We start from the raw sequence: 288,358 nt of genomic DNA, 5'->3' as shown, positions 1-288,358 counted from the left end.
CCAAATCTCCCCAGCATCAGTCCTTTAGCTTATCTCTTAAAATCATTTTTGTTAGTTCATTGCAAAAAATTTAGAATATTTTTTCCCCTCCCATTTTTTGTTACAATTTTTTTTTTTCCTTTAAATTAAAAATTTTGTTTGTCTCGTGTAAATTGTGCAAATATAGCAGTTAACACTAGTGGCAGAAGGCCAGAGAGAGAGAGAGAGAGAGAGAGAAGGGGGGAGAGAGAGAAAAAGAGAGAGGAGGAGAGGAGGTGGACAGCTGGGGGGAAGGAAGGGAGAGCAAGTCAAGTACAGTAAAAATAGGAGCCCACCCACCCTCCCTTCACCAAAGTAACAACAACATCCAAACGCCTTCCTAGAAAGCCCCGCGGTCCCGACCCTCCTTCCCTGTGGGCTCAGGGGCTCTGCCCAGGCAAGGGGTGCCCAGCAGCTCCACGGGGCAGGCGACCCCCTTCTCCTCCTCCCGGCATCGCCTCTCTGCAAGGTCCCCGCTGCATCCCGGCTGGTCTGGGGGGTTTGTCTGTGGGTCAGGGAGTTCTATCGACGCTGCTGCTGCCGTCGGGGTTTGTGGTTTTTTCCGCTAAAGCGCGAGGTTTCCGTGTTTGTCCGTGGGAAGCGTGCGGAGGCGCGGCGGCTCCCGCGGGCCCGGCCGCTGCCAGCCCCAAAGTCTTGTGCCCGTGGCTGCTGCTGGCCGGTCCTTCCTCCCTCCCTCCCTCCGTCCTGCCGCCCCCGCTGCCGGACGCTGCCGCCGCCGCCGCCTTCTCAGCTGCTTAAGGCCATTGTGTCGATCGCCTGCTCCAGCTTACTCCGCAGCCGCTGCCTCCGGGCCTGCTCGTCCTTCTCCAACGCAGCTAAAATCTGGGGAGAGACGCGAGGAGAGAGGGTGAGGAGGTGTCTTCCTACCTAAAGCGGCTCCCTGTGGCCCGCTGGCTCTTTGACAGCATCGGGAGATGGGGATGTGGCCCTATGGGAAGTATTCTTGTTCCCCAATGGGGCCAAAGGAAGTGCAAGGTGGAAGACACCACTCTGAGTGGTGCCCTCCACAAACCGAGCCCACTGGGAACCCCAAAGGGTCTGCAGTAACACCAGGGACCTGCCTGACACTAACGAGAAGCCAACTTGCACATGGGGAAGTGAAGGAAACACAGTCAAACAGAGAGTGAACCTCAAATCCATGCCAACAACACCTTCCCGCCACATCTGTGACTCCAACAATCCTGTTACGCCTTAGGGAAGCAGGGGTTGTGTTTCAGAGACCACAATCAAACCATGAACTGGTTCCACAAGCACAAAAACACCAAATCCACAAGGCTTCAGCTGCCACCAGAGTTAAAACCTGTCACATTTCTCCCCACAGTGGACAATGAGGACAGTGGGGTGCTGGAAGGGGACATCAGATAGATGCGCCAGCAAAGCCTGGGAGCCCCCAGTCCTGTTAAAGGGGTGCACCCACAGACCCCTGAGAATGACTTTCCTCCTTTAAAATCCTTTCCCTGAACAAGCTGCTGATCAGGATGACAGATTGCAGCCTGGAGGGTCAGACCCCTGCCCTGGGCTGGATGTGACCACGCCCCCAGGGCTGGGGGAAGGACTGGCAGCAGCAGGAAGGCAGAAGACCAGGCTCAGAGTGGGAAAAAGGGAGTAACAAAGTGTAAAACAAAGGGGCAGTTGCCCTCCCAGCAGCCAGGAGTCTCGTCTCACTAACATCATGCCAGCAGAGCAGAAAAGCCGATTTAAAAAAACAAACCTGACAGAAATCTCATCTCCTCGGGTGAGCTAGTTGAGAGAGCAAATTTTTTGTAATTATATATCAAGGCATCCATCAAAGGGGACTTGATTAACCATTTCATTGGCTGCATAATTGGAAACAAACTGTTGTATAATTAATAGACTTACTAGGAGGCAGGCAAAGTCCATCAGGAGCCCTACAGGTAACTTCTTAATGGGGAATCAGCTCCCTTTGATTAAGAGCTGCTGCAGCACTGGCGAGTTGTGGAGAGGCAGGCAGGGTGTGCTGAGGAGCATCCACCACCCTGCCACAACCAGCCTCTGGCCACCAACACATTGGGTCTCCTTCAGGCTGTTTTGGGGCAGGACCAGCCTGGCCCCTGTCTCCTGGGGCAGTAAGAGATGCCTGATGGGAAGTCTCTTCCCAAAAGAAAAGGGAAAGCTGCATCTGGGCACTGGTGCCAGCTCCTGAGGAGGGGAAAAATCACCAGCAAGAGCTGGACACATCTGATTTACCTCTCCTGGCAGCAACAACTCAGGGCAGCAGCTGGACTGACAAGAACTCATGGATTCTGCCACAAACCTGCTACTGGGGACACTCCCCCCCCATCCATCTCCACAGATGCTCTCAGCCCTCATGCTATACACAGAGTAAAACACCTATAGTGATACTAACACAGAAATCAAAACCCCACATGCCTGAAAGGTGCCTGAGCTGGAACCAAACAAGATTGGTCAGAGAAGTGAAGGAGAAGCCTTTTCCACCCACCTGCCTCCTCTGCCCCTCCCAATCAGACAGCTGTATATCCTGGGATGCTGAGGTGTCAAAAGATTCCCAAATTGCCCATGCATTTATTTACCCCTCTCTTATCTCAGCCTTATGGAAACAATGCAGTCAAAGGAAACCTGTGCTGAGCATAGAGAGACCCAGGTTTGTCACCTGCTGTAAGGAGCCAGGACCACTGATTACCAGGATGCAAGTACCCAAATGAAAATTAATTATGATTTTCATTCACAGCCAATGACAGCATATTATTGCACTGAACAACAGGAAAAATTATTCTCTCCCATTTTGCATCAAAGAGGGTGCAATCGGGCTGCATATAATTGTGCTTAATGAATGAAAACAAACAAAGGGAACAGCTGCGATTTATTAATCCCATTACAAATAATAAAAGAAGTTCCTGAGAGCTGTGAACACACTTGTGATGCTCAGAGAGCAGGCAACAGCAAGACACTCAACAGATGTCAGGCTGCTCTTGGGAAAGAAGAGGACCTGTGCTCCTAAAGAGCAACTCATTAATGCCACGGGTTCATCTCACATGGTCCCCTCCACGCTCTCACCCAGGGCTTGGAGGATTTATTTAAGGCTTGTAGGACTTTTAGCCTGGAGGAAGCAAGCATTGGATGGTGGCTGAGGGATGATAGCTGGACCACAGCAAATCTAGATCTTCCAGATTGCTCCACTTGCACTCTCATGGTAGCCACAAAACTGTGTATGAAGTGTAAAACCCCAGAACCCCTTCATGGCCAACCCATTACCCAGAGCAACAGGGGCCTCTGGGATGTGCCATCCAAAGTCATCTAAGGAGTGGCACAGAGGTCCCACCAGCATCTTCCCAAGAACCAGGGAAGTCAGGACCTCCTCCTCCCTCCTGTAAAGCACCGAGTTCCATAGGATATTGGCCACCATGATCCCAGTGCTGACCTTAAACCCAGGGGCCAGGTCTGCTACAAACTGCTCATGGACCCCTTAAATTCACACCTCAAAGAGGCACTGGGAGAAGCCTCTCGGGATTGTTGCATGGTATAACAGGCACCCCATTTCCTCTCCTGGCTCTGAGTGAGAAGATGTTCTGGCACTCTGTCACCTAAATGAGCCACCGTTCAAATACAGTCATCAAACCCCTTTATTGGGACAATAAAACCTGTACTATCATGCTTTGTGTATAGACCCATATTTTACAGTAGTTACATATTTTATTGCTTTAATAAGATGTAGGCTGCGGATTTGAGCAGAGCTTTGAGAAATTAATTTGTATAAATTACAACAGAGGAGTTCTTAACCATCCTTACTGACATTCACAAAACAAGCACTGGAGAGGCCACCACATCCTCTAACATCTCTGAGGAGTGGAGCCACACACCACCTGTACAGATCCACAGCATTGGTACCACCATGGTGCAGGATTGGTGGCAGTGGATAGGGGAGGCACGCTGAGATAATGCCAGGAACTCTGCAGCCTCATGGAGCTCATGTGCCAAATGTGTAGAAAAATAGGTGTTTCCCACATTACTCCCTGCAGAAAATATGAGGAATGAGCACTGCCTACTCCAGCTCCTGGCTTCATGCCTCCCAAACCTTTCCTTCTCCACCAGGTCCAAGCACGGACATGGAATATGTTACTATTCCGCATTTCATGGTGTGTTTTTATAGGAAAAAGCAGGGGACTGCAGAAACAAGGACAAAAGGAACCAAGTGGCAGCTCAGGCCTGACTCTGCCTCACCACGTCTTACCTCATCCTTGTACTTGGTGATGTAGGAGTAGATCTCGTGCAGGGCGCTCATGCTGTTGAACTGGCTGAGGTGTAACCGCGACTGCTCTGCCAGGTACGCGCTCATGTCCTGGTCACTGATCGCTGGCATTTTAGCTATATCTGCATAATATCTGCCAGGGAGGAACAGAAGAGTGGGTCAGAAGCAGGGACAGGCAGGAGGGGATGGGTCCCTGCCACGATGTTCACAGAGAACAGCCACTGGAAAGGCACGTGAAGAGCATCTTACCTCCAAGCAGTGACATGTGATCACCCATTATAACACTGCCCATTAAGAGGTCTCTGAGCACTCCACAGAGCAGTCAGCACCGTTAGGAACATGGTCCTGATGGAACAGCACCCAGCAATTCTGCTCACCATGCTGGGAAGCCAAGAGATGCTGCTCTGAGGGATTTTCCACCCTCTCCTAAACGACACATTTTTTATCTTTCCCATCCCATTGGCATGTGTTGCCACCAAACCACATGCACCAGGACCCTCCACACCTGCAGCAACACACAAGGTTTTGCTACTGCTCTCCTAAGGTCACCATGTCCCTAAAGCCAACAATGCCCCTTTGCATGCAATTAAATACTTGGGGTGTGAACAGGAGACCAGGTGACATCCTGCCCCTGCAGCAAGACACGTGCTGTGGTAGTGGAAAAACAGAATATCCAACAGGATGTTCATCAAAACCCTGAGAGGACAAAGCTGCAGCATCCCATTACAGCAGGAGAGTTACACCAAGCAGATGCACCAGTGGGCTGGCTGCTGAGGACTTTTTGGAAACCAGGGTTGTGTCCTTTCTTTAAAAAGAAACCCTGCCCACAGCAAATGGGCTCTGGCTGCTCCCAGGGACCAGTATTACCAGCATTACCACCTGGAAATACAGAGTGCCAGCCTCTCCCAGGTTTTCTCTGCTCCTCATGACTCCTCACTCAGTGAAGTTTCTGGTACAGTGATTAGCATCATTAGTGTCATCAGCTGAACGCTGAGATGGAACACTGCTGAAGCACTTGGATAGGAGCAGATGGCAGCAAGACCACTTGAGGAGATGAATATGAGGATCCACTCCATCCCACAGCACTGAACTCAGCTAGTGATAAACTACTTGGGCAGTTTTTACAAAGAGGCTCATTCACACCCAGAAAATGATGCCAGAGAATTCCTGGATGCTGCTGGGAGAGCAGTGGTCTGGGGTGAGGACCTCTGACTAAACCAGGCATCTCCTACACCCCTAGAAAGATCACCTCAGAGTGACGTGTCCTAAAGCAGCAGTTTCACATTCCAGGTGTTATCATGACACATAGGATGGGAAGAAACCATCGTTTTCAATACAAGGTGTGCCTGGCTCATGTGGACCAAGATTCCAGTCACACCGACCATTTCCAGAGGACATATAACATGTGACCCCAGCAGCAGTCCCCTTGGGTTTCCCCAGGTTCCCCACTTCCTAAGCCCTTCCCTGTGCTATTCCTGCCTCAGATTGGCAGGATGCCCTTTTTTCAGCTGGTGCCTGAGCCACAGCAGCAGACAGACCTGCTGTTAGGACTGGCAGTCCCACTCAGCCACCCCCACACCACTCCCATGCCTCCTCTGCAAAGCTTTGTGACTGTTACTGTGCCAAAAGCCAGAAATGCTGATTATGCCATAAATCCCTGCAGTAGAAGAACAGTGGTAGACATAGTCACCCCCTGCACAGGACATCTCTGCTCCCTGCTCATCTGCCTCTGGGACCATTCTGGAGGTAAGCGATGGCAGGAACATCTGTAACCACTGAGATCTCCCACCTCCTCCCCAGGGACGCAGAATGTCTAGACCAATGTTTAACTCTGAAATGGTTTTATACCTTTTTTCTTCCAGGCACATACACATATGCTGAATATTTTTGTCATAGAGATGGCAAGGTCAAAGAAATTCACCTTATGAAGCTTGTGATGTTCCTATGGGACCCCCCTCCAAAGCCCCATCCAGCCCCACGCAAAGAACTTCCTCCTATTACAATGCAGCTCATCTCTCATCTCAGGCATCATATTTCAGGGGCATTTTTCCTTCTGATCCAAGCCCTACCTTCCTCAAGGGAAGAAGCTTGTCTTTGTACTTGCCTGCAAAACACCAGGCATGCCAATGGTGCAACAAAAATATCTGTGCACAAGCGAGTACCCAAGGTGATTTAGGCTACAAAGTTCCACCCTTACAAACTAGAGAATATTACATTTACTGTTGTCTGGGCATCCTTCATTTAGTTCATTCTGTATTTGCTCAAGATGCTGAAAAAGGGCCCTCAGTTAAGACCAAGCATCATCTTTAACCCAGCACATCACCAAAAAGGAAAAGTTGCATCAGCAACCTGAAATCTGCCATTTTTTAAGTTTTATGAAATTCCACTTCACAGGACGGTAACATTTTAACAGTAGCTCTATTTGGAGGGCTTTGGAGGACATCTCCTAGGTTTCTCTCCCAAAAGGATAAAGCTAAACACAGTATTATGCCTGAGTGCATCAAAATCAGTCTCATTCAAACCCTGAACCTTTAACACTACATTAATTCAGCGGGACAGAGGGACATCTCTCATCAGCTAACAGGGAAGGTGGATGGTGTTGGAAGGTGTCAGGGGACCTGCTCCTCTCCCTGCTCCTCAGCACAGAGACAGCAGCCTGAGCACTGCCTCAGAGCATGTACCCTCACAAGGATTCCAGGCGACATGTACTGAAGGATGAGAGATGGGAAATTATAATTTTCAAGCATTTCAGCAAAACCTGGGTGAATTGCTGTGGTACAAAAGAGGCACTTCTCTAGTCCAAGGCTGTGTTCTCACTGCTCTTCAAAAGCAATCAAGGGAGGTGTTAGTAATTCCCTAGTACAGACCAAGTTTTTACAACAGAAAACATCAGACAACCTAATAGTGGATGTTGCTTTTAGCACCCCTTAAGCAAGTCATAAACAGCTCTTCAGAACAGTCATTGCGAACTCATTCCAGGAGACAATAATGAGAAAGCATCATCCCCCAAACAAGAGGATCACCTTCAGCCAGCATTAGTACAGTCCTGCTTCAGTCAGCTGCCAAGAGGAGCCCTCCCAACAACCCAAGTCCCCACATCCATGAGCATCCACTGCAAGTCCCCCAGGTGAAGCAAGGAGCTATGGCCAAGTCTACTCACCTTTCTACCCAGCTCTTGTAGTTGGGGATGTCCTTGGCATACAGTAGTTTGTTGGAGGGAGAGTCCTTTCCTAGCTTGTGCTCAGAAGTTGAGCAGGAGTCCATGAATGTCTGAGCCACCACAGATAGGCAGGCATCAGTAATACTGTTCTTGTGAATGTCGAACACAAACTGGGGGTTCTTAATCACATTCACCCAAAAACGTAGAGGTAGACTGAGGGATGAAGGAAAATAGGAGTCAGCACCTGAACCACACCCTGCAAGGCAGCTGGCACATACATGCACCTCTAGTTGTGGAGGAGCTCCCCATGACGCAGAATTGGGTAGGTTGCTTTCCCCAGCATTCCAGGGATGCAAACATCCTGGGTAAATGTCCATTCCCCCCTGCCCACCCCCGCAAAGACACAGTTCTCTGTGAAGAAATTCCTCAGCACTGCCAACATCTCCAAAGGCAAACCAGGGCGGTGCAGATCTGTGGTTTCTCCAAGGATCCACTCACACTGAAGAGACCTTGCTGAGCCCATGGGTCAAACCAGGCACGGTCCCTTTCTCTCACATCAGTAATCCCTTCGAAGGCGCTGTGTGGCATTTCACACATCTCCCATGCCAGAGGAGGGAGTTAACTGGACTCCTCAAGGGACTCATTAGCGCATTTAACACCAGAGGAAAATTTAGGCGGCCTCAGGTGCTGGAAATAAAGCTCTCAGCTGTAGAGACAGCAGGTCTCCTGGCAAGCCATCGACTGGTTGTTTGCTGCATACTGACACACATGCCACCCTCCATGGCTCCACTTCCCAATCCTGCTGCCCCCCTCCTCTCCCAGGAGTGCCTCAGAGCCTCCTCCATCAGAAATCCTCCCTGCTCTGTCATCCCCCAGCACCTACATTCAGTGAATGTTTTTATCTTAAACAAAACACACTTCATTCCCCAGGACTTTCCTAATGAGGGTACTGGGTGCGTGTACATATTTCATTTGTGAAGGGAATGGCCTGGAGAAATTAGCTCCACACGTCGAATTAGCACCCAGAGATAAGCACAGGCATTAGTATGCAAGAGCCTGCGTGCCCAGCCCCTGAAGAGTGGGGCTTTTTTCCTCCCTTGCCTTTCACTCCTTCTTTTAATATAGGAAGCTGAGTTATAAATCAGTTCCAAGCACTTCCGCGCTCTCACATCTCCATTTAAAAATGTTTCTTTTCCTGCCCTGCTAATTGCAAACAGTTACTGAACTACACAAAAGCAATTTGGCTGCCATTTAACAAATGCCAGACACGGGGAACGTACATACCCGTCTCCAGTCACGGCAAGATCAGAGAGGTGGAACCAGTGAGGCAGCAGAAACGAGAAATGCCAAAGGGGGCTAAGGAGCCAACACCTGCTGGAGCCCCGGCCCCAGCACAGCACCCAGGAGGCCTCATGAGCTGCCCACCCCAGCGTTCAGCCAGAGATTAGCAGAGTAGGGGCTGGCTCTGCGGGCAAGGGCAGCGAGGGTGTGCACACAGATCTGTGCTGGCTTTGGCAGGGCACGGCTGAGTGACAGCAAGGAGCGTGGAAACACCTTCAGGACAGCAGAGATGAGAATTGGGGCTGGCATCCCTGGAGGAGCCCAGAGGATGGAGAGGCCAAGGTGAGATGGGAACAGAGCTGCTGTGGCCCTCAGCGACTGCAGCCATCAGGGGGAGCGTGCTGCTTGGGATCTGGGGAAGGGCTGAGGGAGCATTGCATTCCTGGGATTTTTTTCTTCGAAGGAAGGCATGCAAGGGATTTACCCACACCCCAAATACAGAGATATGGGCCTCTCTTGTCCTGGATCATTTCCAGGTACATATTTCTGCTCCCTGTGGGAGGGCTTGGAAGCTGTGATATTGTTAGCCCACCCCCCTTGCCCACTGTCCTTCTCCATTACCAGTTACTCTTCCAGGTGTGCCTGACATCATAATCATTGATCTGATGCTTATCAGCTTGTTCATCCAGGAAATCAAACATGTACTTGATGGCAAGGGGCAGTGCACTCCCACGGTGAGCTGTGCTAAAGATGGTCTCAAACAGGTCATCCACAAATTTCTGCAGGGTACCCTGAGGAGGAGAAAGAGAAAAGGGCTGCTCAGCAACACCCTGTGCCAGCAGACAGGTGAGTCTTTAACTAATGGTCAGCCTCTAAATCAATTTCACTTCTATTCCTACACCTGGAAGAGCAGCACAGTACAGTCTGTGTAACCCTACTGGTTCTCAGTGGTTTATACTGGGAAACAGACACTGCAGTGATGAGGTGTCTCCTTCACTGTATGATCTGGCATGCTGAAAGTATACAAAGGAAAGCACCATACAAAACAAAAATTGTTGTATGTGCTGAGGGAAGTGGAACATGCTGCAATGCCAAATGCCAGGGGTAATCACCCTTCCCACATCACCAGTTCTGCAGCTTTATCCCAAACACCAAAGAGGCACCTATCCCAGGATATCTCTCCTTTGCAGACCAGCAGCTGCTCAAGGATACAGGCAACAGTAAAAACACCAAAAGGCGCATAAAGCAAATAGGAAAATCCACTCAGGGGATGTTCACTGAGGGTTTCAACACACAAACCCTTCACCTCCAGCTCAGAAAAGAGATCAAATGAGGACCTCTTCCTGTGCTAGAGCAGGAGGCTAACAAAAAAGCAGTGCTTACCACTTTTGGACAACCCAAATCACAACCCTTCCCCACTCAGATTTCAAAAGCCAGGCATCAGCTTTGGGTCTCTGGGCCATACCTTGGTGGCCAACAGACGGGTCAGGTAGATTTCGGAGACCATCTTGCTGCCCCGGTCGCCCTCCCTCTGGTCCATGTGGTCGTGGTTTTTCACCAGGTGCCAGAGCTTGGTGCCGCTCTCCAGGTCAGGGGTGATCATGGGGGTCCGTGAGCGCAGGCTGTCGGGGCTGCTGGCTGTCCTCAGCATGCTCTCTGCAAGCACAGGGGGATGCTCCTACCCTGACACCTCTGCCTCACCACCAGCCCCATCACTGCCCTCCCCTCCAGAGGAGCTTTGGGATTCAGCCCCTGCAGCCAACACGGATTGGGAGCTCTGCTCATACCCCGCTGAGCCAAATGCAAGCCTGGCTGATGTACAGGGGCCAGGACCACCATGGATAGAATTCTGCAGAGCCTGTCCTGCTCCCAGCACACAAGTGACAGGATCACAGATGCTTCCTGTGCATCAGTCTGAGCTGATCACACTATTCCCTCCCAAACCAAGGCTGAAGTATACATGCCAGTACATTCGTGGGAGTCTTCAACTCTGCTCTTTTAAGTGCTAAGTGCCTCTGTGCTTCTTTTAATTAGATTTCAGGGGAATAAAAGGGAAAAGATCCCTTAACAGCAGCCATCTAACATTTGCCTTTTTCCCCTGAGTCCAACACACTGCAAAGAAAGACGGCTCTGAGGGCACCTGTTCCCTCCCCAACACCAGAACAGATTGCATCGTGCAGGAGAGCTGGGAGTTTGGAGGACTTTGTTCACATGAGCTACAGTTATAGTCACTTGCCCTGTGCCTTGGTCCACATACCCAGCCCAGTGTCACCTCCCCTGCCAGCCCAGAGGAGGATGCCCCAGTGCACTCACCGTATCTGCTGAGGGACTTGGTGAAGGTGGAGGAGTTGGAGATGTTGTATGCTGAGTTCTGCTTGGGCACCAGGGCGACTGAGGAGCCATCCGTCACCTGTGGGCAGAGATGGACTGAGAGGCTGCCACACCAGAGAGGCACAGGGGGAACAGCCATGGCAGAAACCAGCCCCAGAGGGATGCAGCTACACTGCCACCACCCCAGGGACATCATCTCCAGCGAAGGAGCCTGACATAGCTCTGTGACAGATGGGGGAAGGGCCAGAACAGGAACACACCAGAAAGCTCAGCATGAAAATGGCAGAGTAAGGTCAGAGTGCAGAACAGCCTCCATGAACTCTGGAAATGTCCCATTTAAAAGGACCATAAACATGAGGTGCAGGAAGGAAAGTGACTGCAGACCTCCTGGCCATGGCCCTGGAGAGCTGAGCCCAGGCCCTGACCAAGCTGAGGAGGGAGAGAAGATGCTCAAGCTCAAAGCAGCTGGTGACTGCTCAGTGTTCTCCATCATGGAGAGCCTTACCTGGTAGTGGGCCAGGGTGTTCAGCCTCTTCCAGTCATTGTCAATCTTTGTGGTGACATCTTCATCCTGCAGTATGATCCGGGCCATCCTGCCCTGCCGCCACTCTGTCCCCGTGAGGGAGAAGGGCTCATGGTTAGCGGATAATAGGAGCACAAAGCTAAGGCAAGGGCAGGAGCATGGTACCCAGGCATCAACTAAAGAGCCCTCCTACCCCTCTCTGAGCCCCAAGGCTGATGACTATCAGTGTGTTGGGCAAATCCAAGTACTCAAGGAAAGCCAGCATCAGTTTGACCCCGGTGATTGTTACCTTTGCTCCTCTCCATTCCCCTGTCCCCCCTTTAAGAACAGACTATTAACACTGCTCTCATCCTGGCCTCCTTGCATCTCAAGACACCTCAAGCCTGCAATTCAGACCCCAGTCAGAGCCAAAGGGGCTCTTCTCCCCATTGTCTCAACTGGCAGGATCCCCATTCTCATGCCAGGGCTCCCCACACACAGTCAGTGCCAGTCAGCATAGCAAAAGTGGACTGAACAAACACAAATGTGCTCCTGTAGGATATGTTGATTTTCCTGCCCTGCCCAGATTTATTGGCACTTCTGCTCTTAGTCACATCCCTGTTCCCCACAGGGAAGTGCTTGGCCTCTCTCTTACCCAGGTCCATGTCTCCAGCTTTGGGTCGCTGGGAATAGGGCACACCCTTGTAGACAGCATCCAGCAGCTTCTCCTTCACCTGCGTGATGGTGTCGCAGTTCAGCACCTTGACAGGAATCTCTGGGGCATTCTCATTCTCAGGGTTCACGCAGTTCAGGGTCTGCACAGGGTCAGAAAGGCTCGAGTGAGAGGCTGTGACACACTGGCTGCAAAGGCAGGTCCAAGGACACAAGGCTACAGCTGTCTACAGGCGGTGTCTTCCCACCTGCTGGGCTGCTGTAGAGTTGTAGCCACATGGCACATTCCTGCTCCCCTTTCCCCTTTCACCACCTCTCCCTGCCACGCTCAAATCTCCAATTCCCAGAAAAGGAGCACAGTGTCAGTGAAGGAATCCTGGGCCAGCAAACCATGCCCAATGCACCAAAGCCTGTTGAGAACAAGCAATGCCCAGGCACACTCCACTCCTCTCCCAACCATCCCAGTGGAGACTGAGCTTCAGGTGAAGAACCAGCTGCAGGCTCAGCCAGGGGAAGAGTCTGGCTTATCATTTAGCTGGACAGAGGAGAGGGCTCAGAAGGAAGAAGAGAAGTATCTCTCCATCTCCTGCAGTAACCCCAAAGCTCTAACTTCGATCCACACCCAACATGAGCTATGGGCTGCTCCATGTAGCACAAGCTCAACAGCATCTCTCACTCAAACCTGCCACTGCCAGGGGGTTTGCTTGGAGAGATATGGAGAAGGATTCCGTTCATGTTTGGCTTCCTTGGGCCCATGGCAAGAGCAAACCTTGCCAAGGAAAGGCCCTGTTTCTGACCCTGTCTGAGATGGGCCCCACTCAGACAGGCCAAGAGGCACCCAGGAATGCTGGAGAGAACAACGGACAAAACTCTCTCTAAAAGTACTTTGTGTGCCTCCAAGATCTTGTTAAAGAGCTGGACCTGGCAATCCTGGCAAGCACCAGCACCACTGAGCCTTCTGCTTGCACTAACCAGCATTTTGTAGTCAATCTGCTGCCGGATGAGCTTGTCCTCACTGAGGGAGTAGCGAGCCTCTCCTGTGATGGCATCAATGGGTCCCTTCTCCATCTGCTGCTTGATGGCACAGTAGAGCATGAAGAGTGGTTCCCCGGCACATTCCTGTGGAACAGGGGGATGGAGGAGAGGAGAGAGAAGAGTTAGAAGGTGCCAGGCACCAGCTTTGCCTTTCAAGAACCACCATTGTGTCAGAAGTCTCCTGTGGCCCTGCAGCATCAATCCCCACACACGGCATTATAAAGAGTCTCCATCCCTTGCTCAAGACTGCAAGGAAGGGGTTCATGGTAAAATTCATCCTGTGAAGGAACTTATTCTCTCCTTCCAAGCCCATTGGAAGTTGATTGTCTATCAACCTGTTGGCTCAGATTCTCAGAGCTTCCAGATACTTCTGGGCGAATTCTGCTCATTCTGCAAGCCAAAGATGAGCTAAAAAGGGTAAATTCAAGTCTACTGAATAGCAGATTGAGTCTGGGGACCTTGAGTATGGGATACAGCCTGTCTTTTGAGCTGCTCCAGACAAGAGAAGCACCTGAGGACTAGAAAGGGCATGCTGCAGTAGGACAGCCTGGGGGTTCTTGCCCAGGTAGCACGTTGCAGTTCTGACGTCTTCCATGAGCCCAGTCTCACATGAGAGAAGGTCAAAGGAGGTTTCTCCAAATGACAGCTGGGCACAGCCAGACAGATCCATTGGGAAGGAAAAGCAAGGGAGCAACCCACAGACAACCCTGCCCTGAGTCTCTAAGTGATGGAGGGGACCAGGCAATGAGGTTTCCTGCAGCTAAATCATTTGCCACCTACGCATCTCCACTGCCAAAGCCTGGTAGTCAGAGCCAACTTTAGCCACCAGACAGAGCCACATCAGCATCTATCTCATACATGTGAGGAAGGGAAAGGGAAACTGGACCAGACACTTCTCCCTAAAATATGCTGGATGCTGGATTCGGGAACAGTAAAGGACCTGCCAAGGTTGGAAGCACCAGCCAGCCTGGAGCCAGGATTTGGCATAGCGGGGCTCAGAGTGGACACCCGTTCATCACCCAGGGCCCAAACATCTCCCCTGAACTGCATCCAAATGAGCCCTTCCAGATACAGCCATTAGCCCTAAGGGAGAAAAAGGAGTACAACGGGAACAGAGAGGATGGGAAGAAGTCCCAGCAGATTTTACCCCACTGGCCCTCATCCCTCCCTCCCGGCCGCCTCACAAATAAATTGTACTTTGGTGCAAAGTGCGGCTGCTCTCCCTGTCACCATATGCTGTTAGCATCTCGTTAGCATCTGCGGTAATTAAAGAGACAGCTGCTAACGAGCAGGAACAGGCATACATCATCCCCAGACCTTCCGACAACACGCCTGTCTTTGAAATTATGTATCATTTGCAAACTTGGCTTCATTAAGTCAGCTTGGAAAAGCGAGAGACCCAAGTGGGTGCTAGGCTGCACATCACCGGCTGCCCAGCAAGGCGAGGCTGGCTGCAGAGTGGTGACAGCCCAGGGGTCCCAGGGCACCCCAAGCCTACCTCTCTGGTTCTGGTGGAAGGATTCGAGTTGCCTTTTTTGGTTGCTTGCAAAAACTCCTTGTGAAACTTCCAAGTCTGTGGAAGTGGTATGGATGAAGGATAGCTTGGAGTGGGACTCTTGCTTCCATCTGCCATGGTTGCTGCAGTCTCAGCCCACAGCTTTCACCTCTCCAGTAAGGCATGGCTGCTGCCCCGTATCTGCAGCTCTGCACCACCTCTGGGAATCCACACCAAGAGAGGTGGGCTCAGTCTTTCCCACACTGGCTTCTCCATCTGTTCCTAATGTGGATCCTACCCTTAAAATGCAACACCTCACTCCCAGCCTCACTGTCCCACCGGCTCTTGAAGACCAGGGCCAAGATGCGGCTGTGGGTCACAGCTCACTGAGAGACTGCAGATGAGGATGATTTAGGGATCATCTTTGACAGAGACCAACAAAATGAACAGGGACCAAAGAAACCAGTGCTGGGCAGTTGACCTGGGAGGAGCTCTATCAGGTGATATACAGGAAGAGACCACTGAGATGTGGCCAGATGGTCCCTCAGGTTGATGAAGGGCAGCCTGCCCCCCAAATGTGACTGTGCCCATGCTGCCAGCCCTTATGCAGTTTGCTCTCTGCTGGGAACTTGGCTGAGGGGAGCTTTGGGAGCTCTCCATGGCAGCCGAGCTGGAGGAGGGCAGCTGCAGACACCCTGTGCATGCCTGTGTTGATATGTTGGGAGCAGGCTGAGACAAGCCAGGTAATTCCCAAACTGTCTTACTGACTAGATCTAGCTCATCAGGAACCTAATATTGTGCATTTTTCAGCACTTGTCTCAATTTATCCATCTCCCTTTCCCTGAGGTATCTCATTAAGAGTCTGATAAATGCTACTACAGGGCCCTCCTGAAAGCGCCAGCCCTCGCTGGCTCCCCAAGCTGCTGGCCCTGGGCATGAGGGGCTGTCCTGTCCCTGTGCCCATCCCTCACCCCAGTGTATCTTGCCCTGCTCGGGGCAGGTTTGCTGAGAGCCGATCTGGCAGCTGGGCACGTGGCTGTCTGCCTCATTTACATGCACAATTACCGCACTTTGGGGCACTTTCCCTGTTGGCAAACTGTCTGCTGTGATACTCTCCATCTACTCCATGGCCTTCTCCTGCTTTTGCTGCCACCTGTGATCCTCACTGCCCACAGACAGGTGAGAACAGCCTCGTGGGTCTCCTCTGGTGGGATTAACCCAGAAGAGGGCATGAGCACATCCTCAAGTCTCTTCCAGTTTAACTCAAGTGACTCAAGCAGTGGAGTTTCAACCACTTCCCAAGGAGATGAATCCCAGCGTAACAAATTTCACAGCCAGCAAGTTCATCCAGGCCCTCTGTGTATATTTCTCTTGTAATGGTGCACCTAGATCAGACCTTTCTCCTGCTGCTACCACCCAGAGACTGGAGGTGTTTTCCCATGCCTAAGTCATGGTGTAGCCAAGGACTTTTTTATAAAGAGGCATTGCCCTGGTCCCACCATCCCCACATCTCTCACTTGCTACTCCTTACCCTCAGACCTGCCCCACACCTGGTCATGTGCCCAGAAGGCTGTCTGAAGGGTGACAAGGACAGATGCAGGACAATGGTGATGCATGAGCTGATTCAAAGTAGCTTCTGAACATGGCCCAGTCCAGCCAGGGACAGATAAAGGATGTCAGGTCACACACATAAATGCAATGTCCCCAAACACTGCTGCAGGTGTTCGTAGGCAGTGCACTGCAGTTTGCTCGGCCAAAGCATAACCCTGTTCACTTCAGGGAGCCTTGAGGGGAGCTACTCCTGCCTGTGCCACCAAGTTCACAGAGCCCAAAGAGCCTTCTGCCAGTGTTCTACCCAATCCCACCGGGCGGTGCTGATGCAAGGGCCCTGCTGGGCAAAGCCCTGGCACAAAGGGGTGGTGGGAGGTTTGACATCTCCTCATGACCAGCAGAGCTCTTCTCCTCTCCCACCCCTGGCAAGCTAGATAGATTTTTATAGATACAGGGTATTCCTCGACAGAGGCAAAAAGCCAAGTGCATGTAAGTGTTATTATAAATCACCTCTCGTTGACGATCACTTGAGTTCTGCTCAGACTCCTGCTCGCTCACATCTCCTGGCTGGAAATGGTTCAAATCCTCTTTATCTTAATGAGGGATGAAATCCCACAAAAAACGGCTGTGTGCCACCCAGTCTCACTGCACCGACACCAGGCAGGATCCCAAGAAACAGCCCTGCTGCCTGACAAACCAGCGGCAGGATCGCGGGTGCCGTTCATCCGTCAGAGTCATGCCAAAGTTGCAGCAGGACTGAGCCAGGGGTCCGTGCACTGGAGCTGCTGCTGTGTAATCTGCATGGAAACTGGTGCAGCTCTAGCAGATGGAAGCACTGGTGCTGATGGCATAAATGTTCTCCATATGGGTAGATGCACCAGTGGTAAAAACAGAGCTTACACTGGGGCATCCTCTTCTGTTACCCCGATGAAATTGGGAAACAGGTGAATTCAAGCTAACAGGCTCTGCAGCCTCATGCAGGTGCAGTGGAGAGCTCTGTCCCTGGCTGTCAACAAGTCCCTCAAGGCATCCATCCCCACCAGGGCACCTTTGGCACGGGAAGCAGCAGCAGAAGTGGAGATGCCTGCAGGAAACCATTCCCCTGCCACAGAACCTCAATGCTGGAGTGATGAAGGAAAAGCAGCAGCGTTACATGAAGAGTGCAACTCATTAAACTACAACTCAAAGAGGCAGAAACAGCCTCCCATCACAGCCATGCCTATAGAAGGGTCAGCTCTAAGGACTTTTTCCTCCTGAGTTACACAAGCAAAGGCGAGAAGAGAGGAATGGGGACCACTCCAAGAGTCAGATGAGTTGCTTCAGATTTATCTTTCCTCAGGGCACCATTGTTAAAATCTCAAACCCGCTATGCATTAAGCAATCCTGATCTGGATTTCATTTCCCAATCTCAGCTATTTCCCAAAAAGGAGACCAGAATCGCATCTCAGAAAACCAGGATGGGAAAGGAGGTCTGGGAAGCAATCTCTGCTCTGGGAGGGAGCAGCAATGCTCAGGAGCATGTCAGCCTGGGCTTTGGGTAGCTGGCTGGCCCAGCAAGGCAGGAACCACCTCCCTGTCCACACGGGGTTGCTATCCCTTCCCCAACTCACCTTCAGAAACTTGTACAGCAGAAACGTGAACCAATTTGTCAGCATCTTCTCTGCCACTGACTCCGTTCTGTAGGGAAGGTAGAGAGCAAAGCCATCAGCACAATATATTAAGGGTCTCTAATCTCACCTGTTGCCACCCCACCCTTAGACTGCAGCTAAATTATTTTTGGCTTTAAAAGGCTCATCTGGAAAGGCAGGAGGCTCAAAGCCAGGGGCACAAGTGGACAGCACAAGCTCTAGTGGAAAGCCTGCCCATCAGCAGCTCCCCAGGAGAGAAAAGCAAATTGGTCTCCAGTGTATTTGGAGAACTGCAACAAGTCAAGCTCAACCTTGTCCCACCAGGAGTCTCACCCAAGGGATGAGCAGCTTTCTGCTTCTCCCTGGTACCTCCTACTTCAATGAACTTTGTTTCTTCTATGATGTCCCACTGGAACCAGGCAGGCCCCTCCACAGGAGGATTGTATGAGGCACCTAAGCCAGGTACACCGTCCCCAAACCTACCTCAAGCTCTGCAGTTAAAGCATAACCTGAAGGAAGAGCTGAGGTTCCAAGGCAAAGACAGATCTAGCTGGAAGCCCCTTTCCCCACCTGGGAGCTTCTGGTCCTGCAGAGCACTCAGTACTGCCATTGCCCTGATGCAGGCCACCACTACTGGTGACATGGGACTTCCCTGCAACCCCTGAAGCAGCCCTTGATCTCTAAAGCCTCAATGCCCAGGGCCCATAGTAGAGCAAGAGGACATTGACCACCACCAGTCCACTGGTACATGGCCTTGGTTAAAGCCACGACCAGATTTAGGTCCGGAAACTTTGACCCAAATATGTTTTTGATCAAACTTATCCCCATTACTAATTCATCTGAAAAGAATTAAAGAAGGAGGGAGTAAGAGCAGTGTTTGGAAGCTTAACCTGTTTTCCACATACTTTTGGAACACAGACACTGTGCCAGGCTTGGAATTTAACCCTTCCATGCCTGAATGGTGGAAGTTTAGGGTTTCTGTGTGTCTCCTCAGAGTGGGGTGGTGATGTACGAGTTTGCAAATGTACAGTGGTGCACTCACTTGCACCAAAAGGAATTTAAAAATGGAGCTGTGCCTCTCAGCTTTTGGATATGCAGTTGAAGGAAGCAGCCAAAGCTGCATTGAGAAAACCTATACATTGCCCCTAGTTTCCTAAAGCACAGTTCCAGCCCAGATGCCATTGTGCAAATCAGCATAGCAAGGAAGGTCCAGGGGAGCTGCCTGTGTCTGCTGGGGACCATGCACAAGAGGGAGAGCAGGATCCCTCAGGATGGGTATGAAACATGGTGAGTCTGAATAGTGAGGGAACCTCAGGGTGCTGGCACTGCAGCCAGGATGTGCCACACCAGCAGAGAGAGGGACATGGAGGCGTGGAGGGAGCTGAGGGTGCCATCAGACCCTGGTGAACTGAGCAGCCCTACAAGGGCAGCTTAACATGCCTGTCTCTGCACTACACCTTACCTCTCCGCCCTAAGATTAAAACTCCTCTTAATATATCTATTATTTTTAACATGGCCTTCACTCCTTCTAAAGTAAAAATGCCAGCCAGTCCCTCGACCCTCTCCAGTTAGGCTTCTTCAGCTTATCCACCCATTAATTATCAGATCAGCCACTTGCAAATGCAGACGGTCCTGAAAGCACATGCAATACTAATAACCTCAGGGACGTGGCTGCATTCCTCTTGCATCAGGGAAACAAATACAAATGGCTCACTCAAGAAACAAAATCCGGAAGGAACCAAAATGTTAGAGCCATCAGGAGGAGTCCCACTGCCCAATTCCATGCACTGCCCAATGGCAATGCCATGCCCTGCAGATGGGCCAGGAGCAGTTTCCAAAGAACAGATGGTTGGGGCAGGAAATCTACTTTCCCAGACTTTATTCAAGATGACTCAGTGTCATATGGCCCCTTCCAAGGTTTTCTCTTGTGCTAATGGGGCTTAGCCCTTTTTGCCCTCCCTGGAATAGCACAGCCCTCCTTAAAGCATTTGAGGACAGCATTACCTGAGCCTTCAGGGAAGGGAAGGCTTCATGCCCCCACCAGGAAAGAAAAATCCACCATGGGGAACAAAAAAGGGAGAAGGAAAGGGATGTGGAGAGAAAGCCAAGGGAGGAGTGGACTGCAGCTATTCAGGAGACATCCTCCCTGGCCCTAGAAAGGACCTGACAAGCCCGTAACTCTTATCTGAAGTGCCACCACTCAGGCTCTGGTGGATGTTTGTCTTTATCCATAGAGGATAGAGCCAGATGCCACAGCAATGGGGGGATTATCCAACAACCAAATAAATAAATAACAGCTCTCCCCAGTTAGATCAATGCTAATCCAGTTGCCCTGGGCAGTAAGCACACTCTCACACCCAACAGCAGGGCTAATCAAACAGATAGAGAAGCACAGCCCTCTTTACCACTCGTGGCTTCAAGAACAGTTTCTCTTTGTTAAATATCACTCAGGGAGGCACAAGCAAGGTGCTGGCCAGGGGGCCTTATGCCTGTCCTAACTGCAATGGCTCTCAAGCACTGTGGCTGGGGACTGACAGTCTTTGGACAGGCTGGGCTCTGCCCCTGTGCCGCTGCCATGGCTCAGCCACTGCTGCTGCCGGCCTCCTCATGATGCCTTTTATTTATATTTTATTGATTTACTTCAGGAGCTGGAAATGCATTCTAAATATTTCAGTGAAACCTGGTGTTATGGAGGGACGATCGGGAGGGAAGAGCCTAAGAATGCAGTCAGGGGAGAGGGATGGGGAACAGCAGTTGGCACCTCCAAGATCCATCCCACTCCCGGACAGCCACAGGTCTGCACGACACATCCCCTCTGACACACTGCTAATGAGATGCTTCGAGACATTAAGGGCACCCTTGTAATGTGATAAATGAAGCAGAGAGAGTAAGAAAGCAATGTGCCTAACGAGATGGGCAACACAGACGTAACTGGGACCAGCTCACATCTGAGTCTTCTCCAGGTGTTTCCCCAAGGCCACCCACACAAAATCTGGCAGGCGTTGTCCAGTCTGGCCATGCCATGAACATCAGTTGATGTTTGAAAGATGCTCTGGGTTTCTTGAGCCTTTCTGTTGACATGCCAGCCCTGTGCCTCTCAGCCATCCCTGCATCTCTGCCAAAGGCTGGTGGCACCAGGCTGCTGGAGGTGGAGATGGGGAGGCACCGCATGGTGTGCGAAGGGAGAAGATGGCACGGACGGCCTCGAGCTGAACCAGTGGAGCTTATTAATAGTTTTTGTTCAGGACTTGGTGTATCTTTCAATATTCATCAACCCGTGATGAAGGAGAGCTCAGAGCTATCGTTAAATATTGATGGGGCAGGCAGACTCACGGCAGGGCTTGGCAGGCTGCCTCCTGCTTGCACTTCCCCCAGCCCCGGCGAGACTCCCGGCTTGCAGAGATCTGAGTGACTTTCCCAGGAAAACCCTCATGTGCCCGGCAAGGCAGGTAAGCCCCAAGGAGGGAGTGGGGAAAGGAGGACTCCTGTCTGCTGCCAGCCCACAGAGGCACCCACGCAGTCACCAGGCAAGGCAAGCGCTGCCCCATATGCCAAGAGATGGGGGGGACCACCTGGTCACCTTCCCTTCTCCAGGTGACCTACAGCAACATGCCAGAGTGCCTGACACCAGCATGTACCCTCCCTGCACCAGCCTGCACAGCTGGCGAGCACCTTGTTCTCTCCTTCCCAGGCAACATGAGCCCACACAGGCCAAACTGGAGTGAAAACATCCCACAGGTGCCTCCTGAGCTGGCTGGGGCCAGGTGGTCCTACATCCCTCTCATGCTTGCACACAGACAAGCTTGACCAAAGACAGTTCTCTCACTGCCACAGCCAACACCAAAGCCATCTCTGACGGCATCCCCAAAGGACACCAGCTCATGTCACTGCACTCAGAAGTGCCTGGGCACTGTCCCCCAGCTCCAGCCCCTCAGGGGAGCACTCACCTCCGCAAGAGCAGCTTGGGGTGGTTCTTGCTCTCCAAGTTCTTCTCAATCAGGTCGGAGAGGAGCTGTTTCAGCACCCCTGTGGCATACTCCATCTCGCCCTGCAGCGCTGTCATGATGAGTGAGGCCACGTTGCCACGGTCCCGCATGGAGAAGCTCCGCTGGGCCTCCAGAGTGCGGATGAAGGTCAGCAAGAAGTGCTTCTTGTTCAGGAGCTGACCAAAGAGGGTCAAGGACTTCTCCACATTGGCCTGGACCTGCAAGGATAGAGCAAAGCTGAGAGACAGGCATGATGGGGAGGCTGACGAGAAGGTGGCTGGACTGAACCATCCTGAATTCACCCTCAATCCCACAAGAAGAAATGATGAAAAAGGGTCAAGAAGCAGCTGGACTTGGTCTCTCCCTACTACCAAGCTTCCCCTTTGGTAATCAGTCTCAGTTCCCCCAGAAGTGTTACCTAGTTTGTAAAATCCCAGCATCAGGTTAACACACTCTCAGGGCATCAATGTATATATATGTCTATATAGACACACCCTTCCATACAAAGACTCTCTCCCACTTGTGTGGAGACACATAAACACATTTCCCTCCCATAAACAAACACTCCTTCTCTCCCAAGCACACACACAAATTACAGTTTTCAATTTCAGCTAACAAGCAGCTCAATTCCCGCCCAAGTCACTGCAACATGTGCTTTGGGTATTACACAGAAAGCAAATAAAGCCACAACCCTGAGCTCCCCCCAGCAGCAAACCCACCTGGTTTGGGGGGATGGATTTCAGATAGGGAAATAATAGCAGAAATCTGGCTCTGTCCCACTGCAGACACACCCTGAAACAGTTCCTTTACTCATGAGACATTTGAAGGTGTATTTCTGGCCATACTTGGCCACGTAGGACCCAGCAGGGATTGGGCTGGGATACTTTCACACCTGCACTGCCATCAGCAGCCCAGCTCTGGCCAGCCCTGACCACATTCGTTACCAGAAATGAATATTTTTACAATACTCCGTTTTCCCATTAGACAAGATAGTTTCCTTTGAATAAAAGCCTTCCTGTGGTAAAATATCCATTTTTCTTTAATTCCGCCCCTTGTCTTCCTGACTGGGGGAATGAGCATAAAATTTTGCTTCATGTCGGTATTTGGAGATAAAACAACACTTTTCATTTCAAAACACCAACTCAAAATGAAGAACAGAGTTTTGACACATCAAATCATTTCACTTCAATCAAAACTTTGGATTGGTGCTCTTCAGTTCAGTGAAATTCCTCCCAGTTGTAACTTCCCTCTCTAAAACACTTTTTCCTGCTGGACAAAAACCCTGTTTCCCACCAAGTCCTTGTCAATTCTAAGCCCCCATGTTCAACTTGCTGATCATTAGCAGAAATAAATAAATGAACAATACTGAATTAAATATTTAATCAGGCTTAAATTCTCACAAAGCAACCAGCCTGCCCCTAAACCCTGCGGAGGAAGGGAGCTGGTACCGGTGCTCACTGTGGATTAGCGTGTGCGTGAGCAAGCACCGCTTCCTTCCGTCACTTGCAACAGCTAATGTTACACTCTGAGTAAAGAGACAAATAAAAGCAAACCTGATTAAATTAGATGAAGCTTACACAACTGTAGCTGCTTTATTTAATCTCTTTTGGGGATTTTTTTTTCCCCCTTCGCAAATTTAACCCCTTGCTTCCCAGGCCAGGCAGAGCTGGTGTGCTCTCAAGCAGGATGTTTTGAGTTAGGAGCTGGAAGTGGACAAAGTCCACCCAGCCTGACACAGCAAATGCAAAATTCCTCCTCTGATACCCTTTTTGATACCCTTTTCACTTTCCCTCTTTAGGGAAAATCTTTAAGAACAAGAGCAGAGGTGAGAGGAGAGCCAGGCATCTGCACAGACAGGAAGGACTGTGCCCCAGGGAGATCTACACGCCTGCTTTGGTTCTGAGCATCCGGAAACCTGAGCTGCAAGGGGAAATCCATGGAAACAGGGTCCCCACCACCCTCCAGAGCTGGGATTAGGGACTGGGGAAACAGAGCAGGCCGAAGGCCAGGGCCCATGCCGTAGCCATGCTGGTATACAACACCAGCACGTGCACTTGCAGTTGGTAAGAGCTTGTTGTGTTGTAATTAGTGACCGTGCATCTTGCACCAGGGCCAATTACTTCTCCTAAATACATTGTGAAGCCCACGTCGACATTAATTACTGTGCTGGGTCAGCAGTGAGGGGAAGCGAAGGTCTCCCCCCTCCTTCCTCTAACCAAGAGTGGCCTCAGCAGCCCAGCACATGAGAAGCAATTGCTGTGCAATTGCATGCACTAAATTATACAGAGGTGCGGAGGCCAGGAGAGGAGAAGGAGCTGGTTTGGGGAGCAGAGGAAGGATGCCAAGAATGGGTTCTGCACGAGGAAATGGAGCCAAGCAAGCAGGCGATGTCAGACAACCCTGCTAAAAACGAGCGACCGGTCAGGCATCAAACAAACCCAATTGAATAAAGCAAGTGCTGTAGAAAATGACAGCAGCAATGATATTAATATAAATATTGATATTAATGTCAGAGAGCGCAGTAACCATTTGGCAGCCGGTCCACATCCGTGCCGGCTGCCACGCGGAAAGATGCACCGCACCGGGCCAGCATCCAACCAAAGCATCTCTCCAGCCCTGGGGCACAGGGACTCGTGCAGGGGACTGTGCAGAGGCACATCCCCAATGTGAAACACTACGGAGACAGACAGACAGACCCACACCTCCATCTCCTTCAGCACGGGGTGGTCTTCTATCCCCGGGAAGAGAACTCGCATGGCGTAGGTGCGGTAATCCAGAAAGGGGATGCCAGCCCCATCCAGGTCGTTGGTCAGCTCATTGATGTCTGTCTGCAGCTCAGCAAAGGCTGGGGTGAGAAAAGCAGAATTAAACAACACATCCTGGAGTCTCAGCACGCAGCATTGGCACTCAGCCCCTCACCACACCCCCAGCACCCCACGGGTGGACCCCCCCAACGTGTGAATATTCTCAGCATTCCTCTTCCTGGCAGGCTGTGATTGCTGTCCCCATCTCACAGATGGAGAAATTGAGCTGCAGAGTGTGGGGATGACATTCCCAGAATAAATCAAGTCGCAGATTTGGGAACAGAACTGCCAGGTCCCAGGGGGCTCAAATCCCCCCCTGCCCAGCACTTGCAGACTCCCAGGGATGGTGGGGGAAGGGGGGAACAGCAAGGCTTGAACAAAAACAGAGCTTCTTGGGGAAAACATTAGCCTAAATCACAAGATTGTCCTCATTTCTTTTTGACCTAAATACTACTTCAGAGAAGAGCTTGAACACACCCACCCCGGAACCTCCCGATTCCAGCAGAGGCAGCTGTGACTCCAGGGGGAACGTGATCCAGGGGGGTCCTGAACCTTTAATTGCACCTACAGGGAAAAGCTGATGGGAGAAGAGTCCTGGAGATGCACCAGGGAAGAGGGTTGGGGTGGGGGTAGAAAACCCTCAGAAAAATCAAATTAACAGTACTTTAAAGGGAGCTGAAAGCCAGGCAGAGGACTGCAGGCTCGTCAGCCTGATGAGAAAAAACAAACCGTCAGCTTGAAAGGCGTGCTATCTTATCTGTAACTAGCGGGACTAGAAAAGAGAAAAGGCAGGGAAGAGATTGTGCCTTTTAATTAAAAGCAGATCCTTTTATCTGCCAGCTGTGGAAGACAAGACACCATCCCCTCCACCAGCTCCCTCCCCTCTCCCTGTCACCAGTGCCATCCGCAGGCATGTGAAGGGATGGAGACTTGGGGGAGCAAAGGGTTTGTCTTTCTTTCCCCTTTTTATTATCTTGTTTTCGGTGCCTGCTTCATTCGGAGCATCCAGGCTGGTTGTGGCTGTGGCTGGCAGGGTCGGGGCCTCTGGAGCCAGCTCAGGGGGATAATGGGCAATTAGGTTTTATCAGTAGTATCATACACGGAATTCTGTCCAATTTCACAGCATCTGTCTGTCACATAATGAGAGATCCACTGCCCACTCACAGGAAGCCTTTGCTACCCTCCTTGCTCTGTTTTCTCCCACTTGGAGAAATGGAAAAGAACTTCTTAACTGGAAAAATCCTCAAATCCCCCCTAAAATGAGTTCACTTCCACTAACAAAGCAGCTTTTCTCATTTCCATTCCCTCTCTGAAAGGCAGCAGGGAAAGGGTAGGAGCACACTAAGCCTTGGAGCAGTAAGAAAGCCCCCAAGACCCCCATAGTGATGGCACAGGAATCTCTCACCCTCTTTGCACTCCAGGGCCACCCGGGACTCCAGGTTGTCCATCTGCAGCTGGAGGCGTTTCAGGGTCCGGTCAGCATCGCGGGACTTGCGCTTGTAGGCGATGAGAACGATGATGATGATGAGGAGGAGCAGGCCACCACCACCACCGATGCCAATGATGGCGGGCAGGGTGAGCAGGCTGTCTGAGTAGATCTGCAGCGTCCCCGGGGAGAACTCGAACCCTCCAGCCTTGATCTGCACCACAGTGGGGGAAAAAATGGACCTGCTGTCAGGGAATATGTGCCACAGGTATCCCTCCCTGCTGTGCCCACCATGCTGGAAACTGGGGCGTGACTCCCAGCCCATGGCACAAAGGAGGTGGAAAAATGCAGGCATGGCAGGGGCAGGGCCGGAGCAGCTCGAGGCGCTTTAAAGGCATGCAGCACACATGCTGGCAGTGCACGTGGAGCAGGCAGAGAGTTTGATGTCTCATTCAGACAACATTACAGTAACAGATGGGATGTAAAGCGAGTTCCCCCACAGATGGGGAGCCTGGGGAGGACTGTGCTGGGTCCCTTTTAACACGGCAGAGTCCTGGAGTGTGAGCACTGCTGCACTACAACCCCACAAACAAAGGAGCCTGCCTTACAGAGTGTGCCAGCACTGCAGGGGAGAGGTGGGAATCCCCCCTGCCTTGCACCCAGAGACAGCCAGGGCACAGGAACACCAAGCTGAGTGTGCAGGGGGGGTGACAATGTATTTGGTCCTACCAAACATGTAATTAGGAAGAGGGATGCCTAGGGAGGAGGAAGATGACTCCTGAGGATGCTCCTGCACATACACCTACTATCTGGTCCTTATTCAAGGATGAGCACACAGCAGGGTAAAAGATGCTGGGATAAAGACTGAAATTCTGAGACACAGGAGACACGAGGAGCCGAGGCACCAGTGTCAGCACTTACTGTGACTTTGTGTTGGCCAGTGAGGTTGGGGGACTCGCAGAGGAGCTGTGTCTCGGAGACCGTGAGGGTGCAGGGAGTGTCTCCGATCAGCACCGTGTAGTTGAGGCGGGAGTTACCAGCAGCCGGTGGGAGCAGGTTCCTGCCCTTTGAGGGAACAAGGAATGAGACTGTCAGTTCTCCTGCAATGGTGAATGTTTAAAAAAACCCAACACACGGCAAAATCTTTGCTCCAGGAGAGAAAAAAGGCCACCTCCACAGAGGGACATGTCCCTACTTCTGCTCCTAGGTGCAGACTCTTTACCTTGAGGATGAGGGGAGAGCTGGGCTTCAGCTCCAGCATCCCTGTGGGGCTGAGTGGCTCAAAGACAGGGTCTGGGTAGTAGACGAAATTGGTGGTGTTGATGATCAGCAGGGCCTGGACATTATCCATGACAAAGCCAATCTCATCCGGGCGGTCGCCGAGCTCCGGAGGGCTCCGCACGGGGTTGTCAATGGAGGGAGCGTAGCACACCATGGTGGTGTCATTGTAGACGGTGCAGTTCTGCAGGAGGCATGGAACGAGGTCAGACCCACTCCCAAAGAGGTGGTCAGGGTCAGACCCCATAAGAATCCCTTGCAAGCAGCATCTCTGGACACAGGGTTTAGAGTTGGAATCTCCTGTTCTGTTCTATCAACAGGCATCACATCCCACCCCAGGGCAGAGACAGACTCTTGTCTGAAATGGATGTGCAAGGGGTGGCAGGCGAGATGTCACTGATGATGGCCTCTTTCTGTCAATATCATATAGATGTCCCATGAACCTCCTACCAGTTTTGAACAATGAGATCTCAGCTCTCTCCTGACAGCACCTGGCTGGAGGGTCTGCAGAGAGATCGGTGCCTCTCTTTGGGGCAGCAGCCCCCGGACTTCAGCCTCTCCACACCATCACACCTTAAGGGCAAAGGATGCACCTTCTGCCCTGCATTGCACACAGCATCCCTCCTTCTTGTGCTCTGCCCCCAGCCCCAGCCAGCACCACTTACATTCTCCCTTTCAGAGCTGCAGTACTTGGCCCGGATCCTGGGCTCTTTGATGGTGGCCAGGTTGGTGCCAGTCACAGTCAGCAATGTCCCACCACTAGAGACATGGAGACAATGGGTTAGGAAAGGAAGCTTGGCACTGGATCCCCAGTGCCAGGAAGGAAGCAGCCATCATCTCCACCCAGATGCCCATCTGCCCCAGCCTGGGTGAGCCACCATGCCCCAAGGATGTCTTATCCCACCCATTTGTTGCATGGCTGGCAGGACCTGGCATGCACCAATGTCAAATCATTTCAGCTGACCCAAGGGCCAACTAGAGATACAAAACCTGGTAATAAACACTGACATCCCACCCTGTGTGCAGGTTTAGGGTCTGAAGATGGCTCCCAAGCTAAAGACTTGAATGAACGAAGCATTCACAACAGGAAAGCATCTCAAAAAGTACAAGCTCCTCTCTGCCACCCTTTCTCCACCACAGAGGCAGCGGGTGACAGGACAGGCTGAACTCTGCCGGGTTTTCTCCATGGCTTGGTGTTGAAAGCCCTGTGGTCCTGGAGACCTCAGCCATGCCTCTGGGGAGCTCGCTCCTCATCAACAGCCTGGGGAAGGTTTCCCTTGGCATTTGCTCTTAATGGATTCCTTCGCCTCCTCTCCAGCCAATTCAAACCTTTTAGAAAAATATGTAAACATTTCAAAAAATCCCCCGATGGGAAATATTTTAATTTTATTTGCCGCCGCCAAATGTCAAGCTGAAATTAAGCAGATCCAAAGCACTCTCTGCTCTTGCCCCCTGCCAGGCTGAGCACTGTAGGCCAGGAGTTAGCAGGGCCCTGGTGCCAAGCCATTGCTCACACTCCTCTTGCCACATCTCTGGAGTGCAGCCTGGCAGCTATCACAGCACTGAGATGTGCCCATCAGGAGCAGGAAATCCATGTGGGAAACAGTCCCCTATGCATCCCACGAGCTGCTTGCGATTCACCTGTTGATGCTCCATTCAGGATCAATCTTCTGGATGGTGGGGTCCTCTGTGTAGTTGTACTTCACCTCTGGGTTGCTCAGCTCTGCCCGGTTGATGTTGATGAGGATGGGGGAGCCGCCAGGGGTGTGCCCTGGGGGAGTCCTGCACCGGATCTCGCGGGCGCTTCTCCTGGGGCAGAAATGCACAACCTGTCAGTGTCTGGGCAGGAGGGAGCCCAGGGCAGCCAGGGGCCCCCTGCCCCAGCCCCTCTCCCCTTCTGAAACAGCTTGGGGGGGGGGGGGGGGAGGTGAACAGAGAAAGGAGGAAAAAAAAAGAAAAAACAAAAATCCAAGAAATGAAACAAAAGGCAGCCGGGAAAGACTGAGCAGCTCCTGAGCGTTCCCATCGTGCGGCGGCTGCAAACAGCAGCGATTAGGGCTGATAACCAGTAATTACCGCAGGAAAATATTTAAAGAGCCGCTCCATTATCATCCCTAATCTAAAAATTATCCACTTCATGCCTCAGGGCTTTGTGCTTTTAGAGAAAAATCTCTGTTCTTAGGGCTCTTCCTGCAGCCTCTGACACACAGAGGTTTCAAGAGGAGACACCTTTGGCTACCCTGGGGGTATGGCTCCCGTGGTCCCTCCTGGCTTCCTTCCTTCTGGCTGCTGCTCTGTCTGGGGGTCCCAGTGCCTTTGAAGGTGCCTGTTGCCCATCCTCCACCACCCTCTGTGCCCCTCACCATGAAAAAGCACAGGGCCGTCCCCCGATGGTCACGGAGACGTTGCTGCCGGCATTGAGGTGGGTGCCTTCGATGGCAATCCAGGTGCCACCAGAGAGAGGACCCCGGGCTGGGACAACACGGGAGAAAGTGGGTGTCTGTCAAAGGAAAAGAGCATCCCTGGAGTCAGACAGGCTGGGAACTGAAACCCACATCCCCAGGCAGCTTCAACCGGGTGACCAGGCCACAGAGGAGAGGGACCTGTGGGACATCAGCCCAGCACAGTACTAAGGCCTGGCAGTGCCAGAAGGACAGTGGGGAGGCAGAGCAGAGGCAGCCTTGGAGAAATTCAATCATCATGACTCAATGACTGACCAGAGAACCCCTCCCTGCCCTGCATGAAAATGACAGCAAATTTTCCAACTCAGCCAGAAAACCATCCAAAACCACCCAGCATCACCTCCCTCTCAAGGTGACAGACTCTTCCCCAGCACAGGGCTTACCACAAAGGTGAAGGTCTTGGGGGATATGGCCCGGTAGCTGGGCGTGCAGTCACGGATGCACACTTCCACCCGTGCCTCATGAACCTTGCTCAGGCTGGCATCTCCGATTTCACACACAATCCTAAGAGATGAAGGTAAGAAACTCTCAGTGTCCTGGCACCAAGACACTCCCTGTGCCAAGCAAAGGTCTCAGGTGCCAGCAGCTCCATGAGAAACAAAGGTGGTGGCAGTTGACACTGCCAGCCCTCAGAGAAGCTTCCCCAAAGCCTTTGGGCTTCTCCCAGAGCAACCATAACCAGCAGATAATTCCCTCCCAGTTCAGCCCAGTCAGCTCTACATCTTTTGCAGCCATGGGCAGCATTTGAACATCATCACTGCTGTCCCCAACCTGCTGAGGTGACTTGGAGCACACCCACCCCTCGCCAGCACTTACTGCTCAGCGCTGATGTACTCGCTCTCAATGGGGATGCACACCACTTTGCCCACTCGGACACCCCAGCGAACATCTTCAAACTTCAGGCCCAAGTTCTCGCCAGTGATGGTCAGACGGGTCCCGCCTTGTCTAGGGCCGGTCTCAGGGAACAACTAGGAGAGAGCATGGCCTGTCACAAGGATGCAGAGCCACAGGGACACCTCACTCAGGCAGGCTGCAGCCCAGGCAGCTGCAGGGTGTGTGCTACAAGCAGCAAGGAGCAGACAGGTGATGAGAAATGCCAGCACATCTGTAAGTTGCACACAGAGAGGGAAAGACCTCCCCAGTGACAGCTGCATCCACAAAATCCCCCCAGGAACAAGCCAGGAGATATGAGAGGTGTCCAAGTAGAGGGCTGCGATGTGGACACCCTGCTGCAGACACAGCCATCTCCCAGGTGACAAGGACACGGAGTTGAAGGAGACAGGGCAGCATCAGCCATGGCTCCAGCTGAACCAGCAAGGAAGCACCTGGATGTGCCTGGCTTTTGGCCAGGTCCCAGATGCCCAGGGATGAGATTCCCATGTCCAAGATGTCCTCAAAGGAGAAAGCATCTCCACCAGGTCTCTGCAGAGGGGAAATGGCAGGCAGGGGGGAAATGCTTTTCTCTTCACTGGCAAACCCTGTGCCAAGGCTGGCTGAGAAGAGAGGGAACCTCACCACAGCACCACGCCTCATTTACCAGGATGATGCCCAGTAAAGCAGACAGGTGTGGCCTGACAGACAGTGGCGGGCTGAGGGATGAACAGAGGTGTGGGCTCTGTTCCAAGGTATGTGGGGACACTGCCTCCAACCAGGCAATTACAGGCAGTTTTACATCAGCGACTGTTAGCCCCGAGTGGGCCCAGGGACGCAGCTGGGTCCCCAGTGACACGAAGACACAGCAGGGGAAAAGGCAGCTGCAGGCAGCAGGAGAGGGAGAGAGGAATGCAGGCTGGGTCAGTCCAGGAAGATATCACACCCTGACCCAGGGGAAGGGATGGTTCTGTTGCAGGTGATGGCCTCCTCTGCTCTCCTGGCTGAGATCCCCTCTAGCACTGGCAGGCACCTCTGCCTACACTAAGTTCAGCTCCTGGACAGGCTCAAGCCTCGACCAAGCACGTGTAAGCTCTTTGCATTCTTGGCAAATCTGGGCAGCTGCAACCCTGGGGCCTGAGCCAGATGGATCCTCCTCCTCCTCCTCCTTGTGAAGGGCTCACTCCTGAACATCATCTCCACAGCAAGGAAAAGCGGACGAGCTGAGGGTGGGAAACATGCAGCAGCAGACACTGTCCACATCCCCAACCCTCATGGACTGCATGGAGCCAGGGGCTGTTTCTGCACAATCCCACTACAGCCATTACCACTGGGATTAACTTCTGTCCTCTGGATTCACACTGGGCTGGTCACCTTCAGCACACACAAACTCAGATGGGAGCACCCAGTCCCCTTGCATACCCGCATCCTGCAGGACATATCCCAGGCCAGCATCAGAGCTAGGACTGGTGCCTGAGCCCTGGTCACTGACCACGGCAGTCACAACTCACTATTTACACAGCAACAAAACCCTCTGGGGCTGTGGGGAACCACTGTTTGCCTAAACCTTGTTCAGCCCCTGCCCAAGTCTGGGATTGGAGCTCGTTCTAGCAGCTGCAGCCAGCACCAGGTTGGGTTTTCCCCTTAAATAAAGCTCAGGCGGGGCAGCTGGCAAGAAGCTGCTGTTTGTTTGGTGCTGCTAAATGAGTGTTAAAAGCTGCTCCGGGCATGTTCGATTCCTCCTCCGCAGCAGCAAAGCTGACAAGGGCCACGCGTTCGGGGAGGAAGGAGCCCGGGAATGAAATGACATCGTTGGCCGCCCAGCACAGGGAGGTCACAGCTAAACAAGGTGTGTGGGAGGGGGGAGCTGCCGAGGACAGCAGTAGCTGCTCAACCCTCCCCTTTCCCCCCTCCACCTCCACACCCCTGGCCCCAACAAACACTGCTGCTTTTCTCCTAATTGGTTTCATAGGGTCCTTTTACATCAACAAGAGAACGGCTCCAGCGGGTACAAGCAGTTGGCTTGCTCCCAGCTCCAGTGGCCAAAGCACGGCCAGAAGGTGCTGAGGCCAAGGGGTACCCCCTTCCCAAGGGAAAGGGTGTCACTCTGAGGGTCATAGCAAGCACTAGGTGAGACACCACAGAGGTTTGGAAAGGACTTGTCCCCACCACTGAACAATGGGTAAGTGATTCCTCACTCCAAGGGTGAAGAACTGTGGTCATCTCCCAGCCCAGCCCCACCACCCATGAAGACACCTGCACTCTAGTGGGCTGGGCAGGAAGCAGGCTCCAGCTCCCCATGAAACCACTGCAGGAGACCCTTCTCCCCCATCGGCCCATGCTGCCCTCTCTGCACTAGGCTTTTCCCTGGACCATTTGCAAGCATGCCCACAGCCCAAATGCGGGACTGGGGGAGTGGGAGGCAGCAGGCAACAGGCTACAGGAAGAGCATCACACCAACAGCTCCTGCACATCCACACCAAATGCCACCTCCCAGGGCACTAATGCAGAGCAGAGCCAAGGTCAAGCCCACCTGCTAACAGATCTGTTCCTGCTGCACCTGCAATTACTGTAAAATTTCATAATGATTCAGGGCAGGAGAGCTGTTACCATCAGCTCTGGACCAACTGCTGTTACCAACGCCGGGCACCATCAGCTGCAGTGTGTGTGTAGATGCCTGCAGCCCTGGTCACCTGAACACAAGAGGACAAGGGCACAGCCTACAGCAAGGCCACCCTGGCCATGACCTGCCTCTGCATTCTCCACTCCCATCATCCCTAGGGGTCCGGATTTGGGCAGTTCAGCCTGAGCACGGTGGGAAGCTGAGAGGGAGCCCAGCAGCTCTGCACACAACATCAGACCTCCATGCAGGGATGCAGGCTCTGAGGCTCGATCCCACTTCCCTGGGAATGAATCCCTTCCCTGTCAGCACTCCACCAGCCCCAGGCAACTCTGCAGGCAGTACTTCTTGCAGGCAGGGCTCTTTGAAGGCAGGGGCATGCCCAGCAGGGCTGTTCCCCCCTCTCCACATGGCTGCCACCCAGCACACTGCAGGGCCCATCCGTGTGAGAGGCAGGCAGCACGCACTGGGAAAAGCCAAGACTCTCATTTCGAGCCTCCATCAGATAAGGCACTGAAACCCAAACAGATCAGATCCTGTGCTAAGACTCCAGTAATTAACACCATCGAGGCCTGGCCAGGCGCGGGTAAGCAGAAGGTATCCAGCTGAAATACCCACCAGTCCTTCCTTGTGAACCTGGATCCCAGCCCAACAGGCATGTGAATATTAATATACACAACCTTATAAGCAAAGGTCATAAAAGCTGTCAGGGAAATGGGATGATGATGATGAACTACTGGCCCCAGTGCACATGACAATACATGGAGGAGCAACTTAGAGCTTTCCTGGATCCCTCAGTCATGTGCAGGAGGGGTTGGAATTTTGGAAATGAGCCAGAAAGCCCATTGCATGGGGGTGGTAGAGAGAGGATTTTAGCCTTGGAAATGAAAGTGGTGACAAAAAACACTCAAGTACTAAACACTGAGTAGATCTGGCTGCTGTGAGCTGCCACTGGAGAGCCCCATCCACATCCCCATCCCCCATCAGAGTCCCTCGGCACGGGGCATCACCACCCGCCCGTCCCCACATACCTTGGTGATCTTGGGGTCGGTGCAGCGGCTGTTGCCGCTGCTGGCGTGCATCCAGCTGCTCTCGTAGGCCAGGCAGTGCTGGCGCAGGGAGCAGCGCCGCTCCGACACGCACCAGCCACACTCGAAGCGCGGGTCGGCCTTGAGGCACAGCCCGCAGCTCTCCCGCAGCGCCGAGCACTTGTACAGGTGGGCTGCAATGGCAGGAGCAGGGCGGGGTTAGCATGGGCTCCCCAACCCATGGGCAAAAGGCACCTGCTCTTGCCCCCTCCCACCAACTCCCAGTGGGACAAACCCCCACAGGCAGGAGGCAGCAGCACCCTGGACTCAACACCAAAGGTGTCTACCAAAGCTTCTTGGAAAATGCCTCTTACTTAGAAACCCATCAAAGCACTCGTGCAAGCTATGGTCAGAGACAGGGTGGGCTGGAGGCTGAGGGGGCACTGAGCCAGGTCCTGTCCCATCCCTCACTCACCCTGGATGTTCTGGGGGTTGTCAATGACAAAGTTCCCATTCCAGACCACAGACAAGTTGACGGGCAGGTCACTGATGTCATTCCCTTCGTAGAAATACTGCAGGAGGAAACAGAAAGGAGGCAGAGCCAGTTAATTGTTGAAGCAAGATGTCCTGGTGAGGGGCATAGAAAGACATACAATCCTGTTACATGGATGTCTCCCATCAGCCCAGAGGAGAGGGATGGGGTCCTGGCTGGGACTTGCTGGCTAGGAACAAACAGGTCTGACAGCCACTCGTCAAAGTATTGGTCACAGCACATGAAACCAGTGGGCTGGACTGACAAAAAAAGATAAAGCAGCAAAACAGAGGGTTTCTAAATAGACCCAAAACCCATCAGCTCAAAGGTCTGAAGCTGCTGCTGCTGGAAGAGGAAGAAACAGATGGTGCCTCTGCAGCACAGATGTACTTCTCCCCACAAGGCTCCCAAGCCCGTCTCCACGCCCTCCCCACTCCAGGGGTGCTCCGTTGAATATTTGGGATTATGGTCATCACTGGTGAAGCTTGGGGAGGACAGGCTGGGTACATCACAGGAGTGGATTCAGTAGAGTCACCCTTGACAGCCAGTGGGGGGATGTCCCTCGCAGTCCCCTCCAGCCCCATCACCCATAACAAAATGACATAAAGCTGTGGCCACATGGCAGTGGGTGGAACAGAGCCAAGGACCACTCCAGTGCCACAGCAACCTTCAGATCTCAGGAGAGAGCACTCCTCCTCTCCAAACCACACCCCCAGTTGCCCCACTCCTGGCTCCACACCATGCTCAGACATTGGCTACACTCCATTTCAGGACTGGCACCACCACCCTGAGCTCCCATGTAGGGAGGTGACACCAGGGAATCCTACCCCCTCAGCTTTAGGGCACCCAAAACTCAGGTCCTAGGACCTGCTGCTGTCCAGACACATCCACCTCCATTTCTCCTTCCAGCCTGGCCAGCTTCTTCTCCCCACCCAGACCCCTCACCCCTGCCTCAACACCTGAGTCCCAGCCCCAGCAGCACCATCAATATTCCCTGCAAAGCCGCTGCATGCAGACAGAGAGGTTTAATCGATACGGAGGCAGGAAGGCAGTTGGAACCATCCCTGACAGCTAATGACCTCCTTCGGCAAGAGATTCCCCGCTCCTCGCCTGAGAAAATGACAGGCGTGTCAGGAGAGATTAAATGAATGATTCATGGGTTGCTGGAGTTTGTTAGAGAGCAGTGGACGCACCAGCAGCCATTCACCGGCAGTGGTCACAGCCAGTCCCAGCACCACCTTTCACAGCCCCAGGCTGTACCAGGAAGAGGTGGCCTCAGCACCTCCCCCAGCACTGCCCCAGCTGCTGCCCCACATAGGACCCTCTGCAGTGGGTCTGTTCTACTTGACCCCTGCACGGGGTACAGGGGTGTGGCCCATAAAGGAAGCCAGCCATGCCCAGGAGAACAACATTTGGGTCCTTCTCGCCTGACCATCAAAGCTGACCATCACACATCACACATCAAAGACTCTGCGCTGAGTCTCTCCCAGCCAGGCAGCACCACCAGTCCAGCATCAGATACGGCACCAAAATGGGGCACACGCCCAGTGTGAGACCTGGCTACAGCAGCACACCCCTCGCTCAGCCCCACAGGGTGCCAATGAGAGCCAAGCCTGGTCCTCCACTACAGCTTGTGGTTAGTGATCCTTTGTCCACCCAAACGCAGGGTGGAAGACCCCAAAATGCAGCCCTCCCCAGGGAGGAAGGCTGCTGCTGGTCAGCCGTACACAGCAGCTGTCAGGCATAACACATCCAGCTGCAAACCCAACAGCTTCAGCACCATCTCGTCTCTGCAGGCAGAGCCCCAGCACCCCCCAGCACAGCCCCCAGACATGGCACCTCTTGTCACGTTTGCTCAGATGACCTTCACCACATCTCCACCATGCACCATCTACCACCAGAGCCTCTCAGCAGCATTCCTGTCACCACGCTTGGGAAGATGAAGCCAGAACCTGGCTAGGAGTCCAGATCTGTTCACCTTGCCCTATCCTACTCCCACCCAAGCACATCCTCAACAGAACCACAATGAGGAGCTGGCCAGACCCTTAGCAGTGAGCAGAGACCATTCCCTGGCAGCAGGAGGGAGCACATGATGGGGAGGGTGGTGGCAGCGCCGGAGCAGAATTTAGCTGTGACGAGCCACGTGGCAGCGTAAGTGAAATTGGCATTTTCAATTTGTACTCTGACATGTCTCATTTGGGGCCCTGGCATCTCGGGAAGGCATCCAGCCTGCAGCTGTCCAAAACACTTATTTGCATCTCTCTGCCCCGGCTGCTTTTGGAAATTAGTTCTTCTGGGAGGTGGGTTGGAGGAAGAAGAATAGGGGAAGAAGGAGGGAGAATATTAACCCCTCATGCACCGGTTCCGAGACAGCAAGAGACAAATTGCACAAGAGACTGCCTCCCTCTGAGAAAGGACATGGTGCTGAGGATGCTGACTTTGCTGTGGCAGGGAGCTGGAGCAGACAGCAGGGAGCAGCGGGAGCACAGGACTGTGTGAAGGGAAGTGGCAGAGCAGGAGTCGTTGCCTCAGCTGGTGTTCAAAGTGTGGGATCACCAAGGGAACATGGATATCAATGAAAAATGTGTCCTTGGCATCTGCGTGTCTGTCAGCAGCCTCTCACCTGCCCTGCAGAGACAGCAGTGGGTCTGTGTCTTGGATGCTGTTCCTGGTCCCTGAAGGATGCTGGAGCTGGAGTCAGGACTTGGCTGTGCACGGGCAGGAGCTGCAGCTGCAGGGGCTCTGGGCTTGGCTTCCCTGGACTTGGAGATCCATCAGATCCCTCTCTAATTTCCAAAGCATCTTGTATTTTGAAAGGTGTTTCCAAAAGGCCTACTCACAGCTGCTCTTGCCATAGTGTAAGCACAAAAATGGCCTCTCCACCCACAGGCACAGCCACAGCCAGGGAGGCAGCAGCATCCAAGTAAAGCAGCAACCACCTTCCTGAAGGCCCCACAACTGGTGGGGATCAGGCAGGGGGTGCTTACCAATCTGTCCATCCTATGGGACCCAAAAAAGAGCTCACAGACAGGTCCCATCACATTGTCTCCTTCCTGCTCGGAGCTAACATGGTGTTAAAAATCCATTAAACACTTAACTGTTACTAACTTCCCAGTTAATCAATCTCTGTGGCTGGCAGCAGACTGGGATGAGCAGCAGGAGAGTAGGCCAGGATGGGTGTGAGTGGGGGGATGCACCTACCCAGGCAGTCCTGCTATCAGACCATCTTGCACTCTACAAAGGTGCCCAGGACCTCCAGCTGTGCCAAAGGATGATTTGGTTTGGCAGCTGCTATGAGCTGTGGGAAAGGGAAGTTTGCCCTGGGAGCAAAAAACGACAGGCACAGCCTGAGAGCGAACTAACGGCACCCAAAGTGATGTGTTCTAATGCAGCACAGCCCACAGAAGGGGATGGGAGAAAAGATGTCATCAAGTGAGTCAGCAACCGAGATGAGAACTGCCTGGCTCCTTAGCTAACCCAGCCAGCCTCCCTGTACCTCCATCAAGAGCTTACAACACGAATGTGGAGGACAGAGGATGTTTCATCCCCACCCACCTGGATACTGGTCTTCCCAGCAAGGTCTCCTTCTGCAGAGATGCAGCTCAGGCAAGAGAACTCCTCACTAAGCCTTTCTCAAGGCCCTTTACCCAAAACTTACCTCAGGCATCTTCCCAAGTAGCAACCACCAACCTCATGCTCTTCTCACATCTCCAGTTGTCACATCCACCCTGCCCCCCTGTGGGGAATGCCACCAGCCCTGCACACAACAAGGGCTGTAGCTGTCACCTGCCCTGAAAGTCCCACTTTTGATTCTAGGAAGCCCACTGCTCACCCACCCACCAGCTAGCAGCAACAGGCACTGAGAGCTACCCAGCTTCCCTCGGGATGAAAGATTCGGCACTCTGAGAAGGTGCCTGCAGGGAGCCACACGGGGGACACAGCTGCAGCTAGCAGGAAACACCCCAAATCTGTGGGCAGATTGCACTGAGATGCACTTTGGAATGCTCCTGCAAATGCCATGCCAACTAGACAAGGCCCTAGCCCTTCTCAGCCCAGAGGAGCAGGGCAGCCCCACAGCCATCAACATCCCTTACCACAGGGCATTCTTCCCACTCTAGCCACAACCTGCCCAGCCCATCCCTGGGGAAGGCAGCAGAGGGGCTGCTCCTCTGTAAGCAAACCCACACATCCAAATTTCCTGTGCAACCCCCCTCACTCCCACATGCACCATCCCCCTGGGCTGCATTTCTGGAGGAGCGCTTGGGCTGCAGCTGTGTCCTATTTTTCTGTAGTTGATGACCTCAACTCCTTCCCCGCGCTACAGGGACGGCAGTAATGTACATCGCGTCTCGCCAGGGCTCAACTGCAATTCATCATTATTTTATCTGCTGGAATTTAATTGGATCCTATCAAACTCTCCTGATACTCCCTTTTCACTTTAAACACTGCTGCAGGAAAGATAAATGTAGGCACCGCTAGGATGGAGAGCGCGGCTTTGTTGGCGGACGGAGCTGGGGCTGTGGGCTCCAATCCTGCTTCCCTCTCCATGGCTGGTTAATTAGAGATACATATACTGGAGGTGTGCAGTGCTCAGAACAGGGCATGTGTGTATGATTTATGTTGCTCTATAAATATACCCTGGGCCGAGTAAAATACCGCACAACAGCACAACTTGACGGTAACGCTCAGCCTCTCATTCTGGATCTCCTCCTTTTCTCCCCCATCACACACAAGCTTCTTCACCTGGATTCCTCTTGCCTCAAATCCAGCAGGGTGTGAGAACCTGATACCCTGGGAATATGTCAGAGCAACACCCAGGTTCTGCAGCAACAAAAAAATACCCAGAAAACTTAAATCTGACAGGTCTTACTTCACTCCCCAGCATCCACACTTGGGGCCCGGCTTCAGCATCCACACTGGGGTACCACACGTGCCCACCCTGCCAGCCCAGCTTGCTCTGCACCCACATCACTTTGTCCCAGCAATAATGCTCACCCCAGGGTGAACATCCCGAGTCTGGCCAGAGGGCAGGAGCCTCCACAGCCACAGCAGAAACAGTGGGCAAGGTGGGCTCTCCATGCCAGGGGTACTGGTGAGAAAGGAGCCAAAAGGGAGCCAGGGAGGTGACACAGCTGCTCCTCACCACGTAGGACTTTGGTTAAAAGGAAAGGGAAATAACTGAGGCATGAGGCTTAATTTAAAGTGCTGAGACAACAAGCTCATGAAAACAAGATATGGGGTTCTTCCTATTTATACATTTAAAGGGAAAGAGCAGCTCTGGGGCTATTTCAGCCTTAAGAGGAACATTTTACAGAGAAAAAGCCAAACCCTTGACAGCGAGAAACACCTGTAGTCATTTTGCAAAGGCCAGGACTAAATCAGATCAAGTCCAAGGTTACAAGCATTAGCGCAGATTCGGGACTGTGGCGCTTTTCAACAGCAAAACTGTTTCATTTTTGCAGAATCAGGAGGATGAGCCCTGTTGAGGGATGTCAGATGGGAAAGAACAGGCAAAGGCAAGGATATTTGGAAAATGAATCTCAGTGGCATCAACCTTATGCATTAAGACAGGTGACCATTTCTCCATCCTCTGCTGCAAAAAGCAAGCCTGGAAAAATCTGCCTCCAGAAGATTATAAACAATGAATTAGCAAAAAAAAAGTTTATTGGCAAAGATCTTCATTTTCTTAGTTAGGCTTGTCTTTCCTTTTTGCATCTTTACAATACATGTGGAAAACCATTAGGGTGGCTTTCTTTTTGAAGAGCAGAAGAGACCAAAGTGAGGAGGCAAAAAAGGTTCTTTTGGCTTTGTTTATGCCCTGGGATGCTGGGGAATACCAGAGCTGGTCTCCCTTGAGGTTGCCAAAGATCTATTGGGTGTTTCAAACGATGTTTATAGTCAACACTCAGACCTTAATGAATGGATTGCTGAATATTTAACCAAGATGTCCTTTCTCCAAAGTGCTAACAAGTCATTGGAGTTTGACAAGCACTAAAACAAAAGACAAAGAGTTTTAAGGGCCTTGACTTATTATCCCTTTCATTCACCAGTGATTTAGGAAAGCATCCCTAATTCCACAGAGTATTTAACTTCTTGTTCAGATCCCACTGAACTCCTGGAAACAATGTGTGCTTAAATGCCTTTTGGCATCCATCCTTCACTTGCTGGCTGGGAAGATGTCATCCTTTTCCTATATCTCTACTCGCCAGCGTTCACCACACCAAAATCCTAACTCAAAGGATGAAGTGCAATGGAAGAAGCCACTGGGCCATGGCTGGGAGAGCCTGAAGCACTATCAAGCAGCCAGATGGACTGCAAAAAGGCACGAAGGAGACAAACACCACACAAGTGTGAATCTGAATCCCCCACACCATAATGCAGCCTGGCTCAATGCCCTCAAATGTTAAAGCAGGCAAGTAGACCCTAAAAGCAAAGCGGCTTCTTTCAAGTCAAAACTCTCCTTTTCTCTTTGTGAAGCCACCCTGCACCCGAAAGCCGCATCTGCTGCTCCAGACTGCAGCCCCATGGAGCTGCTGCTACCTGCTCCCCATGCACCTCACAACACCTCATACATGCTCTTCTGACAATTTGTGCTGTTTTCACGGCATCCCTGACAATTTCCAGGGCAAACATCCACCACTGTCAGCCCAGGATAAAGCGCTCGTTCCAGCTCTCCTATCCCTTTGGAGAAGAGCTGCAGAGGCCATGCAGCTCATGACACCAATCCTGGCAGCCACAGCATCCCTTGGGAAACACAGAGAATTCATTCTGCTTTAAAATCTCCCTCCTTGACAAATTTAAACTCACTGAGGAGAAATAAGCCCACATCGATCAGAGCCTCTCTGCAAGCTCCATCTCTGTTATGTAAAGGCTCTCCTCTGATGCAGGCACCTCTCCTCGACACCCCACAGGAGCCATCAGGCTGCTGCTGTCAGCACTGTGCAGCCACAGCACTTCCCTACAGGGAGCATCCTGCAGCACACATATCCCAAACTGCTTTGGAATAACCTCAACCAAAACCCCACACTACAGAACTGGGCAGGAGGCAGCTGCCAGCTCCAGGCAGAGGAGACCTGGCAGGAGACTGGACTGGCTGCACGGCATCCCCCCAGGACTGCTGCCCAGGGCAGGAGGCAATGACTCAGGATGCTCCTTCTGTCCAAAGGCTCTGCAGCCCTGGGATCACTGGAGGAAGGAGGAAGCCAGTGCTCATCTTAAATGGCCTCTAAATGTCACTTCTGCCACCAAAGGGAGCAGGGATCGGCGCTGGTGTTAGGCTGCAAATGAGCTTTCACAGTATGAGAGATGAAAAACAAATTTTAAAAGGATTAAATGGGAGAGCAAAGGGAGGGGCTGGCTCCATTCAGATGAGGACAGGTCACTGCAGAGCACAGTGGGCAGCTGAGGAGCTGGGCAACAGCAGCTCCCGGTGGGGCCATCAGCACCCAGAGTGGCTTTTGTTCATGGGCTTGGTGCACAGCAAGGAGCACAGACACAACTCACCCAGGGCTGCAAAACCCTCTCCCACTTAGGAGATAAGGTGCCTGGAGAAGGCAGAGAAGGCAGAGATGCCTGCAGGAGAGAGCTGAAGTGACAGGGCTGCAGGGGGCAAGGACACAGAGGCAGGGAGAGATGCAGGGAGCAAGGGATGGAGGGCAGGCAGGCAGGGGAAGGAGGCAGCTGCTGGTCAGATCAGGGATGGAGTCAGGGACAGACAGAGGCTGCAGGGAAGGAGGGAAAGCGCTTGCAGGGCTGGCAAGCACAGCTGCATGTGGAGGACTCCATGTGTGCAATGGGACACAGAGGTGTTAGCTCCATCCTGCCTGTAAAGTGGGATAGATTTACGGGGGGGGTGGCTCCAGCACATCTGGGCCCAGCTGGCTCCAGTCCAGGCAACTTTCTTCAGCTTTGCAAACCCAATTTCCTTGGAAGTGCTCCTAAAGCCTGGTGACTTCAACATTGATCCTATCTGGAACAACCCCAAGCAGCCTCCCAATGCACCTGGGGGAAGTGGCGGGGAGCCCGCCTCACACCCCACAATGAACAGAAACCCCTATAACCTGCGGGCAAGAGAGCAAAGCTGCCCATGCAACGAGCCAGGATGGTCCCGGGGCAGGCAGGAAGGAGCAGTCCACAGCCAGGGCCCCTGCCGAGGACAGCTCCTGGCACACTCACCGAGGTGTTCTGGCACTGGATGCTGGTGCTGTTGAAGCGCAGGGCGGTGACGCGGGTGGTGCTGCCGGGGATGTGGAAGATGCACTCGTAGTTGCGCTGGCCTGACTGCGGCTGGGGCAGGTTCTTGGCTGTCAGGGTGATGGGTTTCACCACACCCACGGGGATGTAGATCTGGGTGGAAGGCAGGATCTGAGGGCAGTCCTGCAAGGGGAACAAGAGGCAGCCGATGAGATGGGAACATTGTGCAGCCTCCCCCAGCACCCCTGTGACCCTCTCCTGGCTGGCAGGCTTAGAAATGTGCTGCAAAAACACCACCCTGAGCTCATGCTTGAGAAAATCCTCATGTGCAGCAACCCCAAACCAGCTCTACCCAAAGCCCTGAAGACAGGAAAGAAGAGCACAAAGGAATCTGGTGGCAGGGCAGATGTAGAGTGTTTTCTACAGCTCAGGTTGATTTAGGTGGGAGGTGTGGAGAGGATGCATCTATGGAATCTGTAACTTGGCACCGCAACAGCAACATGTGTTTGGGCCAACTGGTAACAACATGGACTTCAATGCCATCATTGCAGCCAGTAGGTTTCAGAATTAATGCCCACTGGGCTGTGCATTGTCAAGCTATCTGCTCAGCCCTCCTGTTTCCCTTACAGCTTCCATCCCCCTTCCTTCTCAAGTGGACAGAAAAGCATTTTCCCTCTTTGATACAGCAATGTGCTCCTGCAGTGTGGCAGAGAACCTGCTCTGCAGCAAATTTTGCTGCGGCTTCTATCTGCACCAGCTTGGAGCAGTGTCACCCCACCCAGCCCGGCTGCAGGCTGCCCAGCAGGCAGTGCCTCCAGCCAGGGGATGCTGCTGAGCCCGAGGTGGAGAGGAAAACACCTCCCTGCCAGCCCCTGGGGAAGGAGACATTGGGAGGGCAAAACACTCCACTTTTAATAGCCGTGGGCTCCCAGCTGCTCCAGGGGAGCTGGTGACTCTTGTGTGCAAAGCACAGGGGAGCAGGAGGGAGCAAAAATAAATGAGCTCAGGCAGCAAAACAGCTCTGCAGCCCCGGTGGGTGACACTTCGGCAACAACAGCCTGATGCAATCCCACGCTGCCTTTGCTGAGTCGGGCAGAGGTCTCACACCTACGGCAGCTACTCCTGGGAGTGTTGGCTTGAAATAACATCAGGAGGGAATAACATGTGAGCTGCTTTAAAAACAGAAATGCCGTGGACACAGCCACTCCACTGCTCTCACAAAGCTTCTGGTGGCCACAGTGCAGCTGCAGGGGCAGCTCTGGCCCCAAGGCCACCAGCAGCCATGTGTGACCAAGGCTGCCCAGCTGTCTCCTGCCACCCCGCAGCAAGCCAGGCCGGACCTTGCAAAGTGCCAGGCTTTATCTCAGCCGCTATGATTAATTAACTTTCAAACAATGCAGAGAAAAGAAAAAGAAATTGTTTCATTTAGCAAATATTGACAGAAAAACCCAACTAGTTTTACTCTTTGGGTTTTCTGTTCTTAACAAGTCTGTATTCCCCAAAAGCACAGTTTTCAAGGGAAGAAACTATTTATCTCCAAAACATACTAAACAAAATAAAAGCAGAGAGAAACAATAGTGTTAGCCCCAACCTGGAGATGGCAACAGGGCTGGGGCAGTCTGGGGATCCTTGGCACTGCTCTGCCACCTCCCTGCTCCATATCACAGCTACCACTCTGCACAGGGGTCTTCAGTTCCCCCCCTTCCACAATCAGCCTGACTCACAGTGGGGAGACACCTCATGCCTGCTGCCATTTCCATGGAGTGTCTCCACGACTGCACAGTGGTTGTTCCCCACCATTTCCCAGCTTGGAAGTGCTGTCAGAGGAAGCAGCCCCCACCTGCTTGATCCCCTCCACATTGCAGGGAGACCCCAGGGGTGGCACAAGCCTTCCCCACGGGGCACATACACACTTGGCAAGTATTAACTCCTGGCTCACTCTCCAACACTTCCATCTCCTCTTTTTTTGGTAATTACTGCCACAGTGCAGCTGGGGTGGTGGGTTAGTCTATGCCCCCCCGGGCTGGGCTCACTATGGCTGCCTGCAGGCTGGTGCCCAGGGAGCACAGCAGGCACGTGTGTCCCTCTCCCCACACAGGCAGGAGGGCTCATTCTGCCGATTCGCGGTTTGAGCCGAATCCCCTCATGATGTCACACACTCCACATCTGCCAGCAGAAGTGTCTCATCCAGCAAAAATGTCAGCCTGTGCCCAAACAGGAAGCACCTGGTGCTGGTGGGCGCCCAGGGTGCCCGGAGGGGTGGGGGTACAAGGACGACTCATTTCCCCTCTGAGCAAGTCCAACTGCTGACACAACTGGCTCCGGCATTGCCCAGCTCTTCCATCCCTTGGGAACACTCTGCACAGCCCACAGAGCTCTGTGTCCTGCCAAAAATAGCCCCTCCCAGCAGAGTCCCAGGCCTCAGGAGGAGGCAGCTATGAAGGCATGGGATGAGCAGAAAAGCAAGACCCCAACTCACAAAAATTCCCAAATATCACACAAGTTGGATTTTCTCCATTAAAACCATTTTTCCAGCTGGATGAGAACATGACATGGGTGTCCGGGTTTGTCTGGAGAGGTAAGAGCTTTAGAATCACACTGCAAATGCTGCCATTGGAGTTTCTCTGGCAGCTCCCAGCTCCAGCTGCAAGGCTGTGCATCAGCAGAGATAGGATGAAGGCAGTCTGGGACGGGCCCGACCCCAGCTTTGATGTTCCTTCACAAAGTCCTCAGCCATTCCCACCGATGGGGAATGAAGAACAAAGACGAACCTGCTTAATCTAAACCAACACACTTCATCCCCCCAGTCCAGGAGCCTTTCACCCTCCACAGCAGCTCTGCATCAGCAGGGGCTGTCACAGAAGAGCAGCCTTCTGGGATGGGATGCTCCAATGTCCATCACTGACCACCCTCTGGTCACCACTGCACATCGTGAGTGGAAAAAATGAACAGCAGCCTGGGCTGCTTCATCACCTCTTCCCCAGCCCTGCACCCCCCAGCAAAGCCACAGAGGAGGCCAATCTCCAGAGCCTGGGCTTTAAAGCTTCCACAGCAGTGGACAGGGACATCCTTCCTGCTGTCACCATTTCCAGGCACATTTATGTGAGTAGTGGCTCCTACCCATGCCCCATTCCAGCCCTGCCACCCCCAGAAAACCAGACAAACATTCCTGGCATGCCCAGGACAGAGTGCCATGGGTCACTCTGTTTTCCTACAAAACAACCACTTTCCCACCCAGGAAATCGTGGCAAAACACCCGTGGGAAGGAGTAGAGACAGAGTTACCCTCTGTCCCTGCATTTCCTGACCAGTGCCCACGACACTCCAGCCAACACAGACAGACCAAATCCTGCTTAAAATAACCCTCCTGCAGAGAGGATGGGGCTGGATGTCTACCATTAACTTGCCCAGTGGTGCTATGGGATTGGCACCAAGCCCCCCCACCCACCACACCACCCTGCTGGGGACCAGGATGGCCAAGGATGGGGACAGGATGTCTCATCCCAGCCTGGTCACACAGCCCACAGCAGCAGCTGGTCTGAGGGTGCCTCACCATCCCTGCTGGGAACTGCTGAGGCCACACTAATGTGCAATCAGGCTGAGCCAGGGCATCCAAACCTCAAATAGGCGCTGGTCCATTTCCCAGTGTGGCCAAAAGGTCTGCTGGGGGACACCCTGTTCACACTGGGGAGTGACACAAGTTCCTGAGCAGTCAGTCCGTGGGAGAGCTGCACTAGGGCAACACCGCTGTGGGGTACAGCCAGATGCTTTGGGGTTGGCCTGGCAGGGAGGGGGGCAGATGCCATGGCCTTACTGAGGGGAATGGGCAGATGAGAGCTGCTGGGCTCCAGTGGTGTGGACACCACATGTTGCATTTGCAGCAGCAACGCCAGGGCTGGCTGGAAGCGTGATCTCAGGAGCAGGCTGCTGGGATGCCTGAGACAGGCAGATCACTCACTGGATTTCTTCACAAGCTAGAAGAAAACAGCTTTTTCCAACTTTCTTGGGTTAGCAAATTCCCCTGGAAGCAGCAGGACCCTTCCCTGGGCCCATATACAGGCAATGGGAAACCCAGATAAGTTCAACTGGAGCCTCCTTTTAGAACAGGGACAGAGGAGAAACTTTCCTTCCTGTAACTCTCCCTTCAGGATCCAAATCAGCATTTACTGTAGAGCCAGCAGTGGCTTGCCAGATCTCCAGACCCAACCCACGCAGCCAGCAATGCCACCACAGGCTGGGGACAGCAGGACATCCTGCAAACACCCTGCCAGTTTCAGGCAGGTTTCCCCAGTGGGTGGCACGGATGCTGCACAGGATGAGCCCCCACAAAAGAACATGTTCCTTAGTAAAGCAGTTGAGATGAAGAAGGCGTGAGGTGCAGCAAAACAGTTTGTATTACAGATTTCAACCTTCCCCTCTCTGAAAACAAGTTGTTCTGCAATGACAGTTCAAGCTTGCTCCCTTCACAAACATCAAAGGATAATGCTTTAGCGTCTCTGCCTTTGTTTTTCCTTTCATTCAGCCTTAAGTGCTCCGGGCTTCACCTGACTTCCCAAGCTGCCTCTCCGAAGCCACACAGCCTCTCTCCACCAGCACACGGTCCCGTCAGGACTTCCCTTTCCTCCCTCACTGCTTCTCAGGCAGTCCCAGCATCCCAGGAGAGGCAGTGAGAATGGTTTCTGAAGCAGTTTTCCTTCTTCTAAACCCTTCCCCAGAGGGCAGGGGGCCATGACAGGACCCAAACAGGTAAGGGGAGCAGTCGCACATTGTCTTACCTCAGAGAGCTTGACGCGTCCCTCCAGGAAAGAGCAATCGGCAGCGTTGTGGGTGCAGATGTGGCGGTACTTGCACCAGTGGCAGGGGAAGGAGCCGTTCACACAGGACAGGCAGCTGCAGAAGGAGAGAAGTGGGCAGCATCAGGGCAGCACCGAGGCAGAGCCCACAGGGACATTTCTTGGGATGCTTCAGCAGGACAGCATCTGTAGGTGATCCTGTACCTCGGGGTGGAAAGGATCCCTTAGCCATGAGGCACAGGCCATGCGCTGGGAGGGAGATGCCTGCACAACCCGAACCCCCAGGCTTTGCCCACAGCAGGGTGGGGGGATATGGCCTTTTAGGCACTGCAGGATTTGTGTCCCAGCCGAAAAGGCCACGCTCCCTCCTCCTCTTGGCAGACTGACCCTGCCTGCCCCACTCCAGCAGGGGCAGAGCTCCAGACTTCGGGAGCTTTATTTGGGTTCACTGAAAGGCAATTTTAGCAAGAGGCAGCACATCAAGGGCTCTGCACCGCAGGGGAACAGGGGAGAAAGGGCCAGATTAATGCATGCTCACTGAGAAGAAAATTATAACTGGCGAAAGGTTGGGTCAGATTAACATTTCGGGACTGTAGCGCCTTTCAGCCGCTCACAATAGGTTGTGTGTGACCCCCTCCCTCAGCCCCCTCAGCCCCAGCCCTCCACAGCCGCGCGTGCGTTGTGTCTGTGGCTTCCACCCCCCCCCCCCCCAGCCCCAGACGCTTCCATCTCCCTCCCCAGCCTCCTCTTGGAGCTCTTTGTGCACAGGGATCACTCCTGCTCCCCTCTCCCCATCTCTTCTGGGAGTATGCTGAGGACCCAGGGATGCCAGGAGCTCCCATGCTCTGCTTTCCATTCCTCTTACCAAAGAAACCAGCCCCAGGGACCTGATGACTCTCCCCAGAGCAGGAGGGGACACACAGAGTCCCACAGCCATTCACAGGAGTGGCACCTCGACAGCCTGTCCCCTTGCTAACCCCCTCGCAGGCATCCCTGTTTGCAGACACAGGGCATCCCACAGCTGGAGGGAGGCCTTTGGGGGTTTCACCCCTGTGAGGAGGGAAGGGGCTGAGCCCCCCTGCCACGCTGCCTGGGGGCAAAATAGCAGACAGGTCCTGCATTTAGTGCACGAGCCTTCACAGGGCGGGTCTGCACCAGGCGTGTCTGTGCAGCCCAAGCTGTTCTCCCAGGGAGGAGATGGGAGAGCTGCTGAGGCATAAGCTAAAAGGCAGTAAAAATAATCAGCCTGGCTTAAAAAGATAAAAAAAAAAAAAGAAAAAAGAAAAAAGAAGAAAAAAGAAAAAAGCAGCAACACTAGTTTTCTCCTAGAAGGCTCATACCTGCTCCTCACTGATCCGAGCATCAAAAGGATCAGGCCCAAAGCAATTATATTTAAACAAAGACAGGCTCTTTCCCTGAACACAGCCCTGATAGGAGGCAGGCAGCCCTGCCCAGCCCAATCCTGCTCCTAATCACAGCTACCTCTCTGCCTCTACCCCTGGGAAATGACAGGAAAACACAGCATGGCCCTGTGAGGCAGCAGAAAGACAATCTTCCTGGAGAAGAGATCCTTGGTGGCAGAGCCTGGCACGCTAAATTCCTCGCCCTCCAGAAGAATTATCACTTTGGAGGTGTGGGAGCCACAGGGTAAGGGCAGCCCAGGGTGCAAAGACACACCCAAGGCTTTGCAGGCCCAGGGCTCCTGGCCTGCCCGGGGGTTTCACACACCATTGCAGATACAGCAAGAGCTTCCCAAATCCATGCGCACACACTAAGGAAATATTTAATTAAGCTGCTTGCAAAGGGGGCTGGAAGTCATTTCCATGTTTCGCTCACATTTTCACTTCCAAATGAACAGCCCTTTTAGCTTTACCCACAAATATGCTAATTGAGATGCTCCTTATGCAAATATATGCAATTTTATTTCAGCTGCAGAGATTCAACTTAAAAGCAGAGCCACAGCCTCCTATCTCTGGTTGCTTTGATGGAGGGAGGTGCAGAGGGTAGGGGGACTAGAGAACACAAAGCCAAAGGACAGCTCCTGCCCTCCTGCTAAGGGTTCAAGCAGGACCAGTGGACAGATAAATCCACGATATGGAGGGGCAGGACAGGGAACATACAGATTAATCCTCATGGGAGTAGCGTAGCCCCAGAGAGGTCATTAAGAGAGAAGCACAAGCAGCCACAAGCCACATGCTGGGGCACAACCAGCAAGCTGGGGCACAAGCTCCCGTGAATTGCCCCCACCATCCTCCAGAGAAGAAATTTTCCAGTCACCAGGTCCTTCAGGGTCTGCAAAAAGACTCCCCAGTCCCCTTTCCACCACCTTTCCACCACCTCCCTTTTCCACCACCCCTCAAAGCAGCTGGGTGAAGCTCCCAATTCAGCCCTGCCCTGGGCACCCCAGCCCGACAACTGCAGTTCCACTTTGCAGTTCTTCAGGGTCAAAGCCAAATCTTGGCTATTTCTAGACCCTCCTCACCTGAGGGTCTCCTTTGCCATTTAATTACTGCAGGTCCCAGCTGGTCTCCTGGTCTCCACTTGTCAAAGGATCTCAGGTTATCCTCCATGTGCACCCTGACGTGGTTTCCCCTCCCTACTTTAGCTCTCCCAGTTGCTTCTAACTTAACTGAACCACTCCTAAAGCCCCATCCTCGGAGATGGTTTCCACCCTCTCCCTTCTGCCAAGGTTCTCCTTCTGCCATAAGGACATCAAATGCCCCTGTGAGAGTCACCACACACACCTTGCTCTGCAGCATCTCTGCTGTGTTTAGAGCCTGCCCGGGTCAAAGTGGTGAGTAAGTCAGCACTCGGATGCCAGTAACGTGGTGAAACCCTGCTCACAGCCTGCCTCAGTGCTGCTGGCCTCAGCATGGCTGTTTGACCACCACAGTGCCCTGCAAGGCTGCCCAAAGCCCAGGACAGGAGCTGAGGCAGGGATCCCCGGCTGCTGGTCAGGCTGGGCAGCGTGGCTGGGGCTGTGTCCCAGAGTGTCCGTATCCCGGTGGGTCCGTGTGCCACTGCTGTCTGTTCCTGGCACAGGAGCAGGCTGCTCGGCAGCATGATGCCATCTGTGCCGTCTCTCTCCTTCCCACGGTCAGGCACTCTTCCCTCATCACTTCTTGCCTAAGAGGCTTTCATCACTCCTGATAATTAGAGGGAGGCTCTCCTTCATGTGTTGAAGTGTTCCCCCTCCCCAAAGCGTGCCAGGAGAGCAAGAAGCCCAGTGAGGCAGAAAACCGATGGTGGGGGTGCAGCACTGATAGGGACCCACAGCTTGTTCCCCATCTGCCTCCTCCCCAGCCCTGCCAGGTGCTGGTGGAGATGAAGCCCAGGCGAGGCAGGGGAAGGGAGCCAGACCCACTGGCAGTGCTGTCCTTGTCTCCTGATGACCTCGTGAGAGAGGCATGGCACCAGCCTCAGAGCAGCATTTCAGGGTCACTCTGTGCCAAGCGCCCCATTCCAAAACAAGTCCAGGCTCACTGCTGGCCTGAAACCTCCCCCAGCCAGAGGAGGCATCCTTGCAGGCAACAAAGCAGCTCTGCCCAAGTTTGAGTGCTCCAGGGTCAAAGCCAGAGCCTCCCCACAGCCCCCACGCTTGCCCACACCTCACCCCACCAGCTGGGCCAAAAACTCCCAGCACTGCTCCCCTCCACTCCCATAAATGACCCCAGACTTGATAAGGCCATCCTAGAGAAACACCTGACAGGACTGTAGAGAAGCAGAGGCAGAGAGAGGGCAGAAGGACAGTAAAGACACCTCGCCAGGGTGGGTGCAGGGCCAAAAGCATCACTGCAGGATGAGCCCAGATCCAGGGGCAGCTTCAGGGACTGACTCCTCCCTGGGTGTGCAGGCACCTCCAGTGACCATGGAGAGGTCACAGCTGTCTCCACACATGACCCAAAGCAATGCTGTAGCTGATATAGCGTGGAGAGCCAGCAGTGCTGGATTCAGGCTCCTCACTCACTCTCCTTCCTGCACTCCCAGCCCTAGGCATGCCACGTGCCCAAAGGAGCACAAAGCTCTTCATCACACTGAACAGCGAGGGCAGAAAACAAAAACAGCATCCACAGGAGTGAGATAAGCCTGAGCAGCAAACGTGAGTGGGACAGGAGGTGCGAGCACGGCACACACACAACAGACACTGAGGCTATTTCTACAGCGCAGCACGTCCCTGGAGGAAGGAAGGACATAGAGTGAAGGGCAGGGAGGAGGGACAGGGGGAAGTTGAACGGCACCAAGAGCAGAGCAGGGGAGGTCCATTAAGAAGGGAAATTATAAACACAGTGTTGATGAAAACAGCATCTGTGCAGGCACAGCACAGCCGCCTGTGAGCCCCCCGACTGCTCCTCAGATCTCCTCTTGGCAGGAGGATGCATCCTTAGTGAATACTCAGCTCCAGCACAGCCTGCATCTGGAGCAGCAGCTGTCAGGGTTGAGGGGCTGAACTGCAGTGCTTTGGGCTTTATATCCATCTCTCTACCCTAGGGAGAAGGGAAGATCCTGAAGAGCAGTGGAACCAGACGGTCCGTGTCCCCCAGCCCCTACACGGACCTACAGGCAGCTTCCCCACTGGTGCCCAGGAAAGGTGTGGGGTGGGAGTCAGCTCCCACCTCCCTCCATCCCTGCCCATCTCAATCCATTTCTGCCCTTCCTTTTGCACCAACCCAATGCTTTTCCATCTCTGCTGGGTTTTGCCAAGGTCCTTACTCACAGGGTGGTCCAGAGCATCCACCATCATGCTGGAGGATGCAGAATCATGCCCTGGGTTTTAAAATAATTCTCTTGAAACACCCTCAGCTGCCTTCCCTTACTGAAATGTAAGACCAGGCTGTACCAGCCCTCCTCATTCACAACATACATGACATAAACCAGGTTATCCTGAGCTGTCTCTGGGGCCATCCTACAGGATTTTCCACCTGCCCCCGCCCAGGAACACACAGGGATCTGTTACCACCACACAGCTCGGCCATGCAAACTCAGATGCACTCACTCAACTGCTTGCAGCCATCTGTCCATGCCTTTGAAAAGAAAGCATCTGTAAGCATCTGGAAATGAGCAGCACTGGGCCAACAGAGAAGCAGCCATGCCATGTGCAGGCAGACAGAATGGCTGCAGAGAAGAGCCAAGGCACAAGGGCTGGCATTGTCCCACGGGTGCCAACGGGTGCCTCAGTCACCAGAACAGCCCAGCCCTGCCTTACCGGCACAACCCCACTGCTCCCAGCCCTTGGGACATGCATTAAAATCCCATTTACTTAATGGAGGCTTACAGGGAAAGCCTGACCTGTGGGATGGAGACACAGCAGAGTCACATCTCTCCAGCCTGGAGGAGTTAGAGCCATTTGGCATGTCTGCCCTTGCTCTAGCCTCAGAGAAATTCAGCACCCTGCAGCTGATAGGACATGGGTGTCACAACTGTCACTACAGTGAGGCACGACCACAAGGCTGGTGGCATCATGACCACCTCCCAGACTCGAGACAGGTTTCCAGGATGCTCAGATCCCCTCTTGGAATCAGACTTGCTGACATGATTTTCCCCCTTTCCCTGTGCCACCACCTGGATTTTTGCTTCCACACTGCAGTGGCAGGACATGCTGGTGATGCACTGGGCACGCTGGTGCTTGAAAAAACAGCAGCTCTGCAAAACCTGCCCACAGAATTGAAAGAAGCACCAAAAGCTCTCATCTTCTTCCCCATCCCACTCCACTTGCCAGCTCCCTTCCCACAGCCACACACTCCAAAATGCCAAGCCACAACATGATTTATGAAACAGAGTTTCCAGAGGAGAAATCCAGCGAGGAAACATGGAAAAAGCGGGAAGAAACGAATACATCTTAGTATTCCCTGGAATTGCTCACTAGCTTTCCATGAGGATTCCCTGCTCACCCACCTCGCCGGCAAGCTCTGCCAGAGGCAGGCAGGGAGCCTGGTATTACATCTTTATCTTAAAAGGGGACTCATTTCCCCACAAATGCTTTGAAGAAGGCGTTTAACTCTGACAAAGACGACCTCAACATCTGCCCGTGCACGCGCTGGACTCGGGCTGATTCATTACACAATCAAAGGTGCCGAGCAGCCTTTAAATGCCTGCACTTGATCGGCGTCCCATTGGAATCCCTCGAGGGAATCCACCCAGTCCCTGCCACGGGGTTTTCATCTCATCCTCCACTGCAGGAACCAGAGCCTGTCCCCAGGAGCTGCAGACAAGCCTGTGGGCAGCCCTGCTCCCCTGCTGTGGGCTGGCAGAGACCCTCTGCCACCCACATCCCTCTTCGCAAGGGCCTCATTTCCCCACATTGAACTCTTGGTTTCCACTCCCCTGTTCAGTGCATCTCCCACAGCTCAGCCAGAAGCATCCCCTGCCTCATGTGCAAGCCTTTACAAGCAGGATGCCCAAAAGATGCCACTGCCTGGAAACACTTGCCTGAGCCCCACAGGAGCCCTGAGTACACAAAGCTGGGACCTCCAGAAGCTGCCCAGGTGACTCCTGGAAAGGAATGAAGCCCCAGAGGGAACGAAAATTCCAAACCAGGGCTCTCAGGGACCCTGCACAAAGTACCCCAGGAGCCACTGACGCTGGTCTGTGATGGGGACAGTTCCATCACACAGGCATAAAGCCCTGCATTAACAGATGGGACAGCTTTGAAGCTCTACCTGGAAGACATCCCCTCAGCCCAGAACATCACAGCCAAACATACAGGCAGCAAAACCCCCTCTGTACCCTCCTCTCCCGTAGAAGTGATCAGAAGCATCTTCCCTTCTGCAAATCCCTCCCTTGACCAGGCACATGAAAATGCATGGGAAGACTTGTCAAGGTGGTGGGAAATAAGAGAGCCGGGATGCTCATGCAGCAGCAGGACCAGCCCCACAGCCCGCATTTTGCTGATGCCTTTCCAGATGTCTGCCGAAAACAAGAAATCAGATTCTCCCTGGTGCACACGGTGGAGCTGCGTTGGCTTCCCTTGGAGCTACCCCAGCTGACATCAGCAAAGAGCTGCCTCACAAGCCTCCCATCTCTCCACAACCATCTGAAAAATCTCACCCAAACACTTTGTCCTCAGCTGAGAAATGATTCGACACGCAGAACTCTGCCTTCCAACCTCAGCAAAGCCGCCCAAATATAAAAAGAAAACATAACGCACAGTGATCAGAGATCTCCACAGGAAAAACATTAGCCTCGTGGAAAAGCATATTGTTCCTAATACAGAATTTATCAGGCTGATGTATAGATTTTCCTCCACAAAATATGAAACCTGGATCTGAAAGGCTATTAACTCCAGAGAGATCCATTAAAGACGCCTGTCTGCAAATGGTATTTAAAAGTATTGCATCATCCCAGGAGGTATTGTCATGCTCTTTGGCTACGATTCAACTGCAGGTCACATAGTTAAAACTAACTCCAAACCCTAAAACTCTTAACGTAAAAAAAAAATAATAATGTTCACCAGCTTAGAACATGGACTTTTCTATCAGCTTCAACTGGAGTCCATAAATATTAATGCATCCATAATTAGCCTTTTTAAATAATGCATCCAAAATTAAACATCAACGCAGTAATAAATCAGTCAGGCTCTTTGTTGTAGGTTTGTTTCAGGGGGGTAGGGTGTTTTTTCCCCTCCTGTGTCAGGCACATAAAATAAAATGCCAATTCCCCCACCACCTCTTCCCACCAGACCGCTGATTGGACTAAATATGATGCCATTTGTACTTAAAAGTCATCTTTCTTTCATTTAGAAAAATAAAAGTCATATCTGCTTTTTGATTTGCAAAATAATGACATGCAGCCAGCCCGAGCCAAAGCTGAGCTAATGTTATTGAAACCACAGGACGTGAAGGGAGACAAAGCTCATCTCAGAGTCAAGGTGAGGGAGAAAGTCAAGTTTGCAAAGTCTCTCCTCCCTCACCAGCACAGCGCTTCCAGGAGGAGCCCTGCTCCCTGTGCAAAGAGCAGGAGGGAAGGAATCCCTGTGATGAAGGAGCTTTGCAGGGGCTCTCCTCTGACACATCCCTCCTGGAGCTCACTGTGGGTGGGTTCCCAGCCAGGGCACCTGCATCTCACCTGCTCTTCCCTGATCGAAGTGGAAACTCTTAACAGGCTTTGGAGGAGCAAACTCCAGCAGAGCCCTCAAGCCAGGCTCAAAACTTTGCAAAAAGACATTCAAAAGAGATCACTTGGCATTTGCTTATCTATAATTACTGATCAGCTGGAGCGCCACCATCCATGGGAGGTTTCTGGCAGAGTAATGAAATCTCTTGCATTCTTGAGCTCCAAATTCTTTGCCCAAACACACCCCAGCAGCATCAGCTCTGACGCTCCTACAGCACAGCCATCCCCCACTGCTCAAGAACACTGTCTGCAGCTCCTCATCAGGAGTTGTGGTTTGAGACTTTAGACACTTTGCTTAGACAGCACATCAATAATCCACACCTCCTCTATTTTATCAAACGCATATCTCAAGCTGTCTAAAAACGCTTGCAGGAGTAGATTTCACGGCAGCCTGACAAGAAAGCAAATTCACAATTACTTCCACTTAGGAAATTCTTGGGTAAATGCCCCAGGACATGTGGCATGTTCCATCCCATGTTGCTGTAACTTTCCAGCTCCCTCTCCAGCAAGCCTGGGAAGCAGGTACCGTGGCAGGAAAGTACAGGCTTCTCCTTTTGCATGGCCAAGTCACTCCTATTAACTGTTTCCAGGAATAACAAGACGCTTGGCATTTTCAGTCACACAGATTGATTTCTACAGTGTGCAGTGCAGTAAACTCTTTTTCTTCCAAAGTTTTGCCAAACCCAAAGCCCTGTTTTTACGTGAGGTTCTGTCCTGACGCTACATGTTCCCACACACCCAAACCAACTGTGGGTGCTCTGGTCACCATCCCAGTTTACACAGGCAAAAGGAGGAGGTTTCTCACTGTAAACACCCCTGTACTCAACTGCCCTTTCCTCTTGCAACATCAGCACCCACAAAGCTGAGAACTCCCTCTTCCACTCTCACACCATCCCACCAATCTGTTCCTGGAGCCCTCCCACAAAGTCCAGGCCACTTACGACTGATGGACGCTGCAGTTGTAGAAAACAAAATCCACGGAGGCAAATTTCTTCCCCGTCTCCTTGGATTTCAGGTAGAGCTTCACCACTCGTTTGTCCCCTGCAAGAGACCCAGGCAAAAAAAGACATCAGAAAGGACAAAGTGCATGGCCCAGCATTCAGCCCAAGGCTTGTGATGGGCTGGAGGGAGCTGGGCATCACCGCTCAGTCCAGTTAATTAACAAAATCCCCCGAGTGTGGCAATAAAAAGAGAGTGTTCACCCACCCCCATTCAGACACCAAAGAGGCCAGCAGAGTCCAAGTACAGCTCTGAGCCCCTACAGCTAAATACAACCTGCTGGCATGGAGACTGAGGCCTTGGGTTATACTGGGCATACTGAAGGAGGGTTTAATAGTTCTGGGGTCAGGAGAATGTCCTAGAGCCCATGGCTACATCTGCCCAGGAATGGTCTACAGACGAAAATAGGGCCAGGGTGCCCAGGAGTGGTCAGCAAGTAAAATCACAAAGTGGTTTGGGTTAGAAGGGACCTTAAGGATTATTCAGTTCACTGCCATAGGCTGTGCCCAAGCAGCTGTGTCCATGGCTTGGAGGAGACTAAAGGACCAACCTCCCATGAGCAGCAGTTCCTTCTCTTCCTATACCCCAAGAGCCCAGGTGGAGTCCAGATCCCGAGACTGGGATCACTGTCACGGGAGGACTGTCCTCCTCCACACCTGCCTGTGGGGTAACACATGGGACAACACCTGTCTCAGGCTTTTTTCCCACTCTGGGGCACAAGCTCACCGCGGCCCCTGGTGATGGGGATGACGTCCTTGGCAGAGGGAGAGCTGCAGTAGATCTTCCCATCCTCAATGCGACTCTCTGACTCGGTGAAGTCTTCAAAGGAGCAGTTAACTCCTGCTGAGAGGTCTGGGACATTCCAGGCCTGCAGGACCAGCTAGGAAGGAAAGGCAAGAGCATCAACACAGAAAACTAGGAAAATAGTGGCTGCTATGTGTAAATCTAGAAAAGACTAGGGGGTGCAATCCCTCCTCTGCCACCCACACATGGCGGGGAGACCTGCTCTGGGCTTTTGCAAGGGAGCCCCATCCATGTACCTCTCTGCTCAAGCAAGGAGCAAGGATTTAAATGGGTTAAGAACTGGAATGACTCACAGCCTCTGTCCTCTGCCCTGGGCACACCACAAGCCATTATGCCTCACCTCTCTACAGAGAACAAGAACAGCATCAGGGCTGAAGTGTGTTTCACAGAAAGGCAGAAAGGCACCCACTCCGGCAGAGATGAGGAGGGGAAGAATCCACCTCTTCCTTCACAAAGTCATCCCCAGGGTCAGCAGTTCTCACTTTACAAAACGCTTGCCTTATTTCTAATTTGAATTTTTCACAGCTTCCAGCCATTAGTTCTTGTTATGCTTTTCCTTGATAGATTAAAAAGCCCTTTAGTCCCTGATATTTGCTCCTTGTAAAGGCACTTATACTCTGTAATCAAGTCACCTCTTAATCTTCTTTTTGATAAGCTAAGCAGATTGAGCTCTGGAAGTCTCTCACTGCAAGGCATTTTCTCCAGCCTTCAACTCATTTACATGATGTTTATGGGAGTTTTTCAGTCCCTCCCTTTGACAGCTGCACTCCAACCCAAGCAGAGCATCCCCATGTCATCCATGGATGTGCAGCATCCTGCCACTGGTATGGAGATAATTACCCCAGGAGTGAAAGCACTGCCCAGCTCCTGGCTTCACCCCAGGAGCATCAAGAGCCTGCAGTGAGGGCTCAGCCCCAGCACCACTTTTCAGGACACCAGGTGAACCTTCATCCATGTTTAACTTAAGACTTGGCAATACCAAACCCCAGTTTCTCTGCTAAACAGCCCCACTCAAACCCAACCACTCCAAAGGAACTCTCACCCATACCAGTCTCCAGTCCCAGGATCCCAGCAGGTCCTGTCTGCAGCCATATCACATTTATCTCCACGTTACCAAAGAACATTTAGCCCTGCAGAAGTGCTTTCCACACTGTTTCCATCCAGTGACAATTCCTCTCTGATGAGAACTTTTTGAGATCTGTCACGGAGCCAGTTCTTAATCCACTTAACACGTGCTTTATCAATATTGTATAATGCTAATTTTTAATCCAAACGTTGTGTTGTACTAAGTCAAATGCCTTGTAGGAGCCTAAAGACATCACATCCCCGCAGTCCCTCTTCTAATTCAAGTCATAAATTCATCAAAGAGCAAAATGGGGTTTGTCAGACACAAACCCACGTTGACTGGCATATATTATATTCCCATCCTTAAATCATTATCAGGTGTATCCTGCACCTGTTCTTTTTCTTTTCTTCTTCTACTTCTGAAGTAAAACTAAGCACTCTCTGACTATTTGGTCCTTTTTGCAACTGAGAAAAAAAATTAGCACTTTTTCCGTTTCTGGGACTTTTCTCAACATTCAGTTGTTTATTACAAAGTCATATTATTACATATATCCCCAGGCCACAGAACTCCTTGGCCAACTTTTTTAGGATTCCTGACTGCTGGATATCCAGACCTGGCGGTTTATTGCTGGTATATGCTGTTTCTTATTCTCTTCATGGTGCTAATGGCCTGAAAAATACTTCAGGGAAGTCCATCATCCTTTCTGCCTGCACAGAGAGAGAGCAGCGAGTTGTGCATCAAAGTCTCATCCCAAAATATCTACTGCAGGCTGGAGTCAGAGACAAGCTATTGAACTAGAGCTAGATCGCTGGGCTATGAATGGCATTTCTGATGGTCGTGCTGTCATTATGGAGAAATATTTATTGCTCAGTTGTGTCTTTTCTGAATAATCATCAACTGGTTTATTATCTCCATCAATATGGAGCAAATGGCCTGCCCTCATCAATGCCCTGCACTTTGCTCTGTTTTGTCTCAGATCTCTCTTCCCCTTTCTCCCTATTCATCGTAAAGTCATCACTTATTTTTAATTGCCTTCTCCCCTCCAGAGGGTCAGGAGGTGGCTGGGGAGGAGTAGGAGGGAGCAGAGGTGTCTTACCGGGACCTCGGACATGGTGACCGAGATGTTCTTGGGCTGCACGGTGAGCTGGACGCACTGCTGCAGCTCGGAGGCGAAGCGCTGGGGCTCGTCCGCCCGCTCGCACCGGTCCTTGCGGGAGCAGCTGCAGGGGGATGGAAGCACCACGGTGAGGAGGAGAATCCCCTGGGGTCCTGCAGGGCTTTGGGCTGGCACCAGGGCAAACAGACCCTTTAGCATGGAGATGATGCCCAGGTAGGGACGTCGGGTGACCAAGGCCCATACCAGAGCTCTGCTCTCCCCTGAGACTTCAGGGGTATTTTGTGTTCAGTTTATCTTATTGGCACAAGAATGCTGAACCCAGGAGCCCATGGGCAAGATGAGCAGGCCCTGGCAGCAGCTTCACCATGCATGGATACTCCTAAGCACAGCCTGAGCACCACAGGAGGGGATGACTGACCCCTTGGACCATTCCATCCCTCGGCATTTTGGGGCCAAAGTCCAGGAGGGATGCCCTCAAGGAGACCAGCAGTGGGAACGGACACATTTTGTCAGCTGTAGGTCGCTGGCACAGCTCTAGGGACAATCCTGCTGTACTCACATGTTGTGCAGGACACACCAGCCACAGTGGGGGTCCCGGGAGCCCAGGCACAGCTCACAGCTCTCATACTGCTCACAGCTCTCCACTGGCACACGGGTCACCTGCGGGGAACAGGCACGGAGTGAAGGGAGCCAGGCTGCTGTGCCCACACCTTGGCATGGCAGAGACAGACCCAGCACAGACTCACCCTGGCCTGTTAGTGGGGAGGCAGGAGAGGGAGCCCCTCACCATCATCCACTCCTCTCCTAGGCCCAGGGAGCACGTCTGCAGGCAACACCTCCACCCCAGAGAGACTTTTACTCCAAACAAGCTCCTTTCATTGCACCTTTGCAGGATTTGGGAGTGGGCTGTGCCAGCTCAGCCCAACATCAGCTCCCAGTGCCAGCCAGGCACCCCATGGCTGCCGCAGCCCTGCTCCGAAAGGGTTACCAGTCCTTTATTAATTGCTCCTCCAGATTTGATTAAAATCCCCTCATTCTCTGAGCCCTTCGAGCTCTGTTACAACTGTTCATTTAATTACTTTCCACCAGCACTCTGATAACACTGAGCGTACTAGGGAAGAGAGTGGGCTTTATTAAGGAGAGGAGAAGAGGGGGGACAGGGAGGGGGTGCAGGGAGGGGGTTCCTGCTCACCTGCCACGAGGCATCGGCAGCACCGAGCAGCTGCCCATGCCTGCCGTGCTTGTGCCTCAGTTCCCCACTGCTCCCAAGGGGCAGCACTCACTCATTAATTAAAATTTGTAAACTTCTCTACTGAGGGCTAAACCTGGGGTGTTCTCTCTCCTTACAGCCCAGCAGAGCACAGGCTCAGCATGATGTCTACAGGGCTGGGATACTCTGGCCAACCAGCTCCCTCAGGGTGGTGAGGACAGCTGTAATGTTCCCATTTGTTTGTCCCTGACATTGCTTTAGGCAGGTGGTGGCAGAGGGTACCCCCCAGGCAGACCCTGCACAGCCAAGTCTCAGGTCCCAGCAAGTGTGGTGGTCCCTGGAGAAGATCCCCAGTCCAGGCCAATGCAACTGCCCCCCTGGCATCCACTTCTCCAACATCTCCCCTGTAGAGGAGAGGCTTAGCTGAGCAAGCTTTGGGACAGAAACAGAGCCAGGGCTGGAAACACAGCCCAGGAGAGCTGCATGGAGGAGCCCAAATGCAGTTTCTGCCCCACCTGGAACGCTGCATGTTTCCTGCAGCAGAGCAGAAACCAGAAACAGCCACTGGGAGGAGGGGGAGAAGAACTCTGCTGTCCCCACAGGGCTGTCTAGACAAACCCACGGCCCTGCTCCAGCATCCTTCCCCCTCCCAAGCCCTTGGGCTGGTGGCCAGGAGACTGTGAGGCTCCCAGCTCTGCTTGCAGTCCCGCTCACAAGCACACACCTCTGGCTGGGCAGAGGAGCAGAGGTGCTGCGAGACACAGGCACACCATGTCCCAGCATGGCCACCCTGGCATGGTGTACTGACACCAGATCCAGAAAGCGTCACCACTGTGACAGGAACCCGCTTCACTCCCTCCAATTCAGCCCATGGATGGATGAACTCACACCAGCAGCCCTCCCACAGGTCACAAATCAAGCAAATGCTCACTAAGACAACCAAAACCTCCTATCACGAGCCCAGACCACACTGCCAGGGTGACAGCACCGGATCCAGACTGGGTCTGTACCTCCTGTTAGCTCAGCACAAGCAGAGGCAGGGTTCAAGAGGTGCACACCAGGAGCCTGGGGTTGCATCAGCCGTATGTCCCCTCTGCCCTGTCATGCAAAAGCAACTGCTCCAGAGGACAAAAAGTTGTTCAGAGCAAGGAGCTCCTGCTGACCTGCAAAACCCTTGCTCGGGAGGGGACAGCCAAAACAGGGAGGAGGTTTATGGCCAGCCATTCACAGCAAGGCAGGGTCAGGAAGCCCTTGGTCCCCAGGGACCACGGGAATTTCAAGCAGCTGCTGCTAACAATTAAAGCCTCAGGACAGTGTTTCTGCAGGGAGGAGCAGGGAGGAGCTGCCCCAGGGTCCCTAGGCAGCTCCAGTCCCAGGAAGCAAAGGGCAGACCCCACTAGGGAGCAGCCCAAAAGGCTTCCCAGCACACGGGACTACAGCTGGGGCTGCAATGCAGACTGCCAAGTCAGGAGAGCAGAAGGCTGCTGAGCCCTCCCCCTTACCTGTTTCTCAGTCATGGCATAGATGTGCTGACGGTCGGGGCTCAGCACCAGGTCTCGCAGGATGGAGCTGCCTTCGTGGGCCACAACATTCTCGTACTGCAGAGCTTGGTGCCTCCTCTCGGCTGGCAAGTCCACCAGGATCTGTGGGGAGAGCAAGGGGGATGAGTATGATCCCTCACACACCTCAGCCCCCACCCAGGATGCGGGATACAGAATGTGCCCCATCAGGGACACCAGCCTCCATCGCACACCCATGTGGTGACTCCATAGCCCCTGCAGCACAGCAAAGCACCAGCTGCTCTGCAAGCATCCCGACCCTTTCCAGAAGATCAAACTGCAATGCCTCCTTCCCTTTACTACATTTGCCTGGTGCATTTGCACCACATTCATGCTGATGGCATTCGTCTCTCTCCAGGGAGGGAGGACACATCCCTGGTTCTCACACTGCACCCCACTATGTGCTGCTGCTCAGCCCCAAAGCCCCTCCAACTCATAGCATGGAGCAGATGAGCTCCCAGCTTGCAGTAAGGCATCAAACCCCATCTTGCCCCAGCGGTGCCGAGAGCAGCTCGCATATCGCCCTGCTCCAAGCCCTGCCAGGCAGGATGCTGCGGCGCACGCAGGCACGGCTCCCATCAGCCCATCCATCAGAGGAAACACTTGGACTCGTGACCGGGGAAGTCAAGAGGGTCTCAAGGAAGTTGGAGGTCAACAGAGGTTCAGAAAGCGCCTTTGTTCCCTGAGCAGGAACATGATGAAGACTTTAATCTCCTTATGGCTCACAATTACGTTAAAGCTCTTCCTAAGCACACTGGTTCCTGCCTGGCCCGGCCATCATCACATCAGGAGGCACCGTGGAGCTGGAGGCACACACCACACAGGGCTAAACTTGGCATAACCTGACTGGCACCTCCACGAGCCAGAGGTACTTCCTGCTCATGCCATCACTTGTGACACCCCCAGATTCAGGCGGACCCTGGGGGCTGACCTTGAGACAGCCTCAAGGGAGGCAGTGCCAGAGAAATCACTCAGGGAGTCTGGGCTGCTCCCGTGGGGTGGGGTGGGGTGGGGTGGGGTGGGGTGGGGTGGGGTGGGAGCCACACCAGCAGTACATTCTGCAAAAATCCCAGCAGTAGGCAGCGAAGCATCGTGCCCAGCAAGATGGAGCAAACTCTGCCTGGGATCATTTCCGCGCTGGTGCTGGCACACACAGGGACCTGGTCCAGCATCCCCATCTGCAGCACTCAGGATCCCCCCAACAGCAGAGGGGCAAACTGGCTGCTTAGAAGCACCCCCCAAATGCATCCCACAGCCCTGCCCTGAGCATCACTCCCACAGCCCAGCACAGCCACGACCACCCCTTGTGCCCCCACAGCAGCCCCAGCATCCCAGACACCTCACCCCCTCCTGCAGTAAATTGCCACCGGCGTTTGCACAGTTCCCAATCAGGAGGATACGGGCCGGGAAAGCAGGATCCCGGTGTGCAGCTGATTAGCATGGAAATGTATGCGGCTCACAAACAAACTGGGGCCCGTTTAATTAGAGCGGCGCCTTTGATTCACTGCCAGCCTCCTGCATGCACCAGCCCCGGATTATTTTTAGGCAGTTTTACAAAACAAATGTATTTAATTAAGAAAGAGACCCCTGAGCAACCAGAGAGAGATGAGTCCTGCATAGCAGTGAGCAAAGGGGCCACCCTCTCCCCAGGGATGTGACAACTGGGCTTGCAGAGCCAGGCTAACTCTTGCGAGCTCATGGGACAGCCAAACACCTCCTGTACCTCCTTCCACAGGACTGAAGAGCCTTCACCATAACCCAAAATGGTCCTGGTATTCACCCACCTTCTCAGCATCCTTTGCTAGACCCCTACACAGTCTCTGCTCCCCATCAGCCCACACTTGGTACCACTGCAGGCTGGGGAGCCCAGAAGTGCTAAAGCCTCTGCCCAGGGTATCTGCCAGGTCCAGGACCATGTTTGTTCCTACTCCAAACATCAGAGGAGGTCAAGCCCCAGACCCCTGTAGTACAGGGCCACATGGCACCCCTGCCCTGAAGTGTCCCTTGCACGTTGGTACCCAGCATCACCCCCAGAGCACAACCGTGCCTCCCCACATCTCCTCGCAAGTTGCTCCCTTTCCAGCTCTCAGTTTCTCCCCTAAAAAGTCCTGCCCAAGCCAGCTCTCTGGAGGAGGGTAGGGGAGCACCCCTTCCACTCCCCAGCAAGGCACCATCTCCCCACTTCACTATGGCAAAGTGACAAACGCACCTTTCCAATCCTTTTATGGGCCACAGTTGCGGCACAGAATAATCGATACAGTTTTACCCTGGTTCTAAAATAGATCTATGGCTGGATGTCGCACTGGCAGTAATTTTTAACTAGCGGGGTAATTTCCCCATTACATTATTGCACTGTGCAGTGCTGGGAAAGAGAAAGAGATATATTAAAAAAACAACAGACGTGAAGCACTTCCAGTTAATTTGAGGCTCCAGGAAGAACCTAAAAATACTCTCAGTAGTCAAACAGGGCTGGAACCCAGCCTGACACACGTCAGGATGTTCTGGTGGGGCCACGCATACACGGGAACTCTTCTCTCTAGCACCTCTCTCCCTGTTAAGGATAGTCTGTAGGTGTGTTTGGGATTCAGGAAAATGAAATTTGGAAGACTTGGTAATCAAGTTGTTTTCTGGCTGGCCAAAGAGGGAGATTTTGAGTTCGGTCATGGTAGGAAAATGTATCCTAACCCTCCTCTCCAGCATGAGGAGACCACAGAATCACAGGAAGGTTTGGGTGGAAGGAAGCTTATAGATCATCTACTTCTAACACTTCTGTTCCAACTCCCTGGTTCTATTATACCAGGTTGCTCAAAGCCCCATCCGACCTGGCTTGAACACTCCTGGGGACGGGGCATCCACAACTTCCATGAGCAACCTGTGTCAGCAGACAGACCCCAGACTGCCCCCACGCCAAGCAGGACCCAACTGCCCACAGCACCCACTGCTGTGCAGACAGAGGTGGGAACACAGCATCAGGGCCTTTCCAGCAGGATTAGCCCAATATGAACCTACCCATCCTGGCTAGAAGAATGAGGATGGGCTGTTTGGAATATAGTGCAGCAGCACAAGGAATGCACGAGGAACGCACAAGGAGCCTCCCATCTCTTACAGACACTGGAAGGGACCACTTTCCTCCTCCTCCCTGCACCCACAGGGTAGATGGGAGCAGGGAAAGGGGGAGATGATGCAGTTTAATCAGAGCAGACCCCCTCAGAAACACACTCCTTCCTGCCCACCCTGCCTGCCTTCCCGCCCAGGGGAAAAGACATTTACCATAAATAAATAAATAAATATATATATATTAACCTTTCTCCTCATCCTGATGCTGATATAATTACCCAATACTAATAATTACTCACACTAATTTCTTACTCAGGATTCCTGCCCTCACTCCTGCCTGCCTCAGGCTGGCTTCAGGCAGCAGCTCAGCAGTGCTGCCTCCTCCCAGGAGCTGCAGGAACCCCAAGGGGCAACCAGCTCCTGGGGCTGTACTGAGGCACAGGAGCAGGAGTGAGGGTCGGCTTGAAGGGCTGCTGCCTTGTTAAGCACATGGGGAAGACCAGAGGCATGAAATTATAAACTCCCTGCTTGGGTGAATGATCTCAAAGCAAGCCCAGGGGCTGCTCTGCCAGAAGCCCCTGTGCATACCCGCCCCAGTCAAACAAGGAGCACACCCCAGCTGGGTGGCCAGCACACAGCACCGCTTCACTCTGAAGAGGGAAGGGTTTAAGACCTGCACCCCCAGAAGCTGAGAACCCTGGCAAAGGAAGGATGAGGGAAAGGATGGGGTGCAATGCTCCAACCCCTGGGAACCCTGGTGTAATGAGTGACTGCACACCCCAGCTGGGCATATGCAAAGTCCTTTCCCAAGAGACCCAGAGACGGTTCCTGGGGATGGCTTTGTCTTGGCTGGAGAAAGGAGTTGCCATCCCAGATAAGGCTTTGGAGAAGGCGAGCACATCGCCTTGCTAATGAACAGCTCCTTCCACGGCAGCACGTTTCTCCCCTGGGCAAGGTGCCCTTCAGGCTTGTCCAGGTGAGGGGGCACCTCCCCACTGCCTTAACCACGGCTGATCAGCAAATCACCAGCAGGAAAATCTCCCAACATCCTTACGGCATCAGCAATGGGCACGAGGCAGAAAGGAGCATCTCCCCAGAGCCAGCTTCTGGAAAGACAGGCAATGAGAGGAATGCAGGGCAGCAGCCATGACCTGGCGCCCACCCAGTGCTGGCAGCAGGTCCAGAGGAGGACGGCACTGGAGGACAGGGCTTTACAGCTCAGCCTGGGCCAGGGACACCAGGTGGGGAGGGAGGAAGCACAGCCGGAGAGGGAAGGCAGCTGCAGACATGCCAAGGCTGCTTTTGGATTTAACACGTGCCAGCAGAGGTCTGTGCGGGGTCTGGGAGGTGTTTGAGTGGGCCACTGGCTCCTCTCAGGACCAAAACCACATCTTAGGGGGCTCACAGAGAAGGTCCCCAAGAGACCCAATCTCCCAGGGGACACCCCTAAGCCCACCACCAGGAAGAGGGGACTCTCCACTGCCTCACAGCCAATCCTCCCACAGGCCCTCCCACCCCAGCTTGGCCTCTCCTCACCTCCAGGCTCTCAAGCCTCCATCCTGGGTCCCAAGCGGTCCCCCGCAGACCCCTCCTCCGGGCAGGAGAAGTGCTCAGCCAGGCTTTGTACTCTTATCTGTGCAGGGCTGTGATTAATTCGCAGCGGCTGGCAGCAGCTACAAGAGGAGGGCGCTTTTGCCCGCCTGCCACACTTCAAAGGCAGGGACTTATCTGTCTGAAACACACTCTGCAGCCTTTTCACGGGGACCCTTTCCAGTTCCACAGGGCTCGCACGGTGCTGACGGGCAACGCGAAAGAAAGGCTTATTTATGGGAGTGCATTTCAAAGCCTCCCCTCTTCCCTCTCAACACACGCTGAGGGAAGCAGAGAGTTCCCCAGCCCCAAGGATCTCCACCGGGGACAGAGATTAAACAGGCGGGGAAAAGACGAGGCTGTGAGGAGAGGATGATGGAAAGAGGTCCCTGCCCTACCAGCGCCCATGTCCTGGCCCCCTTCTGCCCTATCATCTTACCGGTGAGCAGCTCTGTAGCACATCCCTGAGCTGGGAGGAGGAAGATGCTTTGTCATGGGTGGAGGGCAGAGTCCAGCCCCAGAAGTGAAACCTTCCCCTCCCCAGGCCATTGGTGCTCACAGCTCAGGCACCATGGAAGCCTCAGGCTCCTGCACCCAAATCAGCAGGCACACATGTCCTTTCCCAGAGAGCAGGGCCGTGCAAACACCCCCAGCATTCTGCTTTGATTTTGGCACCATCCACCCAAAAAGCATAGGACAGGCCAAACACAACCAGAAGAGGAGTGGGTCCTGGCAGAGCTGCCCCCCAGGCCATGGGGCCACCTCCCAGAGGCAACAGAGGGCCTGTGCAGCCTGGCCACGCCAGGGCAGAGGTGACAGCTGCTGCAGAGTATCACACAACACCACGCTGACAAGCCTACAAAAAGCTGGAAAAGGCACATCCCATGTCCATGCTCATGGGGAAAGAGATCACCTTGGGGGGTCAGCCTGCACAGCCCCTCCTGGCACATGGCCTGGGGTCACCCCAAGGCAATAAGACAATGTGGGGACAGGGACACCGGCTGCCCCTCCACATGCCTTTCCCCAGGACCAGCAGCTGCCATGCACACGCCCCTCTCCAGTTTCCAAAGGAAGGGAAAGGGTTTAAATTGAATTCCTGGATCAGCTGCTCCAAGGAGACACACACTCCTCTTCACCCAGAAAGGTGCAGTGAAACGCAGGGGCAGGAGCAGCTGCAGGGCCGTGGTATCATCTGTCCCATGGGCACAGCCCTGGGAGCTGGGTACTGCTGGAGAGGGGGGCACTGGCATGCTGGGGGTCAACAGCAGGGAGGAGAAGGCAGTGGCTCCTGCTCCCTCCCGCTGTATTGCAGGTTACCAAACTTTGGTGACCAGGGTGGTGAGGGTTAGCCTCTGGCTTTGCTCAGATAACCAGGAAATTGCCACCAGGAGTGCCTCAGCCACACTCCACCAGGCCTCACCCTACGGCTGCTCTGTGCCACGGGGCAGGAGCCGGGCACCCAGCGGACGGGTACGGACAGCCGGCAGCAGGGCTGCGGGCAAGGCCGTGGGCATGCATCTCGCAGGGGCTGGTGACAGGATGGGCCCCGCAGAAACATCCCAGCTATGCGGGGCAGGCTGGCAGCCGCTACCCCGGCTCCCACTGCTCCCCCAGCCACCCTCCCTGCCATGCCGCCAGCTGCCTGCACAGGAATGCACCAGGATCAGACACGCCTCCCGCCAGACAGGCAGGCTGCTGCAGGCTGCTCAAACCCGGCAGAGCTGGGTCCTGTCCTCACGGCCTCCTCTGCAGGAGAAGGTGTCACTGGGCACTCACACAGGGCTGGGATGCTCCTGCCTCATCACTAACCTGTCCAGCAGCAAGGTAAGCTGCTCGATTCCATTCAGTGCAACCCATTCACTTGATAAAGATGGGTACAAGCCAGGCTTTTATCCTGGGCCCAACGTCACCCTGAGTTGGAGAATATTGGAACTTTAATCATATTAGTACAATAAAGCAAAAAATGAGGAGCTATTTCATCTAAATCAATGTTCAAATGCTCAGCAACAGATCCAGCACCTCACCAACACTGGCAGATGTGGCACAGGTTCACCCAGCTGGTTTTGGAGCTCGTGTTACTGCCAGTGCGCCATCCCCAGGCAGGATCCTGAGCTCAGCCATGTGGGCTGAGCACAGACACACTCACTGCACCTCTCCAGGGAGGAGGGGTGGGAACTGGGTGAAGGCACTGTGGTTTGCCACAGGAAAGAGAAGAGAGAAAGACCCAGGGCAGCAACCCTGCCCAGCAAACCCCCCAAAACACAGCAACATCTTCCCCAAAACTTCTCAACCACCTTTTTCTTTCATTTAAACTCATTTCCATCTTTTCCTCTTGTTCAGCCACCCACACAAGTGGTGCTCCACTATGCTAAGTGGGCTCAGCTGAGCCAGTTACACCAGCACCACCCCACATGGTACAGCATAGGACTGGCCAGCTCTGTGCTCACCATCTGCAAACCTCCCCAAAATCCCTCCTGACCAGGACTGCCAGCATCGCTCCATCAGCAGGATGGGAAATACAGCCCAGCACACTGTTCCAGCAATTTTGACAGAATTAAGACACTGTCAGAAAAATCCTTTCCATCTTTCGGTACAAAAACTGAACTGCTGGAAAGAGGGAGCAAGTGCCAGGGTAATGCATAGGAGAAGCACCTTTGGCAGAGTCAAATCCAGGTGCAGGAGGGACTGATGGATACAATGAAGTGGTAGGAGGAATTACAGGCACTCCCCCTCACGGGGAACCACACACAGTGTGGGATGGGTTAAGGCAGTTGCCCCACTTCCATCCTGAATAAAGCCCCAGGTCCCATCCCTGTCCCTGCCAGCCCCCAGCCCCACAGCAGCTCCATCAGTCTTGAGCCATTGATTTCTCAGCTTTGCCCTTCAAAACCCTCTTGGCTCAGAGCCCAGTTCATATCGTCTAGTCACTCAGGAGCAAAATATCTCTATTATTATTGCAATTATTTCCCAATCAGCATTGCTCAGGGCTGAGGCCATCAGAGGGGGCCCCCAACAAGCAAATCAATGGGCAGGCGCTGCCCTGGGGCTGCCAGGGACCAGGCAGGAGGTGCTGGCAGCTGCTGAGTGGCACACGGGAAGGGGGATGGGGGACCCCAGGGACCCTCCATGTGATGCTATGACCTGGCAAGGTGGCAGTCCTTGGTCTTTGCTGACCCTCAGCCAAGCAACAGTGATGCAACTTAACCCCTGCACAGAGCGTGCGCGCAGCCACCAGCCCTGCACGATCTGGGTGCCACGCAGGGGCTCTGCCTCCAAAGCTAAACAGAACTGACAGGAATTCCAGGCTCTCCCTGGGGGCAGCACAGCAGCTGCCAGGGGATCAGTTCCCTGGGGAGGAAGTGACAGAGCATCTCAAAACTATGCCTCCAGCCACACAGTGCCTGTGCCCATTCCAGCATAAATATCCAGTGAAACCCCAGCACCATATCCCACCACAGAAATGTTCCTCTCAAGGGAGAGAAACACAGGCAGGCAAGACAATCCTGCTTTTTCTCAAGCCTTGGGAAGAAAGGAGGGAGCTGTGGAGGTAGGAAAGCCCAGTAACAGATGGAGAAGGAATTTTAGCCTTGCAAAATGGAAGGTAAGAGCACAAAGAAAAATGCGACAGGGGTCTCCTCTCTGCATCCCACTGCTCTTCTCCATGTAAAAATAAAGCCCTGGGTGACAGCAGTGAAGGGCAGAGCACATCACAGAAATACTGGATTATTTTTTCTCCTGTTCATTAATTACTGTAGGCATCCCAAGAGTCCCAGTAGGCCCCAGGCATGAAAGGCATGAATGAAGCCATGGCAATGTGTCACCCTCCCAGCTCCCACAGGACTCAGACTGCACGTGACCAGCCTGGGGCAAGTTAATACCTAAACCTTAAAGAGAGGCCCTGGAGAGAAAGCTCTCACCAGAAGGACTCAATACTGAGTTTTCAAGACAAAAGCCATCTCTTCCACTGCCAAGGCACTGGCTCCTCCAAAGAGATCACAGGGGGACCAGCCCAAACCCTTGGCTGCTGGTGCCCCCTGACACACAGCCCATCACAGCAAGCAGAGCAGACCCTGAGCCACCATCCCCAGCCTCTCCATAGCTTAGAAATTGCTATTTATTCTGCAAATCCAAAGCACCACTTATTTACCTCTTAATAATGCTGCTCAGCTCAATAGGGCAGCATAAACCTTCTTTCCTGAGCTTCCCTCAGCTTCTGCCCAGGTATGCAACCAGACCAAGATAACCCCAACATGAATGCCAAAGGCTTGTCCCACCACCCTCACCCTCCTGGCCACTTGGGACATTAAGCAATGATCAGGCAAAGTCTCTGCCTATGGCCAGGGGCTCAAAGCCTTGCTGCCTGAGAACATGAATAGGGACCGCCCCATTTCCAGGGAAAAAAGGCAGGGAGCGGGTAGCAGGCCTTCACCAGAGACATGTCAGGGAGGAAGTATGAGCTCCCAGGGCTGCAGCACAGCTGGAGATCAGCTGGATCCCTCCTCCCCTCTCGGCTCCAGGAAAATAGCTGTTTCCTTCCTGGTCCCTAAACAACACAGCAGCGAGAGAGAAGCTGCCTGAGGATTAGGCAGGGGCTGTTGGCCTTGCAGAGGAGCCATTGGCAGGAAAAGCCCACAGAGCAGAGGCTGTGGAGGGATATACCCCAAGGCAGGATCTGTTTCAGGGTACTCCCCCTGGTCAGGTCCCTTCCCACCCCAGTGCCCACCCCAGCAGCCCCACATACAGATTCAGCACCAGTCAAGCCCATTTCAGTGGGGCTGCCTGTGCAGGGCACAATGGCTCGTGTCTGGATTTACCCATCCATCAGACTCCAATGCCTTCTGCAGCCCCATCTCAGCCCCCTGCTCATTCAGCTCCAACCACATAAGTGCACCAGCCACTGTTTCCTTGAGAGCCAAAAGCCATTTCCAGCAGCAAGGTGGTTGTAACAGAACAAAATCCACTGCTCATTCACCTCCACAGGGAGAAGGACAACACTGATGGCATGGGGGGTTCAGCTTCGCCCATTTAACACCAGCTTTGATCCCTTCCCACCCATCAGTCCTCTTTTTACTGCAGCTCTGGGCTGTCCTGGTGTTTTATCTCCAGACAAATCACACCAGACTGCCCAGGAGAAGCTGATAAGCAATAAACAATCAGGGTCTAAATATCACAGGGCGCAGTAGCATTAAATATTAAGAGCCAGCACAGGCAGCAGGCCCGGGCATGCAGAATCTCTTACAGATTCAATGACAAAATCATGTATCACGTGATGGACTTCATGGGAATGCAACCCATGTCATCAGGAGAAGACAGAAAGTTACAGCCACACTTTTTTTTTTTTTAACTTTTTCTGATCAGCAGCTCCACTATCAACACGCCACAATCAAAACTCCAGGTCCTGCCTTTCCTCATAAAACAGTCCCTGCTCCAAACACAAACACCTTCAAGATTAGAGAAGAAATCCTCCAGCATTCCATGGCCAGTGATCCTGGTGATAACAGCCAGCTAAGCCTGAGCACTGAGCACACCAGAGTGCCTACAAATATTTTGCTTGCAATAGACTTAGACCTTCTCACTCACTCCAGCTGGAGCTCTTGATGCTAAATTCCCTGATCTTCCTTTCAGTTCACATTTTAAAATTTCATTCCCACACTCTAAACTTCTGGCCCTCCTACAGCATTTCCAACCTAGAGAGCCACAACCCTGGCTACACCACACCCTTCTATACATCTCCAAAAAGACAGGGGAGAGCTACGGGGGTGTGGCTCCCCACCATGCAGAACTCAGAGCAAATAAAACCACTTGTCTGCAGTGGGCTCCCTGCTCAAAACCAGAATGGAAATTAGGCCCTTCAGTCTGTGCATCGGAGCAATTTCGAAGGAGAGGTTGAGAAGATTTAAATAGAGAGATTGCTTTCCCCAAGGATGCTGCTGAAGATATTTAAGAGCTCAGGTTTTACACAGCATGGATTTCCTTTGGCACCGATGCAGAGCTCCCTGCCCTGCTTCTGCAGGCAGCAATCCCTTCTGCAGGCCCTCAGGGAGCACAGGGCCCTACTGGCCAACACAGAGCCCATCACTGACCACAGGGCTCACCCAGGGGGTAAAATGGGGCACAGCAGGGCTGGAGCCCACCCTGAGCTTTCCAGGTGTGATAGCATTCATCTACAAATCATTGTGACCTCAGCTCTTGCAGGTCCATGCAATGGGAAATGAAGAGCCTGGCTATCTCCTTAACAAATTCCTCCTGGGAATGCAGGGCTGCTCTCTGAAAGCCCGGCTCTTGCTAGGACCAGACCAGACCACATGCCACGTTCAAAACCAAGTTCTCAGGAGATCTTTAAGGAACACCTACCACCCTCCCCACCACTCCCAGTGCATCCAGGGGACCTCAAGTGGAGCTGCTACCCATCAGGACCTGCCAGCACCTTGGCCATGGAGCATTCCCACAAGGGAATGCAGTTGGCAGCCTGGAGAGAGCTGTGTCAGGGTCAGGAACAGGTGGACCTTACCAGCCTGGTGCTGGAGGGAACGGGGATGGGGACAGACAGACAGCCCCCGGATAAACAGCTTTATCCCAAGATGCAACCCTGGCAGACACCCATCACATGCCTGAATATCTGTAAAGGGAGGCCAAGGGGTGGGAAATGATGTTAATTAAAGTTTTAATTACTGTAACCAAACGAGTAGTATAATTACTTTATTCTCACAGAGACTTCAAACTGATTAAGGACCACGTGCACAATCTTCGGGTTGATGCGGTTTTTAATTAAACATGGCAACGAAGACGGTGAGGGGGTGGGCAGGACGATGGCTCAGCCCTTCCTGGACCTCCAAGGACCTTGTGTGAGGAGGGAGCCCAGGCTGGCAGAGACACATGGGTCAGCAGCAGCAGCCAGTGCCAAAGGCAGCTGCTCTGCGAGGACTGAACCTGCGGGGTGCACACTGGTGTCTTGAAGGAATAGCTCCTTTCCCATACATCAGCCCTCAGCTTCACATTCCCCCAAAACATCTACCTCTACAAACATTTCCAAACAGCCCCACATGGGCACTGAAAATATTAATAAACTGGTGCTGCCAACTGGAGGGAATGATTAAAAAACAATTTTGCAAAGGTATCCTTTTCAAATAATAATAATACTAAAAGACAAAGCAGTAGAAATTAAATTCCCAGTCCCCTACCTCAAATAAATAGTATCAGAATTTGAAATGAGACATAATTACCCCGGCAAGGTTAAAGCTGCTAATGCACATGGAATACAGAATCACCATCCATCATAATCATATCTCATATCGCAGCCATTATTTATAATTAGGAGGCACAGTTTAAAAAACACATAAAGACGCCCATGCAATGCAGTAATTCTTCTGTTATTGCTCCTGGTGGGCCAATCCTGCTCCGATTTGTGGAGTCCAGGATCAGGCAAAAGTAATTCCCTAACAGTCATTCCCAAAATTCTACTCTCTGGGAAGGGGAACCCACCTCTAGCCCACCTGCAAACCCTGCTGGCAGCAGTAGGGCACAGCCAGGCTGCACTGGGTTCCTCCCAGCCATTTCAAACCCAAGGGGCCTCACAAAGCATCCAGACATGAATTCACAATTTTTTTCCCCAAATGCCAGTGCAGGAAGAGTGGAGCTGAGCAGACAGTAGAGCCACAGCCTGGCTCAGCAAGGCACGGACATGCAGGCCCAGTGGGCTTTGCCTGGGCTTTCTCCTCTGCTGGGTGGTTCTTTTTTTGTTTTTTACCTATTTTCAAAACCACACAGAATGAGTTATACCAAGAGCTGGGAAAACCAAAAGCTAACCCCAGAGCTGCTGAAAGCTGCCCTCCTTTGAAGCGTGGGCTTTGCAGTCTGCCCCCGTGCCCCAGTGAAATATTAACAAGCTTCCACCGAAGCAGGAGGAAATTACGCTTAATATATTCTGGGGAAGTCCGCAGACAGCAGTGCCTAAGCAGTAGAGGCTGGCTCTAGAGGGACCTGCCTCCAAATCCCCTCTCCTGCAAGCAACAAGGAGCAGCCAGTCTGCAGCCCTGCAGGGACGTGCAGCAGCTCCATCACACACACAGGCGCTGAGCAAAGCCTTGCACAGGAAAGCACAAAGCCCTTGCTCAGAAAAGCACAAACCCCTGGATGTGGTGGGGTACACAGCTGGTTCTGAGCCCCAGAAGTTTGGCAGAAGTGGATTTACACCCTTTGACAAAATAGAAAAAAGTAGAAAAAGTAGAAAGCAACAGTGGTTGGAGAGGATGCCCTGGGGACATAGAGCCATGATGGCAGAGGTAACAGCAAAAGCCCAGGGATGAGACCACGGAAAGGAAAGATGCATGAATATATGTGTGTAAATTTAAGCTAGTGTTTTTGTGGATAGAAAGGCAAGCTGGGAGAAGGACAGGGAAGAGCTGAGGCCCAAGTCTCCTGCTCAAGCAGCCCCAAGAAGGAGCTCAACCCTCAGCAGCCCAAGGGGAACAGCCAAAGCCGGCTCACCCCACCAGTCTCATGACTCTTACTCACAGCAGAGCTGCACTTTCTCAGAAGTTTCATTAAGCTGTAAAACAAGAAAAAAATAACAAAGAAGGGGGGGAAAAAAAAGCCAGCTTGCAGATGCACATACAAACACACACTCCCCAGAACACAGGAAACACTTTTCAAACGAAAGTTGCTGTAACGAGAGTAAAACCTCAGCCAGATTTTCAGCCCAGGTCCCCTTACTGGGGGTGCTGTGATCCTGCAGCACAAGAGGATAACAGGCACGGGGAGTAGTTGGCAGGAGGGCACAGCCAGAAGGAAGGGCTCTGTGCAGAGCAGCACTGCCCCACTGTCACCATGAAATGAGAGGAATAAGCCTTTTTGGGGTTCAGACACTGCCCACCTGGCCATCAGCTCTCTGGGGCAGATTGTCTTCCTTCATGGTGAGTACCAACTTATGCACTTCATCGTGAGTGAGGACTGACCTCCACGGCTGCATGCAGGGGGTGTAGGGCATCTCTTGGGCCTGCCCTGAGCATCTTCCAGCTCCTCCTCTATTTCAGACAGCCAGTGCACTGCCCAGCATGCCAAGGATCTGCAGGCTTGTAAACTTGTAAGTTTGGAAAAGATGACTTTGTGCATGCCAGAGAAGGGATACTCCCCACAAGACTGTGGAAGAGGAATACTGCAAAGTCAAAGGGGAGTGGTCATCCCCCTGCAGCCAGTGCTTCCCCAAGCCCTGAAATGGTCACCAGCAGATCGCCAGGCCCTGTCTGACGTCCTTCAGCCATCTCAGCCCCGATAGCACACACCAGAAGGACTTCTAACATCAGTGGAGTCTGAGTTTACTGCAAGCAAAAGAAGCAGAAAGAGGAGGAGGTGCTTTGCAGGCTTGGGCAGAGGATCACTATTTGCCCTTCCAAGTGCTGAAAACTAATCCCCCCTTCCCCTTTTTTATCCCATTGAAAACTTGACAGAACCTCCTAGCGCTTTGCAGTTGAAATTGGCAGGTCTTAAATTAATTGACTGCAATTTTACACAACAACATGTTTAGCTGCGAGCTGGCCCGCGGCCCGCTTGGCTCGCCACCGCTCCCCAGACACTTTTCAAGCAACCTCCAAAACTTCGTAACACATCGAAGGCAAGGCGAGCAGGCTGCCAACGTGACCCTCTCGCTGCCAAAAGCCAGCCCTGCCTCCCCTCGCCCCCACCCCGACCCTGCTCCAGCTCCTCCGGTGTTTTCCCCCACTCTCATTAATGGCTCGTTAAATTATTCTTGTCATTTCCGAGGATTTTTGCTCCTCCAAACGCCGAGGAGCACGGGGCGGGCTGGGTTACAGGCCTGCTGCTTTACCATGGAAACAGCAGCCATGGGACCAATGCATGCAACAGGAGTGAGAGAAGTCAGGGTGGGTTTTTTTTATTTCAATCCACCCTGACGCATTCCTGTTCTCCTTCTGCTTAATACCCCGAAGGACAAAGCCCAAAGCAAAAGATGACAATGCAGTGGCAGGTTTGTAATGCCTCCATCCAGGACTGAGTACTCGAGGTAATGCAAAAATACACAACCCCTGCGTCCAGGAATGAGAAGATGCCTGCAAGCCACCTCCCACCCACCCAAAAAACAACCGTGCTCCTCTTAGGAGAGGGCTGGGGGGGCACCGCAGCTCATGTGGAGCCTGCCTGCAACCGAGCCCCCAGAATTCAGGGCTGGTCCCGGCTCCAGGTCTCCCAGCCTTTCTGCCAGCTCCCGCGAGATGCGGCCGCTGCCTCGGCCAAGCGCCCCAGCGATGAGTCAGCCCCAGCTCCCAACCCTAATGTAATCCCGTCCCCAGAGCCGGGCGGCTTTCCAGGGCATGTCCACAACATGAAAGGCGCGTTCTCGCCGCACTGCTGGGTCGAGAGCTGGAGGAGGAGAGAGGAGGATTGCTCCGGCTCTGCCGAGGACTTGGGTCAAGCAGCTGATGCTCTGCGAAAGCCAAACTGGGGGTGGGTTGTTTGTGTGATTTCATTGCTTGAACAAACAGAAACATCCTGTATGTGATTAAGAGCCTTTATGAAAAACACACCAGCGCGGAGCCCCACAGCTGGGGCCAAAGGTATGGCTGTGGCTGGAAGGCAGCGTGCAGCAGGGCTCGGCCGCTCCGGGGTGAGCAGAGCGCCCTGGCAGGTTCACACAGCCACAGCACCCCAGGGATGTTTCAGACCACGCACAGAAACAGACATCCCCACTAGGAAATCACCTCCCCCATAAAATGTCAGTTTTTCCATGCCAATCTCCCCAGGTTCTAGGGAGCAAGAGGCACAGCGGGGTTACCGACAGCCCACAAGCCGCAGGCAATGGCTGCTCCGGGAGAGGCAGCCAAGGCTCTAACATCACTCTGAAGCTTTAATTCTTTCCTTTATCACCTTCTGCCCCAGGATATCAAAGTACTCCACACGTCTCAGGATTGCTCCTCCTTTTGGCTGCAGGCGTCACCACCCACAACTGGCACAGAGGAGAGAACTGGGCAATGTAGGCAGGAGAAGGGAACTGACCACAATCCTCCATCACCTCCCTTCCCCCCTGCCCCGAGAAAGGGAGAACTCCAGCTCCTGCCAAAAACCAGGACTTGCCTGGACTTGTGCAGCCATCACCTCCGCAGCCCCTGCCCTCCACTCCAACAGAGCTGCCTCGAGGGAGCCACGCCAGGAAAACACATGCTTTTGTTTAAGCAGCACAGGCTGAGCAGGGAAAAAAGCACTTAAACGTTACACACTCACACACCAAAAAAAAAAAAAAAAAAAAAAAAAAAAGAAAAAGAAAAAAAAAAGAAAAAGAAAAAGAAAATTGAAGTTTTGTAGTTGTTTCTCTTTGGCAAGGTTCAAAATAGGGTAAGGCTTTTGTTTTTGCTGTGAGGCCTTAAAAATAAGTGTATTTTATCCAAACTATCCTTGAAACATTCTTGACATTTATTACCAGAATAATAACTTTTCCTCCAATTAATTGCTTCTATACAACTGTCGTTTTCCCAATGAAAAACAACACCAGAAACTCGCAAGCTATTTAAAAAACGTTTGCTCTCTCTCTGTTTCTCCCTGCTCTCGAGCATAAACAGAATTAGGGAGGTTAGAGGGGTCAAAAACAACAGTTTTGACTCAACGGCCTTGACCAGTGAGAGCTGCCACCTATGGCAGGGAAACTGAGGGCAAGACTTGGAGCTCAGTAGATGCTGCAAAAATACCTCAGGTCCTCAGGTATGAGGTATCACCTCTGGCTCCGACTCAGAAATGCACAGTGGGCCAGGTCTCAGCCAAAAAATCATGTACTTGGAGATTCGGGCTGGGTTTCTAGCCAAGGCTTTTACAGCACAGTGGTGAGGATGTTCACACAAGTGTGACAGCACGTGAAAGGGGAACCAAAGCTGAGCAGAGGTGAGTGGAGATGCTTCCATCCCAAGAGGGAGGCATCAACAGCCACCCGGGCAGATACGGTCTCGGGGAGTACCAGAGCTGTTGCATGCTCCTTATCACTTCCATTTCCAAAATAAAGCATAGTCTCATTTCAGTATCCCAGCTGAGCAGGCAGTGCGCAGAAGGACAACCTCAACTGCACACGGTCTGGAAGGATGAGGCTGTAGAGGGGAAGGCAAGTCGTGATGCTGGACTCCATGAAGGGTGGGACACAGATGTGCTCCATCTCTGGGATAAGTGGCTAAAGAGCAGGGGGACCTGCTCAAGGCACACCAAGCAGCACATCCAGCAGGGACCACAGGTGGTGGGTGCCAGCCAGAAATGCTGATGCTGCTATACAACTAAGTTAGCACAATTTAAGGAGCACACCTGCAGATGGGCAGCAGCACCACATCGTCACACGGTGTGCCCTTAGTCACCAAGGTGAACCACACTTCGAAGCTCGAGCAAGCACATTTACCCCTTCCCATTCCCTGCTCCTCCATCCCCATGCTGAAGGCAGCAATTTTTTGGCCTCTTTTAAAATCAGAAGCCACTGGAGGAAGAAGCCAAAGCTCACACATCCTGCATTGAAGCTGACTCATCCCCCTGGGAGAGCCCAGGAATCTCATTCCCAGGTTATGTGCTCCAGCCACAGGCTCACACTTTCCCACCGGCAGATTCAAGGAGGGAAGGAGAGGCAGGAAGGAAACCCCCAGCTGAGACAGGGAGTGTTTATCTCACCTACTAGAAACACATCTTTAATTTTAAACGTTGAGCATAAAAACAAGATCCCTTGAGGCTCATAAACATACCAGAAAGAGAGGGAGAGCAACACAGAGTAACCCTGGAGAAATAAAGGGAGAATTCAGTTTGGGAAGTTCCTATCCTTTGCACAGGGTGGGGATCAGCTGGCACGGGCTGTGCTTGCAAGGTGCAGTTTTCAGGGGTTTGGGTCTTTTTAAAGGACTTTGCTTAGTTCTCAAATAAACAATCACAAGCATCACCCTCCCCCAGGAAACCAAGTGTGGTGGCAGCAAGCCCAACCCAATCCAGTGTTCACACCCAGGGGGGCAGAGGCTGCTCCCCTCCCTCTGCCGAGAAAGCCGCCAGTACACGATGCCTCCGAGGTCCCCCACCCTGACATCCTCACCCGGGCTGCTGAGCATTTCTGTGTGGCTGTCACCAAGACACCCACTTTCCTTAGCTAGTTACAGAGGCAGTCACCCCAGCCAAGACATGGACCTATTTTTGGAAACTTTCAAAGAAAAATAAATACATATGTAGAAAGCGAGAGACACACATGCATGCACACATCAAACTGCATCATATTTTTCTCCATTAATTTTTTCAGTTGCATTCTGCTCAACAACTACCAATTAATTTTTGACCTCTGTCAACGGAAAGCAAAATTCAGGGGAACCAGAGAACAGCCAGGCACTGACCCAGCCTCCAAGACCAGCAGGACTGCAAACTGCTCTACAGACCTCCAGCTTGCCCACAAGCACCTCTGCTGAGCCTAAAATCCATCCTCAGAAGGATATGGCTGTCTTTCCATAAAAATTTAGTTTTAAGTCCTGGTTGAGAAAAGCATCAGCAGTGACATGAGTTTGGTAGAGCTGAGGTTTTGATAAGGGTTGCTGCTGGGAGGACGCAAAAGGGACAGAGAGGACTACAGGTGAGAAAAGCTGTGCTGGAGACATGGATACTGTGTCCTTCAAGGTGAGAAACATGACCAGGGGTCCTCCAAGGAAGGGACATCCATGAGTCTCCAGCTCCCTCCTCCCTGAGCTCCCCTGAAGAACAGCCACACCAAAATCATGTGTACATTTAACATCATCCCTTCACCACTACTCCAGCTACCTCTCACACAGCTCCAGAGGTCCATCATATCCAGCAAGGGCTATAAGTTGTCCCTAGAAAAGCAAGGAAACCCCTTACCTTGGGAACTGCCAGCCCATGGAGTAGCATTACCAGCATTAAGCCTCCAGCCACAGCAGCACCAGGTTTGCTCTGTGGATCCCAGCACATAATTAAGATCTACAGGGCTCTGTCAATCAAGGGGAGAAAGAAACGGCAGGGAACCCTCTCCTGGGACACAGCAGAAGGCCACGTATTGCTGGTGCCAGGATGCCCAAGGGATGCTGGTGGGATGGCACAAATCAAATCCACCCCTGGAGCAAGCAGCCAGAATCCCCACCCTCCAAACTGCCTCTCCTCACCTGCTTTATGAACTGTAAACCCCCCCAAAGCCAAGCCTGTGCTCTCCCAGGGCAGCATCATTGCTAACTCTTGCTCCAAAGGGAACAGCCTCTTAACAGCCCACGGGATATTGCAACCCAGGGTGGCCCTGGAGGGCAGAGACGGCACTGCATGCATGAGAGTTGGGGTGCTACAGGGTTTGAGGCTTCCATCTGGCCCACTAAGGAGGCTGGGGGGCAAAGAACCTTTCCAGGGCTTCAGGCAAAGGGAGGAAAAGTCCAAAGAAAGCAGAGGCTGCAGAGAACAAGTCCCCTCCTGCTCCGAAACATTCTCATCAACCCTCCCCTTCGGGCCAAACCACAGAGCTTGGACCCACCGGCTCTCAGCCCACACTGCAGCGGCATCAGAGAGCAGCATGGGAAAGCTGCACCACAAGAGCACGCACAGCCTGGAGGGGAGCAGGAGAACCCCCCTCTTTTACCCTGGAGCACCAACCATTCCCAGTCTGTTCCCAAAGAGGGACTGCCCAGCAGGGTGGAGTGGCATCCCCACTGCTCCAGAGCCACGCACGGCCACGCTAGCGCACAAATTGCTTCATTAAATGTCATCGCATTAAGCCAGTTTCATGAATTTAACATTGTCCCCGGACTATTGTTTGCCTGAAAATTAAATTATGGCAACATTTGTTGTTTCAACGAGTCTGTCTGTCAGGGACGGGGCTGGAGGAGGAGATGCAGGCACAGGCAGGGGATTCCACTTTGGCAGTGGGGCTCCTGTGGACATGTGGCTTCAGTGAAGATGGACAACACAGCCACAGCTTCCTTTCTGGAGGCAGGGGAAGGCAAGAATCAAGCCACACGTTGTTTTGACAATGCCAACCATGCCAGATGTGGAGACATAAGCCAAGCTGCCCGGAAAGGGAAACCATCTCTGTTTTGGAGCAAATAAAGGCTCTGATCAGCCCCAGCAGCCACTGGTCAGCATGGTAAAGCATCACCCCATATCCCTCAAGGCACCACGGACCCTGGCTGCCTCCACACAAGGAGCTCCAGTTGGCAGTCCAGGGCTTTTTGATCTTCCCAGATTACAAAGCTTTGCCGCATACAGGAACACTCTGAGAAATTTCTCATTTATTCTTCCTTTTCCCTAGAGCAGCTCCTCTCTGCAGTATCAGAAACAAAGGTGACAACCTTTCGCTTTGTAAAGAAAACCACCAAACGAAGCGGACTATAAATAGCACCCAAAACTGACCCGTATCCCCAGCCAAGGGGAATGAAATGAAGACAAGTGAACGAACAGCTTCAAGGTCAGAGAGACTTTTTTATTTCCCCTTTGTTCAAGGACTGGTAATTTTTATCCACGCAGGAGAGCAATCCAAAATACATCATTAGGGTTGTAGCTAATAAAAACCACGCTGGCTTTTTTCAGCCCGGCGTTGTTTCCTTTGCCCATACAGGGATTACGGTGGGAGGGAGATGCTTCCCCCAGCACCTGCTCCACCAACAGAAACCCTCCTTGCATCTCAGGGCTGAGCACCCTGGCCATGCCAGATCTGTCCTGGCACAAAGGTACCAACCAATGCTGCCCTCAAGAGCACAAAGAGTGGACAAATTAAAGCACTATCACATTATCCTGCCTCTCTCTGCCAGACTGTAGGGATGCTCCCCACTACTTCAGCCCATTCTCCGTCTGCAGAGAGCCGGCTTGTCACACAGCACTGGCTCTCTTCCTTCTCTCCAGCTGCTAAATGGCATTAAAAGAACTAAGCATCCATTAAATAAAACTTTCCCGCTTGCTTCCCATGTAGACAATTGCTCTCACTGCCACGGGGAGGTTTCGTGCTGGCAGCAGGTCCATGGGTACACAAAGAGCAGGGAGGTGCCAGGATCAGCTGTGGTAGCACAGGTCATCCCTGGAATGCACTAGAGAGAAACAGGGACATTGTCCCAGGGGTCTGCACTCTCACCACCACCCAGTACCCATCCCAGCTCTCTTCTATTCCTATTTCACCCCACAATGCCGACCCCACAGGACAGATTTCTGCTGCCTTCCCCATCAGTACCAGCCTGCCATTAGCATCCTTTCTCCTGCTCCACTTCAGAAAAACCCATAATTAACGAGGGCAAGAGGCCAAACAACAGCTCTTCCAAGCAGCCTGGGACTGACACCATCCCCGCCTGGACCTGGAGACAAATGACCCCCCCCATGTATCAAAGTCTCAGAGATGGATTACAGGATCCAGCAGCCACTAAGGGGCAGCTGGAGTCCACATCCTGCATCCCCAAGTGCCATACCACACCTCCACCTTGCTCTTGATGATGGATTTTCCTCCCAGCCTGGAAAGGAAAAGCAGGGAGGTCAGCCCATGGGGATGTCTGACCTTCCCCGCGGTCATGTGTCTACCTGAGGCAGGGCTAGAACATGCAGAGACCCAGACAACACTTGGAGCTGGCTGAGCTCCTGCTAAACACACATCCTCCCTCCTCCAGCAGGCCAGCGGCTGAGGGCAAATTCCTCAGGCACCATTAAATCTAGGTTAATGGGGGCTGCACAAAGGCAAAGCAAGACACCAGCACTGCCCCTTCACACCAGGCACAGGGACAGTCCCTGCCTCCCAAACCGCTGCCTTCCTGAGAAGCCAAGCCATCCTCCTTTTTCTTGGCTGCCTTTGGTGGGAGGTAGGGGCCATTCTCCCACCTGAAAAGCCAAAATTAGTCAGTGTTTGTGAAAGTTAGCCAGTGAATAGGCACAATGGCTCCAACAGGAGGGATCCAACAGAGCTGGGCCCTCCCAGCTCATTTCCATCTTAATGGAGTGGCTTTTCCCCCTGCCCTGTCCCCTTGGGGCCACCACAGAGGTCCCCAGCAGGAGGCACAGTCCAAAGCAAGAGTCGTGCTCCCGCTCTTCCCAGCAGAATAGAGGTCACAGACAGAGGCCACAGCCCTACATTCAGCAGCAGAGAGATACAGAAGAAAATGCTCAGCAGCTTCACGCTTCAGCAACCAAACCAACCCCACCAGCTAAGAGGGAAAACCCACTGCTCACTGCTGGCACTGCACGCCCCCAGCCAGCCCACACACCCCTTTTCCTAATGCCAGTCCTCAGCGACTGTGACCCAGACATTTATGGGGGCTCAGCATCCCCATCAACGACCCCAAAGATCACTCGTCTGCCTTGTTCTCCCCGCGCTGCAAAGCCATGGTCACCAATGCGTTACACAGCCCTGCAACAACAGGGGCAGGACCACCGAGGCACAGTCCCAAACCCCTGCAAGCTCTTGCTTTTTCCTTTCCCAGCCCTATTTCCACAATACTTCCAATGTGGCAGCCCCTGTCAGGGCATAGGATGGTCAGCAGGGACCAGCTGTGAAGGTGATGCCGCCGTGTTTGGCTGGCACAGACCTGCCAGCTCCTGAGCACACCCCGCAGGGCAGCACCGACCTGTCCCGAGGGGCTGCCAAAGGGCGTTTTGCCCTCAAACCCCTTTTGAGGGCGATTACAGAAGTCAGGTTTGCACCGGTAGCCCTTTTGAAGACAGGGGGTCTTTGGGATCCGCCTCCACCCCTGAGCCTCCTCCGGCTTGCACAACGCGCTGCTCCCCAGCAGTCACCTTGCCGGACACCGGCGAAGTCCAGCAGCCTCGTGGCTCCAGGGCGGGCTGATGGATGGGGGCGAGCACACGGCTGCCTGCGGGCGCCCGGCGCCAGGGAGAGGCGAGACGTGCACCGTCAGCGCTTTCGGCAGCGAAGGCTGGAGCAGCGCTGGCTGCTGCTGCTGCCTCCCGGCTGGCCGGGCGCCAGGCTCCCAGGCCTCGCTCACCTGCCGGCTTTGTGCGGAGAGCGGAGCAGATGGGGGGAAAGAAAAAAGAGGGTTGTGGCTTGTGAGTCAAAAAGCCTGGGGGCACGGAGGGTGGAGGGAGTGGGCTTTGAGGGCAGTGGGTCCCCTGCCACCTCCTCTCCTTCCCCAAGGCTGTCTGAGCATGCTGGAGCATCCCTTGGAGTGCCAGGAGACGAAATGTTCATGCCCATCCATCCTGCACGAGGCAGGAGCAGGAACCCCAGTGGCATTCCCCTCCAGGAGTCACCCCAGGACGAAGCTGGCAGCTGCCTGGAGCCACGGCCTCGCCGCCCCGGCAGATCCCAGAGGCCAACGGTTCACGATGAATTTCTAATTGTTTCCTCCAACAATGAGACATCCTGTTCAGAGCCAGGCGGCGCAACAAAGCCCAACGCCGGCGAGAGCGGGGCCCCTTCCTGCTGAGCAGGAATGGGGCGATGCCGAGCGCTCCCTGCCACCAGCAAGGGGATGGGAAGGCTCCGCCGCCCCCTCCCCACCACCCCATCCACTTAATACGCCCGCTCTCCAGCTTCCACCTTGATTAAAACAGCTTAACGACTCCAGCGAGAGCTCTCGAGGGGGCGGGGAGCCGCCAAGAGGTATTTGATGGATTCACTTTGGCAACCGTCGGCTACCTTGTCATGCCAATAAAATTATTGCCATTGATTGGGGAGAGGCACGGGCGCATGCTCCGAGAAGCACATCTCCCTCACGGGGCTGGGCGCAGGCGCCCACGGGGGCTGTACGTGTGTGGGGAGGGGGTTAGGGGTCTCCAGAGGATGAGATGGGGACAGAGCAGGAGAGGGCAGAGGGAAGAGGCAGGAGGAACAAAAGGCCCTTGTGCCGGGCAGCCAGCTGGGAAGAGGCAGCAACACGGGCAGGAGAGGATTTCCAGGGGCTACGCAGGGGTCGATGCCTGGGGAGTCCTCAGGGGTCACCGGCTGACACCGCCAGGGCCAGGGCAGGGTTCATGCCCCAAATCTGTCCTGTGTCCCCCTCACACACCCCAAAAGAAAAGCCAGCCAAGGCACAGGCAGTAAGTAGGATAGCCAGCAGCAGGGTCACGAGGCAGGCCAAGCCTTCCTGCGCACTCTGGGAGCCGGATTTCACGCGCCGAGACACAAAGGGCCCCTTTTCAGCCAGAGCTGCTTACCCTGAGCACTAAGAGAGGGTGATGAGAAAGGATCCGTGGGGACAGGGACTGGCAGGGTGGGCAGGGAGCCTGACGGCTTCTTCTCCCAGCTCACATAGACCACGATCAGGTCATGCATCATCCCCAGGAGGCCAGCACATAGGGGGTTTTGTGGTAGAAGGGAGCCAGCAGACAACAGGGAAATCCCAAAAAGGCCCCAGTCAGCAACTCCCCCTCTCCACAGCACCTATTTTCTGTCCAGACACACCAAGGGTTGTGAGCACACTGAAGCATCCTCAATCCAAAGCTTTTAGAGAACTCAAAGGGGGTGCTTCCATAGGCTGCCAAATCTGCTCCCCCCAAAGCACCCTCATCTCCCTGCCCACAGCAGGACAGGGAGCTGCCGTGGAGCCCCTCAACCCTCCCCAGGCTAGGAGAGGAGCACCACGTCCTGTTGCTAGGGATGGGGATAACCCACAGTGTGAAGAGATTATTTTTATTATTTTTATCAAAGAAGTGAAACCAAATCAGCCAGACATAGGCCCAGTTCAGCTGTGCTTTCTGTGGGAGAGAATAAACAAGCCGTGGCAAGCGCAAGCCCCAGGCGGGGAGCAGATTCCCAACGGAGACATGATGTGTTCATGCCCAAGGCCAGCCCGTTCCAGGACAGAACAGGGAGCTACAGGGATTGCGGTGGTGACTGGGGAGACAGATAATCCTCCAAAAATGAGAGCTCAGCTGGCTGCAAGGGATGTGTAGTGCGATGCTGTCCTGGCTCAGATGCACTGGCTGCACTGTTCTACAATCACTCCTGCCTTACGGATCTCCAGCACCTGGATCCCCAGAGGTGCTGGGTATCTCCTGCAGGGCTGTGGCAGCAGGGACAGCTCACAGCCTCCCTGGTCCACAGCAGACAGGGACAGCTGTGGGCAGAGAGACACCAGCTGCTTTGAGAGAGGAACTCAGCTCATCCCCCCAAAAATAACTAGACAGCACCCAAAACTGGGTCAACCCACAAGGGCTACACTGAGCTCAGCAGAGCCCCAAGGCGGTGCTGTGTGCATAACGAGGAGCAGAGCCGCAAAGGAGGGAAGCCGGGTCTGTGCTGCACCTCCCAGAATGTCCCACTGCTCCAGCCTCCAGCCCAGCATGGTGCAGTTACTGGGAGGGGGCTGCACCATCAGCACACCCCCTCCAGTGCCATCCTTCTTCCCTCCCTCCCTCCATACAACACTTCAAGCACACCCAAAATCAAGTCCTTGGCACACACATCAAGAGCTGACACGGGTGCAGTGTCAAACGTACCTTTCCAGCACATGACTGAGCACTCCCATTGCAATCATACACACAGCTTCCTATCCACCCAAAAAATAGAAAAGACAACCTGGGAAAACGATAACTGCCTAATAAAAAGATTGCCAATTGAGGACAGGTGGTTTCCAGGAAAAACCCAAGCATTAGGAAGCAAGCCTCATTTCCCTTTCAAAAACATCCCCTGACATCCCTGCTGCAGCATGCTCATGGCTCACGTCCCCATGTCACTTCCCCATCCACAGCATTCTCAGACTATAGGGTACAAGGCCAGGTCCCTACCGTGCCAGCTCAGGAGTACAGAGGAAGTGGCTCAGTGCCAGCTCCAGCAGTGTTGGAACCTATCCCTGCATTGTTCACCTGGGCACGGCTGGAATTCCCTGAGTGCCCCAGTCCCATGACTGCTGGCACAGAGGACAGCGAGCACGTGGGACCAAGGGCTCTCCAAGCCTGGCCTCTCCACATAACTCGGGATCAGCCAAAGATAACTGCCTGCCTGGTAATGCTGCAGGACAAGCTGAGACTGGGCTGCCATGGGTTCCGCTGCTGCAGCCCACTCAGCATCCCAGGGGTTGTGATCTCCATCCCCCTGCTGCCTCCCCATCCCAGCCCACAGCCCCTGTCCTGCAGACAGTTTTGCACATCTGACATTGCCTACAGGATCCTTCCTCCCCCCCGGAGTTGGGGTCTCCCTGCAGCTGTGGTGGCAGCAGGTGCTGCCCAGCACCCTGCCCTCGCAGCAGCAACTGTTGGTGGCAGGGCTGGGGAGAGGCTGCAGGGCAGCCACAGGCTCGCGTGGCTTTTTGGGGGGGACAAAGGGAGGCTCTGTCTGCATGCAACAGTCTGGACAAATGCTGGGCATGGGAGCTGCCATCCAAGGAAAAGCCAGACGCAGCACTGACTCTGGCCTGACCTTACCCCGGCCCAGATGGCGAGATCGGTGCCCCTCAGCAGAGCAGCATCCATTACAGGGCTCCTGGGGGTGGGGAGGAGGGCACCCAGCTGTCAGTGCAGCCCTTCCTCTCCCAAAGGAGATGCCAGGGCTTCTGGAAAGGGTGGGGGGGCTGGCAGGCTGCACCAAGCCTAGTGTGGGTGTTTGCCAAGGGGACGGTGGGAAACACCAACAGCTTAAAAGCAGAGGGATTGCAAGCACTGCTGAAGGATGCACCCCCCAACACCGTGCTACTCCCCCACACACCCTCTCTGCCTGAAGGAGCCACCTTGGCTACACTCTGCTGAACCCCTGCCAGGTATCACATCTCCTGGCTGGGGACACACTGGTTCCACTCAAAGCCAGGTCAGCAGCCCCTCCTCATCCTCCCCTGCCTCCGGCCTGGCAGCCAGGCAGCAGGATCAGGTAGCTGCTGAGGCAGCGCTTTGCTGGGCAGCCAGGCAGCCCCTGCCGCAGGAGGGCTGGGCTGCCCACCTCAAGGTCACTGCAGGGACAAGGAGAGGACCTCGTGGCGCAGGATTTGGAGCCTGCAAAGTGCTCCCATGCTGCCAGTGGAGAGCTCTGCAACCCCAGGGGATCTGGGGGCTCCGGGCAGGATAAGCCTATAAAACCTACGTGGCATTCCAGCACAGAGACAGGACTGAGACCCATCTCTTCAGTCTCGGCAGCTCCATGTCCTCACGCCCTGCAGGGCCAAAGAGACACACCAGCTCTTTGGGGCACCAAGTTTAAAACTAGGAAAAACAAAGCTTGGGAAAACCCTGCAGGGAAGGAGGACGCTCAAACCACACCTGGGCATCAAGTTCTGGCCACAGCCATGGCTGCAGCATGCAGCCCACCCACCAACCAGGCACCCAGCCTAGATGACCCTTTCCAAATGGCTCTGAAGGTGCAAAGACCAGGGAAAAACTGAAAAAAGCAGTTAGAAGAAAAATCCAATTTGCTGTCTAAAAGCCAACCACCAGCCCCTCTAGATAACTGAGGAACTAGAGGTGTAACACTGTTGCTGTGGCTTTTTGAACCCTCCTCCCACATGCTCCTTCCTTCCCATCCCCATCTAAAAGCTCCCATCTGGAGCCCAGCGGCAGGAGCAGCCAGCAGCAACATGACACCAGTCCCTCCGGATCCCTCATCGATCCGGAAGGGAGGACAAGCTGCCTCCATCCCCACAGTCCTGCTGCCACTCTGCACCCCTCCAAGGACTGCAGAAAGCAAAGCAGAAGATGTGGGGCTAGAGAGAACCCCTCCCTCCTGCTCCCCACCCCAACATGTGCTGCCTGTGCCCCAAAAACACTGCTAATAGGCAGGGGCACAGGTGGGTCTGTCAGGGGCCCTGGGGGAACAGGGGCAGAGAGAGTAGGACATATGGGGACTACACAATGGCATCCTGCTCCAGATTCCTGCCAGGGAAACCACCCTGCCTCCTGCAGGGCACCCTGGCCAGCACAGAGCAGGAGACGTAGCAAAAACGCAGAAGACAGAGTGCTGGAACACCTCACAAGTCACAGAGGGACGGGTCAAACCCCTCAGCCAAGCTCTGGTCCATAGCAGGGACCCTACCAGGACCTTCACGCGGCCTTTCCCTGGCTGAGGATGTGTTAATGGCAGCTATGTTTATACAGGGCATGTACAGCAGTAATTACAGGCATGATGTTATGATAACAGGAAATCCGTGCCCTGTGGAGATGCAGGCAGAGAAAGGCACGCATGGAGCTATTTGCTAATTGCCACCAACAAGCAGCCTTTTGTGCTGTAGTGGGGTACAGGAAGTGAAGTCTCCCCTTCACAGGGCTGGAGCCGTCAGCACCTACCTCTGCCCACCCTGCCCAGGTGAATGACAAGGCCAGATGGACAGAGGATCCACATGGACAGAGTCTGCCTCGTGGCAGCTCCAGGACAAGCCCACCTGCCCCCGAGACATGACAGGATGGGCTCTGATCAACCATCAGCAAGGACTCTACTTCCTTATGATATAACCCTTCCAAAAGGCAGAGGTTTTGTAAATTCAGTTGGCAGAGAGAAGCAAGGGGGAAATTGCCCCTCCCCAGCCCTTTGCACACTACCCCAAATACATCAAGTCACTCTATTATGGAGGCACAGCCCGACCTGTACCCCACAAAGGGCCAGTGAGGCAAGCAGTCCCTACCCATCAGCATCACTGAGGCCTTTCCTACCTTTTTGATCTTCCCGCTCCGTGTGCCTGCAAAGACAACAGTTTGTCCTCTGTAGTCATAGGCAGCCACCGAGGTCATCCCGTCCTCTTTATCCACAAAGAGTGGGGTCCCCTCAATGGTGACAGTCCCGCCCAGTGGCTGGTTAAAATCCTGGCCACAGAAATTGTCGTCGATCTGCAGCGGCTGTTGGAAGAAAGCAGAGGAGAGATGAGCTTTTTGCCAATGCCTTGACGTGTTGGACCTCCCAGACAGCAATCAGCGATCTCCCACCTTCACCCCACAGTTACAGCACCTTTGGCAGCATCCTACCACAGCCATCCCACCTCACCAGCCAAGGGAAGGCATGAGTTGATGTTTCCCTAACATTCCCTACACACTGATGTAAGGCACTTGGGACAGATCCACTGCATGCAGGCCCTCTCTACATCTGAACAGGCCTTGCAGGCCAAGACCACGGCTCTCTGTCCTCTGTATCCTACAGAGCAGCACTTACAAACCCAGCATGAGCCAGCCCAGCATCCCTACTCCACCCTCCATCCCTACCAGTGCCATCTCAGACACATGGGATGTCAGCAGAAGCTCCCCAGCACACACACATTTCTCTCCTCCTCATCCCAGCACTAAGCTTAAAAAAAAAAACCAGCTTGGCAGCAAGGCAGGAGGGTCTGAATCCTGCACCCCAGCCTTCCCCCAAAGACAAAACAATTCCCAGACAAGGCCATGCCAAGGCAAACAAGTCAGGGCTCCTGGAAGAGCCTCACTTCACATAGCAAAGCCTCCAGCAAACACACTACCCACCTGCCAGCCCTGTTCCTCCTCCCACAGGAACGTCTTTGGGAAATCCCCACATTTTTTCCATGCTGCCTTGCCCCAGACAAGGCGCCTGGCTCTGCCAGCTGCCTCCTCAGTTCAGAGGGAGCCCGCAGATCTGGGAGAAGCTTTTGCAAGCTCTGCCCAGGGAGAGGCAGAAGCAGGGCTGCACTGGCCTCTTTCCACTCTCAAGGCTGTGACAGCAGGGACCTCCAGCAAGGACAGTCCAAGGATGGGCAAGGCAAAGGCAGAGGGATGACCCCTGTGAAAGCTGAGTTGCAGGCAGGGCAGTGGGACCAGGACCAGCTCCACAGCACTCACCTCTACCTCGAGCATCCTCACCCTGACCTGCTGAGCGGAACAACAGACCCTGGCCATGGCTGTCTGTCCTGGGGGGCACATGGGCCTTTCAGTGTTCCCCCCACGAGGCAACAGCCTCACATGGTCACACAGCACCAGCAAAATCCCTGTTCTGTCCCAGGCAGTGAAGGGCTTTGCCAAATCCCCAAGGGTGGCAGCGAGCCTGGGTGCAGGAGGGTAGAGCGGCAAGGCAGGCACAGCTGACAGGGAGACAGCCTGCTCCGGTCACGGGATTCTTCCGCTTCACAAGGTTCCTTATGTAATTTTGAATTTAAAGGGGAGAGAGGTTTTTTGGCAAGCAGCAGGCTCCAAATGCATGCCAGTCCCCAAGGGGTTTTAAATCCATACCACATGTGCACGGAGCATATGGGAAAATGCCGAGCTCCACGTACGCAAGGGCAGCACAGAGCTCTGTAATTCCCACTCATCAGTGCCTGGGAAGCAAGGATCAGCCCGGACCGGCTCCCACCAACAACCCACAGTCACCCATGTGGAGGGGAGAAAACACAGCACTTTTCCATGCCCCAGCACAATACACTCGCAGCTACAATGGCATCAGCCTCCCACAGCCGTGGCAAGGCTGCTCACCCTCCTCACCGTGCCACCATTCAGCTCCAAGGCCAGTGGTGCAACTCCCTGCTGCAGCAGGAACTCAGTGCTGTGCCAGCCTTCCAACAGGGAAGGACCAGTCACATTCAGCCTCCCCAGGCACTTTGGGGATGCTGGGCGGCTCCCTCAGTCACTCTAACTTTGGGGTTTGGGTGTTGAGTTAACGTACAGACAAAGATCAACTCCCTTCCCCGCCTGACTGTTGCTCATCCTTCCCCGAACCGGGGGAACTCCTATGGCCAGTCATGAGAGATGCGGGGATCTCCAAAACAGGAACATGGGGCACCACGCGTCTCTGCAACCACAGGAAAAAGAGGGAAGGGAAATCACAACCTCCCCACTCATCCTCTGAATGCCAGCCTTGCCCTCTCCTATCCATTGGCCAACACACATACTAAGCGTCCTCCTCTGCATTACGAGGCTAGGAATTTTAAAAGAGCAGATCCTAGAAAATCATCTTCCTAATCACAGAGCGAGATGCGAGTGATGTTCCAGCCGATACACAGCTCCCATCCAAATATCTGGAATTTCTCAGGTGCTTTGCTGGGGAAAAACTTCTGTCGCTCACAGCCCAAACAAACCCCAGCACCTTCCACCCAGCCATCTGCAGTAGCAGAAGGGTTAAGGGCAATGCCACAAAGGTATTCAAGCCCTGGCACTCCCGAGTGCAGATTCTGCTCTCTCTGAGTTCAATCTGCAGCTTCCCCACCCGCGCGGCTGCTGAATATGCAAGAGGAGAGATGTTTATGGTGTTTACTGCTCTCTGCTTTGTCTCAACATACTCTCTGGGAGATGACAAATACAGCTGCGCTCTGGGACCGAGGAGCTCCCGCCGCCGCCATGCTGACACCACCTCGATAAATAATTACGCCAACAATTAGCTCATTAACAGCAAACTGCCTCGTTAGGGAAGCGCAGGCAGCACAGAGAGGTCGGGCCAAGGGCGGCAGTGCCGGGGTTACGGAACCCACCGACATCTCTGGCAGATGCAGGCTGTGGGGAGAGGCAAGGCAGAGGGACAGAGGGAGGGATGGACAGAGGGACAGCTGTCCCCCAGCCGGTGCTGGCAGGGACCGACACGCACCACGGCACGCGAGGGCCAGTGACCTTGGAGCGTTTCAGCCCGCGGATGCTGGGATCTGCAGGAGACACTGGGATCTGCAGGAGGCGTCGGGATCTGCCCACTCCGGCATTTGCATGGGTTTTTGCAGGGACCTTCAGCCTATTGCAAGGGGGGGTGTTTCTTTTGGGGGTTCTTGGGCTGGTTTTTAAATTATTTTTATCTTTTGCTTTTATTTCCGTGCTTTCCTTTGGCACCCCTCTCTATTGCCCCTGGCTCAGACACCCCAGGCTGCTATCTGCACAGCACAGCAGTCTTCTCTCTCCCAGCACTACTTTTTGCCTCCCCACAACAGGATCAGGAAATTCGGATTTCCTGGGGAAAGGGACCTGAAGGAGCGGGGAAGCAGGCCCACAGCACCAAGCGAGCAGGAGCGGGTGTCTCCTGATATGCCTTGTCTCATTGCCTCCCTTCAAGCCCACTTACGAAAGCAATGAGGGAGCAGACAGCACGACAAGGCTCGCATCACTCAGCATTATTAATTAGCCAGTAATTCGCCAGTTAACACCATTATAGGCTCACCCCATCCCCCTGTGCATCTCCAGGGCCTGCGATGGAGGATGTGGAGGGATACAAAGAGCCAGGGAGGAGGTTACAGGAGGCTGGTACTAAGTGCCAGGCTGGGATGCCAGTCTTTTTGTGCATTAATCGCTACTCAGGAATAATCCCAGTGTGGTACAGTTTGTTACCACCTGCATTTCTCTGGCTGCCCCGGAAAGGATTTGGCTTATCCTGGCCCACTTTCAGCCAGTTTGTCACCAGCCATTGCCCTGTGCCAGCAAGCTGGGCAGCAAGCCTTACTGAGGAGTCAAAACTCATTTTCTCCCTGGGGTAGCCCAGGGAAAGCTGATGCCCACATCCTGCTGGCTCCAGACACTGGCTCTGCCCACACTGCCAGCCCAGGAGTCAAGGGCTCCAGGAACTCCCTGCTGCAACCTCTGCACTCCAGCTTCAGGCCCACTGCCCTTTCCCAGCCTTTGTTCCCCCCAGTTTGGGGACAGGAGCACTGGGCAGATGCACTGAGCACATCTGGCCACAGGCACAAAGACCTCTGAGCCCTGCACTGCACAGGGGAAGAAAAGAGCCTGGCTACACAACACCAAGCCCCTCTCAGTGAAACACTGGGAGCAGCAAAGCCTCTGGAGAGGTTCAGGGGCGATTTAGGCAGCAGGGCTGGCACAGGGAAATGGCCTGGGTGCCTCCACAAGATGCCTCTGCTGCTTTTGGAAGTACATGCTCAGGTCTGAGTGCACCAGTGTGAGGAGCCTCCCTGCAGAGCCAGCTTCACTCCCCTTCCCACTTCCAGATCACTGGATCCCAGAGGGAGGGAGAGAGAAATGGGAGGGAGGAATTTGCTCCACTCACCAGCGTTGGTGAGGCATCACTAACATCTCCTGAGCTGCCTGGCAGCCTCTCCTCCCAGCTCCAGCACCAGCTCTGGAGAATCAGAGCTACCCTGCAGTGCTGGGGATGAGCATCCCTTGGCCCTGCACTGCTCGAGGTCTGGGAGTGCAGTGCTGGCAAAACCTCCTCCAGAACAGACCAGCCTCAGCCCCTTACTGCCATGAAAAAGCAGAGCAAGAGAGCTCCTTGCACATTTTCCATATGGATGGGGTGTAAATTCCAAGCAACTACTGACTTGAGCAATTACATTTTGCCTCCTTCAAAAGAAAAAAGCCAGGATGCCCTTTATTTTCTGGCCAGTCCTCACCACCAAGAAATCTGCCACTGCCATGACTCACCCCCGAGGTGGCTTTATTCTGTTTAGGGGCACAGAAATTCCTGCCAGAAAGAGGGTACATGCTTCAAGTGGTCTGGTTTGGCCTGTGCTTAACACAGCAAGGAGCTGAGGGCTTGACTCACGATCCAGTCATGTCTTGCCCCACTCTGCCTGGCAGCTGGAGAAGGACTGGGACAGAAAACACCACCTGGCTCCCCTGGGGGAGGGTGCCACTCACCAGCCTAACCCATACAAAAGCAGGAGCCTCCCCATCATGACACACATCCTTCCACCCCACGAGCCACATCTGCCAGGACCCAGAGAGTACCTTGAGATCCACTTACTCCCAGGGGCTGGCCACCAGGTAGCAATCCCAGGACCCTCAGAGTTTAAAACAATCCTTGGAGTGCAGGGGGGCAGAGCAGCCTCCCCAAGCCCAGGGGACGTGGCGTTAGTGGGGCACTGGGAGAGGAGAGCCAGGAGTGTGGGAGGCGGCAGCGAGCAACTCCGCCGCCGAGCCAGCAGCTGCGCGACCCAACAGGCAGCCGTGTAACGATTTCATCATTTTCCAGCAAAATTGAATTAGTTCAAAGCCAAAATCTGATTTGCGAGCCCAGCGCTCTTGACAGCAAACCCTTTACTTTGTCAGGCAGCTGTTAGCTGTCTCCTCCAGAGCAGCAGCGAGGATGGTGGGAGAGAAGGCAGGGCTGCTCCACAGGGAGACCCCTGCCTACCTGCCTGCACCCAAATCCCTGCTTGAGCAGGGCTGGGGGCTTGGTGATGGGTGCTGAACACCAGCAAGCAGGGCTTGGGGCAGGTGGGTGATAGCAGGTGGGTCAGGACCTCCACCAGACCCTCCCAAACACACACAGCAGCACCCCAAGCCTGCCTCAGCCCCGTATCTGACCCTACTTAGGGACTATCCAGCCTATGACCGCTCCATCACATGGAGTTATAGCCTCCTGCAACTACTTGTGGTTTATAACATTGCCCAGAAAAGAACACAGTAGCAGTTCAATGAGAAAACAAACCAGAGAGCCAAGCAGGGAGGTCCCCTGCCCACCACCACTCAGAGGTCCCACACTGAGCAGGTGAGACACCAGCAGGGAGCAGATGCACTTGGGTGAGAACCAAGCAGGAAAACACCTCTCTGGGGACAGAGGGGAGTGCTCCCTCACTTGGGAATCACTGCTCTAGGATAGCAGCACTCACCTCCTGCACCTCTGGATGACAGTTTGCCTTGGCCACTCTCAAAAGCCACCTCTGACAGCGCCTTGTGCTCTCCCAGCACCCCATGGAGAGGATGTGGTCCCTCCATGCTGAACATCTGACCAACTTCTGCTGGGACCACCAGCCTCCCCACCTCCCTCCATCAGGTCTGTGCTCCCTGTCCCACACATCCTGCTGCTTGGCCACTGCCAAGTCCCAGGTGACCCAACACTCACAAACCCACGTGTGCCATCTGCAAGGGACTCCACAGCAGAGCTGCCCTGAGGCCTGAGCATCCCACCCTCCCAGCCCAACTCACTGACACTGCTCAAATCCACAGGGCAGGGACATCAGAAACAGGCCCCTCTGTCGGCATGGGGCCCCTCCTTTGAGGCTCTCCATGGGCACTGCTGCACCCCAAATCCAGAGAGCTGACCCATCACAAAGCTGTGATTTCCTCAAGGAATGCTACCAGGCAAACTGAGCACCCTGCCCCAATGGCACCAGTCCTTCCCACTGGGAAAACACAGCTCAGGTCAAAGTAGTGGGGAAGGTCCAGCCAGAGACCACCACCAGCAGCCAGAAACAGTCTGGCTTGCATAAAGACAGGTAAGAACTTACCGAGTTGATGCAGCCCAGCTCCTTATTCAAGAGCCAGGGCAGAGAGAGTTTCCCTTCCCCTCTGTAGCATGACTGGATACGCTCCTTGATTTTATCCTTGATCTTCTTCAACGTGAAGAGGCAGAGCACAGACTCCTTGGGAGGCTTAACCCTATTTTTCTGGCCCTGGGAGAAGATGGTGAAGAGGATATCCTCCTGCTCTGAGATGCCCAGGTACTTGGCCAAAGCCTTGCCAGGCTTGGTCAGGTAGGCGTCCTGGATCAGGCGGTACTCGATGCCGTCCTGCACGCAGCCAATGGGGAATTCCACGTAGGAGTAGAACTTGGGGTCATCCACGCAGAGGCGGACAATCTTGGAGGTGAAAAACTGCTCCCCAGTGGAGTCAGGAGAGGTGAGCTGGGTGTCCAGCTGCAGGGTCAGGTAGTAAACAAACTGCTCGCTGCTGAAGCTGTAGATGTAGTAGATATCAAAGGTGGGGAACTTGGAGAGTGTATCCGAGGGGATTTTGAGCTGCGAGGAGACAAACTCATCCTGGTAGACAAAGCCAAACATCTCTGCATTCTCCTCATTGGCCATCAGCTTGCGGCTGGAGAGGGTGGGGAAGTACTCGGACTTCCCATCAATGGGCGTCCCAATAAAGAGCTTGTTCTGCCCATTCAGCACCTCGATGATGACACCAGACATGGTGCCCGACTCATTGACACTGGAGAGGTAGTGCTCCTTGCGGTGGTGGGGCTCACCCAGCTTGAAGAGGTCATCCAGCCGCAGGAACTGGCAAATCCCCTGGGAGGCACTGCCGCAGGCAATCAGCCGATTCCCCGAGTAGTCCACCAGCAGCAGTTTGTTCACGTTGTTGGTGGTGACCAGCCCATGTGGGCAGGACTGGACACTGGGCGGAGGGTAACACTTCTCATTGTCCTCCACGGGCCCCGTCACGTGGGTCCGCAGGAGTGTGAGGTTATTGGAGAGCTTGTAGATCCGATTGACAGCCCCCACGTAGACCTCCCCGGTTTTGTTGTGGACCACCAAGTGCGTCAAGCTCCAGTCTGTAACCGGGAAAGTCCTAAAGGGAGATTTGGGGCTGCCTTCCGCCAGCGGTAGCCAGGTGCTCCCCAAGAGCAGCAAGGTCCAAATGTGGATGGACAAGTGGTGCTTGAGCCAAAGGAGCCACATTGCAGTAGCCTCACATCCAGCCAAGGCCATGCCCAAACCCAGCCACAAAATAAATAGAAACAAACCCAAACTAAAGGGATGAGGGAGGGAGGAGGAGCTAACGGGACACAGTCTCCTCTGCTTCCGCTGCGCTCAGCATTCAGGGCATCGTGAGCATGGCCGGTCCAGTCAGCCCTAGAGGTAGAAAGACAAGAAAAGTGGGGTTAGGAGGCTTTCCTGCACCGTCCCAAGCGTGTTCCATCCCACCCAGCAGACTCTGCTGCTTCACATTTTTCTAGCAGGCAGAAGAGACCGTGGCCTGCTGCCCCAATCCCACTCCACGGCGGTGCTGGGAACAGATGCAAAATCCCAGTTAGCAGCACACACAGCCCAAGCCCCTGCACAGAGGAGGATCTCAAAAGCACCTTTTAAAGGAGCTGAGAGAGAGCCAAGAGCCCCAGCATGTTGCCCCACATCCTGCCACCTGCCTGCCACGAGGGTCACGGGCAGGAAGGGCTGGAGGGAGCAAGCAGGCATGGCAAGGACAAGCCTGTCCTTCTGCCATTTCTGTGCCTTAGAAAACACAGAGCCAGACATGAGGAGTTGGTTTGAGAGGCTCCAGAGGAACAAGGGGGCACACACAGGGGGAATGGAATGCTCTGCCTGCTGCTGTGCCACAGCTGGGGCTCACCAGCATGGAGCAGCAAAGCAGTGGGGAGCCAGCCAAATACCCCCACACCAGTGGGGTATCCCAGCAGCGGGGAGGAGATGGCCACAGGAAACCAATGCACAGCTCTGCTCTCTGCATCAGTTCAGCAGCCCCTCCATTATACCCCATCCCTGTCTTCTCCATCCACCCTCCCCACACAGGCACAAGCACCCTGGACTAACCTGGGGTTGTGCAAACCCCCCTGCCAGCACACAGCCCATCCACCCCAGCTGGGACCAAGGTCCACAGCTGGGACACCAGCTCAGCTTCCCAGCCAGTGCAGATAAGCTGCTTCAAAAGGCAGTGGAGGAGGAGGAGAGCCTCTCTCTCTCTTCTCCCTCTCCTTATCATCCATCTCTGACTCAGCCCAGGATAACCTCTGAGCGGATCCCCAGCAGGGAGTGGCACAGGTAGGAAATATGGCCCGCGGTGACTGGCAGCTCCGCCAGATCCCAGTCTGGGCAAGGCAGGGTGTCAGAGGGCAGCCAGCTGCAGTATCAGCAGGGCTGTGTGGGGCTGAACGCTGCCCCAGCCTCAGCACCCTGCTCCTGGCAGGGCTGTGGGACCCACCAGCTAGGCCACATGCATACCTTGGGGGGCTGCATCATCACTGAGCCAGCAGTGAGCCATACAGGTACCCCAACATTCCACACGGCATCCTTCACTTCTGCTGCTCCCCTCCCAAGCCACAGAGCCAGACTGGGAGAGGTCTAATGAAAGGGAGAAACTTTTTTCCCCCTTCTCCAACTCCCAAAAAGACTCCCCCTTCTCCTTTTGCAGGGCAAGCCCAGCCCTAGCCACCCCTGCAGCCCTGCCAGCTCCACTGGGCCCCAGCTACGTTGGGAAAAGCTTCTGCACTACTTCCAAACCCTCTCTGCAGATCTGCCTCTGCCCACATGCTCTGCACCCTTCTCTGTTTGACCTCCCAACACATCCGCCTCCAAGCCAACAGTCTCAAGAGATATTTGGACAACAGCATATAAGCAACACTGAGACCAAATCCAGGTGCCACAAAGCTCCATGGGTGTGGAGACAACCAAAGCACCAGCCCTGGAAATCATCCCCATGGTCCCAATCACCCATTCCTAACACCTTTTCAACACTGGGAGCCTCCCAGCAAGGAGTAGGTAGTCACAACACTGTCAGAGCAAGAGCACTCCCAGAAGACACTGACACTGCCCAGAATCTTCGTTTTTCTGAGCTTGTTGGTAAGAGAATAACCACGAGCACCCCGGATCAGAGCTTATTAGCCCCAAACCACATTGATGGGGGACTGAGTAGTGCTGTCAGCACAAACCTACTGGTTAGCCCAGAAAGCCACAGCCCAGCAGCTGCAGACACTGGGGTTTCCTGACAGAAACCAGAGAGTGGTTTCCCACCCCAAGAAACTGGCACAGCTGTCACCAAGCCACTGCTCCCATGCAGCTGAGCCCCTCAGGAACAGCATAGTGGCTGCCTGGCAAGGAGACCAGCACGGACACCAAATTCATGTGTCAGTGACATGCCAAGGAGAGAAGGAATGGGGAAGATGGGGAAGGTGACAGTGGGAGATTGGTGCAGCATGGGGATGCCAACCAGAGCATCTCCTGCCAGGACGAGAGAGCATGACAGGAAACATGCTTTCTTGGTGCATTTCTGTGATTCATTGCTTCTATTTCAGGAAGTGGGTGAGAGAACTAGAGGTCAAGCTGCTGCCACAAACCAGGGCTAGAAAGCCCAACAGGAGATTCCCAAATTAACGTAGGGAACTGCAAATCAGAAGTTGGAACGAGAGCAAAGTGAGGCAGAGCTGGGGCGAGCTGAGAGATGACACTCTGCAGAGCTCCTCAGAGACTTCTGCTCCTAAATATACTACAGCAGCAACATCTCGTCCTAGTGACCTGACACCAGTGGTGGTTTCGTCCAGTCCTGCTCAAAACCATCAGCAGCAATTAATAAAAATTAAACAGCACAAATGGCTAGTTTGTCTACTTTCTTTGGGATTCAGTGATACGGGTTCCTGAACTTTGGATTGAACTAAAGCAGGGCTCAAGCCCACCACAGTGCAGGCAGCTCTGCACTGGAATATGGGTGGTGGCACAGCCCCTGCTCCCTGCCCATGGGAGCAGCAGCCAAAGGGCATCTCCCTGCTGTCACACAGCCTCCAAGTCCCATGGAGAGGTCACAGTGCAGCTAAGGCAGGGCAGCTGCTCCACTGGTACATTCTTTAAATCACAGGGCACCCAAACCCCCTGGGGCTGCAGTCAAGTAGCACCTTCCCCTGGGGGGACGCAGTCCAGGGCCACCATACGACTGCCACCACCGAGAAGCAAGACCTGCAGCACAAACACCTCCAGTGCAGTCCAAAGGCACAGAAAACCCCAGGCAGATACCCTGGAGCCGAGCCCTGCCCTGAAATAGGCAGCAATAAAATAATACACCCCAGCCCGGATGCATGTGTGCCAACTGGGAGAGTGGGACTGCAAACACACCCTGCTGTGCTGCTGGGCAGCAAGTGATGCAGTGCAGAGCATCTGCAGCACTGAGCATCCCTAGGGCTCACCCCACTGTGGGGCCACACCACCAGCCAGACAGCACCACAGGCTTGTGTTTTGATTTACACACACACACGTATGTATATATATATATACATACATCTATTTATAGCAGGAAACCTGCCATCAGAAACAAAGCCAGCACAAGAGCCAAATCTGCCCCAACCCCTTTCATCCCCCACTGGAAAGGACATTTGCTCACAGTTTCACCTCAAATTGGTCACGTTGAGATGGTTGCAGCCGCTGCAAGACTTGGATGGGGGTCGCCCACCTCAGCACAGCCAACACTCACACATCCCAGCTTCCAACAAGCCTTTCAGCAACAAGCCATGGACGTGCCCCACAGATGCCACTGCCCCAGTCGCTGGCTGCTGGAGAGCTGGCAAGGGGCAGCAGCACTCATCCCCCGAGGCTGAGAGCTCCCGGGTCCTGCAATATGCCCAAAAACCTGTGTTTGGGATGGGAGATCACACTTTGGGAAAACAATCATCACTTTTGATAGCACAAAGCAGGAGTACTGGGATGGAAAAACTAACCTTAAAAGGCAAAGACTGGACAAAGCATTAAGGACCAGCTCTCCACTCATCCGGGCAGCAAGTCCAAGAGTCAGCACTAGCCTACAAAGCAGCAGCTCTCATGGGAATACCCGCAGACAGGGTTTAAAACATGCAGACAAGCACAGAGGTGCATATCTGGCACTCACAGACCCACCTGCCATCCCTGTTCTTCCATCAACAGGACCCCAGCAGGTTCACTCCCAGCAAAGCACACCAAGAGCTTTACAGCCTTGCACTTTTGCAAGAGAGGTTGGAGGAGAGAAAGCATGGGATTGAAAACCCCCAAGTAACCGACCCACAGAAGGGGAAATGGCATCTAATGGGCCTTTACCTGTAATTCCTCCAAGTCACTTGCTGCTCTCAGCAATAAGAAACAGTCGAGAACGGACCAGCTCTGAGCTGCCAGTAATTAGCAAAGGGGAGAGAGGGGAGATTATCCAGGGAAGAGAAAAGCCTTTGGGCCACAGGAGAGGCAGCCTCACCATAGAGCTGGTGTATTTTTAGGTTCATCTGCCTGGGAAAAGCCTTGCAACAATGAGGAAAGCCTGGTGGTGGTACAAGTCAGAGCTGCACTACATATGCAAGTGCTGTAACAAGGCTAAACTTTAACTCTTTCCTTCACTGCATACAGTCATTGAAAACTATTTGACTTCGGTCCCTCCCTAGCCTGTGAGTTAAATCATTAAAAATCTTATCCCTGGCTCAAACCACACCCTGATGAAATCAATGGCAGGCTCTGAAGCTACCCCAGCGCCTCAATCTCCATAACTATCACCCAATCATATCTGAATATCTTCAGAATCTTCAGTTTCCTCCCAGGCTCCTGACATTCCCCCAAGCAGGGGCTGAGGAGCCCATCCTGCCCTGCCATCCACCCCAGCTTCCATTCCTGCCCTGCAAGGATCTTCTGGGCAAAGAATTCAACCTCTTTTGTCCTGAGAAATGTGACAAGAAGAAGCAGCCATCTACTGCCCAAGGGCTCATGAAGCTTGACTCTCAGCAAAAAGGGGCATAAAAGAACAAGCAGTGAGGAAATTAAATAGCATTTCTCAAGTGTGCAATTCCCCTTCTCTGGCCCTCTGCAAGAAGTCATGTCACACCAAGAACAGCTTGAACTCCAGAACAGCTCTGGAGCCACTACGTGCTCTCACCACCAAGAGACTGGAGGCTGCCTTGCAGAGAGCCCTTCCAAAAAGGGCTCACAAGCATTTCCGATACGGAAACCCAGGCTCCCCACAACCACAACATCCGAGGCACAGAGGCACACAAGAACAGTCTCAGCAGGTCCTGCCAGCACTGCTTATCCCTGCCACAGAAACCGGGCATGGACCGAGGCCCTACACATATTTCCCAACTCTGTCCAGCTACGCCAAAGTGAGAGTCTGTGGCTGTCCTTTGCCTTATTCCCACAACTCACCTGGGTATCACAGTCCGTACAGGGACCCTACAAGGGCTGCCGAGGGCCCTTCTGTTTGCAGCCCACATGCTGGATCTGGGCTTCCCAGGAGGAGAGTGCACCCCATCTTCCCTTGTGCTCCCTGCAGCCAAGAGAGGAGTACACAGACCTGGACTGACTGACCCCGACCCAAGGCACCAGGACACCAGCCATGGCACTATTATTCCTACTATCAACACCCAGGTCAGCTCAAGGCTTCAAACACCAGACTGATGTGAATTTTGCCACCTCAATCAGGACCAATTAATAACATCTCACCCCAGCTCAAGAGCAAAGAAATACAGACCACATTCCCTGAAGGCCAAGATCTCCTTTGGCTTTGGCCCATGCACTCCCAGACTCTGACATCTCATCAGTCCACTGCCCCACACAAATATCCCAAAAACCTGCCCTGCTGGGAGACATCACCTTGGTCCAGCTGGACCTGCAGAGACCAGAAGATCACCCACAAGCAAGGTGTCTCAACAGCAGAGAAGTCCAACAAGAGATCTTTCGGCCATCAGCATCCTTCCCTTGTCTGATCTCATTCCCTGGGGCATAATGCATCACTCCTCACTTCCCAGCCTGCTGCTCCACATCCCTCACTGGGCCAGGGCAGCCACAAACACAAGCCATGATCTTACCCTGCCCAGATCAATTCTGCTCTTCCAGCCCAGCTCTCCAAGCTGCATTTTCACCTCTCTGGCACCAGTGCTTCCCCCAAATCCCAGATGGAATCCGCAGAGCTCCCTCTTTGCAATGGAGCACTGCCACAGGAGAATTCCTGGTTGCTGAACCCCCCTCTACTCCAGCAAAGGGAGGTCATTCTGGGGTTGGTTTAATCCCAGCTAAGCTGAAATTCCCATGCTTCCGCCTGGCCCCTTGCTGACACCAGAACTTGTGCTGTCCCATGGCGAGCCAAGCACAACTGCCACCACATTAGTTCTGATTAAAACAACCACAAAACTTCTCCAAACGAGCTTTCCCAAGCCATGTGTGCCTTTCCTTCCCCTATCAACCTCCCATCCTTCCCCCTCTGCTGTTTCAGTTATGCTGCCCCAAGAACCCACAGCTGGAAATGGCTCAGGTCCCAGTTTTGCTTCCCCTGTGGAGTTCCCAGCTCAGCACAGCCCCATGTTTTATTTGCCCAAGGTGAAGCTGACCCAGAAGTGAGACACCCAGAGAGATAGCAAAGCCTTACCTGGCAATGGGACAGGCAGAGAGGGGAAGGGGAAGAGCCCAAAAGTCCCCCCACAGCAACACCACCACAGGGGAACCTGTTCTGAGAGTCCGAAAGAGGCTTCATTCACAGCACCACAGGCAAAGAGCATCTGATATTAACAGGCATCTCCATGGCCATGGAGGTACCGTGACCACACTCTGCTTTCCTATGGGCAGTGCCAACACAGCACATCCCATCCCAATTTCCCACAGCAAGCGGGTCTCACCCACCAGACCTGGGCAGAGCACACATCAAAGCATGGGTGCAGCCCAAGAGCTGCTAGCTGGCAGGGAGGGCAGAGCAAGGCTGCTTCTTTTCCTGCAGATCCCAGCTGCAGCCCCAAGCCATGTTGGACACAGGCATCAACCTTGCTACTATGGCCTGACACCATACACGAGGGGCTGAGATTCCAACAGGCATCAGCATAATGGATCGGCTCCTTCAGTGCAAAACCGAGAGGAGGCAGCTGCTCGCCCCTGCTGGAAGGGCTGTCCAAGCATCTCTGCCAAAAACCCACTTTCTGCTAATGAAAGTGGCTGGATGGCAGCTCCAGCAAGTGCCATCACCCCACAGAGGGCCAGGGAGCCATACAAGGCACAGCCAGCAGGCCAAGAGATATCCTGCTCTGCTGGGAGCTGACACACTCCCCTGGCACGGTCGCATCCCTCCCTCCCAGCTCTCTCCCACGCAGGCACGAGGCTATGCAGAGCAGGACCCGTCCTGCATGTGCCAGCAGCCCCACGGGCACCTCGGCCAGGCTGATAAGGAATAACAGTGGGAGCCGTGGAAGCCGGGGCTGCTGGCAGCGTCATGGGGCTCGGCGGCGGCTCTCCTTCGGAAACGGCGCTGCCTTCCTGCCTTCCTCCTCCCCCATTTCTTCCCGATGACATCAGCCTGAAAAACAGGTTCTTGACTTCAGCAGGGCTCATCGGGCCGATTCTGGTCCTGCCAGAGACAGGAGAGCCCCCCCTTGGCTCTAGAAAGGAAGCAGCCATCCAGGAGCCGGACATGGAGATAAGCAGCAGTGGGCAGGCAGGGACCCTGCCAGCATGCCAACACTTCTAGGAATAAAAACCATGGAGAAGCAGACGGGGGTGGAGGGAATGCAACGCTGGGGAACAGATTTCAATGTTTTACAGAGGCCGTGGCAGCTGTAAGCTGGGGCTCGCGTCCCGGCTCCGACACTGCTCTGCTACAGGGCAGCCAGACCTACCCAGTGCAAAAGTCAAATCCCAGGGCAGACTCCCATCTCACTCCAGCTCCCAGAGCCCAGCAGCAAGCCCTCAGGCTGGCCAAAATGACAAGACAGGACTTAACACCATCCAGCAAAGCCTTCTGAGGGCCACAAAGCTGGACACGGACCAGCAGGGAACACGGTCCTGTGAAATATCCTGCCCACCAGCCAAGCTCCAAGATTATTTTTAAACTCCTCTTAAAATATTTTTGGATTTTCCTCTTCCCCTGTTGAAACTAACAGTCTGCACAGGAAGAGCGAAGCAAACGCCCGTACACAAAGCCTGACCACATGCACAAAGCAAACAACTTACTGCCATTCTAATTACCTGCGATGTTATCGGCAGCTCTGACGGGGGGTCGGCATTTGCAGAAGGAAATGTGGTTTTCACATCGTGTCACTTGAAACGAGTGCGACCATCCTTCCTCCCCCCACCCCCCAGCAGCACCCACTCATGCCAACACCATGGTAAAGTGGGGGGACAGCCCTTGCATGTGGGGCTACATCACACGGGAAATTTCTCCCCCCAATACAGGAATCTGCCTCTTCTCTTGCCAAGAATTTGCTTCTGCAAGAGAGCCTGAATATTTTGACACACAAACAGTTGTTTAACTAAGCACATAAAGCAAAAGGACTCACAGGGCTACTACAATGACACCAAGACTTGTCTGGATGGAGGTAGCATCAGATGTGGATCCACAAAGGATTGGGCCCCCAACACTGATGTTGCCCCAGAGGTGCTCAGAGCATCCAAGCTTCCCAATAATTTTGGGAAACCAGCCCTGCTCCCAACCCCTCACATGCCAGATTGCTTCTCTGCTCCTCCAAACTCCCAAGAAAACATGAAGAATCACTCAACATTTATCAGTTCAAAACACACATGCAATTAGCAGGAATTTTTTTTCCTCCCTCCAGTATAATTATATATGTTTTAATGCAATTACCACCCCTGTATTTTGTACATTAAACAGTAGGCAACCCAAGGAAGAGAGAGGCTTTTATTTTTCTTGGCTTTGCCTTTCTGAAAATACTATGTTGCAAAATAACTCCGGAAGAAAGGCTTATCTTTACCAGAAAAAGAGGGAGAGAAGATGAAAAATGGGAAGAGGGAAGGAGAAATCTCCCAAAGAGAAAACAGGGATTGCAGTGTCCCTCCACGCTGCCCTCACCCTCTGGTCATTACACGTACCCACACCTGGAAACCGTCCCTGACACCACGGACAGGACTCGGAAACAGCCTCAGCCCCTGTTCTCCATTGCCAACAGCAAGGAAAACTGCATCAGGCAAACGGTCGTTATGAAGCCGGGGTCATTAGCAGGATTAAAGCTCCGAGCTCCGGCCAGCAGCACGGAGAGCAAAGTGCAGCTAAACTGCCCAAATTGGATTACCAGCGCTCCCGGGTCTCTGTGCCAAGTTGGCTGGCAGATTGCGGGATGCTCGGGACAGGGAGGTGGGCAGTGAGCCCCAGGGCCGATCTGCAGGCTGCCAGTGAGGAGGAGGAGAGAGGAGGAAGAGATGGTCCCTGCATAGCATATCCCCCAGAGCCAAGCAGCCTAGCCCTGGCACCACTGGCATGTTCTCACCTCAGGCACTTTCTCTATCAAAATCCCTCACAATCTCAGCTCAAGGAGCAAAGAGGATATCACACCCTGGCTCGCACCAGGCCCTGAGTTGATCCCAGCAATACAAAAATCTCTGCTTCAGGCAGCTCACAAGGGTCTCTGCCCCGGGGCACAGACCAGCACACAGCAGCCCACAGGGCAGGGGTGGATTTGGTCCTCATTACACCAAGACACCATAGGGACAGAGGAGTGACCCAAAATAGTCCATCTGGCACCATCCAAGGCAACTTCAGAGCAGAAAGAAGCAAAAGTATTTGCGGAGTGTGAGCCTGACAATCTGGATGTGGAGTTTTCTTCCAGAATCAAACATCTCGGCACACCAGCAACAAAGAGGAGGTGTGCCAAGCCTAAAGGGAAAATAAACTTTGAAATGTTTTTCATTCAGGTTTTTAAATGGTGGTTTCCACACAGAACAAGGGCTGGAGGCAGCCACAGAGTGCTCAGGAAAGCAAGGCAAACAAGGACACCTTCCTGTGCCTAGCCACGCTCTGACAAACCCAAGGGAAGGCGTGTGTTTGGCTACACCACAGGCCAAGTGCAGGGCAGAAGAGCCAGGACTGCCCATGTCTGGCACTGAAACCATCAAAACTTATTTACTGGCTGGAGCTTTTCTCCTCCATGATGCACAAGAGGTTTGCTCAAATGTGACTTCAAAGCATAGCAGGAAGACCATATTGGGGTATCTACATGGCTTCCATGCTGCACCCTGGGGAAGACTAAGAGGGCATGGATGAGGCTGTGGATCAGGGACGGTGTCAGAGCACACATGTTCTCACCAAGTACCACATACCTGGAGTGGGATGTTCCCCACAGCACCACATGGGACACTTCCCAGGCTACAGCCAGAGAAGAAGCTGGTTGTCTCCAGTTTAAAGCCAAACCAGCCACCTCACCACTGGCTGGTGGCAAACACTTGCTCCTTCTCATTTTGCATGAAGCCATGGCACGCAGCACCTTGATGGGAAAAGAGGCCCCAATCCAAACTCAGGAAAGGTAAGGAGTCATGGTCCGTGCTGAACCAAGCTCCACATCACGCGTAATTCCCAGCCTTTGGGCCCTCCTCTACACACAAGATACCTCGCCAAGCCATTCCCTGGTCAAATTCTGGCCAGGAACTCTCTACTCACTAGTTTCTTCCATATAGCACACAACTACTTAAGAACATAACTTGAAGGAGACATTTACAGATCAGAGACAACAACAACCCAGGTTCTCAATACATACATTCCACCAGCTCAGATCAATGAAAAATCCAAGCTTGCAGGCAGTGAGGACAGCATCTGGGCATTGGGGTGACCCACGCCCACCCTCCCATCGCTGCACAGAGACATGGCAGCACCTCTGCTATGCTGGCTCTTTCAAGGCTCCCCTTCCATTGAGCCAGAGGTGCCAAAAACCGTGACTGACTTCTCACTGAAGACCAAGGCACCAAAACACCCTACGCAGAAAGGCAATTACAACAAAGCCCAGTGGGACTTAGCAGAAGCCCGATACAGGTAATGCTCCCCCGGTTTGCGGGGAGTCGGTGTCGCCAGCACGGCAGCACCAGTCTCCGCTGCTCAGAAATTCCCAGCTCGGGGCCGGGTCCGGCTCTCGGAGGCAGCGAGCGCTGCAGCCAGGAGCAAGGCAGGCAGCAACAAAGGCCCTGACCCACACTCAGCCTAGAGAATAAACACATCCGAGCTCCCTTCATTTAAGTCCGATCCCACGGCCAGATCGTTCGCTTTGTTCAGCACAAGTCAAACGCAGCGAACCCACGGAAATAACCGGCCTGGCGTGACACTCACACGCAGGGAGCAGGGCAGGGGCCAGCCCCGGCTGCCGCCGCCATGGAGGAGGGGAGGCAGCCCTGCCAGCACGCAGCAGCGCCGCTTTATTACCCTCTTCCATTTCGGCTGCGCAAAGCCCCGGTGAAACAGCACTCCCCGGGAGCTGCCGGCATGGCCCTCGGCCACGTCTCCAGCGGAGTTCGGAGGAGTTTGTTTACCTCCCGCAGGGCACTGCCTCGCTCGGGGAAAGGGCTTTGTGTGACGGAGCACAAGGACTCCGCTCCGCAGCTCCGTGCGCAACCCGAGCCTGCACGAAGGCGGATGCCTGCGCTCTGCTCCAAATCCGATGCTTCTATTAAAAAAAATAAGCCAAGAGGGGAAAAGTCTCCCCGACGCCGCTATCACCATGCTAACAAAAGCAACGTCGCCAAAACTTTAATCTTCAGGGTAGCAGCTGCAGAAAAAGCCCAGCCACCCAACGGAGCAGGAGCCAGCCAGCCCCCGGCGCTGCCTCCCCGCAGCCCCTCGGGAGCAGCGAGCGCATCCAGGCTTGCCTCTCTCGGAGGAGCGGCACCGGCAGCCAAAGCCGCAGGAGGATGGGGAGCACCAGATCACACGTATGATCGGGTATTTTGAATCCAAACTTCCTTACCAGCCTTCCTTACGGCCCCGTGTCGCCACGCCGCTGCCGGCACCGGCATCCACCGGCACCAGCGGATCACTCGGCGGCGAGCGGGAAGAAGAAAAAAAAACCTTTCCTCCTTGCAGCCACTTAAGAAATTATCCATGCATCCTCCCAGAGGCATCTGCCCCACTGCTTTTCCTTGGCTTCTCCACCTTTCCGCCCTGTTCGGTCACCAGTGTCTTGAGAGAGAGACATCGAGTCACTCATTTTACCCACTGAGTATATACAAAAGACCCTGGGATTGTTCAGGAAGCAATTAGCCGCTGTTCAGAGGAAAATGGTGTTTTCAAATGGATAACCTTTGATGTAGTCAATAGCCTCGGCTCCTCTTTTTTTTTCTCATTTTTTTTTTACTTCTTGAAGCCGCACACGAAAGAACAGAAAAAATAAAAAATGAAAAAAAAAGAAATCCAGCAAAAGGCTGGTAATTCCCCCCGACACAGCTCTCGCTCAGCAAAAAGGGATTTTCTCGGAAGCTGGAGGAAAAGCAGCTTCGGGAGGCGGCTCATCTGCTCAACTTTTCTCCCCTCCGTGTCCCGGAGCATACGAGAAGGATCATGAATATTCATCCCCCCCGTTAGCAGGTTCTGCTTTTGTTTTGTCCTCCCCAAGCAGGAGCCAGGGGGGAGCTAACAAGTGAGGTTAATGCCTGTCTTTTCTCTCCCATCCGTCTCCTCTTTAACCAGTGACCTTCATGTTAAGCCCTGTTTACACACCAGTCCCCCTCCCCTGGCTCCCCCTACCCCGGCGCTCGGCCAGAGGCAGAAGGAAGAATTTTCCCGCAAGGAAGACAAGGGAGGAGAAGGGATTGCGGGATTTCGGGATTTATTTCAGCATGGCACAGAGATTTTGCAAATCCCTCCCCGATCGCACGCCGAAGCTGCCGTGTGTGTTCGCTGGGCAGGAATGTGAAGGGGCTGAGGGGTACCGAGCGCGCAGCCGGCTTTATTCGCCACCTTCCACGTTCATATCGGCGGCGGGAGGCGCGCACCGGCGCAGCCCCGCACACAGGTACCGCAGCCTCCCACGCCTCGCTCGGAGGTGCCCAGCGCTGCGCTGCCAAACTACAGCGCGATCACAATAGTAGCGATCATAACGAGGGCGACGGCAGCCATCCCACCCTATCCCATCCCACCCTATCCCATCCCATCCCGCAGGGCACCCTCGGCACCTCCCCGCCGGCAGCTGGGGAACGGGGAACGCGGAGGGAACGGCGGCGCTGTGGGCTTCGGGACGAGCCCAGCCCGGATGCCGCTCACCGCGCCCCGGCGGGATGCGGAGATGTAAAGCAGCGAGAACGCGTGAATGGATATGGGATAGCACAATGCGGGGATGGCAGCGGGGATACGGGGCAGCGCGGACACAGGGATGACAGCGAGGATGTGGGGCAGCACAATGCGGGGATGGCAGCGAGGATGCAGGGCAGGGCGGATGCGTGATCCAAGGCGGCGAGCACGGGAAAGGCTGAGCCCCGTTCACGTCCCCAGCAGTGCCGGACCCGGGTGGGCGGCGGGGCTGGAGCAGCGAACGCCGCCGAGAGCCGGGGCGGGCGGGTGGGAGGGAAGGAAGGAGGGAGGCGGCCAAGCCCCGCCGCTACACCGGACAGGGAGGCACCGCTGGCACCGGCTCCCCGCGGGAGCGCCCCGGCCCGAGCAGCTCCAAGCGGGGAGGCGGCCCTCAGCCCGTCCAGCCCGCACCTGCCCGGTCCCGGGCACACCCCGCTAGGAGACCCATGCGGGGCTTGCGGTGGATAAAGAAAGAGGCTCGGTCCCGGCGCGGTTTTGTCCCCCCGCGGGAGGCGGCTCCCGGAGCCGCCGGGCGCAATGCGGGCTGGTCCCGGCGGCAGCAGCGCGGCGCCGGCCCTGCCCGGCCCAGCCCTGCCCGGCCGCCGCGGCCCCTCCGCGCCCCCCGACGGGGCCGCCGTGCCCTGCCCGGGCCAGCCCCGCGCCGTCGCCGCGATGGCAATAAAGCCAAATATTTCAGGGGGGCAATAAAGCCAAATCCGCGTTATTTTTAACGAACCGACCGATCGGGCACGCCGCGCCGCGCCCGAAAGTTGCAACCGGGTTACTCACGGCTCCGGTCCCCGCTCGCCTCCGCCGTGCCAGCCATAATTGCATTCCACACCAAGCCGCCCGCCGGGCCGCCGCCGCCGCCTTCTCCGCCGCCACCGCCTCCTTCTCCTCCGTCCCTTCCTCCTCCTCCTCCTCCTCCTCCTCCTCCTCCTCCGCGCCCGCCTCCCCCCGCCGCCGCCGCCGCCGCCGCCGCCCGGGGCTCCGCGCCCGCCTCGCTCGCGCCGCCGCCGCCGCTGCCCCGCATGAATGGGACGGGGCGCGGGGCCCCGACGGAACGCCGCCCGCCGCGCGCACGCGCGCACGCCCCGCACCGGCGGCGCGAGGGAAAGGAGGGGAGGGGAGGCGGGGGCGCGCCCGCGCGCGTGCGGCCTCCAGGGGGCGCCCAAGGTGGGGAAAGGGGGCGGGGAGAGGCGCGGGGAGGCCCCGCCCCCCGCCGCCCTTAAAGGGGCGACGCCGCCAGGGAGGGACCGAGGGGCTCCCGCACGGCGCTCACCGAGCGGAGGCGACCGCGAGGGGCTTCGGGGCGAGGAGGGGCCCGCACCCACCTGGGCGTCCTCGCCCGCCGCTCCCCTGCACCCCACGGCGGGACTTCGTTCCCCGGGGTTGTCCATTCAGCATCTTCCCCCTGGCACCGCATCCGCTCCGCCTAAAATCGCAAAGGGGAGAAAAACAATAAAAAAAGGTTAAAAATATTAATTACAGGCTAGAAGTGGTCGTTTGTCTCTTTTAAGCACACTCAGTATTATCCACTCTTGTAACCTTCCCCCTACTTTTCCCTCTCACCGTGCCAGCCACAGAGTCCCTTCCCGGAGACAGTAGTGCCACCGCGGCACCCTGCCTCTCCCCTGGCCTGTGTCTGGGTAGGCCCTAAGGAAATGCTCCATCATCTCCCCGTCAGGGAGGGACCTTTGTAAAAATCAGCAGGAATAAATACAGTGCCTGTGATCGGGACATCCACAGATTGCAGAAGAGACCTTTGGGATGGAAACGACAAGGAGTGGATCTATCCAGACCTCTCCATTAGGAGAAGGAGCTCTAAGCGGTTCTGGTCCACCGGGACCCCACCGTGTGCTGCCACACGGGGGCAATCGGTGCCAGGTGGTTTGCTCAGCCAGGTTCGCCTGGGTGCAGCCAGCCAGACCTTTAGCCCCACCAGCTCTCAACACGGGGACACTTTGTCCTTTAGACAGGGACACACCGTGGGAGTCTGGGAGTTGCCTCATCTGTGAAGGGAGGTGTGCGGTCACCTTGTGCAGGCACACATGTAGGCCTCCTGTGCAAGATCCCAGCAGGTGTGTGTCTACAAACACACAGGAGCTCCTTGCCCTGTCTGACAGGAGGAACTGAATCCCAAGGCTGTGGAGAGCAGCACAGGACACTTTGGGAGGGGACATGGAAGGAGAGCATGAGGCACAGGCGAGTCTCAAGTACCAAAACAGAGAAAAAAATGGACCTTCAGAGGCTCCAGTGTGAGTAGGGAGGAAAATGGAGGAGGAAAAGGGTGATTTGGTTGGGTTCAACAGCAGAGCTTCACTCCCCTCAGCACCCTCAGCATCTCAGTGCTCGCACCTCACTCAGAGCCCACCTGAGAGCAGAGATGATGTCCCTGCAACTTGGACAGCAAGGTTTTCTTCTCATTTATCTCCCCATCCAGACCTCACCAACCTCCATTTCCAGGAGCTGAGAACAGGCCTGTTCCCCCAGGGCACAGCATCAGGGCCTGCCATTCTCCCGCCTCTTGTTTGTGCAGGGACACACATGGGGCCAGACTTAAAAGCTTTCAGGACAGAGAAGACATCAAGCTCTGCCGGCAGGGAAGTGGCTGGGATTTGGATCGCTTCCCCCAGACTGAAAGAAACACTTCTCCTTTTCTTTATTTCCCTTCCTCCAAGAGACTAAATTTAGTGAATTCCTTTCACATTAAAAACTTGTCAGGTATTCACATCCAAAGAGGCTGCTGCTCCTGTCTCTCACGGGAGTTACCGAGACAGCGAAACCTCTTAAACGAATAAAAAAGAAGGGAGAGATATTCAGGCAATCTCCCACCACTGCTTTTAAATCCACTCTCTCCCAGGGCTGGTGCCCGGGCACCTTGGTCCCATGGCTGCCGTCTCCTGCTGCAGAGGCAAAAAGAGAGGGATGAATTCTCCCTCCCCAGAGCAGGACTGAGTGACGCAGCAGCAGCGACCCCTGGGCCGGTGCTACCATTCCCGTGTGCCTCTGGGATAGGAAACTGGAGCGATTTATTTTTGCTGGAAGATGGATTTGTCCACATACATCCAGTGACAAGGGGAACCAAGGTGGTGGAGCTGAGAAAAGAACGGGCACCTGGCTGAGAGTGCACTGCCGGCCCCCTCCGGATTCACCAAGGAGGGTCCAGCCCTGAGAAAAGACAGAAAGAAAATCCAAGAACCCCCCCATGCCAGGGCCCAGCACAGGGTCGGGAGGCAGCTGGCAGGGGAGATCCCGGGTTTGTATTGGGTGGGAAACAGCCTCAGGCTCCCAGCGACCCGCAGAGCTCCCGTGGCTGCTCCGATGGCTCATTCCACACCACGCCCAGCGGGCACTGGGACACGCTTGTCACTCACATGGCTTTCCCCCACGTCTGGGCACCTCACCCCCGCAGAGAGACCCTCGTTATCTCAGGAAGCTTGGCCTTTTATCCTGCCTCCCATGGGGCTTCGACAGCTCGGTTCATCCCCAGCCTCCCTGCGCATCCTCACGCCCTCCCCGCCAGCCCCCGCGGGCTGACAGCCTGCCCGTGCCCCGAGGACAGCGGCTTGAGTGGCACCTCAAAAGCACTCCCGAGCTCCGCAGGGTGCTGGGAGGAAGGGCTGGAGGCAGAGGATGGCTCCGGAGGCAGCTGGAGCCAAATCCCAGCACTGAGGGGAGAGACGTTCGCCCGGCTCCTTCTCATGGCGCTAAGCGCTGACTCGGCGCTTCTTACCCAACTCCGACCAAAATTACACTGGGAGACAAACTGTTCCTGGGGTGCTGGGGCACTTTGCCTGTGTTACCAGAGAGACTGAGGGGCATCCTGTCCTCTAAAAGCAGCCTGATAACTACTTTGTCAAAACCAGAAGCTAACTGGGGAAGGATTAGGTCACTGCAGAGAGCCCGAAGAAGTGGGGAGGCTCTTCTGCTCTGCTCTCCCAGTCTGAGCAGTGAGGGACCAAAAACAATCAGAAAAATTCAAGATTTTTCAACTCTTTGCAACTTTTGGTTGCTAAAAAACTCTGCTAAAAGGTAGAGTTCTGCACAGTGCAGGAGTCAAGCCCTGTCACCTCCCTTGGTTATCACCCACAGGTGGAAAAATTTTCAGAAAATTAACCCCCCAGAACCTGGAACCCCACTTTAAACCCCCTGCACTGAACACACAGGGATGAGAGAAACCCAGTAGCCTCAGCCCAAAGGTTTTTAGGCTGTGAAATTTGACTGGCCCAGAAAACAGCCTGGAATCCAAATACAGGCTTTGGGGACCTTCACAGCCAAACTCTGCAGCTCTGCTCTGCCCAGACGGTCCCAGGATATCCCCCTGATGGGCATGGGCAGCAGGAGGGATCCTCTCTGCCCAGATGGCAGCAATGGGGTTTTTTCCCTCCTCCCATCCTCATAGACATCTTTGCTAATCCAGCCTCAGGAGCAGAAAGGCTGAGCAGCCGGGCTGGGGAGCAGCACTGGGTCTGACCAGAGGGTTTGTCAAAGTTTTCCAGGAGGCATCAGCAGCTCTTTAAGCTTCTTGACAGCCAGGATAACAAACTGTGTCTGCAGAGCTCTGGGGATCCAGGGTGGAATTAAAATGGGTAATGAATAGAGCCATTTTTCAGGGGATCGCAGCTGCAGAGGCACGAAGGGCAGCAGCAAAATGTGCTGGAGAGGCACACGGGGAAGGGACACAGGGTGGCACAGGGGCTGTCATCCGGGTGGCAGCCTTCCTTCACTCCCAGTTCTGCCCAGAAAGAAAGGCACTTTGCTGTCTACCAGGACAGCTTTTACCCTCTGCCTGCTGCTGCTACCGGCCCACTCTGGATCACCAGTGTCCACAAAGGGGCAAGCAGCCCCTTCCTCCACCCCACCATGCTCATATTCCTGGGAATTTTCTGGCAGAGGCCTCGCTGGGCTGACAGCACCACTGCTCATTTCAGTAAGAAGAGGATCTTCTTGAAGGGGATCAGGAGAGAGACAAGTCTGGGGATGCCCTCATTTCCTCAGCCTGTCACACTGGCAGTGATGCACACCTTGATTTGGGAGGAGGTTTGATGGGATGGGTGCTGGGAGCTGTGGGTGTGGGAGATGCTCTGGGGGACCCTGCCAGGGCAGTGACAGGAGATTGGTCTGGACAACAGTGCCAGCACATGGAAGCCAGGGAAGGACACACAGCCACAATGGGGGAGGACAAACACCCGGTGGGACGGCTCGCTCTGCTCTTCTCAAAGCTGATCCGCAGCTCCCAAATGACCCACCCGCCCCATGACTCTGTATCCACCAGCCGGCAAATCATGCATGCACCAGTCCATCCCCGGAGGGCAGGGAGGTCCTGCAGAGATCCCCTCTGGCCATACCTGCTCCGGCTGAGCTCCTTCCCAGCTCCTTCATCCCTTAGCCCTGTGACTCATGACGGTGCTTAATTAGCAGGATGCCTGATGCAGACACCTGTCAACTCCTCCGAGACAACCAGCATTTCACGTTAGCTGCCCCGGGGCTGTTCGGCAGGAACAGCTCGCTCTCCGTATTGATATTCCTTCATCTCAGCCTATTTTCCAAGCCGTCAAGCTGCCATCTCAACCCTCTCAGGCCCGGCAGTGCTGGGGAAAGCAGCCTCGTGTCCGTCAGCTCCTAGACTTTGATCCCACCTTTGCAGCCACTCAGGAGTGCTGGAACCACTTTGTGCTTCCCCTGGCAGCCCGACGTCCCTGCACAGGGTGCCCCTAGCACAGACTTGGAGCCAGGGCAATGTTGAAGGTAGGAAAAAAGTCACTGCCTGGTTTCTCAGGTCCACAAAGTCTCCAAGATGCACCACGACGGACGTGGCATCACTGCCACACAGTGCAGGGACACCCATCCCACTGGGAGCCATGGGAACAGCCAGAAGAGACACAGGGTAACTTTGTGTTCTTTGGAGCACTCCTCCGCCTCTGCTCTGCCACTGTAATGCTGTTTATTCCTACCTGCTCCATTTCCTCCCTTGCCAGGGTCAGCTGAGGACCATTTTCACAGAGCAGATTCCTCCTGCCTCACTCTTAGGATCATGTGTCACTGTCCACTTCCCAAAGGCTTTCTGGCCCCCCACCAGTGCCAGGAGCAGCGATTCAGTGCTGAGCATGGGTAGGGACAAGGGGAGGCTGCAGTGGCCTAAGAGCATCCCCCCTGCACTTCATCCATGGGGAGAAGGCAGAAAATGGCACAATCAAGACCTGATGATGCATCAGTCAGATGAAACTTCGGGCTATAGGTGCCAGGCTCCACTCCTGGGATGGCTGTTTGCCCTGTGACTCAAGTCAGTGGAAAGATCAACACCAAATCCTTTGGTGGCTCAAAAATTCACCTCTTGTCACATGGAACAAGTGGGTGGCCATGAGACACCAAGGAATCCCTTCCCTTTCTCCAGTACCCATGTAAAATTAAAAGGGACAAGGAAGAAGCTGCTGTAAATAATGCATTCGTGGCGCACTACACAGCTTCGGGAGCACATATTCATTGTCTAGTCTTATTTAAAGAAACCCAGCCCTGCCTGAGTCATTAAAAATGTATCCTGGTTTCAGCTTCATCCCATATACACTCACCACTGTGAAGCAGGTGGTGCAGTGGCTATTTTCATGCCTTCCCTCTCTCAGCTGGTCCTGGACAGCCCCATGCTGTTACAAGTGAGGCCTCTGGGCCACATGAAAAATTCACATGCTTGGCACCAGGCGTTTTCCATCCCTGTGCTCCTGCTCCTCCCTCGCACCTGGGCCCGGAGACCCACTCTCTGCTGCTGCTTCCCAGACCCCAGCAGCATCCTCCAAGCTGATAAAGGATGCTAAGAAGAACTGCTAAGCCCTGGTCTGGCCACTGCATCCATCCCACCTTTTTTCCATCCTACTGCCTTGTCCCCTCCTCCCTCTGGCCGGTCTGAGTTCCCCATCACACATTCCCCTTGCTTGCACCCTGCATCTCCGGCTCACAGGTATCTGCACCCACCCCTGCAAGGACAGACGGGCACTCTCACCAGACAGGGGTGCTCTCATCAGACCAAAGGCAGAGCCATCAAACCACACCCAGCCCATCTCCCTGCGAGAGGGAGCTTGTGGGCGGCCAGAGTGTGCGTATGACCACAGCAAAGCCCTGTATGACCACAGCAAAGCCCGGGGCAGAGGCATTATCCACAGTTTGTAGCCTCCTCCTCCTCGTCTGGGAAGCACCGAGAGCAATCCACAGGGTGGGATGAGCCAGCAGCATCACTCGGGCACACGGACACCCACCCATGTGCACACAGCAGCACCCACCCAGGCACCAGCCTGAATCCTCTGCATCTCCTCTGCATCTCCCCCGCGGTGGAAGAGCTCCTCCAGAGATACTGCAGGAAAACCTGGGAGATAACACACGCCTGCGACATCAGCAATTAAGGAACATTAATTATAATAATAATAATTATCACAAAATAGCATTTTTATGGCACAATATTATGCTGAAAGATTTACAACATACCGAATCATGAAGTTCGTAATTAAAGTTATTTTAGTTTCTAATTTTGCTATAATTCTATTCCAATAAAAGATAGGATAAATATACCTTAAAAAAATCTGCAGAAACCATTACTTAAGACAATTTCCCTATACAGGGATGTTATATTGCAGCACAGAGATCCCTTGAGGAGCATCACAAACCTCAGTGAGGAAGAAATGTGAAATACCAAGCGCCACAAGCCTTGCCCCAGGGCAGCAGGACACTGCAGCCTGAGGGTACCTGTGGTCTCTTGGCTTCAGCTTCCTGGTCCTCCTGAGGTGGGTCTGTAAGTCATTGTGTTTCTTCTGTTTCTGGGGTGGGAGGAACTGGAGAGCCTGGTGCCCCCAAGGCAGCCAGGGGAAGAGCTGAGCTGGGTTTGTTCCTCAGGCCGCTGCCAGAGGAGTCCTGGCATCACCACTGTGAGCATAACGGTGCTGGGATGGAGCAGGGATGTTCCACTCTGGCTCTGGCTTCAGTCTGGGCACCTGTAACAGTCGGTAGGAGAGAGGGTGCAAAGAGAGGACCCAAATCCCAGCTTTCCATGGAAAAATTATTATTGACTAAAGTGGTTTTTACAGAATTGAAACCCAATCTGCAATTGTTTTGATGAAAGTTCATCACAACAGTAAAAAAAGGGGAAAAAAAGGACAAAAGGGAAATTCTTTTAAACATGGTCAAAGGTCTACGTCTTGGAAGAGAGATTACCATTGTAAAAGGATTTTTCAGCTCCATTTTGTGAACAAACCCCATAACATTAACAAAGTCAAAACCAGAATACAAAGCCTGATGCTTACCACAGCAGCCCACTCTGACTGCCCCCTCTCTTGCAGCACAGGAACCTGAGTAACAGCTGTATCCCTCTACCACCCGAGATACATTTTGGAATCTCAGGTTCTGCGCCCAAACAAACAAGTCCAGACTCTGCTTTGCTGAACCTGCACGGTTGTAGGCCTGCTGGCCTGGCACCAGCAGCTGCACTCATGTGGGTTCAGCCATCCTCACCTTGATGTCTCTCTATGTTAGGAGACCTGGGGCCACCACCAGCTGGTCCCAGACCCACTCGCCTGGGAGGTGCACCCCGCTCTCCCTGCCAGCACCAAATGGCACAATAGGAGAGAAGGGAAACGGATGAGCTGATGGGTTTGGGACACCATCTACCTCCGACACCATCTCCATGTACCAGGCAGCCCTGGCTGTGCCCCAGAAAAAGCCATCATGGGGTACAGGCATCACATCCAGCCCTCAGGAGCCAGCACGGACCAGCTGGCATGTCACTGTCCCATGGTGGCCATACTCATTTGGCCTGAAAGTCAGAGGACACGCCACATCCCCTTGCCCACAATGCCAGCCCCACTTGCTGCCTTTAAGGAGCCCCTCCTCCTGACCCCAGCTGTGGACTAATGCTGGGGCAACTCCTCAAAGCGACGGAGCAGCCGCAGGGCAGGCGAGGGACCTTCCAGCCCCTGCCCAAAGCAGTCAGCACGGCCGACTGCCCCCGAGCCCAGCCTGAGCCCCGCTCCCCCAGGAGCCCCCCGGGACTTAACTCCTCCATAATTAATTTAAGTGCCTCTGTGCTGCCCACTGGGCCTCCCGAGCACAGATTACTCACCTCACTGTGGACATGGGGAACATTAAGAATGTGTCCAGAAGATGAGAGGTCTTGGCTCCCTGACAGCCCATAACTGATGGCTGGTTTGGGAGGCAGCTGAGGCAACACCAATTCTCAGAAAGGCAGCAGGTCTGCCAGAGGGTGATCCCAGCACCCACACTCCCAGATAGCTGGGAGGGAGACAAGAACTCCCCAAAAGCTGAGCAGGAATGGTGGGGTGTGCCTTTGAGGGAAGGGTGAAGGCTTTAACTAGAAGAGGTGCCTATGTTGCCAGTAAGGTCTTTAATTGATTCTGGGAGAGTGATTTCTAAATTACATCCTGACGTGTTCACTGCAATCGATAAATGCATTAAGGAAGGAGGCTGTGTGCCCTGGGTTGTGCTGCTCCACGCCATTCCCACAGCCCAGACCCTGCTCCCTGCCCCTCTGACCGCAGAGGAATCCCTGTGAGCAGCAGGGCTGGGTGCTGCAGCACTGGGGGATGTGCCCCACAGAGCATCCCTCTCCAGGCAGCTTCCCCACACCTGGGAGGGATGCAGGCATCCCAAAATACTGATTTTTCCAAGGATTAGTGCCATGGTTTGGCAGCAGAGACAGAAATAAGCTTCCCTCTGCCATACCAGGATGGTGCTTCCACTGCAGCCTTGAGCTCCTGCTCTTACCCTCTTCTCTATCTCCTGGGAACTTCTTGCAAACCAATTCGATCTGGAAAACCAAGAGCAAGGCAGAGTGGTCCTTCCCATAAGAATGTGTCAAAAGTCCTGAAGAGCTTGGCTGCCTGCCTATTTTAGGATGACAGATTTAGGAAGGGGTTTACCATCTTTAGGAAGGGTTTAGTGATTTGAAGAAGCTGCCTGGAAGTTCCTGCTCTGCCTGCACACTCCCCTGGCACATCCCTGCTGCCTGAAGAGAGAGATGGAAGCTAGGAAAACAAAAGCAGATACAAACACTGCAGCCTACTTATTAAAAAAGTTTACAAAATGAAGAGTGAAAGACAGCTAATGATGCATCGTATAGTTAGTGCCAGGGAAAATGCTCTAAATTAAAGTCCTCAAATATGAAAAGAATCAACATTTAATAAGACAGTTAATGTATGTTATTTAAATGTCACTTCATTATTAAAAGTGTATATTTTTTGAGGTTTAATAACCATGTAATTGAGGCATCTTTTCTATAGTTAAACCTTGGCAAATATGTTTTTCATAATTAGCCAGTATTTATTTAACATGCAATAACCATCCCATTAAATTTAATGACTTCAATTAATAGGTACAAAGGGGCTTTTTTTAATGTCAATATGTATTCCTAAATCCAGTTCCCAGTGCGGTGCCACGAGGAAGCTCAGCCACCTGGGGGTGACCAGAGAGGGCAGGCCCCTGAGCCAGGCCACAGGGCTTTGCTGGTGCCTCACTGCAGGAATGGGGACACGCAGGTGGGGAGGGGCTGCTGCATGTCCCAGCCAGGGCTTGGGGGGCACAAAGAAGGGGATGCCAGCAGAAACCCCGGGGGGACCCCAGCCCATCCTTGCTGTCACCTCCTCAGCCCACAAGCCCTGCTGCTGGGAGTGAGGCTGAAGGGAAATGTCTTTGGGCAGTGAGGCAGCAGAGGCTCAGCCTGACACGGCCACAGCTGAGCCTTGTAGCCCACATTAGAGAACAGCCCAGGGTAAATTAACTCCTTTAACGAACCATCCAGTCCAGAGTTATTAACTGGCTCATAATAAAGCCCAGCACAACACTGTGCCTGCTGCAATCCCACTGGGCTCCAGGCTACAGAACCCCACTCCATCAGCAAGGAAACCCCCATCCTGCAGGCATGAGCCACCTCTAGAGCCCCCGCATCTCCCTGGCCCTTGGCAGGGGCTTTGCTGTCACCTCTCAAGCTCCCTGCATCCCATGGGCTCTCCCTCTTCCCTCAGCCCTGGCAGGACCCCCAGATGCCTCTTCCCCATCCTTTGGGCTCCTGCCTTCCCCGTGAACCTCAGCCCACATGACAGGGACTTGGATTTGTCTGGCGGCAGAAGCGCCTGAGGAGCAGACCAGGGAAGAGCACATGTTGCTGCATGAGGCAAACGGGGAAGCAAACTCAGGAACACCGAGGCAACCCCTTGGAAAGCAAAATCACTGCTTGTGGGAAGGAGCACACCAGAAACACATCACCTCTGTCAAAAGTGTTGGAGTACAGAGCCACAGCAGCTAGCCCCCGGGCAGGCTGCACATGAGGTGCTCCCCCAGGGACCCCGGAATGCCAATGGCCAAGGCCAGCAGCCAGCATGGCCCCCTGGCTTGCCCTGGGTGCAGCTGGGGGAACCCTTGTGCTTCCCTGTGCCCCAGTGGCCACCTTACCTGAGGAAGTGATGAGGCACTATGTCAGGTCACATCCTCCTGGCTTGCAAACCAGTGAGATTATGCTGGCAGTGTGTGATCAGAGCAGCCAGGGGACTCTGGGGAGGTGGTTGCAAGCTTTGCTTTGCTTTTCCGGTTGTTTTGAGCCAGGATAAGGCTTAAGAGACACTAAATCCTTGAAGGAAAAGGTTTATAGATTGGGTTATACCTCTGGCTGTGCTGGCCTAGGCTCAGGGTGATTTGGATCACCCTAGGATGGAGATCCAACTCTAGAAGAGCCAGCATCCCCAAAATCCAGCGCATGGCCCCGGGGCTTTTCTTGTACCTCAAACTATTCCCTCCCCTTCCAGCCCTTTCCATCGTGATATGATGGGGCTGTGGGGCAGCCACCATCTCACTGCCTCAGTGTCCCGGGCACCTCCTTCCCCAGCTAAAACCCACTGAGGCCGTTAACAAGGAATGGTCAAAAGGCACCAAGGCTCGAGCAGATTGGGGAAGCATATGTCTCCACACATATCCCAGGGCACGGAGAGAGATGCCGGCAGCGCTTCCAGCCTCCGCTGGGCACCGCACCGGCTGCCGGCACTCGCCGGCCCCATGTGCAGCGAGGCAGCAAGATTCAGCAGTGATCAGTGAATCCCAATTAATTGTGGTATCGGTATTTAAGGGACCCCATTGTGACAAGGCTGCCACGAGCTGGCTGCAGCCATCTGCTCCCCTGGCCTGGGGACCCTGATGCCTGTGGGGATGGACCAGTGATTTCTGACTCCCACCCTCTCCTCCCTGCAGCTTGGCTGGGTAGCCTGGCCAGGATGGTTTGCAGAGCCGATGGGGTTATTTAGAGGCTCAAACCAAGCACCGGCTCCCAGCGGCGCTGCTGCCAACCTGCGAACAGCTGCCTGCACCGATGCGGCCATAAATTACCCACGGAGCCATTGGGGACCCGCACCGGAGGGCAGGAGGCAGCGGCTGCAGCCCCGCACAGGAGCCCGGAACAGGCAATTAATCCTCGTTAGCAGCTTGACAGGGAGATGGGCTTGCTGGGCGTGCGGCACGGGGCGGCTGCTCCTGCAGCGGGGCTCTCTCCTGCCTTTGTACCCCTCCTTCCCCAGTGTCCTCCTCTCTCTGCGCAACTTCGCCTGTCCCACCCTCTCCCCTCTCCTTCCTCCTCTAGTTGTTTCCTCCTGCCCCTCCACCCTTCCCTCCCACCTGCCCCGCCAGCATCGCCCTCCAAAGCTGCTCCGTGGCACTGCTCCCATCCCCAAAGCAGGGGTGAGGCTGGTCCCTGCCTGCCCCACTCGGCTCCCAGCCGGTGCCCAAGAGCCCGTGCAAGGGCCACTGGGACTTGGGCATCCTGTGCCACAGTCTCAGGGACCAACCTCCTGGCTTTCCAGGGCGTGAGACAAAACCACGACAACTCAGGGCCCAGACCCACACTGCTGCAGCCCAGCCCTGCGGGACACGAGGCTCGCCGGGCATGGGCAGAGTGCAGCCCAGCCAGGACAGCCCAGCAACGCTGAGAAGGGATGTGTCATCCCCAGTGTGACATCCCTGAAGCGAGCAAATGCCGCTTCTCACACAGCAGATGGCAAATCCTACAGCAGGGAGGGGAAGAGGGGTGCCCATTAGCACCCCCAGCTATCGCCTTAACTCTGCATCTCCCTTTTCAGGGCTGGGAGCCAGCACCAGGCTCTCCCCTCCACCACTCTCCTCCTGCCAGCTTCAGATATCCCCAAGGACACCCCACACAACCAGGGACCAACCTCTGACTTGTGTCCCCAGCCCTTGGCACCCAGGTCCATCAGTCATTGCTCCAAGAGGAACCACAAAGCTGCAGCAAAAAAGGACCCTGATTTTAAAGGAAATAACAATTCTAGAATAAATAAATAAATAACAAGCCCAAGCACAAATCTGCTTTTAAATTCAAATGTGCAATATGGCCCAGAGCCTCAGAGCCAGAAGGAAACTACAGATTTGGGCAAGGAAATAGGGAATATTTCACTTCAGCTCAGTCCAAGCCGTCATGATTTACCCAGCAGTGAGGGAGGTGGGGAGAGTGCTGCTCCCTGAGGGCTCTGCAGCTCCAGCAGTCATCCCCATGCCCACCACGCCCAGGCTGCTGCCCCTGGACTTAAAAGGTTACTCCAGACTCTCACATCCTGCCTCAGCTCCCCGTCATGTCCACTTCACGGTCATGGCTGTGCCAGGATGGGGAGTTCTCCCTGGGGCTCCTGTTGGAACTCCCAGGTCCATTGACACCATGGTCCTGCCCCGCTGGGACCCAATATCCTCCAGCCCCAGCATGACACCAAACAGGACCCAACACCCAGCCCTGTGCAGGGGCTCTCTGGGGTCACAGACTCACCAGTGACCGCAGTGGTGGCTGTCCAGCTCAGGCTGGGCACTTCTGGGGCAGAAACACCAGGACCTTGTCTCTCTACACCTACCTGAAAGGAGGTTGTAGCCAGGTGGGGGTCAGCCTCTTCTCTCAGGTAACAAGGGACAGAACAAGAGGAAACAGCCTCAAGTTGTGCCAAGAGAGGTTTAGATTGGGTATGAGGGAAAATTTTTTCACTGACAGCACTGTCAAGCATTGGAAGAGGCTGTCCAGGGAGTCTCTCGGGCAAGGAAGCAGAGTATTTCACTTCAGCTCAATCCAAGCCATCGTGGGCATCACCCAGACAATGTCGGGGGCCCGTTCTACCCCCTCGGCACACTCGGGGAGCCGCTACTTGTCCCGCACCGGGCGGGCAGCGCCCGGCTCGGCCGGGACCGTCCCCGAGACGCGCCTCGGGCAGCGCAGCCCCGCACCCGGGGGCCCGCCCGGCCTCGGCCGCAGCCCCGCCGGAGGCCCCGGGCGATGGAGCGGCGGCAGCGCGGGCCGACAGTGCCACCTGCTGCTGCTGCTGCCGGCACCGAGGGACGGACCGAGGGACGGACCGAGGGACGGACCGAGGGACGGACCGAGGGACGCGGGTTCCCGGCCCACGCTGCGGGCTCGGGGCGCTCCCCATGCCCCGGCAGCGCGGGGTGCCCCGTGCGGGGGACGCGACAGGAGGTGACAGCGAGCCCGGAGCAGGGAAAAAGTCACCACAAACCCCCAGTCCTGTTTTGGCACCGACAGCAGATGCCCCAACCTCAGCACCACGCACCCCGCACTAGGTGCGAGGACAAGGTGGGGAAGGGCGCAAGGGGCGCGGTTGTGCCCAGGGACACGTCTGGGACGGAGGAGCTGCAGGACCCCGGGTTCCCCGGATCCAGCCCGGTGTGGATGCGTTACCCAGGCCAGCGCATTCCCACAGCCACAGCCCGAGAATGACCCTTCGTGCTCTGCACAGGGAGGCCGAGGGCAGCTGCTCCCAGTCCTGCTGGCACCGGGGATACTCCTGGAGCTGGGAACAGGAGCTCTCCTGAAAACAACACAGTCCAGCTTCCCCTAAAACCATGGGGACAATACGATAGGGCATCATCCCTGAGCAAAAAGAGCAAAGTGGGGGTGCAGGGTCGGCACCTGAGGGGTGTGAAGGCGCATGGGAGGTGTCAGACACAGCATGTCACCATGCCACCCATCCCCACACGCTGCTGCCAGGGCATTATGGCCCTGACGCAGTAATCCAGGGATATAAAGGCTGCAAAATGCTGTGACATCCTCACGCCCCCATGGCACACGCGCATCATCCACAGCAAACATGGAGAGAAAGGTGGGGACCAACCACGGGGTGTGGGGAAATCTGCTTCACAAATTACTGTTAGTACCAAATGTCCCTTCTTATCAAGACTGGACGGGTATTCAATTTTCTCTTCAAACGCCTGCCTTCTGAAATGGTAATAGAATTTCAAATCTAGGGGAAAAGGGAGGAGAAAAACTGAATATGCAAGAATTAACAATGGGAGAGACAAAGAAAGAAATTATACCAAAAAAATATAGTCAGAGCCTTTGCAGGAATTAATTAAATACAAATATAAAGAGAAAATTAAGTCTCATGCTTAGGAGGGGGGAGAAAAGGGATATTTTCTGAGTTTAATTAACCTTTTTTTGCCAAGAACAGTGAAGAGGAAGGGGGAAGGGAGGGAGGGGAGAGCAGAAACTCCTAATTGTCTTGCCTTGCAGGAGATAATTACGGGAGCTGGCCGGGTCGGGGTCTGTCCACACAGGTTTGGGGTGTGTGAGTGTAGCTCGTGCACGTGCTGGGATTGCGTGCACATAATAGATCATTTGTTGGCTCTGATTGGGATGCAGATTGGGAGGAGCAAAGGCAGAGCTGGGGAGAGCCGTGGTCCCCCAGATACCAGGGAGCTCAAGGAGGGGCCATCTCCTCCCAGCAGGGCCACAGGGAAGGGGAGAGTGTTGAGCATCAGGGGGAGGTGGCTGGTGGCCACAGTGGCTGCCAGGGCTGTGAGACAACCTCCATCCACACACACCTAAATATCTTGTTTGCAGGTTTGATATCTGTGGTGCTTGATATCAGGGTGACAGGCTAGGGGTCTGATGGGGTTTTGAAGCAGCTGATGCAAAATTAATGGTCTTTGTCACCACTGGCCCCTCCTGGGAAAAGTGGAGGAGCCAGGACGTGGCAGCAGGATGAAAAACAGGACAAGGAAAGCAAAGATGACACTGGTGATTGCATGAGCATCTGCCTCCAGGTCCTTGCCCCAGTGCCTCTCTTCTCTACTGCTGGCCATGTGGGAGCTGTTTGGCCACAGCCTGGACTCCAAAAGATGGGGAGTGAGAGATTTGGAGAGCAGGAGCTCTGGCAACATTACCAGCATGTCAACAAAGTGCCCAGCTGCAAGGAGCAGCATTGCCTCTGGGGTCTGGGCACTGCCAGACACCCAGGCTCACACCTGCCAGCCCCACAATGACATTCATGGCCACTCACAGAACCGCAGCAACCAGAAGCGATGGAAATGGGCCCACAGGCCTCTCAAACAAGGGGTGATGAACAGCACCATCCTCCTCCTCTGGGTCCCAGTGCTGGGGCTGCTTGCCAGGAGCTGCTCCTGGAGGATAGCACAGAGATTTGGGGACAAGGTGCTGCCTGCAAGATGCCCGGAGGCACTGTCACGAACAGGCTGCACAATGCTTTTCACTTCTTCTTTTTGACACCTTGGTGCCACAAGGTCTGGAGTATGACCTGTTTAACACCAGCTGGGTGAAGCAGAAACTTCCCAAGAACTTGTCACATATAACATCTTTGGGCCACCCCCCATGGATGTGTCCTCTACCCCTGCATCACAACCTCTCCCACATCAATGCAAAGCCCCCTCCTTGCCTCCAGCCCCACCTCACCGTGGTCACGCCACCGCCATCATGTATGTGCCCGGGTGGGTGATGGAGAAGCCGGGGTTCTGCACCCCTGGACGAGCCTGCAGGCAGTAGAGATGGTTTTCCAGCAAGGACCACCTGCATTGAAGTTTCAGCTGCATGACAGAGGGAGAAATTCATCATTCCAAGGCAAGCAGCTCCTGAAAGGCAGAAGCTGAAGACATGGACCTCTGCAGAGGTCTGGCCTTGCCAGCAAAGCATCACCCAGGACAGGCCACAGATTATCTGAGAAGCAGGACAGGGTGATTAGTAAGTTAAAATCAACACTAGGAAGTGTTTATTTAACAAACGCGACTCCTTATCTGTCCTGGAATAGATTGCAAAATTATTCAAGAGTCTTCAGTGTAAATTATTCTCAGTATAAAGATTGTTTAAATTGCAAGCTGGGAATATTACTGTGAAGTGTACAAGGTATGTGGTAAACTATGTAACCTATTTATGTAATTTATAAATTGTGTTACATAAATTAGCTACACCAGGTAAGCATGAATGTCAAATTGTATTGTGACTCAATTGTCACAATAATGGCTCAGCATCAGATTAGCTCGAGGATTAATCCAGACAGTACAAAGTCTGGATGTTACAAATAAATAAATATAAATATCAAACTGTACACTAACAGCTCAAACTAGAAAGTCATTAGCATTAATAAAGTGCAACCACTCAATTACTTGTCAGGGGAAGCAAAATGAGGCAGAGTCAGCAGGATCAGTTTGCTTTTCAGTTTGCACAGATGTCCCTACAGTCAGCGCCCTGCAGAGTGCTTTAGGGAAGGCAGAAAGTACCTAAGGCTTCTCCAGAAGTCCCTGTCACTCCTGGGGTAGGGAGTACCTCTGTTAACAGTAAGGGGCTACAAAATCACTGATGACTTTGCATTAGGAAGTTTGGACTAAGGGCACCATTACACTACTTCATACCCTGCACACAGGTCCATGGAAAAGTCCATTAATTTATGGTACAGCTCTGAGACTCACCTGCCATACTCACTAACCCAAATTTTCAGGGCTTGGAGAATCCTTAGAAAACCTGAACCAAGGCTATTAGTTTTTCCCAAGTTAACAGTCAAGGTATATTTTCAACCACTCCTTTTCCCTGAGCACCTCCCTTTCACTCCCACAAACTACTCAGTTTCCAGGTTTGACATGACAGGGAAAACCCTGGGCCAGGCACAGCCTCCTTGGACATACAAATACCATGAGAGGGAAGGTGCTTCTTCTGCAGGTAGAGATGTGATATAACTTTAAAATCCTGGAAAGGACTTTCGGGAGAATATGTCAGGATATACAGCAACAAGAAGAAATATTGCAGGCTGGTTTATAAATCACTTAACCCACAAATCTAAGGCTGGATGGAAGGGATCTAATTCCTGTGGGCCAGATGGAGCAAGGAGAGCAAGGAGAGCCAGGAGCTCTCCCCAGGGAGCCTTGTTCACAGGGTAGCCCCGTGGGCAGGAGCAGGGCTGAGCCACCTTTCATGCTTTTTGCTCCACGGTCCACATTCTCAAAGGATGGTGAAAGGCGTCCAAGTTTCAGAAGTTTTCACCTTGTACTCCTCATTAAAATCCAATCTTCTTTCAAGTTGAGGATGGCAGAACTCTGGCCTCCTGAGAATAGCTGTGATTATGTTGTCATCTGCATGCTCGGGAGTGCTGCAAGGTCTGTAGCAGTGTTAGAGCTCCCAGTCTCAGGGGTGACTGCAAAGAGATCTGGAGCACAATTCTCTTGAGTACAACTTAATAAAACCTTCCTGTAATGGGTGTGCTTGGCTTTTCCAGAGAACTGAGTTTGGACCTCCCAAGCAACCCCATGAGGTAAGCACTGGTTGGCAGTGACCAAGTTCACAATCACAAGAATGATATAGATCACCTTAAATTTATGGTGTGCACGTGGGTCTCATTTTTCTGTGCAATTCCCTGCAGTGTTGAATGAAGTTCTTTCACCCAGAAGAACCACACGTGGAAACATCTGCCCATCAGTCACAAGGAAGCAAATGTATCTTTTTGTCCTCATGCCACACTTGGATACTGTTACCTCAACATTGGATTGCTATAACCTAGAGAGATCTAATCACATTCACTGAGTCAAAGTAGCCTCAAATAAAACTCCCGGAGTTTTGGATCAGCAGTGAGCAATACAGGACCACCTGCAGCCTCAGAAGAGGACATCTGCTTTGTTTTCTGAGAAGCTGATGAGCCAGACCCTGCTGGATGAGGGTACTTTCACGAAGATAATCAGCTTAGACTCTGAAGCATGAATCCTCTTCTTTATCTGTTTGGCCACAGACTAAATGGCAACCCTTTCCTTCAGACAGCAGAGTTCCTTTTTCCTGGCACAGGGGAATGCAGCCAACCAGTGGCTGGGTGGAACCAACAGCTGGCACTGAGGCTTCACAGCTGGATTTCCTTAGCAGGTTAGGGAAAGCAGCCATGAAGTATATTAGATACATTACTGTGGATATTCCGTTTTGTAAACCACCCTCCAGTCTGGGAATGTAAACTTCAGGATACCAGAAGGCACTATATAAAAATCCTAGAATGGAGTCTCCAAACAAACGGATGAGTATTTTCTCTTTTTGTAAGCTCTTTAACTTGAAGACCCCGCAGTATTGCACAAGCACGTGATTTAAGTCTGGAAGAAGTCCATCACACAGATAATTCTATTGCTTTCAGCTTGCACTGTTTGGATCCCTGTGTGCCTGTGTGAGCCCTGAGATGCAGTGACAGAACTGTGCTTCGGAGCAGTCAGCCAGGCTGTGTGGCCACCACAGATCCACAGTGTGATCCATTTAATCCAGTAAACTCCAACCCAAGGGAGTTGCCATTAGTTAGAACAGCACTCTGCAAGGTAAAGAGTAGAGGGGAAAAAGTCCCAACACAAAACTTACTTGTTCTTCTTTGCAAAAGAAAATAAGTAAGTAAGGATTGAAGGGACTATGAAGGCTGTTTCAGTGAGGCAGTCCACAAAGAACAATTCCTCTGCCTTTTGTAAGTTTTTATTTTGGCTGATACGATTTAAATGAAGTCCTGAACTGGCATTTCCCCTCTGTCTGATTAAGAGCCACAAAGCTCCATTGCAGTCACTGGCCAGGCTTCTCCAGCAGTTGAAAGACTATTAAAGGAAAAGTAAAGAATTAATTTTTTAAAAGCCACGTTCACACATGGCTTTATCAAATGGCAAGAGTTCAAATCTCTCCCTTGGTTCAGCCACTTGGAGGAGGACTGCAGGCAGCACTGGCAGAGTTCCTGTTTACTTGTTTTATGATGGTTGTAACAAGGAACCCATTAAATTAATAGCCGTGCTTTATTTTTAATGTTATGTTTAGCTAATCCTGACTTACAGTGGCACTCCCCATTCGTGGAAAATAAAAATCAAACTCACTATGATGATGGACTCCATCACCAAGAAAATGGGTACAGTGGGATGTCCAAGAGGTTGCAGGAGGGAAAAAAACCCATCCTTTTACTCCTCCTGAGGGAGTGTCACTCATGTCCTTCACTGCTGGCCATTAGAAACATTAGCTCAGACAGTTCAAGGACTAAATAAAGAAAAGCTCTGCCCCATTGGCAAGGAGGAGATGCCCACCCAGAGACTCCAGCAGAGCTGCTCATCCACAGACACATAGACAGAAGTCACCGCTGGAGTGTCTGGATGACTCCAAACTGTTTTCTGGTCTCAAATACTGAAGGTAACTTTTTTTTTTAAAATTCTGTAGAGCAGGCAGTAGGAAGTGTATGGGACTGAGCTGCACACACCAGTTTGCCAAAAATGTTAGCAGTAGATGGGAATGAAAACAACTTACCCTGCAGCTGTCACCCCAATATCAATTCAGCATTCAAAAATAATTTTAAAATGAAGCTTTTAGGGATCCATAAGGAGGCAAACAGATTCTAACTCCTCAAAAAGATCCAAGTGAGCCAAAGGGCTTTGTTTCAACTCATGTCAATTAGCAAATCTGCTCCAAAGATACCAGAAATTATTTTTAAACATACTTTCTGAAAACAAAGGAGGATGCAAAGTAGGAATCAAAATGAGATTCCAGGTTCCTACTGCCTCTTCCACACTCCCTGGGACAGCAGGCCTTCCATGCAATAGCTCCCACAGAGAACAACACAGGGCAGCAGGAACCAGACAAGTGCTATCAACATCTCCTAGCAAATGGCACAAACGGAATGGCTGGATAAAGCACAAGCTACTCCAATGAGGGCAACCAGGGAGAGCATCTAATTTAGGCCATTCACAAGGGGAAACCAGCTTCAGGAGCAGTTTGTTACATAGCCCTGAGGGAACAATTGATTTCAGCTTGGAAGGAAAAGTTTGTGGGCTGCTCTCCCTAGGAAGACGACAGAGGAAAGTTTCCTGCCATGCTCTGACCTCTATAAAAAGTCTGAAAGAGCACACGTGTCATTAAATCCAAGACACACTTTTGACAGGGAGCTCTCCTGAGACCAGTGGCTGCTCCATTTGCTTCCTCTGGCTTTGCCCCAGGCTGCAGAACCACCACTCTGCCAGCACAATTACACACCAGAGTGGGAGATGGAGGGGCAGCGCTACCGGCCTGAACAGCCTCAGCACAAAGGTGATACAGCCCAGTCACTTCAGTCCACATCAACCTCCACTCCCCCAAGGAACCAAGAACAGGCAAAGTGAGGAGAATCCAACACACACCAAGAGTAGAGTGATAGGGCTGACAAGGCAGGTGAGTCATTTCAGGAGTATCATCACATCCACCTTGTCCGAGGATAGAACCCACATGAACGGGAGCAGGTGTGGGGTTACAGGTTGCAGGACACGGAACAGCCCTTCAGGCCCCCTTGGGTTTCCAAAAAAGGGCTGATAACGTTCAGTGCTGGATGCAACAGCCCACTGGGGGGGCACAAGACAAGAGAAGAAAAAGGTGGTCCTGAGACATGTATAAGACTGGTAGTGAAGCACCTTAGGGAGTCAGACATAAACAATTTATCAACAAGTTAGAGACAAACACTTTTAACCAGTTTGGAAATAAAAAATAACAACAACTTGAAAGACAAATTGAAAAATTCTGCTTGGGAAAGGAGCACACAGCATGAGATCACAGGATTCAGCAGACTATAAAATAGGAAATGAGACTTACTCTTCTCCCCCTACAGCTACACAAAACCCTCCTACATAGATTACAGACACACTTGGCAATTGCCTTCCTCCTCCCACCTCTCCTGTTATGGACAAGGCAGAGAAGGTAGCTGCCTAAATGCAGAGAGGATATTAGATAAAGCATCTTGCAAAGTCAACTGTGAAATATTAACAACAGGAGGCAATGGGTTGAGTTTTTATGCAAGATCACAAATTTGGTGCTTAAAGTGCCAGTGATGTTCTTGCACACTGGCATCTCAAAGTGCTGCTTGTTGAATGTTTCATTTACAAAGCTATTGAGGCCTACTCGAAAATTTTTATCAGTTCTGTTATTTCCTGTATCTTCTGTAACTTCTCTGGTTTTGTTCTTTTCCCTCCTTGCAATGCTAAGAAATTATGCATGAATAAAAAGGTTGTTCTTTCCATTCATCTGGCAAGTTTTAAAACAATTCACACTCTTAAAGCAGGCACTCTGCAAGCTGTATTTTCACATGAAATTACCACAATTGTGCACATTGCATCCGAATCACCAGATGCATTTGTACACAAAATTACCCAGTTTGCAGAGAACTGCAAAAACCAGGCAGGCAAAATGGACATGCACTGCTCAGCTGAAGGAAGCACTGTACCCAAGCTGCACCTGGCTGTGGGCAGGTTTGGTTTTAGTCAGTGAAACAGGTCACAGACACTCCTGGTCACAAAAGAGCTGCTTTTTATCCACCACATGCAGCACAGACAACAGTGTGGCTGGCTGCCTCTACCCCACCTCAAAGTTGCCTTTGGAGGAAACTGCCTCTAATTCAGCTTGCACAATAGATTCAGACCTTGTTTATCCTGCTGTCCTAGTTGCCCATTAATGCCAGCTGTGGTGGTAGCCATGTGGAAAGGACATCTATTCAACACTGGACACCAGGCTCCAGGAATAATGATCTCTGCCACTCTGGAGCACAACTGACACCTGCTGTCATAATCTTGCACAGAAAAAAATTGCTCTGAATATCCAACCAGCAGTCAAGGAGAAACATAAGGAGAGGGAGCTTAGGAGAAGGTGCAAGATTTCTTCCTTCTTTGCAAGGGCTTTGGTAATACAGGAGGCAGCAAAGATGAAGGGGAATAGAAAACATTCACTCGAGAAGCTCTGTTACCTGCACTTTTTTTACTTGGATAGCAGCTGAGACTCTACAACTGAACTTCAACAGTTTCCTGTTGACATCTCTGGGATGATATTTTCCCCCAGGCTCAGGTATCTGAGCTGGTGATCAGGGCAACAACAGCAACAAAACTGCTCCTAGGAAACACCAAAGGAAAGGGACTGCCTGAAAGGCAGATGGGACCACAGTCCCCATGGACATGAACACCAAGAAGTTCATAGACATTCAGCACAGAGTAAGCTAAAATCAAACCCAACACGGTGGGACAGAAGAGTTTCTCACTTTAAGGCTGGGCCACAAACAAATGTCTGTCCTCAGAAAGTTTTGGAGACAGTTAGGCAAGCCAGTACTGAAGTGCAGTGACAGGCAAGAGGTGTATTTTCAGCTCACAATCAAGCAGTCCCTCCTCTGGAGGTATTGGATGGCCTTCGAGTGCCACTTTGTCCTTGTTGGGCTGCAAACAGCCGCAATGCACCTGGCCAACATTAGCTGTAGCTGTTACATTTATGATTTTATGGCTGATTTTTTCCCCCCTACCCTCTATCAAGTTCACTGTCTGAATGATCACATCTGTTTATGTTCCACAGACACCTGCATATCTTGAGATGACAGCAACTCCATGAATGCTGTAATCAGTTATTTCTCAACAGAGGAATTGCCAATTTGGTAAATAAAGCTCATTATAAAAGAACGTGAAAATGTATTACAGTTGCCTAACAGAGAAAATTGCCCAGTGCCGCCAAATAATCAGCCCTGGCTTCACAGTCCCCCCAGTTCAGGGCAGCTGAAATAATGACATGCAAATTACTCATGCCAAGGCAATGCTGGATAGGGGCAAGAGGAAAATGAGGAAGACAATGCTGGATAGGGGCAAGAGGAAAATGAGGAAGAGGCAAAATACATACTTTTCTCTTCAGACCAGTAATAATTTCAAACCTAGTCAGGGATAGACCTTGGTACTCTAAATCTCTGCCTGCAGTCAGAAGTTCTGTGGCTATCCCAAGCAGATCCAAAAGCTGGCATGGCAGCAGCAGCAAAAGCCCAACCAGATCTGAGGGCACTAAGTGTCCTAATTTGTTTTGGAAAACTCGCTCTTCCTCCTTGGGGACAGCAAGTTTGACCTACACAAAGATGCAGAGCTGGAATATTTGCAAGATCTGAGACTAACAGAGATAAGCCATGGGTAAGAAAACATCGCTTCTGAGGATGAAAAGTGTTGTGGCATCAGCTCTCAATAAGAAGGAAAGGCATTTTGTTGCTTTAATGAAGATGTAAAGCACTAAGTTGCTGTCTAAAGAAAAAAGAGACGAAGCAGAATATAACACAGAAAACAATTCTCGGCCCCCCTCATCCATTTTCATAAACACTGCATTAAACTCTGACATGACCTCCAAAAATCCATGTTCACATTCTTCAAAACCTGTCAGATACAGTCAGAGAGGACAGAGGCAGCTAATGCTGCCAGAGAAGCTCTACCCAGTGAAAAGGAATCAAGTTACCAAAGTAGACCTGCTCCCCTGGTTTGCTGACAGGCCTTTTGCAACTCTGCCACACCTACTTCTAGGAGAATAAGATTCCAGATGCACCCAGCTTCCTCCATTCCTCAGGAAGCACGGAGAGGGATCAACGTAGAGCACAAGGCTGAAAGGGATGATGGTTTATGGCAGACACAGCAGGAACTGCACACAAGAGCTGGTGAAAAGAAAGGTAACTTGGGCTCTGCATCCAGCAGGCAAAGGTTTTTCCAGTATGATTCCCCACCACCAGTTCCCTTCAGCCAGGACTTTGCACCAAGTACTTTTAAATAAGCCAGTCAGCCTGGGACCAAAACGAACAAGTTTTGTGATTTATAAACTGTGACTTGAAATATTGCTATTCCTCACACTCATTTGGAGTTTTTGTTGGCATCGGCAATGGGCAGAAAAAAGCAGTTTACAAGCTCATGGGACTGAAAGCATCTCACAGCACACAGTGACTGTTAAACACTTTATTGTTTAGGAGAGAACCTTGGAGGGAAGGAATGCGCCTGCTGGTGTAACCAATGGCAGCATGCTAGGAACAGTTAATCCTAACAAGCTACTCAGGGTTACTTCCAAATACTTCGGACCCCTTTCTCCAGAGCAAACAAACAGAGGCAACAGCTCTTGAAACTCAGATGTAGATTGGTGAAACAAAAGTTAGAACTGGGTGAACCAGGCTCATGTTGGGCAAGACCCCAAGCTACAAGCTTCTGCTGGAAGCACCTGGGGTCAACACAATTCTTTACATTGCAAAACAATAAAAAGAAACTATAGCATCCCCTTCTCCTGGGACCCTTCTCTCAACTCCAGGAACGTCCACCGAGACTGATACATGCAGGCAGGTAGAAGAGGAATCATGATGTATTGTCTTGGGTCATGGAGGGCAGAAGGCACTGGTTTTGGTCAGTGTCTGTCCAGAAGGATGCTGGGGCTTCCAAGGGCATCTGTGGTCCCTGTCCTCTGTTCTTTGGCGGATGACGTTTATCCAGAATTAACAAACAGCTCCTGGAGAAAGAAGGAGACAAAAGAAAAAGGCAGCAAGCTAGTTATGCAGCTGTTGACATGGGAATGTTTCCATCAGAAATGAAAGAGTAGCATTGGCAGGGTGAAAATCCCACAGAAAAATAATCAGGTTTCACCTACTGTAAAACACAAGATACTCAAGGGGAGAGGATTGTAGAAACAAGAAAGCCACTCATGATACCAAAGGCAAGGCTGATTCTGTGATGAAGAACATACGGTCAGTTGCAAGCATCAGGATTGTAAATCCACTGGCCTACAGTGGGAGAGAACAGCCGTGGCTCCAGGTAAGCACTGGAGCAGCGAGGTCACAAGAGTAAGTGCAGCCTCACACTAAGTCCTGCCTCAGCAGGACACAGGAGCACTTTGATTAGCTGCCATCAAACACACACACACACACACACACACAGTCCTCTCATCCTGGAACAGGATCAACGTAAGAGCACCAGAGAAGTGAGAAGAATAAAGATGGGGACTCAGAGACCACCCCAACTCCTGACATATCTGACAGCCTTTATCCTGCTAAGACCTCCTTAAATTCAAAGCAAAATCATGTCTGCTTTGACCCCACAGAAACCTACTAAATGGTACCTTCTCAGATCCTGCAGGTACGTGCATATGAGCTGTGAACTTCTGAGGGTTATTATAAGTCAGAAAGCTTCCAACGTTTTTAGGATGGAGACTGCAAAGTTTGCTCTGGTCTCTTCCTATTTTTATCTTATCGCATCTATAAAGTCAAAGAAATCAAACCAACAATGCCATCACCACTGGATGAGAACACACATGACACCAGCTGTAACACCTCTCCCTGAGGATCTGAGGTATCAGTGTTGGATCCCACTTCACAACGTGGGCAATCAGCTCTCCTGCAGCAGCAGTGGCATCATTGTGCCAGTGCTACAGGAAGAGCAGAATCACACAGGGTAAGCCCATCAACAGGCTACTTTCTCCTCATGCTCTGGATACATGCAGGTCCTTTTTGCAGAGCAGACAGGACTGATCCATGTTAAAAGGACCTAGCTAAAGCCAACTAGAGAGAGACAACTGAATACAATCTCATTGCCCATTTTTATTAGGGCTGTATTTGAGCCCAGTTCTACTCTCCAGATATTTGCCTTTCTGAGGAGAGGAGCTGTGCTTTGTTCAGTGTGAATCAGAAAGGAAAACATCACAAAATAATGATGCTAGCACATTTGGCACTGTCTGTCAGAAGGTGAGGATGTCATTTTGGCTACTTCTGCACAGCAGGCTGGTACTGGCTGATACATGATCAATGTAGACTGAATATGCTGGCCTTGAATCTCCAAAGAGCCCCATCTCTGACAACAATGAACTGGAAAAGCTTCAAAGGACTCCAGAATAAAGAGAAAATTGTTCGCCAAATTATTTAGACAAAGGTTATGCAGAAATCTGACAAATGAACCATCAATAATACTCCACTGACTCTAATTTCCCTGGTAATTTTTCTCATCATTAGTGACTTAAAAGTTATGCACAGAGCAATATATTTTAAAAACTCCAATAGCACTCACCAAAATTGCAATGAGTGAAGCAGTAACAACTCACGATCAATTTTGCAATGAAGTAATTTGCTGTATTCACATTGTAACACTTCAGTAAAGGGTCCAGGAATGCTACATTTTGTGAAAAAAAGAAAAATCACTTCTGTGGCTACTCTGTGGTTAAGCCTTCTGGAAGACAGTAGAAACCTCTTTTTAAAAAACAATTTTAAAGAATATCATAGTTACACAATTTCATGTTCAAAATCATAACTACCTGTTTCAACCTCATCTAGTTGCAGGTATCTCTACCCATGGCAGGGGGGCTGGAACTAGATGATCTTCAAGATCACTTCCAGCCTAAACCATTATATGACTCTGTGATATTTTTACTTATTTCAGGAGAAAATGAGAACAGCCCCAATGAATTCTTTCCAGTCTAACCTACCCACATACCAGGTATGCATTGAGCTGGAGGCTCACAAACATTCCTTGTGCAAAAACATCAGGTTCCATCTCACTCTGGATGACTAAACTTCCTCAAAATGTTTTGCACAGTGAGCCTGGACCCAGAACAGATGGGCTGAAGGACACCTTATCTCTGAGACTAAACTCACCCTTTGCCCACATTTTAACTCCGCCTACCACTGCAACCAGCGCAGACTTTGCACCCCTTCATTTTCTTCCAGCCTGGAATCCTCCCTGCAAGATGCTACCAGGTTGCTACAGCACTTACCTTGAGCAGAAGGAGCCAGCAGAGGGAAGGAGAAGCTTTACCTCTTCTCCATGCTCCTACCATTGCACATGCACCAGACAAGGTGAATAGGCAACAAGTCCAGGCAGTTTGAAAACACTGTTCTCACACGACACAATACTCCCGGTTAATGGAGTTGAGGCTCAGACTGAAAAGTTTTGGTGCCTCCTCATAAAATGACTGTCCCACAGTTGGCATTAGCTGGTCTCTGCTGCAGTCTTAGCAGAACAAGAAGTCAGGAGATGAGCAGCCTTGGAGAGTGCATGGCACACACAGTCTGATGAGAGGGAACGGTGCCCCTCTTGCATAGGGAGGACAGGTTATTTTTAACGCCACTGCCAACACAATCCAGGTAGAGACCAGGTTCCAGTCTTGATGAGCTCCAGCCCAGCGCCTCTACATATGAAAACTGTCCATACAAAGGCAAATTCCTCATCAGCACAAACAGGAATAGCAATCTGTTCAGTCCTGACAGCAAGCCCAGCTGGAGAGCATACAGCACTTGTTTTCTTCCATGCCTCTCACAGCAAATGGGACCTTCAAGCCAGTAACTCATGTTCTTCCACCACTGTGGGACCCTGCTTAGGAGCTAACTGCAGTCCAAATGGGCTGCTCAGCTGACACAGCCTGCCACTTTGCAGCCCCCTGTGGGAAAGCCAGCAGCTTTCCAGCTGAGTGAGGAGAAAGGGCTGAGCTCTGCAAGTAGATCTGCTCCACAAATCTCACCCCTGCTGAGAAGGAAGTCCGGTCAATGCCCAACATGGTCCTGGTCCTCTAACAGAGCTGAGGCCTTGGTACCCAGCACTGGGGTGAGCAAGTTTCAGCAAGGTTTTCTAATGCCCCTGTTCCTCTGTCCTGTTCCTTCTTTCTCAGTCTGCATCCCAGTTCAGAAGTTTGGGGCTGCCTGGTGAATCTGCAGCATCCTCTTCACCTCCCCCAGTCGCCAGCCAGCTCTGTGCCTCAGCTCTCGGCCTCTCTGGAGGCTCTCAGCCAGCGGAGGAATCTCCCTCCTCAAAAAGCCAGACCCTGAAGAACTTCCTCCCTCAGTGTTTGCCAGAGACACTGTTTGCCAAGCCCCAGCTGTGTTAAGACATATTTATTTAACCAGCCTTTAGTCTCACAGGGTAAACCCTGCAAGTTTCCTCCAGCATGTGCCTTGCCTTTGTTCTAACATCCCTTTAAGCAGTCGCACCACGGTGCTCACACATATGGGCACTGTGTAGCTATGAAGAAATCAGAAAGCAGATCCTCATGATAAATGACTCGGTGCATTTGGAGTGTCAGTGACAAAGTAGAAATTAATCTCCATAGTTCCTAGTTCCCTGCCGTGTGCAGGCAGCTCTCAACACCAAAATACCTGTTGGCACACAACAGACCTCAGCAACGTGACCACACAACTTTTTCATCTCACTTATTGTGGAAAGGGGCACAAACAAAATACAAAAATCCTGACCAGCCCTAAGATGGGTGTTCAAGGCCTTTACACTGGATGAGGCATCTTTTGCAGGGCTATTAGCACCCCAAAGCGCTGGAAGGGACATTTGAGTCACTTTGGTTTGATGTATGCTGTAGGTATTTTTTGGTTATGTGCAATTTGTTCTGTTACACTCAGGGTATTGGCTATTTTGTGGAGCAGCTGTGCTGACTAATGGATCACAGCACTTCTGTGCCATATAGTTATTGCACAGAAAAGCCTCTCTGTCTCTCTCATCCTTCAGGAGTCCAACAGTTGCTGTCCTTGGGACTGGAATAAGGAGGGGCAGAAGCATGCCTGGCAGCAACAAAAAACATTAATTCAAAAAGCTATGAAGAGAGTTTTGTTTTCCCTCTTCTCTGTACTGGTGTTAATGGCTTTGCAAAGCAGAGAAGTTCACCCAGTGACTTCTTGGCTACTTCCCCAGATGGTGTCTTCAAAGCTGGCTTGACAGCAGAAAAGATGCTTTTCAAAAAACTCACCAGACGCATTGTCAGAACACCCCGGAAAGTGCTTTCACGTGGAAGTCTCCTGGTCTACATACCCCACCAACAGAGTGCAAGGAACAGAAACAGTCTTTCTGGTTTCCTCCTCCCTCTCCAGCTCACACACTGCTTGCTTTGCTCTGCCTTGACACCTCCCCACTGCTCTGCATCACCCAAATACGAAGTTATTTACCAGCACAACTAATCTCCAGCTGTTCTGAGACTCACCTGTTTGTTCATGCATTATAACATTGATTTCCTCCAGACAATTGTTCTGATCATTGTTCTAACTTGCAGAGAGCTCCCGTCATTAGCCTTGCTTAACAGGAAATATTTTGCCACTGACTGAGCAGCTCTGCAGTCAGCAGACTGCACAAAAAATCATCCCGGTTGGGGGGCTGCATCTCCCTGCTGAGCCAGTAACCCCAGACATCACAGTGGGGAACAAGCTCACTGCTTTTGATTTTGGACATGTGCTAGAAAACACCAGGGCCAGGAGGAACAAACACGGCTCTGGCAAAGGGCTACTGCTGAAAGGATGGCTGTTAATTAATCCACATACAAACCGAGGGCAGTTTTTGCTCAATCGATGTTAATTGCATTTAATCTCATTCTTGCCATTAAGAAAAGCCACCGGGCCAGGCTGATGTCGCTAGTGCCTGACATGTAGATTCCACCCACGTTTGGAAGGCAAGGAGAGGCAAGAGGAGAAAAGTAATGGAAAGAAAGGAAATAACCCTTCCTCAACCCCTTCTGCATCACTGCACAATTTCATCAGGCCTGTTCCATTATTTAAACAATTTTTGTTTTCCAATAACATTACAGAGGAGCTCAAAGGATGAAAATCAGATATAGAGCATTTCACTACTAGTTATTCTTGCTCTCCCAGGTACCAGCTTACAGCTTCGCTAACCTGCACAGCATGGGCTATTGTGCTTCTGTAAAGGACTGAAATACAGAAAATCGCTTGTGTGAAGTGGTGTTTGTTTTTTAGTCCCAGGCTGATGCCAGCAGACCTGCCAGAGCCCTTCAATATGACCTACAGCTGTTGACTGTCACCTTCCATCAGCTCTGCTGAAATCTTTCTCCTCACCTTGCTACTGAGCACAACCCCAGCACACACCAAAGCATGTTGAAGCCTGTCTTTCTCTAACATCTTATAACACAAAGTAGTATTTGCTATTAAACAACCTCTGACCAAATTTGCCTTGTAAGACAGAACATTTTTGAAGCCTGAACTTCCCAGGTGAACCGACAGTGCATCCGCCAATGATCTGGCTCTGATATGCAGACTGTGTCACTATCTGCCCAGCTACCTCCTTGGGAAATGGGAACAATCCTCTTGCCTCTGCAGGAATCAAGCCTGGGGGCAGAGGGGTAGCTCTTGTAGCACAGGCAGCCCAAGGCAGCAGATTTCATGACTACTGGCTTATTGCTTCTGTGAGAGCCTTGCGTTTTTCCAAATCAGTACCAAGAACAGTAATAATCAAGCCCGGGTTCTGTCGGTGCTTTTCCCCCGTGGCAGCACACAACGTCTGCCCAAAGCCAATGCTGCAGTTTATCATGGATTTTCTTTATCCCTCAACAAGTGTTAGTCCCAATGCCTCTCGCTGCATGAAGTGGACATATCACAAGTGCCATGAAGGACTGGCTGAGTTTTAAGTGCTCTGAAATGGCTCCACTAGACTTGGTCAAGATTGCTTTAAAATCATTTCCCATTAGGACTGTGACCCTCTCTCTTTACAGCCAGGATAATGACTGTATCTCAGAGGAAGGTAATTACATCCCACTATCTGTACACATCAAAAAGTGCTCCAAACACTACTGTGCCTTTCTGGACTGAGTGGTAGAAGGCAATGCAGGAAGAAAAGGAGATAACACTGGACGCCCCTCCATCCTGCAACTGGAGTCACCCCAAGTGTTTTGCAAGCTTGTGGATTAGCCCCTGGGAGGGATAAAGGGATCCAGAAGGCACAGAGTGTTTCTAAAGCAGAACAATGACAACTTGTATAAATCCAGCTCTGGTTTTGTGAGGATTAAAATGAACTTCACCCAACTGTGAATATCCGCTTCCAGAGCCAGAAGGAATGGAAAACCACTTACTGATGCAACAGTATTTCATTATTTCAAACCCTAAGCCCAACACTTCCAAAAATTAAGGAGAGGCAACAGTAACATTATTGCTGGGGGACACTGGCTGCAGGGGTTTAACTGCTGAACTGCCAAGCCATGCTCTGGGCACAAAGTAATGAAACAACAGACACAAATATTGTCAACTTCTCCACGCTGTCTTTCCTGCTCTTACTATCAGCCTCCAGAATAATCAGTGGGAAAATAAAAGGAAAAAATAACCCCAGAAGCCAAGAGACTTTGGATTAAGTTGTATAAATGACCTGTTACCTCCTTACACGAGGAAGAAAGAAATGCAATAAATACCTGCAAAGCCATCTCAGTATCTTGGATTAAATGGATTACAGAAATGGAAAGTACATGATGCAAGATGTTATAAAACAAGATGCCAGGGAAGTGCAGGAATTTGAATCAGGCTGGCAAATGATCCCTGCAGACTATTGAGGAAAATTAATAGAGAGAAGGGGTAGAGAAAGGACATGGTAAGAAGACTGACTGATGAACACTGTTGTTAGGACGTGTAAATTCAGGATGTCAGACTTCCTTTTAAATCTACTTCAGTCCTGGAACAAAAATAGCAAATCCTAGAGTGCTGAAAAGCACTGGAAGTAGAAAAATCAGATATGCCAAGCCTCATTTCAGGATAGGTTTCCCCTGTGCATCCCTCAAGATTGAAGTTTGTGACTTTAATTATTCCTGGAACATTGTGTATATAGGGATTCAATGCAGGGATTACTAGCAGGATCCTTGTTATAAGTGCCACTTCTCAAACAAATTACACTTCACTGGATGTCAGTAACATACACAAGAAAACAAATTAGATAAAGGCAGCAGGACAGCAAGATACAGGTCTGGTGCAAGGAAATTTCACAGAAAAATAAAGGCACTTAGAATTTAAACTCTTAGAACATTTCTAATTCCCCAGTGCATTAAAGCTCCGTGTGACCCAGACACAAAACCTTCAATACACCAGTGACTCCACACAACCTAAGATGAAGCCTAGCTGAGACGTGCTTTATTTGTGCAGAAATGCCATCAGGGAGCAGGTGGAGGAAGAGAGAGACAGGAGATAGAAGGGGCAACCCCAGTCGTCCTCCCAAATCCTAGGGATCATCCCATCCCATTCACTGACTGTTCACAGCCACACACAGACAGATGGGAGAAGCAAGGGAGAGAGAATGTACTTTTGTTTGGAGGCAAATATAGCAGCTCCTTGGCTGCAGGGCTTCTTCAGAAGCTGATCCCAGATCCACATACTGCATTCTGCCTTTCCAGATCTCATCCTGGAATATATTACTAACCTGCACTAGTTCTAATGAGCATGTCTTAACTCCGGAAATTTTCATGAAGATGGAAGCACAAGGAAGTCCAGCCCTTGGGTAGAGTGCAAAGGACAGCTGAAAACACTTCACCTTAGGTATGGCACTGTGCCCCTGAGATGGGACCTCAATGCTGGTTGCTAAAGTCTCATACTGGAGATTTTACCAGGTGCTTGCCAGTGTTACTCAACCCTGCAGTTTTCCTGTGCACTCCAGGAAGGTCAGCACTGCCTGGAGGGCGTAAGCCAGTTCTAGGCTCTATTGTCAGTCACCTCCCAACTTCTTCCAGCAGCTGAAATAAATCCCCATCTCAGTTTCCCTTTCTGTACCTGAGAGTAATGCCACTTACCAACCACACAGAGGTATGATAATTATTCACCAAGATGCTAAAGAAATGCAAAAATTCAGTTCTCAAGGGATCCATTCCTCTGCACAATTTGCATTTAGGCTTCAGAGGAAATCTGGTACTTTATTTTGTTCCTCTCTGCCTTGCTTTAGCAGGCTCCTGCTCTGGATAAAGAGAATTCCTCTTTGGGTCAGGGTATCATGTCCACATTTAAGGTATGGCTCAATCCTATCTAGTCCAGCTTCATACACCAAGAACAGAGGCAGGCAGAGACTTCTCCAGATATCCTTTTTCTATGCCTAATTCTATTTTTGTTCACTGATACAGTGAAATTCCACGCAGAACTATTATGAGCTTGACTGGCTTTATTTGTTTAACAGTTCACATTTTCATTAAGCTGTTGCTACTCGGCAGCCAGTAATTTTATTTGTGTGATAGCTGTATTCATCTCACCCGCATGGGTGTAGATGTCGCTCTCCTTTTCTTCTGGTTGAAGAGGCAAAAATCAACAATGATAGAGTCAAGAGAAAACTGGGAATTCTCAGGTCTGTTTGCAGATAGATGTGGGATATGACTTCTACCTGTTTTTGTGAAACACGTCCCAAAGACTAGGGGCACCTACAGGTAAAATTAAAAAAAGGAAAAAAAAATTGTTTTGGAAGACTACTCTCCCCTACCCAGGTACTAACCAGAAACTGAAATTATTTCAGCAGAATCAGCCCGTTTGACTCAGCACTGAACTCTTCTACACCAGAAGCTTACTGCTGACTGCGCATTTACAGTATTTGAGTATGAGATCGTAAAGAATTAATTATATGTCTAACTCTTGCCAATCTTCAAGTATCTTGAAATATCTGGTCCCAAGAGCTGCAAGATCTGATTAGATCTCAAGGAAGAAAAGTCTGGTTGGCTGGCCCTCACCAAGCCCCAATTAGACAATCTTCTACCAAGTTCAGGCAACCAGACAGAGAATTAACAGCCCTTTTGAAATGTTAATGACCTGAACCGAGACAGTCAAATGACTGAGCCACACCTCTTGGACAGAAGTTTCAGAAGTCACTCAAGAAACACTAAACATTTCACTGTGCCACTCCCCTTTGACGGGATCAAGGAGCCACGGAGCAGGGAAGCAATGGGCAGGGAATCTGCATTCTGGGTTGGAGAGCACTGGGTGTTCCCGCCGGGCCTGACCTATGGATCGGAACGGAGAGGCTGTGCCAGATTGGGAGGCCACGGAGACGTCCGGTTGTGAGATGAGATGAAGATGCCCAACCACAGGCACACCCAGGCAGCAGCTGCGGGAAGCTGCAAGCTCAGCTGCCCTGAGCATGGCACTGTCACAGTCAGTCCCGGGGCAAGAGGGATCTGCTCTGAGCAGCTGCCCACTGGCACCCAGCACAACCAGTGCAATTAAGAGACCAGCAGATAAAATGCTCTACAACCTGAACCACGGATCAGAGCAAACGAAGGGAGAATGATGAACACTGGGAGATGCATCTTGATTTCTCAGCGTCTCCTCCCGTGTAAATTCCAAATCTTTCTTTCAAGATTAAAAACCTTTACCAAGTGAAAAACAAGCTCAGCATTTCTCTAGCTCCATCCTGTCCCTATCCCTCTTCAGAGGACACCCTGGTAGAATACCAGATGCTGGAATAAGCCACAAAAGCCTTCTAAATAATTATCTCCTATCACCTTCTCTACAAATTTATAGTCCTGCATCTGTGTCAAGACAGAGACCTGCCTTCATCTGTCTAAAACACATTCTTCACAGAGGACCTAAAGGTGGAATGTTTAACATTAGCATTTGAAAATGTATTCAGAGACTGGAAATGAAAGTAGTTTTTAAGTGTCCTGTTCAACTGTCTTGTGGACACTGCTCAAGTGGGGGGAGCTTTGTATTTTTTTATAATATGACAAATGATGCCAGTTCCATCTTGTAATTTTCCTCACTGTGCAGCATGTCTGTTCATGACAGATACCAGTGCAGCTGCTTAGGTGTCCGTTTATCTGCTTGAAAAGTATTGTCTATTTGGAACCAACTCATCCTAAAACAGCAGCCCCAGAGGGTGAGACAGAAAGAAAGGGAGGGGGGGAAGAGACAAGGGAGTTGTGGACTGGGAACACATTCATGCTTCTCCTGTAAAGGTTCTGGAAAAAAGCAAGCATCATATTTAGTTTTAGCTACATCCTCTCTTCACTCCTCCTAGACTGTTCTTTTCTACTGTCACTCAACACCTCTTGACACTCCCTTCCCACAAAGACCTTTCCACTAACATACATTTAATCTCACACTTGCAACATGTGGAAACAAAGCAAGCCCTCAGCTGCCTTCTGCAAATCTGTGCCAGCACAGAGGAGCCTTCAGGTCACAGCCTGAACAGTTTGCAGTTTAAGACAGGCAACACTTAAAATAAAAACAAAACACATAAAGGAAGGAAAGAGAGAAAAAGAAAAAAAAAAAAAAAAGAAAGAGGACAAAAAAAAAAATCAAAGAGTACTTCTACTTTGTGTTTAAAGAGACTTTAAACAGGAATTTGCCAATTTTCTGTAACCAGGATTAGAAGAGAATAAACTCAAATACTTTGTCCTTCTGCAGAGCCCTCTGAGCTGAATTTCACTCTCTGCAAAATGGCCAATATAGAAAAAAGCTCATAAATCCGTCTGACGTAAGTAACTTCACATTACTCTTGGGGAAACAGAGGCAGAGACAGATTCATTAATCCAAGTAAATGAATCCACGAAGCAGTCTGAATTTCTGAATCCCCATAATGTCCCACACTAGAAACAGCATCCAGGGCCCAGCAATTTCCATGCCATGTTGCCTGGCACAAGCAAAGCAAGATACCTGAACAGATGAGAATGTTTTCAGAAAGGAGAAGTACAGTTTTTAAACCACACCTTGCCCTAGGCATGCAGCAAAACCCATATTTTGTTACATTAAAATACCTCCCACCATTTCACTCATTGCTTCATTAATGCCAAAGACCAAGGTCACATCTGTAAGATGCTGCCTCAGAAACCTGCTGAGTAGCAGAGAGCTGCACAACCTGTCTGAACAGGTGGGTACAAATTCCTGTGGCTCAGCACTGTCAGGGTTAGCCTGCTGATAATACTCAAGGCTAGCAAGGTTAGGGCTGGTTTGATCTGCCATCATTATTTGCAGCCTGGCATATCCTGAGAGGATCTTGCCACAAGCTGGTACTCTGTCTCTGGCTTACCAAGTACAACTTCTATGTGTGCACAGGGGAAACTGGGCCTTACAAAGCTGTATAGGTAGTTACAGGTACACAAAGAACTTTATAAGACATTTGTGTTAAAGAATTGTTAAAGCCAGCACTGAATTAAAGACTTGATTTTTAAGATAAGGAACTGTTCCTTTAAAATCATGGGGTTTTTTTCTTGGGGTTTTTTTGTTTGTTTTGTTTGGTGGTGAGGTTTTTTTGGTTTTTTTGGTGGAGTGGGGTTTCTTTGTTTTGAAAATAATAAAATTCCACACGTAAGATGGTGTCAGATGATTTTGAATTGTGTAAGGTAGTTGTCATTACTGTGACTTAGAACTGGAATTTGCATTCAGGAAGCTCCATATTTACTGTCTCCCTAAATTTAAGTTGACAGAAAGAGTGTCTGCTCCTGCAGGCAGAAAGCTAATTCCACCACCTCTTTCCCATAGTCAGTCTCTTTCTCACAGGTAAATTCTCCTGAGTGGACCTGCTAACAACTACCAAAGCACCAGCCTGGATGATGCTGACCAAAGACCTCCAAGCACGAGACTCTGAACTGTGCAAACCAATCCTGGTCCCACTGATGCCTGCCTGGGAAGGAAACACAGTGTGCTTGCACACATACACCCCCCAGCTCAGCCAGCACAGGGAGGGACAGGCTGGTCACTTGATTTGCAGTTTTCCCGTTACTTACTGCAGCATTCGAACAGCCAACCTGCTCCCCCTTCGTCTGCTCTGTGGTGGCCATTTCTCCAGAGCTGCCCATCATTTCCTTATCAAGCAGTAAAAACGTAGGATCACTAGAGACACAGCTCAGCCTTGCTGAGATTTCATTCTCTCAGCGGGTTGTAAATGCCCCTATAATGTTGGCTTTTTTAATCTTGTGTTATTATTACCCGCGGCTGCCATTCAGTCTGCAGAGAATAAAGCGCCCAGGCTTTCAGGACCCACACAATGGCTCTGTGCATTTGCCAGTGGTTGAACAAACAATACCTCTGTGTTTCAGCTTTATTGGAAACCTTTCTGTTGTGGGAGCTTGGCTGCATGTGTCCCCCCTGCTCAGGCGATGCAGAGGTGAGAGCGGGTGTCTCTGAATTCATCGGTGATTTCAGGAGCACGTGCCTTGGCGCCAGCCTATAGAACCACCATGAAAGTGCACGGGCAGCTGCATGTTCTGTGAGCCCCATGAAAGACAGACACAGACCTGCAGAGCCAGTTGGTCCCTAGACCAGCCAGGGAGTCCGAAGCTCTAACAGGGCCCCTCTGGGAATAATTACGTTCACCTCTGTGTAAACGGTGCTGCTGGCTCACGGGGAGGTGTGATGATATATGACATAACTGCGAAAATGTCAAAACACCGCTATCCTGAACCACATTCTTACAAGAAATCTTGGCTTCCGCTTGAAATTAAAGATCCTGCTGCTTGCAAGAAAGGCTGGAAAGCTGGAACAAGTGAAAAAGCACAAATTAGAATGCAAAGAGAATTTGAAAAATGCAGGGCTCTTCTAATTCAGGGAGACTGATTGTTTTGGTCAGCTCATTATTGCTTGCAGGGGACACTGCAGATGTGTGAACTCTTACAGAGCTGCAAATATCCCTTCACTCAAGAAAACAAGCCCTGCTGCAGACTCCTCACATATTGAAAACCCAAGAGGAAAGTCAGAAATTCCCACAAAACCACAAGGTTTACTTGTGAAACTGTTTAGAAATACACCAGGGTTATTTCATTTGTCTTCTGGTTTTAAGCAATTGAGTCACATTCTCACACCACTTCTGTCTAGGCAGGAGGGTTAGATTATTGTATTTTATTTATTCCTTCCTTTTTCTTTTTTTCAGTAAAAACACAGAACTAAAATTCTCATGTACTTGTAAAACTTCAGGTACAACTCCACAAAACTAGGGCAATAGAAAACATGCCAAATATTTCAAGGCTTGGCAACAGTGAGCCTGTCTCTCTGTGGCAGGAGGAATGTCTGTCTGTCTCAGCCAATGTTTCTGAGTAGGAATGTCTCATCCCGATAGCCCATGTACATATAAAACACCTATGCTGTCAGCTCTCCAGGAAGAGACCTTGACATTTTGCAGAATACCACATCCCAACCCCCATCTCCCCTGAATAGCAGCAGAAGGCAGAAAAACCTGGTAGATCTGAAAATCTAAGAATCAGGTACTGCCTTCAGCAAGGATTAAAGTTAAAATGGAAGAGGCAGTGGTGAAATGAGCACAGCCAAGTCACTGGAATTGATGTACCAAGGAACCAGCTTCCAGGCTCCCCAAACCCATGGTCACAGACGGCCTGTCCCAATCCGTCTCCTGTGGGCCAACAGAAGAGAGATTTTGAAGGTGAGGAAATCAAGGCTTTGCTGTCTTAAATAGAACAACTAAAAGGTGAATGGTTTCAGTAAATATTGTATTATTGTTGTGATATTATGTGCTTCATGTACGTGGGGAGAGAAGCTGCAACCCTCATTCTGAGCTCTCACCTTACAGTAACGGGGCTGGCACAGGCAGGTGAGCTCTGCTCTCTGCGGACGCAGTAACGGGATTGCAATGCTCTCTTCCTGAAAAGAGTAATGAGGTGCCCAGAGAGCCTGCCGAGGTGTCAGAGAAACTGATGCTGATGGACCCTTTCCAGACCAAAGACAGATTAAGAATAACACAATACCAGCATAACAGCACCTTATCAACAGCCCTGCGAGTGCTAAGAAGTGAATCTGAGCGAAGGCTGTGACACCTGTCTGCATCACAGCCCTGCTATTACTGCCTTCCGACTTCCCGCACAATCCAAGTGTCCAAATGGCTTTGAAGCAAGAAACAGCAAGACAGGAAGGTGAATCTGAACTCTGATCAGCTGTCTGAAGAGACGGTATGAATACCTTACATTTCAGTAACAGTTTTCATCCATAACGAATCCGAGACATCCATTCAACCTCCACACTCCAAACCACAGAAGTAATATCTGCCCAGGTAGAGATGGGCAAATAAACACAAGTTAAATGACTGTTCAAGGTCGTCCAAGGACTACAAGAGACACACACGTCTAGCAAGTAGATTACTCTTCCCTTTTGAAAGGCACACAGACACACACACGCACGCACAGAGGATTGAAACTGCTTAGCCAGGTGTGCAGCCTGCTGTGATCAACACAGCTTCACTGAGCAGCAACTCCTCTCGATGCTGTTTCACTAGTGCTAAAATGTAAAAAAGCAAACCTTTATAACAGAATTCTTTCAAACAGATGCAAATATGTGTGGGGATTTTGCATCTGGACTAAGTTGCTACAATCTACACATCTTATTTGTTTGCTAGTTATTAAATTACCCACAAGCCATCAACAATTCAAGTCTCTCTGTGAGAGGCAGAGATTAACCAGGAATTGCTATGCAGAAATGCTGCTCATCTCTCTCTCTAGCGCGATCAGCCTCATGATGAGTTGTGGACATTTGGGAACAAAGGTGAGCTTTTCTGCAAGAAATGAGAGGCACAGCAAGATGGGAAAATGATGCTATAGGGAGAAGAGGATTTATTTGCAAGGCAAGAATCTATCAGAAATGGTTTCACACACGCACTGCAAGCCACAGACTGTGACCGAACACACTCGTGTATCTGGAGCACAGGAAGCTGTACTTCTGTCCAAGCACTAATGCAAATGAGATTTTCAGTGAAAGACAATGAGGCCAGTATGTAAATACTAATTTAACAATCTAGTTGACAACGCCTCAGCTGATCTATAAATAGCTGGTTTATTAGCAGGTGATGCTGAAGGCAGCCAGCCTAGCTCCATTTCCCACAATTCCCTGTGCCATCTTGTTTTTACTGACCCCGGAGACACAAGGACTCTTAACTGTATGCCGCTCACTCCTCCACCACTACCTGCAGCGTAGCTACAAACACTTGACAACACAATACATATTTATCAATGCCCTTACACAACAAGGATCCTGCAGCACCACACATACAATGGCTCCCAGTGCTCAATTAAAGAGAGCAAATGGTTTAGAAAAAGAGAAGAATCACGCAGCCTTGCTTTTAAACAGGAGGAGCTGGTCACTCAGGTGCCAACAGGCATTTAAGGAATGATTGACACAGAGCCAGAGCCAGGCACTGTCCATCCACGTTTACACTGTGCACTGGCACACTGAGAATCTAGGATAGCAACACCTTTAGTAACTCTAGGCCACTAAAGAAGCATTTTACCATCTCAAAACAAGATGTCAAAATCCTGATCTTTTTATGCAGTTTCATTTCATAAGGAATTATTATTTTATAGTACATAATAAATCTTACAACTCTTTACCACCTCCTCAAGCTGCACATGCAGGAATCCCTTCTTTCACACAGGCACAAGAGACAGCAACACCACCAGAGTCTAGGGCCAGCAGGCAAGAATACTGCATCCTGGTAAAATTGCTGTGGCATTTGGAGCAACACACCACAACTGCCCTAACTCAGCATGGCCGGCATCCATGGAAACCACACGAATTATGATGTTTTAGGCTATTCACATGGATTTGTAGATATTCTCCAGAAGTGTTCTAAGGTTTCTGTCCTGGGGTGATGTTATGAAGCCGCTTTATTCCTTAACTGTTGCACAATGCCCAAGGATGCTGTGCCTTTAGGATGGACCCGAGTGCGGGGCAGTTCAATGGCTGGGCCCAGCAGCTCGGGGGCTCTGGGGCTTGGGAGGGAGTGTGCCAGGAGCGCTGTGCTGCTTTTCTGCATTTCCTTTGTGTTCCAGCTAGCTGGGAAAAGGTTCTGTGGGGTTTTTTTTTGTTGTTCTTTGTTCCCTTTCCTTCCCCTTGCCTCACTGCCTCCCTTCCCTCCTCGCTGATCTGGGGAGCCTACGAGGGTGGCCCCGGCTGGTCCGAGCCGTGTGTCTGTTCCCTCTCCGGCAATTTGCTGTATTTTGAGGGGGGTTTTTTTATCCTGTTCTACCCCATTTTGTTTGTGTGTTAATAAGCAGTTCGGTTTCTTTTTCCCACTGTCACTTCTTGTGACCCATTTGTCTCACCAATGGAGGAAAAAGGGAGGCCCTTTTCCCTTCGGAGGAGACACTCACTCCGGAGTGTTTCCTCCTGAAGCTTTGTCTCAAAAACCAAGACAGCTTCAGTCTTCCTCTTGCTGCAAAGAACAGTGACAACATACTTGACGAGTTGGGCTTGTAAATAGGCAGATTGAATTAGAGGAACAGAATAGACTTTGTTATCCCTTCCTCCCACTTGCTTCTGATTTCTAAAGAAACCTTCCAAACACAAGAAGTTGCTGTGTCTCTCACAGCCATATGATAAGCAGAAATAAAAAATTAAAAAACACACAATCCACACTTATTTTTCCATAAGGTCTATCATATTCTTACAGCTTGTACAGGGCAGGCTCCAGAGTTTATCCTGACAGGGAACCTACTGTGCCGGGCCCTGCACCAACCCCGACAGGGGCAGAAGCTGCTCGTGACTGGGAGGCCCACGCTGCAGCTGGAGTGTGCACGGAGGCGTGCTGGAGCAAAGAGCCCCGGCACATTCCCTGCCCTGCTGCTGCACCCTCACTTCTCACTGCTGCCCACTCAATGAGGTGACAAGAGTTTCCAGAACACCGATTTGCTCTGCCACAGCTCAGCAGATCCGTTCCAAACGATCACGACTCACGGTGGTCTGTGCCAAAGGCAGTACGGTTCCCTACAGAGCAGGCTGTGGACAAAGGACTGCTCCTTCATTTGTCCTAACAACAAACATTTACAATTTGTTTTTTTTAAAGTTTTAAACACAAGGGTTAAACTGGTATTTATATGATTGCAAACCTGTGATGGTCTTACAGGCTGTTTTTAACACCACCAGGGACTGTGAAAAATAAACTTTTCTAATGAAGTTCACTTACTAAATTGCCTATTGTGAGTGGGCATACTTCTGTTTCCCAGTATTTATAGAAATAAGATAGAGACGCTTGACTTAGCAGAATAGAAACTTAAAATAAAGCTGCTCTCAGAAAACCTGTGGAATTTAGCAAATCACAAATAAAGGAATCAGTTCTCATTAAACAATTAGGAAAAAAACCCAGTATAATAACAGATTTGCAATGATCTTGACTATTTAATACAACTGTCATAAATCTAACGGCTACAGACACAAGCACCAAGGAAGAACTGAAACATTTTACATAGTTCAGTAAATGTAAGATGCTGCAACAAGGTGTCAAAACAGCCTTCCCAGGAGAAATCCACACAGTTGCTGTTTCCTTTGCCTTTGATGTAAAGCTACATGTAAACCTGCAGTGCCAAACAACTCAAAAGAAGCTTGTTCTGTCCCCCAAATCTCTGCATTTCCTGTAGCTCTGGCAAAGTTCCCGCTTCCTTTGGCTGTTGTTTCCTTTCCTGATCAGCATATCCATTGCCCAGATCCTTGATTTCACAGCCCAGCCAGTTGTATTCCAGGAGCAGTTACCAGCCAGCACGCAAAGAAAAGTTTAACTAAGTTTGGCTCTGTCTGAAGTAAATTTTGAGCAACTAGAGCACAGATGAAATCCAACTTATCCAGAGTAATTCATTCTTCACAGTTGTTTAAGCATGGTCACTCACCGAGGACAGACTGGCAGCCTTCTCCGTGGGCTGTGGATTCCACTGCACTGCCAGGAGCTGTGCTGAGACAAGTGCACATCACACGTCAGTGAAGATGGACTGCACCCTTCAGCTCTGGGATGGAAAAATCAAACTGCTAGATAGGCTCTCTTCCTTGCCGGATACACTGATTTTTATCAACGGGAAAAGCCAATTAAAGTTGATAAAGACACATTCTCTGCTGATTTTTCCTTACTGCCCACTGCTCAGTGCTAGTATAATGGATAATGTTCTGCCTGTGGGTGTATTTTCTAAGATCTGTCAGTTCTGACAGCATTTTGGCACCTGGATAACTCAAGATCTATACTGAGGGTCCAGGAATGCACCATTTCTCAGTAGCTGATGGGTACATTTTTCAGCAAGGCTTTCCTAATTAAAGGGCTGGAAAGAGATGGGATCAGATTGATAGGCTTTGCAGTCAGATGTTTTATGCTTAGTTTGATGAATTATAAATCACCTTTTGCAACTTTCAGAACACGTGAGAAGAACATGCAAGAGAAACCACAGCAATATGTCCAGAATATCACAATGTAATTACTTATTTTCAAATTTCACCTCTGTCCCTATTAAAGACCATTAAAGACATACTCAAGAAAAGCAATGCTCATTGAAAATAAAAATAAATATATATATCAAAAAGAAAAGTGAAGCTATGAAATGAGACACTGCTGCTCTGGAGGTGCTCCCACATGGAAGTGTTTTGCCCCAGGTGGGACAGAAGATGCATCACTCCTCCTTCAAGCATCACCCTGGGCTGGGAACACCGCCGTGGAACTGAGTGCTCAGCTCAGTCAGCCACCTCCTCTGCCACACCAGTGGGAAGCTTTGCCTTGTCCTCAGCCGTCACAGCCTTGTGTCAGGGCCAGAGAAACCACTGTCATATTGAATGCTTTGACTTTACTACCTGTAAAACTGCATGAAGACAATGTATTCTGTGCTGGCTTCGTTGTGTCTGTCAAAGCCCCTTCCCTATATACAGTGAAATGCAGCTCCAGAGAGGCCACTGCCAAGACCTTTCAGAATAACCAGTTTGTTCTGGTTTTAATGGGATCTTTAAGTACGGAAGTTCTTTTTTTGGTGGGCAAGGGGAGTGAGGGGAGAGCAACAACAAAAAAACCCAAACCCCAAAACAGGTGTGAGAGCCCAGTATCCCAGAGTGAAAGTTCACAAGTGCCTTGCCGTCAGTGGTATTCAGAATAGTGCAGACTTTAAAGCTATAGAGAAGAAAGTCACAGAGTAACCATGTGGAATAGGGAGGAAACTGTTGGTAATTTAAACCATGAAACCAAAGAAATACAAGGCAAAACCATCAGGATGTGAAAAGCACTTCCAGGCACTGAGAGGTTAAAACAATTATTTGAACAGCTGGGAAAATTAAAATGGTAAAATAATAGCTAGCCTTCAAAATTCTACAGATGCAAAGAGACTCTTCAATGAATAACTGATAAAGGGGAAAACACATTTTAAAAGAGAAACTGTTTCACGCATGAAGGTCATACAAGTAACAGCTCCTCTTAAGAACCCGGATTTCCAGACTTGGCAAGAGATGAAGAGCTGGGGTTAACACAGCAGCCTTTTACCTTGAGGGACCTAGGGTAAAATCCTGAATACTTTAAGTTACACATGAAAGTGACTTTGGGCAGATTCTTTCTATGTCTTTCTACAGTACGAAACTGTTCCCCACCGTAGCAAAAGCAAGGTCACACAGGAGCACACCAGAATTGTTGTAGCAGTTTGTTTGCTTTCCCAAGGAATCCTCCCAGCCCCAATGACTCCAGCAAATACTGCAATCAGAGCAGCCAGTTCAGGTAGTTTTACTGCTGTTATCTAATGCTCTCCCATACACATAACCTTGCTCTGGTAAGAATGTGGTGATATGTGATCTTTCAGGAAAAAAAGACACTCTGTAATGAGTAGCTTTATTATTCAAGAAAGGTCTAACTGGAAGAATAATGCCAGTCAGGATTGCAGTATGTAAGCCATGGTGTACACAATGCTGCTCAGGTCTAGGTACACAGAGAGACATATCCAGGGGACCCCCAACTCCAGCAGAGCCATCTCCAGGGCAGAGAGGAGCTGAAAGAACACAGCCAGGGACAGTTTATCTGCCACTTGGCTCCAGCTGTCCTTGTAGGCAATGGATTCTCTCTCTCTCTACTAGCTATTTAAAACAAGAAACCAAAAATTTTCAGCAAGTAGAGAAAAACTGACAACTGAATATGCAGCACTGTAGAGAAGAAATCAGCTGTACAGTGCCAGTGCTCTTGTTTCCATTCCTCACCCACTTCAAATGCACAGCCTCTTCCCCATAAACACTGTGCAAACTGTTAAAAAGGACAGCAACTGAACACAGATCATCAGAGTCCAAAAACATGGATCCTTTGGCAAAAAAAGGCAGAATCAGAACAGAAGGCCAAATCCATCCGCCCCAGCAGTCAACTCTTCTATCATTCACACATATCATTTCACCAGTCTGCATCTGGAAAGTCTTAACTCTTACTTTTTTTCTTTCTAAAGAAAGAAATTAGACAGCATAAACACTGAGATCCTCCTGCAAGAAGATTTTTCCTCCAATCAAAAGCATTTGTTTTTCCAGGACGATTAGAGCATTTCTGAAGGACTAAGATACAGCCTCCTCAGCCTTCTCTCCTCAGAGTGGAGCCTACTTCACTCTACTCTGAACACGGTCAACACACTTCAGTTGACAATCATCTGGTATTGAGTCCTGATGCTGTCAGGTATCTCCTCTGATGGGTTAGGGTGCTCACTAGGCAAGGATACTAAAAGAAAACATGAAGATGAGCCTGCAGCCTCCCCCATACAACTTGCTGCAACCACCTTCAACCTTTAGCTACTCAGACCAGGTTGGACCACTTTAAGGATCAGAAGTGTCCAACATGTTGCAGAAAGGAGTGGTTGTGTCTATGTCAAACCGAAGTAGCCTGTGCCACGGAAAGTAACACGGCCGACAGAAGGTTTTCAATAAAGGCCTTGACCTTCCTAAGGTCCTGAAGGACCCTGTGACACATTTTTACAAGAGTCAGGGCCCTGGTATTCTGCCAAGCTGCAAACATTTTGTCTTAACTGAAGTTATGATTACAGCTTAAATTCAATATGCTCTCCTTCACTTCTGATCCTAATCTGCTGGCAGGAGCTGCTGGACCAGTAAGCACCTGCCTTTTTTTGCCCTTTAGGTGACTACATCACTGTGCTGCCTGAACAGATGCCAGCAGCTAGAGCTGCACAGCAAAACCACTTAGGAAATTCACCAGCTGGGTACAAAACCTGCCTTAGCAGAGCTCTTACTGGGAAACCTGCAGATCCATCTCTGGTACCTTGTCATGGCACTGGTTGTGGTAAGAACATAGATTTGGAATCTCTCAGCTTGTCCCCTCACTGTACCAGCATGGTGACCAGTCATCAGTCTTTTAGTTGCCCAAGGTAAACAGCATCCTGCAAAGCTGGTGTATTGCTGGGTAATGTACTCTGGGATCCTTCAGGGTTAAAAAGAGGGTATAAACCTGACAGAATGAAAAAATACTTGAAGCAGAAAATGAAGGTGTGAGGCTTGCAAAGCACCCACACCTTTCTACCCTCCTTCCATGGGGTCTCTGATTCTTACCCATCCTTCCTGCAGTCAAACTCCCCTGTGCCAAGCAGCTTTCATGTTCAGTGAGGAGTGCAGAGGGAGCAGGGCGATGCAGAGGATTGCACTACATCCTTATGAGCTTCCAGCAGTCAGAACCCAAAGATTTCTTTTGCTCCTCTGATCAGCCATGTTCAGATGCATATTTAAAAATAAGACAGACACTGAACTCTGTCTTGCCCCCTGAGGGAATTGCAGCTTCCCCTTTCCAAACCGCCAGTTCAGTGCTGCAGGGAATAGGCAGCCTGGTGTCAGCTCCGATATAGGTTTTGAAATGAAAGGAATGCAAACCAAGGGGACAGAAGAGAGGAGAGGAGGGAGGGAGAAGGTGCAGAGACACTGGAAGGAAGCAGGTGAAAAAATGAAGACAGAGAGGAAAGGAAAAATCTGAGAAGAGACTAGAAAGAGCTGAGTAAAGAGATGGAAGGAGGAGGAAGAGGAAGAGGAGGTAGCAAACCCAGGCAATAGCATATCTTTAACTCACTCATTCCGACTACAAGAAAAATCCTACACATGGCCAGAACTGCTTGTGCTAAGTGGTGAGGAGATCAGTGAGCCACACATAAAATATATGTAAAATACCCACAATCTGAGTTTTAATTACAGAACATCACAGAGAAGTTCTAGAACAATTTACCTTTGCTCCTAGCTTGAACATTTACTATGCACTTTCCTGACCTCATGGGGACCAACCCCAGTGCTAACCTGGCACTGCAACAATCTGGAACTCAGCGCACCACCAAAAAAAAAATCAACCAAACCAAAAATACAATGGAGAAAATAAGTTGGCAGTGCTCTACAGCACTTGATTCTGGTGCCAGTGAGACAAAACAGGGATTCCTCAACCTTCATGTTTCCCCATCCTGCCCAAGAGGATTGGCAATTTGCTAGTGTTTTTAAGCTTAAGAGAAGGATTCCAGGCAATAACCTCAGGGAAACAGGTTTAAAAACCATAAAAAGATACTGTTGGTCTATTGAAAAAACCCAAACACATAATCAAGTGCATACCTACACATAAACTTGCAAGCAAGAAATGCGAAGTTGGGAATCAGGAGGGCAAGTTCTTACAGCCCTACAACATGCACTTCCAGAAGCTCGTCAGAACTTCAGTCGTACTCGAGAAATTTGTGCCAAGATCAAGAAATGCTTCCAACTGTTGACTCTGAAGCAATTATCTGGAAGAACATAAGCTTGCCTGAGGTGAAACACAGTACGGTGTGAACTTACCATCCTGCTGTCAGGACAGACCAAGTACCATGGTAAACACAAATCAAAATAGATGAGGAAAGCACCAACAGAGAGAGCAAAGCAAGAACCAAGGACCACAAGGAGGAGCAGGCAGGACCCAGATGAATAATTGCATCCCTAGAGGCTTGTGGAGCAGTTCAGAGCCACTGAAGAAATTCTCTTGCATACCTGCCTGGTGGGTCCAAACATCAGTTGGATCCAAACCTGCTGGGAAGATTAACAGCTACAGATTAACACATAATCCTTATAACCTTTTATCCACATGACAGTGCACCAGACATCTGTGTTTCAGAAGACTCTTCTCAAGGGAAGATGCCTACTTCAGCCTTCAAGCATCACAACATTCCTGCTTTATGTTGTCCCTTAAGGAAAGCTTTTCATAGCAGCAACGAAAGCTCTTTGCACTGAACAGCTGGAACCAAAGTCAAAGCACAACCTGGCAGTTTTCTTGGCTGAGCAGGGGTGCCACTGAAGCTGAGCTTCACAGGAAAAAAGTCTGTAGTGACAAAGGTCTGAGACAGTGGTTCAAGAGTTGAAGGGAGTCAGAATTGCAACTTGCAGGATTTTCAAGAAGAATATTTTGAACCTTATCCTTCTGCTACAGCTGGCATCCAGAAATTATCTCCCTTATTTCTCTCCTTTAAATATTTTTTTCCCATAACACTTACCAAAGCCACCACCTTCTCAGCAGGAATAGTCAGGACTTGTCAGGTCTTCCCAGATGCTCAGATTAGCTGGCTCTCTTATCCATGTGGGAACTTTCAGATCCCACAGCTTAGTGAGGCAAGGATTTGGACCTAGGATTCAAGTTTTCATGAGGAAATTTCTGTTATTATAGCAGACCCAGTTCCAAACACAGCCACTGTGAACCATGTGACAGGATATGAATCCTCTTCTGTATATTCCATGTGATCTCCCTCTTTGTTTCTTCACACCCCCCTTTTCTCTACAGTATTGCAGCACTTCATTGATTCAACACAATCGACAAGAGAGCATGAAGGCAGAGGCAGCTCTCAGATTGGAACAGCTGGTTTTCTTGATGGCATCATGTCCCAAAGAGAGGTAAGGAATCACAAGAAAAGAGACTGCTTATTCTCAACAGCAAACAACTCCAGACCGGAGAAGAAAGCACAATCCTGCTGACTGAGAAAAAGGCAGCAGTGGGATTTTGAATATATTTCGCACTCCTTGATGGATCGTGCTTGAAGATTTTGTGGGGAAGCAGAGCTCAGAGGAAACCATGCTTCAAAGCCTATCACTGTACTCAAGGGGCCTATGAAAACTTTATAAATATGAACCCCTGCTATCTTGTCCAAAGGCCATCTGCAGACCTGCTGACACAACCAGCTCCTCAATGGCCACATTCCATAACTACACCTTGCTTCCATCAGGCTTTGGAATAAGCTCCTGCCAGCCGTGCCAAAGTGGGCTTAATAATAGATGGACAAGCATGACCAGTGGGGACTGAAAAAAAACCAGTCAAAAGTCATTGACCCTGTGACCAAACTCAGAACAAGCCGTGACAGCACAGCCACGTCACAGCCAACAACCACACTGAGCCCCCAGCTGTGAGCTGGCAGACCTTAGGCTGTTTCATTCACACAGTCAGCTGTCACACGAGTCCTTGGATGTAGGACCACAACACTGCAAAGTTTCCTCTTCCCTCATCTCAGTTGCTCTCCTGCCTCAACACACAGCAGCAAAAAAAAAGCTACTGAGGAGCTGACAACTGCCTGCTCATCAGCATCAGAAGGTGCTGAGGCCAGCAAGGATCTGCAATTGCTCTGATCCCCAGAGCTCAAATTTTCCAAGCATGAAACATTTGCCTGAACAACACAAAAAGAGGTGCAGGAAGCAAGACCACAGGCTGCCTTAAATCCACAAGCCCTTTTCTTTTTCCAGGCTGCTCATACCCAATACTCTACCTTTTATCTCATCCTAAAATAAGAGAACAGGCCTTAGAGGATCAAGCTATAAACTTCTGAAAGCTTTCTGTAGCCTTTTCTTGCAACAAGGGGTTTGTTTCCATTTCTCAAAAGCAAAGACAGAAATCAATAGTTGGACAGAGAAGGCATATTCCAAGGACAATCTTCTTAGTTGCTGTAGTGCCACCCTTGTTGAGTCTCTCTCCAGTGAAGGTGATCACAGTGGTAGGCAGAAGCCCCTCAAACATTCAAGCCAGAGTCTTCAAGTGGAAATAGGTTGTTCATGAGCAGCAGAAACGAAGTCATTTGGATTCCTCCAGATTCATGACTCAAAGTTATGTTTCTCTGTGACCAAACTCACGTCTAATAAAGAGTGAGTCAATATCCTTCCCCCCTGCACAAGCACCACTGGGGTCCCTTCCCTCCACCTAATTGCCTGTTTTCACAAGGTATACAGGAACTTATTACTTCAGAGCCTTTGTGCCTTCTGAGGAACACCACTGCAACTCACCAGCATGTTTAGAGCAAGCAGAGAGTGGGACATAAACTAGGCTCATGGATGCACAACCTGGTTATGTGAGTCCCAATTCCTTAACCAGGGTAAAGCCCCAGACATGGCTCAGGGGGAGCCCCACATTCAGGGGGAGTGCTGGCACACTGAACCCAGGACAGTGTCACTCGTGTCACCTGCGCAGGCTGTGCCCTGCTCTCCAGGGTCTGCTCTGTATATGGCAAAGCTCCTGACCTACCAACATCTGTTCAGTTTTTCTACAAAGCAAGCCAGGGCTCTGCAAGGCAGTACAACATCTTTGTTGACATTTCAGACCCTCAGAGAGAAGCTCTCCTTTGGCTTTGTGTCAGCCACCTTTGGCTGTGTCAGAAAATAGTGCATAGCCTGCTCTCTCAAGCAAAGCCGTCTGCCTGTGCAAAGGTTCCCAGCAAACAGACAGGAGGCGGCAGCTGGAGAAAGGAGACCAGGGATCACTGCACACAATCTCACCTTTTATTATTTAGCCACATTTACTGAACACAGCCTGGCTCTAATCCATCAGTGCAAGAAACCTGCTAATACACCCACCTGATGGGGGAGTTTTTCCTGAGTTTTATGGGGTTCTATTGTAGCAAATATCAAGGCTCAGCAAAACAAGAAGGCATTAAGAAGTGTCTCACACAGCCCGGGCTCTTTCCCAACCAGCACTCATTTGATACCGGATTAAACAAGGAACTTGAGAGTATTCAGTTGTCTCAAGTTCACAACATAGCTTTGTGTGCACACAAGCCACCCATCAGCAGCTGCAAGAACAAAGTATGAATTTCACATTTAATGGCTTCCAAAATGCTTGCTGTTTTTGAACCAAATAGCAGTCCATGTGCCTCAAGATATTTGCTGAAGACTGGAAAGAAGGGAATGCATTAAAACATTATACCCAGTCTACCTTCAGCAATGAACCTGCTTCAGCTCCAGAGGTCAATCTGGAGTCTATAGAAGCTTTAGAGCTTTAAACTTGGCTTTTGCAGAACAATACAGTGATCACTGGTGCCATACAAGCTCTCCACAAAAACTACTCTAGTGCACTCCAACTCTATCACAGTGCCTTCATCAGGTCAGCTCAAGGTACACACAGCAAGGAACACTCCTACCTGGATCACAGCATCCAATACATTTTTCAGTGGCTGTCTACTTTTACAAGATTTGAGAAGATTTCCTGAGCCTCAGAATACTCCTGAATGCACTTAGGCTTGGTACAAAAAGATTAAATACAACCTTGATGTGCCACAGGAAGTTGAACAGTACTGACAATATCCTAGGGCCCAGAAATACTACAGAGCTTGTTAAATGATGGTAATCCTAAGTAGGCCACATTTAGCACTACTGAAGACAAAAGTTTTCAATGGTTCCTGCTGATATGGCCTGAGGGAAACTCTTCTGTTCAAAGTTACCAACTGGTGTACACCTGAATCCATGAAGAGACAGTGTCAGAGAGCCCAGAGGACCATTAGAAGTATCCATATAACTTCCCAGTACACTATGTTTAGCTGCAGGCAGTGCTTCAAAATAAAGATACGTTTCCTCCCTTCTTCCACCCATGAAAAGGAATCAGCAGAAGTTCTCAGACATGTAATTAAGATGGTACTGAGATGGGACAAACAAACAGTAATTCAGTCTCCTTTTCAAATCTTTTGGAGAGATCAGCAAGTCTCCGTATGGTATCTATAACCTCCTATTCTCCAAAGAACTTATTTCATAAAGCTATCAAGTAGATAACTGAAACACAGTGCACTACTTGCCCTACTGCCTCAAATGGAAGATAAAAACCTCAATTCTTTGATATTTAGAAACTTCGGGATTTTTAAAAAAATCTTATGCCAATATACTACTCTAAATTGCAAGGTTTACAGTCCTATCAGTAAAAAGATTTTCATGTAAGAGTATTTTCTAAACAGCAGCTGAGCAGGGACCCATCACATACCTGGGCACTGCTTGTCTGAGCCTTACAGATAGCCAGAGAGAACCCACAAATCAGTTCAGTCCTGTATCACTCTCCTATTTCCACAATAGTCAGGAGAGTGCTACAGAGAAAAAAACTTCAAGAACAGAAAGGAGGTGCTGTTAATATAACATCTAAAGAAGAAAGATGTGCCCTAGACAAAAACTGAACTGCTTATGTAGCTGTGTCAGGGCACTGCATGGTACTAAAAAGAGAATAAACTCAGAACAACCGCAAGTCATAAGTAGGAAACATCCTTCAGAAAATAAGATAAATGTAAAAGTTTCACAGCAGTTTGGTCTGAATGCAAGAAGAAAAAATGTTGCAGCTGCTATCATCTCCCTAAATTTTAAGCTTGCTTTTTGTCCAATTATCTGACTTCCTGAGGATATCTACTGTGAACAAAACTTCAAACAGGCAGAAAGAACATTTGAGGATCCAGGAGTCTGTACATGTACAAGTAACTGTAATGGGAAGGTACCATCTCACACCCGGCAGAATGACACTGCCACCTGCCAAAGGCTTGCATGACCTGGATATGTGGGTGCTCCCTTCAGTTTTTAAGACAGTGTCCATGCTTTACAAGTCATTAGAACATTTCAAATCACCCTCATCAGCAAAGAGGAATCCAGGGAACAAGCAAATTAATAAAAACATCCCCCATTTTCGTATGAAACACTTGGATCGGGTCAGGATTGAAGTACACAGTCCACAGAGAGGAAACTGGAATAATCACTGTGCATGGTTCAACCAGCTCCTAAGTTTAAAAAAAAAATTTAAAATTGTAATCTTCTTTCACCAATGTTAAATTCATCCTGAGAAGGGAACTAGGTACCTGCTGGGACACAAAAAAGCTGCCAATGTAGTGGTGACTGTTGAGAGCTCTCAGTCCCCCAACAAAAGAACAGCGTAATGGTGCTTTATTAACAGTCCAAACCAAGGAATCCTGAGCTTTCTGTACCACAGCTCAGAGAAGCAACCCAACAGACAAGCTCCTCAGAAATAGAAGCCAAGTCCTTGTGGGCAGCAAACATGGACTGATAAACCTAAGGGGAGAGAATGCAGAGGCAGATGGGCAGAGGTAATCGGAAATGACAGAAAGATGAGCAGGCAGAGGCCAAGCAGAGTGCTTGAAGGACAGAGGCAGAAGAGCTGAAATTCTATAGCATACAGGTATTTTAAAAATTAAATCAACAGCTTTCCAATACTGTTATTTTAAAAAATCATTCCCCCTAATATATGCAGGAAGCCAGCTGCTTGCAAAATGACCTTTAAACCCTACCTACCATGCCTTATTAGACTAATTCAGAGCTGGAGGTTGGCTGATCCTGAAATCCATTTATACAGGCATTCAGCAGGGACAAAGAGCAAACACATTGCCAAAATAATTTTGTCTGCATTTCTGCATGCACACTCAGGCTCAACAGCACTTCTCCACCTTCAGAAACAAGGTACACCAGACACTGCAGCACCATCCTAACTCAAGGCTTCTCTTCCTGCTTCCCTCGCATTACAAAGGTAACAAACTTTAATTATAACAAGTGTTGTCTTTCTGGACAGCTTCTGTGACTGCAGAGGTCTTTCAGAGCCTTTCACCAACTCTTACAGGCTCCCAATAGAGGCCTTTAACCAAAACAAACATTATAACCAAAATAATGTTTCTTGCCAGATGGAAGTACCAGCAGCAGAGCTAACTGTAACACTGTATTCAGATCACTGTAACACGTTGTCTTCAACATGTCTTGTTCCTGTATTTGAAGCACTGGTGTCCAGAAAGGTTTTTTCAATTGTCTTGCAAAGGTCTAGCTAGGACTGAAAGCTTTAAATTGTTTTGGAAGCATCACAAGTATGTCAGGAAATTTCTCCAGACAAGGAGGCCTATTGGGCAGACAGACAGTGTCACAGAGGGGTGAAAACCACAAACAATTACTGCAGGCATGATGCAGAAAGAAACCTTCCCTCGAAGCTTGGATTTTGTAACAGATGAATGCTCCACAGCCTTGGACAAGGAGGCTCTGTGGAGAGAACAAACACTAGCAAGCAGCATCAGGGCAACTCCTGCAAACTTTCTCCTCCAGTACACCACAGTTCTGATGAGAAAAGGATTGGCTTCCCACTAATAGGAGGCCTCATCTGTCATTCACTAACTTCCAGAGAAGGGCTAGTTAGAGCAGTCTTGCTTGCTTGGGAGCAACTCTTCCACTGGACTGGGACCACTGCTACAATAACCCCTGCACATGTTGCCTACACAGACACATTCAGCTGAGTGGTGAAGGCTTTAAATCCCACTAGTCCTCAAGGTATTCAGCCCTAAAACCTGCGACAAAAATACTGATGGATGGTGTGTGGAGACTGCAAACTGCACACAGCAGGAAACCATCCTGTGCAGACTATGACCAACAAAGAGCATAACAAATCTTTGGTTTCCCCATTTTGTCATGAAGGCTTTGGCATCACTGATAAAGTTTCCCAAGTTATAGCCAAGTTGTCAGAGAATGGATCTAACATTAGAACGGAAGTTATGGAAGTCAGGGCTACTTTGGAACTTCCTGGGAGTCTGAAAGCACTTGACCACTGACCTTGTGCTTCTAACCAGCAGTTGCTATCAACAGCAATTTTTGTGGATCTGTTTCAATCTAACTTCAGCAGAAAAACACACAGTTTAAAAATTGGAAATAAACTTCTTTCTGTCCAAGACTGCTTGGTCATCAGCCTCCTGGAATTAATCTGAGTAAGAATTTCCACTTCCCACTTGCCAACAGTGCTACAAATCTTTTGTGAAAGAATCTGGCGTTAAAACAGCCTGATGTATCACAACACTCTCTCACCCCCAAGCAACTGTTTTCCATACTAGATAAGCCTGACTGAATACAGGCTACAGTACTTGAATACAGGCTACAGTACTCAGGAAAATGTTGCCTAACACACCATACAGAGAGCACAGAACTAAAGAAACCTTTGATCTGTGTAGTCCCACTAATTTAAGCCTAAAGAGAAATAATTTTTGAAAAGAAAGAGAGAGAATACAAAGAGTGAAATTTTGATACCAAAGTCTAATGAGGCTTTTCAGATAGATCCATTCAAAGACCACATTAGAGCGTCAGGTCAGCTAAGATGTCTCATTCCTGACCCAGCTAACTCTTATAGTATTCTACTGTAAAAAAATTTTAGACTGTTTTTAAACACTTTCAGGCAAACTAAGTTTTAAAACAAGAACTGTAGAAAGATCACATTTCAGAAGTAACAAAATGCCAAATAATTCAACTTCAGAAATTGTAATGGCATACTGACTTCTTTCCCTCTTTTACAGAAGTTGCTTTCAAAATCATCTGTAAAACATACATATTTAGATTAACTTTACCTGTAAGTGTATCTGAAATCAGAACAATCAAGCGAGAAATTAGACTCAAAAGCAATTATGTCTCACTGTAACAATGTCAAACCCCCCAAACAAACAAAAACCAGGAAACAAAAAATAAATGCAGAGAGCCTGGGCATTGAACTGTTAGACAACAGACTGTTTATGAGAAGAGAAATGCAGTCAGAAGCCCTCCTTCCAGACCACGCAATGGATACAAGAACTGGAGAGGTAAAGACAATGCAGAATAGGGACTAAATACCACTGAAAGAGGAGCCCTGAAGCCCAGCCATGCAAGTTTTGAGCTAATTTCTGCTCATTTTCTTCAAAAATTATAAATTTCAGGAGGTTTGTGCTTTACACAGACTACAAAGAGCAGGCAGAGAGAGGAATTTGTTCATGTGGATTAATAAATGCTCACAACACACCAGACTGTGGGGAATATCAGAGCATCATGAACTGCTGAGACACAGAGTAAATAAAGAACTTATGCCTCCAGTTTCATAAACACCAGGTACAGGCAGCAGACATTTCCATTTCAAGTAGGCCAGCATTTACTCTGGAACATGCCTCATATATTAAGATGGAGGTTTATGTCCTTTCAGGCAGCTCTATATTTTTAGTTTATCCACCAGTGAACTCTTGAGGATATGAAGTGTTATGTATAGACCCAAGATGTGCCAGAACCTACAACTGCTGCCTTCAAAATGAAAATAATAACTGTTTCCATCCTTCATAATTAGAAGCAAAATATGGATCCTCTTCACCTTTGCAAATACCAGGTCAGGGTATGCCTGGGTACAGTTAATCCGCTGCTCCTCTGTGTGTACGACTAAACAAACAGCAGCAGCCTGCAGCTTGCAACTCTCCCCTGACTCCCTTGTGGGGGCCATTTATTGAGTCATAAACTCCTCTGATAGTGTTATCACCACAGTATTTGCACAAATAAAGGTTGAAAGAGAGAAATATTTAAAAAAAAAAAAGAGAGAGAGAATTTCCTTTATAGAGAAGGCAAGACAAACCCTTTATAGATATGCTTGCTCTGAGCGAGGACAGACTGACAAAAGGTAGGCAGGACTGGCACATACCTGGCTGAGGATGGCTGGGCACAGCATCCTCAGGTTTATCTGAAACTACAAACCTGAATTCCAGAAAGCTCAAACAACCCTAAAACCTTCCAAGTTAGATATATTGTATTTCAATTGGCACACCATGTGATAGACCTCCTCAATGAGGCTTCAACAGCTAAGATCTACCTCTGCAGAATCCCAGGGGGAGGAGAAATCCTGGCATTTCTCAAATACAGATACAGACCTTGCTGTACCTGGTCCAAACTTTCTTTCTCCAGCCACACACACTGACTGCTCCTCTCTAGCCCGATAAGTACACAACCTATCTAAAAAGTACTCTGCAATCCCTCAGAATGGAAACAACATTTTAGCAAGAGTCTCATGATCCAGAATGATCAGATACCTGCAGTGTAGCCCATGGCATCCAAGTCATCCCAAAGCTGTTTCTCTTAAGCAGAGAGAGATCCAGGTTGCAGAAATGAAAGCTCCCAGCAGGCCACACTTCAGGAGGATCCAGAGTGCTCGAGCAAAACTGCTCCATCAGAATGGGACACTGCAGAAATACCTGCAGCATCCTTTCAGCAATCCAAGTCCCTGCCCACAGATTAGAGACAAACTTCCAGCAGAGTTGTAAATGCTTTCCTTTGCGAGCCAAAAGGGTACTGGGCTTTCGCAGAGATCACTTGGAAATGTAAACGCAATAAATTGACCACATTCCTTTTTATTATAGTCAAGGGCAAAGCAGAAAACAGACTACTCAAGGTTATGTTAAAAGTCTCCCTTCACTGGAATTCAGTCAATCAGTATTTAGCAAGGGCTTGTTTGCACACAGCAGCGTGACTCACAGCAAATGTGTGCGAATTTTCCCTGCACTTTCATTACAAACCCTGAGTGTTCATATACAGAGAAACTCACTCACCAGTTTATTGCGTTGTAATTTCCTCACGTAGACAAGCCCTAAAGCCTTGACAGAAGTAGGTTTACCTTTGTCTGTTATGAATAGCAGATTTGTGAGAAGAAGGACACAGAATAGGGAGAAAGAGTGCAGATTATGAATGGCTCCTAGCTCAATGTATACAGCTCCTACTGACAAGGGAATACACATGTCTGAGTACATAGCTCCTGATAGCTTGGTTTGGCCAGGAGCTAGAGCACAAAAATTTCACCTTGGTCCTTCTGTGAAAGACAGGCACCTAGAGACAGTAAGGAAAGCCCTGAAAAGAAGGGATACATGCTCTTCACTAACAGACATTTTTCTGCACGCAGTTGCAGGAAGCAGGTTCTGTTTGAAATCTCAAATCACATTAATGTATGGTCACCGGAGGCTTCATTTTCCAAGTGGCAGCTGGTTGGAGATTCCCTGGTATAACCGCCAATTACGTAACAAAGTAACCAACTAAAATTCGCCGTCAGCTCAGATTTGCCTATTGGTGTGAACAGAACGCAAGGGCAGCAGAATGGGTCACAAACACTCTGAAAAAGCTTGCATGTGAGTGCATATTTGCACGGGGGAGGGAAGCAATTCACTAATAGGACTCAGCCTTTTAAAACAAAATCATTTGTTTTCCCCTTCCATCTGGACCCAAACTAAGAAATTATGCAGATTTGCACTGCCCACTCTGCTTTTCCTTCCACACCCGCTTCTCACTGGCACAAGATAAAACCTTGGGGAAACAGCAGCAGCAATTTTCAATTCTCATTATCTAACAGCAGCAGTAGTTCTTGGGGAAACTTGTGGTCAATAAACTACAAGCAATTTTGAAAGACACAATGGGAACTGCCCCTCCTACAACTATCCCATTATCCCAGCTTTTATTAGATTTAAAGCCAGCGATTTTTATGCTGTAGCTCAAGTTCTGCAGAGCCATGGAAACAGACCACCAGAAAAGATAAAACAGTCCTAAATTAAACAGGAGCTATCACAGTGACACCCTCTAAAGTCAGAGAACTTCCACATAAGCAAAGCATGGGATGCAGCAAGGAACCCAGCGCCTAAAGGGGCTGACACTGCTACAGTGAGTCAACAGTGACATGACCAAAACTCAACATTCAGGATGGTATGAAGAGAAAAGCTCTTGAACAGGTTAGGCAGGGCAAGTTGAAAGCATAGTAGCTACAAAGGCAGACAACCAGAGCAGGATCCTGCTCCCATAACCATGAGCCAGAACAGGCACCAACTTTGTAGTCTATGCTCTGGATGTGCCTCCCAAGAGGCAGAGGGAAATACTTACCTCTGGCTGGCAATTCAGCTGGCCTGTTTCAGATGACTTTTTAGAATGAAATGCATCATGCTCTACATGTGCCTATTTCTTTCTGTTGACTACAACAGATGGCCCAATAGCCAGAAAATATACAAAACAGGTAAAAATAGCTATATCTCTACCATGCACTACAATAAAGTAACCTGTTCCAGGAAGAGGGGCTTTACAGGAAACCAGTAGAAAATAAATTTTAAAACTCATGGAGTGATTACCTGATCCATTTGTTCATGGGACAGAAATAACTGAGGGTGTACCTCAGCTCCTGGCTCAGAGATGTGCACAAAAAGGCAAAGGGAAATGGGTGTCCAAAGGAATTGTCTCAAACAACATAGGAAGGGGGAAGATGCAAAGAATTATTCTCATCCACTGTAAGCTGTAACTTTCAGTCTAGAAACCTAGAGCTTGCTTTCTCTGAGTCTAATGTATACCATGCCCTGGAGACACTTCTACCAGCCATCAAAAGGAACTTGCAGAGAACCAGATGCTTCATTAAAGAATATTCACCAAGCCTTATAAAATCTTTAGTAAAAAGCAGAAGAACAAATCACCAGCATGCAAGTGAGCTGAAGTCACACATCCAGCTTTGATTACATTTCCTCTTGCACTGGAAAACAAATCATGTTTTTTTTTAAAAAAGGTAAAAAATACCCAGAAAATCAAGAGATTCTGGCCTTTCTTTCCACATTCCTCCGACCTGAGTTTCCTGAATAAGGAATGCGTGAGACAAAGCCATTTGGTATCAGACGCTAATTTAAACTTAAAGAAAAATAACAGCTTAAAAAGGGGAAGGGAGGAGGGAGTTTTAATCCTACATGTTAAAACAACAGCTTGTGATTGCTTCATGTATCTCAGGAGTCAGAAAAGCCAGTAAGAACAGTGAGGCAAATTGTCAGCTGTCCTGGGACAAAAGGAAACTACAGAAGACATATTGCCTTACAAAAGTTTTATCTGAATTTGTACTTACAGAACCCTCTAGTGCCTATCCTCTAGCTGCAAGGTGTTATTTACCTATTCCTTAGTCTCTCAAGCCCCTTCTTAAAACACAGCAAGATTTTCTGCCACATGGTCTTCATCCACAACAAATTAATGTCCTGTGCACTTCTCCTTCCAGGTAGTTTCTATTAACAGTGGGGAAGAAGTTCATTGAAGACTCTGGGAACAAAGACAACCTCCAGTTTTTGGCATATAAAGAAAACCTACCAAAACCTCCACCAAATCCAAAAAAGATCCAAGTTATTGGGATCTTTCACTGCCCTCTGCTGTTACCAGTCATTTAGCTTCCAACTTACTCTTTAATAATGTTGAGCTGGGGCTCAGGGCTGGCAGCATCCCAGCCCCTTTCTCAGGCGGGTTGGAGCCACAGCTTGCAAATATGCTGAAGTTTAATGCAATCTGTCTTCTTTGGTAATCACATTCCGCCCGCACTGCATGCAATAAAGATGTATTGGTAAATGCATTTGCTAAAGATATACTCCACTGAAAAGGCTACAAGCCTGATTTAGAGGAGGCAAGGAGGATAACAGAGGCTGGCAATAGATGCACCAATGCTCCGCACACAGCAACCAGGGGCACAGATTGTGCAGCAACAGCACAGGCACCACTTTACTTTAAAGCTGAGGAAGAAAAAGAAACCACATGTTTTGGGAGCTGGGGACTTTAGAGATATCAGAGAAAAGCCCTTTCCCTGGCAGCTTTAACCTTGCTGATTTGCAGACATACAAAGACCTTCTTTGTAAACAGGAAGGAAAAAAATTCCACTAGGACTAGCAACAACATTTGGTCTAATATATCCTGACAATTTTCCCATCTCCTTCTGTCGGGCTTCTTCTGGGAGCCGGCTGGCAGCTTGTTTCATGTTATACTTAAATCAGGCATACAGCTTCCCCTCACAATGCTAATGCAGAGGAAGACTGCTTCCATGGAATATCCACCTCTCCCCCACCCTGTGCTTTAGTAATCCCATGAGAGAAGTCTCAGTTTTCTATTACCATCCTTTCCCCCAAATCCACTTTACTATATTCTCAGCACCTTTTGGAGAATTTTCTACTGTCAAAAAAAAAAAAAAGGAAAAAACCAAAAAACAGAAAAGACTGCCCTTGAGGGACACCTGACCCACTGAATTCTCACATGGCCCAGGACCATACCCTAGTTGTAATGTCCAAATACTTCATTTTCTTTTCCCCTTCACTTGTTTCAATAGCCAGAAATTCTTCCAAGGTACTGAGCAGCCACTGTCCTAAGGCATCAACAGAACCTACTGGGACTCTGCATCTCAGAAGGAAGAGCCGTAAGGCTTCCTGGCCTCCCACACAAGACGAACAGCTTTTAGGAGTGTGCAATTTTCTTAATAGACAGCAGCTTTGCCCAGTACAGAACCTTTCCCCATGCAGCAATGAAAAGAAGCAAGACCTCCAACTGCAAAGTCCCATAACAGGAGGATGTTTAGAGACTGTTGAAAATGTTGCGGACATTGCCAAAATGGATTTACCCACTGTTTGCAGTATACAACATCCAAGAAGGCAAAACTAGGGAAAATCATTCACTGACTTTGAAACCTGGGAGCATTGGTTCTACTGTTGTGGTGGCAGCTCAGTACAACAGGACCCATTGATGGGAATGAAGTGGGGACATACCACAGTGTGACTGGGTAATGTGGAATGAATGTGGGAAAATGGATCCCAAGGAAGATTTGTCTCCTAGGAAGATTGCAATTTCACTAACAGATACCACAGATCTCAAAAACATTTCTCAGAAGAAAACACCATGCAAAACAAGACAGCAAAGCCAGGCAGTACAACAGAGAAGCTTTTGTTACCTTCTGAGCTGCATTAACACAGCGCTGATATTCCTTCGCCAGTTCCGAGCATTTGAGCGCTTCACATTTGTTTTCTCGGTAGCACTTCAGAATTTCAGACTGCAGGTTTGCACAGACAGGATCAGTGTTCCTCCTCCTGCAGGGAAAACAAGCACAGAATGATGTGTGAAGAGGAGTTTTCAACCACTTACTACCACTTTGCCAGTAACACACATACTAATTTTATGCTGGAGTCATGTAGTCCTAATAGAGAAACTGGTGGGAACAGCAATCACCAAAGTGGGTCAAATGACCAACAGCATCTTTCAGTTGAAAAATCCAGGGTACTGAGCAGAAAGAAAGAACATGATCTTTCTCAGCTGGTCTGGAAGGCTGTTTTACCCTTTTATAAAACATCATCTCTCCTCTGCAGTCAGGAGGAAAAAAAATCCCCAAGTCCAAGAGTTTCAATGATTTTCCCAACTCACACTGGAAATCTTTGGCAGAACTCAAGAATCCTGGCTGGGCCTGCACTAGATCTGTAACAGTCTGACAAGGAACTGAACAGACTTGTTGAATAGGCCACCCTGATCTATTGAATTCTCATCTATTTAAACACTACAAGAAATTCAGCATGGTTGGAAGCACTGCAATTCTCCTAGTGACTAGAAAAAAACCCCAGAATAATAGCAAGACCAGATATCTGTTTCTTTGTATTTCTGCAGCAATTAGTACTCATACTCTGTAAATGGCATTGACAGCTACCCAAGAACAATTAAGGATGATGTTCTTTTACTCTAATGTGCATGTGTACATATGGCACATCATCAGCAACAGTACCAATAAAGGGGAAGGTCGTTGTAAAACAATCCCAGCAACAATGGCACAAACACAGTAACAACAGTGACATCAGCTGCACAGACAGGCAGACACAAATTGCAGGAATTCGCAGCACCATGGCCATGGTATGTTTTACCAGAGAATAAGAGAACATATGCTTAGGTGTAGCAATCCTCAGATGGCGTCTCCTAAACCATAAATCCATTTAATTCCTTGCTTTTCCTGCCCCAATATGCTTAGAGATCTGTGCCCAAATATCAAATACACCTCTTCCTTCCAAAGCACTTGATGCTACAGGCAGGCAATTATGCCATGCTATGATGTATTCATTTCCACAGTAGCTTATTCAGCAAAAGGGCTGCATAGCAAGGCAGAGAGAGAGAGAAAACATGACCTATCCCTGGGCATGTCACAGTCTCTCAGGTGGAACAGATTTCTAAGAAACAGGAAATCTTAAACCAAGATCTAAAAGCTTTTGGAGAGCTCAGATATGAGGTCCCAAATCATGCACATCTGTGTAAGGTGCTCAGGAAAGAAGCAGAAGGACCAAATGAACAATAATTTTGTCTTTTCCATATCAGCAACCTGGGTGCACTCTCAGAATAATTTGGCTGAGATTTACTCTAATTAATACTTCTTCAGTCCTCAGTCTTACTGCCAACATATATGGACAAAGTAGGAATTTATCAGTATGACAGCCACACTCTACAACACTGAGATTTGGATCAGAAACCATCAAAGATACTATACCGACTTCTTTTTCCACCTCTTTACTAATCTTACAGCTTTTAGAAGAAACTTATTCCATGCACAGTCTCTAAAGGCTAGTGTTCATTTCTAATTTCTATGTTATATAGCAAATCACCTTTAAAGCCTCGAAAATCCATATTCTAAAAAAAAAATCTTCAAATTTTGGGATAGAAAAGAACCCAGAGAGAGCTTCAGAAACTCATAATGTTGGCATTTTGCTTTGTCACTAACTTTAATATCACTCTAATCAAATCAGTGAGACTGTGGAAATGATACCAAACAATACCAGGTCAGGAAATACCACCAAATCCCTCCATTCATTGAAAAAGTTAAGACTTTTAAAATTAGGTTTTTTAAACTCAGTGATGTTAAACTGAAGGGCATTTTGTAATTTTCATATAGAAACCTGGAAGAGCTAAAAGGTACAGCATACCACAAACCAGTTTGTATTTGTCTGAGCTGAACAACAGGGTATGAACATCTCAGAAATATTTAGAAATATTATTGAGGTTGCCATTGTCAGCAGGGAGAGCTACAGGAATTGTGCTTTGCTTTAGATCACTGTCCTTCCTATGTCTCCACTGCCTAGAGTCAATATAAAGTTAGGACCCACCTGTGGGCTCAGACAGGGCTGCAAAGCCTGTGGCCCTCTTCCTTAGCTGACCCCTTGGTGCTCAGCCCACAGGGCTATCTAAAAGCCACACAGTGGTGAGCAAGAAGCCACAAGAGTGAGTATTGTTGCCTAAAGCCTACCAGAGGCAGGGGATCAATCAGCACAGGCTGGTATGCATTGCCCAGCAAGTGTCTAAATCAGCATTCCTACACACCACTTCCCACAACAAAGGGAGGATTTATTTGGTACCGTGTACCCAAAATCATAACAAGATTATTCTCCTTTATTGCTTCAAAATAAAATCTCAACCTGTGGTTATGCATCAATTGCACCAGCTTCTCAAAACAGACTTAGATATGCTAATCAACAAATTGCAAAGTCGGTTTAGGTAATTATCAATGCAAGTTACTGCGGAGTCTGGGAGTACACAAGTTATCCATATCCAGCAGATTAGTTCTGGTACCCATCTGGACTGGGAAGAGGTATCTGAAGTGCTCTGGTGAACAGCTGCCTGAGGTGCTTTCTTCCTTACACAGCAATCACAGCGCCTGCCCAGTCTGAATCAAAGGGACGCCACTCTCCTGCTCCCATTAAGTCTCAGCTTCAGGTTGCAGCATTTCCACACAGTGGGAACTGCAGCCCTACACACATACAACAGCTGCCCCTACACACATACAACAGCTGCCCCTCACAGGTGTCTGTCTTTCCTCATACATACCTGAGACAAAAAGGAAATAAACAACCAGCATCCAACTACAAACACATCTGTAGAGTGCAATGACATTGTAGATTGAGTTCCAAAGGAGGTGGACTTTCATCAGCTATCTGCCTTCACCCTCAGCCCAGATCAAGGCTCTTGGCACTAACTAATCTTTAGAAAAATTCATCTTCTGGACACCCAACCACACTGCTCCTGATGTGTCGTTATTTGAGGGTTTTTACCATTATTTCTCATATGAGAGGGAAGGAAAATGGTAGAGGAGGGATGAGTTTTGTATACACAGCTAACTAAAGACTTGTATGCTTTGACCTTTCTCCTAAAGTGGGTCACAGTTTTAAGCATAATATGTCACCACCAAGTGAGGTAGACAGTTGGCCTCTGTCTAAAATAAAATATGTTGCAACTGCTATGACTACTATCAAAACAGGTGTAAGAGGCTCACTTACAGCAGCTAGGAAAAAGGCAGGAGAGAAAGGCTGGGCTGGGAAGCAATAGCACAATATCTGCAGACAGAAGTATGGAAGACAAGCTCTAACAATACCTTGGAAATAAATAAATGCAGGACATACAGAATATGAAAGATTAAACCAAAACACACACTCTCATCTATTTAAAGGAGGAGGAAAGGAGAAAGGATGACTCGTTGGAAAAAGGAAAAGATGAATTTAGAAATGAAACTCATTAGCAGCGCCTTCCCTATCACAGAGAGGAAAGAAACCTTTGCCTTGCCGCTGTGCAATGGGCAGGAAGGCTACACACACATGAAATCCATGATTTCAGAACTTCTTCTCCCCCTCCCACGGAGGGATTTAAATCAGGTCTTTGTCTGGAAAAGAACCGAGAGGTTTCCTTAAAATGAAACAAAGGGCATCCTTCTCCCTGCTATCCCTTGAGGTAAGACAGAATGAGCACAATCTTGCTGCATTTTGACACCGAGAGTTACCAAATCCTTTCCATCACTGCATATTCCCTTTATTTAATAAATGAAATCTCATCAACTTATCCTTCTTCTATTATCACTGCTGACATCAATCTGATAATATTGGCTTGGCGTGGAATCGTGCTATTATATGTCCTCTTGATATTTAATTTAAGAGAAACGTCTGCAGTAGGGTGAATATGTGAAGCAAGCTTTTTATTACTGGCAGCAGTAAGGACGCTGGGAGTGAATTAGACATTCATCTTAGTCAGGGCCAATCTAGTGGCTCAGAAGAGGTTTTCTTCTTAACCCTCTCCTAACTTTTCAATAGCAGCAGGTAACCGCTGCTTCAGTCAATAACTACATTCATTTGTCTTGGTAAATTCATTCCTACATGGATATAAACCCCATGAAGAAGTACAAAGTGCCTGGGAGGTTAAAGCAAGGTTCTTTGAGAATTTCTATCATAAGCACTGCACTAGTAGGAAATGTGCCAGTCTAAACGTCCATCAATTAATCACGAAGCAACACAGTTTCCGAAGACAAACACCCAAACTCACTGCAAAAAGCAATTAAGGCTATATCATCAGGATACAGACCCAGAGACAGAAGGTTTCAAACACAGCACAATGGCTACTATTTAGGTGCTGCTGACAGGTTCTCTTTTTGAAAGAATTATGGACTCAGTATTGGAAAGCAAGGGAAAGCTGCAAGAGGTCTATGTATTTGCTGGTCCTTCCACCCAACTGAAAGATCAGACTACTGAAGCAGAGGTGCAACTTTAATGCTATAGAACTTGGCAGCTCTTTAGACTAGTGCAAAATTAGTAACTCCACAGTGTGTAGCACACCATCACTTGGCTTTACCAGGAAGAACAGCAATTCCAGATGGAGTTAAGAGCAAGATCTTCTTTTTACATTTTACTCTGGGAAACCATTCAAGCTGAACAAAAAACTCAAGACAGAGGCTGATGGTATCTAAACCCAGACACTTTGATACCCTGCTCGGAACATGATAAACAAAGACATGCAGAATCCCTCATACAAGCCAACTTAAGAGTAGCACACAGCTGCAAGCAGCAACCTAAATGGGGCAGCAACCTGGAATTTCTTGTGGGCTACAAAATCCAGTAACTGGATTAGCTGCTTTTTGCTGCATTATTTGACTAAGACCAGTGTCTGAACCAACTTGAGCAAACCACATTAGTCACCACTGTCACTACAGCACAGACAGCCCCAGACATCATCAATGAGATGCACAGGCAGCACTGCCAGTAAATCCCAGGGCACACAGCAGCAGTTTCTGCGTGTTGGGAAGGAATCAGCCACGTTGTATAGTTGGTTAGTATGTTTATATATCCAGGGTCCATTACACACGTCTCAGACTAAGCCCAGTGATGCTTTGGTCACATAAACGGGGTGTGCTGCCAGGCTGCACTGTACATATATAAAACTCAATAGGTGGTTAACTGACCTGTAAAACTGCATCCTCCCTTGAGTAGCAGTTGGCTCTGATGGCTTCTCTAACATGTCAGAAAAATCACTCCAGACAGATGCAATACACAGCACATAGAAAGGTTTCATTCTCTCTCATTATTGCATCCTTGACATTTACAGCAGAAAATTAAACACAATTGAAGCATTTCATTCACATATAACAAACTCATCAAGCACAGAACAAACAGGCAGGCAAGCTAACTTTCAGCATAGGCTGCAGGATGCTGCACTGTCACAAAACAAACACTGTGCCCTCACTACAAGCTATGGGATTCCATGATCCTGCTCGTCAGCTTGATAACATAGTTTGAATGGAAGCGGTAACAGTCGTGTTGCAGCTGTTTGGCAGGAGAAATAAGAGATGGAAGAAGCTTAAAAGATTATCCAAATGCCTACTAAAAAATCAGTAATGTTTAAGCTACATAACCTAGCACAGTGTAAACAAACTGCATGTCTCATGAGCCTAAACTAATGTGATCAGGAAGGAAGTATTTCTGATCAGCCTCAAGTATTCAAAATACTGCTCATCAGGCTTTGCCACTGATCCAGGTGGAATAGAAGGCTTGCAGAAGTAACATACTGTTTAGAGCAAGAGGGGACAGACTAAAAGAAAAGGTGAAACCTCGTGACAATTTTCACAAGAACAGGGGTGCTACCTCCAAATTTCAGCTGAAGCCACTGTACTCCTGCCTAAATCCTTCTCATATGCCTTGTCACACTGTCAGCAGCACACTCCTGCCCACCTGCAGTATTTCCCCTCTCTCCCCCTTGACAGCTGCATTTCAATAACACGTCACCAGATTCTATTTTTCCACACCTTGTTCATGGAGTGCCTAATGAATGAATATTTTAAAGTACTGTGAGCTTCTGGGTGACTCTGTGATCCTACCAAATTTGTCACTCAGGTACTTCCCAGTCTCAATTCCTGTTTTGACAGCTTGTTTGAAACTGCTACCAATTCCCCACTGTAGTTCATGCACTCACTGCACCTCTGCCCTTCCCAGGACAGATACAGATCACAGATACACAGAAGCAGGTCTGAAATTTTCCTCTGTGTAAGTAATTAGATTCTATCACTGAGAACAAAAGTTACCACAAAAGTCCAAGTCTCAAATGTCAGCCACTTGCTGTGTCACTGTACTGCATTCAGTAGAAACAGTCTGCCCAATCCATATTCCATTCACCAAACAACAAAAAAAAAAACCCAAAAAACCAAACCAAACCAAAACCAAAACAACCTCCAAACTCTAAAACATACAGATTCATGTCAAAAGTAACTAAAATCTAGCAGTTTTCTGTAACAACCTCTAATTTTGGAAATCAACAACTTCTTCATTTCAGTCATGAAATTGATGCAAAGAGATTGTGTGACCCATGCAATGCTGGTCCCAGCTCTCCATCTGACTTACTCCAGTGTATCACAAACCCCCCTGTCCTCCTACATGGTTTATCCTCACACACAAGTGGTCATTTCCCATCTGACCAATGGGTCTCCCTGAAAGACTTTGACTTACACTTCATTGTGCTTTGCCAAGTGCAGTTTCAACCAAATTTGACTGGCTTCCTTAGACCCCATAAGCTGCGGGCACTGGGGTTGTGGTGGCGGGCTGTGGGTCTCTGGGGGAGCAGAAGGGCAGCAATATGCAAAAAACTGTACTAAACCATATAAAATTAAATTATCCTTATCCTACTGAACCTGCAAATGCAATAACTAATCACCCCTATTAGCATTCTGCATGGCAGATGGCAAGTGGTTTAGAATAATGAGAGACTTCTCCCCACAAGTGGATAATTCCAATGTACATTTGGATGTAAATTCTTTGCTGATTATGATGGTAGAATACTGAGCTATGAGAAACTGCCAGTTTGGAAGAGGAAAGGAAAACTACTGCCTCTTCCTTCACTTGCCAAGAGATACAGAAGTTAACAGAACTGGATCTCCTGCCCACAAAGCCATGCACCATTTTTTCCCAAATATGCCAAGCTACTAAAAGTTGACTAGCAAAGATGAAGAGCCTAAAGTTAGCAGCAAAACGGTCTCTGGAAGCCAAGCAGGAATGAGTCAGAATCTTGTTGCTGGAAGGAGTTCTCTGAATCAGAAAGGAAGCTGGCTCAGCTCCCACAAGGCAGAAAAGCAATATAGCAAGCAATAACTGAATCTGAAAACAACACACAGCCCAACAAGTGACCCGAATAGGGATTTTCTTTCTTCAGATAAAAAACACAATCTAAAAACTGGTTAAGATCTCAGGTCAGGAAGGGAAGGCATGCAGTCTGTAGAAGATATGCAGCACAAGCCCTAAGAATATATGGGTTGTGCCAGTGCTATAATGTTTGGGAATTAGTCAGGGAACTGTTGGTCTATTAAATACCTCCACAGAAACTTTTCAGTTTTCTAAAGAAAGTAACTGAAGATGTGATATGCTGATTACATATAACCACAAGACGTGAGGGACAGCAGGTTCAGTAAATTTCTCCTATGTGAGATGATCTTATAATAATGTCACACTGCAAATGAAATGTTCTTTTTTAAAAGAAAACCCTAACTACTCATTTGAACAGCAGTTGCTTCTCCAAAATGCCCCTGAGCATTGCACTAGGTTCCTGCAGTTTACTTCATGCTACACAAAGGGCTACCAGTGATGGACAAAAATATGAGTCCATTAATATATTCTGCACTGACAGAGTGGCATATCCTGCTAAAGATGCCAAAACAAATTTAGAGAGGAGATTGAAGCTGCCGGTGTTAAAGTTCAGGTGGGATCTGAAGCTAAACATTCACCTTATTAAAAATTCCCCTTCTGGCCACATTCTCTAATCTTCAAAACCACAGTGCCCCCTTTCACCAAGCTCTGCAATTCTGAGCACTGACTAAGCAAAGATCCCCATTAAGCAGCTACTTATCCCTCAGAGAACATCAGTAATGGTGCTTTCAAAGCAAACACACAGAAAAAGTCTTCAAAGTCTGGTTTTGGGGTGAGGTTGGGGGTTTTTGTTTGTTTGTTTTTGTTTATAAGTAAATACTGTAAATTCAAGAAGTCCTCAGAAAATCGAAAAAATCCTTATAGAAAACAATTTAGATAACATGGTTCTAAGTCTGGAGAAGAGCAGGTGAAACGTCTCAGGTGAAGCAAGTCTGTGCCTACTGAGGCTGCTCCAGTGTGCTGCTGGTGGCTCCTGCAGTCAGCACAACACTGACCAGCTGTCTCCAAGGAAACAATATTCATCCCTGAACAAGAGCTCCTGCCTTCCAAATGCCAGGTTTTTGGGTCAAATTAGTTTGAATTGTAGTTGGTATGGTATGTATATGTCCCAGACATGCAAGCAAGAGACGCTGCCAGGACTAACAAGAAAAAGACAAGTATAGAAAGAACCAAACCCAGCAGGGTTCTCTCACAATAGGCTGAATATCCCACAGCCTAGAAACCCGTTTTATCAGAGTAACTTCATGAACAGTCAAAATCACACCAAATAAATAAATAGTAAAATAAAGTCATTGAAGCCTGATTTGATGGCAGAGATGGTTTTTCTCTTCTTCTATAAGGAGAAAAGGATTTCAGTCTCTCATCAGCTCAGCATTAAATACCACCAACTTCCTCTGTGCAGATGAATCACCATGATGCAAGGTGTCCATAGCAGTCCTACCATAGTCCTTATTTCCTCAGAAGACAAAAATATAGAAGTTCTGACCTACAAAACAAACTATTTCCTCGAATTTCCCCCACTGGTACTTGCCTTTGGTGTCTTCTACCATCCCTCCCTCACTCCAGGAGGAGACTGTGACTCAAGAGTAAGGACACAGCGTGTATAATCCAGAATCAGGAATACAATTACTGTTCAAAATAGCAACACTGCCCTTGAAATCAGTTGCAACTGAATTAATGACCAGATTGTTAGCGTGTTACCTCAACTTTGCCTTAGGCTGCTAATTAGCAAACAAGTCATTAATTTGCTGGTAACAAGTGGTTTCTCAGGCATTATTGCTTCTGACATCTTTAATTTGCCACTCTTTCTGGAAAGCTTCCCCAGACAGCTTTAACCTCAGTCCTTTGCAGATCAACCCTATGCCCTTACCACCAGCACACTACAGCACACACAAGTTGAAGACAGAGGCAGAAAAACACAGCAGGAATAGGCTAAGGTGGGTCATTAATTAATATTCATGATACCTTTCCCAACTCAAGCCAAGGGGAGGGAGGGGAAGACCAAAGGCACAAAAAGTTCTGGATTTTAGTGTGGATCTGCCATTATTTGTAAATACACACTGAAATACTATGAAACCTGGAGAAACCTTGCTTCCAGCATAGTACACATTGGAATATGCAATTCCCAGTGTGAGGGCATAGATCTGCTTTTATTTTCACTGTATTCTCCACGATAAAGAGCTGTGAACTGAAATATTTCATGTCCTCTGATGCACAAAGTATGACTGAGGTTTGTTTTAACAGCTGCACAAATATCCACGCTTTTGAAAACAATCTGGATTTGGCCTGCCAACAAATCCTGATCTAAGGGCTTTATAAAGGCAACATTACCACAGAAAACAAGTGCTTTCCATGTAAAAATCGATAGCAACAGAAACATCCCTAACAGACTACATGGAGTCTTTGGCACCTCTTCCTTCGCTATTCCAGTCCTTGCTATTCAGATCTTATTTTATAAATGCCCAAGTTCTACCAACGTATCGGTGAAGAAATGCTCCTGCAATTTTGAAGAGACATCAGTTATTCAGCGCTAAAGAACTGCAATCTCAGTTCATTGGACTAATTTATCAGTCATCTCTCATCACGCATGAGAGGAAACACAATACTGTGAACATTAGATCGGAACATCATTTTACTAACTGAGCAAAACAAAAATCTTATTTAGAAGCAGCATCTTAGTAATCCCCAAGAACTGAACTACAGAAATGGATGGCTTGGATGAAGCACACAATCTAATAAATTTTCAAGATTTAAAATTTGGTTCAAAAAAGAATACTCTGTCCCAATTGGAAAATTTATGCAAATCCACTGCACATATTCAACTTCTATCTCCACATACCATATTCCTAAAGCAGTAGGGGAATGTATGTTGCTAGGAAATCCATGCACTGGTACAAGTAGTTCTTCAACAATAGGTCTTCCAGAATTCATAAGGAAAATGTTTACATGCTAAGGTAACGAATGAAAAACTTTGTGAAGCAGAACTGAAAATAATCAGAAACTTTTTCTTTCAGTAAAATGCACACCATGTAAAATGTCACAAAGTCAAAATTCACTCATATACTTTTACCCTCTTTTGAAATAACTTTGAGGAAACTCATGCATTATAATCTCTTAGAGAATATTTCAATTTCCTACTAAGAGCAACTTTATAAAAGTGAAAAACAGAAAAGCTTTGACTAATAACCCATCTCTTTATTTAAAGATTATGAAACAGACTCAGTGCAGACAGAGAAGGAACAACTAGCATAAACCAAGCCCCAAGGGAAGAACAGGACTGGGACGGAGTCAAATCATTTTGGTGAAGGTATCATCATTTCAGGGCACAAAAGCACTATGTTGAGGTAAGGCTATGGATGAGCTTTCAGCAATAATCCATCTCCTATTCCTGAAAACTCTTAAATCCCTATTGGAGAGGCTCTTAATTTCAACACTAAATTAATCATTTATCTAATCTAATGATAGGAGAAATCCCAGAGCAATTTTGTTTGAAAACTATGATGTCTTTACGCTTCTCCTTTGGCTTCACAACTGTCCCTCTAATAACTGTTTCAGACCTGTGTCTCCTGGGCACAGTCCTCTGTTGAAATACCCAAGGCCTCACAGTAGACTTCCAGATTAACAAACTCAAGTATCATCACATAACTAATTTATAAACTTTCCAGATCTACATAAACAAACAAAAAAGGAAGTTTCTCTAGGTTCCAGTTAATCTTGCCATTCTAACTATGAGGCCATCAGCCTCATAAAATCTTGTGCAATTCAATAAAACCTTCATTTCCATGAGTACTGAAAGCAAGCCATAAATTCCCTGTTCCTAGCAGACAATCCATTCATGAACTTTCTTCCCCTACCCTCACTGAGTCAGTGTGGTTTCCTACTCCATGTTCAGCCAGGAGGATACTTAACTGCTTGCTGGTTTCTCTAACATAATCACCTTAAACACTCATGTCCATTAAGTTTAAAGATCTTAGGACCATTAAATGAAACTCTTACATAGTAAGTCTCACATGGAGCAAATCTCTTTGGCAGTTTCTCCATTAGAAAGCTGCCTTGGATTCAAGGCTGATCTCCACCAGGATAAGATGCTGACCTTCTTTATGCACTCCTTGATAACAGCACAAAGCAATGCAGTCCTCTCAGCACAATATGCAAAGCAACAGAGTCATCAGTAAGCAGCTTCAGAAACAGTTCTGAAAACTGTAGGGAGATCTCAGAGAGAAACTCAGCTTCAGAACAATTTTATCTTTTAACAGCTTCCTAATCCCCTCACCTGACTCCTGCAGCTTTACCTTTTAGAGTCACACCCCCACCCAGGCCAACTCTTGCATCCAAAATGAACAACCACAAAAATAAATAAATAAATAAATAAATAAACAAAAAGTGATAAGACAACCTTCACAAAAGAAAAAAAATCACTCAAAAAAAAAAAAAAAATACCCCAAACCAAAAAAAACCAACCAGCATTTTGAGGATAAATCTAGAGTGCTGCACTAAGCCATAACCTCTTTACTGATGGTTTTTTCCTTTCCCTTAACAGATTCAGGGACTGTAATAACATTTAATCCTCAGAAGCTAATCTAAATGTAACACTCAAAAGAAGACAAAGACAACGCAACAGAAAAAAAATTTGGCCACTGCCTTTTGGGAGTGCTGCTTTATCCCTGGAGCGAGCGCATTAATAGAGCTTGGAATGAAATGCCATTTTATTCTCTGTAGCAGGGAGGGGATTAGCAAGTTGTCTTCTCTAAACCCAGTCTGAGTCATGGCTCTATGAACACTGAGAAAAGGATGTGGAACGAAGGGAAGGGCGGGGAGCACTGGCTTTTTATTTACATGCTGCTTCCTTTGTGGGTGGTTACTGATGTGCACAGTTCGCTAAACAGGGAAAGAAAGGGGGGGAAGTTCTAGGTCCCCTGACTTTAATTCTGTTGATTAACAAAAGAGAAAAATAATAATGCACCAATTATAACAACATAGTTGAGACAACATGTCTGTGGCAACTGTCCAATTCACCACAGCATGCAAGCAACAAGGGCAAGTTGCTTAAGGTGCTGAAAGCTGGGCTCAGTGGTATCTTGTTGCTAGGATCTTTTTCCTGGGAGGAAATAAAACAGGTTGGACAGAGCCCAGAACAAAGGAGAAGGAGACAGTCTGATAGGAGGTATGTGGAGAAGGGAGCAGGCTGGCTTCAGATGAAGAGATGAGGAACAAAGTCCACTGCGCAAGTCAGGCCATGCAGGCGTGAAGCCTTGAAGTGGAAACAAGAGCTAATGACTGTGTGTCAGTGATTTAATACAAAGCTCAGCACTAAGTACTTCACTTCTGTTTTTATACAAAGAGAGATAGGAAGGTTTACTTGTCTACCTCGTAGGCATGCTGTGAAGGGTCACTGGTGGAAAGGTGTACAATATTCCTAAATCCTGCAATGCTTGACAATCACTAAGGAGAGTAAACAGGCCATGGAACACTAGACCACTTGTGCAGAGCTGTTAAGAGTTGACAGCAGAATTAAAAAAGTCATTAAATGCCAAGAAGACACTGGGGTTTTGTTTCAGATATTTCTTCTCTTTGCTTTGACATGGACTCTGAAAAACAGAGCACTCACTGTGGAAAGAGCCCCAGCCCTATTTCCCTCTGCTGATACAGAGTGGCAGAGGAGAACAGATACAGGGTAAGTCGGTCTCACAAGGCACAAGTGCCAGGGGCAGGTCTTCACAGTGTAACAGGAATAACAGAAGCTAAGGAAGAGATGCTATGTTGAAGGATATGGACTCTGCAGATGGAGAAAGTGCCACTCCTGGCTTCCTTTCCTTAAGGAGATATCACAGTCCAGCACTGGAAACAGGCAGACCTGTACTTCATTCATACTTTGGCTGTATTCCATTTCACATAATTTTGCAGGAGTGTCAGTTTATTCCTGTGAACCAAAGAACCAGATCTGCATAAATCAGTCTAACCTATCCTTAGCACTTACTGTGCTTGTATGTCTAATATGAAAGTGCGAAACAGGATGAGCAAACTCTTCTTTCCACTGAAGTCACAGGATCTTTTAAGTCATTACCATAAACAGGCTGTAGAAAGACTTGAATGTAGGATGCCTAAGAAGAGAACCTCACAACACACAGACTTCATGTCCTACCAATTAAGCATGGATGCCAGAGTAGGAAGGAACCTTCCTCTAACTCTGTCCCAGCCATATCACGACCCAGGTGTGAGGCACACAAACTCTTCAGGAGTGTTTGTACAGCATGTTGTACACAAAGCAATGATCTGAAAAGGGTCACTGCATGCTGCTGGAAGAGACACACTGCAGGTTGATGGGGGAAAGCAATGACTCTTCCTGCATGTACAATTATCAAAGGGCATTATCACTCCCAGATCATGAACTCCAGTGCTCAGCTCAGTGCAATCCTGGCTACTGCTGGCAATTTCTACTGTAAAGAAATAGAATGCATGATGCTCACCTTTACCCTCAGTTTCATTCATGCCACCCATCTTGTCCATTTTCAAGACACCCCCAGCCCTGTTATCTTTTCACACAAAATTCATATTAGGGCAGGTGTCTCTTCTTGCTGCAAAGAAGACAGCCCAGGGAATACATCCCTTTATAATGGCTCAAGTTCATATTGCCATCAAATAGAAGAGCACTGTACAATAAGGCCAGAAGCCAGGGACTGTTAGATGATAAAGGCTCAAAGAAAAGGGGAAGAAACCCTTAAGAGACCACAAGCATTCATCACTCTCTGAATCTTGAAAGAAAGAATTCATTAGCATTTCTGTTGGTCTCTGGCACTAACCTTTGCAAGAAATGGTTGCATTCCTGAGTTTCCTACATTACCAGTCTTCATCTCCACAAGAAATAGAACAGATCAAAGGAAATGGAAACATCAGGAACCAACCTTCAGACTACCATAAAAAATACGGTAGTTACAGTCTGTAAGAGTAAGTGAAGAACATAATCCCAGGTCCCAGTTGCTTCCTTCACCAAGTCACAAGGATAAAACACCACTACACAAGTTCACGACAATTGATCACACATTTGCAGAAGCAAATCCAAGAAAAGATTCAATTGATCAAAGTATCAGAACATTATGTCCTATGAATTTTTAAAATTTTATTTAAAAAGAGAATTTAGAATTCTGCTATGGAAAACAGTATGGAAATGCAAGCAATGTGTTAGCTGCCTTATTTTGGCTTCTTTAGCAACTTATTGCTTGATTGTCCAAACAAAAATGCAAAATTACAACAGGTTATGTGACGCTTTGGCAGTCAAACATAATTTTAAATAAAGACAGCACAATATACTGCACACCCCCCTAATATATTCATCACTACTATATTATCTATTTATGCAATTAAGTATTGTAGAGTCTGGATTAGACCCAACCGGACTACATATGCTGCTACTCCAGTTTATTGCATGTTGGCCAACTGTTTACCCAACTGAGATCCAAGTGCTGCTCTTGACAGTGTAATTGCTTTAGCCTCATTAATATTAAAGAATTATAGAAAATATTTTTTCTTGGGCAGCTGTTAGTGCAAGTGGAACAATAAGTTATATAACACTACTGGCAAATACAAATATAATTTAGACACTATATATGCTCATGGTAAAAAGACAACATTAAAGGTCCACTTATTGTGCTAAGGCAAATTAAAAAGACCAGAAAAATCGTTGCACCCATTCTAAGAAAGCATTCATGAAAATTTCAACTCTAATTTGAAACTAAAAGGGATGAGATTTAGAATGTTTACCTTTTTTTTTCCCTGGACAATGAAAACTTTAGAACTGGCGTGGGTTTTCCTACTTTCATGCACCAGCCCAATGCTGCAGTGTGTAGGTTAAATACACTGGGTCAAAGTTGGAACAGATTAAACAAGTTCCATTGCTATTTTGAAAACCCTAGTAAATATTCCTATTTAATATTAACTTTTTAAGTCCCTCTCTTCTCCCTCACCCTTCCTCGCAAGATCTATCAGCTTCACACTAAACTCTGTCAAGCTTGGCACAGAAAGAGAGGATGCCAGCTTACACCTGCTCAGCCCCCTCAGTACCTGACAGGAGGTAACTTCACACTCTGTTTGCAGGAACATCCAGAAGCTACACACAAAATGTTATGAAATGCAACTGGAACTGCTGAAAAGAACAAAAAAGGGCTCCTCACTTTATCCGCTCCTCTGCCTTGGTGGCTGCCTCCTGGTACTGCTCGGATGTCAGCTTGTAGATCTCTGCATTCTGAAACAAAGAATAGAATGCTCAGCTCTAAAAATTAAAGGCGTCTCAGATCTTACCTTGTCACAAAGTCATCTTCTATAATTAATAACAATTTCCAACAACAAACAGAATATTCAGTTCAAAGAACACCAGAAATGCTTAAGTCAATTTTATTTTCAGCAAAATGCATCAAGGCCACAACACATCCTTCATTCCAAGCTTCACCTTTGTGAAGGGAAAGAGGGGGAAAAGGTCGCTACCAACCACTCATGAGTTTTGATTATTCCATGCAACCACAAAAACAAGGTGTTTCCAGCACAGAGTTATTTTCAGTTTGGTCGTGTTTTTGTTCTCTTCTATCATTAATTGCAGTGAAGGATCTTGTAAGTTACTGACATGCAAGTATCAAAATTGGCTGCTAGCACTGGAAAATCCATTTTACATTTCAGTGCTTCTACTTATATTACTTATTCTTTAAAAGAAAATTATGCAGCCTGTTTCCCTTTTAACAACATAGGGAGGCGTATCAGGTATCAGTTAAGGCGCTGCCAAACAGCGTCTTGAGTGTCTTGCTGCAGGGCTTAAGAGGTTTGCATTAAACTCTCCTGAACTTGCACAGAAAGACTTTTCGCTCAAAACTGCTCAGTCGCTAAATGTGGAGGATGAATTCCTCCTCTGGCTGCACTGAGGAGCCTCCCAGGCACAATGAGCAGGAGGCAATGGCTGCACTTCCCCAGCGACTGCACTACAAGGTCTTGTGCTGCTAAAGCGCTGATAAAGTGGCTTTAGGCAAAGCTGCTGGACTCCACTGGCAACTGCCTCGCTCAGAGCTCATCTGCAAGGCTCTTACTCTGAAAAGGCACAAGCAGAAAATATGCAATAATCAATCAGAAAAAGTGACAAAATGGTATTGAAAGCGAGGACAGCTATTAATTTAGGGCCGGTTCGAGCTGCTATCTCGTCTCTCCCCAAATTTGGTCATTTTATATAGAATACTATTCTTGCCCTTCTTCATTTATTTTCCCATAAATGCAGCTGTGGTCCTGCGCATGATGAGCCGACACATACTGTTCAGTGGTTGGAAAAAGGAAAGGACAGATATAACTCAAGTTCTATTAGTGGTTCTGCCACTTGTGCAATCTTGGGCAAGTCACCATTTTCCATCTGCAAGTGAGGGATAACAGCTGCCTGTATCTCTGAAGTTGTGTGAAGCTCAGCTAATTGGAAGGTTTATAAAGGTTTTCAGAGCCTGGGCTTCAAGGTGCTATATTTAAGCGTTTTATCTCTGGTGCCTGAATTTATGTTACATACCAAAAAAACCACAGAACAGATTTTGCTTTTTCAAACTTTGACCTAAGAGACAGATTTAAACTGAGAAATCATGGAGGACTAAACACTTCAAAATGCATTTTACCGGCAAATTATCATTAGTGTTTTTGTTTACTTACTTGTTACAGAGTGGTCAAACTTCAATGCTATTAAATCAATTTTTCTCCTTCCTATATTGAAAAGTTCAGCTTTTAATGGTGCCATTTTCTCTGGCCTGTAAACAGACCTCATGACTTACAGCTCCCTGCTGTTACTTATTCACACATGAAACCAAAAGACCTGTGCTTCATTAATTAGATTTGCCATTAAAAATTAAATAATGTGAATAAGTAGATGTAAGCGTTATCTCCATCGGGCTTCAAAGGTCTCACCATTTCTCCAATTACTACCCAAGCAATTTTCATATTTCATACTGTCTGATTTCTCAAAGGGACTAGATCTGAGAAATCAAAATGAGAGAAACTGGGAAAAAGAGAAAGCAAGGTAGCAAAATTAAACATTTTTCAGACAATAGGAAGTAGCCCCATCAGATAGTATTAGCCTGCAGCACTCTGCCGTGAAACAGCAGCGGGAGAGGAAAACAAGAACAAATATGCTGTATGTGAGACCCAGCATGAGGTCACGTTTAACCCACCTAAAGAAAGGAACAATAGCCAGCAGAATCACTTGCTGGATGTACTGTCGATTCAAGTGGTTGTGGCACAACCTCACCCAGTTTATTAGAGAGAGTTCAACAGCCCAGCACTTCGGTCAGACTCATCTTCAACAACATCAACTACGGACATGGACAAAAACAGCTGGGAAAGGAACCCAGGCTTTAGTTCTGGATTCTGAAGCTGCTAAAAGCAGGCAAGCAAGAGCCTGAACAGAGAGGCAACAACCTCAGTGAGAGAAAGGAGAAAAGACTTGGCCTCAGAGCAACCACCAGGCACAGGACACCACACAAAGATTGAGGAGAGGCACAGAACAGCTTCAACCTGCAGATAAAGCTGCTGAGTTTTAAAAATGAAAAGGAAACATCTTTGCATGTGATCCAACTGAGCCTCTTATGTTGGTTCAGACCTCATATTTCTAATGCTATGAATCAGTACCTTTAAATGCTTCCCCAAGTAATAAAAATCAGGGCCTACCATTTAAATCTGAGTTTGTTCAACAAGCAGACTTTTCAAATATGTTTTCCTTGGCCTTTAGACCCTTTCCAACCTTGGGAAAGTCACATTCCCTTTTGTCCTAAACACTAAATGAGCAACAAATGGGCTAAATGGGCAAGAGAAGGGCCTTTCAGCATGGGCACAGTCACAGCAGGTTCTGTAATCTGGGGCTTCACTAACAGAGAATATTTTTCCAAATATTCTTGTCTATACTACTTCAGACACAAGATCTGCTTCATTTTCAGCAGTGTAACCACCATGCTATGGCAGCTGAGAACGTTCCAGTGGCCTAAAACATTCCAGGGATTTATAATATGGTTGCAAATGATGAGCTAAGCCAGGAACAACCTGAGCACTTCCTCCAACTTCAGCAGGGTCACCTTCACACAAGGGCTATTCAGAAGGATCAAGGTGTGGTATTTGCACTTGAAACAAAGTTTGAGCTGCCTATAGTCTCAGTGAAGACCTTAATCTTCATAAAACGATATTCAGTGGTACAGTAAAAGAGAGAACATTCCACACAAAATTACAAGACATGAACGCTGCTTTTAATTTACTTTCACAATATTTGATGCTTGAGATAAAATGGCAGCTCACAAAGAAAAAGTTGAACATAAGACCTCAACTATTATTAAATAAAGCTCCTGGCAGTCTTAGTTGCAGAAATAAGTTTAAAAACATGACCAAAGTACACCGTAAGGGCTCAAATAACAAAAGACACAGAAAGAATGAATGAACCACCTAAAATGTTTCACTTCTCTCAATAAAGCTGAGCCTTAGGGGAGTCAACTTCAAAACATCAGAGCTTTGTCATATGGGGAGATAGCTCTCCAGAGAGGACAAACAAACTAAGCAAAGAAATGCTAGTTTGAAAGATTTTTCCCTGCTATTAAATGATGGTTCGTAGCAAATAATAAAAACACCAAGAAGTTGTAAAAACACATAACCAGAGCCTAAAGTGCAACAGAACCACTTTACCCTGCTGTTTTTCTACAACAGATTTGCTGCTATACCCTTGCTCTCCACTCTTCCGAAACACCCTTGTGCTAAAAATTCCCTTCCAAAGGGAATCAATTTTAAAACTTAGAGCTAAATTTGGACTAATTTTAATTCAGCATTCCTCCTTGGCTGCAAACATGCAGAGAAACTCCAACACTCACACTACTACACCTCACTACACTGCCCAGGCCCTTTCCAGAACATATAGCAAAGAAAGCAAGAAAACATTATGGCACAAGACTGAGTTCTCAGGGTTATTTCAGGAGGGAAAGTACTTGAAGCATAAAGAGAAACCCTGCCAGCTCATTCTCACACTGACATTAAACCACATTCCTTACAACTTCGATGAAACATGTGCTACTTGTGGTAACATGTAGAACAGAAAATCGAGCAAAACAAGCATGAGGAACTGGAAATTAATCAGATTTTAGGTGAAATTATTTGTGAACATCAAGCTGCAGCATTAAAAACCTGATACTGGGACAAAGATTTCTTCATCAGGTTCAGTCCAGGTCAGTAGATCAGAAGGTGTCTTGATTTAAAACCAACAAATCCAACCACCATCACCACAGCTATCTTGAGGTATTTTGACACCCCAGAATATAGAAGCTTGTCAGTGGTCACAGTGTTTAGAGATACAAAGAGGATTAACAGCTGTTGAAATGCTGCCAGCCTAGATGAATGCCAGTGATAGCTCTGATGAAATGGAGCAGGGCAGCAGAGGCCTTGACAAATGCTGCAGACGACAGCCGGGGGATTAGATGGTACGATCTGCCTCGCACCTGACAGACGTGTTGCTTCGATCCCTTCTCCTGACATCCACACTCACCAGCTTCCAGCAAAATGCTCTTTGCAAGCCCCTCTCAAATCCAAAAGAGCACAAGAGGCAGTGCTGTGAGAGGGGCAATACATGCCGTGGCATTGCAAATTCGTGAGAGAAACAGGTAAGGAAAGCAAAGATTACTTCTTACAAATCAAATGTCAGCTGGGAGACATTCAAATTTCCTCCTTCCAGCTGCTTCTGAAGCCAGAAATAAGACCTCACACCATCCTGAGAAGCAGCACAACTGTGGCCTGCCTGCACACTCTTGGGGACAGACAACACACACATGTCCTGGATGCAGCTGCTGCCATGAGGAACTCCGGGAAGCTACAGAGAAACATTGGTCACTGCCAGCTTTGGGAGCCACCTTTGCTCTCAGCAGTGCCTCAGGGAAGCAAAGGTACACCCAGGTTCCCCATACCTCACTGGGTCCTGGGTCACACACACTGTAGGTCAGGCTGCTCATTCTCACCACTCAGAAGTCTCATGCAAATGGCTCCTAACAGATTTGAAAAATTACCCCATGTACCTGCATCCCTCCCACAGGTACAGAGCCAGATGAGCCGAACCAATCTGGTCACTGGATGACCCTACGGATGTGTTAAAATCAACTCACACAATCAATCACTGCTATCAGCTTTGGTCCAAAACAGGGAGTTTGGGAATTTCAGAATATGCTGCAAGAAATCATCTCTTCACCTCCTGAGCTCGCTCCTCTGAGCTCCTGCTCAGCCCATTTGCTGGTATCAGCCAGCAGTTAGCTCAAAGAGATCATACACATTTCCTCCTTCCCATCAAGTGCACATACAAATAAAAGCCAATTAACAAGGAAGAGAAACATGCCTATAGAGCATATCACTAGAGCACAGAAGTTAAGGGTTAAACTGCTTTTTTGAAAATTCATATGCTTTTTTTCTCAAAAGGTAACAGAGAAAAGATGCAAGGAACTACAAACAGCTTGCTGATACAGAAAAAAAAGATTTTTTTCAGCCAAAGCCAACTTCTAAACACAGCTCTGTTGTTTGCTGTTCATGTGTGGGTTCATCCACTCCTCCCGCTGAGACCAATAATGAAATGAGAGCATTGAATTTGTGTCATTCTATTCTTTCCTTCGGCAATAAGCTGTGAGATCATAAATTTTGGATTAAGATTCAGAGAAAGCATAAAGAGAGTAGTGTCCACAGTAAGAACACAGGCAAGTTAAACTAGTCAGGAGCAGAAGTACATTCCTCTTTGAGCAGATCTTCTCATGTCTGCAATATTATCCTGAGTTGAAAGCAAAATATTAATTCTGTAGCATATCTAGAAAGCTTCTCAAAGATAAAATCCCACAGTACACCTATCTCCACAAAGCTTGAGGAAGGCAGAGCTGGGGAGAAGGAACATGGCTGCCTTTATCCTGTGGATAACAAACTAGGTACAAAAAGGTTAAGCTACAGTCCCTAAAGCACACGGTGACTCAAATAAAAATACGCATCCCAGGACTTCCCAGAACCAGGGTCCTACACCGAGGTGCTCCATCCAAGTGAAAATGGGTTTACAGACCCAGACTGTGATCCCACACCAGAATCAGACTGTCTCAATGAAGGCACCCTGGGAAGAGTCTAATTAAAACAGGTACCCCACAGCAAAATGGTATTAGGGACTTCCAAAAGCTACAAGTGCCTCACTGGAAACATTTAGAAAAGCCTCGTGTTATCTCCAAGTCAAAAAGACAACCAGCAAAAAAGAAATTATTACTACAGAAGCAATTAAAAGGGGAAGAAGGAGAAAAGAGAAAGAAACACTGTGTTTATATGAGGTTGCTTTAAAGCACACTCATCTGAAAGACTATAAACAAAGCATTGCCAATTCTTTAAACAAACTCTGGAAAGTAAAAGCAGCTTCAAAGAGAAAGGCCATAAAATGCCAGCAGGTAACTCAGGCTTTCTGACAAGGACAGCAACAGCATCGTGAAAGGCACAGACTAACACCAAAACTGCTGTAGGGGAGTATCACCCTGCTCTCCTCCCAGCTGGAAGTTTAGCTAAGGTGAGGAATTCACAGTAAATGCCCGAATCAATTATACCTGACAAGTGCAGGTAAACAGGCTTCCCAGGCATTGATTAAACATCAAGAGTTTTCAGCACCTGCTTCAGAGAAGTCCAGCACTGGCTGACCTGCACAGATAACGTGGTGCCCATGGCATTAAGGTTACAGCACCACCTGCCAAATCCCAGCATCCGTGCTGGGCAGCTGCACAACTCATCCTGCAGGGGTACCTGGGTCCTACCAGCAGATCCACCATACAACCAGGATGAACTCCAAGATCACAGGATGCTGCCTCAAACAACCGGGCATTGTCCATGAGAGAGCGACAGGAATGCAGAGAATCCATGCTAAGTGAAAGGGAGAAGAGAGGAAGAAGGAAATTGCCAGAATATCAGGAGTGCTAAGAAATGCAGGTGAAAGTTTCACTCAAAGGCTGACCAGTACTTTCAAGGGGAAATAAAGAAGAAAAAACCCTACTAAACAAAATTGGCAGCCATCAAGTACTTGTCATACAATAAAAAGATACGAAGCACATTCCCCTGTCAGGCCTGTCACAGGAGCTTATTTTGGGAAGGAAGGAAGGAACATTTTAACTAAGGTTTAATGCCGTCATGCCAAAGCTGGTATTTGACAGAGCCTCCAACAAAACTCCCACCACCTCGGACAGTCATACTGCAGCTAAAACTCCCATCTTTCTGTGCTGAGAATATCCCTAAGTCCCATTTATACACTGCAGCAGCTGGTCCAGTTAACAGTTCCTGTCCCAGTTAAAAGAAAAAGCTATGTTAAATTCATGACCCCATCCTTTTATACAACAGGTAGCTAAGGAATGCAATGCACTGGGTTCCCAGAGAAAGGCAGATGTGCAAGAGAACTGGAGAATACTGAAGAAAATGCATCACATCCATATACTTGCATGGGCAAAGGAACTGCAAGGAAGAGAGTCACTATAAGAAACAAACAAAAAACCGCTGAAAAACAGGAGTAAGCCAAAGCCTGGAAGTTCCACCTCCTCACAGGGTTTTTCCTCTACCCCCAACTACAAATTATTCTCCATGTGCAGTTTCCAGTAAATCAAGCTTTGCTAAATAACCCCGACATGTGCAGGGCTGAGAACCAGCCAACAAGCAATGATGAGATGTCCCTGGAATGATTAAGGAAAACGCAGACATCTCTCAGGTTACAAGGAAGCCTGTTGTACTCTCCCCTTGGTGCATATGCAATGCTGCAAGCACTGTTCTGAAACCTCTGATATTCAAAGGCTCATTTGGTTGACAAGGAGCCTGTGGATTCGTGGACAGATTGTCACACAAACTGTCAGGTTTTTAGAGAGACTATCAGACCTCTCTTTGCCTACGTTATGGAGCACATCAAAGACACAGAAGATGAACCAGACGCAGACTGCACAGATCTGACAGAATGGTGGGTGTACATATTCAGAATACTGTACTGCTGGGGGGGGGAAGAGGCTTAATGTGAATAATCAGGGGCTGAAAGTTCCAGAAATGTGACAGTTTTTGGCAGTGATTCCCATCTTTGCATTTATTTATCGAAGGGAGAAAAACTGCCATACTAGAGGCAAACTAGAGAGAGGAAGAAAAATTGTATCAGCAGCAATTTATTTTGCCACTGTACTTTTTCTTTATTACTATTACTCCCAGAGCATTTTCTGAAGATATTTGTATTTTCAGTCAAGGTTCTCTCACTGTGCTTGCAGGCTCTCTTCCCATTTTATCCAGTAGGAGAGGCTGGTTTAATGATTACAGCCAAAAAGACCGCTAGGACTTCACAGGTCACTGTACACGGTTAATGACACAGACAAATCCGCGCTTTCAGAAGTGCCTGCTGGCTCGCGGCTCTGTCTGGAGATGCTCAGGAGCTCATTATTCAAAACTTCAAGCTCAACTTATGGGTAATCAGCACATCTGAAGAAATACACCATACCCGGACAACCAAAAAGTGAAGAGACAATAGCTATTATAGAAAATACTAACCTTAAGCATTAAGGTCTCACTTTTAAAACGGGGACAATGTTCACTTATATTCCAGTGAGGTAGAGATCTCAGTTAATGAATACCTGGAAAAAGTTCCCAGCTTCACAGCTCAAAAATAGTATTACAAAGGATAACTTTATGTCTTTCTCCTTTATTAGGGAATGTTGGACAAATATTATAAAGCAACAATATTTTACAGGTGGCAGAAAAAGTTATTAAGCTATTTCTACAAAGAAATATTGATTATTATTTAAAAAAGGAAAATAAAATATAAAACAAAACATTGACAACAAGAAAAAGAAAACTGATTAACAGATTCCTTTGGCCTGCCTTTACAATACCACTGTCACATAACCTCTAGTTCTCCCTGCAAGGCATCAGTTATTCCAGAGAAAGGAATACTAGTATCTTTTTATATGTATTTTGCTATTCAAAAGATTGAAATTCTCCACACAGCAAACAGAAAATAAATACAGTGTTTATCCTAAGATAAAAATAAACCACAAGGAGGACAAAGGAGAAAGGATGGCAGAAGGGATAAGAAAGAAATCAGAAAATATTTGTAAGCAATTTCCTTTCCATCATTTGACAGGCTCATTCTCTCTGCTTTTAGCAATCTTCTCTTTCACCTGTTTTTTAATGCAGCTGTTCTGCCTCCTTTAAAGAAGCATTGAAGAGACACCTCTGCAGCTGGCAAAGAGGGAAGGCTCCAAAGAGAAGCCCAGAAGGACCACAGACCTCCAGTCAACGGCGAGAGGCATTTTCACAGTGGGGCTATTGAGCCATAAATATTAACATGAAAATCAAACACCCACAGAGAGCAGGGGCAGCCACACAACTCCTTCATTCCTGTACTCTGGCAGAGACCACTCCAGACACAACCCTGGGGCAGGATGTCACCCGTGGCCTTACACAGCTTTCAGTCATCACCAGCTTAGTTATGGTACTTTCACTACAGAATCCAGGCAGAGCAAAGGCAGCAAAGCAGGTCTCACTTTTAACCCATTAACCAAAAATAGGAATAATTAGTTATTAACATTAAACCTGAAAAATCTCACAATGCCTTGCTGCCAAGGCTTTTCAGGAACGTAAATGGAGGAATGTCACATGCATGGTGTACCACACAGCCATAGACACAAGCTAAATCTACTCAGAATTCAACCTCTAAACACAGTGTCTGACAGTAAAGAGTATTACACCCAAGCAACAACAGATCTTGAACTTGGCACTAAATGCAGAGGAAATAAAGGTAGGCTTAAAGTTCCAGGAGAAACATTTTGGTATAAGCATCCTTATTATCAGGGGTTTGTTGCTGTAGCTGATAAACTTTGTAACAAAACGAGGCTTGGGAAACAGGGTTTGTTCTAACTGGGTATTTTTTTCAGGCTCATGAAAAAAAAGTATCAGTATTTCACCTATATCTTGGACAAGACCAAGCAAAAGATTCAAGCCCTTCAACTGGGGACAGCCTGAGCTCAGACAACAGGAACACAAAGAAGGGACAGAACTATGCTTTTGCTGGGCAACAACAGGAGAGGATAAAAGCAAACACCACAAACACTTCAGACCCAGAGCTAAATCCCTCTCTCCACAGAGCAAATGAACACACAAACTTAAAACCCAGCACTGTCCTGTCTTCAGCCGGCAAGGACAAATGCTGTGTTCCTCCCTGGGATGCTCTGTGCCTCTCACAGAACAGCTAAGATACAGACAGCTAGGACACTATTATGGGGGATTTTTTTTTTTTGTTCTTCCTGCAACAAACCCATGTCTCTTAACTGAAGGAAGAGTTATCTCAGTGCCACACGAATGAGTGATTAGCCATCAGGCAGTAATGGCTTTTTGCTGCTGTGAACGGAAGCTGCATCTCAACAAATGACCTAAAGGTGAAAGGTCTCATACACTACATTTAATTCCCTAAACAGCCAAAGGAAATGCTGTGGTATACATAACTATTATGAAAAATGAGGTTAAAAAAATGCATATACATGCTCAGACAGGCACACAATACAGCATTTTTACATGCCCATATGAGTCATCATCTCTGATCAAGAACCACAGTCCAGCCAGTTCAAAGCTTGCTGCATTTCAGGGCAAATTAGATGATTTCTGTGTACCGTCCAGTACATCATGAGACAGCCCTAGGGGAAAAAAAATCCACAACCCAGGCACTTCTCAATTGACCCAGGCGTGCGAGCTCAAAGTAACCTTGCAGCTTGAAATTACGAAAGAAGGAATTTGGCTCCTGTTCAGAAGAATGGGGAGGGAGAAGAAAGGAGAAGGAATTAAGCTGGTTTTCTTATTAAAAGACTTGAAATGCAATAACTGGGAAGGAAAAGCTAGCTCTTCTCATAAAATAACCTAGTTATTACAAGTCTTCTCAAACCAGAGGCTTAGAGCTTTATCTCAGCTGCCACATTTTCTTCTCCCATCTCTTGCTCCTCTGTGGCCTCTTGGAGACGGGCACAGATTCAGCAGCCTCTCGGTGTGTCCTGGCCCTGTGGCCATTCCTCACTGTTGCTATCCTCTGTGCAGGGCAACATCTTTCACCTGCTGGCCACTCCACTGCTGAACACCTGCCAGGACAACCTCTTCTCCACATTTGTCAGGGTTTGACTCCCAGACAGTTCTACTGCATATGAGATGCATGTTTACTGTTTTTAACAAAAACAAAACAAAATTTTGCCATTATTTCCTGTTTATTTACAATGGGGCTAAAATGCAAATGGGTGAGCCAGGAAATCTTCATTTGAGCAAAGGTGTTTAACAGCAAACTGTGACTGGGATCATCCTTGGGGCAGCAGAATGTATGGGCAAACCACCAATTAACCCCAAAACCAGCCAAACAAAAACCCACCCCTCATCATTGCAGGATTAGATTCTGTGACAGGCAAAGCAAGTTTGCTGTGGCTGAAGACCTCATTGCAAGCCTGATGGTACACATCTATTTAAAAACATTGAACATGTTATTTACAAGCTACTTCTGAGTCACCCTGGTCTCAGGGGAATGTGCATTATATGTTCAAGAAATTGGAGTAGCTCTTTTATTTATGTTTCTTTAAAATGACTGGCAGATGGGGAAAAAACCTTCAGAGAAGTGGCCCCAGGCTGTCATGAAACATGTATTTAACACACCCACAGTAAACTACTAAACACTTCAGAAGGTACAGCCGCTGTAAACACAGAGTAGTTCCTTTTTAAAGTCTGATCTTTGGACTACTTAATTCAGCACAAATTTGAGATGTTATGGGGAGTCAATTTATAGAGTAACTATTAGCCATATTTTCCATTAACATGATGACAGCATATTCTGTAAGGGCAGAGACATAATTTTAAGGACCTTTTCAAAACAAACCCTGGTCTTGGCTTTATTTTTAAGTCACAATAGCAATGTATTTTTCCTGCTACATGTGGAAGGACCACTGTGAGCTGAAATAGAAATCTCAGACTCCCCAAAGTCAGGCTCTTATGCAAGTGAATTCCACACACAGGGCAGTTTAGTCTACCTGAACCAATTTCCAAGACTAAGTCTAAATCTGGAATATCCCAAGAGAAGCACAAGCTTCAATCATCGAAATCCCAGCAGACACACAGACTCCAGCCTAAGGTCTGGAACACATTTAATCAATTCACTGTGCTAACTCTCTACAGTTTCATAAAATAGCCAATACTGCAATAACAGGGCCAGAAATTAATTGTACACTGGTTGGTGAATTACACAGAAGTAACAGGCAGCACTGGTATTTATTGCAGCTGGGTGATGTAGTTGCTGTTGAGGTACAACTGCACCTCAGTAAAAACAGGTGAGAGACAGTTCGTGTGTGCACACCTGGGGGGGTATGTGTGTTTGAGTGCTGCTTTCCATTAGAAAAGCAGCACTGGTTTCACTGGTAACAGTGTTATCTATATAAATATAAATACACACATTTATAAATACCAATCCTGCTTATAAACAAGCATGTAAACAAAGAGGGAGGAATCAGAAATTTAAATTATTAGGCAATGAGAAAATGAATGAAATTAGGGGAAAATTGGGTTGAATAAAAAGTGCTGAGGAAGGGTATCAGAAATATTAGATAATGGGGAAAGCTCTCAGAAGTAAGACAAAAGAACCTCTTGTTTTGCTCTTTTTGGACTAGACTTGACAAATGCTCCAGTGTTGAGTTCTAACAAAGAGACAAGATCACATTCTAGGTCTTTTTGTTCTGCCTTTAACAAGTCTTCATAGTGATACACTGATGAGACCAGATACCAGATTGTTATCTAAATTCAGCTGCTAAATTCAGTGTTAAGACACTAAGTTCAAACCACACATTGCCACATTTATTTCACAAGTCGAGCCTGAGGATGGATTCCTCCAAGATGAAGCAGCCCATAAGCATCATTCTCTCCCTCTGCAAAGGTACTCTTAAATGCCAGAGAAACAAAATCCCTGTAAGGCTCTGACAGTTCACCCTTCAGCACACGGACTGCAAACGCATCTCTGCGCTAATCGTGCAGGCTGAGGAGGAAGCAAACACTTAGCTGCTGTTTGCATAGAGGCTGCTTGTAATTTGATGTAATGTACTGTACACCAGTCAACACATATTGAAGAGAGAACGTACACACTGCAGAGAAGGCAGAGAGGCTGTGCTGACATCTAACACGTTTTAGTTACCCTATTATAGATGTTCTTTGAGTTCATCAAATTACCAATCAATTTATCTGATCTCTAAAAGCTGTGTACTGAGGTATATTAACTACTGAGCTTCACAAGCTTTCAGCAAAAAAGCCATTAAATGGGTGAATTGAGCACAAGGTACTTGAAGTCAGTTTGTGTTGGCCAACAGCAACAAGGAAAGAACCTCTCCCTGCAGAAGGGGAGACTACAAGGAACATTAGCCTCCTCTAGATGCTGTTCAGCCCTAATGGATACCCACAGAAAGCAGAAATCAGGGATGCTGCCCTCCCTCCTTCTCCCCCAGCATGACATTTAATGTCTGAGAAAAACTGCAAAGGAGGAGAGGATGGGAGGTTGGAACCGGTTCAGATGATGATTTCAGGTTTGTTCCTTTTTCAGTTTGTTCCCGTTCAGAAATTTAATTCACGCATAGGACAGGATCTACAATTCTCTAATCAAAGCCTGTGCCCTGGGAGACTGATAGAGCCACTGCCACCTCAGAGCAGCATCCACACAGCCCCAGACAGGCAACCTGAGCGACTGGAAGCGATCTGAATGATTAGGATGGATCTTGTCAGCCTATTTCAGAAACTACACTGGGGATTATTCTTGTATTCAGAAGATTAAATCAACAGTTTGATGAACTGGGTGCTTTGCTGTACTGCTCTACTGGCCTGAGAGGCAAACTGCTTTTTTGGATTATAGATGTTGTAGGTTCAAAGAAAGCACTGGTGGTTTTGTGAGAGGAAGGGCTTGCAGGAAGGGCTGGGGATGAATAGAGAACTCAACAAATCAGATAAGAAAAGAAATTGAAATTGTGAAGATATTGTAAGGTTCAATTATGGAGATGGGGACAAGAAATTCTTCTGAAAGGGAAACACATTTTTTGAGACCAGAACTTCATTTCACACTAGCTGTTCTTCCTCCAGGTACTCACAGCACTGGATGGAGCAATAAGCTGATGGCTGCAAGACTGTGACTGGAGGCAAACAAAGCAGCCCTTACACACATGGCAATAGCTCACACACAGACCCAGGACATTACAGGAGAAAGCAAATGGTGTCAGTGGCACCTGCCAGGACCTATCAATCCATTTACCAAAGGGCACTGAATCTTTAACCCCTACTGAGAGGGCAGAGGGTTGGTTGAAGGTAACACCTGAACACAGCTTGTTTTTTCAAAGGCAGGTGAGTGACCCCTAGGTCTCATGGATACAGACAAGCCTGGCATCCCAGCTCAAGGAATGGATTTCTCATCCCCTTTGAAAGAAATCCCCTGCTACTTCTGCCAGGTGATATCAGTTTGTGCAGTCCCACAGAGTCTGCTTTAAACTGATGATGAAGATCCAACATGAACGTATTTTTCTAGGAGGCTTTTTTTTTTTCCACGCTTCTATCACTTTTTCTCTGCAGAAATTTTTATTGAGACAAGTTACCAGCCATAAACCAGAAATGACAGTGGACTTGCATGTAAGGGTGACCTTGGCACACCAAAGTGGGAGACAGCTCCAAGAAGAAGGATCAAGGCCAATAAGAATAACAAACAAAAATAACTTTGCCTCCCATTCTTTACACATCCTAAATGCTTTACAAACATGAATTAAATGGGAAGAACAAGGGCAAAAAGAGATTAATTTAAACAAACCAAACAAGATGAATGCCACACACAAAATTACAAGATTTGTGAAGCCAAGCAGAGAAAAAGGTGCAGTCGACCTTATTAATAAAAAAGGTATGTATTCAATGCATTCCTTTCCCACTTGCACAAATACTTTACAGCTTATGAATACCTCTTGTGCTACTTACTGCTCTGAAAAAATACAAGCAGAAAAACGTTGCATATTAATGCACCCACTGCTCACAGCAGTCCACAGCCGCCTAACAGGAGATAACATGGGAGCCAGAGCTTAAGAAAATCCAAACAAAGAAGAGGCATCATCTACAGCAAGGAGTTTCACTTTATCTTCCAAGATTACCTTCAGCCTTTCTCTGCTGTTTTACACTACTCCAAAGAGCTGCCCGTGTTTTTGTTGTAGTGTAGCACTGCCCTTAGCTTTTGTCAGGGTAAACTCAGCAAGAGGCCAAATAGCAAAAGGAGTCAAACAAATATTTACTTGGGAGAAGGTATACAACTAATATGCTAAGTGAAATCTCCTGGCATCTGAAGGGTCCCAGGAGAGACTGCATTTCTTTCTTACGATACTTTTTAAAGAATGTTTCTACCACTTGGAGAAAGCAGGACAAAGTATACACAGAATCCCTAATAAAAATCCCAGTTTTGAGCAGTATATGTATTAACTATTTACAACAAGCTCCCTCCATTTCCCTCCCTGCTTCTCAGTAACAAATAAATGCATGAAAAAATATCATCTTGAGCTTCTCAAATTGAGTGTTTCTAAGGTTCTCCCTATAGATTGTTAGGTCTAACTCTTATTCTTTCTACCCAGAGAAACACTACAGTACAAAACCTCGTTCAAAACAGTTGAGAGAAGACACACATTTTATGAAACAATTCAAATTACATGGATGAGATGTAAAATTACTCTAACAAGTCAGAGTTAGAAGTTTAACCACTTATAACAAATTAGTCAGGTCTCATTACTGGATTACTTATTGGAGATTAGACAGTCACACTGGAAACACAGGTGTGGAATGCAATGTCTGTATCACCAGCTCCAACCCTGCAATCACACATAGTCATATAAGAAACAGTCAGCTCAAAGGAGCTTTTCCCTCTAATTTTTCTGATTACCAAAATATTTCAGGCACTCCAAAACAAAAACATGCAAGTGACCCAAGAGACAGAAACACACAACTACAACAAACTGTCAGGGCTAGATTGAGGACGACAAACAGTTTTACCAGTGTAATGATCCTCTGCAAGGAATTTGTTCAATAAAACTTGATTTTAAAAATCTCTAAGAAGTGTGCACCACACTGCATGCAGAACAAAGCCTACCATCCCTTCCCACACACATAACCCCTGACAAACTGATAATGAAGGGTGCAGCAGGAAGAATAATCCCAGCATTGGTATAATCCCAGTGCACCCACTGTACATATTCAAGTCTGCACTCAGAACAGCAGAAGGCTGCCAGTGGCAGCAGTGTGTGGCATTCGCTCAACACAAGTCAGAAGTGCAAATCAAGTGTCAGGCACTACAAAGAAACAGAGAACCAAACAGTGATTCTGACACAGCTGCCACACATGTTCACGGTCTCCCCGCATCCCGAGCACACAGTCCTGGCTCACAGCTCTCAGAGGATTAAACACGTGAGGAGAAGTTCCAAAAATGACTAGCCAGGATGGTCAAAGCATTTGGGGCAAGTACCCCACAACCTTGCTTTGATCACTGAATGGGGCACAGTGGGTCATCTGGTACCACCTCCCTGTTCAAGCAGGGTCATCCCAGAGCACATGGCACAGGATTGTGCCCAGATGTTCCTTGACTGCCTCCAATGAAGGAGACTCCACAACCTCTTTTCCCATCAGTTCAGCTCTTACAGTTATCCCTGGAGATTCAGTCACAATCAGGACCAGCATACTGAACTATATGGACCTTAGTGTGACACAGCGCTGCTGCACTCACTGTCACATTTCTTCCAGTGCTTTAGTAGAAGATGCAGGGAAAACCCCAAAAGCTGAAACACTGAAATTATTTTTTCATACATGCCCTTTCCCGTGAAAATTTTAATAAGACTGTCTGGAGAAACTGAGTTTCTCAAGATCCGTTTGAAATAAGGTACACTCATAGTTCATCTCATGCAAAACTAAAGGCAAAGCCTTTTTAGCATTTTTATAGCTTTACTGTTTCACAACACTTTGCCCTTCCATTATAAGCTATTCCATCATATAGATGGAATAACTGAGATAGATAGATGGACTAAATAATTGTTTCAAACTCCCAAAAGAGAAACGGCTATTAGAAAATGAGCAGGTTTTTCCTTCCAATTCTGTGCTCTGTCCAGTAGATTACAGTACTCTTTCAGAGATTACAAAATAAAAGGATAATGTATTCACACAATCTGCTGCATTCAGGGGAACTACTGAGTTCAATTCTGGTCAATACCTCTCAAAGACAGAGCTGCTAGGGGGAAAGTGCCAAAAGACAAACAAGTAGAATGAGAAACCTGGAAAAAACCATTCACACAAGCAGAGGCTGAAAAGGTAAGGACTGCTCAGCTTCATGGGAAGGTAAAAGAGGGAACAGAAGTCTGCAGATAATAAATAATGAAGAGAATTTCCTTTATCTCTTTCACATAAAGGACATTAAATGCAAAAAAATATTTGAAACTGATAACAGAGAACTTATAGAGTATATAAGTTAACCTGTGGCACACACTGCCACAGGATGTTGGAGGCACAGAGCTAAACAGGGCTACAGGAAAAATGCCTGAGATGCATAGAAGAACAATGGCACTAATCCAACTTTCAGTGAATAAAAATACTGAATGGAAATAAACTCTTGTGCAGCAGGGCACGTGTCTTGCTCCAACTGACAACATTTAGGAAGACTCTTCACAAAGCTGCTCTCCAGAAGTTTTCTTTGTGGCTTTATTTTGGTGAGGTTTTTTCTTCTTCTTCCTTCAAAGCCTTTGCAAACTGACCACTGTCAGAAGAAACAGGACAGTCTCTGTGTTTGATTCACTGAGCAGATCGCATGTTGCAAGGAGTATGTAACACAATTACTTTTAGCATCCTACTGGGAAGGTACTGGGTTTTTAACATCAACAGTTCAAAACATCCTTCAAAAATACATCTCTAAGTCTCATACTGCTGAATTCTGTTATCATGCAGAAGTGGAGACAAAACCAACCTGGGCACAGCAGGAGAGGAGAGAGGGGAATTCCTGATAGCCTGATCCTTAAAAGGAGAAATTTCAGCTTGCTAACTCCACACTGAGCCATCATATTCATTCACTCACTGCCAAACACCTCTGAACTACCAATGACCACACTTCAAGTGACCATCTCCTCTTAGAACAGCAGAGAAAGCAAAATTCTATTTCAGAGCTCTCCCCCACCATCCCCTTACTGAGAGCTTTTTTCTAATATAGACACACATATACACAGATATATAAAAATATATCTAAGCCTGAGTTGGAAAGCTTTAGCACAGTGGAAAGAAAAATAAATAAATAAATAAATAAATAAATAAATGTCAAGGTCTGCGTGTATTCCACAAATAAAAGCAGAATTATATAAAAGCAACAGCTAATAAAAAAGATTTTTCTGTGCTGCATTTTCCATCTTTCCAGCCATTATAGGAATAAAATTATCCACAGAGAAGATCAAAAACCTTTTTCAAAACTAATACAATTAAGCTTTATTACAGTGTTTCAAGTACATTTCTCTCCTTGCCCTTCTAGCCCCCACCACCTCCCACTCCAATCCAGACTAACGGTTGGAGGCATTCTTCTATTTTATTACCAGCAAAATGCTAGTGTTTAAGGGTCAGAAACTATCCAGTGTTTCAAGAGAGGAAAGAAAACCTGTTCTTTTTATCTACTTGCTTTTGTACATATAACAACTAGAAGATAGTTTCTCTGTAGCTCTGCAGATTGAATAGGACTATGGGCAGCCCACCTTACTCCCCCGAGAAGATCCTGTGCTAAAATATCCATCACATTGTTTACAAAGGTGTCCCTGTAGCAAGGAACATGGACTTGAAAACACAAACTACAACAAAAGATTTCAAAAAGAGGACAATGAAGGCTGGACACAAACTTCTCCCCACTCCACTGTCCATAAAGGACAGACACACAGGTTTTCCCTGTAATTTCCACTTCATGAAACCAGATCCAGAGAGAAGAATATAATAGAAGCACTCAGCATGGGACCAAGAAATTGCAAAAATTCCCTTTGCACATGAACATATGGACAACTGTGATAATTAGAACGATAGCTGCTAGATTGTTTGCAATTTCACTGAACAATCCCCATTATCTAGAAATAGAATTTAAAATACGAATGCAACACTGAGTGGAAGTTTTAATAGTTTCTTTTTAATGAATTGTACAGATTAAAGTGTTGCAAAATTGTATCATGTGAATTTGCTCACAGGCACGTTTTACCGTTGATGGCTTAAAAAAATGCAGCGTGGACAATCCTACAGTAGCAGGGAATGAAAAAAGGAATAGATATGCCAACAGCTTCCTACAGTTTCTATAATCTACAATTTTCCCAAGTTCCATACTCACCATCCTGCTACACGTTGGTAGTAAAACTGATTGATTTCTCCGTCTCTTTACAACCCATCCTTTTCATTGTTTGCATTTCTTTTTAGTCACATAACACAACTACAAGTCGAATGTATGCAACTCCCTGTCAGGAGGTCTAATTGCTTCAAATTGGAGAAGATTATTCTCCACATTTATTAAAAAATAAAGACTACTTATAACATTATTTCATTTTGCCAGGAAGTGAAGAACACATTAGTTCATAAGGAACAGCATGGCTGCTCCTATTTTTATGGCATCAATTTTTAAAAACTCATCATGGTAAACAATTAAACAGAGAAGCAAATCCCACGTTCAGGGGAGAGATTCAAATCCCTAAATGGATTTTCAAAGGTCATTTCAGGCTTAAAAGATGCTTGACAGTGTCTCTTTAAATCATGTTCATTTCAAAGGCTTATCCAGCAAGAAGCAGGCAGTGTACTGCAGCACCACTCTTTGAACTGTTTGACTCCCCAGAGAAAAATTAATAATACAACTTTAATTCATATTTATAGCAAGATTTATGTTGTGGTGGTAGAAGATTTTTTTTATTTAGGAAAGGATTTCTAACAAAAGGAATAAAAAACAGGGCACTTGTTTTGCTTTCAATTTAGCTTTCACCTAAATCCCATGGTGAAAAAGATAATGGAGTTTGAACTACCAGAAATCTTTTTTTAAGAATCATCCAGTTAAAAAAACCTTTATCTTTCAAATGCAAGTTGCTCAAAAAATTTGTACAGCTTTTCTATCACATAAGGGGTGGGGGGCAAATCAGACACTGGGAGCTGCCAGCTCTAGGTTGCAGCACAACACTTCTTGGTTCTCTATCATTTGGATCCACACAGATCCGTGTCCTACCCCTGTGGGGCCAGAAATAAAGACAAAAATCTTGGCCTTACCTTCTTCTCAATGCGGGCCAACTGCTCTTTATAGAAGGCCTCCTGTCGCCTCAACTCTGCCTCCCTGCCTTGCAGCTCCACAGCCTGGGAAGGACAACAAAACAGCATCACTAGAAGAAGAAATTAAAAATAAATGTAGTGCAAGGAAAGCACATGGGATGCAGACTGGAAGGAACTAAAAAAAATCACTGCTCAGGACTCGTGCATGGGATCCCCCTCAGTGGAACTACGAACCTTAAGAACTGCAGCCCATTTTGGGTTATCCCCTGACATTTGAAATGCTCTTATTAACATAATACTTGAACTCAAAACCTTGATTTTACTACTTCTTACTAAATGAAAACATATAATCATAGAAAGGTGACACTTTCCCATTCCCTTTTTCAGAACTCCATCTTATCCATGTCTTTGTTTTTCCATGAATCATGACAGTAATTACTCAAATGTTCTTCACCTTACCTTAAAAAAACCAAACCAAATCCCCTCAAATCCTCCTCTTTATAATCTCCTGCCCCTTGGAGTGTCCAAAAGCTTCTAAGGATTAAATACTTCCCCTACAATAGACATAGGACTATCCAAGATAATTAAGTACTCTCTCCACATGCTCTCTGTGCATTGCCCATCAGCACCCTCAAAGTTCCTCTGGCTGGTGCTGCAGACTCAGAGGGAAGATGGGTGTCAGAGAATTTCTCTTCTATCTTCCAAAGTATAAGCATGACACTTTCAAAACAGTAAATCTGGTATTCATCAGCTAAACAGTGCTCAATTAAAAAGTCTGTGTGGGTACAGCAACAGCTGTAGCCTTCTAGCTCCTTACAGCCAGCACCACTTCATTATATTCCCATCCCTAAACTAAACTAGCATTAAGAAAACATGACATTGATGGAACTGAATCAAACTTCTGAAGTTTAAAAATATCAAGCAACAACAGCCAGAAAAGATGGCACTTGTTCTTCATCCCCCATCCTACCTCAAAATCTCTGGGGCCACATAAGTTATCAGCAGGCAGAAGACCTTTCAAAACCCAGAATGATTAGCCTGCTTAACATGGACACAAATCCTGCCAGTCCATAGCATCCCAGCAGCATTGCTCTTAACTTCTAATGATGGTACAACCACAGAAAATGCTGGTCCAACATGATTAAGCAGCTGGGACAGAAATATTCCCGTGGGCTCAGACCTGTCATTTTACGGCCAAAAGCCATTGCTAACAAGAAAAATTACATCTGAAAGCAAGTTGCTGTGCATGTCCTTCTTTCTGCTCCCCTGCTGATGGAAATACAGTGGTATAATAGGGCTTAGAAGAGATTTTAATCTAGGCAGTGAGGGTGGTTGCTAAGCAAGCAAGAAAAGGAGTATATGAAATAGGAAGGTTGTAGGGGTGTGGTGGTGGTGTGGGTTTCTTTGTTTGTTTTTAAAGAAATATTTTGGTTTCCACGTTTGCTATCCCAGAAAACAGGACCAGGATAAGGCACAAGCAGTAGAGACTCATATCTAAATCCTCTCTCTCTCAAAGGCACTTGATTAAAAGTAAAACCTCTGGCTTTGCTTTAACCTATAGCTGTTATACTACTTCCCACCTGCAAACCAACTGGAATATGATGGGAAGAGGGATGAGAATGAGCTGCCCCATACATGCAGCCTGACAAAAGAGATATCACAGCTACAATAGGGACACTGATGGGTACTTTGTAAGTGCCAAAACTATAACCATTTTCTTGTAAGAGAACAATAGCTGTCCCTCCGAACCAATCTTCTACACAGAAAAGGACTAAGCAATTTCAAATATAATGAAACAGATGTAAGAAAGTGGGGTGGTCTGGTGGATGACCAAAGGACTCTGATTCCCCTGCAGTTTTCTGCATAACACTCATAAAATTGGACTACTCCACAAGTGACCTGTATTTCCTTAAGAAGAAAATAAATATGGAAGAAAAAGAAGAGTAAGACAGGACTGACCCCTCTGCACGATTCAGATGGAAGGTGCATCATATGATGGAAGAAGAAAAGAAAAAAAAGAGTTTAAAATAATGGATTCTTATAAACTTATGAAAGCTTCTGTTTAATCAAAATAATTATGCATCAGTGCCAGTCTCCTGGGATAGGGAATATTCTGGAAGCACAAAATCAATGCATGTAACATGTGTGCAAGACGCTTTATTCTATTTCTGGCAAGACATGGATCACAAGCCCACACACTCACTCAACTTTTCAGCCTGTGAGTTTGCCTGACCTCATTCACCAAGAAATCCAGCACACTTATCCTTACAACCCCCCTGGAGGGAACACAATCCAAATACCTAATCTCTCAAGCAGGGTGCTGAGATGCAAACACAGTAGGGGGGTGTGCTGCTCTGCACAAGGACGACCCATGGACTGCCAAGCTGACCTCACTGGAGCTGGAATGCCCCCAGTGAATAATTCCTCCACACCAATGCACCCTGCAGCAGACACACATTCTGTTAGCCACTTCCCCAGGGTCTTGCAAAACCAAGGTCAAAGAACCAAAACCGAATCTCCCAACTGCAGACTACAACCTCAGAGTACTCCCCATTCTTCCCCCTAAGTAATTTCTCCCATATTATCCCCCATTGTCCCACTTATCACCCATAATGTATGATGAACTAGGGATAACAGACAAACCTTGTACTTGCAACACAAACATATTTTCAATGCCTTGCTTGTTTTCAAGAGCTGCTGCTGTTTCAGTGCATTGAAGTATGCAGAGAAACACTCTATTTGTGACAGATCTGCTTCAAAGTTGCTTTCTGCTTCCCTCTATCCCCAGCTGTTATTACTAAAAACTTTAGTACACGTTATGATGATGTTTGAAGTATGAACGGTATAGCAGAGCATGTGTCATTTGAAACATTCACTGTTCCAAACTGGGTTAGGCAACCAGGGACATTTTGAATGAATATAGGATATTTATTAAGAGTTCCTCTAGTCCTGCTGGTTATTCCCTACCTGAAGTCAGAAGCCTGTGATGTCCCAGACAGAACTGGCTGCTATGGAGATGATTAAAATTTCACAGGGGATTGAGATTCCAAGTACCAAACAAAGCATCAATACACTTTGCAGAAAAAGGCCTTTAGAACTAAAGAAAGAAGGAGAAGGAAAAACATGCATGATAACACTGATTTGAAAATCAGATATCAGAAAGCTGCATTTCACTTCCATGCTGCAGAACAACACTGGAGCTTGAACATACTGTGCAAGAGGTGACCAAAGCCCAGAGATGACATCTAAGATGTGTAGAACACAGATAGTGTGATGTCCAAGAAGTATGAACACAGAAACAAAACAGAGACGGGGGAAAAAAGCATACTCAGCTATAGAACACAGGAATGCACCCAAAACTTAGAAAGGGGGATGTATTTATAGAAGAACATGTATGCAATTGGCCATTGCCCTCTGTACAAAAGCTAGGTATAAGATACATTCAAGAAATGCTCAAGAATCCCCTGTGATGGTGTCAGAATTCACAAGCATTGCATTCTTACAAAAGGACAGTGAAGGCGTACTACCAACATGCTGCTACAGCTTCCATGGGCATGGATCCATGGACCGGTTGGGTGCTCTTTCAAATTCTTCTTCTGTTTTATCTTTACACTTTTTCTGCAGCCCAAGGTTTTTCAGGTTATCTCAGTGCTGCTTTGAACAGTGACAAAGAGCCAGGGCAGAGTTATGTGTGATTCTCTGCCTCCTTCTCCCCCTTTATCAAGTAACCCATTTAGAAACAAACTGTGCAAGCACATTTCTAAAGCTATACATTATATACTGGCTCAACTAAAGGATTCAAGCACTGGCCTGCTAGCTGACAGACAGGCCAAAAGAAATATTTTACAAGCTCCTAATTGAGGTAATGAAATATTATTGGTTCATTCTCTATGAACAAAGCCAGACAATCTCAGCCTTGTCCTGAACTGACACCAACATGCCACACATCAGACTGTGCAACTGATCTAGAGCTCAGCTTCACTCTAACTATAACCATTCCCAAATTAGCTTTGGCTTTGCCCCCCACAAAATATCACCAGATTTTTATTATTTTTAATCACAGTCCCACCCCATTACCTAGTTAAACACGAAAACTAGGGAGGAAATCTGTTTGAAAAAAAGGGCTTCTTGGCAGGGTCAGATGATAGTAAGGAATGTAGCACCCAGGAATAAAGTGCAGTGTTAGCACAGCCCACAGCTGACAGCTACCATCAGGCTGTCTCTCTCCTCAATACTGTTTGGGTTCTGCAATTTGAGAAGACGATATGGAGAAAACTCTACTGGAGGACAAAAATCCCAAAAACTTTCTCTCTGCAAAGGGCAACTCAAGCTAGAAGGAAAGGTCCAAACCTCAGCCTATAAAGAACTTCCCAAAAGGCAAGTCACAGCATTTGGCAAGACTACTGCAAAAATATTTATCTTCTTGGCAAAGCACTTCCACCACTCACAGACAAACTAGCAAGATGATGCCTAGATAATCAGTCAGAAGCAATCCAGGGAAATACGCTACAAGGATAAAGGAAAGGTTCTGCAGTCTATCAAATGCCTAGTTTCTACATCATCCTGTCTCTGCTGAGAGGAGTTATCAGCTTCCCTAAAAGGTAAGCAGTTACATCTCTGCAGCAGCACAGCAGAGATGTTATGGCTGGGCACCTCAGCTTGCCACACTTCACAACTGCAAATTCTAATACCTTGTGCTTTCCCAAGTCTCTTCCAGTCCTGGTAGCAGTCCAGGTGGCAGGGGAGAAAAACAAATGCTATTAAGGACTCCAAGGTGAGAAGATGGAATTGATAGCAATTCACTAAAGATCAGAGCTAACTCCAAAATTAGCTGGCTGGCATGTTCCTGGCCAAGTCTAAAGGGAATGGCAGAGCTGAAAGGGCAGCACTGAAATACTAAGAGGCAATTTGTGTACTTCATGCCCAAGACTGAATAGCAGAACTTTACAGGGAGGCTTGTACCAGGCAAGTAGCCATGGGAGAGCCTTGACTCAGCCTCCACTGGCATCAGCAGAAATATCACCATTACCGTGGAGCTGCTTGCAATCGCTATTCCAGACACATGAGGCCTACAAAATCACTGGCTTTTTGTCCTACCTCTCATTCTGTTGAAGGCAGGTGACCAGGTTCTATTTTAGAAACCAGATGCAACTCATAGCCTTAAAAAGCAATACTGGTATAACCTTCATTTCCTCCTGTTTCTGCTACTCTCTTAGCCAACAATACACATCACCAGATCAAGTTTGGTTTCAGCAGCTGTAAGCTACACAAAAGGAACCAGTGAAAATCTTTATGGAGGAAATAATATGCAATTTTCTAGCTGAACACCTTTTAAAATGTAATGACAGAAAATAAAATCCTGCATCTGTGCTCAGTAATAACAATCCGTACGCGCGCAGTAACAACATGACACTTGGAATAAGCAAGATCCAGACAAAAAAGAGAGCTTACCCAGGCGTCCAAATCCACAGGCTTGGAATAAAGAGAGCGCAAGATAGAAAGGAAGGGAAAGAGCAGAAAAAGAGAACTCAGTGATTTATGGAGGCCGCCTGCTGCTGTGCAATACAGCTTTTAGGATGACAAGTTTAGAAAAGTTCCTTTAAAATGACAAGCATCTTAAGCAAGGCAGTGCTGTCCCCTGTTGGGAACTGTGCTGTTAAAGCAAAACAAAAGCACATGCACCCCCTAAACCAAAACCAAAGCAAAGCCCCCACAGCCTCCTGCGGGACCCCCCTCTAGGGCAGGAGCTAAGCAAAGGCAGCTGGGAAACAGCCAGTTCCAGGGAGCCATGCAAGGTGCTGCACAATGTTAGAGATGCTGATACACAACATGCACCAGTGAACGTGGCAATGCTGGGCAGACTCAAAAGGAGGTGGTCAACAACTGTGCTGCTTCCAATTACATGCTAAGAACAAGTAATCTTTTAAAGGGTGTTTTTGAATGCACAAGCTGACCTACGTTGCAAGTCATCTTCCACGGACAATTTCAAAGAGTGATTCCTAACAGAAAGCCAGTTGACTGATTAGATTCCCAACCAGATTTCCCTTCACAGGCAACTGAAAATCTCTTCAGGGCACAGTCCAAACCTCTGTCAAAGCCAAGCTGCCTCCACCCGCACCTTCTTTTGTCCACAAGCCTATTTAAGTGTGCAGAGAACCAGATAAAGCAGGTTGCAGTATTGCCTCTTCTTCACTTGTTACTACTTTTTACTTACACAGTAACCCAGCAGCAGCAAAGCGAGTACAAGATGATAAACATTTCATGCCCATAACCACCTCCCTTTGAAGCCAAGGCATTTATGAGGCAGGCACAGCTCTCATTTGCTGTCAAGGGCTGCAAGTGTTCCCTGCCTCTCAGGGCTACCTTCAATCAGCAGCACATTGGCTAAGCAGGAACTTCAGAATGGCTGGCCTTTTTTATTATGATTATTTATTTGAGGGGAGTTGACAGGGCACAAGGAACTTTCCTCCTGGTCATAGTTCACTGCTAGAGGGAGCAGACGGTGGAAGGTAATATTTTTATGGGATCTGCCATCATTTTAATGGCAGAGAGTGACTACTTTAGGTAACTGAGGGATGATGTGTCATCAGATATGTGTGTCGTCCATCCTCATCCTTTGCAACAGCTCAGAGGGCTGGAACTGAACATCTACATTTCAGCTGAGGGAAGCCAATTCCACCCTTTCTGCAGACAGGTTTGACATAGCAGCATCGAGTCCTTGGCCAAACAAACCAATACACAATAGGTGTTTACTGGTCATCACTGACCAATCTTGACAGAAGCCTGATTTGAATAACATTTTTCTTCCTGATGATTTTTACAGTCAGGACAGATGCACTTAGTTTTGTTCTCACATTTTAGCAATTGCAAGTCTGTCCATCCTCAGCAGATGGACAGGAGGAACACAGCACACTTCATGGTGCCTGCTATTATTCCAGCAGGTGCCTGCTATTATTCCAGCAGGTAGGTCATGCACACCACTAACTCTTTACCGGATGTACCTCTGTCATCCTTGAGTGCCTGAGCCGTGAACTGACACATTCCTGGTGGACAAACACTTGCATGACAAAATAAACACAAGGTACTTACTCAGTGGCACTGGACAGGGGCTGAGAACAGAAAGCAAGGAGAAGGAACCAGCCCTATCACCAATATGCGCCCCAAACGATACAACGCACAGCAGCAGAATTAGGGTTTTAGAGAATGTAACACTGTTACTAATCACAGAGCATCTCTTCTGCAGGCACTGCCAAAGCCTCTAATTCTGTCAACCTTCAGAAGGGGGGAAAATTATTACTCCAAGAATAGGAATAGATACACTTAACTGAATGGAAACAGGAAAATTAAAATGTGTAAACACAGTAGGACATATTGCTGCATTGGAAAAAAACCCCTGACTAAATAAAATACACTAATAAAATAATACAAAAAGGAAAACTGAAGAGGGCTACTGGTTTAAGCTTTGCTAACTTCCAAGCATGTGCCAAGATCTCTTTGCAGACCTGCATTTACCAGTTTTGATAACAAGAGACACAGCCTGTCCATTTATATTTTCAAAGTCTAAGCAATCTGTTTAAGAAATGAGCAGTATCTGGTTTCCTTGCTCCCTAAGTGAGCTTCATTTCCAACTCCCAGATGGCAGCTCATGAGTTTTATAATTCCAGCCCTGGGATACAAGTCATCTTTCAACACCCTTGGTCAATACTTCTGAACTCTTCTGCTGAAAATGGTTTTTTCCTCTTCCAGGTAACCCACTGGACAGCAACCACAGGAACAAGAATAAATACTGGACTTAATCGTTTGAGGTCAAAACCCAATCAAGATATTCCTCCTAACTGTATCAGAAGCAAAAGGTTACTGAAACAGGATCTCAGGCCAAACCAGCAACCTCTGTCCTGGGGATTCATACAGGCACTTGGAGAAGACACTGGCTGGATATGGGAACTATGTGAGTAATACATCTGTGCTTCTGAAAATTTCACATCTGAGCATTCATTATACAGGCAGGGGATGCCTTCCCACATACATATCAACAGTCCAACTTCCAATGGAACCAAGAAGACAGCACCAAATTAGTATTTCACTCATACGGGCAATTCCCTGCAACTTCTCCCAGATCCATACACTACATCACCCTTACACATCATGCACACCACTCAAGTCTGTCACAGTGTGGGGAAATGTAAAAACGGCAGTGAACAATAAAAATGCAGTTCTGCGATTGGTGGGGAGGGAGGAAGGGATCAGCACAGGGCAGTGACCTTTGGAAGGACAATGCCTTTGTAACCTGACTGGAACCAGCTTCCCCCTAAAGTCCATTTCCTTGCCATAGTCAATAAGTTTGTCACAGAACAGATTTCACTGCAGTGTGACCAATGACTCAGGAATCCAGACTACCAGCTTAGTAGAGATCTCCTACTTAAGAACTGCACACGAAGTATTTTTAGGGGCACTGCCAGCTTCGGGAGTGGAAGATAGAGTGGGAGATGCGAGAAATGAGAGGCAGCAGGTGCCCAAAACCCAAGACAGCTGTTGGCAACAACTTTTGCACTCATATCAGTATCTGAAGAGCTCTGCAGCATATATTCCAACATCTTGATGACCAGACTTCATCACTGAATGAGCAAACAGTCATTTCTTCTTAAAGAAATAATCCAGCTCTAAATTTATCATGGTCCACAATGATAGGAATTCAAGTATTTAAAGAATATATCTAGACATTCAGTATCCACTCCAGACTCTTCAACTCTTCCAGTTTAGTGAAAAACTGAAGCAGTATCAATATTAAATGTAATGAGAGTCTGAGATGTAACCAACTGACAATGGAGAGGGAGAAGGAAGAGACTGAACAGCAATCAATTCTGAGGAAAGGCTGTGATGAAATTGCTTAACTCTGATGTATACAGACCATACACAATTCTGCAAACATTAAGATGGGAAGCAGCCAAAAAAACCTTTGCCCTTCTATGATTCAGGGACAACTGCATCCTAATACTTATGGCACTGCTACAAATAGGTTTGCAATGCTGACCATTGATGGTTTTCATTTAAAACAAAATTAAGAGAAACCTACTTTATAACATCCAAAGTAAACCATCTGCTTTCATTGCTTGCTTTAGTACTCCAGCCCATTTCCACATTCTCCTCTTCCCATCACCACTTCTATACATGCATACATACAGTTTTCATTTTGTAGGCTGCCAACAGACAAGGCATTCAATGGTTTTAGAAATCTTGCAGAGTGTAGGTTCTCTAGAGATGTATGCTCAAGATGCTTATTTCTCATAGCAGGTGAGTCAACAACTCATCCTAAATTTTTACCTTCTTGCTTAAATTCCTACTCTGCCTATTAAGACTTAAGAACCTCCAAGTCCTTGACCAATTTAGAACAAGAAAAACAAACCAACAACCAAAACTTCAAGAAAGGGCATAATGAAATTCTGTATTAATTATGACTTTCTATCCCAGAACATATTTCAGACCCTACTGAGTCAATGAGGTATTTCTCATAAAGCTAGAAACAAAGGCCACTCAACTCTTCTTGGATTATTTCTAGCTCATAATTATTAATGCAGACTCCCATTACACTAGCCTAAGGGTGGCATATGGCTTTCTAGGGATAGGACAGACGGGGGGAAGTAACAGTTATGCATGCCTACATCCCAGTCTCATTGCTGTGCCTGCATATGGGGACAGAGCTCTCTCTTGCCAGATTCTTAAATACCAAATATATTAGCTTCTGAGTCAAGCATAGTACCTCACACACAACCACTGTTTTGAAAAAGATCAAGATGGCATTCATAACCAACCCATGTGCCTCCAAGCAGTAAAAATCATGAACCCTGTGTGTTCAGAAGGAATTCCCTTCCCACATTTGCTCTCAGACACTACATGCAATTTTTACCTGCCTCTGAAAAAACCAGGTATTTATAGGCACCAGCCAATGGATACAGGTTAGCATAGCAGAAAGAACACAAATTTCCTGCCACCAGATTAGAAACCTAATTTTTTTTAAATTTAAAAGTTATTATCTCAAATACTACACAGTTTAAAAGAAATGCAGTTGACTTTGGGGCTGCTTTTTAATACAGAGACTATCTTAATTACATACTTAAGAAAATTCTTGAAAGCCTTCAGCCATGGTCATGCATCCTCTGCCTGTCTATGAAATTCTCTGGCAGGTGGAGAATCAGGTGCACTTTCAAACAACACAGTTTGTTTTTACCCCTTTGACAGCCTTGTAAATTTTCCTCTTTTGCCTGCTCTTTCATCCCAGATGTACACAAAGCACACTTTACACAGCCTTGCAGGGTCAGTATCATTCTGGGGGGCAGATTCCAAGCTACCAACTTGCCAAGATGCATGTGGGAAAGACACGCAATAATTAACATTCAGTATAAATCATGTGGATTCCAAAGCCTTACTGAAAGGACCACACAAAGCATAGGGGACTCAAAATAAATGGTCTAGGGTAGTACACATACATAACCATACTTGTAGTAAGGTGTTACCTATGAAGTAAAAACACATGGAAAGAATAATCAGAGACTGCCCAGGAAACGAAAAGCATAGAAGTGAGGAACTTGATCTCAATCTCCCTCATTTTCTCCAATCAATTAAGACACACAGGCAGCATACACTAAATTTCCCTACAATCAATTCTGAAAACCTACCTTGATCTTTACCTGCAGCATTCCCTACATCCTAGGCCACGGTCAGTGTTATGAAAAGGCTGCCAATTAAGTTGTGGTTTTGAGCTACAGACAAAATGTCCACTAGAGACTCTGATTCTTGCTTCCAAAGCCCTTGCAACCCACTGTGTGTTTTAGGAAGAGAATATACTGGCTCTCAAACGCACACACTCTTGGCTCCTCTCAGGGCTGCGGTAAGAGAAAACGCTGCAAGGTTGCATCTTTTAATGAAGTCCGAGTATATCATAATGAAATCATCTGCAAAAAGAAGACTGTAGATTCAGCAACAAGGATTTCAGGCTATTGTAAAACTGCATTCTTTATTTTTACATTGCAATCTCTAGGGCATGATTGTATCAAGAGCAACTCACAAATCTATGCCACTGCCAGCAAAATTTTGATTTCCATTTGATAGGACAATTTGCAAAGAGCAGTTTTCCCACTGTGCAAGTGCTTAATGTTTCTAAAAACTACAAGAATTCAAAGCTGATTCAACAACCATTTACTGGGCAGTGCAAGACACTCTTGTTTAAGGCAGATGGCTTGGAAAATTCAGGGTGGGGGGAGAGCATTCTCTCTTTCTATGAAGGAGCAGTACCTGGAAGTCTATCAACAAGGATCACAAACCAGGTCTTGCTGTTGTCGAGAAGAAGGTGGCAGAGACTGGGTGCAGCAGGAAGAGTTAAACAGCTTGAGAAACTTCCCTTAGGAAAAGAAAACATTTTGCTGTCAGTGAAGCTCCTGAAGCTCAAAAATTACATTGCATGCTGAGGAACCAGAGAAGTATTTATTTCTGGACCTTTTAATCAAAAGCAAGAAGCTTGAAATTTAGCTTTAAAATAGGGTATGATCTAAATATAGCAGTCAGATGACCTGAGAGAGCCAAGACTCATGCTTCATGAGTTTGGAGATTTAAAGAGTCAATCCAACACAGTGTCATAGAACCCTAAAGACAGATTGCTATATTTATTGTAGCAGATACTATTTACAAGCATATCTCCACTCTGTTTGCTCTGTAATTATAGTTGGGGTACATACAATCATTTGTTTTCTGTAGCCTCCTTTTGAATACTACACCTCCAAAGTCAGTGAAAGTAATTTTAAGAACCTGTTGATTGATTTATTGATCAAATAAGTTGACCAGTGCAATAGACTGGAAATAACCAGACAGGAAAATGATCTGATAAATATTCCTGGAGACTAGTCACTATAGGCATTGGAAGTCAGCAGAAAAGAAACCCTCGAAGGCAGGCTCAGGCTTTTTTTAGAATCTGTATTAACAGTTAGGCCTAAAGCTTCATTCCCTATGCAGGCCTGCTTGGTCAAGTGCACTCCCCAGCCAAGTGTTTGAGATAACTCTGCAGAATCCAGTGTTAGCTATCAAATTCAGCAGAAGCAATTGGCCAAAGTGCAGGTCCTATTACCAGAAACAATGTGAGAAGAAAGGGAGGGGGGGTCTTATACATGGTTTTAATCAGGAAGCAGATACTTCTCTCTGACCAAGGGCATGAAAGAAACCCAGGCAGAGGATCATCGTCCACAGACAGCTTCCAGTGCTGGCAGCTGTTTTCTGGTGATTCTGTGGTCAGACTTTACCAAAGCTTTCACTGAGCTCCAACTGCAAGAAGCAGATCATGCCCCTGGCTGGCACTGAAAACCACAAACTCATCTATCAAGTATTCACTGAGATGGCCTGGGTTTTTTTCCTGTACATTTAATTGCGATTTAATGAGGTTTTCAAAGAAACATGTTGGCAGCTTATCATAAAATTAAGCTGAACACATCTTGTACTCCTTTTACACTGTCCACTCAGTTGTGTGAAGAACTGTCATCCAACTCAAGCAAGAGGCAAATTAAGCATTAACTCCATTGAATAGGAGTGGTTTCCTATGAGGAAGAGGAAAGGCACACTAACAAAGCAGGAGGCAAAGAAAAAGCTTTCACTACCACTATTATTTGTACAGTATTTCAGATAATCTTTTGGCACTGTGGTTTTGGGGAGTCTACATTTATCCCCAGGACAAAGGAATTAAACGTCCATGGATGTCAATAGCTTATTCCACAAGTATAAAATTCTAGCAGGAAAAATACACATTCAGGTTCAGCCAAAATAAATTAGCCAGATCAAATTCACAATCTCTCATAACCTCTCAACATTTCTGAAAATAAATGCCACACTTAGCAAAACAACCTTTAAAATAAAAACTTAAAATGTCTATTTATCTCAGAATATTATCCTTCCTGCCTGTCATATATTATATATTACATACATATAAAATCAAAAGAAAAATCCACTCAAAGAAACCAACACTCTAATGCTCCCTTTTCCATTTAATGTTGGTTATACAGACTCACAGAGATCTTAAAACATTTTAAAGGATCAAGCTCTCCTCATTAGTACCACTATCACGTTGTTCTGAACTGTGGACATATAACCTTTTGCACCTTTTCACTCTATTGAATCAATCTCCCCTGGCAACTTCTGGTGTGGCACTCTGCTCCTCCTGCCTCCGGCTCCTCTTGCCTCACTAATTCTGTGTGCAGAACTGTGAAGCACAAAATTAGACGTTTCAAATTAAGCAAGGAGAGAGAACGAGAGAACCTTATTAAATCAACATTAGCATCAGAGTGTCTTTAAAAGAGAAACTCAATTGCAAAATATTACTTGTCTCTGTAAAGCTCTTTACATTGACACAAATGAGACAGGCAGCAGCTGAAATCACCGTCCTCCATCCCCACCTTCCTCCTCATGCCGGTCACAGAGCTCGAGCTGTAAGTGCAGGATCCTTTTCGGACCACAGCCCCCAAGGAAGAAAAGCCTACCTTGAACTCACAAACACTGGAATTGCCAAGTAAAAAGGACAAGGTCTACTAACATGATGTTGGGGAAGAAACATGCACACACTAACTAGGGTACCAACACACAAAAGCAGACTCCCTTCTCCTCCCAACCTTTCCACAACACTGGTTGATCTCTCAAGTCACAGTACAAGTTACAGCCAAATCTTTCTCTCTTACAAGACGAAGAGCCATTGCAAGTTTTAGTTTCCATTCTCAGTCCCCAAAAATCGAAACTACTGACATGATGGTGATAATCAGCCCATTCTGTTCCAAAACACCTTAACTTTCTGAATGCACACCTCTAGTTGCTGACCTGATATGCTTAAACTCTTTTTCAAGATAAATCACTGGAGTATCATACCATTCCCCTGTGAGGGATAATTAGACATATTTTTAAAGACAGAAATCACCTCTAATCCTACACAGTCTTTAAACATGACTTTTCCTTGGCATTTCTTGAAGAAGAGTTGATATCTGCACCTTGTGTCAACAGAAGGAGTGTACACACCTCATACCATTGAGCAGCAGGCTTCGGACTTGTCTGTCAGGTGCCACCTAAAACAGAGTGTGTCTCGGCAGTGTCTTGTAGGGAGGGTTTGCAATGTGTGCTGCTACAGTCCTACAGAAACAAATCCTACTGAAACAATTTAAGAACAAAAAATATGTATTTCAGAACTACTTCAATTAATTAAAATCAATGTTCAGAGTCCCCATTTAGCTAGGGAATATTATCCTAAGGACAAGCAACATGAAACTAAAGCTCAATTCCTGATAACAAAACAAAGCTTTCAAAGCATTTTTGGGGAAAACAGACACTACCCAAACAGAAATAGAGGTTGAAGCTTTTGATTTCTCTACTCCTTCAATGCAATGGAAACTTCTGTATCAGCCAGACATTACTGAAAACTCTGCATTTTCCCAACAGGTTACTAAGGGCAGACTCTGTACCAGTAAATGGCAGTTTGGGAAGCCAGGGGTGCTGGCAGTTCTGACACCTCTTCAGAGCGGTCATGAAAATGATCACTTCCTCATGTGACAACAATGCTTAGATGCCATCAGCTAAGCACTGGACAAAGCAGTTCCTACACCAGGGTAAAGACAAAGTGCATCAGGGAAACAGGAAGGAAGATAAAAATAACACCCACAAGAACTAGTGTCAAAAAGCTAACTTGGTTGTGAAAGCGCTATCTATTCAACATCCTGGTTTCATAAAACAAAATGCTTCATTTTCACCTCAAAGGGCAACAGTAGCCATACAAGATTGCTTGGAGCCTTCCAAAATGAAAGGGTCAGATGAAAACAAGCGATTTACCATTAAATTATAAAAGCTGAAGAATGGGGCAAACAGAAAAGCCAGAGTGAAGCACTGAACCTGTTGTCCTAGGCCTGCTCTTGTTACCAGCCGACCCAGGCTGGTAACAAGTCTTTACCAAAATATACTTAACTGCCTGCTAGAGGCCTTTCTTCCAGCAAAGGACCACACCAAGCAAAAACTGAAAATACTGGGTTTTGTTCTCTGCTGCATCTAATTCTCCTCTAGCCTTTCCCTGGCAGTCACACCCCTTGCATTGTTATCACGTAGTGCCTTTAATTCAGTAGGACATTAACTACAACCATCAACTGAAGTAATTAGCTCACATTCACATGCCCAACACTTCCAGATCTTTAATGCCTCCATTCTGAAAAATTTTCAGGAAACAATCAACTTATACAAACAACACAAAATGTAGAACTAAAAGAAGAACAAACAGGGGAGACAACTTTTGTGCAACTTCCACCATCTAATTCTGTTTCTTACAAATCGTAAGTCAGTTTAATAACTCAGCATATACCAACCCCACAAGCAAACAATGAAATAACTAGGTATTTAAAGTCGCTTATAATTGAAAACTTGGAAAAGCTTTAAATGAAAGACAAATCTTTAAAAAAAAAAAAAAAGCATAGAAAACCACCAGAGGGTTCTGAGGGGCTTTATTTTTGTTTTCTAAAAACATACCATACTATTCATCTTCAAAGATCTCAGTGAAAATCAACACATGACAACACTTTTTGAGATAACTATTATTCCAAGAAAACTAAAGCACAAGCAAGATGCAACAATTTGTCCTGATTCATGCAGGAAAGACTAGACAAGATCAGGACTGATAAGAGAGACCCAAACCACAGAAGAAACCAAGATTTTCATCATCCATATATTCGAGCAGATTACTGAAAGGAAAACAGTCATGGTGTACTGATGCTTGCCTGTTAATATCCTTCCAACAGGGCACAATCAGAGAATTATCTCAAAAGATCCTAGTATAATGGAATGAATGGTTACACACATTTGAGATGAAGGGAAAGAGCTGGAGCAGCAAAAAAGCAATCCCTGTTTCATTCTGAAGTCTCTAAGGGATTCAGGAAGCAGCAGCAAGGGTGGAAAGCCATCCACCAAACCCAGGTAACTCATATTGCTTGCAGTGATTAACTCACTCTGGGTGTCACCCTGCCACCTTCTACCTTCAGCGTGGAAAATCCAGTGTAAGCACTGAGAGGATTCTGAAGAAGGGAACAGAAAGACTGGAAAAGAAGATGCAAGACAGATACAAAGCAAAGCTAAGAGTCACAGCAGCCTTTCTTTTCAGTAATAACTACAGGCTGCAGTGTTTACCCACTTTTGAGACATCAGTAAAATGGACCCGTCTCATCAGCACTCACTTTTTCAAGCAGCAAATCCAGAATTAATATTCACGGGTTCTGTGACTGACATAATTGCAATTTAAAAAGGGCAATTAATCATCAGCCACACTGGTGGCTGACTTTCCAGGCTGGGATCTTTTCTCTCCACACCTGCCAACAAACTCACAGGAGGCAGAAGCATCACGTGTGCACAAAGCCAAGAAGTGCTGTGCCCCCTCTTACCCCAACCCCAGGCTCATGGGGTTTGTTACTATTTTTTCTCCCATGCGTGCCCCATTGGGATAATTTGCCCACCCTTTTCTGCAGCAGTCCCCCTACAATGACCAACCCATCTCCCTTGCCATGTGGATAAGGAAAGCTCTTTCCACATTGCATCTCACTCATGTCAGCCAAGAGTGAGGTAATGGAACTCCATCACCTCCATCAGGAAGCTCTCCTCATCTCCCTGTTCTCCCCTGTATCTTTGCATAAACCAAATTAATTTTTTTAAGAGTGACATCTTATCCCATTCTTACTTGGAAAGTGAGTTACAAAGGTGAGAGCACAGGTCCAGAGAATCAGATAACATAGGCAGATGATGGAAACATCAAACCAAGCAAGTGGATTTTATCAGATGAGTCAGAAAAGCCACTAAGTCAGGGTTTACTTCCGTGCTCCCATGGAAAGATTTTCAGGCAAGTTGTAAACAAAACCAAAAACCCAACAACTGCTCTGGATATGAGTTCTGTCACTTTAAATTCTTTCTTTCTGTGTGAGCACCCATGGCCTGATGTGAAAGGTATTTGAACCAATAGCATTTAGAGAAGACACATTTGGAAATTTGTCAATCATGTTCATGTTCCCAGAAAGAAAGGTCCAAGACTAAATTACTGTAGGGTGAGTATATAACCTCTTTAGGAAGTACAGTTCTTCCTGAGAGGATGAAAGCCAAACTGACCACCATATTGTGCCAGTCTACTTATCTGAGAGGTACATAAACCACTAGAGTGGTAAGTACCACAGAACACAAGTATGAGACTGATGGTAAGATTTAGAGCTTAGCAAGCTGCGAGGTCTTCAAGTGACGTACTTAACACTATGTCCTTGGGCCAAAGCAAATATACCATATACTTCTAGGCCAAAGGAATCTTGCTCAAACAGGTGCCACTGCTGCCAGCCAGGTGCAGTAGAGACTGAGGATGCATGTTGTAACACAAGCTGTATAGTCCTCCCTTCCTCATTCCTGACAGTCAGCAACCAAAAATTGCCTTCATCATAACAATACAAAGGAAAAAAATTCAATGCTTTTGTACGTGAAAAAATGTAATTTCAATCCTAAGAATTCAGTCAGGATATAAGCTGGAGCACAATTACATACTGCACATCTTGGCCAGAGTGCCAAACAAAGGTGGTTGGCAGAACATCTCTGCCAGCAGATAACACCAACAAATGGCCTCATTTCCATCTATTATAAGATAATACATATGGTTTGCTTCCTCATACCATCCTCATTTCTATCAGGTCCCTCTCAAGATTTGCTCTCTTTTTGACACAGGCTCCAGGTGTTCTTCATCCACAAACCTCAGCGCATCATTGCAAGTTAAATGAGGTGTCTCTAACCCAGTTCTCCCAGCTTTGTGAAACTAGAGAAGCACAATTATGAGCCCCCTCCGGCTTTTTCTGCCTTCATTTTGCAAAGGTTTAGAAATCTTTTATAGATCACTTTATTCCCAAACAGACCTTTACCTTTCAATGACACAAGTATCAAACTGCCCACATAACCTCTACTCAGATCAGGCTGACCTTGTCCTCTCCTTTAACAAAATCACTCCTTAACACACAAGTGTGTGGTGTTAAGAAACAGCAGGTATTTCACTCAAGTGTGCATCTTCTCCCAGTTCAGGAGTAAATACCCTGAATCTCTGTTATATTTCCTCACAATGACTGGCTGGATCAATAATTTTTACTGGGTTCTTCTGCACTCTGAGAGAGTGTTTATCAAAAAGAGTCAGTAACAAAGCAGGGAAGGGGAGGGAAAAAAAATACAAATAATCTTCCTTAAACACAAACAGGGCTCTCGGGCTGCTGCCCAGGATCAGTGATGTTTCATTTCTTGCACTTCTTCAAAAGAAAAACAAATGCTTACAAATTTTCCTAACACCTATAAGCTTGATGCCTCCAATCAGCACTTGCTCACATCTTTATCTTCAAGCCAGTATTATGAAGCTTTGATAAGCTTTTTCCTTCCCAACGTCTCTCACTCCACATGGATAAAAACCACTAATAGAAAACCAAAATCCTTGCCTCTTCTATTGCCTACATTTAGCAATCAGCAACTGTCTGAGTATTGTGAGAGCCAAAGCACTGCCATGTATTACACACTTATCTCTGCAAAACCACCCTGCACAAGTGACAACTTCCAGGCAGGGGGGAGGGGGAGTTGTGCAGCTTTGTGATAATTAAAGCATAGACGAGTGTCACTGCTGTAGATAATTATGCATTAGCAGTGAAATTACTTAATGGAATGAAATAAACTAAGCCAAATGCTTTGTTTTAAAGGGAATTTAGGGTCTGCAAAAGGTGTCCAACTGACAGCCCAGGAGAATGAGAATGACAGTTCTCCATCCTTCATAGAAACCACACAACCCCAGCACAGCCTGGCAGGCTTCCACCTCCACCCAGGTAAAAGGGGAGCAGAGGAGAAGCTAAGGAAAATTTCAACCTTGCCAGTCAGTCAGGCTCTGATCTCTCTGATGAGCACCCACACAGAGACCAGGCAGTCACTAAGCAGAGAGGAACAACTGACTGGGGTAATTTCCTAAATAAAGAAACCAGCTCTGACAAAATGGGTTAGTTCAAACCACAGCCCAACCCCACAAGCACCCATCAGAAAAAAAAAATTAGTGTCAGTACAGACAAGACTCCAACCAGCAACAGAAACAACAGGATAAGTAGGTACATGGCCCTCAGTGAAACCACCTCCTCCAACCAAACCCACAAAGCCTTTCTCCATCCGCTCCTCTCACCTCACCAACTGCCCACCTACACACAGCTCCCACCACTGGTCTCATCTAGATGGCTTCAAAAGCATCCTCCTGCTTATTAAAACAAGGACTCTCAAGGTCAGTCAGAATTTATAATGCAGCCATTTCATCTTTTGTGCTTCCCTGGCTACATTCCTTCCTAAAAGATGCTGAACATTGGAGATTCTGCTGGGTCTGAAAGCCCTGCCAACACCAGGGCCAATTAGGAGCTTCAGGATGATGCATATTAAAGTTATTATGGGAGGCAGTTATGCAGCCAGAATAACTCTTAACTGAACCTTTAAGTGGTTTTTATAACTTGTTTCTCCTTCTTGAAAACAGATGAAAAGATACAAATCTCCTGCCTAAGAATCCGCAGGAATTCCAGACAACCACCAGCTTCTCTCTCAAGAGAAGACTGTGTGCTAAAACCAATAATTCATTTCAGCCAAGGCCAGCTAGATCATCTTCAAGTTTTAAGCTCCAAATTACTCAAATCAGACAGAAACTTCCCATATCAGTGAAGACTGACCTGAAAACCTACCTTTACAAAAGCACTGCAGATACATTTCAAACTTTTGCTGAGAGAAACTCCTTTTTTTTTCCACTATGGGCCTTCTCAGTCTACACACACTGACTGCAGATAGTCAAAGCCAAAGAGACACAGATGTAATTGGAATTTTTTACAGAGCAGGCTTTGGAAGGCAGTATCTCATTAGAAGGCCAGGGTGTAGGTCAAATCAGGGAATCCTAAAGAGGATCTGAGGAATGGAGGCAGCAATCTCCCTTTTGATAGCAAACATGAGATGTCATTAGGACAGCATCTGCCACTTTCTTCAACGACTTCCAAAACCAAACTTGCCCTCAACAGCTGTTATCTACCCCTCCAAGAAACACTACTAGAAACCAACAAGAGAGCTTAAGAACAAAGAGAAATCCGAGGTGGCTGAGGACATACCACACCATTTGTGCGAAAACCTGCACTGTCTTCACAACAAACTTGTCCTCCCCTCTGCAGCATGAACATGCCACAATATCACAAGTTCTAGATCTATGCATTAAGCAGGAAAGTGAGCCCCAAGCAGCATGGTCAGAAAATAAAGGCAGAAGCAGTTTGTAAATTACTTCAGCACACAGTGGCCTCACAACTCCAAATGATGACAGACAAGGGGCAATGTTTTTAAACTGAAAGAGGGCAGGTTTAGATTAGATGTTAGGGAGAAATTCATTACTCAGAGGGTGATGAAGCACTGCAACAGGTTGTCCAGAGAAGCTGTGGATGCCCCATTCTTGGAAGCATTCAAGGCCAGGTTGGATGGGGCCCTGAGCAACATGATCTAGAGAATGGCATTCCTGCCCATGGCAGGATGGTTGGAATTAGATGATCCTTAGGGTCCTTTCCAGTCCAAACCATCCTGTGATTCTACAATTTCTGTAGAAAGCGATGAACTTCAAAAACTTAGCGTAAATTCATCCTGAAAAATATTATGGTAACTCCTGGAGAACCTAGAGTCAGAACAAAAACAAATAAGCAAAAACTTTGAGACATTTCATTGGTATGCAAGCAATTTGAGGGCTCAGCAGCTCCCGCTCCACCCCTCGAAAGGAGCCTTCATGTGTGTCCCTTCAGTGCCACCTTCAGGAATATACTCACTGCTGCTTTCCAAGTGCTCTCGACGCTGCTGGAAAAAAGTATGAACTCAGCAAAGGCACCATCGCTGGCAGGCAACCGAGATGCACATTAAAAACATTTTAGTTCCAAAATAAGGGTATTACAACGAGAATCACATCCCAAAGAACTGCGGAGCAGAGCACAAAGTCTGCAAGATCAATACACAGAGCAGCTGCTGGACTTAACAGTGGGCTTGACCCCAAATAAGAAATATAATTCATCTCCTAGATTCTGCATGAGGCAGGTGATAGATTTTCCCAGATCCTACATTCAAAGAGATTATTAATGAGGATATTCTGTTTATAGATTGTTTATCAGACTCCCTTTGCACCACCACATTTTAAAGGCTCACTTGAAAAGCCAAAAAACACCCTCCCTCAAAATAATTATAGAAATCAAGCTATCAAAACTGCTTTGCAAATGAAAGCAGAAAGTTTCATAAGAATTCAGAGTCAGTAATTAAGTGAAAAACAATGTATAGGTCAAAAAAGACATTCTAATATCATTTATTTATTTACACACGCACCCGCACAAGATGTACCTTAAGCTTCTGGACAGTGTGTTGACTTACCAGTAGATGACATGAATTATCAAGGAGGAAACTTAGCTCCCAATCACTCTGCATCACAGCTCTTAAAATAGGCAGATGATTCTATGAGCTGCGCAGTGAGGCCTAACCAAGCTCAACAGCAACATCTGCTGGGCAACGAGCAACTAGAAGAAATTAGGCTGATCATATGAAAGTTTTACCCCTTCTTGTAAACATGTGAACTTCTGCTACAGCTTTAGAATGCCCAGTAAGATACATTTCTTGTACAAAAAGTAAATATAACTTCTAAACAGATATGCAAACAACAAGCTAGAACTTTTCCTAAGCTTGCATGTGGATGTGGTCAGAAAAACCTATTATCTACCATTACCTGCTCACCAAGATATTTCACAGTAAAACACTGAAATTATGGGAGATTAAAATTCCTCTACGCCCGAGGAAATCTCTTCTGTCTAGCTGGTTCAATCACACCTGAAGAACACCCATGGTACACCTTGAGCTACTTTCTTTCCTAAGGGAGCAACCTGCACTTGCAAGGCCTGAGGCAGGGAAATACTTACCAACCACATTAGTTCTATCCACACAGAGGAGAATGGCAGCTAAGACCATTAGAGCTCCTCTCCCTCCAGGTATCTTACTATATTGCTTATTAAGCTCAAAAAAGCCTGCTATGGCAGGATGACATTGGAGCAGAAGCACAGCTAATGGTCCCCACTTAATCTGGGCACAAACTGACACTCCACCTAGATTAATTACAAAGAAAACTGATTTTTACACCAGATGCATGAAATTTGATAGACTACTTCTAAACTAGTCTAAAAAAAAGAAAATGCAAATGGTTGGCAACAGCTTCAAGGCTGCATTTAGACATTCAGCATGATTTGGAACAAGGGCAGTGACCTGAGAGGCGGCTTCTGAACAGCCATCAGATGGGAAAGGGAGTTGATGCATCCCACTTCTATTCCCAGGAAAGGAATGGTATCAAATTCTTACTTGACCAGGGAACCACCTCTTTTTGCAGATCACTGTTTAACAGGAAATCACAGGCAAGCAGGTTTTTAACAGAACTCTATGATAACCTTCAGTAACACAAAGCTTTGAAAAATTACACTGCAAAATGCTGAGTCTTGAAGAGGAAACAGCACAGCGTCTGGGGAGGTAACTTTTTAAATGATAGAAAACTATAGGCTGGACTGATGTTCATTATCTTTAAAACTGTGGCTGGCTTTGCAGTTTAAAGCTCTCATGCTTTTTCAAGTTTTGTACTTGAAACAAAATTCTTTAACGCAGAAAAATTAGGAAAAAGGGTTTAAGAAACATGCAAGCTTATTTTCAGCTGATATAGTGATTGCTGTTATTGTTATTGCTTTGTGGGGAGTTTTTCTGATTTGGGTTTTTTTCAGGGTGCTGCTTTGTGTGGTTTGTTGGTTTTGAGGGTTTGGTATTTTTTAACATATTTTTATTTCCAATCTCCCTTTTTCCACATTTAGCTGTTAAACTAGGAGAGCATATCATATGAAAACACAAAAATGAGTGATTTCTCAGGTCCTCAGCTGGGAAGGGAACAGCTTTTGTAAAGCACCTTTTGTGTATTGGGAGTTTGGAAGCCGGGGGAGGGGGGGGCAGTCAGAGTTTCAGCTTGACAGTGCCAATTACAGCTATAGCAAGATGAACCAAGGAACAAATCCATTCTGCTCAGAGGACAGAGAGAAGGGAGAAGAAGAGACGTGAACCTGTATGTTTGAAAAAATAAAGGGGCTTGAAATCATCTGCCAGACAGTGAACCACATTTTCCACAGCAAAAGAATTAGGCTGAAGATGCAGTGAATGTACATGGAAAGCTCAGTCCTAACTGGAAGAGCACTGGTTATTTAACAAATGTATCCTTAGTCTAATGTTCTACTCAAGTAAGTATTAAACTTTTCTTAAGCTTTTTTCTTTTGGACAGTAATTATACATAACCCTGCTCAGTCTGTTTGATAAATTTTTACTCGATTCCTACTGTATCATCCTTCAAGTTTGCCCATTATCACAAAGTCTTCAAGGCTAAAAAGTCTCTAAACCCCCAATGTAATGCACAGGCAGGAAAAAGAAATCCAGCTAACTCTAATTCCTTCCCTCCCTCACAAGTTGCAGGTGTTCTATTTTCATTGTCTAAAAATCAAAGTCATCAGCTCATTTCCTTTCCCTTAGTACAGTCCCTTTTAAGAAGCTACTTTCCATCATGTTTTACTCAGCACTCATAAATAATATAGATAATTGCAGATGGTCATAGCAAACAAGCAGAGAAAGTATACAGATACAGTACAAAGGAAACAATAAAAATTCTGATGTGCTCCAAAAGCAAAAAGAATTCCTGGCAAATAGAAGCAGCTGCATCCAGGTCATTTTTTTAGTTGATGTACGGCAACCAGAGAGCCAAAAATAATACAGGGACAGACTTTAGACAAAGCTACACAAGGGTGCTGGCAGCTCAGCTCCCCCTGCAGCAACACATTTCCTACCTCATCCTCATGTGCAAAATACAGCTATTTCTTCCCCAAAAATTTGCATTAGGAAGGAGGAATACTGGTCATAGAAAGGTTTAGAACTGCTGAAACTCCAAAACAGATAAGCAGAGTTCAATTAGGAGGATATTATGCTGACAATAATAAGGAACTCTGGGAGAGTCCACCCAGCCGCCCAAGAGTTAACATCACGCGTTTCTCATCAAAACCTCTTCCAAGAGGTTAAGCACACAATAGACTATCTAAAGCACAGCTAGAAAGGCTGCTTGAAATTCCACACATGTGCCTCAGCAATGTATTTCTATTAATGTCCAGTGTGTGTCAGCGTGAAGATAAGGTACCAACATCATGTCCAACCAGCCAGCTAGAGAATGGGACGCCGTGTAAAACATTGTCTGATGCTTAGAATCCCAGAGAACAGCAGCGTTTGCAATCTCAGCCGCTGCACACGTGCCTGATAACACCAACAACAAGGAGAGGCAGCAGGAGAAAACCATCCTGCAGCTTCGGGAAAGTAAAAGATGGAGAGAGAAAGAAGGAAGCAAGCGGGAACTAAAACAAACATCAGCAAATTGGAGCAGGTTTGAGGATGCCCAACTGTAGCAGAGGGAATAAACAAACCGGAAAAAACCTCAGTGAAATTTAATCTTTGTTTCAGCTCACTTTAACTTTTCTTTAAAGTGAGAAATAAAAAGTTATATCAGTGTTTATTTTGCTTACTCAGACCATACTATTTAGACTCAGTTTGATCTATTAGTATGATCCAACAAAGCCTTTGGTACTGGGACTTGTGGAAGATCATGAGGAAACATGATCTTGACCAGGACTCACCTGCTCTGTTGGGCCTGGCTCTCGCAGCTTGAGAAGCCCACGTGTTACCATGAGCAGCTGGCGTATGGGAACCCACTGCAATACCCACCAGTTGTGCTGTGCACTGACAGGTGCTACCACACAGACACACTCCAGCCCATCAGGAATCCTTCTATTAGCTGAACATCTTGCTAATTTAATCTGTAACTTACCTGTGCTTTAGAAAGGTAAACTGTACATGGATGAAGGGGTGGAATGTAGAGATTCCAACTGGGACACCATAGTGCATGGAGGAGGTGGTGATCCATGGAACAGTTAGATACAGAATGGCCTTTGGGCCTGTCTTGTGCTGCTTATGGCCCCCTCAATAAGCTATAAATTAGAGCAGAATTCTACTACTCCACAGCAGTCTGACAGCAGAATATGAACACTCAGTACTAGCTTTGCTGGACCAGTGACAGAAAAATAGCAATACACTATTCTCCTATTTCCTTATGAATTGAATATTTTGTAGTTATACATAGTGGAAAATGAAGGCTAATCTTATCTTTTACTTCTTAAATGATGAAATGGCTTTACAGTAACCCTAAGTCAGAACAAATGAATCGTGAAGAAGTTTCTGTGGAGCATATAAACTTGGTAGACAAAAAAAAAAAAAAAGGTGTGAAATACGGGCATGGAAAATTGAAGGCAAGACAGGGGAAGTAGGCAGCACCACAGACAGCTTCAATTTGTTGCAGCTGTTGGATTTTAAAAAAGGCCAACCTTGTGATAAGGTCTCTTAGCTCAAGAGACTACAAAAATGAGAAGCTCAAGCGACCATCGGCTGCTGAAATCTGCAAAAACTCTCCAAACACAAATTAACCTTCAGTCAGGAGATAAAAGACTAGCTGCAGAAATTGGAAGTTGTTAAAAAAATGCTATAAATGTCTGACAAATCACAGCAGCAGCAGCAGGAAAATAAGTAGTACATAGGCAGAATCTTACCCTTAACCAGATAACACCTTCTCCTTCCCTCAAGGGAAGAGGAGGTTCTCTTTTGCGTTGGCTGTGTTTCCACTTTCTGCCTTTATTGTAGTGCACATTCTCTAAAATTGCTTTAGTTAAATTTAGACCTCACTGATGCTCCAGAGACCAAAAGTTATTAGCATGTGGGAGGTAGAAGACATGTAGATCCTCACCATGCCAAGCTTAAATTTAATGCAAACCTTTCCAAAGTCCATCATTTAACACTTCAAGATTATTTTCTATAGGGATTCCTTAAATGTTTAATGTTTTAATGGTTTCACTAACTAACTCTTTCACTGAAGAAATATACCCACTTTTATAGTAGAAGGTAGCAGACAAAGAGGAGCCAATTTGTAGGGAAAAGGAGGGATATTCTGAGACTATAGAATAACAGACCACTAACTCTAAAGTCTCCACACACTAATATATTTTCTTCAGCAGAAAGTCTGGGAAAGTGTCTGAAGCTCACACAGCAAGAATGAGTGGGATACAAGGCACAAGGACTGAAGCTATTTAAATCCCACTGTCAATAGCTTGCAACATTTGGTAACAAATCCTTAAGACTCAAACCTAAAAATACATCTTTTCATTTGTATCAACATATTTAAGAGGCAGCTTTCTTCAATTAGTGAAAGAATTAGCTGTCAATTAGTGAGAGCAGTCAAAAACTGCACGGCAACTTCCAGCCCAAGATACTGCCACCCTTGCTAACCTAGTTAGGACCTGGTTCTGCAGGCACCGAGGGCAGATCTGGGTGTCTGACACACAGTCCATGAATGCTCTGCAAAGAGCCAAACCAGAGCAAACCATCTTCACAAGGACGTGCTGCCACAACTGGTGCCACCCACACTGTAGGTAGGAATGAAGGTTCTAATAACTAAACGCACCACTCATCTTCTAAAGAAGACATAAAAAAGGTACCTTTCATAAACACATGTAGATACCTGTTGCTAACAGCTGCAACATCAATGAGAATCAAGCTGAACGGGCTTTTTCCTAATTTTGCACTAGCATTTAAAACAAGCCTGCATACTTTCAGATTTCAATCAATGTTTTCTGCCTCGCCCATAAAAAACTTCAATCAAGAAATATTTACAGAAAATACAAGGCCAGGAAACACCAAACCTCATGTGTTAGCCATGTCTCCTTCCAGAACCAACCCATTTCCTACACACAGGTTTACAACTTTAGAAAGGGAAAGGTTCAGCTCAGTGTGCTGCGCTTTAGCTGTAGAGCTGACAGGATCAACTAAACTGTCCCTGAGGTGAGCAGTTTCCAAACCATAATGCAAAGCTCACAGAGACAATACCTTTCATCACATCAACTCAAATAAACAGGGAGGAAAAAAAAGACAAGTTTTGACAATAGAGGCCTGACCTCAAAACCAGCAGTGTCACTTCACTGCTGGCTCCATGCTGTCACAGTTCCAACAAACACCATGCTACTGCTGGGCCTCATCCGGTCGCTACAGCTTGTCACAATGATAGGAGATTACACACAACAAAACCCCAGTTAATCTAGGAATGCTTACCTATGGCTAACCAGCCAGGATGAAGCTGATCCCCAGCTTATCACAAAGTAAATGAAAGCCTTAAACTAAATCATGTTCAGCAACCTTCCTAAAACAATCTTCAGTACTAGCTCAGCTGCATCTACAGCTGACACTGATCAACAACAGTGGGCAATTCACAGCAAAAAACCCAACAAGATTCACTTAAAGGTTCATCAATTACCAGAAATATAAAGGAAACTTTCCACAAATGGGCTGATTGGATCATTCCTCCATCCCTACAAAGTGAAAAAGAAAACATCTGTTCACTCCCTAACACCAAAATTCTCCTCCATTGTACCAACCTATAAATTGGCTGTTCACGCTGTTTTCAGCAATTTTAAGCAGTTTTACCTTCACATTATTTGAAATGAAGAAGAAAACACACGAGTTAAAATGTCAGCAGCCCCAATATACGCTAAACCAAGGGTGGAAGTGTTCAAAGTATGTCACAGCAAAGCCCAAGAGTTCAGAATGCCACATTCATAAGGTGACACCCCTATCAAAACCCACTGCTCGATCAAAGGCATTCCCAGTCACGCATTTTTCCTTCAGCCCATCTTTTCTGAATCAAGAAGAGGAGCTGAGAGGCTCTGAAAAACAAAGAGATTATACCTGGGCAAGAAATCATCTGAAGGAATTCAACAGCCTATGACCAATTGTAATCAGCTACTGGAGCAACCAGAGACAAACCCATATCCTTGTATTTCTTTCCATGCCCATAACTCAAGCCACGCTAGTCACAACAGCCCAATGCTGGAACCAGCAGGAAGCAAAGGTTGCCATCCAGCAAGCCAGTGGGCAGGCATGATCAGAAACACTAGGAATAGCAAGCCATCCATCATGGACAGCTGGATAAAGTTTCCCAGCAATTTAGGAATTCTGTGCCCAGTCTGTTTTCACGCAGCAACCAGTGCCCACCAGTCTTGTCTGAAACAGCTGGTCACAGTGCAAAGTCTGTCCTACCATCACCCCACTTCTGAACTCATTCTTTCAAAGTGAGAAGGAAGACGACGACCTTTGGTCAATAACTCTGACAAAGCCATTATCCTAGGGGTATTAAATGGGGAGATAAGAACTTCAGGGCTTTGCACAAATCATATTAGTTCAATTCTCAAATCCGGGTAATGCTTCTTTTCAAAGTATTAATTTCATTTATTCTATTTGCTCTCCCTCTGTCCTGATAACACAAGTGCACATGGCCTCTAAATGAGATCCTCCTATTTTATAAGTTATAATCCTCCCTTTCTCGAGTAGTAATGAGATGTCTTCGCTTAATCGCGTTTATTTCCCCCTCCCCAGCTTCTGCTTTTATCCATTCCCATTCCACATTGATTTGTCTTAAAGGTTTCAGCAAAAACCATCAGGCAGAGAGTCACTGGCTCCAAGAGGCTCCCAATGCAAATGCTGCCACACGCTGCTCAACCTTCAGAGATTACAAAAGCAAAAAAGGAGGAAAAAGAGCAGCTTTGCTTGCAAAGTTTCCTTTATTGGTAGGAAGGAGGAAAAAAAAAAAAAGAAACCCAAAAGAACTGAGAAGACGTTTTGATTAACTGGAAATGAAAAAGGAAAAGACTTCTGGTATAGGGGAATGGTGAGACTATTCACAACATAGTGAAGCAATTAAATAACTTGACTGACAACTTTGCAAGTTCCTCATGCTAGAAATAGAAAAGGATTTAAAGATAGCTGTGCTAATTCTTGGGTATTTCACATGACACAAGGCACGCCACCAGCATTAGTTAAACACCCCAGGCCTTGCTCTGAACTACTGTACATAAAATCCTTGTTGTGTTTTAAGTACCCACAGCATTAAATTATTCAAAGAGTCCAGTCAGCACCATGATCCTGCAGTGCTGTCCAAACAAACAAAACATTTTATCTCTAACACAAATTGGGGAGAATTCTTCTACAGCAGCTTAGCAGACTACTTCCATTTGAGCCAGTCCCCAGGGTTAATCAAAAAGCCATATTCACTCAAATAGGAAAGTGAATGCTGCACTATTACTTACAGAGCTGTTTTGCTTCTTAAACTAAGCTGTAAGGAGTTTTTCTCAAAACCTAAGGTATCTAGAAGCTAAGTACCTTGTTCAAAGTCATTAAAAGAAAAAGAAATATCAAGACAAAAATGTAGAACAGGACCCAGGTACTTATCTCTAAATCCCTCTTGAAACCAGTACACTTCAAGGAGAAAAAAATTAGCAAAACAAAACACGCAAACCACAATAAAATAACAGTAAGTTTTAATCTGCACCCTGCCCCATAAACAATCAAGTAACTGGGCCCAGAAGCTGACAACAAGTTCCATATCAAAGGTTAATTCTAGTCCACCCTCTCTTTGTGTGCACTATATAATAACACTGAAGGGCTCATAGCAATATTTCCAATAATAAAAGTCAGTGAGTGAAAACCATAAAGAACAGATTAAATGACAAGCAACATTCAACACAATCAAAATGAAATCACTTCAAAATACAGCTATGGTACTTGGATTTATACAAGTGGTATGGTTACAGGAGAATGTTCCAGCACTGCTGCAGACAGCAGTACAAGAGAGGGCTACTAATCACTGATATATTGACATGTTAAGGGCACAGGGCAGCTCAAGATCTTCCTGCAAATACCAAAAAATAAATAAACTTTCTAAGTATATGTGGCATGACTTTCAATTTCTATCAAATTAAGTGCTGCTAGAAGCAAATTATTCATTTGTTATTTCTTTCATGGGAGTTGCCCCATTTTTAATCTCACTTTCCTAATAGGTCACAACAACAACAAAAACAACCCTGGAAGTTTCTCCTTTATAAATGTAAGCAGATAATCTCCATTGCTATCTGCGCCTGGGTTACCACTAGGTACCTTGAATTCCACTACTATCTTCTACCTGAAAGAGAAGGCTGACACAAGACATGGATGAGCAGCTCATATCCAGTATTTGCCCCATTTGCTGGGGCTAAAAAACAGAAGAGCAAGGAACACTCAAGCCCTATTCATAATAAAGGAAGATAACATGAGAAGACAAAGGACAGATGCGGTTTGAGTAGGATTGAGTCAATACAATAAGGTAACTGTGCCCAAAAGGAAACTGTAACTGAGATAAAGCAAGTCTGATAGGGATCCCAATAATTTAAGTCTGGCCAAAGAGTTCCTGTTTAGGAAGATATCTAGAAGCTGACAAATAATAGCTATGCCCTCATCTTTGCAAGGACAGACTAGACTATTCCATTTCTTAAGGATCGTAAATTTATGACTGATGAAGAGATAGTTAAAGAGCAATGAAATTTAACAGTTTCTCATTCTTGCACCACATTCTGGGCTAACACACCGTGGTCACTATTTATCACAAGGGGACCCTGATCAGATTTTTAAAGAGCATCAAGTATGTAATATCTGGGTATGCAATACCACAGGATTAAAAGCTAATTCAGATAATAGAACACCTTTTGTATGTAAGCAGTCAGGTCTCAACTCATTTTAGAGGTGCTCTCTTTGCATTTCACAAATATTGCATGACTCTGCTAATCACAATTCTCCAGGATTACACTCCATCTCATTGCAGGAGGGCAGGGCTCTACTTTCAGCAAAGCCACATCTTTAGATTGGACAATAAATCCGCCAGCTTCTTCCCCTTGCTCTTACAGAAGCCAGTTAATTGCACTCATGAAGAGCATATTCTCTTTCTAGTGAAAAGAGAGTTAATACTGCACCTGCAGACCCAGATGTCCCTTGCAGGGGAGCAGCAGTCACCTGCCTCAGACATTACTGCTCTGAAGCTCAGCAATGATGCAACACCCCATGGTCAGGATACAATCTGCCAAGAGGGTATGTTCTGTGACACAGCAGCCACTCACAAGCTATATCCATCTAGGAGAGCAATCTCAAGACACCTACCAATCCAATCATATACAAATTTTATCATGGAGACAAAGTACAGTTGAGTCCAAAACCACAAACAGACCAACTCACAGAAGACAATTTCCTTAAAGACTGTCAAGCACCAAAGTGAAAATACAACCTCTTGCTCAGAACAGCAGAATTTGCAAGGGCATAGGTGGAAAATACTGTTATATACCTGCTCTATTCTCATGCTCTCCATTAGCAGCTGCTAGGGATCACTATCAGAGATGGACTACAGCTATAATGACCTTTTCTTTGAATGACTATGGCCATTCTTATATAAATTTTATTTATTCAGTCCCCAAAAATATCTTTATGTTATGACCTCAAAATGCTTCACATTTTGCCTGGGTAAGCCAGGCCTGTTAGCATTCGACATATAGAAAAAAACCCCTAAACCTCATAGAAAGATTCTTCATTTAAATCTAGCACAGACTGATTGAGCTACAGATCAGCATGGAAAAACCACAATAAAGACTATCCATACTCCAGCCTGTCCTTTCACTAAATCATCCTTTCAGTATGCACCAGGCAAAGAGAATTCTCTTGGTCTAGTTCTCTCAAAGTTTTAATAGCACAGTCTAAATGAATGGGCAGTTTGATCTCACTGTGGCAAGCATGGTCTCACCTCACCATCACCCCCTGGCACCACTGCAGGTCAGGAGAAAGTGGCAGCTCCAGTGAGACTCTGCACTGCTTACAGGCAGTACACCAGTACCACAGGAATGGCCGTATGTAAAACAATATAAAATAGTATCGTGTGAATATTAAGCACCAATGACAATCCCAGTGTAGTGCAGTGATTGATAGAAGCCTTTTTCTCTACTCAGACTCATCTCACTGTACTTCTGCCTCCAGCACTGCTCTTCTCAGCACTGGTATGACAGCAACCCAGTGGGTCATCTCAGCAACACCAAGGTGCCTGACTAATAGTAAAAGCTGCAGCAAGAAGTCCCCAAAAGTAAATCTGCCTGCTGGGCAAGAACAAATTGGTTTGGGAGCTAGTGGTGTGTACAAAAAGGGTTTATGCTTCCTAGTCCCTAAAAATCAATCCTAGACCTTCTTCAAAAAGTTACAATACTTGACAGTTTTATAACAGTTGTTCTGTTACCAGATTTATAAAAGATTCAAACAAATGAAGACATTATTACTTTTTATTAATTTGTGTACAAGTACAATTATACCCTAGAAACAAACAGAGCAAAGTCTCAGGATACATCAGGTCAGCAGAATGTGATCCTGTATACATTGAAACATTTATTTTAAACACTTGGGAGTTCAAAAGAGTTCTCTGTAGCTAGACAAGGACCCCATATACACACACCATACTCCCTGCCACTGGTAAAGCTGTCCCCAGCACAGCCATTGTTCATGCCTTCGCAGCACTGAGTGACATGCTGCAAGTGGAGCTTGCAGCTGCACTGTGAGCCAAATGCTAAGTGATGAGTGAGGTGAGGAGTGTTTCAGCCTAAACCCAAGCTTCCAAGTTCACCACACAAGTGACATTAAATTAATCCCCTCAAGCAGAGCCATTTTAGCCTGTCCAGCAAGGAAGCATAGCAGGGGGTTTGTTACTCACCAGCTGGGCTGTTCTCTGCCTCTCCTCATTAATGCTGTTCCTTTCCTGGGCCTCACTGGCTGCTTCCCTTTCTCTTTTGGCCAGCCGGATCAACTCCTCTTGGACCAGTGCCTGTTCTTGCTCATACCTGTATGAGCACCAAAAGCAGAGGAGGTATTCAGCAGACTTGTGGCAACAGGGTCATGGCTTGTCATGGCATACCCCTGCTTAGAGCCAAAACACAAACCCAGAATCTATTTGACACAAAATCTGCTCACAATCCCATTATCAGTAGGAATTCCCAACAAACTTTAAATATGACCTGCAGCTTCAGTGAGGTACAACTCTGGCAACAACAGCAGACACAGCACTACATAAGCTTGTACTTCAGTTATATTTAGCTCTATTAAGTACTTAATTATCACCTGAAAAAAAGTGAAAATAGGAAGCAGTTATCTAGACAAATAGATGATGGTTTGGAAAAGATCAAGGGACATACAGTGATAAAAGGAATCAGCCTGGCTGACAATGCTGCTCTTCGGCTCTTACACAGGAATGAAAAATCACACAAAACGCATGCAGCAACAGCACTAAGAGAAGCAGCCCTGAACTGAAAAAGGCTTCAAAGGGGATTCTCAGGCATTAAAACATAATCATAGAATAGAATCAAAGAATTGTTAAGGTTGGAAAAGACCAAGTCCAACCATTAACCCAACACCACCACATTCATCACTAAACCATGTCCCCAAGTGCCCCATCCAAAAGCCTTTTGAACACTTCCAGAAATGGTGATTCCACCACTTCCCTGGGCAGCCTGTTCCAATGCCTAACTACTCTTTCAGTGAAGAAATTTTTCCTCATACTCAACCTAAACTTTCCCTGGCATAACTTGAGGCCATTTCCTCTTGTCCTGTTACTTGTTACCTGGGAGAAGAGCCCAACCCTCACCTGGCTACAATCTCCTTTCAGGTGTTGTAGAGCCATAAGGTCCCCCCTGAGCCTCCTTTTCTCCAGGCTAAACACCCCCAGCTACTCCCAAGGAGACTTGTGCTCCAGCCCCTTCGCCAGCTCTGTTGCCCTTCTCTGGACACACTCCACCACCTCAGTGTCTTTTGTGTAGTGAGGGGCCCAAAACTGAACCCAGATTTGAGCTGTGGCATCATCAGTGCCCAGTACGGGGGGACAGTCAGGCCCTGGTCCTGCTATCCACAGTATTGCTGATACAGCCAGGATGCCACTGGGCTTCTTGGCCACCTGGGTACATGCTGGCTCATGTTCAGCCACTGTCAAACACACACTCATTATGCTCAGGCTGAACTAAAACACAGACATATGCATACATAGATATATTCCCAAATGAGCTAAACTGTTTTCTTTTTCAAGAGCTTCACCTCACCTCCTGTAGAGTTCCTGCTCTGCAGCAGAGTCACTTGCCATCGGTGGCCGGATTCCTAAAAAGGAGAACAGAAACCTGAGACAACTAATAGTACTACATAGTCCTTCATCACATAACGAATTATTTTAGGAGAATTTCATATTATCTATCAAGAGAAAAAAAAAAGTCAAGAAAATTTCAGTTTGATGGACAGAGTTTGAATTTATGAAACAGAGACACCAACAGCATCATCTTCAACCAGGCACACTGAATAAAGCATGCTACAGACAACTTCTGTGTGAGGATGTTAACTCCTCAAACCCTTACATATACTGAAACACAAGCATTGCTGTAGACCTACTTTCCATTTCCTTCCTCTAGTTCCAATAAGTCTTCCCCTTAACCTCCTGCTCTCCTTGTAATTACAAGGGATTCCACAAGTGGAGATGAAATTATCTGACAGAGTTGAGGCCATCCATAAGACTAACTCTACATTCAGGAAAGACATAGGCTGACAGCAAACAAATCCCTAAAAGCAAAGGCCTAGTTCCCTAACTTCATGTTAGTCTAGATGCCTTAAACAAATCCACACTGCTGGTATATATCAACAATGCTTATTTGAGAACCAATAGAAATCAAATAGTTTTCTGACTTGTAAAGAAAGACAAGTCCAGAAACCAAGTTTTCATCATCCACTTAGCCAGCTGTGCTGACACAGGCTATCCTTCCCTATGAGCTTCTCTCCCAAGAATAAAAAGCAGTACTTCCCTCATCCACACACAATATACTCCCTGCGTATGTAAAACAGACAGCAAGGCAGCTTGCCAGAAATGAAAGGCAAAATATTTCTGCCTTGTTTATTGCAGAATAAACAATCTGAAATGCTAGAAATGTTTACAGGGTGATAGAGGCTAATCAAAGAGCTCCTCTCACAACGAGGCAGCACTGAAAAATACCAGCATCCTCTGTAACATGCAGCAGCAGCAGCACACCCCGACAGTACCTGTAGGTCTGGGTCTCCCTGCTGCAGCCAGTGAAGATGGAGCTGTGCCATTGGATGCACGAGGAGATCTCTGGTAGTCCCTTTTACCTTGAGAGGATTCTTTCATTCGGTTCACTACATCTTCAGTGAGCTGAAACACAGAACCAGGGAAGACATTAACCAAGTCAGTTTCTGGTGTGTATTTCACTGGTAACCTCCCTGTTTGTTAGTTCCCATGGTACCACAAAAGTATTGCCAGTTACCTCATTGTAACATCCCTCCAAATGCAGGCAGCCAGCACTTGTATGTTGACTTTACATTTTTAAACCCCATACCCTATGAGTAAGTGACAAAACCTCCAATCTACTGCCTGACCCTAAAAACTTCACTAGACAATCTTCCACAATCACCAACAAAGCTGGAGAGCACTCCTAAACTAGTCGACCCTTTGTATAGGGACAAATTTACCAGAAGTGGAAGGAAAGGAACTAAGCAGGTTTTAAGTCCATATATCCATTTTTTTCTCTTCTTGCTCCATGCTTGCTAACCCAGCTCAGCAAGGCAGACATGCTGCAAGCCATATGACAGAGAACAGCCACACAGACCTCCCACTCACATAAGGCTGCAAACATTTTTGCAATCTCAATTTCGTTCTCACTCTCTGACTTGGGTTCAAACCCATGCAGAAGAAAGAAAAATAAACTCTAGGTTTTCTGGTAATTCAATCCAAAAGGCTTCTCACAGCACTGTTAAAACTGACCCCTTCCTCCTCCCAAGGTCAGAGGCTCTGGCTGCAGAACAGAAAGAAATGAGGCTGTTCCCCCACCTAGACTTGCCACAATAGAAGACATATTTTCAGCTATGCCACTACTGCCCAACTTAACAGCGTTTTTAACATCTTCATTATACATTGTTATTGTGCCCAATTCCCGATTTTAAATCCCTGTCTATATTCTATAAAGAGAAATTAGGCAAAGACAACTTTACCTCCAAACACTTTAATAAGGAGATAGGCACAATCTTAGCTAACTTTTGTCAAATAATTAGTCAAAATGGGATGAAAAATAAGTAGCCACAGCAAAACACACTCTGTAAGTTCATTTCTGGCAGATTTTAGGAGGAAATCACATAAAAGTATCAAGAAGCAAGAGCAATGAAAATTATGGTAGTAATAAAAAAATCCGCGCACTAACATGTAAAAACCAAAGAAAAATATTAATGGGGAAAAAATATTCCTTAATAATACCACCACCACTCTCTAGGGCTTGTTTCCACCACACACACTTGTCAATTTCCGACCGAAGGTCAAGAAGCAGTTTCCCACTGTCTCTCCCAGAAACACCTCCCTATTTCCACACGCTCTTATCTCCCCTCCTGTTCCCACAGCGCTGTTTTGCCCGGGTTCTTGGCATCATGAGCAAGGGCAGAGCTGACTTCTCTGGGATGCCCTCAGAACCGCGCGGCGTCGTTAGCATGAAACTGTTCGCAAAGCACAAGGCAGGGGCAAAACGAGGTCACGAAGCAGCGAGGAGGGGAAGAGGGTTGAGAGCAGAGTGTGGAAATGGAGATAAAGAGCTGGTGTGTCCCCGCTCGACAACGACCTTGCACAGGCCCCCCCAGCCCTCTTTCCCACCACTCACCAGTCGCCCCACCACTTCTCCAACCCCCTATTCCTTCAGCCTTCCAGGTTTCCCTCCCCTCCTCCTTGCTGGTTTCCTCCACTCGTCCCTTCCAGCCCTGCACCTCGCTCCCCTGACCTCCCGGCCAGACCCGTCCACAGCCCAGCTCCCTCCGCCCCCGGCCCCCGCAGCCTCCCCGCCTCCATCACCCGGCCCCACGACACCCCCGGGCCGCCTTACCCTGATGCCTTGCAGCACCCGGACTTGCTCCCGCTCATCCAGCCCAAAGGTGACCCTCCTGCCGCCGTGGCTGCTCTCGCTGCTACCCATGCTGGCCAGGGTCGCCTGTCCCCACCGCGCCCCTCTCCCGCACGGGCTGCCAGCAGCACCTCTGCCCTCGCAGCGCCTGCCAACATACCCGCTCCCCATTGGCGGCGGCCGCGGGGCGGCCAATAGCGCGGCGCGGTGCTGGCGGCCGGGCGCGGTGCACGCTGGGGGCTGTAGTCTGTGCCGGGAGCGGGTGGCCCACCCGGCGCCGGGGAAGCGCGGGGCGCCAACGCGCCTCCGGGCCAGCGGAGAGTCCCGCTCCTGTCCCGGTGTGCCTGCCCTCCACACCGCCCTGGGAGCGAGCCCCTACAGCTTACACCGCTACACGTCCAGCTCAGGGGGTTTTCCCAAGTTGAGGGAGGATGACCTCTCGTCAGATACAGCAGCTGCGCTGTGGGCAGAATTCACCTCTGCTCCTTCCAGCCACCCTGCTCCAGCGCGACCCTGCCGGCACCTGCTGTGACACGCACGGGTGGGTCCTGCATGGGTCAGGCCACGGCTGATACAGTCCCCGTTGCCAGGCATGGCTGATCCACAGTCTGAACCAAAGGAATGAGATAATGCAACACAGTGGCAGCTGGACCAAGAAATAACAGCTTTGGAGGATCTTTCTTTTTCAACCAAGCTTTCTGCATTCCCAGAAACACGGACCAGTTGGTATCGTGCTACTTATCGACTCAACACACCAGTCGTCAGTAGTGCATGGGAGCAGTTTTAACTGTTTAATCCTCACTGCAGTTAATGTGGCAACCAGAGCTTTGCCTCAGAGTGGGACTTAGGCCAGCATGAAAGGAGTATCTGGGACTCTGCACCCCCCAAACTCCCCCCTGTATATCCAGGCCTCTTCTAGAGCACATTCCTGGAAGCAGGGAATATTTTTGTTAATTGTGCAGTACCTTGTATGCTGGAGACTTGGCCCATGCCTTGAGTTCTCAAGACAAGGGCACTGCATCGTGCACCAGCAGCTGTTTGCACCCCAGAAACACTGCATGCAGCCAGGCAAGAGCACAGGAGGGGCTGAAGCTCCCTCCTAGAACACACTCACCTGCCTTCTGCTCATTTCTTATCTGCCACCTGCTCACTTCATTTGACAGCACCCAGTTTTTTGTACTGAGAGTCCATGAACAGATATTTCTTATTCACCTCTTCTGTTCTCTCTAAGGATTTCACAGGCCTACACCACTGCTCTTCCAGGCTGGCAAATTCTCAACCATTTAATTACTCCTCCAGAAGTCCTTCTGTAACCTGTGCTTATTCCTGTCATCCTTCCCTGGGCCCTTTCCAGGTGTAACTCCAGCCAGGTGGCAGACATCACCTGCAAGGATCCAGCAGGAAGAGTGGGCAAAGGCAAACAAAACCACATCACACCTGTACCCATGCCTTCCTGCAATCTTTTTTTTTTTTTTTAAATCTTCAAGTTATTTTTTCTCTCCGATCTGTCTCATTTGAGAAATAAAGTATGACCATTTATGCCAAACTTAATTTTATATATTTTACAAAGAAAAATATACATTTATTCTATATTTTCTTTTTACCACCCCCTCCACACATAACACACTTCTGCTCAAGAACCACTTTAAAGATGGCCCAAAGCATTATATATACATAAATACACAACAGGAGGAAGGTCAATCCATGACCTAGTGCAGAAGCTCCTCAGCAGCAGAACATGGGACATTCCAGAAATACTGGAGTCCTGCCAGCAAAGGGCAGGATGGATGTGTTGACAACCTGCACAGGTGATCCTTCAGCACTGAATTTAGATGGTAAAAAGGCAAATTCATAACAGGCTCTTCACATCATCAAGGAGGGCAGGTAAGTCCTTTCAGTCAGGGTGTTGAAAGTCAACAAATACTCCTTGGGATGGAAAAGTAGTTGCTCCTTTAGCTCTCAACTGCTTTGAAATCTTCATCTCTCTTGACTCCGTCCAAGGCCCAGGGAAGCTTTGCAGGTTCCCCCACCCTTTCTAACCAACAGCAGCTTGGGATCAGTGTTGTAAGCAGCATTAGGAGCAGCAGCACAGCCAGTTAGGCATCACATCATCCATCCCTTTTACAGCAAGCAGTCCAGCATGGCTCAGGCTGACTCACAGCAGTGACAGAGGAGCATGGAACACTTCTCTAATGTGGCAAAGGCTGACTTGGCCAGCTGCTTGTCCAGCCCTTGCAGTCATTGCATGAAGTGGAAATGGGAAAGCCTGTGACCTACAAGAAACTAGTCAGCTCTAGCACACAGACAGATGGAAGCCTTTTTTCCCCAAAAGTAAATTTAAAAAAAAAAGGGGAGGGTGTGTAGGGGCATTGTTTGTTTTCAAGGTGCCAGTGCTACTTAGGCCTACAGGGCAAAGTCCCCAGGCAGACAGAGAAGCTGCATTGCTCATTAACAAAAAAAAGATAAGCAAAGGCCTGCATAGTTTTGGCAATCAATATGAACTTCATGTTCTTACCCATGTTTTCCTTCCCTGTGGTGGGAACACCTGGTAGTGAACACCTTCCTCTACCTGCTAATGATCCAAACCAACACCTCCACACTGCACCCTGCATAACAATTTCCCAGAAACTCTTACCTCAGTATTCTTCAGAAACAGCAGTAAGTTGAGGCAAGAGATTCACATAGGCCCCTAACATTGCAAATTCCCTCTTTCTACCATCCCTAGTGGAAAGTTGCTTATAGCAGATCTCCACCTACCTGGAGGACTCAGGTAGGAAAGCACCCCCAAAGCTAGAGGAATATTCATCTTCATCCTCGGAAAGCACAGGATATCCCAGAAACCAGACTGATGCAGCCTTTATATGAACAGTCGCTGGATTGGAACACCACGTCTTGAAACTGCATGCCAGACAGCTCAGACAACAGTCCCTTTTCCAGCATGGAAGAGGTTAATAAGAAGTGCCAGAAAGTCTTTGAAAGGACCACTTTCCACATGCACATAAGTATTTTCAACATATCAAGCCATAAAACTTACTCAGACCAGCAGCAGTCTGGGGATCTGAACTGCAACGTAAGGGGACACTGCCAGAGATACACATCCATCTCCCACTCCTCTCCCACTGGAGCACACCAGCCAGCTTGACTCTAGCACCCCTAAGGTGTTTGAGTTTCCAGTCACTATATTCTGACAGCTTGGACTCATCATAGGCTTCTGCTCTGCCTCAAGCACCTGAATGTCATCTTCCTCCTCCACAGCACTCCCCAAGCCCCTGCCAAAGCCATGAAGCAGGGTGCAGATGGAAAATGCACCTACCTCACAGGTTTTACTCTTGAAACTCAGCTCTGATTCAGTGTTGTTACTTAAGATTTTCCTGTGAGCTCAAATGCACAGCTCTACAGCCTCCACAGATTGGTACACAGCTCCTGCTAGACAGCAGCACTGTCTGTCCTTCTGTCTCCCTGCTGTTCAGTCACTTCACATCCATGCTGTGAGCTACCAGCCTTCCCCAAATGTTCCCTGGACACAGAGAACAGTTAATTCCTCCTCATACCTCTTTTCCCCCACACACTCAGAACACTCCTTTTAACCACTAGCAACTTCAATTCACAATTTTCATCAGCGTTAGCTGAAACCAGGGGTGAGCCCCAGTGACCAGCCTCCCTCTTCAGATACTATCACCACCTGTGTTGTTGCATTATGGCAAGATGCAGGCAGCCATGCTGCTTGAAAAAGCCCAGGAAGACCATCTTTGGTTTCAACCACCAAAATCGTGCTATATATGTACAATACAGCAGTCAAATCGGCACCCTCATCCCTAAACACCATTCCCTTAAGTGGCAGATGAGTGCTTTCAGTCACTGAAATGGAAGAGGTGCCAGCCAGGGCTATCTTCTGGGTTATATTCACATCTGGAACATGGAGGATCAGGAAAGTTCAGTGTTTAAAGGTTTATGAACAAAACTGCTCTACATTGTTCTCAGGTAGAAACAAAGTGCTCTTCCCAAAAGGGTCTGGGCTGCCAACTTAGTTCCATGATAGGTTTTGGAAATCCTAAGGACAAGAGGAAAGCCGTGGCAAGTAGCCAAGGACAGATTTCCAGTGGACATTCTAACAGCTGTGATATCAGGGAGTTTGGAAGGAAAGGAAGGAGGCATCATATGATTCAGGTGTCCTGCCTCAGGCATTGATGGATTTCCAGCGGTCACTGTCTATGCTGTTGATGCTTCCCACGTGATATGGCATAGAGGCCACATCATCCAGATAGGCTGTGGTGTCAATCTGAGTGCTTGAGTAGAACCCAGAATCCATTCCTTCCTTCTTGGCAACAGCATAAGGGTGGGGTAAGTGCACATCCACATCCTCAGGTTCATCCACCTGACATTTGTAGGAGAAAAGGATCTTCGGTTCAGACCTGGAGTAAAGAAAGATTTAAAATGCATGTTTAACCAATGTGGTATCACAGCCACCTATCCTTAACTGAAACTCATCAGCACTAAGAAATTGTGCATTCAGACCTTAAACACCCTTTAAATGAGCTTTTGGTCTAGAAATCTGTGGCAGAGTACATAAAGTAATGCTAAATGAAGCTTCAGATGAAGTCACTTAACAGAAATACACGTGGCAGAATCCTGACTTTACTGTGGGAGAAGTGTTCTCATCTTTGGGAGTTTTGAATTACTATGGGCAACAGCACCCAAACACTACTGAACTCCACAGCAGCCTGGCTACTGACACCAAAATGAGTCACAACAGGAGTACACTTCAAGTTCCACCAGTGCACACCATGAAAACCAAAACACAAACAATTGTGGATCAGCAGTTTCCATCTTTAACTCCAGACAGTGTTCCCTTCTAATTTCAAAGGGATGCAGAGGTATATTTTTATATTTTAGAAGTAATTTATGTTCTTAGTTATTTTAAAGCCGGATGTTTCTTGCTAATGACCAACAAATACTAAACCCTACAATAAACCACTCGAGTTTTCGCACCAAGGTGCGGTTCCTGTGAGTGGCCACACGGCGGCGACCCTGGCCCGAGAATCGCCCTTCCCAGAGCTTTTCACTGGTGATTTTTGGGCCCATGGTGGAGTCCTCGGCAGAAGAGTTACTCAACCTCCACATCCTTTCTACAAATTTACACCAAAACCCACACAGAAGACCGTTTAAGCTCCCAGGACTCAATCCCTCATTAAGCATTTAGCTATCAACTTCAGCAGAAAAGCTTTGTACTACACAGGATGCTGCTGCTGAAGAAGTGATCCTCTGACGTGTGTGAGAGGAATACAGCCACCAGCTCTGCTCTGCATACAAAGGAGCCCTGCACAGAAGTAAGCAGCCCCGGGTCACACAAGAAATTCTTCAAGAGCAGAAATTGAGACTGGTTCTCTAACTGGTTCTCTAGTTGCTGTCTGTATTGTACAGACTGAGAGAACCTGAGTGCAAAACAACTAAATGACAATATATACACCCATCTGAACTCCTGTTCCTGGCTACTCACCCAAAGAAACCTTTCAGGAATGCCACATAGATGAGAGGTGCAAAGAAGCTGAAGTAAAGGAACGTGGTAGCATCAACACAGCTGTCAACAGCAAAAGGGAACAGGAAGGGATTTAGCACTCAAGCACAATACAGGTAACACCACTCACATCCTCCCAAATGATCCGATTTCCCTCCAAAGTGTCCAGAGATCAACAAAAGTCATGCTAAACAAATTTAAACTGATGCAAAGTAACAGCCATTGTCATCAACATGTGTCAATGCTTCTAGGCACTCAGGGGAACCATGCCAAAACCCAAGGTCTGACCAAGAGCAGAGTTTCAGTGCTCCCAAATTTGACTCGCAGATCTGACACTGATCCCTGCAGAACGAGACTCCAAACATAAGGGTGTCTCCGTATTTCTAGCAAATGGACTTTCCTCTCTTATTACCTACTAATGGCCAGACATCAGTGAATTCACACCACCTCAAGAGCACTGCAGCCCATGCAGCTCCACAACCTCTCCACTGGGAGTTTCCTGACTACTTAGAGGTCTTTTGGCACAAAACAGAACCAACAGGTTTATTCCTTCTTAGGAACACAGCATAGGTTTGTTTTCTTGGGAGAGGCAGTGTTGAAGGACACTCAAACACAACACAAGATCCAGGGCAGCAGACCTCCTCCCCCGGTGTACATACCACAGTCCTTCTATGATATCCACACAGAGGAGGGCACTGCCCAGGCCCTGCACCAGGTTCAGCAGTGCCAGAATGCCAGCATAAACATAAAAACTCTTCCTGGCTGTGGGAAAGACACGGATACACATGAAGCTCAACCTCAAACACCAGACCAGTGGAAATCTGTTTGATGGAGATGCCAAATCCAACAGAAGCTTCTCACCACCTTGTCTCTTTAAGAACTGCTGAAGAATTAAGACTGCATTTTCCTGTCCCATGCTGGCAGGATTGATGGTGGTATAATGGATTAAACCATACCCTCCTGCATGTGTATATTACACACAGAAGATGGGTTTTGAAAGCATGGTTATGGCAACACATGCAAAGATTTACTGGCAAGCGCCTGCAACCAGTGTCAGTCACGTAACTGAATGCAAGAAAAACAAACAAAGACAACCCAGCTGAACCAGAAGCTGTGCCCTTCCAATGTACAGCACTAATAAAACTGCTCAGGAGACCCAGACAGGAGCAGCAGGATATGCTGGACACCAGGCAGATCAGGCCCAGGACCTGTGCCTGTGACATACATATCCCCTCCCTCAGGGTACCCACACATGAATGCCAACACTAGTTAGAGAGAGAAGAGCTCAGCACAAACACTTTAATAACAGCTCTATTCAAGAACTGTAGATATTATGCAACAACAACAAAAAAAACCAAACAAACAGAAGCATCTTAATAAAGTAAAAGCCCAGATAAAAACTGTTGAGCAGCTCCCACTTAGCCTTCCCTTCCCAGGGGATGACTAGCATGCACACTTTAACATCCTGTGTGCATTTCAAAGGAAGCTGTTATTAAGAAGCCCTTTCTTAAGGTTCTCAGAAGATTATATATTTACGTAATACCTGTATCATTAACTGAGCAGTAGGTCTTGTTTTCTTATGTAATTGTTTAGCTACTAAAGTAGCAGTGTAACTGCTCTTACTCTGCTCTCCAAAAGACACAACGTACTAATTTTTCTAGGGATAAGTTATCAGTCCTTTGCCATGTTATCTGAACCCTGAGACATGGAATGCATCTGCAGTATGAACACATACAGGAACCTTTTACTTCCACCTATGCTTTATCCTGATGCTGTACCCATCTATACTATGGAAAACACTACAGTTACTTACAGGGCAAAGAAATCCGGTCTTTCAGAGGAGTTTTTGGAAGAATCACCACCAAGGAATAGACCTGTTGAGACAAAGAACTAATAGTTCCATGGCTTCTTGGCACCTGAACTCAATCTTTTCAGCAACGGTGTGTGGAATCATGTACTCCCTACGTCTCTCAAGGGAGAGGCACAAACCCTCAACATTAAACACAGCACGGATGGGAAGGCCCCACAACTCACCCCCATCAGCATAAAACAGCTGTCACTGAGAAACAAGGGAGGGAAGAACATCTGAGTTCAGCTGGAATCCAGCTGCCCCAGCTTACACCACTCTCATTGCACCTTTATTGCTTCAGCTTCCCCACCACAAGAGAAGCATCAATGCTGTGCTGTAGGAGGCAAGAGGGGGATTAGGGCATTACTGTACTCAAATCATCCTCCTTGCTCCATTTAGAAAACACAAAGAAGCTACCAGAGTGCATAACACATTCCCAGTACTTACCAGAAAGAAGAAACAGGAGCTGGCAAGCCAGAAGTGTCTCCCTCCATGGCCATAGATATTGAAGTCTTCTGCTGAGAGGTGGGCATCAGGGTACAGGATTTCCAGGGTGCCCTAGGAGAGAAGTGGCATCAACATGATTCTGTCACAGGTGGTATCCTCACTGAAATGCATGTCTGGACAAGGAACACTACATTTAAAGAAGTTCAAAAAACAGCTGGCCTGTCCCCACAACCCAACCAAGCCCTGCCCTGCTCAGACCAAGTTACGCTCACACAGAAGAGGCAGAAACTGAAGACAAGAAGTGAGGAGAAAACAAGTGGCAGGAATCTGCATCTGACGGAAACTGGCATCAGTGACATTCCAGACAAGAGACTGAGGTAGACATCGGATACAAGCACTTATCTAAAACAGACCAAGAGCTCCATTTCCATCTTTAAAGTAGACCTTTCTGCTGAAACATCCAGAATATCAGCTGGGGAAAGGACACTGTCTTGCACAGGAGCTACCATACAGACAGTGGAGACTGTTTGTACACACTACTGAACCCAGATATAGCTCAAACACTTGATATTTTATGAGGCTCCTCCAACTTTATCATGTGGTAATGATCAGCTCACTGCCTCTGCAGCCAAGAGCCTGGTCCCAGAACAAAGCTCTGTGTGTTATTTTAGCGCTGCCCTGAGTACAGAGACATGGGCTGACCACTGACATGCCGAGGAGGAGAATAAACCCAGACACAGATTGCATTGTTCAGGGACATGAAGACATGTCTAATAAACTGAGCCAGCAAGCCAGCTGCTAGTCTGAAGAGAAGCAAGAGCTCTCAACTCTCATAGACTCGGCAGACAAGAGGCCACTGCAGTGCCCTTACTTGGCAAGCACATGGTTTTCAAGGCCCTTGAGGCCAGATCCAGAACTTGTGGTTCAGGTGTGGAAAACCTCACTCTTGTTCCAAGATTCACTAAACAAGGCAATCCATCCAAACCTCATCTTACTTCTTCACCTTATCTGAGCTATTGATGCAGTAAAGAGGACAAGCAGATACTATCTGCTTATACACTGCCACAAGCATTCAGTCTTTCTCCAAATCCTCATCCAAAGAGCAAAGCTGGCTCTTTCAGATAGGAGTCACACTCTTAACTGCTTAACTTCAAGCCAAGTCCCTCCTTTTGCAAATTCTTCTGCTTCAACGTACTCACCTGGGTGACAGAATATGCCAGAGACAGCACAGTGGTGATTGCCAGCACACGTTTCACGCTCGACTTGCTCTCCAGGTGACCTGTAATTACGGGGTACAGAAGTGACTCAGGAAGTAATCCCAGCACTGGTTAAAATCAGTTCTTTCCAGAACCAATAAAGGAAAACACTTGTATTCCAGAGGCCTTCAAGGGAAGGTTAAAGCTCACTAAACCCTGTTTGGAGAGTTGAGCCTTTCACAGGCAAAATCCTACTCACAAAACAACAGATTTTAACTTGCTTTCCTCCTGTCCACACTAATACAGAGAAAACCACTAAGTCCTTCTGCTGGGGTTACAGGAAAGAAAAAAAAAAAAAAAAAAAAGCAATGACTCCAGCATCATGTACACTGAGATGCTATAAAGCTTCTCAGGGAGAAGAGTTGATGGGAGGCTGGGGTAGAGAAATCTCTACTGGAATATACTGAAGCAGGCAATTTCCAGAAGCTCCTTTCAAGCTAAATTATTCTATGAGCACTCAAAAGATGAAAAGGATACTGCTCACATGTCCCACTGACAGATGCAACAGTGACACCTACCCGCTCCTCTACTCTGACCCACAGTGCATTTTCACTTGCACAACTGAAAAAAGCAGAATTACAATTGCAGGTACAGATAAAGCATTTGAATGCAGCCAGGATAGATCAAACCAATCAACGATGGGATAAAGGGGATAGAAGGGCCCATCCTAAATAAAATGGGGTTGAAGCAAAGATCAGACTGTTGATCTTGGCATAAAAATCTTACCTAAATTACTCCATCATACGAGTGCAGCACAAACAAAGCTCATGTAAACCCTTAAATGGCACAAGCCATAGATCTCTAAGATATAATCAGGCCTTCAGCCATTTCTAACTACAACTCCACAATTTGTCCTTTGTATTTATTCTACAGCCTCCTCACTTTATAGAATCAGCACCACCATGAACTTACAGATGCAGCCTCTGTGGAAGGAAAGGGAATAGAAAACATTCAAAGCACTCAAAAACCTCCTGACACATACCAAAGGCAAGGCCTAGAATCACCACACTCAGTTCAATCGCCAGAAGGAAGAACCTTGTGATCTCCCACAGGATCTGAGGGATAACAGAGACCAGACAAACATGATTAGATGGAGCCAGGAACCAGTTTGAAGTTAATAAATCAAAACTCCAGGGGATAGCAACCTCTGAATGGCTGGTCATTTCTACAAGCACGTCTCACGCTTTGTAGGGATACTGACCACATGCTTGTTCCAAGCCCTGTTCGTGCCTGCGGAACAGAACAGTTGTGTGGGAACAAGCAAACAGCAGGTCTACAGAGAGGAAGTGGCCACAGTCTGCCTCAGCTGAGGATCTGTCACTTGTCTCAGGTATATTCTTGCTGCTGTGCTCCCAAAGAGCACAAGCCCATGATGATCTCAAAAGTACAGTATTAAACAAGGTCAGTTCTTAAAACTCCGTATTCTGCCCTCTTCCAAAGCTACTGATCCTTAAATCTAAAGCATATTCAAGTAAAAAGCACAGCCCATTCCAGCCTGTCATTTGCAATCTCATGTTTTATTTCATTAAACAAGACCAATAAAAAGCAGGTGAGGCAACTTTTCAGGGAGTCATGCAATAAATCAGTGCCAAACCTAGAACAAGGACAAATTCTGGCTTATTAACCCTTTATCTCTGAACACTGAATAGTACTCTCTCTTGAAGATACATAATATTTTAAGAGGCATTGGATAAGACACTTCTAATCCCAGCAAACACACAGTGTGTGTGTGCATATATATGAGAGGACACAGAAGAAACATAATAGACAGGATAGGACGTGTTTACAGAAAAAACTGTCAGTATCTGTCTTGCTACATGATTTCCCAGTTGCTGCACTCAGCAGCAACACCAGAGCTGAAGAAAAACACCTTTCCACCTCTTCTTCATTATTCAAGTCCTGGGCCTACATCTGTTGGACAGAGGTGAATAAAAATGCTACAAACATCCAGCCACTCACAACAGCAGCTCATCACAATGCTCTGACAGTAACATTAAAGGGAAAAGCAGGGGAACCACACTGATGCCAGAGAATAAAGCCCAAAGACCTGTACTTGGTGGCTGCCTCCTCTTTCTCTAACAGCTCAAGAACTGCAGAGCTTTTTGTTATAAGTAATATTCTGCTACAAGTCAAATTATTACAAAGAACAGCACGTACAAAGATATTTCCTGTTTGCTAAGGGTTCACCCTGTGCTCAGAATGGCTGCAAGGACGTTCAGGTGTCAGCCTCAAAAGGGAAGTTGGTTTTATGTGCATTCAACATAAAAACTTAAACACTTTCAAAGAGCTACTGGAATACTGCAAGAGTAACAAAGGCCAGGTCTTGCCTATCCACTAAAGGCTTCTGAATGTTTACCTCTTGCAAAAGAGAATCATTTCATCCCTGTAACAGGAAACTTTTGCTGCCACTATTTGTGTGTCTATTTTAGGAAATCCATTGTTTTACCATCCTGGATGTTGTGATGATTTAGATCCACCTATCAAAACAGGATTCCATAGTACACATAGCTGAAAGTACTGCAAAAAACCACATTATCCTTGTGCACACATAAGAGGGAAGCCAGAGCAGATTGCTGTGATCAGAAGTACACAAAGCACAGCCTCTAACGTCAGTGTTGCACCTACCTTGTCAGCAACCATGGCAGCATCAGAGGCGCTCACAGTCATGGAGACAACAGCTCGGGCAATGCCAACCAAAGCCACCACAAATACCTGCAAAAAAAGAGCAAAAGTGAGCTCATGTCAAAGGGCACATATGCAGTAGCGATCAGAAGATCAGAAACCCTTCTGGAATACCATTTCCAGGTCAGCTTTCAAGCCTGATAATGCGTACTAAGAATTTCCTGCGGCAGACTAGAGTTAATTTCCTGAAACAGATTCCTCAGACCTCTTAGATAGGAGTACTGCCTTAGAATTTAGGAAGGAACAATTGCCTCAGCAGTCAGATTAAGCTCCAAAGAGTTCTTCACCCAGTCTTTACACCAGTATCTTTACAGTCTTCCCACCCTTCATTCCACTGGGATAGGGGAGGAGAAAAAGAAACAGATAGAAAACATATCCTGAATTACAAAACCAAATGGTTGGTATGTCTGACTAAACCAATCACATCAGATACCAGAAACCACTCAATACCAACTACCCCACTACACAACTGTGACAAAATTAAACCTGCAGTTCTCTCACTCCACACTGATAATGCTCAGAAATGCAGAGGAAGAGTCACCTGCAGCCACCAGCTTTAAAACATCTTACCCTGCTGCACAGTGCAACACAGATCTCACTCACTTCATGTACCATTTAAACATGACAGCTCAGCAAGGCTCAGTTACCCTGTGCTGTCACTGCCATACTATGCAATTAAGAGCTCAGCTGGATGTATCTACACTCCACTATGCAGATTTACACTTTAAGAAAGTGGATTTTTCCAGATAAAATTCTCTGAGTCCCAGGCTGATCCTAATGATGAAGGCAGGAGACAGCTAAACCTATCAGGGAACCAAGAGTCGAAGCTGATTCAAAGGTGGCTGCAGAATGGAAATGACCAGTAAGTGACCCACAGATGAGTATCTCCTTAGAGGAAGAAGACATGGCAATGGCATGAAAGAAGAAGACAACAATCCCTCCTGGGGTGGAGAACTCCATGACAAAACACTGACTAAAAATAAGGGTCCCTGAATATAATGGTGTTCTAGAGATGCAACAACTCACTGGAGCAGAGCACACACCTTTTTGTTTCCTCTCTAAGCAGGTAGAGACTCTTCCCAATCTGTTAACTCCACATTAATCACCAACTCCACAAGAAAGCATTCCTTTAAGACATGACAAACAGTCAATTTAAAGGAAGTCCTTGCAGAACACACTTCCATCCTTATTTCCCAATAATATAATCAAGAAATGAATATGAAACTGAGTTCAAGCATTTTCCTCTAAGACTGTATGCTGGATTTGGCTGGGATAGAGTGAATTTCCTTCACAGTAGCTGTTATGGGGCTATGTTTGGGATTTTTGTGCTGAAAACTGTTGATAACACAAATGTTTTCACTACTGCTGCACTGCTCTTACACAGACTGTAAGGCATTTTTTGCCTCTCACCCCATTCCAGAAGCAAGTTGCCTGGAGGTGCACAAGAAGTTAAGAGGGGACAACTGGGACAGTTGACCCCAACTGGCCCAAGGAATATCCCATATGGCATCATGCTCAGCACATAAAGCCAGGAAGAAGGAGGAAGGAAAAGACTTTCAAAGTAATGGTGTTTGTCTTCCCCAGTAACCACGTGATGGAGCCCTGCTTTCCTGGAAACAGCTGAACACCAGCCTGCCCATGGAAAGTGGTAAATGAATGCCTTGCTTTGCTTTCCCTGTGTGCACAGCTTTTGCTTTGGCTTATTAAACTGTGTTTATCTCAACCCACAAGTTTTCTCACTTTTACTCTTCTGATGCTCTCCCCTGTTCCAGTGAGGGGGCGTGAGAGAGCAGCTATGTGGGGCTGAGTTGCCATCCAGAGCATAAAGTCAGTTCACTTTCCTCCCTTTGGTTTCTCAAGAGTTTTGTTTTTCAATGCCTTTGGCACAAACTTCTACTGATCATGTGCATTACTGGAAAAATGTAGGAAGGTTTAAATCCAGACTGGAAAGGGATGGTAATATTTTTTAAAGGTTGAAACATTTGTGTGCACACATGGTTATCCAAAACCGTGCAGAAGCCTGGAACCCCAACACATAGCCTGAAAGAGCTAACAAGACTTCCCAATGTGAAGGTGAGGCTACCAGGTCAGATTTGGTTTTGAGCTTCTTGGGCTTTGCCACGGCAGTACCTGTACAGACCAGGGAAAGAGGTGTCCATCTAATCCAACTCAAACACACATTCACTTCCACAGCCTGTACTAACCTCACTGAGGAAGAGCAACCACATGTTACATACTGAGGCAAGCCAGGGTATCAAAAAGCTTCTGAATGGTCTTTTTAAACTAATTCAGGTAGGTTCTTGCACTTATGATGTCCTGTAAGCAGTATCACAGGGCATCACAGAACTGGTGAGAGGAGAACAGCAAGATCTTAGATGTTTGTGAACTGTAACTGTACTGTACATTCTGTTTCCACCTTAAGAACTATCAAGAACATGATCAAGTCAGGGGCCACTTTGACATGATATGAAAGAAACTAACAGGGTTGGGTTTCTACATTCCCAGACTAACCAGAACCCCTGTCACATCACCATTTTCTCCAGCAGACGACCAAGCTTTTCAACAGCTTCACCCAAATTATTCTCCTTTCCCTACCTCAATGAAAAGCTGGGTTTGTGTCCCATGCTACTTACTGCAAGGAGCAAAGAAAGCATAAGATACTAGATTCCAAGACATCAAAGCAACAAAGGAAGAAAAAAAAGGAAAAGAAAAATGAAATCACCACAGGAGAACAAAATCCACTCAAATCCAGCAGATATGGTCCCAGTATCTACTAAGAGCTGAACTCAGAGTGCAAAAAAAAGTCTATGTCTACTTCTTGTAGTACACCTTCAACAAAAAGCAGATTTTATCCCTGCAAGAGCCAGTCTAGGCTCTCTCCACTAGTTCAGTGACATTGTTCATGAGTGGTAATTAAAAAAACAGTCCTCAGTTCAAAGGGACAGAATGGTACTCACTAGTATGTAGAATGTAGTGAAGATTGGGCTGGAAGTGACCCGGATTTTGGCCCTGGCAGAGGGCAGCTTCCAGAGAAGAAACATAAAGAAAAGCACATTGGGAACCAGGAGGAGAAGATCCCAGTAGCGGACTCTGCAAAAAGTAAGAAAGGTTTTATCCCTGTTCTTCAGCCTCTAGAAGGGAAGGCACCAGCCCCAGTCCCTTCCCAACCAAACTGAGAAACAAACAAAGCTCTTTCCCTTGGTCCAGGGTCAGACTGTGGTCCCATTTCCTCCAACTCACCTGGACTTCCCAATGTCTTCATAGAGCAACAACAGGCACTTGTGTGGCACTGTGATGTTCGTGTCGTTGATCACCTGCGTTGTCATCGGGGAGAGAGTTGTCACATTATCCAGTGCTGTCACCAGGGCAGTTGAATGTGTGATGTTGTCAGACACAGAGAATGTCATCACAGACATCATGGACTGGAACATCCTGTCTTCCTTCAGGTCCAGGTCAAGCAGAGCAAGACAATCACAGCAGAGAAAATAAGCAATATTAAATCAGTTGTGAGTCAGAGCTAAAAAAACACATCCTTGACATTAAGCCCCTGCACAACTGCTTCCTGCTTGGTATAGCCAATTATCATCATGTCAAAGACTGTATTACACAATGAAATGCCACCTGCCCTAAGTCTGAACACAGCCATTAGAGTGGTCAGTACAAAACCACACTTCGATATCACAGTAACAAGCACCTTCAAATGGTGCTATGGAGGATAAATCTTGTGATTATTTGAGCTTTGGCATATTCCTAGAAGAAATCAAGACTCGACAGCAATACATGGCATCATCAGATGGAGACAAAAACCCTACTTTACCAGGACACTCCTTCTTGGTCCCAAGATCAAGAAGTGACAGTCAATGACTTGATTTCAACTACTGGAAAGAAAAGATGAAGGCCCCTACCGAAAACCCATTGCTGTTATCAACCATGAAGTCTGAGAGCAGGGAGAGCCTCACATACCCCCACCTAAAGGGACTGTACAGAGTCTTCACCGTTCAAACCCAGCACTGGCAAAAACCAAGATTCAGCATTCTTCTTCTAACACTTTGCAAGACACCAGAACTATTCTGGTTTTGAGCAAATCTCTTCCCACTTTAAAGCAGAACCCTGACTGTTAAGGTACTTTAGTAGCTACAAGATGAATACAAACACAGGGTTCAATCACCCCTCCTGACAATGCCTAAAGAAGAAATCACAGACAACCCACAGATGCAAAAATGATAAATCTCTTGTCAGCCAACATCTTAAAGATGCACATTGCCAGGGACAGCACTTGAACAGACTGTGTGTTATAGCTAATCCAGGATTTATCTCAAAAAAAATTCTCCCTTTGACTCCAGCCCTGACTTGCGTGCTGAAAACTGACAGCCCCCATGACAGGGCTGAGAAGGTATTTTCCCTTAGAGGTTCTGGGTGAGTCACAAGCTGGAAAGCATCAGCACAGCCCTGTGTCATCTGCTGAGCTCTTAGAGTTCAGTAGCACCTTCTCCACAAATTGCTCGAGACTGTCAGTAACAGGCTCTTCTTTCCCTTCAGAGGCTGAGACTCTTCCCAGGTTCTCTAAGGGGCAAGGGAATTATCCCACCCTCAGCCAACAAACCCTGCCTTTGATTCATCCTTGCTGACAGATACTCCCTGAGCTGGGATTTTCTTTTGTGACTGCCGAATGCTGTGCTGCATGAGAGGCATCACAGTAAATAAACACACAGACCTGGAAGGAGCAACTTCATGCCAAGATGGCAAAACCTGGGCCAAAATATTCTGCTTCTAAGTAGATGTTCCAGCAAACAACCTTCACATTCAAAACTTATCTCTGGAAATGTCCTCTCTTCCCTCCAGCTACTTACGTCTCTGAACTGTTAAGAGAAGGATTTTCTCAACAATTTTGCTCCACTCTCTTCCTCTGTAACACCATTACATCCCAGTAGAAATGAGGGCAAGTACGGTCACATTTCCAACACAGAAAAATTTCTACATGATTTTTTAAAAAGATGGGAAAAAGTAGAGAAAAACCTCACAGACCACGGGCAGAATAATATTAGCAACTGTGAACCATCACAACCTCCTAGCAGCTCTTCTGGGACAAAAATTCCATCTGCCTGTCACACTGAAAAGAGCTCAAACATAAAGCTGTGAGAGATTTACATCAGAAAAACAACTTCTTATGAAAAGAGCAAACAGGCTCCATTATTTTTCGCTAGAAGCCACCACTATCACACAACAGCAGCTGCTGATAAGGAGAGGAGTTGGCCACACATAACAGAACTCCAGTCACAAGGTTTCAAAGGGCAAAGCAGAATCAAGCTCACCTCTCAGCCAGGCTGCTTGCTACAGCCTGGTACTTGTTTTTGTCCTCCCCAGGTAAAGTGTACACAAAGCAGAGTAACAGAACATCCGACATGATAAGAAAGGGCAGCCAAGACCATCAGACACTGTGGTCATGCTTTTCTAATAGCTAAGGCCTACAGCAAAAATGTGGAGAACTGGCCCGCTCCTGTCCAAATCAACAGCAAAAATCCCACAGCAACAGGACCAGGAACTGATGGAAAGGATCCAGCTAGGGGTTGTCATTCCCAGCAACACTGCTCCTTTCAGCACACTGCCCTCACCCTGTCTAGTCCTAAATAAATCCAGTCAGCTGAACATATCCAAGAGCTCACTCGCCACACCCTGCCTCCACAGGACTGCCCGCTTCAGCCAGCCCAGCCCATGCAATGGGGTAAAATCACCCAGAACTGCATGAAAAGAAATCAGTACTGCAGTCGTGGTCCCCCCTTTTCATCCAGCAGGCAGCTCTGTACACCAGAAAACAAAATAAGATGCTTTTCTATACTCCAAATGAAGTCAGGCTGACTTGGTTGAAGCCAATCCCTCACTCCAGGCCCTGGACAAGCTGCATTTGGAGCAAGACCACAGGCATGAATCCTGGGCTGCAGTGACAGAGCTCTCAGAAAGGCTCTGCTGCACCTTCAGGGAAATGTTATCTCACCAATGGATATTGTTCCTCAAATCATGGCACTGTAACAATATCAGAGCTCAGTGAAATTCAGAGCTCACATCACTGGCAATTCTGTCTTCTTTCAAAGCCCACCTACAGAAAGGTGAATTACACACTGCACAAGTTGCAGCTGTAATAAAAAATCGAAACATTTATTTCTTTCTGCAAACAGCATCAGAAAGTCTCTTAAGTACAGATCGTGATAGGATTAGGACTGCTTCTTAAAATACTCTATTTGTGCAATAAAAACTGCACTCACCAGATGCCTGCTCAAATACAACTGTTACTGCAGTAACTTAAATGCTTAAAAATACCCCAGAACACTAAAAGTAAAAAAACAACAACAACAACAACAAAATCCCCACCAACACAAAAAAGATAAAAGAAAAAAATAAGCCTTTTTTTGTTCTCTTCCATTTTAAGAAGGCTTTTCGACCCTCTGTTTTGCTCACAACAACTGCATTTTTCATTTCACTCTTAGAACTTAAGACAGGCATTTACCCTCAGTGATCGAGTTTTTAGTTTTAGTCTCACATCTCATTCTGAACTAAGATTAAAAAGAAAGCAACTACAACGGGGGAAGATAAACCGAAGAAAAATACCGAAAGCAGAAGTATCAACAACAAGCCCAAACCCTCAGAGACAGAGAGCCCTAGCCCAGAGGTGGATTTTAGAAATGCATATCCCGGGGTTTTTTCTGTTTTGGTTTTGATTCCTCTGGAAGGCGGGTGCACAACACGCAAGAGAAGCAGCAGTGCGTGGTCACTTGGTTCTAGGCTGGCGAGGACGCGCCGCCTGCTTCCCAGGCTGCTAAAGCAACACAGCTGGAGACGCGCCGCAGTTCCACCCCACCTCAGCTGCCCAGCGGTGCCCCTGAGGCTCCGGCCATGGGGCTCCCGGGCTGCACTGGGAGGCCCTCGGAGGCCCGCGGCCCCCGCGCAGCGCGGCCCCGCCGCCCCGCTCTGAGGCGCCCCAGCGTCCCTCCCTCCCTCCCCGTTACCCCCTCCCGCCGGCCGCACTCCGCTCGTACCCGCCGGGCCCCGCTCGCACCCGGCCCCGCCGCCGCCGCAGCTCAGTCCCGGGGCCCCGGCCCCGCCATCCCAGCCCCGGCCCCGCCGCTCCCCTCAGCCGGGGAGCGTCGCTGAAGAGCGGCCCGAGCGCAGCGCAGCCAAACAGAGCCGCTGCCGCCACAACCACGGCGAGCCCAGGGGCGCTATTGAGAGACGGTCCCCAAGAGGGCTCCAGATGGACCAATCAAAGAGCGGAAGCTGTCAAAGGGGCCAAAAGAAACAGCGGAGCGAGCCAATAGAAAGGGCCGGGAGGCGGGACCAAGGGGGCAGGCCCGCCGCGCGTTAAAGGCGCCTCGTCCCCCACCCACCTGTGGGTCCCCAGCGCGGGGTCGGTGGGGATGGGCAAGAAGGTGACCCCGGGGCTCGGCGGGTCCGGCGGTCTCGTCCTTGCCGGGCAGGCTCTGTCCTTTACAGCCCGATCCCACCTCCTGGGCCAGCCCGCACAGCACAGCCTACCACCCAACAGCGAGCGCTCTGCGATCCAGCACCCACCGTCACACACCTCCGGGAGGGAAGCAGGATGCACCTGCGCAGGAATTCTGTACGGCCTGTGGCTGCAAGGCAGGGCAGTTAATAATTGAAGGAGATCCGATGATAAGTCCCTGCGGGGGAGAATGATTAACAGCCTTGGAGTTTGGCTTTTAAGGACAGTTTAAAGCTGACTGAAGAAACTTGGCGTAGTTTGGACAGCAGCTGCTAAAGGGAAGCACGATCAATAATTAGCAGTGCAAATACCAGGCAGACAAAAGATACACTTAGTATAGTAAACAAGGAAGTAACTGTGACAAATGAGCCAAGATTTATATAGGAAATTAAAGGAAATAACCAGCTAAGCACCAGCACGTTATTCTCAGCAGTAAGAGCTGGCTGACAGGGAAGTTTCAAGGAGAATGTTTGTTATCTGAGTCATTGCGAGGACTGGAGGATACATTCTGGCATGGTTTTCTACCTGTGGCTCACCCGTGGCTGCAGGGTTTGCTTCTGTAGGAATGCAAGGCTTTTGCTAAGCTGAAGTTTGCTGTACAGAGCCTACGCCTCCTTAGAAGATCCATACATTGGTCAAGTTTGCACATTCTGCTCTAGCAAACACCACATACAGAGGGTTGCAGGCCCTCCTCACACACAGATCTTCCTCAGCTTAAATCTGCTTGATCCTCTTCTCAGGTCAAATTTTCCAGCTACACCTCAGCAAGCCTCATGAAGGTGTTGTACCTGGAGACTTGCCTGCCTCAGCCCAATTCCTCTGATTTCCACTGGGTTGAAACAGGTTTTCATGCTGGTGTCATGCCTTTGGAATGACATCAGGAGAAGCCAGTCCTTAGCTTGTCTCATCTCACACTGTCATGCAGGTTAATGATATGTTGCAATATTTTGACACGTTCCATTTATGGATCCAAGCTCAAAGGCTTGGCTGACACCAAGATCTCTGACTTACAGAAGGGACACTCCTGTTTAAAGAGAGGCAGAGTGTTTCTGCTTAAAAAGTGCCTTGGTAACAGACAAGTAAAATCCATGTCTTCTCACTTGTAGCCTCAGGCACTAACTAGTTGAACATGTTACCTCCCACATAACTGTGTCAGAAGGAGAGATTTTGCTTTCCAATCCACCTGCTCCTCCCATCTGATTCAGTTTGAGGCTAGAGCCCAGTATTTTGGACACCAGATTCAAGAGCTGTTTCATGGTCAGGAGACTGCTGGGTGCCACTGCAAGGACCGTGACACTGCTTATGTGAAACAGGAGGTGGGGGATCCACACTTACGGTTCTTTTGTATTAACCAGCCTTGCCTGTCAGCCCCAACATGGTGTGTGCAAACATAACTCTCCTCTTCCACCTCCAAGGACTGCTCCATGCCCTTGACTGCACACATCCTTCCACTTTGGCTGAGCACTGCTGCTCTCTGTGTCATCTCCTCCAGCCAGTGCATAAAGATGGCAGGGCTCACTCCCTTTGTCCCTGCTGTGTCACTTGGTGTTGCCAGGCTGAAGCAGGACAAGAGGTGATGTTCAGGGCCCCAAGGAAAGCTGGCACTTGTTGCTGTACCTGCTGCAGCCTGCTGTGCTTTGACAGTCTCACTTGCCTTGCAAGTGTCAGAGGTGGAAGATGCAGACATGGTGTCCAGGGCAGCATTACACCTTTGTATCATCACCAAATTCCACTCTTCTGGGACATTTTATCTCTCTCAGATACTCTATCAGCTTTTATTAGATCAGTCTACTGAACAGGATATTACTTCTCATCTGAAACTGCTTCGCTGTTCAGGTGCTGAGCAACTGCAGGGACAGATGTGACTGTCTTGTTTCAGAGCTGTTCTACCAGCCTAGTGATTTCTAGTATTGGGCATAAATTTGCACCACAGCATACCACCTGAGCTGCTCTCCTGTGTCTCTGCCTTTTTTTTTTTTTTTTTTCCAAGGGGAATTCAGTCTCTAGATCTCTTCCTGTGCTGCAAGAAGCCACGAGTTTGCAAAATCCTAGTGGCGTGGTTGGATATTCAGGAGTTTGGTGCTCAGGTGAGGTCACCCCAGCAAGCAGCCTGGGCCCTGTTTGCATCTCAGCCCTCTCACATACACCAGTCCATGTCTCCAGTGTAGCAGGAGCCCTGTCCCATACATGGCAGCATTTTGGGGACGGTTTTAGCTGCCCAAGCTCAGCTCTTGTCAAAGAGACAGAGCACCCCAGCTCAAGCACAGGACCACTTGTAGGTGGCACCCAAAGTTAGCAGTGAAAACATGGACATGGTGTGTGGTCTTCCAGGAAGAAGACTCACCTGCCCAGTGCCTGGAGAGACAGTGGCACCCTGTGGTGACACTGGCTCATCACAGTGTGTCATCTGGGCCTTGTCAGACAGCACCACCTTAGCCAGGTCTTGGTCTGCCTTCCCTTAAGCCATAGAATCATTTAGGTTGGAAAAGACTGGACATTAGGAAATAATTCTTTATTGGAAGGGTGCTCAAGCCTTGAACAGGCTTCCCACGGAAGTGGTGGAATCACCATCCCAGGAAGTGCTCAAAAACGATGCAGATGTGGTGCTTAGAGACATGTTTTAGCGGCGGGCTTGGCAGGGCTGGGTTAACAGTTGGACTCAATGACCTTTGGGATCTTTTCCAACCTTCATGGTTCTGTGATTCTGTGACCTCTAAGATCATCAAGCCCATGGTGGTCTCTAGGACCCTACAAGTGGGGGCATCTTGGGGGTGTCCCTGTGTCTGTTCCTCGCCGAGCACCAGCCAGCTCCCTGTCATGTGTCACAGAGAAGAGGCTGAGCCACTCTCCTATTTATATCGTGATGCTTCTGCTTTGCTATTTTAGTACCAGCCTGAATCATCCAGCTGGGCTCCTGGAAGAGCCATTTCAGATTGTCAGCTGCCTCTTCAGTCACTTTTGCTTCTGGTGTCTCCTGTTTCAGGGTCACTGTCCCACGCTCGAATGCAGCCAAGAGCAGAAATAGCCTGATACTAAATAGTGATCAGAAACGCTTCAAAGAATGCAGATCTCCAAAATCCAAAACACCTGCTGTTATGCAAGATCCTGTGGTCTGGGAGGAAGCATTCCATCTCCTTGCCAAACATCAGCCCATTGCTTGTGTTGTCTCGCTAAATTCCTCTTCCAGTCTCTATGGGACAGGTGCTCTTCTTCAGTTCCTTTCCCAAATGGCATTTGCTTGCTGCACTGAACAGCTGGGGAGACAGATGTGTTGCCAGAATAGCTCCAATCAGCTCCCTGTTACTGTTAGCACATACAGACTGACATAAGAGAAAAAAACCCCAAACCAACAACAAAATGCCAGAACCTCTTTCCCACCTGTCGTCATTTCAGCGAGAACCAGAACAAAGGTGATTCAACTGGGTCAGTGACAAACCCGGTGAAGCCAGGCTTGATTTTAGCTGCCAAAGAGGCAGAGGTGAGCACGGGAATTCACAGTGGGATCTCTCCGGTGACTCGGGAGCCCGGCAGGAGGACAGCCCTAGAGCCCAGAGGGAAATGTTTGCCAAAGCTTGCCAGTGCCGCCCACCAGCCCCCGAACGCCCTTGGCCGGGAGTGGCCGGCGGTGACCGTGGATGACCGGGGGTAGCCCTGGGTCCCTCCCGCTCCAGGCTCCCGCCCCCGCCTCATCCATATTCACAAGGGGGCGGGGCCCGTCCCGGCTATCCATTATTCATGAGGTTTCGCGCGCTTTTGTGACCACGTGGGTCGGTTTTCGCGCGGAATCCGGCGGGGCAGGAAGCGGCGGTGATGGCGGTGAGCGGCCGGGCCGGGCCGGGCCGGGCCAGGGGAGCTGGGGTGCCACCCCCGCGGGGTGCGGGCCCCGCGTCCTCCCCGCTGCGGGACATTTGGTGCTGCGGCCCTGCAGGGTCCAGAGAGGATTTCGGGGTGGGGGGGACAATGGGGGTGCGCTCGGCGATGCTCCCGAAACGCCGAGGGAAGTTTCCCGCGTGCCCGGCGCCGCACAGGAGAGAGCTGGGCCGGGGCAGGATCGGACCCTTTCGCTCCGCTCCGGCTGCGCTGCCCTCGGAGGATGGATTTACCCCGCCTCCCCCCCCTCCATATGTTTCCCTTGCCATTTGCGAGGAGGGTTAATTATTATAACTCATCGGTGATCCATATACCCCCTTTCTGACCGCGGCCCGCGTCGCAGAGGCCTCTGGAGGCACTGGGCCCCTCTCTCCCCGCGGTCCCCTGCCCTCACCCCTCTCCTGTCCTTGCAGGACTCCTCCGAGTCGCAGGCGGCGGTGACCAGCCCCGTGCGCAGCTCCCGCCGCGGCGATGCCTTCACGTCCAGCCCCGGTCGGGACCTGCCACCCTTCGAGGATGAGTCCGAAGGGCTCCTGGGGACCGAGGGGCTCCCCGAAGAGGAGGAAGAAGGGGAAGAGCTCATTGGGGAAGGGATGGAAAGGTAAGGAAATCGTTGGTGGGGATCGTGTCCGGCGATGGGGTGCTGGGGATGTCAGTGCAGCCAGCGACGTGGAGGGGGCTCTCAGGCCTCGTGGGTCCCTCTGCTGTGCTGGTAGCTGGGGTGAGGGGGCTGAAGAGCTGCTGGGCAATGGAGAAAGGTCAGAGTATGGTGTCATTTGAGTCCTGGAAGAACTGAGCAAAGTGCCATCATGGTCCAGGGTGGGTAAACCAGAATCTGCCTGGATGCATGATGTGCATCCAGCCCAGCTCTTCACTCCTGCAGACATGAATTTTGATGTTGTTTTACTTAGCCAGGCCTGCCGGCAAGCTGAACTTTACAGCACAAAGGCTTGAATGCTGGCATTCCTAACAGTGGAGCTGGAGCCCTTTACTGCGGGCCGTCTTCCATTAGGAAGTGCCTTCCTGCTCAACAAATTCTGTCCTGCTGCAGAACAACTGTCCTGACACCTGCCCAGCAGCAGCCAGAGAAGGGCTGCAGAATTGCTTTCCTGGCCTGATTCCCTGCTCTGTGTGTGTGTGCTAGGGACTACCGCCCCATCCCAGAGCTGGATGTGTATGAAGCAGAGGGCCTGGCCCTGGATGATGAAGATGTGGAGGAGCTGACTGCCAGCCAGCGGGAAGCTGCCGAGCGAGTGATGAGGCAGCGGGACCGCGAGCTGGAGCAGGGCATGGGCCGCATGAGGAGGGGGCTGCTCTATGGTAGGTGCAATGAACTGTACCAGCTGTGCCACCCTGAGTGCTTGGTGATAACCCAGCCCTTTGCGGGGAGCTGGGCTCTTTACCCTCAGGTTAGCAGGGAGGTCTCTAGAGCTCCAGTGTATCTGGGCTCCTAGTGAAATCACTGGCTGTGGGCTTGGCTGGATTCCCTGGTGCATGATCCCTTTCCTTTGCATTTCCTAGGAACTCATTTGGTGTTCTTCTGGTTACTGCTGAAACAAAGTTAAGATCCTGGGCCTGTATCAAAGGGTTGGGATTCTACCAAGTGTATGCTGTAGAGTTTGTGTTGGTGCTCCTGTACAGACTTTTGTGGGCTGGATAGAAGGGCCTTTGTTGCACTTTAAGCCCGTTCCTTGGTCAGTGCATTAATGGACTTGAATGTGTGCTGTTGCATACAACTCTTCCTATTCACACCCTTAAAATCTTAGCTATGTTATGGAAAATGTAGGAGCACGTCTAGAACTGGATTTAGGCTGGGCCTGGGATGTCTCTTGGTTTGTATTCCAGGCTGTGACCTCTTTACTTCCACAGCCCATGCAATCCCACTGTGACTAATCCAAAGAGTGGGAATGAGAATCCCAGATCTTGAGCAGTTTTTCCTCCCAACCCTTAGACAGTGACGATGAAGATGAAGACCGTCCTGCACGGAAGAGGCGGCTGGCGGAGCGGGCTGCCGAAGGCATGGAGGAGGAGGATGAAGACATGATTGAGAGCATTGAGAATCTGGAAGACATGAAAGGGCACTCAGTGAGGGAGTGGGTTTCCATGGCAGCTCCTCGGCTTGAGATCTATCACCGCTTCAAGAACTTCCTGAAGACCCATGTGGATGACCATGGGCACAACGTCTTCAAGGAGAGGATCAGTGACATGTGCAAAGGTAGGGCTGGGTCACTGGAGACTCTCTCTCTTTATGTGGGTCACGGTACTTTGTGGTGATCCAGTCCAGAGGTGGATATTTTTCTGCCCACCCTCTTTGTTCCAGACATTGAATCAGCACTTTAAGAAAGCCTGATGCTGATGGAGATAAATGAATAATGGAAACATGTCTAGTGTCTTCTTTGGTTCTGGCTGACTAATTAGAAGGCCCCTGGCGTCTGCTCCTCATTAATATTCATATCGTAGAAATGCTAGCAGAAGAATATGTGGGGCAGCAGACAGTGGTCTGCAAGTTAGTGATCTGAAAGAGACAACAATTGCTGGCTGTCTGCACCAGTTACTTTCTCACACTGGAAACTGGATTATCCAGAAAGGGGACACAAATAGACCTTGTGACTTTGGAAACCATGTCAGTGTTGCAGCCTTGTATTCTGACTAGGCTCTGCCAGAAGAAACGGTCATTAAGGCTGTCATTGATGAGTTTTAAAAGCAGAAATTGTCACATCTAGGAACAGCTCATGTAGCTGTACTTGTTGTATTTCTTCTTTATATTGAGCAGAAGCTTGAGCAGTGGAACAGGATCAGTTTTATAAAGCTAGGAAATAAAAGGCATTTGTCTCATCCATTTCCACAAACATAAGACACAGCAGGTTTTTTGCCAGCCATTCAACACACATAATGTCTCTCCTATTAACTTCTGTTTCCTGGAGGTCTCTGAGAGAGCTGTGTGTTGGGCTGAGGCTTTTGAATCTCAGGGACACTGAGCCTGGGAAGTATCTGTGCAGAACTGGAGAGGAACAATCACAAGCTTGGTAGTGATGAAGAATTTGTTAGAAAAATAAATTTAAAAGGCTTTTCCACCCATTTTCAAAGTGTTAACCCCTAAACATTTTTCAGGGAAAGTGCAGAGATCTGCTAACTGCAGCCTGTAGGATACACGCTTGTCTGTTCTGGCAAACTCCTTGAGGAGTGAACAGACTGAAATTACAATTCACCCCATCTTTTTCTTAAGAGAACAGAGAGAGTCTGGTGGTGAACTACGAGGATCTGGCAGCCCAGGAGCATGTCCTTGCCTACTTTCTGCCTGAGGCCCCAGCAGAAATGCTGAAGATCTTTGATGAAGCAGCCAAGGAGGTGGTGCTGGCCATGTACCCCAAGTATGATCGGATCGCTCAGGAGATCCATGTCCGTATCTCCCACCTCCCTCTGGTGGAAGAGCTGCGGTCACTCCGGTAAGAGCAGAGCTACCAGCAGTGGCTGTGGGGCCTGTATTAGGCTTTGGGGTGCTCAGCACTCACCTGTGAGCTAAACCTCTGGGTAAGTCTAACAGGATTGCTGAGCTTAGCACAGGGAAAAAAAATCATACTAAGGATGAACTTTCAGCATCCCCAAGGTAAACTTGTGCCTTGCAGCAAGAGTATTTCTGGAGCATGTTTTGCTTTCTGTGCCCTGCAGGCATCCAGCATATCTGTCTTTCCTCAGGCAACTGCACTTGAATCAGTTGATCCGGACCAGTGGAGTGGTGACAAGCTGCACAGGGGTCCTGCCTCAGCTCAGCATGGTCAAATACAACTGCAGCAAGTGCAACTTCATCCTGGGACCCTTTTTCCAGTCGCAGAACCAGGAGGTGAAACCCGGTTCCTGTCCAGAGTGTCAGTCTCTTGGCCCCTTTGAAATCAACATGGAAGAGGTAAGAGATGATGTGTTTGCCTGGATGAGGCTGGCTGCTCATCCTGTTCCACTGCCTGTTCCTCCCAGCCCTGCCTTGGCTCCCACCCTTTGAACAACTTGGTGTGGGGAGAGGGGTCTTCTGCTACATCCAGGGGGCTGTGAAGATAGGTCCATTAGAGCTCTTGACCTGAATGACTCAGTTTAGCAACCGAAAGTAATTTGTTGCCACACTGTAGGTGTTTGGATTGAGTCTTTTCCACAATCATCTCTGTGGTACACAGTTATTTATTCATATTTTAGAAATGCAGACACACGCTGTCCAGCTCTCCTTCCCAGGCTGGGTCAGTCTGTCCTGATCTGTCAGCTAGGGAAACCAGAGAGCAAAATCATTGATGTGGAGAGCTTCTGACTTTCATTCTCTGCTTTGATACCTTTAACTGTTACTGTATCCCACAGCTGTAAGGAGGAGAGGAGAGAAGATCCAGCAGGCAGGAACTGTGCAGCAAGATTGATTTATTTAAATATTTTACAAACTCTTTTATAGACTTTTTTCTTCATAGTCTAATTGGACAAAGGACCAGCCACCCCTTGGGGTGATTGGCTAAAATCCTAAAACATCCATCGTCAAAATATTTTTCTGCTGTACCATAAACAAGGCTTTGCAAGGTCACAGGTGTTCATGGTTTATAGAACTCTGCTACTGTCTTCATGAGAGAGAAAAGTGTCTCACAGGCTTAGAAAGAAGCAAGAAAAATTCTTGCTAGCAGCAATATTTGTATCCACATTTAACAATCACAAGTGGAGCATCCTTCTCCCAGGAACTGCTCCAGTATTTGGGTGGACAAACACTGTGGAGGCTGAAACACAGTGGTGAGATGCAGCAAAGTGCTTTCCTGTCCTCACTATTGCCTATCACACCCTGGGACTGCTCCTCACAACCTCCGTGCTGCCATGTCCGTAGTTTTCTAACTGAAGTACAGTAAATCCTTGAATGGCCCTTCTCTCTGAGGTGCCTGCTGACTTGCTGGGTAACTTTGATTTTGTTGCTGCAGACGGTCTATCAGAACTACCAGCGCATCAAGATCCAGGAGAGCCCTGGGAAGGTGGCTGCAGGCAGGCTGCCCCGCTCCAAGGATGCCATTCTCCTCGCTGATCTGGTGGACAGCTGCAAGCCAGGAGATGAGATTGTGAGTACATTGTTCAAGTATCAGGAGAGCACAGGGTGAATTCTGACAGCGACATCACGGGAACATCTGTGGGGATTTGGGGGAGGGGTTGTCCTCAGATGCATTTGAGCAGCTACTTCTGAGCCTTACCTTAAAATGGAGAGGGGGCTGTTTTGTACTGTGTAAGCACTGACATAGCATTTCCTGCTTCCCAGGAGCTGACAGGGATCTACCACAACAACTACGATGGCTCCTTGAACACTGCCAATGGGTTCCCAGTGTTTGCAACTGTGATCCTGGCCAACCACATCGCCAAGAAGGACAACAAGCTGGCTGTTGGGGAGCTTACTGATGAAGATGTGAAAGTGATTGTGGGTCTGTCCAAGGATGAGCAAATTGGGGAGAAGGTGGGTCAGCCTCAGACATCCCTTCTGACAGCTTGCCATTACCTGGCAGCTGGATCAGAAAGGGATGAAATGTGTCAGCTGGCCAAACAGTGGTTAAAGGAACCCAGTTAAAGAAATCCCAGTTCTCTCTGAATGGTCTTCTGTAGCTCTCAGCCAGCTGTTGATGAGAGTCTGTTATAGGAGGGAAGTAAATAAGAAACTTCCTTGTAGTTTTAGAGGTCAAATTTTCTGTTTCTTCCTTCTCTGAACCTTCTACATCACAACAGGGCTGGAAGACAGGTGAGAGACAGACAGTGCTTATATCTGATCAGTTTTCTCTCCCTGTGTCTTAGAAGCCAAGTGGGGAAAGTGTTCTGTGAGGCCAGTGACTGCATCTCCAGTCCCCTAAACGGGATGTTATTGCTTAGTTTAAGTTGTGGTAGATATTTTAGCTTTGCTTCCTCTATATGCTAAGACCTGAACCCAGTACTTGAAAGAACAAAGCTCCTGGATTGGTGCATGTTCAGCCTCACTTGGGTCAGATTTTATCTTTGTAATGGGGACTTCACTCAGTTGCCTTGGCTGTGCTGTTGTTGCAGTGACTGCTGTTGCAGTGGATGCAGCTTCAGTTGGGCCAGGAGTGTTTGAACTTGAGTGGTCTCCAGCATCAGGTTATTTTCAGAATACCCTTGAGAAAATCAGCCGGTTGCTCTTAATATTTGACTATGATGATAATTCATGTTATACCCATTCAAGTACTGGTCATGTGCAGTGAGTAAGCCTCTGATCAAGGTCTCCAGCTTTGCAAGAGCTAGTAACAGCCACTGTGATGTACCTTGTGTACAACAGGGTTGTGGAGGCAGTGGCAGCAGCTTCCAGCACCAGACTAAATAATCTGCCATGCCCCAACAGCACCATTTTTGTGAAGCTCCTTTAGGCAACAGTGGGTGGGTCGTTACCTTTGAAAAAGCCCTCACACTTTGGAGACAGCAGTACCTTAAGTGTAGCTTTAGATATGGCACCTTGCTGATGTTTGTGCAAAATCCTGTTCAGAACTGGAACTGGTATTCCCTGGACAACTCCTCTGCTTTCCCTCTCAGATTTTTGCCAGCATTGCCCCATCTATTTACGGACATGAAGATATCAAGAGGGGCTTGGCTTTAGCTCTTTTCGGTGGAGAACCCAAAAATCCAGGTGAGTGTCACTTGTGTCCCTTGATCCTGCCTCACTCTGGGGAGGGCAAAGGGACCTGGGTTTGTCTATGCCATTGCAACAAGAGAGGTTAGAGTTGTCTATGTGGCTTGGTGACAGAGAAGGTTTGACAGACTGAGGGATATCTGTGATTGAACTGGCTGTTTTATCACACTGAAAACTCTGGTGTGACAGTAGAAATGCTACGACTGAAAATAGCTCCTGCTACAAACCTGGGCAAGTTTGTATCCCTCCTCTAGGAGGTCACATTTAATGCTCCTTCAGAGGTTTGACCTTCTGGCACCCTGATTTGTTATCATCTTCTCTGAAGGATGTGTTAGTCATCTTTGTAAAACAGACTTTCTAATCTTGCTGACACATCCTGTCTCCAAAACTGACTTTATTTCCCCCCTAACTTTCCTGTAAACTGGTTGCCATGCCTCCTGGTTGCCCTCCCTTCATCTTTGTGGTGCTCAGGGCAAGGTTGCTGTCAAGCCATGCACTCAGCTGCCACATGACTTTCCCATTGCTTTTGTAGGTGGCAAACACAAAGTTCGTGGTGACATCAATGTGCTTCTGTGTGGAGACCCTGGTACAGCGAAATCCCAGTTTCTTAAGTACGTGGAGAAAGCATCGAGCAGAGCAATTTTCACCACTGGCCAGGGAGCTTCTGCTGTGGGCCTCACAGCCTATGTGCAGAAGCACCCGGTCAGCAAGGAGTGGACTTTGGAGGCAGGAGCCCTCGTGCTGGCTGACAGAGGTGTCTGCCTGATTGACGAATTCGACAAGGTGAGCCCAGCCTCATCTCTCTGGGAAGGATTAGCTGTGAAGGGACCAGCTGTAACCTCTGTCCTCTGAGGACACACTGTAACTCATGGTGACATCTCCCAGATGACCAAAGTTCCTGCAGTTTGCTTAGGCCCTTGGTGGTCCATAGTGCAGTTGGCTGCCTTTTCAGAGCATCTGGAGCTGATTCTCCTTGTGTGTTTGGCAGTGGGGTATAGACATACATTCACTCTCAATCATTCTTGCTTTCCTGTAGATGAATGATCAGGATAGGACCAGCATCCATGAAGCCATGGAACAGCAAAGCATTTCCATCTCCAAAGCAGGCATTGTCACTTCCTTGCAAGCTCGCTGCACCATTATTGCTGCTGCCAATCCCATAGGTAAGTGTTGAGAGACTACAGGACCATCCCAGGCTCTCAACATAAATCCACAGTCATGAGAGCTGTGGCACAGCTTCCCTTCCCTCTGCCTGGTTCCTTCAGTCTGGAGCACAGATCAAGCAAGCAGAAAAGTCTTCAGTAATGTACTGGAGGTCTGTCCTTCCTCCAAAGCTGCAGCCTTGGGGCCTGTTTGACTTGGATTGTCTGTGTGACCCAGGTGGGCGATACGACCCGTCGCTGACGTTCTCGGAGAACGTAGACCTGACAGAGCCCATCATCTCTCGATTCGACATCCTGTGCGTGGTGAGAGACACAGTGGACTCAGTGCAGGTAGGGGCTGTGCCAGGAATCTGTGTGTGTGCTGGGCTTTAATGCTGCTGTTGGGATGCTCAGCTGCAGCTGCCCACTGAGTTTTTTCTGTCCAGTGAGTGTGCTCAGTGTCTGTTGGTGCATTGCTCCCTTGTAGGATGAAATGCTTGCCCGGTTCGTTGTTGGCAGCCATGTCAAGCACCACCCAGGCAGCAAGGAGGCAGTGAATGGGGACACTAATGAGGTCATCCTTCCCAACACGTACGGGGTTGAACCCATTCCTCAAGAAATCCTGAGGAAATACATCGTCTATGCCAAAGAGAAGGTCCACCCCAAACTCAACCAGATGGACCAGGACAAGGTGGCCAGGATGTACAGTGACCTGAGAAAGGAGTCTATGGTGAGAATACTGAGGAAAGGAGGGAAGAACTGTACGTATCTAGACTGCAAATCAGCCTGAGACTGCTCCAGCATATGTTGACACATTCTTGCCATTCCCATCACAAAAGTCTGTGCCACTGTTTTGTGAGAGACAGGCAGATCCTGCAGTGTCTGCTGAACAGATGATTCTTCATCTAAATGCAGAGTCTCGCCTGTTGGTGATGTGTAGACTGATGGACTGGACACATGTACAGTGCCTGCCATGGCCAAGTCCTTTTGTTGTCACCCAGTCTGGCAGGCCCACAGGAGATGTTTGCATTCACTCAGATCCACATGCTCCTGGTACATTACAGGGAGCCATTATCTATAGAAATGCCCTTCTCTTTTGTCTGTGGGATGCCTCAGGCTTGTTTCATGCTCTCCAAGTGAAAGAGGAGTTTGCTGAGGTGTGAGGGAGATTTTTGGAGCTTGGGAAAACTATACCTTTTTTGATTGTCTCTTTGTTTCTTTAACTCCTAAAATCTGCTGGAGGAAACTGGATTGCTAATCTTGGAAAGGCCCTAAACAGTGTCACAGAGTGACCCCGCAACATCCCCTTGCACTGTGATGAATTCAGATGAACAGGGAAGCTGTGCCAGGCTGTGTGGCTGTGCCAGCAGGTGGCAGAGCCTCCTTAGCCTGAGTCACCCTCAGAGGTGCGGAGAGCTCCCTGCAGTGTGAAAGTAACTGCATCCTGGGCCAGAAGGCATCTGTCTTGTATCCTTGTCTTGTATCCTTGTCTTTGACCCCATGTCTTGTATCCCTCAGTAACGTGTTGCCTCCTCCCCTTCGCTCTCAGGCAACGGGCAGCATCCCCATCACGGTGCGGCACATCGAGTCCATGATCCGCATGGCCGAGGCGCACGCCCGGATGCACCTGCGCGATTACGTGGTGGAGGACGATGTCAACATGGCCATCAGGGTGATGCTCGAGAGCTTCATCGACACGCAGAAGTTCAGCGTCATGCGGAGCATGCGCAAGGTGAGGGGGGCACTGGCTGAGCCGGGGGCTGTGGCTGCGCCCCGCGCCCTGTGGGTTCAGCTGCAGCCTCCTTGCACTGCCCAGGCTGTGGGAAGAGATGCTCTGCAGGGGCTCTGTCCTGTGCAGACAAGCACTGAACCTGTGTAAATGGAGTACTGGGGGTATGAAGTGTTAAAGGAGTTCCTTGTCTGACCATCCAGGAGCCACTCTGGCAGGCACACTAATGCCACCTGAGCTGGGACCAAGGCCGCTTCACAGCTACACACACCACCCTCACAGTCAGACAGGGTTTCCTGACCAGCTTGACCCCAGGTTTCCCACAGCAGAGACTCAGACAGCTGGATACTTAAAATAATTTAATCATGGTATAATAACAACAGCTCGAGCTGGGTGCCTTTGAGGAGGGACCCCAAACAAGGCACTGTTTCGTGACTGCCCCTTGTTAGTCTGTGGTGAGGCAATGTTTTTGTTGCGCCTGAGAAGGAAGTGTACTTCAAGCCTCTGAGTCAAAAGCACTGCCATGTCTCTTCTTTTTTGACACCTTGCCTTCTATTTTGGCACAGGGCTCCTGCTGCTGCTGCTGCCAGGTGATCAAACTGAGCGGGCAGCTTGTTTCTTCACATTTTTATTGGGCTCTCAGGGTACAGTTAAGCACAGGGCAGCACTCACTGTGGGTTAGTGTGCAGTCTGCCCTGTTCTCTGAGTAGCAGGGGCTGGCTCCGAACAGCTCTTGGCTGGCCACAGGCTGGCTTTTATCCACTGTTGAGTGTCTGCCCTCTGTCTGGACGACTCATGGCCTCTCTTTTTGGCCTCAAACAGCCAGCCAAGTGTGAGCGTCTGCTGGGCAGGCACAGGGCAGTCTGGGTTAAGAAGCCGCTTTGTGCCTTGCCCAGGGCCAGCCCTCCTGTGGCTGTGTCCCCGTGGGCAGCACAACTCCACAGCAGTGCACTGCTGGCCCCCAAGAGGCACCAGGGCCCCTGCGGAGATTCCAGATGGGAATAAGAGCAGTCAGCAGAGGAGTCGTGGCTGTCAAAGGGCTGCCACTGCAGGTGCAGGTGGCAGCTTGGCAAGGCCAAAGTCACTTGAGGAGCACTAAGGGCACAGGTGGCAGCAGTGCCATTTGGTTCCCCCTGTGCTCCGTGGGAGGAGGGGGTTGGTTGATGTTGAGCACCGCGGTGTGTCACTGTTCCTGATCTTCATGGCTCATCTCATCCTCCCTCCCAGACTTTCTCCCGCTACCTTTCATTCAAGAGAGACAACAACGAGCTGCTGCTATTCATCCTGAAGCAGCTGGTTGCAGAGCAGGTGATGTACCAGAGAAACCGCTATGGAGCCCAGCAAGACACCATAGAAGTCCCAGAGAAGGACCTGGTGGACAAGGTATGGGCTTATAACAAGATGCCTCTGGGACTGGTTCATGCTCTCTCTGCAGCCTCAGAACCAGAGGAATTCTCAGACTTTTACATTATGATACCATAAAAAAGACTGGTGTTAATCAATATAACCTGGCATCAGGATTGTCTCCTGTGTATCTTCTCTCTTGTTTGGAAGCACCTTATTCTTCCCTCTCTGTTCTCATGCACCCCCATAAAGCTTTGGGGTTGGAATGGTAAATCCTGCAGTATGGTGCTTATGTGGGTGAATGAGAACTCAAGTTCCCTGGCATCTGCATTTGAAGAAGCAAAAGCAGAAAAATTTATGCATGTGAACTTTTTCAACTCCTCCTGAGGCTCACTTGCCTCCTCCTTAATGCATCTTCATCCTGGTCCAAAGGCTGCATTTCTGACTTGGCCTTTCTGTGCAAAGTGTCGACTTTGCTTGGCACTAAAGCTGTATTTGATTCCTGGGTTAGTGCTTTTTTGCTCTTTGCATTAGATGTGCAGAGTAGCTACTTGCAAAGCCACAGCTTGGTGTTGCCAGGGTGACCACCCCCAGTCTGATGTCTCCCTTGCAAGACTGTCCCACTGGGTGAGGTTTTGGGGCTTTTTGGATAGGAGTTACATTCTAGCTCTGGTGGAAGTAAAAGGACGAGCTGAGAGCAGGCAGATGCTGAGCCAGCATCCTCTCTTGGCTCAGCTCAGCACTGCTAATGCTCCTTCCTCCTGACCTGCAGTCTCCCCTGCTACTGCAGTTCTGGTTCCTGCTGAGCAGAGCAGAGATTGCTGACTGTCAAATTTTATGCAGCCTCTGCTATGGAAAACCACATGGTTCTTACTTAGATTAAATAAACATTTACCTCTCCCCTCCTCTTCCTCCCAGGCTCGGCAGATCAACATCCACAACCTCTCAGCCTTCTATGACAGTGAAGTGTTCAAGATGAACAGGTTCAGCCGGGATGTGAAGCGGAAGCTGATTGTCCAGCAGTTCTGAGGCTGGCAGCAGAGTCTGCCACGTGCTTCTGTGAGATGAGACCTCCATCTTCCAGCCCTCCAGGAATGCTACAGGGATCTTGAGCCAGAGGGACTAGGCTGCACATCCTCTTGCTTGCTTTGTGCCTTATGGATTAAGGGAGTGCTGAGCTGCTGAAGACCTTGTAAACAGAACAGAATTAAGTAGTTAAATGCCCTGTCAAGTCTATTTAGCAACTTCGTTCACTATTTTGCCTTGTAGCTAAGCACAGCAGGAAGAGAATTGCTGGCCGTATACATGGCATGTTTTCTGTTTGTTTGTCACTAGTTGTTACGGGCTCCACTGCAGGAGGGACCAAGCAGGAGCATTTGGAAAGCATTATCCATGCCCCTTGGATTGCAAGCACCCTCAGGGATTCTCTGTTCCCATCTCTGGTGACTGTACAGCCTGATGGGTGATAATTGAAACTGCTTTCAACTCTCCATGAACCAGCCAGCCTTTCTGCTCCAGGCCTTCTTGCCTGACACTTGACATTTCCCCAGATGCACACATGGGCTGACCTTGTGCTGGTTTCTGTGGGGGAGGAGGGCAGATAAGAACTCCCAGGCAGAGGGAGATAAGAACTGAAACAAAACATAGCTCTTTCTGATCTTAATGATGATCTGTGGGCAGTGAAAACTTCTTCTGTACCTGGTGGGGAATCTCCAGGAGCCCGCGTGGAGAGGCTTCCCTTGCCCTAGCGGGTGTTATCTCTGTGCAGCTGTCAGCAGGTGTGAATTTACAACTGAATCCAAGTGCTACCTTTGACACCTAAACTGAACACCCTCTCTCACACCCATCTGCTGAGAGTGAAGTACCCATGGTGCTGGTTTGGGGCATGGTAGTGGAGGAGGCCTAAGCTGGATGTGTTCAGGGAAGACAGGATTGGCTCAGTATTCACATGCAATTTTCTTAGTATGTGTGTTTTAAATACATTTGTCTTTCAATACTTCTGTGTTTCCTCCTCTTTTGGTAACTCCTGCCACCAAGAGTGGAAATAAGAGCTTAAGTGAGCAACCTCGGTGCTGCATGAGCTGCTCAGCAATTTGTGGGGTTGGGTTTGGATACAATCACATCTCATTTGCTCTTCAGGTTAGTAGGGACTGCAAGTGCTTGCTCTCAGCTCTAGCTGAGACACTGGACTGATAGCAGGACACAGTTGCCCTGCACAGTGCCATGAACGCTGCCTTTCCCACCGAGGACCTGCCTGCAGCGGCTCCTTCCCTCTCTTGCCTGTTTATGTTTGTTATCCCACTGAGACTGTCCCATCACAGTATTTCCCACCTCTCTTTCTTACACTTGGGTAAGACAGCCTTGATCTCATGCCTTGGCTGCCACTTGGATTCCAGTCTGGGAGCAGCAGTAACCCCTCTCCAGGATGCAGCTGAGCTCTGCAGTGAATGTGCTTTTCCTGGCTGGAGTTGCAGGACCTTATGGCATCTCCCGCCTGAGCTCGGGAGGATTTGTGAGCTGGCTGCTGCAGTTGTGTGCTGGCCAAGCAGAGGTGTCCCTGGCTGTCGACACTGCCACCGTGGGGTTTGTCACGGTGCTCTGTGTGTGTGTGTGTCCTCCCAGCCTGGAGCCAGCAGTGCCTGAGCCCTGCTGGGGGCTGAGCACATGACTCTCAGCCTGAAACTGGCTCTGCGTGTTGCCTCCTCTGTCTGCCAGCTCCCTCCTGTGTATTTGTTTAACTGTTTTGGCTGGTTTTTTTCCCTTCCTACTGGGTCTCTGTCTTACCAGGACTTTCTGCAGGCAACCCAGAGAGGCACTTCCCTGGTACACCTCCCCTGCCTGAGGAAGCCTTTGCCCCTGAATGTGGGCCTGGATTGGGTCTGTGCTGGGCATGGCTGAGCTGTTGTGGGCCTGCAACTGCCTGGTGAGGTCCAGTGTGGTTCCTCGGGGCTGACACAGCTGTTAGCACCTTACCTCCTAATGCCAGAGGCCACAGAGACAGTCCTTGGGGATACCAACTTTGAGCACTTCTACATTGTGCCCAGCTCTGTGGGAACCCACACACCTTGCTGGGGAAGGTCCTGGCCCTGAGAGAGCAAAACCAACAATTACAAGGGATAAAACAAGCTTGTCAAGCGAACTGGTGTGTTGTGTCGATGAATGTTGGGTGCAGGAGGAGGAAGAGGTTTTGTCTTGCACTGGAGAAATAGAAAATGCTTCCTAAACCCTTGCAACCTTGTGAAGCCTCTGCTATGCCTGAAGTGACCCACAGTCAAAGAGGTGGCCAAACACGTCACTGCAAACCATGAGAGATACACGAGAATCAAGTGGGACTCCTGATTTTCCTAACTCCTTACCCTGCTACTGGACTGGACTGTTGATAGGCACCATTCAGCTTTGTCCTACAGCTTTCTCCTGCCTCCTGTGCTGCGGTCCCACCTCACTTGGCACATGAAGTGAGCAGTGGCAACAGAGAAAAGCCATTGTTGGAGTCACTTGTTTGTCATTTTGCTCACTGTGCCTCCCAAATCCTCCGCACAAAGGCAGTTGTGCCCTCCCACCCTGTTGTGTTGCCAGCATCCAGCAGCGCAATGAATTCTTGCAGCTGCGCCCTCGCTAATGCTGGCATCAGCTGCTCAGTGGAGTGTTAATGCCAGTCTGAAGGCATGTTCCTCCTCTCACAGCCACTGAGCTTTTCAGATTCCCTGGAGCAAGCTTTGGCTGTTGACAGCATCAGGTGTCTGGTCTGGACAGGGGTGGAAACAGATGCTGCCCTGAGCAGGGACTGCCTTCCTGGAGCCATGTTCCTGCTGAACGTAGCGAGGGTTTTGCCGCAGGGCTCTGGAGCTCGGCAAGCCAGGCCACACTCATGGAACGAGGAGTTGCTCCCCTGACAACCTTGAGTTTAGCCAAGCTTGTGCACTTGGCTTCTTGCTGCTGTGATTCAAACTGCACAGTGCCCCCGGCAGCCAGGGGCAAAGGCAAGAGTCTAGGGGAGGTGAGGTCTGCCCACAGTAGGCTATGCCTGGGCTCAGATGGAAGATGGTAAGGGTGCTCCTTGTAAAGGAGACAGGGCTTTATGGAGACAAGTGGTGTCCCTTCTTGTGGTCATCTTCCCCTTGGGACTGTGGTTGTTGGCAAATGCTGGGTCAGTCTGGCTTCAAAGAGCACCTGGATTTGAAAATGGTGTGATGGGCCAGATCCTGATCCAGTTTAACCTCAACAAGCTGCATGCACACTCCTGAGAGAGCAGCAGGGCTCTCTGCATCTCATAATAAGCTGTTTGACTTCAGCTCAGCACAGAGCAAATACACACACAACACACACAGTGCACCTGCTTGGGGGTGCATGAGCACGTGCCTGCAGATACCAACTAATCGATCAGCATGTGTGATCTGGGAAAAAGGGGCAGATAGAGCTTGCAGGAAAGGGTTTTTCATTCATATTAGCAGGGTTTAGCTTATGCCTTTATTGTGATCATAAACTAACACACTACATCTGCAAGTCCTGGGCTTATCCAGCATGTCACAGGTTGTTTCTGAGTTTGCCTGTCAAATGGCAGATGCCCCTGAATAGATGAAGTTCTACATTCAGTAATATGTGGTTTTCCCCAAATTAATGCCAAAGCCCCTTGGAAAACTAACACAAGCAGCATTCTGGACCAGCAGTGTTTCACTTTCTGCCATGCCAGACCTTGGCTGGAACCTGCCAAGGTTCATCTGTCCATCTGTCCTCTGTCCATCTCCACTGTGTTCACTAAAGGGCTGTCTGGAAACTGGTTGACAAGAACTTTCCCAGTGTAACAGTGCTCAAGATGCAGCCGTTGTGTTGGATCACTCATCTTCCCATCCTAGAGCAGTCCAACCAGCTGCAGTTCAGCCAGGAGGGCTGTTTCAGGTGCTGACAGCTCTGCCCTTGTTGACCTCAACTCACCTGAATTGCAGCATGTGAAGACAGCATGGGAATATGTTTACAGCAGATGTGTATCCACAGATACAGGTGAGTCACTGCAAACAGCTACATCTCCTACTGTGCTGCAGCGAGGATGCACTCTGAACTTCCTAGTATTTTTCCATCTCCTAAAATACTTTTCTACTTAACAAGGCAGAGCCAAAATTGGATCAGGCTTCTGCTGTATTTTGCATCTATTATGCAGTTCTTGCTGCCATCACTGATTTAATGTCTCCATTATCATGGAATACTGGTCTGCCAAGGACTCCAGCCATCCAGCATGCTCCTCGGCCTCTACTAAACAGCTGTGAGCAGCCTTAAGGGGCTGCTGAGCTCTGCATCTTTACAGCAAAAGCACATTGGAAAGGCTTGGTGCTCCTTTCTGCTCATCTTGCAAGTCACTTCTCTCTAAAGGAGAGGTGAGGCTGTTGGGGGAACCCAGACTAAGTGACAAGTTTCTTCTCTGGGTGATCTAGGGCTCAGGGAGATCTGACAATAACTGTCCTGTCTAAAAGATGCTGAAGAGCTTCAGTCCCACCAAATCCCATAGAAACACATATGTAGGAGTACCAATAGTCCCCATGAGTCAGTGACTGGCTCTCCTCAGAGCCAAGAGTGACTAGCCCTCTTCAGGTACAGGCTGATCCCTCCACTCTGAAAATACATACCCACATTCCAGCTTAGTCACCTAATAAAATACCAAGAGTTTTTCTGAAGATTACATTAGCCTTTTCAGTTTGGTAAGGAAAGATACAAACCACCTCTGGGTTCCACCCAGTGAAGGTACTTTGCCCACTGAATGACAGGAACTCCCCCTCACCTTCTTAAGTCACTGTTCAAGGAGAGAGGTTTATCTTGTCTAGGCTCTGAGGGTAATAATAAGCCTTAATTGCCCTGGCAAGGCTCTCCTGGGCCTCTATCCACACCGATGGCCTGATGCTCTATTTAAGCTCAGCCTGGGGCCTGTGTGAGCTTTGGGAGGGGAGTACTGGTTCACATCTCCCTGTGTCTGCTCACAGTACCTATTGCTTTGGGCTGTGATCCGTGGACTGCCTTCCTGATCTTGGTCATCTTCTACTACTGTGGAACTGCCAAGTGATTCCTGGTTGGTGTCTGACTATGGCTGCCATCAGCAGCCCTTGGCTCTGACCTAGGGACTGACTGGTTTGGTGCTGATCTGGCTTTATCACTGTGAGCTTCTCTGAGGATCTGGACTTCTGGTTGAATTTGGGTGTCATCTCTGAGCTGCTCATCTGTCTTGGGTCCTGGGGGGCCTGTCCTGCTGGCTGCTGTGCTCAGCTCCCTGATGTGTGCTCCTCAAACCTGGTACAGCAAGGGTTTGGCAGTCACTTCTTTGGGCTCTGGTCATATCCCTAAAACAGGCAGAGCTAAGCCTAAACCTCCTGTGCCTTATCATCAGCCTCCTGGCTTTACTGGGCTTTATACTGCTTGTCCTTCTGCCCCAGACAAAAGCTTTAGAGGATCTGAGGCTTGCTGCTCTCATGACATCTTCACTTCTGGAGATTTTTCATCCCTTCCAGAAAGTCATTTGCTTACTGTCTGAGTTAATAAGCTCAACACAGAGATAAAGGGGTTCTCTAAGCAGTACAGAGGCCCAGATTAAATGATGTGAATAGCCCCAGAGGTACTCCTTTCCCCTTCCTGGCTGGGGGCTCAGAAGTCACCTCTCATGTAAATGGAGGGCTGTGACCATCCCTCTGCATGCCAGCTCCAACAGAGCAATGTGACTGGGTTGCCATTCTCCTCGAGTGAGGAGCCCTGTCCCCTGGGCTGTGAGGAAAACTCTGTGAGCTTTCAGCTGGAGAGCTGTCTGCCTCCTTGCCCCAGGTGACTCTGTTAAAGGTTATTCTGGCCCCTTAATCAAATTCAGTGCAGCTCTGTTTTGTTCTGCCCTCTAGGAATCCGCTGAGGTTTGCTGTCAGAGTGGCTATTAATGCAGCAATCAGCTCTGCTTTGGTGAGGAGAGAAATGGGAACCTTCAGGGATGGGAGACAGCAGGGGCACGTGGAAACTGGGAAAGTAAAGCACAACTTGTGCTTGTTTTTCACCTGCACTTTACAACAGGGGATGGGAAACAAGCAGGGCTGGTAGCAGCACTGTGTCCCAGGTGGGCAATGTGCCCTTCCCTAAGGGGAACAACCTGATGCAGAGATTAAGAAAGGCTCAAACTGGTACAGAAAAGTCTTGCTGGGGCTCTAAATAGAGCAGAATCTCTTCCCTTCTAATTACAGCCTATCCTGGAAGGCATTAGTTGCTCCAGGTCACTCCTCTTGAAGTGTTTATTACACGTCTTCCCCAGCAGGATTCTGGATGAGAGCAGGAACTGTGTGTTTTGCCCAGAGAATGGCTGCATGCCTGGGCTATGTAGGAATAGAGTGGGTACCCGCCCCTGCTTGGTACAGTCAAAATGTTTCACAGTGTCCCAGAATTAAAAAGGCTAAGTCAGCAAATGAGCTTATATAAAGCTTGTCAGAGGCTCTGAAGTAAACTCACATATTCTGGAACAAGGGAGAGGTTAAATCTTTCCTTGTGCCTAAGGAAGGAGGGGCTGGACAGGGCAGGGAATTTTCCTCTTCTGGAGGGATGAGATGCCAAAAGGCTGTACAGCTTGACAGAAGATTGTGTTAAATTGCCACAGTGGTGTGCCACAAGCCTGCTGTGTCACACAGCCTCTGTCCCAAGCAGCCAGCAATCAAGGTAGTGGGAACAGCCCATTTTTTCCTTCTGATCTGAGAATGGGCGCAGATCACCTTTTGCTGCCCTGACAAGTGTCAGTG

The 288,358-nt window shown here is 48.5% G+C and overlaps 4 protein-coding genes across 8 annotated transcripts; 1 reads left to right on the top strand and 3 right to left on the bottom strand.

Annotated features, from left to right (window-relative positions):
* Positions 1–357: 357 nt before the first annotated feature.
* PLXNA1 (plexin A1) lies at positions 358–112,478 on the bottom strand. The gene is made up of 32 exons (XM_082288896.1): positions 112,377–112,478; positions 97,382–98,728; positions 90,933–91,115; positions 62,721–62,861; positions 60,568–60,668; positions 59,988–60,111; positions 57,748–57,901; positions 56,964–57,063; positions 47,896–48,010; positions 43,104–43,304; positions 34,872–34,968; positions 34,400–34,590; positions 30,695–30,846; positions 30,262–30,382; positions 29,780–29,916; positions 29,058–29,225; positions 28,082–28,175; positions 27,361–27,600; positions 27,060–27,203; positions 26,118–26,352; positions 24,611–24,753; positions 21,870–22,126; positions 17,905–17,971; positions 13,186–13,332; positions 12,197–12,356; positions 11,545–11,648; positions 11,022–11,118; positions 10,174–10,364; positions 9,330–9,499; positions 7,428–7,640; positions 4,250–4,400; positions 358–861 (listed from the first exon to the last, which is right to left on the bottom strand). Exons 2-32 carry the CDS (start codon positions 98,582–98,584, stop codon positions 766–768), a joined length of 5,697 nt encoding a protein of 1,898 aa, XP_082145022.1. The 5' UTR covers positions 98,585–98,728; positions 112,377–112,478; the 3' UTR covers positions 358–765.
* A 24,229-nt stretch (positions 112,479–136,707) lies between these two features.
* CHCHD6 (coiled-coil-helix-coiled-coil-helix domain containing 6) lies at positions 136,708–246,755 on the bottom strand. Of its 3 annotated transcripts, none has more exons than XM_082288485.1 (9): positions 246,630–246,755; positions 244,792–244,921; positions 243,810–243,864; positions 242,435–242,561; positions 215,101–215,121; positions 209,650–209,733; positions 189,498–189,568; positions 173,808–173,943; positions 136,708–137,145 (listed from the first exon to the last, which is right to left on the bottom strand). In XM_082288485.1, exons 1-9 carry the CDS (start codon positions 246,717–246,719, stop codon positions 137,122–137,124), a joined length of 738 nt encoding a protein of 245 aa, XP_082144611.1. In that variant the 5' UTR covers positions 246,720–246,755; the 3' UTR covers positions 136,708–137,121. The 3 variants fall into 3 exon arrangements, with proteins under 3 accessions (XP_082144611.1, XP_082144613.1, XP_082144612.1); XM_082288487.1 differs by lacking the exon at positions 246,630–246,755 and adding an exon at positions 246,411–246,513; XM_082288486.1 differs by lacking the exon at positions 215,101–215,121.
* Positions 246,756–248,110: 1,355 nt separating this feature from the next.
* On the bottom strand, positions 248,111–265,988 carry TPRA1 (transmembrane protein adipocyte associated 1). Of its 3 annotated transcripts, none has more exons than XM_082288979.1 (11): positions 265,970–265,988; positions 261,637–261,836; positions 261,354–261,486; positions 258,340–258,426; positions 256,697–256,769; positions 255,658–255,737; positions 254,459–254,569; positions 253,976–254,036; positions 252,822–252,924; positions 252,145–252,225; positions 248,111–251,059 (listed from the first exon to the last, which is right to left on the bottom strand). In XM_082288979.1, the coding sequence occupies exons 2-11, from the start codon at positions 261,825–261,827 to the stop codon at positions 250,825–250,827; spliced, it is 1,155 nt and encodes a 384-aa protein (XP_082145105.1). In that variant the 5' UTR covers positions 261,828–261,836; positions 265,970–265,988; the 3' UTR covers positions 248,111–250,824. The 3 variants fall into 3 exon arrangements, with proteins under 3 accessions (XP_082145105.1, XP_082145104.1, XP_082145103.1); XM_082288978.1 differs by lacking the exon at positions 265,970–265,988 and adding an exon at positions 265,428–265,587 and having other exon boundaries at positions 261,637–261,832; XM_082288977.1 differs by lacking the exon at positions 265,970–265,988 and adding an exon at positions 265,428–265,586 and having other exon boundaries at positions 248,112–251,059.
* Positions 265,989–269,692: 3,704 nt separating this feature from the next.
* Positions 269,693–282,545, top strand: MCM2 (minichromosome maintenance complex component 2). Its single transcript, XM_082288661.1, has 16 exons — positions 269,693–269,707; positions 270,175–270,362; positions 270,906–271,081; positions 271,713–271,976; positions 272,988–273,207; positions 273,458–273,665; positions 274,699–274,833; positions 275,028–275,219; positions 276,299–276,392; positions 276,928–277,178; positions 277,432–277,558; positions 277,776–277,888; positions 278,025–278,267; positions 279,087–279,269; positions 280,494–280,649; positions 281,529–282,545. The coding sequence occupies exons 1-16, from the start codon at positions 269,702–269,704 to the stop codon at positions 281,637–281,639; spliced, it is 2,667 nt and encodes an 888-aa protein (XP_082144787.1). The 5' UTR covers positions 269,693–269,701; the 3' UTR covers positions 281,640–282,545.
* Positions 282,546–288,358: the final 5,813 nt, after the last annotated feature.

This window comes from Coloeus monedula, assembly GCF_965178545.1.
Source record: "Coloeus monedula genome assembly, chromosome: 11".
Lineage (NCBI taxonomy): Eukaryota > Metazoa > Chordata > Aves > Passeriformes > Corvidae > Coloeus > Coloeus monedula.
Note: the sequence above shows the minus strand (reverse complement) of the source record. Positions and strands in the feature narration are given on the sequence as shown.

Coding starts and splice junctions, on each gene's coding strand:
- PLXNA1 (XM_082288896.1), bottom strand. CDS start 98,584: ATGGCCTTGGCTGGATGTGAGGCTACTGCAATGTGGCTCCTTTGGCTC. Junction 27,204..27,360: donor GCTCTCCCCTCATCCTCAAG/GTAAAGAGTCTG, acceptor GTTCCCTCAAAG/GGCAGGAACCTGCTCCCACC. Junction 24,754..26,117: donor GGCCCTGGAGTGCAAAGAGG/GTGAGAGATTCC, acceptor TTCTCACCCCAG/CCTTTGCTGAGCTGCAGACA.
- CHCHD6 (XM_082288485.1), bottom strand. CDS start 246,719: ATGGGTAGCAGCGAGAGCAGCCACGGCGGCAGGAGGGTCACCTTTGGG. Junction 242,562..243,809: donor GAGCAGGAACTCTACAGGAG/GTGAGGTGAAGC, acceptor GTGCTCATACAG/GTATGAGCAAGAACAGGCAC. Junction 189,569..209,649: donor TGGCCCGCATTGAGAAGAAG/GTAAGGCCAAGA, acceptor TCTTTGTTTCAG/AATGCAGAGATCTACAAGCT.
- TPRA1 (XM_082288979.1), bottom strand. CDS start 261,827: ATGTTCCAGTCCATGATGTCTGTGATGACATTCTCTGTGTCTGACAAC. Junction 261,487..261,636: donor GAAGACATTGGGAAGTCCAG/GTGAGTTGGAGG, acceptor TACTTTTTGCAG/AGTCCGCTACTGGGATCTTC. Junction 254,037..254,458: donor GCTCCTGTTTCTTCTTTCTG/GTAAGTACTGGG, acceptor TTGTCTCAACAG/GTCTATTCCTTGGTGGTGAT.
- MCM2 (XM_082288661.1), top strand. Junction 275,220..276,298: donor ATGAGCAAATTGGGGAGAAG/GTGGGTCAGCCT, acceptor TTTCCCTCTCAG/ATTTTTGCCAGCATTGCCCC. Junction 277,179..277,431: donor TGATTGACGAATTCGACAAG/GTGAGCCCAGCC, acceptor GCTTTCCTGTAG/ATGAATGATCAGGATAGGAC.